The 286,620-nt window shown below is 44.7% G+C and overlaps 7 protein-coding genes, 3 long non-coding RNA genes and 1 other non-coding gene across 20 annotated transcripts; 5 read left to right on the forward strand and 6 right to left on the reverse strand.

The window, feature by feature from the left end:
• The first annotated feature begins 10,008 nt into the window (after window positions 1-10,008).
• LOC116453429 lies at window positions 10,009-48,711 on the forward strand. 4 transcript variants are annotated; one of them, XR_004243806.1, is made up of 3 exons: window positions 10,009-10,117; window positions 10,221-10,292; window positions 48,108-48,711. It is a non-coding gene; the product is annotated as an uncharacterized LOC116453429 (long non-coding RNA). The 4 variants fall into 4 exon arrangements; XR_004243805.1 differs by lacking the exon at window positions 48,108-48,711 and adding an exon at window positions 39,454-40,080; XR_004243807.1 differs by lacking the exon at window positions 48,108-48,711 and adding an exon at window positions 31,771-33,386.
• Window positions 34,705-54,188, reverse strand: LOC116453431. 2 transcript variants are annotated; one of them, XR_004243808.1, is made up of 2 exons: window positions 53,918-54,188; window positions 34,705-36,797 (listed from the first exon to the last, which is right to left on the reverse strand). It is a non-coding gene; the product is annotated as an uncharacterized LOC116453431 (long non-coding RNA). The 2 variants fall into 2 exon arrangements; XR_004243809.1 differs by lacking the exon at window positions 53,918-54,188 and adding an exon at window positions 52,774-52,866.
• Window positions 54,189-64,106: 9,918 nt separating this feature from the next.
• On the reverse strand, window positions 64,107-64,178 carry TRNAT-CGU. Its single transcript has one exon. It is a non-coding gene; the product is annotated as a tRNA-Thr (tRNA).
• Window positions 64,179-71,661: 7,483 nt separating this feature from the next.
• Window positions 71,662-196,853, reverse strand: RAB11FIP4 (RAB11 family interacting protein 4). 4 transcript variants are annotated; one of them, XM_032128959.1, is made up of 15 exons: window positions 196,538-196,852; window positions 156,722-156,809; window positions 146,448-146,536; window positions 91,709-91,932; window positions 88,244-88,435; window positions 86,592-86,726; window positions 85,144-85,179; window positions 84,129-84,228; window positions 83,616-83,719; window positions 82,924-83,064; window positions 82,306-82,387; window positions 81,907-82,044; window positions 81,284-81,442; window positions 80,796-80,939; window positions 71,662-78,348 (listed from the first exon to the last, which is right to left on the reverse strand). In XM_032128959.1, the coding sequence occupies exons 1-15, from the start codon at window positions 196,670-196,672 to the stop codon at window positions 78,232-78,234; spliced, it is 1,884 nt and encodes a 627-aa protein (XP_031984850.1). In that variant the 5' UTR covers window positions 196,673-196,852; the 3' UTR covers window positions 71,662-78,231. The 4 variants fall into 4 exon arrangements, with proteins under 4 accessions (XP_031984850.1, XP_031984853.1, XP_031984851.1 ...); XM_032128962.1 differs by lacking the exon at window positions 88,244-88,435 and having other exon boundaries at window positions 196,538-196,853; XM_032128960.1 differs by lacking the exon at window positions 85,144-85,179.
• An 892-nt stretch (window positions 196,854-197,745) lies between these two features.
• LOC116453479 lies at window positions 197,746-204,361 on the forward strand. Its single transcript, XR_004243830.1, has 3 exons — window positions 197,746-198,236; window positions 198,355-198,543; window positions 204,018-204,361. It is a non-coding gene; the product is annotated as an uncharacterized LOC116453479 (long non-coding RNA).
• A 3,032-nt stretch (window positions 204,362-207,393) lies between these two features.
• Window positions 207,394-217,781, reverse strand: SCPEP1 (serine carboxypeptidase 1). Its single transcript, XM_032128965.1, has 13 exons — window positions 217,616-217,781; window positions 216,525-216,670; window positions 215,573-215,662; window positions 214,719-214,874; window positions 214,184-214,258; window positions 213,893-213,965; window positions 212,927-212,964; window positions 212,615-212,743; window positions 211,081-211,165; window positions 210,200-210,313; window positions 209,418-209,555; window positions 207,952-208,115; window positions 207,394-207,825 (listed from the first exon to the last, which is right to left on the reverse strand). Exons 1-13 carry the CDS (start codon window positions 217,764-217,766, stop codon window positions 207,760-207,762), a joined length of 1,425 nt encoding a protein of 474 aa, XP_031984856.1. The 5' UTR covers window positions 217,767-217,781; the 3' UTR covers window positions 207,394-207,759.
• On the forward strand, window positions 217,732-225,273 carry COIL (coilin). The gene is made up of 7 exons (XM_032128964.1): window positions 217,732-218,015; window positions 218,830-220,000; window positions 220,321-220,407; window positions 220,958-221,005; window positions 221,654-221,729; window positions 222,442-222,530; window positions 223,030-225,273. The coding sequence occupies exons 1-7, from the start codon at window positions 217,765-217,767 to the stop codon at window positions 223,117-223,119; spliced, it is 1,812 nt and encodes a 603-aa protein (XP_031984855.1). The 5' UTR covers window positions 217,732-217,764; the 3' UTR covers window positions 223,120-225,273.
• A 1,467-nt stretch (window positions 225,274-226,740) lies between these two features.
• On the forward strand, window positions 226,741-236,439 carry TRIM25 (tripartite motif containing 25). Its single transcript, XM_032128958.1, has 9 exons — window positions 226,741-227,431; window positions 228,498-228,593; window positions 229,031-229,264; window positions 229,752-229,908; window positions 230,533-230,610; window positions 230,995-231,060; window positions 231,723-231,749; window positions 232,082-232,171; window positions 232,838-236,439. Exons 1-9 carry the CDS (start codon window positions 226,820-226,822, stop codon window positions 233,368-233,370), a joined length of 1,893 nt encoding a protein of 630 aa, XP_031984849.1. The 5' UTR covers window positions 226,741-226,819; the 3' UTR covers window positions 233,371-236,439.
• Window positions 236,440-239,474: 3,035 nt separating this feature from the next.
• On the reverse strand, window positions 239,475-247,562 carry LOC116453693 (meteorin-like protein). The gene is made up of 4 exons (XM_032129395.1): window positions 245,858-247,562; window positions 244,588-244,997; window positions 244,200-244,259; window positions 239,475-241,772 (listed from the first exon to the last, which is right to left on the reverse strand). Exons 1-4 carry the CDS (start codon window positions 245,962-245,964, stop codon window positions 241,456-241,458), a joined length of 894 nt encoding a protein of 297 aa, XP_031985286.1. The 5' UTR covers window positions 245,965-247,562; the 3' UTR covers window positions 239,475-241,455.
• Window positions 247,563-249,004: 1,442 nt separating this feature from the next.
• DGKE (diacylglycerol kinase epsilon) lies at window positions 249,005-264,650 on the reverse strand. Of its 3 annotated transcripts, none has more exons than XR_004243797.1 (11): window positions 263,961-264,650; window positions 261,849-262,008; window positions 261,244-261,363; window positions 260,190-260,333; window positions 258,280-258,437; window positions 257,938-258,070; window positions 257,675-257,788; window positions 257,107-257,178; window positions 256,451-256,574; window positions 255,448-255,559; window positions 249,005-255,153 (listed from the first exon to the last, which is right to left on the reverse strand). XR_004243797.1 is itself a non-coding variant. In XM_032128788.1 (11 exons), exons 1-11 carry the CDS (start codon window positions 264,404-264,406, stop codon window positions 254,998-255,000), a joined length of 1,743 nt encoding a protein of 580 aa, XP_031984679.1. In that variant the 5' UTR covers window positions 264,407-264,648; the 3' UTR covers window positions 249,005-254,997. The 3 variants fall into 3 exon arrangements, 2 of the variants coding, with proteins under 2 accessions (XP_031984679.1, XP_031984680.1); XM_032128788.1 differs by having other exon boundaries at window positions 256,451-256,578; window positions 263,961-264,648; XM_032128789.1 differs by having other exon boundaries at window positions 256,451-256,578; window positions 257,938-257,989; window positions 263,961-264,646.
• A 201-nt stretch (window positions 264,651-264,851) lies between these two features.
• C19H17orf67 (chromosome 19 C17orf67 homolog) lies at window positions 264,852-272,002 on the forward strand. The gene is made up of 4 exons (XM_032128790.1): window positions 264,852-266,602; window positions 267,293-267,393; window positions 270,374-270,513; window positions 271,497-272,002. The coding sequence occupies exons 1-3, from the start codon at window positions 266,548-266,550 to the stop codon at window positions 270,488-270,490; spliced, it is 273 nt and encodes a 90-aa protein (XP_031984681.1). The 5' UTR covers window positions 264,852-266,547; the 3' UTR covers window positions 270,491-270,513; window positions 271,497-272,002.
• Window positions 272,003-286,620: the final 14,618 nt, after the last annotated feature.

Here is a 286,620-nt window from a genome sequence, read left to right on the forward strand (position 1 = left end):
TGCAGCACATAATAGTTTGCCATGTGCTCCTTGACTTCCTTGTGAAGCTGATTTTTGGAATACTTTCTCCATTTCAACATTACTTATTGGTATTCTTAAGGAATATCAGTGTAAATAGTCTACTGTGTTTTGCAGAGTTCGTGCCAGTCCATATTCTATTTTACCTGGTTATGTACCAAGCCATTAGCCCACACAATCGTCTATTATTTGCAATCTTGGCTCATTAAAGTGATAATTTGATAAAGCAGGTTGTCTTTACCTTGGGGGCTCTCTTTGGGGTTGATGCGTTGGTATGTGGACAGCCCTGTCAATATGTTCTCCCGTTCTCAGCGCGTGGCATGGCATGTTCCGCACTGTGATTTATGGCCCCCACTGCATGCAGGTGGCCAGCTCAGCAGACTGCCTGCTCCTGGCAGAGCCATCCAGGGAGCATCTTGGGAAAAAACTGTGGATGGAGCGTGGGGGAAGGACTGGAGGAGGTTTCTGAGGCGACCTTTCAAGGCTGTGTCTCTCCCTGACTTCTCTTAGGTGCAGACAGGACCTCAAGGAGGAGTTTGTTCATCTCCTTGGAGGAAGAGCCTGGTTCTTCAGTGACTCAGATGCTGCAAAGAGTTGAGGAGGTCACAGAGATCTGTGAGGATGTCCTGGATAACTTTCCCTTCAGAGAGTAGTCAAGACAACACACAGAGAGTGGAGAGAGTTTATTTCACCCCAGCAGCAGGGTAGGGGCTTGGCTGATACCAACCTGCTGCTTTGAGGCTCAGTTTGTCGCCCAGGGGCCTTGTAGGGACCCAAGGGGTGAAAGCAGCTTCATCCAGCAGTTCCAGGCAGAGTTTGTGTCAGAGACATCCCAAAGGGAGCGGATGGCAACGGTAAAATTGAGTCCTGTGCATGTGATGGTGACACAAAGTGAGGCTTGTTCAGGAGCACCTGCAGGGCAGGGATCTTCAGGGGAGCTCCTGTCCCATCATGTTCTACCTGTTTGAGAAATCTGCACATAGTCCTGCTCAGCACCAAGAAGAAATCATTTCCATGCAGGGATGGCTTGGAGATTAATTAGTGGCATACAGTGGATTTTATATATTGCTGGGAAAAGTATTTTTGGAGACACAGTGCTGATAAAAACATGTTTCTGGGGAGAGGAGCAGGCACTGGGCATTACTGCGGTGGACTGAAGCAGGTACAGAGCCTGGCCACCTGTGGGAGAAGGTAGAAATACCAAAGCAGCCCTTTCCCTTTCACTGTCCAGAAACTTAGTGCCAAAATGTTGCCTATTCCTCCCCAATGATAAAAGGACAAAAATAATTAGTAATAATCTGAGTCTCAATGTGACTTACTAAATAATTTTCTGTTAGACATTATGTATATTTGAAGTAATTTTTTTACTGGTCATGCATAATAAAATAACTATGGTGATTAATTTTTCACCCTCAGAGTTTAATTAAGATCATTTAGGAGCTTTGGACTGATACACCGTGCTATAAATCACAGTCCAAGCCACTGAAATATCTGCCTAGCTTTCAGATTAGATAACAATATTTTGGGGGAGGAAACCTTGCTGACAGATAGTCACCTGAGTTGTCCAAATCAGGAGGCCATTTGGTCCTCTGAGCGCTGAAATGATACATACTGGTTATTAATATATGCAATTCCATGTGTGCTTTTCTAGGTTTAATTTTAGGGATGGACTCATTCCATCATCTGTATTCCTGCACAACTCATTGTGGAATAAATAGAGCGTTGTTCTGTGTTATCCTAATCGGCTTTTAAAGCCAATGCAACTGAACTCTCCAAGGGAGTAAAGTGGGTAGTATCAAGTCACATTTTATTCCAGGATAAATGTGTCCAGGTGTGGTGTTTTGTGGGAACAGCCATGTGCTCTGAATGCACAACCTCAGTTGGAATCCCTCCTCAGGCTTAGACAAGCCTGAGTTTCCCAGTTTCAGCAGAAGCTATGAGATGCACAGGGATATTTATTGTAACTGCAGCCTCTCAGGGCTGTCAGAGCACCTCCAAATGTCCTGAGCCCATCACCACGGAGCTGCTTTCTAGCACCTCCACAGTTTTTATAGTGTGGAGCAAAGTGAGCAGCCAGCACACTGATATCCTGGGAAAAAATGCCTGGGGAGCAGTGTGTCCTATGGCAGTTCCTGGGATGCAGAGTTTTCCCTTTCTTTTTTCTGTTTTCTCTGAGTGTCTCCCTGTGCTGTGCACACCCATGGCTTTGCCCCACGAGTCGGAGCAAGTCTGCAGGATGTGTCAGTGCACAGGATGGACCCTGACTCATGGAGAAAGCATGTATGGAAAACATTGCCATACTCCTACAAATGCTTGGTTTTCTTTGCCGTGTGATTATTTTTTTCCACTTTAAATAAATCAAGAGTTTAGCAATGAAAGCTAATGCTGAAAGGAAGCCTTGCAGAATTTCCCACTGCATTTATAAACAAAGCTCTGTTCAGGAGAGAGAGTCAACTGGATTTGAAAAAATAAGACGAAAGGGAGTTTCTCTGATGCCCAGAAGGTGAAGCATAAAATGGCCATCTTGCTAAATCTTCACTGCTAGGCTCGTTACTGCAGAGTTCCAAAATAGCACAATACTACTCTGGAACATTCATTCCTAAATCCTACTGTTTTATTCCAGAACATAGAGTATCTTTGAGGAACAATAACTACTGTGCTTTAAATTCACAGCTTGTATTCCTCCCAATTAATTGTCAAAGATAGGGAAATTCTAACTTTCCTTTTAGTCTCATTGCTGTAAATCCAGAATCAATTTTTTCGTGTTGAAATAAGCCAGTAGTTTTCAGTTGTACCTGTGAAATGTGTCACGTCAAAGGAATGACTCTGGATTTTACCCCCACAAATGTGCCCCACAGTGTGTGAAAAGAGGCAGTCTGGATTAATCACACCAACCTCTGCCTTAGCTGAAGCATCTTGAGCAGTTCTACGGCAATGGAAGAGAACAGGCAGCAGTGGAACAGGCAGCAGTTCCAACTGCGATAGTCAGGGAGAACAGAATATCAACACAATAATTAACATCACTTTAGCAGTTAGACCAGGATTTAGGCAGGTTCCTGCATTAAATAATTGCATCTAAGAGGCAAGCGTTCTGGGGCTGCTCACTCCACTCACAGAGGCCAGGCACCCACCTCCCTCCAGCTTCTCCAAAGCCATGGAAAGCAGCTCCATTAATGGTGCTTTGGAGGGTTTTGTCTGTGAATGCTGTGAGGAAACCCCTCTCTTGTGCCATTAAAGGCAATGCAGGGATAGAAGCACATCTTTACAGTTAGGCTTAGAAGCAGGAAATATAAATGAATTTAGACACATCCTAATTTTCCTAGAAGCTAAAGATCTCAGTAAAATCATCCTTAAATATCTGCCAAAGGCTTGTGATTTGTGTTGGAGAAAATGGCCACTTGTAGACAGATTTCTTCTGGGAAAATGTGTTTTGCTGTGCCATATTCTTGGTGACTAATTCCTTCATTCTGCAGGTTTGGGTATCAAAGCACAATGGAGCACTGGGAATTTCCCTGCTGAGTGTCCATCTTCAATGCTCACATCACCAGCCATTGCCTCAAGGTGACAACAAGGTCTCACAAGGGATTCAGGATTTTACATTCCCATCCTGTAGGTCTGCAGCCTTACAGCTGATTCAAATAGTTGAACCACAGGAGGAATAAAGTCTTTACCCTTCTGTTTGGAAAAGGTCTGTAATGAAGCTGTCTAATCTTTCCTGCTTCCCAGGGGCGGGACAGGGCTCCCCGCTCCCTGCTTGCTCACGGGTGCCTTAGCAGCCACTTCCTGTTGTCCCCGGGTCCCCCTCATGCGTCTCCTCTCGGCTCAGATCCCGACAGCTCCGTCTTTCCCTGGCGTTTGGCTCCTCCCCAAGGAGACTGCATGGCTTCAGCTCTGCTCCATTTTTTGAATGCTAGATGCAGGTTCTGGCTTTGATAATTTAGTGCTGTATAAAGCATTTTTTGAATTTCTGGAGCCTCGTGCTGCACCTCCTCTTTCCCTGGCAGGGCAGGTGAGGAGGAGGCAGCGAGTCCTGGCTGGTGCACAGCTGCCACTGCCAGCTTACAGGCAGCTGCTACTGAGATTTTAACTTCTGTCACTGACTTTCCAGTCCCTTTGTTCAGCCTTTTAAATTTTCCTTTATTGTTTTAGCCTGTCTGCAAATATATTTGTTTTTCTTCCAGAAAAGCCTTGGCTTGCTCAGTTAGCTAGAGAGCTCTTTGTGGAGAGTGCTGTAGCTCACCTTCTGCTATGGATAAGTGCTCCTGGAGCATTTGGCTCCTCCACAGGGAGGGTTTACTCCTGCCGTCCTCACACCTGGTGCCACTGGACAACCTGCTGCTCAGATTGCTGGGTGCTGCCTTGAGAAAAGGAGATTTTGTGACACAGGAGTCTAGATACGTTGCTAAGGTTCAGAACAATCCATGCTGTCCTAAGCTATGATTCTTAGCAGCAATTTTTGCTCCCTGCCCTATTGGGTCAATACCGTGTTTTCCACACACATGGGCTCTTTCACCATCCAGATTTTTTATTTGCTTTTGTCTTACTTAATGGCTTTACCCCTTTGTTTAGAGCAGAGGTTACAAGGATACAAGTTGAACATCTTGTCTCATCTGCCCCATTCAAATCTGAGCCCTGGCCTGAAGACACCCACTCTCGGTGGGGACCTGGGCATGGCTCATGCAGCACAGGAGGAGTTTGTAGAAACAAGTGTTGATCTGGAAGGCACCTTCCTGCCTGTCCCCAGGGCAGATCCGGAGGCTGTCCCCAGCCTGCCCTGTGACTGGCTCCCACGGAGAGCTGCCCTCCTGTGCTGGGACACCCAGGGGGAAACTTTGCAGAAGAGGCTACAGAAACCTCTGCCATTACATCTGCACTGAGTGTTAGCCCGGACACTGGATGAAGAATTTCTCTTCTCAGGGGATTTGTGGCACTCTGTGCTGCTATTTTCCCTGGTTTTGCAGCTTGTTTTAATTGTGGGTTTGCCCTTACAAGCTGAGGGCCAAAACCTAATAGAAAGCTGTTTACAGTGCAGCTTGCAAAGTCTTCACAGAGTTCAGGGGCTATTTCAGCAAGACATTCCTGAACAGTTCTTCACTTTATATTGACCCCAGTCTGTTCTCTTATCCACTCTCCATCCTATATATGAGCTCAGGCTGTGCCAGCAGACCCACAACCTTCCCATGCTATTTAGTGACCATGTACAAATCAATGTCATGACTTCGTGAGTGCCCTGTGAACACAGGTAGATATTAGGACAACTCCTGAAGCTTCATAGCTCACTGTGGACATGGGAGCTGCTTTGGCCTAAAAGTTGGGCAGAATTTGATTCATTTTCCAGGACAAAAATCATTCTTGCATAGGACCCTCACTGCTAGGGGACGTGGCATTAGGATGACATTCACAAGGCCCTTTTCTCTCCAGTCCTGCGATCTCTGAGGACCCTGCCCTGTGTGGGTGTTTGTGAAGGCTTGTGGGCTTGCCACTGGCACAGGAGTGACATTTGCCCTTGCTGGAACTGGGTAGTTGTTGGAGAGGGTTATTTGCTCTGTGTTATTGATCACATCTGGGCACACGTAACTCTGCCTTGCAAAACAGCCCTTGTATGTGTCAAACTGACTCACAGCGTGGCCTGAGGTAGATGTAAGGGGACATTTAAGGAACAATGGAATTTCACAGAGAACCATGCTACTTTTTTATTTCTTTTTTTCTCCTGGAGCAAAAGGCCTTTGTCAGCAAAAGGCTGATGGGAACAGGGCACAATGTCCCATGGGACCAAGGAGGTCTCTTGTGATGGCTGTGGACATGGGAGCTGGGCCATTAATGCTGCTACATTCCAACCCTGCCTCTGTCTCACCAAGGTGAGCCTGTCTGGGTCACACCTGTGCACTTTGATGGAGAGGGTGACAGAGCAGGCCTGATTTTCCCTGCATTTCTGCCCCCCCTGTGTGATCTCGGGGAGGTCAATGTGAGCCACTCCACAGCAGCAGCGAGGCCCTGAGTTTGTAGTTCATTGTGTATCCTTCAAACTCCAGGTGATTTTTCAGTAGGAACTTGATGCCTTATCCGGCCTCCTAGAAACAGAGACTAGACAGGAGTAAGGGAATAAAGGTAGGTATTTATTTGAAAGACCTTCAAAGGTACCCCTGGGGAGCCAGAGGCTACTGCCAAGATGGACCCCAAGATGGACGACAGGTCACGAGTTCTTCACACTTTTATAGGTTTGGTTCATTTGCATATCAGGGTTAATTCTCCAATTAAAGCTTCAGTTTAATGATGTAAGTTCCCCTCCCCTTGCCCCCCTTAGAGGCTCTTTGGTTTATAGTTTTTGGGCCTAGGACAGTCTGGGTGTCCCTGGAGAGCAGGCCGGAAGAGGCTTTGTTATGTCTACCTAGCACGAGAGAGCAGAAATTAACAGGCTACAAGAAACTTCAGAGTTACACACTAAGCACTACAGGATTTGAAAAATATAAAAGTTAAAACCTAAGGCATCTAACTGGGCATCTAAAATGGATCTGAGCCTGCGTCTTTCCCCAACTGCTTTTTGTTCATTAGCTTTCACATAAGCTTTGCCTTTTATGAACATGCCAAGCACAGAGTGAGGTTTTTTGCAATCCCACAGGCTCAGTGTTGATGCTGGGGCTGTGGAACAGAGCAAATCAGTGCCTGGCTGGCTCATGGCCTGCTGTGTCCAGGGCTGGAGTTACTGGGGGGGTGGGCTTTATCCCTTCAACACCTTCCTATCACTGCTGAAGTGATGCTACCCTTACATGTCAACACTGAGAATAGATCTGCTGCTCACAGTCCTTCTACTGGCAACCAATGCCTCAGTGAAAGATGCCCTCTAATTAATGTACTTCAGAACAAATCATCTGTAAATGGATCTGTGCATGGAGTCAGGCACTCCTGCCTGAGCTGTGGGGCTGCTCGTGTGAAGAATAGCTCCTTGTGCACATCATTTACATGACTGAGCCTTGAGCATTTGGCCCTGGATGGTAAAATTGGTTCCCAGCTCCCCAGTCTGCAACTGTGTTTTGGATGCTTTGGTGAAGGCTCACCAAGGCCACTTCTGAGCAGATCATGAGTGTCTCAGGAAACAGAACAGCCTGGAGCAGTGAGCAGTGAGCCCTGCTCTGCTTGGGATTTGGTGCTGACTCCAGGCATAGGGCAGAGCCAAGGAGTGGTACTTGGCACCCGAGTTGTTACTGCAAGGCCTTTGAGTCCTGCCTGAGGCTCAGCTGCAGAAGACAGATGGCCTGTCATTTCATGCTTGTTTGTCTGGCCCTGCTGACTACAATGAAATGCTTTTGTCTTACCAGGGAAGTCCGAGCAGGCCCATCTCGTGAACTTTAAGGATCTGGGTGCAGGTGGAGGATGGGAATGCAGCCCAGCCCTTCCCAAGGTGGGGTTCTGCAGGAGCCACTTCTGTGCCACTGCACAGGGTATGGTGCCTCTTTCACCCTTTAACAAACACAGTAACGAAGAAATGTCCTGTAGAGGTGTGGGAACTCTGTGTGACTCTTGTGTATAAAACCACAACAGCACCAGATCCCTTTGTGTAGTTCTGATCCCTGGGTGAGCCCCAGCCACATGTGGGTTTGGTCAAGCACTCAGTGACACCAGACTGTTGCCCATCCTTAAGGAAGGGCATGGATGTCTCTCCATGGAAGCTGAACCAACACATGGATTTGCATCACAAGAGCAGTGAGAACGGCACCTTCCTGACTAAGAGTTGTGCAGAACAACCAGGGGGAAGCAGTGCCTGCTGTGGATTGATCAATAATGCCGTCTTTTTGGTGTTTCCTTGGGAAAAATATATTCAAAACTCTGCTAAAGGAAATTATATTTTAGGTTGAACTAAACATTTCATATTATTTTGAAATACCCTTTCCAGCCTGGAATCTTGTTTGGTTTGGTAGCAGAAAACCTGTCAAATAGCTGAAAATATGGAATTTTCAAAGCAAAGTAGAGACAAGCAGCTGCTGCATGTGTTTAGGGCAGTCTTAGCTCCTGCTTAGTTTTCTGAGCATCCCAGAGAGGGTTAAAAGGGATGAGGATGTGTCAGTTCTATTCCAGGCATGGATTTCAGCCTGCAGTGGCACCAACTTTTGCAGTTTTACCATAGATTTTGTTACAGTTGTTTTTCAAATCTCTGGTTCCTCATATCCTGTAATTATATGATAGTTTCAGCATTCTTTAAAGCTGAAGGTAAATTGACAACTTTTGTGATTGTACAGAACAGCTTAAAAACAACCAAAAAGTTTTAAAAGGAAGAAGGGCAAATAGAGGAAACCCAAAATTACGTTTCTTTGAAATCTCAAGATTTGTAAGGCAAACTTGTGATTTTGTGGCCTAGGACAGGACTGCTAAGTGCTTGGTGTTGGCCATGCTCTTTTTATTTTCCATGCTTGGATTTCTGCATGGCTTTATACACATTATGAAAAATGCTGTGTTTTATGTTATTTTTTAAAAGGAAGCAGACTGCTTGGTTGGATGGTCTCCAACCCAGACTACAACATACTATAAAAATTCTATAGTGGACTGTAACAAGCTACAGTAGGCTAAGATGTTACTTTACCAGCATAAAATCCAGGCACATTATGGAGGAAGAGAATTATATGGTATATTGCTTATGTTCATGGCCAAAATGAGGAAGAAAAAATATACACTGTGTGTGTAAACAGCATATTGGAATCACAGAATGAAATTTAATTAGATCTTTATAAATAAAATCCACATACACTGATTTATTATATATTTCTTTCTCAGCCTTTGAAATGATGGCTGCCTTTGCTTTGAAAACCAGTCATTTGCAGACAGCAGGTCTGTAATTCACAAACTGGCACAACCAGAAGTCTGTGGATTTGAGCTGGCAAATGCCAGTCCCAGCATATCTCTTTCAGAGGCACAGGCTGGGATTCCCAGTGAAGGAGGCAGGGGAAACGCACTGCAAAAGGCATCTGTAACTTTTTTTTTTTTCAAATGTGTAATTATAAAGATTAAGTCACTTGTTTTGTTCATTAAAAAACAACATTAATGTAAATCATAATTATAACCGAAGAGAAAACTTATGGTCTTTGTAGGCTCCATCTAAATGTTCTTTTCCCTAGAGGGAATACTTCATGCTATATTTGCAAAAAATATGTGATTAGTACTCAAATTAGTACCCAAAGAGTGAGAACTAAAAGCAGCTGGAACACAGCCTTTCTCAGGGCTCAGGACTGGATCAAGCCCTAATTAAACACGCATACGAAAGGCTGGATGGAGCTGCCTTTGCTCGCACTAATGAAGCATCAGTTTTCCTCTATTGCATTGCTGTACCATAGACTTCCACTTCTTTGCCCCAGCATTGACAGCAAGTCTGACCTCCAATGCTAAAGACCGGTTTATTTAATGTCTTCTGGAGTTTTATTTGTGTCTTACTATAGAGTCTTCATGTCACAGGGCCCAGCTTTCCTCTCCGGGTAAATAGAGGCTGAACAAGACAGCTCTCCCAAAGTGGGACTGTCACTAGATGATGGCTCTGTCTCTGTGATATTGAAAACAGACATCAAGGCACTTTCACTAACACATTCCATCAATGCTAGAGACTTGTCACACAGGGAGCAAACACTGAGTGAAGCAAAGGAAGCATTTACAATTTGCTGCCATGAAAGGAGACAAGATAAATCAATAGGAACTAAATTAGCACAGCCAGCGGCCCTCACACCTACTTTGGAAACTCTATTAAAATCCATGGCCTAGAATTTGCAGGAGGGATTATGTGCATGAAGGGTGAGTCAAGATTTTAGAGTGAGCTAATGTAAGTGGCACCCACTTCTCAAACTGCCTGAAAAAACTTACTGCCAGCATGTGCTGCCAAAGACAAGAGTTCTAGTAAGTATTTGCTGGCTGTCATTGGCCTCAGATAAATCTGTTGGGAGGGGAATAGTGGAGGAGTCAATCAAAAGATAACACTGAGTAAAGCTCAGTTGCATAACACAAGAAGTCAAATTTAACCAAAGCTGAACATATGTCTGAGTACCGGGGGCACAGGCAGAAGTGTGATGGCTCAATCAGAATCTAAAGAGAGTCAGATTTGAGAAGAACACACAGGAACAAGGTCTGACAAGTACCCTGTGTGATTGAGTTGGTTGTGTTACTGTGCTGCTCTTGGGTGACCTTTTGGATTCAACTGAAATTATATCTGTCCTGGGCATTTGCAGGATTTGTGGATTGATGACAGCATCCCACTGACAGGCTGAGGTACAGGAAGACTTGCTAAAAGCCAAGTGGAGGTAAATATTTCCTTGCAGAAATCTGTCTATTGGCACAATGAATGCAGCATTTGCAGGAAGCATCCTGTGTGTGTGTTCTGTGCAGTTGATCTGCACACACAGAGTAATCTTAGACACTGGGATTGTTGTAGAAGCACAGAGCAGGCTCAGATCTTCAGGGCCATGTGTCTGTTGTGTAGCTGATACTTATATATGGGACAAAACCAGGAATGCCAAAAGTCCAGCAACTGCTACTCTCAAACTGGCTGCTGGATAGCCAGGAATCCTAGACAAGCAGTTGCTTGTCTCTACTTCCCTTTGAAAATTCCACCTTTTCAGCAAATATATAAAGTTTTCTAATTCTGCTATGCATGATTTGCATGAGGAAAAAAAGAAGTATCCAGGAAAACCTGAACACATGGCAGCTCTGTGCAAAGAAAATATCATTGTCAGCACACTTAGTCCTGACTCCCAAACACCTTCAGAAGAATTTCCTTTTTTCCTTGTACTGACAGTAGCACGTTAGTAAAGCCCTCGGGACTTGCAGGGGAGGAAGAGCTAGATCAGGGCTAGCTGCACAGCAGTGCATTTTTCAGCTTTGCCCTTTTTCAGAGCTTCCCAAGGAAATGGGTATGTGCAGGCACTGGCTCCACACTGTGGAAAGGGCAGAGAGCTCAGAGTCACTTACCCAGTGCCTCCCAGGGGAGCTGCAGGGATAAACTAGTCTGGTCCTGCACCAGCTTGGCAGCAGTTTGCAGAGGAACACAGGCTTCCTGCAGGAGCAGAAAGGCACCACTCTTTACAAGATAACTTTAAATTGTCAAAATAGTTACAGAGTGGGGGTTCTACCAGACTTGGTTGTGTTCTTCAGCTGCATTTACCTTTCTACACTATTGAGTCCTTTGCCTGGGAGATGCTATAGAAACACAAGGCATTAATAGCATGGAGCATACAACAAAAGTTAAACAATGCAAACCACGTGCAATATAAGCAGGAAGAGAATTCTGTGCGTGCTCTCTGCAATTGCCTGGGCCTTAACATGCAGTAAATTGCAGCAAGTAAAGGCTGTGGAGTAGGGATCATAAACTTGAATTCCACTGCTCAGGGCAGAGATCTGAGCAACATTATAAAATATGAGAAGTGATTTTAGGAGCCTCTGTTTTGATGAGAGGGATTTCAGAATTGCTTTCCAAAGATCGGCTGCACAGCGTTTTCAGAATGCCAGGCACCATGATTGCTCTTCTCTTTTGTAAACCCCCTGATGCTTCTTGTGCGTTGGCACTGCACCTCGCTGGGGGAGGCTTTGTTTCACAATGGGATATTTGGGCACTGCGGTAATGAGAACTAGGAAAAACTCGGAAGGACTTTCATGCTGAATCACAGCTTATCTACTGCACAGAAGAAGGGAGGATTCTAGATCTTTTCTTCTGCTTTTTACCTTTTGGAGGTTTATGACAAACATCTTCTAAAATGATCCTGGGGAAAGAAATGTCCATCCCCCCTTTATTTTCTGTCTTGACTACAGCAAACAGCTGGGAGATAATTCACCTGTAGGTGGTCAGTCAGGCTGGCTGGGCTGACTTCACATGCTGGAGGTGAGCTGGGACTGGCAATGCCAACTAGATCCTTGGATACCATCCCAGAGTGCTGTGTGCTGCCCATATAGACTGGATTCTGCAGAGCAAGAGCTAAAACCTAAAAGATGGGCTTGCAGAGTTTCTGTAGTGGTTTTTTTGTGGGAAAGCTTGTCATTGTCCAGTCCTTATACACGGGACAGCTGTTGCAACCAGACTGTTCTGATGTGCAAAGTCTCTCTGATTCATTTTGGGAGACCTTGGGACTGCATGGGAGGTAAATATGAGAAGGGCTGCTCAGGCAAAGCCTTTGCGGTTGTACTTAAAAATGATTGTTAGATATCTTTAATGTGGAACAGATTTTCTCTTCTCCTTGTGTGGTTTGGTGGGGTTGGGAGAGCTTGTGGTGTAGAATTCTGCCTTGGATGAGCAGAAAGGACCTTGCAGGGCTTCACTTGAGGCTCGGGGTCCTGTAGGCCTGGACCTTCTTCCTACTCCAGCCCATTTCCACCTCACATCTGTTCAGCGATAGTGCCTGCAAGTCAGTCATGGACCACACTCTAACCTGAGAGTGGCTGATTTCCCATCCCAGAAGAAAGATACTCTTGGAGGGGAGAGCTGGAGGGCACAGAGGGCTGTAACAGTACTGTGGAGAACTACAGAGGAGTCCCCTGGAGAGAGGGAGGGCAGAAGGGACAGGGATAGCCAGGTGAGGTGCTGGCAGATGGCAGCTGCTGTGAGAAGTGCCCAGGTGCCTGGCCCTGAGCCTGGCCTTGGTGCCAGGTGCCTGTGGGCTCCAGAGAGGAGGGTGGCAGGAACTCCATTGGCTGTGCCAAAAGAGGCTGTGCTTGGCCTCTGCCTGTGCCTCTGGATTGCTGGGCTTTCCCAGAGATGGACAAGGACCTTAACATGTATTTAAACACATGCCCATGGTGCCCTTGCCAAGGGAAAGGTGAGGAACATCAGCCTTGTGCCTTGTTTCATCCAAGACACAAATCATCAAAAAGGCAGGGGACTTCATTAGGGCTAGAAACCAGTGATTTAGGCAATTTTGGATTCCCGGGGGTAGTTGCTGACTTTTGAAGTGGATCCACCATAGGCTTAGAGGACTTCAAAGGAGCTGGCATGAGAAGGGAGGTCTCAGGAGCTCCTGTCCCCGTTGGCTGCTCTGTGAAGCTCTGGAACTGCTGTGCCCGGCCGTGTCTGTGCTCCGGGCATGGCACAGCTCCAGCCCTGGAGCTCCTCCTTGGCGGTCAAGCTGGGTCATCCTGCAGCTCCCCTGCATCCCAGTTGTTATTAATGGCACACCTGGTGCCAAGCAGGATCTTTTCCATTCTTAATCTGTGATTAACAAGGTTGTTAAAGTCATTCTCGGCTCTGCTGAAACCAAACAGAGTTTTATATGACATACTGGATAAAGGCTCTGTTTGAAGTAATCTTTAATCTTAGTTCTCGGATGAAATCATATGTAAACAGTCACATTTTATCAGCTTGGCTACAAAGTAATTTATTTGTTAGTCTAATTTTAGTAACTTGTAGGTAATTCAATGCTGTTTTAAAGAGGCTATATAGGAGTGAGCAGATCTAATTTTCCACCAGTAGAACAAGTAAAGGAGTCCCCTATTCCTGCAAAAGGCCCTGCCTGTTATGGATAGCTGCATGAATTTTAGAAAAGCTATTCCAAATGTGTGAAAAAGCAGTGTGACTGCATGTGGGGCTTTGCAGGACCAAGGCCTGCCATTGTGTTTTTTTGGCAGAGCTGTTTGACATTGCAGTACATATTTGTAACTGCTCGTGTTGCATCTTTTTTTACTGTGTTGTGCAATTAGACTTTCAGGACAGAGCTGTAACTATTGAACATTGTGCTGGAAGTTACTGTGTCTCAGTGGATGAGATTTTCCTTAGAACTAGAGGAGGATATAACTGTGTTATCGCTGTGACAATTTCATGGACATTCAAAGATGGGGAGTGATCGTTGCAAATGTAATTGTTAGATCAGCCTTTACTATAGGCCTTTATTTTTCCTATTGGAAAAATTATTCTACGCTGGAAGTCTGAAAGATGTTCCCATGTGAAATCTGATGTGTAGGATGTGAAACATTTCCCTTTGCATGAAGGCATTTCAATGTGATTTCTGAGTGAACATGGATATGGTTTTATTGCTGCTTGGTGCTAACAGCTGAAGTAGGTTCCAGGAGAAAAGGGGCTGAAAGTTGATTGGCAGTGAGTGATCATAGAGAAAATTGAACTCTGGCCAGGAATATTTTACAGCACCTTGGATTTCTCTTCACTCCTTACAGCACTTGGGATTTCCAGATGATTTTGATGGGAGTAGGGGACTCTCAAAGTCTTCATTTCCTATTCCTGCTTCTAGCTAGATTTTATAGAGTCTAATTCCAAATGGCCTGACTGTGCCTGCCTTAACTGCTCTTTGAAAGACAAGTCTTACTGTGCCATGGGGGAATTTCACCCATAAGTGCCGAGCTTTTGTTTTTCTATTGGGAAATTCACGTTGAAAAAATGCCAAAGAAAGCTTAAAATTTTCCCCTGCTTTTCTGCCCAGCCTCTTGCATGCTTGAGTATTGGTCATATCCAGATCAGTATGAACTCACACTGGTAACTGAAATTCCTCCTTAAGGGATCAAAGCTGTGCGATGTAGAGTAGGAATGCCTTTATTTGGGTAAAATTGATCTAGAAATTATAGCAGCTGGCTTGAGTTCTTGGCCATACACATCCCAGTGCTTTAGAGGCAATGTTTACAGGAAACATTCCCTCTTTTTTTGCAGTTCAGCTGGTTGAAGACATCTCATTATCTGCCTGGCTTGCATGTCTGCATTTGGTGAGGATTTGAGTTTAAAACTCTTTAAAGAATACTCTGAATTCATAACCTGCCAGGGCTCTCTCTTGGTTTATGTGATTGGGAAATCTGGATACCAGGGTAGGAAAGGCCAATATGAAGAGAATAATGTGACTCAATTGACTGTGAAATTCTTCTAGGAACAGGTGTAATTGTGATCGTAAACATTTGTGAGATATTTTACTACCAGCTTTAATCCCTGCAGAGTGGAATATTTAGGAGCAGGAGAATGAATGTGAAAGTAACTTCAAAGGCTGAGTTAAAAGATCATGAACACGAACCTTGGGTCTAACCAAGGAGCAGCTGAGCACTGAGGGGGCTGTGGCTCCCTTTGATCCATCATTCTCCTCCGGATCGGTTCATCTGGGACTCCAAGAGGCCCTAGTGAAGATCCTTAGGGTAATGGTCACCCCAGCCACTGTCCTTTCCAGCACAACCTTGCGTTTTCCCATTAGTCATGTTTTTTTAATGGGGTAACACCAACTGTGTAATGAATAGATCACAAAACCCAGGAGGGGAAAAAAAATCAAGATCAAAATTTTGCAGCTGTGGAACTGTCTGTTCTAGAGAAAGTGGTGCTGGGCTGGAGTGGCTCTTTGAGAGGGGACACTGAAAAAGCAGGTGAAAAAGGTCATATTTCCTCATGCCTTGTGGAGGGCACAAAGCTTTTATTCAGAGAATGCACAGGAAATGTAAAAGCAGGCAAGGGTCTGAGAACCGCCCAAGGAAGTTTGATATGGGTTGAAAGTTCTTCCTGTGCTTAGGGCCAGCATGAGGAGGAAAATGCTATTTGCATTCCTCGGGAGCTCAGGTTTGCACAGCTCCTTGCAAAGGCCTCTCTGACGGGTGAATTTTTCCCACTGCCATTAAGGAAACACCACTCAGGGGTGATTTCAAAGGGGCAAAATGAGAAGCTATAAAGACAAACATGTAGGAAGTGCTATAGAGTCATAAGGAAGCCACAATGGTAAATCAAAGCCTGAGGAGGAAGGATATGAAGGGGCACACAAGTATAAATCTCTCTAAACTCATCAAGGAGCTGGTGGGGCCTTTAGAGGGATGTGAATGGAGAGTCAGTAGTTAGAGCAGCTGAGGAGCTGAATGGATTCCTTGACTTGATAAGCAAGGGAGAGCAGCTAAAGGTCACATGCTCTATGGAGGACAGGGAAACACAGTGGTTTTCTATGTAGGGAGAGAGAGAAGGCATATTATTTAAAAGTTTTATGTGTGTAACCCAAGCAGACAGTTGGGAAATTAAAACTACTAAAATTGACAAGTCACCAATTTTAGATTAACTTCAACCTACAATAACTGAACTTGGTTTCTGTCCTTGGTGTTTGAGAGGTCCCTGGGAGAGCAGTGGTGTCTGAGGAAGGAGACAGAGAAAGCATTGTCTCCTTATTAAAAAAAAAGAAATCAGGCAAGTTGTAAAAAAACTTGCCTAAAGTAGCTATTACTAAAGGGCAAGCAGAAAGCAATATTTGAGAGCCATTGAGTAGACAGTGAAGTAGCTCTCAATACCCAGGGCTTACTACCCAATACTTACATTTCTGAAATCTGTACTTTTAAAGGGCTAAATGTACATTAAAACCAGCACCAGCTACTGGTTTGGTTTTGGAGAGAAAGATCTGGTTTTGGAGAGAGCTCTGAGGTGTTGCTGCAGTACAGACTGTCCCACAGAGCAATGCAGTGCCTGGGGCCACACAGTGCCCCAGAGCAACCTGCACACCAGCACCTTCCCGATTCCCCAATTCCAGTGAAAATGGCAAACACATTCCAGTCTTAATGTCGTGGGGTTTTAGACTGCCCTGTGAATCTAGCCTACAGTGTTTTGCATCCACTCTGTGCTACTTGTGGCCAGCTGGAGCAGTGGCAGATGAGAAACTTGGTCACGCTGGTGCTTCCAGCTGCCCTGATCTCTTGGGACTGATGGTTCCACCACGCTGAGACACAGGATGCAGCAGGATGCAGCTCTGTGCTCAGACATTGTCATTATGGCCAGAACTATTGCACCAGGGATTTGATTGAATGACAGGGTCTGAGCTTCTGACAGACCCCCTTTCTCCCACGTCCAGTGTCAACAGTGAGATCACATCCTGTAGATGCTGTGCTGACAGCAGAGGACCTTTGTCAGGTTATTTCAGCTAAGCCATGGTTTTTCAACTTTATTTATCATTTATGGAGCTCTAAACAGTTGACACTGCAGATTTGAACTCTTTTACAGCAAACCTAAGCCTATTTACTATCTCCTTGCTCATGTAAATTCTTAGGAGCTTTTCCCAGACCTACAGAAAGAGTCCGTGTGCCCAAAGGGACCACGGTTTAATGAAGTTACTGCTGCTCAGAGCCTTTTTCATTAGCTCTGTGAAGATGGAGAGAAGCAAAGGGAGAAGGATGCAGTACCACAAGCTCTTCTCACCTTCCAGAAACTAGGAATACTCTTTATTTAGAGGAGAATTTCAATAGAGTTACGAAGACTCATGTCCCACTAAAGAACAGAGGCACAAGGCTCCTCTTGTGAGGTGTCAAGTTACCCGGGAGACAGACTGAGCAACTGAGAAATGTTGCAAGTTTTTGGAAAAGAGATTTATATATAAATGTGTTACGGGAAAAAATACCTCTGGTCATACACATGGTAATTATTCTGTCTTACTTTGTTTGCTATCTTTCTTTCTTTATTGTTTTCAAAGATTTAAAGGAATTTAATTAAAAAGTAAGTTTAACTACCCTCTTCTTTCCAGATAACAAACACTAAAATAAAATGAAGTGAAATACTGGAGAGCCTGCTTTATACTCCTTTTAAAACTGAATACAAAAGCCAAATGAGATCATAGAGTTTATTGGGCAAGCTGTTTCCAGAAAAGATGAAGAAGCGCTCCTGCCACTGTATAAGGAACAGCTGAACTTTCATCTGAAAAGCCATGGTCAGTTCTCATCATCCATCTTTGGGAAGGATAAATCCAAAGTGGAATTTAGAAGGTGACTGGGACAATAAGTGGTGCTTGCAAGGAAAAGCCAAAGGAGTGTGGGTCATTCAGTGTAGGAGAGCTGCAGTGAGGGCACTGCTTTCTGTAGCTGCTGCAGAGGAAGGATATTATATAAAAGAAAGGAAATCTTTGGTAGACAGAATGATTATAAACTGTCATGCAGTACATTTAAGATGGAAACAAGGAGGGCTCTGGCTCTTGGAACAGTGGGTTCTGCAAGACCTTGGATTGGGGTCCCATTTTGTAACCTGTACACAATAGGGATTGAATGTGGAGCTGTGAAAGTGGGGTCTGGCTGCAGTCATCATCTCCAGTCCTATATGCTCCCAGAATACCATTAATGTCTTCTATCAGCCTGGTATTCCATAGGCAACTGTCTAGCTGTGATCTTTCAGAGAGCTGAAAGTAGCTTTTATCCTCTGATGGAGTTCTCTCTTAGAGCTGGCTTGATGGTGGATCTGGGAGCTGTGACAAAAATGCCAGCAGCAACAGGTTACAGATCCATTGCCTCCACTGGAGGTGGCAGCCTGGCTTTTCTCTTGGTGGCTGTTGTGGCAGTGACCGCGTCTGCATCTCTCTCCAGGGAGTGCTGCCATGTCTTTTGCTGGCAGTAGCTGTCTCTGGAAGCTCTCCCATCACTGTGGGGACACTTCCAGCTCCTGGTGGCTGCAGATCATTCCACTGAGTACCAATTCCAGGGAGAGTCTGGAAGTGGGGATGCAGGAAGAGAATGGATGTGTAGGGCTGTTTTTGTCCTGCACCAGAACTGAGAGCCATCCAGAGTGTCGAGCAGGCCTGGACTCTGCTGGTCCCTCCTGGGGAAGGAGACAGGAGCAGAGCCCGGGTGTCAGATGTCTGCCTTAGCCTCTGACCAGCGAGAAAGTCTCCATCTAAATCAACAAGAGCTCTCCAGACTTTGAACCATGGCGGGTGGGTATTTTTAGAAGCCAATCAATCAGTGGCGACTGTTCAAGTTCGGACAAGTCAAACACAGCCTGCAAAGTTACACAGAAGCGCTGTGTGTCATGGAAGGTTGGTAAGCCTGCTTGTTCGACAAGCTGTGCCAAATCCATGAGCTACCAGAGGCCAGCTCTTTTTAGAGAGATAGCTGTAAGAAGTGTAAACAGATTGTGGATTGTAAAACACACTTTTTAAATTGAAACAATAAATTGCAGACTGGGCTTCTAGGGAAACCTTCTTTCAAGGTGCTAGAATTCTTTTCCAAACCTGAACACACCCCTAGGTTGAGGGGTTTTTTTGTCTTGGCTTTATTTGCAGATGAGGAAGTTAGGCACAGTAGCATGAGCTGGAGTTCACTAATACCGAACACAAGGAAGGATCCTCCAAGGAGTTTGCAGGGTCCTCTAGATGCTATTCTAGTGTGTGGGGATGAAATAAAATAATAATAATGAATCATCTCCATGAAAAATGCTGGTGCAGCCTGGACTCAGACTGAACCTCTGAAACCAGAGACCAACAAGTCAGCACCCAGATTAGAAAATGCTGTTGTTGTGATTTCCAAACTCTCAGTTTATCCAGTTTGAAAATGGGCCTGGTGTTTTCTGTTGTCAGTAACCACAGAGAAAAGAACCTGTGGCTCTTCTGTCTGCTTCTATACTGCTTCTTGTCCTTCCCTCCATCACTGCAAGGCACTGGCTCCAGAGCTCCACACTGGAGTCCTCGCACAGCTGCACAAAATGTAGTGCACGATCTGATTCTCAAGCTGGGCTGAACCCATGTGTTCAATGCCCGCTGAAGTTATGCTGATGCATTGGAAATATATTTTTAGGAAGGTTTCTCTATAATTATTACATTATAGCTACTGTTGGGTTGCTCAGAGTACAGTAAACAATTTGCTATGCTTGTTAGAGGCCATGAATACAGAAAAACGCTCCTCCCTGTGAGGTCTGCTGTTAAATAATAACTTGCCGTTTCATGGCATAGGGGAGTGAATGCCCTCAAAGGGACATGCTGACATTGTCCAAGCCAGTGATCCAGTTCCTGTCATTTACACCACTTTCTCAAAGCTGCCCCTGGACAGGAACAATGGATGTGCTGAGGGGCAGCGCTGCAGCTCCAACATCTTGCACCTGTATCCTCTCACTGCTGCCTCTGTTGCCCATTTTGCAGCAGCACTCAGGTACCCCCTTCCCCTGGAATTTGGGCCTTGGGATGAAAGGCAGGTGAGTGAGGAAATCTGTGAATGTAACAACTGTGCAGCTTCCAGCTCCCATAGGAGTGGCAAGAGAAGGTGTTCAGGCACACTGAGATTATTAAGGAGTAATTTCCTGATCAGCAGGTCTAATGAGAAGCTTTCACCCATGTGGCATCTCCACTGTCTGCTGTGGAGAGAGCACTCACTGCTGCCTTTTCCTTGGGGAATACTAATGGTGTCTGTACCCTCCAGCTGTCATCTCCAGTCACCTCCAGGAGGTTCAGAGCTTTGAGAGGTCCTCTCCTCTGTTGTGTTGAAACTGTCTGATGCTGTTCAAGAACTACACACACACACACACACACACACACACAGTGAATACATGTAAAGCTTTGTTTCCTTAGGAATTCTAGGCTTCACAACAATCACCTTGCCATTTTCCCAAATGTAACATGCAGTTGTGGTTTTCATGGTGCAGAAGAAATGTGGGGACACAGCTATGGCTCAGATCAGTTAATAAAATGGGCAAATTAAAGATCTCAAGGCCAGAGCTGAAACCAGGAAATCTGACTGAGCTGCAAAAGCTGGGCTCAAGCAGTGAGCACCAGCCAGGGCAGGTGACATGAATCACTCTGATGAATCTCAGTACCTCTCTGTGGTGGGGGTCTGCTCCTTATTATATGGTCACAATAAAACAATGGAAAAACATGGCAAGTGTAAGAACTCAGTCTGGAAGCAGCTCAGCAGGGATGTGTGGAGAGGAAGAACAATTTAGGTGCACTTTAATGATGGTTTATGTAGATTGGAGGGAGATATGGCTGAGGATGGACACCAGTTGCCTCTGGGGAGATTGCACTGAAGCAAAACTCTGGCAGAAGCTCCAGTTTTGGGAGCTCAGCGCTTTCGAATTGTCATCTTGCATCAGAGTGAAATATCTGCCCCCACTTGTGACCTCAGCAGCCACCCTGGTACTGAGGGAAGGAGCCAAACTTGGATACAGATCTGACACTTCCAGATGAATGGTGACCACTGGGCCCTCCACCCCTCCACCATAACACTCTCCATATTTAGGGAGAAGAGGATGATTGCAGGAGGGAATGGCAGTCTCCATACTCAGCCCTCCTGCTGTTTTTGGTTTGCATTGCAAACTCCATGTTGTTTTAATGTAGTTCCTTGTATTTAATGCGTTTTTATTGCTTTCTCTAATAACACTGACCGAGCACTAAGAGCCAAATTAAACAAGCTATGCCAATAAGCCAAACATTTAACTTCAAGAAGCAAAGAGGATGCCTCTTACCCCTACTCAAGCTTAGACATGTAAATGAAGGACCTCGCTGCTCACCGGGGACAAGGAAGCAAATGGCTGCTGTGGTGCAGGGCAGAGCTGGGCAATGTCCCTGCCCTGGGCTACCTCCCTGCACGTGCTGATCTTTATCACCCTGGGTCTTGAGGTGGGAGCCAGACAAGCTAAAAGCTGGTTGTTCTCAAGATAGTAAAGTAGCTTCTGCTCTCATGGGCTTTATCAAGCTGGATCTTGTGTTCCTGTGGCTGTAAGCACCTCTAAACCACCCTGACTTCAGTGGGAGCTGAAGTTCATGTTCAGCATCACTGAAAGCCTTTCCGTGCAACTAAAAACCAACCCCAAACCTCCTCCCCTGGCGCTGATCTGTGGTGTGATGTTGATGTAAGTGTACTGGAGTTTCAGCAGCTGGGCAGCTGGCATTTTCATAGGACTTTTTTCTAATTCTCCCTGTCTTTTGCATAATGTTCCTGAAGGTTTTTTTCACTGTTTGCTTTTCCCCAACGTGTCCCAGCCTTCATCTCTGTCCTCTTGGCGCTGCTTCCTGTCATTCTCTGTGACCTCCCTTGTTCCATCTTTCTTCTCTTCTCTGGTTTCCTCCCTTTCATTTTAGCCCTTTTTTGTTCACACTGGCTCAGCCCACCCTCCCAAAGGGGAAGCGTATCTGTTTCATTCCCTGTCTCCATTTTCCTCCCAGCCCCACAGCTGTTCCTTCTCTTTCCAATTCCTTCAGGCCTCTCTTCTGCTCCCAGCATCATCCACTGCCTTCTCTTTTTCCTCTCCCTGTCCAGCCCCTTTCTTCCATCACTGGAGGTCAACAACAGAGAAAACAGAACATGAACCAGCAGGGGGATGTTACAGCCAAGAATGATGTGCCTGCGACATGCCAAGTATTGTCTCACCAACGTTAGTCCAGACTGCTTTCATCTGGCTGGGTGAGCTGAGCCCACCAGCTCAAGCACTGACACAGTTTTTTTGATGTTTCATGCCACACAATCTGTTACTACACCTGAGAAATTCCAGCCTTTTGCTCTGCACAGGTTGAAGGCCAAAAGCTCTGCATCAGGGATGAGGTGGAATGTACACATCGTTTCCGACTTTCTTTTCCCCGCCAAGTGCTGCACTTTCCCAGCAAAGCACCAGCATCTGTAGCTGCTGATGTCTGTGCCTTCGCCCATGTAATTATGTGTTTTTGAGTTCTGCTCAATCACAAGCAATCACAGAGCTGCAATCTCAGCTGGGACAGAAAATGATCTAACAAGTTGGCTCATGTGCGATTACAGAAGATACATTCTGCCACAAATTTGTTCTGCCACTGCTTTGTGCTCCTAAGTGGAAGGCCCTGGCGGAACAGATGAACACAAGGGTGGCTGGTCTGTGACTCAGGTCTAGGGTCTGTCGGGTGGGGTGAATTAAACCTACAGCTTTGAGGTGCAAAGAGCTTTTCACTCTGGAGGGAATTGGGCTGCACTGTGTGTATCTGCCTCAGAAAAAATCTGACCTGCCTCAGGCATCTCTTTATGGATTTAGGGAATGATCAAATCTGGAAGGGGAATCTGATCTATCAGCAGGTAAGCCAAAACCTAACACAGCCCACAGCAACCCACTGTGCAGCCCAGAAAGTGCATGGAGACCCCAGAGCTGCTGTTTCACTTCCTCCATGGCTGTGGTTGCATCCTCTGCCCCTTCCCCCTTGCCTCTCCCTGTAATCCCTGACTCAGGCTTCGCCTTCTGCAGCAACAAAGAAAATGTCATCAAAAACTTCCTTACACTGGTGCAGCGGGAGGCTGCGATAGCTGCAGTCACGGCTGGGGAATGAGCGGAGATCTCTGTGCCATTATTGTTCTCTACTCCAAGCTGGAAACAACCGAGAGAAGGACTCACAGTCTGTCCTTCTGGAACGATCCCCCAGGACCTGAGCGAACCTTCCGTGTTGCAGGGTGTGCACAAAAGTCAGGAATGGCAATTTTTTTGTGGGAAAATAATGACAGAATCATCCACCTGAATTTAGAGTCACTATCCAGCTCTTTCACAGTGATTGCTCAGCAGTGACCAACATTTCAACTGTGTTTAAAAGAACAAGTAAAGAAATACAGGAGGGGAATATGAGAATTTCCAGGGCCAGTGCAGAGTGTGCTGAAAGACAAGACAATGCAGTGATTGCCCCCCTGGTCAGACCCTCATGGGGACAATTAAACAACTTCTTAGAGGGCTCTTCTTGTCAGGCTTTGGGACAGTCAGAGGATGTTTCCTCTGGGGGCAGTGATCTGCTCTCACAGGTAGGTTCCTCTCCAAACCTGATTCAGAGCAGTCTGGTACCTCAGTTCGTAGCAAATGCCACAGGTGATGACTTTGAAATGCCCATCAGCAATTTTAGGGGTGAGTACATACAGAAGTGAGATGAAGGAAAAGTCAGAAAACACTTTTTGCTTGCCTTACTCCGTGCTAATGGAGATGATAAAATTAAAAAGTTATGCTATGCAAACTGTCCATTTCTGATCATACCATAATGTCCTCCTGCCAAGCTCCATGGCCCATGAAAATGCCCACTCTGCTCATAGTATTTAATTGTTTTAGCTTTTGGTAAATCATCTGTTGAACATCAACAGCCTGTTGAACATTTTAAAGCATTTCTTGCTAATGGATTTTCACAATGTAGTTTAAAGGATGTTGTTATCAATAAATGTAACTGCACTGAATAGTAATTTGATACAGATGAAAGAGGCATTTATAGATTCCACTTCCCTTTCAGCTGTTGCTAGGAATTTTCACTCCTTCAACATATATTGAATTTAATCTTGATTTCTTTTTGTTAAAACCAGGCTATTATATTCTGATTCTATAAAGAGAGTATGGGTAGGGTTGAACCAGTTGTGAAGTCCCTTGTGAAGTCCCCAGTTCTTCTCAGCAAATCAGAGAGGTTTCCTTGCTGTGAGAGAAAACAAAACTGGCCCAGGTATCCCATCCAGCATTAGCGGAAAAGTGTAAAGGCAGTTTGGGATTGGGGGAGGGGTTTTTTGCAAGATGATGAATCCATCTTAATATTGATGGAAACATGAAAAGGAAATAATTTCTCCATGCTCGATAGCCAGTTTTTGCTAATGGCCTGCTCTCCATTACGCTTTCATTGCAATGACTGAAGTGCTTCGTTGTGTATAAATTAATTAGGGACTTGCATCTCAGTACTGAACAGTGAGTGATTGGCTCCAGTGAAACAGGAAATGTGGAATGTGGAAATGTGTCTAAAGGCTGGTATCTGCCAAAAAAATGGCTCTGTAAACACTTGTGGCACACAATAATGGGAAGTACTGTGAGTTATGTTGCGAGTGCGTAATAAAATTATCATAGGGCTAAACAAGGGCAATTTTGAGGAGGAGTGTTTGCAGAAAAAATGGGAAATGTTCTTTTCTGAGAAGAAAGCTTTGCTTCGTTAAGTTTTGATCCACGCAGAGACTGATGTCTTCAGCACAGGAGACAGGTATTAATCACAGAAAAGAATTTGTTTGCACAACCAGCAGAAAGCCAGTTCTCTTACGAAATAATAAGAAAATGACTTTCTTTTTCTGAATTGAGCTTCCAGTTAAAGATGCATTATATCCAGATGCAGAACCAGAAAGAGCAAAGGTAGCATGAAGCTGGAGGGGGCTGAGACAGGGACTTTGCTCCTGCCTTTCTCAGTTGCTAGCAATGTGACATTGTACAGCTCCTTCTTTTTTCTATGGCTCTTCCATACCTCCCACCCTCTGTGTATTTCCTTTGTTAGCTCTTTTTGAGAGCAGAGAATTTCTCATACCCTGTGTTAGTGCCGTGTGTAACTGCTCCAGATGCTATGGTGATATCATCGAGACTAATAGCTCATCTGCCACCCAGCTCATTCCCTCAGCTCATTCTTTTGCCAGGCTGCACATCCTTGTGAATAGGCAGCTAAGAGATTGCTCTATAAAGCAGTAATATGGATCTGCCTCTTATAAATCAGGGCTAAGTTCAATGAAATTCAGCAGGAATAAAATGGGCACTTGCTATAGAGGTACCGAGACATTCTCTGCAAAATACACAAACAGTACTTACAATAAAGTTTAAAATTCAAGACAAGAAAATGGTGTGAGATCTCAGCTGCAACTTGCACCAGACTTCTCCCTGGGGATGACTGCATTACATTATAATCATTCAGTTTTTCTGGATTGCTTTTCTTGCAGAGCAGGCTATAAATAATCATTATTGATACTGCAAGGAGGCAGTGGGTTTCTGAACAACCATGACTGAATTCTTAATTTGTCAGTTACTGATACAATGCATCTGTTTTTTCTAATTATTTTAATGATGTTTTATATGCAAAGGGAAGAATATGAAATGACTGAGAGGTTTGGGTTGGGTTTGTTTTCTGTTTTTTTAGATTCCCAGACTAATTGGAGGACAGACTACCTGTGACTGTGTGTGTGTTTGTAAATCCTGGGTCTGGACTGGTGACATTCAATGGTGGTTCATGTGTACGCTTTAACAATGTCAGCCCCAAGCCCCCAGGTACTCTGCAGACAATACCAATATGTTACCAGCATCCCATGGGGCCCATCTCATTACTGGAGGAGGATTCTCAGGAATGAAAATGCAGTTTTATCCTTCTCAAAGTGCCCCTTGCCAAAGTCAGCCAGGCATCCACAAGCACTGACTCCGAGTGATGTGTTGTTAATATTCCCCTAACTCGCTAAGCATGAGGCAGACACAAGCTTTCCTGGGATTGCAGCTTCTATCCTCCAGGAGTTGCTGCCTCCATTTCTTTGGGCCCAGCGATGCCCTCATGGACATCCAGGGCCTGACAGCTCCAATCACTGAAGTCAATGGACCTAAAAGATAAGGTATTGATGTAGAAGGGAGATGAATCAGGGCTGTGGCCAGAGTCCCATTGATTTCAGGGAGCAGGGCTGTGGTCGCTGTCCCACAGAACTTGAGAGCAGGGTGCTTTAGTGACTGTTCTAGGGGCCCAGCTCAGTCACTGTGCTATAGGCAGGGAGCACAGCTCTCTGACCTGGGATGCTGAATGCTGATGGGTGGCCCAAAACATAGTTTGTGGCCAAAATGAGCTTAATTCCTCTTGCAGATCCAGTCAGGAGAGCTCCTGAGGCACTCCTGCTCTCGTCTCTGCCTCTCCCCCAAGGAATGCAGGTCCTGACCACACACACTGTCCATACAGAACCTCTGTCTTGAACTTTATGCCTCAGGCTTCAGCTTTGTGAGCCCTTAGATGGCCCTTCGGCAGCTGCCTCAGGCCACACACAGTCATGGGACTATTCTGGAGGTGACAAAGCTGGCACTGGCTCTGGGAATACCTCTCCTGTGCAGAGTTAAACAGGTGAGCATAATCCACTGGAAGCCTGAGCACTTTGTTTGGCTTAGCACTTACCTCAAACAGGGTGGACGTGTGCCTGCAGCTGGCTCAGGAGACAGTGGTGACCTGCAGCCCGTCCTCAGCTCCCTCATACAGGATGTGCAGCCTCGTCCTGAGGGGCTGGAAGGGCTGTGGGCACCAAGGGGCAGCATGAAAGGGTGTGTTTCTGATTTGGTATCATTGATAGGTGATATGCTGAAGTCTGGCATTGCCATGAACTAAAGACAACAATGTGGAACGTTGGTGTCTCCGTGCTCTGAGCTATCCCAGATGGAAAAGCTTTCCAGGACAAATGGAAATGTGGCCCCTGGACTTGTTATTACCGTTGCTCAAAAGCCTCAGGGATCCAGGCTCTGGCCTGTTTGGCCAGTTTCTCTGTGTTGCTGCGGATGGTCTGCTCCTTTTCACTAGAAAGCAAAAGCAGTTTTGTGCCCAACAGGCGATAAACTTTTCTCTTGTTTTTTGTTGGTCTCCTCCACCGTCTTCCCCTGCAAGGGGGGAGTAAAGGGTGGTGCCGCCTGTGGGTTTAACTGGACACCATCCCTTTAATGTGGAGTTGTGTTTTTCTCTCAAGGCCAAAAATAAATGCTACTGAAGGACTAAACATACATGAAAAGAAGGCTTGGACACTTGGAAGACAAGACTGCTTTGTGTTTCCCAAAGCAAAGAGCCTGTTCACAAGGAGGTTACTTTTTTAGACAAACACTAGTCCTGTGACACTGCCAAGGTCAGTTGGTGCCCAGCAGAGCACTGTGAATTCGAGGCAGACATGCTCTGGGAGTAGGGCACAGTTTTTCTCCCCCTCCAGAGTATTTTCAAGTATACTAATGGAGAGGAGAGAAATTCGCTTTGCTCTGCTCTTTCTACAGGGGTGGAACATGCATCAGTTTGCCAATGGGAGAGATTCCATCTATCTTTCATCTTCTTGGGACAGCAGCACGGCCTTTGTACTGTGGTAGGTCTCTCGTGCTGTTTTGGGAAGTGAGGGCTGTGTTGCTGCTGTTCTGCAGCTCAGAAAACAGGTAAAGCAGGGACATGTCACAGGCAGGATCTTGGAGTGATTTTCATGGGAGTGGGTAAAGTCAATGAGCGAGTGGGTGACCCCCTTCAACTCCCACTCTGAGTACAGATACCCTGCATGACAGTGGTTTTTAAAGGGATTTGGGTGACCAGTACATTTTCATGATGTCTTTTGAGTGTTTGGCTCCTCTTTTCTAGAATTGGCCTTGTACAGCCAGTTTAAGCTAAGCCTCTGCTGGCTGTCCTGGCTGCGTATCTGGGACAGGTCGATCCATGGTCTGGGTGAGCTTTGATTTCTTCGAGAACCAGACAGAATTCAAAGCAAATAGCTCTCGTTGTCAGGTGAGCAGGGTCTGGCTGCTGCAGTGATCTCAATGGATTTAGGAGGCTTTGTACTTCACCTCAGGCACTTAACTAATTCCTCATAGAGTGCAGTATGTTCTGAAGTGTGTTCTTTAGGCTCTTTATGTCTCAGTTGGCCATAAAATGAAAATGCTTGTTCATCCTGAGAAGGGTTACAGTGTCTAACACACACAAGAAAGGCAAGTGAAGTTCTTTCACTATCTCTAAAGCGCCAAGCTCTGAATCTTCCAGAGCCTCTAAAGACTCTGGTTAAAACATGGAATTTTTAACGGTACCTCATTAGGACTGAATCTCCAGCACTGTCTGTAGTCACACCCCAAAGTATTCATCTCACAAAGCACAAATGTTGAGAAATTAAGGGAAGAAAGGAGTGGAATCAACTGCACTGAAGGCCTGAGGAGTTGAATGTGATGGGAACTGGATTCCAAAACTAGCTGGAACATGCACGAGGACAAACCCTGAAGGGAAACACTCCAAAACCAGTGGGATAAATAACCAGCCCCAAACACATGCAGAAGTTTGCTGAGAGCAGGCAAGGGATGGGCAGAAGGTCTGAGCAGCAATGGGGTGTTCAGTTCAGTGCAGTTCAGTTCAGGTGCAGCCAGGGACTGAAATCAGAGGTCTGGAGGGGAACCACTGCGGGGAATGACCACCTGCCTTTGGAGCCCATCACCCTGCACAGGGCTGAGCCCCTGTGCCAGGGGCATGTTCAGTCCAGCAGTTCTGGACCTGCTTTATGAGCTACTCTGTCATCTTTGCCAGGAGTGTGGCATCAGAGAAGGGTGTTGGGGCAAGACTGGAGGCACTATTTGCCTCAGTCATCCCATTTTAATTTGCTGAGGTTAGAAAATAAAAGGGTAGAATGAGAAATGTTAAAAGTAAAGTTGTGAATCAGACTTTGAAAAGGAAATAAAACAGATGGCAGAAGGTTTCAGTTAGATAAATACAGAAGAGGAAAAGAGGAAAAACATGGTTGTTATACAGTGAGAATGGGATTGAGATTAGACCAGTCTACACATGGTACAAAATGAATTAAAACCACTTTACCTACATTTTCAGTAGAGATGATCATATTGGACAATGGGGCAAAGACAGGATTTCTAGTAGGAACATACTTAAGGGAATGAAAATTATCACATGTAAGAGGGAAGGAAAAGCTTAAAGAATTCCATGTGCTCAGATCAAGGTGCACTGGCAGATTTCCACCTCAGGATTTGGAAAGAACTGGCACATTAAAGGAGCTCAGCTTAACCTCATATTTCTCTTTGATGACTGATTTTTTTTTTTTTTCTCCAAGACAAATGAAATACAGGTGATATACTCTATCTAGACTTGAGTCAAGAATCTGATATTACACCACATGGTAAATTAGTAGTTGAAGTTGAGAAGTTGGGGATTAGCGTGGATGGCAAATGCAGAACTGCTAAAGCCAAGGACAGGGAGCTCCGTGGGAAGAAGAAATGCCGGACAGAGGCACTTAGAGACTGGAACTCCTCAAGGGTCATTCTTAAGCCAGTCTTACTTGTTTTGTTAATGACTCTGGCACAGCTGTAAGAATGTCATAAAGAAATTTGCTGAGGACACAGGCTTTGCTAATACAGAGAAGGATCAGCAATAACTTAATGACAGAATTTGAGATAGAATAGACCAAGTATAAAGACAGCCAGTTAAAAATTAATCACTAGAATATCACATTACTCACTTGAGAATGACAAAAGCAGGGTGGTAGAAAAAAACCAGAGAGAATTACTTGCTCTGAGGGATAACTGTGTGCCACCAATCTGATATGGAAAGGCAAACACAATCCTAGAAGATACAGGTTCACTCATGTTCAAGGAAGATTAGCAGGTACAGAGAAGGGCATTAAGGATGATCAGAGGGTTTAGAACAAGAGGAGACTAGAAGAGTTTCATTTGTTCAGTTTCTCAAAACAAAGACTAGAGCAGATAGGATTGTTTTTGGTAAATACATCTGATAGGTAAAGATCAGAGAAAAAAAAAGAATTGTTTAAACTAAATTACGATGCTGGCACAAGAACAAATGATATTAGGGCTGGAAATTTAAAATGAAGTGTTGGAATAACCTGCCAAAAAGAGTGATATGATGTAATTGATTGTGATAGTGGGAGGCTGGATCAGTAGTGGGAGGCTGAACCTTGTGCTCCTAGAAACTTGCAGCAGACAGGATTTTGGCAAAGTGGGCACTGGCCTCTAACAAGGAGGAGGAGCCCTGTGCTGCCTGTGTGAGAGTGAGAAAACGTAACTGGCCAGTCACCAGCTTTGGAAATGGGGGAAAAAAGGAGGCTTTGATTTCAAAAGCTAAAGTGAGGTCCTTCCCTCCTCCTCCCCTATGGGAACTGGCAAACTCAGCTCTTTAATGGTTCAAGCTCAACTCAGCCTTGCCTATAAATAGATAAATGAGATTCCTCCTGTCCCAGTGAGTAATTCTGACATCCTCCTGCTGCCTCAGAGAGCTGAGTCACAGGCACTCTGCACTCCAGTCCCTGCATTACTTACATGGTCTCAAAGGAAATTTTAACACATCCAATGAATCATCAGGGATTGGATCATGTTTAAAGTTATTCCATTGGCATTTCCCTTCCATTGTAGAAAGTCTGCCAACACCTAAAACTTTGGCTAATCTGGACTCAAAATGCATTGAGGAAATAGCATGTTCACATATACAGCTACTAATAAAAATAATAAGAAAAAGTCCTTTCAAATTTGCATCAAAAAACAAGTGACCCTTAGTGGATTCCTCTAGTACTTTTGGACCTGCTAATTTTGTCAGACTCTTTCTTGTTTTGTAGCTGTTTATTTAAAGGAACTCAGAATTTGGAATGTTTAATATTCAGTCTTTAGGCCCCTAATTTAATCTCCTGCAGGTTTTCTGCCAAAATATTATTTGCACTGAGATGAAGCTTGCAGCCCCATGCTCATTCTGTCTCAGAGACACACACACATTCCTGCTCTTACCCATGATAAAAATAAAATGCCTGCAAAGCGAAGACAAAACCAGAGCAGTGTTAAGTACAGAACATGGGGCAGTGATATGTCACTGTATGAGCCTGATGGGGCATTGTCACTTGTCACCTTGCCTTCTTCCAGGTGGTACAATGTGGTCTCATTGGCTTAGAAGCAACACAGCATTTGAAATCAGAACAGCTCTCTCTCTCTCCCTCAGAAAACATCTGGAAGAGTGGAAAATTCTCCAGCAGAATTTGGGGGCTGTGAAACAAATACAGAAATATTTCTCTCTGTTGGTTTTCTGGCTTGCCTTTCATATCTTAGAACTGGTTGGGACATTTCACTCATTACTACCAGACTCAGTTTCAGTCAGTAAGAAATGCTAACATTTGCTGCTGTGGTTTGGTGGTTTTAGACCTAAAACCTGGTTTGTTCTTTTGATAACCTGAGGAAATCTGTGTCTTATTTAAATAACATTTTTCTAGTACCTTTTCATCAGGCAGTTCTCCACCTGTGCATAGATTGTTAACATGCATTTGCTCCACACATTCCAGCCTGAGCTGCAGTCACTCCATGAGATGCTTCTGCTGTGAGGCTCGATGGGTTATTTATCAGCCCAGCACAGCCTTCACTGCCAGTTTGCTGCCAGCTGTTAACTATACAATAGCATTGGGAACAAAATCAGTTCTAGCTCTGCCAGCAGAGTTAGACATAATTCAGCTACCTGTTGATAATGACGATTTGTTTAACAGCATAAACTATAGTATTTTTGTAGTCAACAGTTTTCACCCTCCTCTGCAGCTGGTAAAAAACCCTGAGGAATTCCCAGAAGTTCCTCACTTGTGTCTTTTGCAAGTTTCCTTACAGCAATGCCTTGTTTTGTTGTCTCTGGGCAGGAAAAGACTTTTCATGGGCAAAGCAGTGGTGTCTGCATTCTGCTGGAACAGAGTGGCTGCATTCCTTGGTGCCACTTGGCTGCTTGGTTGGGCTCTGAAGCACTGGACAGTTGGGCTGTAGGGATGCTCCAAGACAAGGCAGAGGCCTGAAAACAAGCCAGGGTTTCTGTAAAGCATTAATCACCCCATGCAGGGCTGGGCGCTGGGAATGGGGTGAGGGTGCTCTCTTGCAGCACACACATGTTTTCTATCTAAGCTTTGTTTCAGCTGGATCTTTCCCACTAACACATCCTTCTTTAACACCTTGTACTCATTTACTGCGGGGCTGTTTAGCAGCACAAATCAATTAAGTGCTACAGAAACCCACAGAGACAGGGAGAGTTTCCTATCTCTGGTTCAGCTGGGGTGGGAGGCACACAGAGGTTAAGCCTGTGCTTTCTGCCACACAGGGAGCGAGGGTGGAGTGTGGAGCAGGCCCCAGCTCACCTCCTGTGTGGGTTTCAGCCCTCCCCAGCACCTCAGAGCGACTCACAGCTCCTCCTGGAGCTCTGAAGACCTTGGGGAGCTTCTTGTCTGGCATTAAATAATCAGAGAGCTGGAGAGTGCCAGCCCTGCTGCCATATCCTGCTGAGACTGGCCAGGGAGCTTCAGTGAACGGGGCTGAGCAGTCCTGAGGTACCCAGCTGTGTCCTGTGACAGGGACAGGGCACAGTCAGGGCTTCCAAGCTCAGCTTCATGTGTCTCACAGGTTTGTCCATCATGAAATTGCCTGTACCTCCTGGGCATGTCACTGCTCAGTGGTTTAGCTGCCACTGGCCAGAGAGACATGCAAGGGTTTAGGAAGTAGCGAAGTCACAAAACATTAATAAGAACAGCCAGAAAAAATGAGTGACTTTAAAATAATAATTTGGTTGGTCTTGTTCCAAGTGTAGCACCAGCTCAGCATGCCAGGCAGAGCTCAGGGAAGCACCTTCTGACTGCTGGCCCCATGGGAATGGGATGCAGGGATGTGCCTCTGCTTCAGGCTGGGCTGGAGCTCCTTACACACAACACAGGCTCCAGAAACAGGAGAAAATAATTCAAGCCACATGATAAAGCTGATCCACACCACGAAGGAAGATAAAGCCTAACCAAGCAGTTCCTGCTCCTCATGGGTGTCTCTCAGGAGGGCCTGAGGCTGTAGGCCATGTCCTCAGCTCACAGAGACCATTAATCATGAGTGTGCCTTGGTCCCTGGCTATTTTAATCACTGTTGAAATACACACTCCTAAAAATGGTATTTGATTCCAATGCACATGATTTCCTTTGGCTTCCTTTCCCCCAATTAAGTGCAAGCTGTAACTACTTGGAAGTCCACACACTGGGATCCATAGATTTGCTTCTCACCTGTCATGGAGCAAAAATACTTGGTACTACACATAGCATAAGATCCATGACACCTGACGTAAATATCAGAATATACTGTAATGGGGATGTGGTCTGAGTGTGGTACCAACAGGTGGGCAAGACCTGTCCTGTGCAATGGCACACTGGAAATGTCACTGGATCCTACTGGATCATCAGTCCTCCCCTGTTCCACTTTATTATGTAATGACTGAAAATGCCTCTTGTATATGCTGGCAGTGATCAGGATGTCAGTCTGTTGTTGGAGAAGTGAATGACTCATCAGAAGTGGATGAACTGGGAGTATATTTGTAAAGGGTAGGCTGCAGGAACCAGTAAGTCTTTAATTTTTCCTTTAAAAACACTGAGCAAAAGTCACAGGAAGTTTAAGGAGAAAACAAATTGCTCCTCCACAGATTCAGAAGTGCAGCAGTGAGTCCTTGTACTGCTCAGCTTCTCTCATGAGGCAGATGAGCAGCCTGAGGAGTCTGGGGGTGTGCAGTGGAAAATTCACTGCCTTCCCTTAAGTGCAGACTAAATGCATCATGCCCAGTTCCATGGGCTTACTGGTACCCTAATTTACAAACTGGGTTCCTACAACTCTGAATTTCTCTGCACTCTTTTTCTATGAGGATGTTGCTATTGAGCTTAAACAACCACTCCGAGTTTACAGACAGAATTACTGAAGTTTACAGGAATATCAACTTAAAAATATAAGGAACGTTTTGCAGGTACACTAATCATCAGGGACCCCTTCAGTTTGTCACACTAAGCCAGGTCATGGGCCCATGACAACAGGACAAATAGCCAAGAGGACTCCTGACAATTATGATGTGGGATTTAAATCATTACACCCGACAACATTAGTTACCTGGGATACCACAGTTGTTTTTCTTGTATCCTTAGTATTCAGGAAACAGCACATAGGTGTTGTTTTTTTTTTTAAGCTGCATATAAAACAGCATCAACCTCAGTAACAAAAGGACTTTGTGTCTACTGGGCTTCCAGGTTAACAAGACAAATCCTGCTCCAATGACATAACAAACTTGATGTTGCAGAGAAAGGCACAGTCATGCGGTTTTAGATCAGCTGATGAGTTTGTGTGCTGAACTTGAGACCCAGGGATGTCAGCTCACTTTTCTGGGGGGTTGTTTTGGTTTTTCTCTTTAAAAAGTACCAAGTATCAACCTTTGAACCCCAGGCAATACAAACTGGGCACCAGAACAGGGTCCAGCTTGTGTGAAGGTTGGCCCAGCCATCCCAGTGAAGTTGTAGTTTCTTTCCCACCAGCTCCAGCAAATGTTCTCTTAGTGAAACATGACCAATTCTGGTCCAATTAAAAAGACAAAGCCCAATAACCACCTGCTAAAGCTAAAGGTTCCTTGAAAGCTTGGATTTATTCAGTCTTGCTGAAAATTAAATGTTTAAACTATGATAAAATTTTGCCTAAATAACTGTATTTCCTCTGTGAAGCAGCTATTTATTCATCAGAAACTACAGCAAAGTACCACAGGGCTTCAGTAAAAGAAATCAAGAAATTTGCCTGAAAAATGTATTTCCTGCTCTGATTTTATTCCACGTGTATTGACGTACAATTTCTGTTTGATTGAATGTACCACATTAAACTGTTCTGGACAGGAGCTGTGCACTGAAAGCAGCTGATAACAGTGCAGGGCATTTCAGTAAGCTTCCCCTGCAGTGAGAGACTCCTTGCAGGCATTAACAGAATTACTTGTACTTGAAATTTTTTTTTCCCTTTTCCCTGTTGGGATCTCACCCTGCACCCTTTGCTCTGTGCTGCCTCGGGTCAGTTCTTTGTGGGCAGTCACCAATTCAGATGCTCTGCACCTTCCAAGGATGGGCAAAGCATCAGTGGTGGCTCAGGCTTAGTTCATCTGTTGTTACCTGTTTTTCAGAGAAAAAATTGTGTGCATGTGAGGACCAGAGTGTTTTATTTCAGCAGGATCTATTTTCATGTTCATGATGCTTAACACAGACTAGGGATGGCAATTTGAAGGAAGTCTGGTGCAGTGCATATGGCATCACCTGAGACTGAGTCTGAAAAAACCCCATAATTGCCTGCATGTACTTTTCAAAACACCTTTATTTTAGGTATTTCTGCTTCTTTTTTCAAGCTAAATTGGAGGCACTAAGTGACACTGAACTTTATAAAGAAAGAAAGTTCAATTTAGTCAAGTCTGAGTGGCTTAGTGTGGGCACTGAGAAATGGACTTGGGTCTGCTGACAATGTCCTCAATCGTTAAAGAGGTACCAGCAGGGCTGGATCCCACTGCAGGATGTGCACAAGGGAACCTGCATGTGAGCCCCTGGCCTGCACCTGCATCCTGCAAGTGACCCTACAGACCTGTGCTGCACCAACCCTCCTCTCTGACAGGCAGTGCAGCAACTGGGGGAGCTGCTTTGTGAACAGATCTGACAAAAACAGCACCAAACCATGGTACTCTCCTATTCCCACGTGCAGTCACACACAAAGGGTTTTGTCCACAGAGGCCAGGATAAGCAGGCAACTTGCAGCTTGGCACAAGGAACAAGACACAAGGTTATAAAGCCCTGGAACAGCTTCTCAGACATTTCTATAGGTAGAGTTCCCACAGCACATAAGAAAAAGATCCATTAATCAGGGCCTGGGCTGCAGGATGAACTGCAGAAGTCGCTCTGTGCGCATCCTCTGTTAGAAGTTCCGACTTGTCCTTCTGATCTTAAAATCCATGGTTCTCTTCACAATGGCAAAACTGAGGTAAGAAGAAGTCTGGGGAGGCATTTTCCAGTATTTCAGGGCAAAAAATGTGTTTATTTTAACATATAAATATTCTTATTTAAAGTGGTAATACTAAAGATAAAAATTGTAAGTGCAACTCATCCAAAAAAGCTACAAACCCCCATTACCGATCCTCCTGTTTTCATCACAAAGAATATTCCACAGTAGTTAGAGTGTTGCTTTGCAGCCTGTTAGCAGAAGAGGTGATTGGGTCAGTTGACTTGTAGGTGTCAGAATCAAAACAGATTAAACTAATTCCATCCAGCCATCTTGCCAAGGAAACATTCAAGCCCTTTCATCTCATTTCGGTATCCAGTGAAGACATGAGAGTTGCTGGATACAGAAATCCTTGTGGAGTGGAGCAGCGGATCTGGGGTTTCCTGTGATGAGGCAGTCTCAGAAATCAAAGGTGTCAAAGCAGGAAGTCCTGACACAAACAGTTCCATAAGTGTCACATTCCTGGAATCAGCTGGCACGAAGGACACTCCTGAATAGTTCTGTGGGGCCTGGAGCAGCCCAGGCTTCTTTGTTCCCAGTAGATTGGACAGTATCCATCCTTCACTGATAGCGGTGCCCTCTTTGTGTGCATTGTCTGTCTTATCTGTCACACAGTCACCGGGACAAGGACTGTCTTTTAGGACTTGCTTACACAGCAGCTGCAATAGCTACAGCAGGATGACTCCATGTGGACACTCATTCCACAGCCATGGGATCAGCTCCTGGTTCATACCATACCTTAAGTGGAGCAGCCTCAGTGTGTCAGTGTGCCTTACAAAGTTAAGCCAGACCTGGGACTCAGCTCAGGGTTTCTAGTCACTTCTCCTTTATAAAGAATTCAGCTTTAAGAAAAGCAGTTGAAATGCTCCTGAGAATGACAAATAACAAATGAGTAAATCTTGCTCCAGATCCATAAAATTCAATTAAAAAAAAAAAAAAAAAACGCATGCACAAACAAACACATCTATTGGCATAGGCATATAAAGCAGAATTAATTGATAATCATATCAATTAATTGATAAAAATGCTAAAATACATAAACAAAGCCTTTTCAAAAAGGTAATGAATAAGTAATCCACGCAGACAATGTGAAAGGACTGTTGCTGCTGTGGGGCCAGGGAGCTAATAATTGGTTATCCATATCCCTAGAGTTATTAAAGGATAAAAGCTTTGAACATTGCTGCAGAGTTCAACTAAAAAAAACTTTTACTCAGCATATAGAAGCTCTCAGAAATGCAAATAAAGTATGAGAATGCATAAAGATGGCAAATAATTGAATATTATGGTTCTGTTTAACAAATTGCTTCTTTGCATGCAATTACTTCATCATGGTCTGATCTGAGATACAAGAGCAGGAATAAAGCTCAGAGAACAATGCTGTGGATAAGCAGAGACCTGCAATGAGTTTGCTGAAAGAGGAGTAAAGCAGAATTGGGAGGGGAGGAATGGTTTGGGTAAGGGCTCTTTCTGTGGGCTGTGGGTGCATCTCTCTGATTGCATTTATCTCTGGTGGGGGAAATGTCAGGACAGACACAACAGGGAGGGAAAGCACCTCAGCTTGTTTAGTTTCCCCATCTTTGTGCTCCAGTTCTCATGCCCTGATCATCATAAAAAACACATGCTCCCACATCACAGGTCACAACATCACATCCTTTTAGTTCCACTCCAACAGAAACACTGTCCCCAGCCTAACACCCCTGTTTTCGACCTGCCAGCCCTCCTTCCGAGGGCTGCCTGCCCTCGAGCCCTAGTTCCAGGCCTCCCCATACCACAGTTGACTATTGCAAGAACAATAAGGATTTTTAGGGGCATTATGACTGGGTTAGTAAAACACAGCTGCCCCTGAAAGTCCCTCATTTTTCTTGCTGCCGCTCAGTCCGTCCCCAGGAGGGCAGGGTGTGACAGGGTCCGTTCTCTCCAGCACGGCACACACGGCTCTGCTGATGTGCCCAGTAACACCCCAGCCCCAGTGCCCAGCCACACACAGCAGGGGAAGGTGTGCAACTGCTTTGCCATCCCTGTGGGCTCCTCCCTGAACGCCGTGCTGAGTTTCAGCGTAATACCAGATGGCTTGTCTGTCGCTCGCAAGAATGCCACCAACGGAGTTGGCACAGCTCGCTGCAGGCAGCCCTGGAACACCCCAGCCACAAGGGCAAAAGGCAGGATCACCTTTGTCCTGCGAGTACTCATTGTTCCAGCACCCAGGTGAGCAGTGGTGCTTTGGGCAGGGGAAGTGGAGACCCCAGAGCTGACTGGCCCCACACATCCCACACTGGGTCATAAACCTGCAATCCCAGGGGCACCTGGAGCTCTCCAGGGCACTCACAGCACCCAGGTCCCAGCAGGAGAGCTCACACCCATCAGCAGACCCTTTAATTTATTAATAAAGCTGAGATTTTAGGGAATTACTTCTGATTTCTTAACAACTTTCAGCTAAAGTAATATCTGAAAAGATCTATACATTTCCAACTAAAGGTGCTAAGTATTTGGCTGGGAATTTTCAATCCTCATTCACAAGTCCTCCTGGAAATCCCAGCCCAGCCCTGCATGTTCTTAGGGCAAGGAGTAACACCTTCCTTTTCATTGATCAGTGTTTTGATGGCAGTGGACTCAACAGAAAACTACTGGCAGATTCCCACAATTCTGCTCTGTTGTTTCCCCATGAATTCTGCCTGTTGAGACCTGGGGCGGGCCCCATCCCATAATAGGCTTGCAAGTAACCCTGCAAGCTGTTGCCCTTGAGAAGGACTTTGTGACATGCTCAAGGACTTCCAAGAGAGTTTGTGTCAAAGCAGGGAACACCCTAAGCACTCTCAGGGCTTTTCTTCTTTTCTTTCCTCTTGTAGTAAAAGCATCACACTGGGTCCCTCAGCAAGGAACCCTTTGCCTAGCATCATGTTTGCAGGTGCTGCCTTTCACACAAGCCATCTCCAGGGACATGCACGCAGCTGGTGTGACCAGGATGCTTGGGGAGCGCTGTGCAACACAAGACAAATATCCTCACCCATCCCACATGGGATGACACTCCACAGTAACAGACAACCTGGCATCCATAAACCTCAGAGACCCTCTCAGAACTGCACAGAGCTGCACCTTATTTTCATTTACAATTTCTTCTGAGGCTTGTAAGTCAACTGAAAGCAAACCCTATGCCCTGATTTGGTAATAAAACATGAGCCGTGATTCGGATCCAAATATTATTTGCATCCTTGAGAAAGTTACAACAGCAGTGCAATAATAATAACAAAAAAACCAGCAGTCCTCTAAATGCTAATGACGTTGGTGTCCTAAATGAAGCATAAAAGCCAGAGCCCACGAGAAGCAGAGCATGAGTCAGAGCATCAGCAGTTCCACACTGAAAGCAGCACTCCCTGGTTGCTTCATTCATTTAAGGAATCAATTCATCTGTAACGAGCATCAAGTAGTTTTTAGGACTAAATGAAAATTAGATGCATGTTGTTATTGTTTTCAAAGTTTGTTTTGGTTTTTTTTTCCTTGAATTGACAATAAACAACTCTTTGTAGTTGAGGGGAGCCCCAGGCAGGACCAGGTCCCTGCAGCACTGGCCGCTGTACCATCACGGGAAGAAAATCTGATGAGCCCCTGCCCGGGAGAGCGCAACCTCCCTGGCAGCCAGGACCCCACCACGAGCAGGCAGAGCAGACCCAGGGCACAGAAAAGCAGGTAACTGGAGTTGTTGCAGTCTGGGCAGGCTGTCTCACCCTCAATTTTTATTTTACTGGCATTGGGTCATTGGCAGAATTGAGTGAGGATGGATATATGCTGAAGGGCAACACCCTTCACAGAGGCTTTGCATGTTCCCTCTTGGATTGCAAAGTCAGCATGAGGCTGTGCACTACAAGAGGAGTGACTATTGCCCAAGCTGCTCTTGGTTCCCTGCTGCCCCAGTCCCACTTCTAGATAAAGCACAATCAGATTCTGATGATCAAAGCACACATCTCTAGGTTGCACTGATGTTAAATTATTTTTGTTGTGCTGTATCTGAAACTCAGAAAATGCAAGAGCAGAACAAAACCAAAGTGAAGGTAGAAAATCATTGCAGTTTCTAGAACACTTCCAGCTTTAGTCATCGAAGGGGATTGTTAGAAACAGACAAAGGGCTGTTTCCCTTAATTTTTTTAAGTGTGAATTTTGTCTTGACAGTTTCCTTTCAGAAACAAAAATTGAAAACAAATTGTCCCATACACAAAACAAAGGGACAGATCCTCAGCTGGAATGGACTGGTATTACCAAGTAACACCCACCCACAGGAGAGATTCTGAGCCTTTTAAGCAGCAGCTGCCTATCCTGCTGTGCCCGGACAAGAGCTTCAGCCTCTGGGTTTAGATGGCAGCCGTACTGGCTCTACGCAGCTTGGAAAAGACAAAGAGCTGCCTTTAGAGCAGCTGAAAATACACCAGGGCTCCAAAGACTCTGAGACTGTACACTTCCCAAACCTGGAGCTGACTCCAGGTGCATGAGCCAGTGGACATGACACCAAGAGAGCAACTGATATCAGCATGGCCTTGAAGTTAATGAGCTGCTTTGGGGAAATGCTGGCAAGCTTCCAGAAACCATTATACATTGGGTTTGCTTTCTGAAACGAGGCATGGCTCTGATTTTTCTCTCAAAACCAAGATCAGGCTGAACACCATCTTGAAAATTACATGAGCAGTGCCCAAGAAAATATTAACTGTACAGTAAAAAGGAATGCACAGTGAGAACTGTGATCCATCCTGGCCAGTCCTGCCCCTGTCCCTCACCCACAAAAAAATAAAAACACACACATTAGGAGAATTCAGGAAGTGTCTCACTTTGCCAAGGAACAGACCATGTCCCCATTGTCAGTCTCCAGCAGAGCTGCCCAGCTGAGCTCCCGTCTGGGAGAGCCAGTGCCTGGGGGGAACTGCCTGGGACCCAAAAGTGGAGGAACACTTGAGCCCTAACAGAAGAGCACCCATCCTCCAGGGCTGACAAGAGGTGGGTTTGACCATGTGCATTTGACATCTCCTCTCTCTTTACAATCCTCATTTTGGAGCATCACTTTTTTTCTCCCACTCCCAACATCAGCAGAGGAGCTGGAAAGCCAGAGTTATTTTTAGGAGATGGTACATTTAGGCCTTGTTCATCTTGACTGGGTCCCTTTGAAAATGGCGAAGTTGGATAATCAAACACATTACGCAGACTTTCCATAGAGGCTGCTTTGCAAACGAGCCTCCCACCATTCAGATACTCAGGAGCCAATATTTCAAAGATGAGCTTTTGATGCAGCCCTGGTTTGCCTCAGCATGGTGACCTCACTAGCATTTATACACAGAGCCTTGGAGAACAAGCAAATTAAAGCAGCTGACTTTAAGTATATAAAATAAAACAATTAGTCATCAACAAGCCTACTAAGGCTGCCACATTACACTCAACTTGAGTGGCAAGAGACCATGACCTGGCTCAGGCTGGCAAAAGAGGATGGCACTGCTGCCTGGTCAAATCGCCCATGTGTGGGCAAAGCACCACTCAGAGCAGCTCAGAAGGGAACTTGCCAGTGTGATGACTGACATATCAAATTGGCTGGCACCAGGACAGGGACAGGAAGGGAGAACAGTAGAACAGTAGGAGAAAAATGCCAGGGGAGGAGCCGTGGTTGGAAGATGCTCCATGACTCCTAGTAAATTAACCAGGGCATGGCCAACCAGGCCAGTCTGGCCACTGCTGTCCTGTTAAAGTCTCCAAAAGAAGGGGGGAAAGGGGACACATCCGAACAGCCTCTTGATAACGGTCCATCGCTCATGCTGAGTTTCAGACAATGTCCAGGACTGGCTGGAGGAGTCCCAGGCCACAGTTCTGCCCAGGACCATGCTCAGTACCATCAGGTGCTGGGTTCAGTAGTGCAGCTGTAACCCAAGGTGCTGGCCCCAGCAGAGCTGGAGCGGGCTGGGGGGGGGTATGGATAATGACCAGCAGTGCCCGTATGCCTGCTGGCTCCAGAGGAGTGTGTTCCCACAGCGCTGTGCCCAGACTGATCGCTGATAGGAAAAGGAGCCATGCCACTGGCCTCGACCTGCCAGTGCTGCCCCCAGTGCTGAACCCACCTAAACCCTTACCAGTGAGTTAAAGAGAGAAGCTGCCGGCAAGGGGCTGCCTGGCGTGGGCTCTGCTGGAACTGTCAGGTCTGCGGAGCACTGAGGGAAGCAAAGAGTTATGGGAGAGCAGCAGGGAATTACCAAGCAAAAGTGTTTTTTAAATCATTTCACTTTAAACAAAACTGAGGCATCACCCTAAAGTAAATGGCCACACCTTGCTACTTACTCAGCTCTGCTGACAAGACCAGCTTTTCCGTAGCTATTCAAATCTAATGAGTTCTGGGTGCCTAACTCACTCTTTTAGCTCATTTTCGAACTCCAGCCAGAAATCACTTTCTGATTCACCACTTTCTCAGGAACAGTAGTATTCAGAGAATGCATGCAGGCTGGTACTGTGCTGTACAAAGTACATAAGCACAAGTTTAATTACTCCATGGACCAGGGATGTGATTAATTGTATGCTTTAAGTTAAGAATGTGCTTAAGCATGCTACTGACCTGGAGCTTTAAGTAGATATATCAGCTGTTCTGGTGCTCTCCATTTACCAGTTCTTTGAGGCCAAATAAGTGGAAACAATATAAGAATACTCCTGTGCTCATACACTCCTAAGAATTCACACAAAGTCCAGCATCTGACTTTTTAAAAATTACAACTTTGGACCTTATTCTCCCCATGTTTAAACCAATACTGATTATGAGCATTACAATACTATGCATACGGTCAGAATGTATTAGCATTAAAACAGGAGCTAATTATTGTCATTTACAAGCTTTTAAAAAGCATTGGGCTTAGTCTTTACCTTGCCTGGATAGTGCCTCAGGTAAGAACTTAGATTCATTTCATTGCACACTTTGTGGATTAGTTCCCTTATGTCTGAACAGTGTACAAAGTCCTAAAAAAATATGGAGCACGTAATTAAGACTACTGCCCTTGCTAGCAGTGGATTCATCGCATGGAAGAAGTCAAGCATAAAATGTGCATCAGCTATGGGTGGTCACGTAAATCCACATTTCATTAGCCACAGTTTACATGATCCTGGCAATTTTTTTTCACTGTGCTTTTCCACCTTTCCAGCAAAGGCTTATTCCTAGTTCATTATAATTTAGGAAGGTCAAATTGTGTCCATTCCCTGGGGAGGAGCAAGTAGAGAAGACTGGAACCTGAAAGCTCCACTTTTTCCCTTTTTAAAGACACAACTGCCCTTTTGTGGTGCTTGGAGAGCCTGGATGACCAGACAGAGCCACTCCTCGAGGCAGGCGTGTGACCTATGGTGCAGTGCCAGCATCCCAAAGGCAGGGAACACCCACGCCCAGCTACACCCACCAGCAGTGACATTTCATAGGAACAAGCCAAGAGACTTCCACCGGAGCAAAGCATGTGCAAATCAATTTCAACAAGCGAGGGAGAGCACAGAGGGTTTGGTTACAAGTGAGGAGGCACGTGCCTCTCAAGGAAGCCTTCTTTGAGGAAGTAAACAGATACAATAATTAAAGTGTTTTGGCTTCACTTCATCGCTAATCCCATCACATGCTGTTCCTTGCCAGTGCATTCAGGAAAAGTGTCTATTTTGGATACTGGGGAAGAGAAGAGAAAAGAGAAGAGAAGAGAAGAGAAGAGAAGAGAAGGAGAAGAGAAGAGAAGAGAAGAGAAGAGAAGAGAAAAGAGAAAGAGGAAAAGAGGAAAAGAGGAAAAGAGAGAAAGAGAAAAGAGAAAAGAGAAAAGAGAAAAGAGAAAAGAGAAAAGAGAAGAGAAGAGAAGAAGAGAGAGAGAAGAGAGAAAGAGAGAAGAGAAGAGAAGGAAGAGAAGAGAAGAGAAGAGAAAAGAGAAAAGAGAAAAGAGAAAAGAGAAAAGAGAAAAGAGAAAAGAGAAGAGAAGAGAAGAGAGGAGAGAAGAGAGAAGAGAGAAGAGAAGAGAAGAGAAAAGAGAAGAGAACCCCCCAGTTCCCAGAGATGGCTGGCTGAGCCCAGGTACCCTCACTCTTCTTGAAGCACTAATACAGTGACCTTGAGCTTTTAAACTGTATTGCTCTCTGCTTAAGATGTTGGTCTTTTGTTGTAAGTTTAAGCTTTTTTTTGCTACAAAATGCAGTAAAATCTTGCACAGAAAATGAAGTTTACATTACTAGGGATCCCAGCTTTAGTGCTGCAGGTGTGGGAGAATTTACATGACTTCTTCCTCTCATTTCAGCATTACTTCTTCCGGGTAATTCTTTTTTCCAAAGGGAGCAGATTGCCAGGTACAGGTTCATAACCACTGGTTACTGTTGGAGAATGCCCACTGATTTGGGGTCCAACTCTATATATCCAGAAGCTCCTCACAGCAGTAAGTCACAGGACAACCCCCCTCATTTGCTGTATGTCATTAATTAAACTAGACAGAATCTGGCAACATGAGGCTGAGCTAGGTGTCCTAAAAAATTGCTAATAGTTTAGAGCCACAAGAATAGGTTCAAGAAACCCAATTCACTTGCCATAGAGATTGAAAGAAAGTCACAGCAACATTCAGAACAGCTGGATGCTACAGGCAGACCCTGGTGTTGGTGCCTGTGGGTGTTCAGTGCCCAACCACCAGTGACCTGTTACAGGAGCAGCTTCTCATCTACAAGTTTGAGACCTCTCATACCAAAGCCATCAAGGAAATCTAAGAGTTAACTGAAATATGTGGTTAAAACCCTTTCCATTTGCATCAGTTGCTGGGGAGCCTTCACATCTGTGACTCAAAGCTGATTGTACAAACTTCCTGATTAGTGGGGTAAGAGCGGTCTCCCATCCTCAAGTATTAACTTGCCCAGTGAGGCACCCTGACCCTTGAGCCACCTCCCCCTTTCCTCTGCCTTGAGAGAAGTCCAGACCAAGGACCCACTGTTTAGACTGATGAAGTTAACTGAACTCCATATTGGGTGAATTAGGAATCATTTTTCCAAATACTTCTAATGAGATACTTCAGTGAGAATGAGATGTTATCAGTTAATGCTCTACCAGCGTCCCGGCTCATGACTGCCATTCAGTACTGCATGGGGCACAAGCAATGCTTGGCAAAAGCGGAAATTCTATCCCTTTAAAAATACTATTAATGAACAAGAGGCTTCTGGTTGTCAGGTAAGAGCTCAGCAGTGCTGCTTACATTCAGAGCCATGCCTGGAATAGTGATGTTGTAGCAAATTTCATTAAAAGTAAAATCTTTAGTTGCTGTGGAAATCACTCAGGTGGGAGACTGTTTTCTGGAGGCTGTATTGGGATGTACTACATTTCTTTCACCTGGACCATAGTGTTTCCTTCTGGGTGTGAATTTCCTCAAGCAGGAGAGGAGACAAGAGAGCAAGAACTCAGTCTGGTGACTGATTCTGTTCACCTCCTGTGCACTGCACAGGCCACAGGCAAGAGAGGCACAGGTAGCACAACATCCTGACCACAGGTTTTAAAGAAACCCTTATGTTTGCAGCCCACCAAGTCAGGGCTTCAGGGGTAATAATCCCATCCACACCACCCTACAGCACAGCTCATACTGTGCTTTGCAACAGCCTCTTTATATGTATTTTTAAGCACTGAATCCCTGCTTGCTGCCTGCAAACAACTGACCATAATTTGGCATTACTGTAACACTGATAGCTGACCAATTATAAAATATTTCTGTTTGGAAAACACACTTCAAAGTTATAAAAGGTTTGAAAGTATCTGAATTTCCCAACAGTTATGAGCATAGTGCTATAAAATGATAGTGTGTTTGTGACTGTCTGAAAACATTACCCGTCACCAAAATTAGAGCATGGGACAAATCCTGGGCTGGTGCAGATCAGGAGATTTCTGCTGGCTTACAGGAGATGTTTTATTTAGCACTGGGCACACCTGCTGTTTCTTCGGAGAGCTGTAAATTCATTCTGTGATGTAGCCACATCTACAAGCCAAATTTATGTATTTTAAGACTAAACTACTATCAAATGTTTTGAAATTAAACTGCAGTTTGTGCTCTTTTTGAAGGCAAGAATACCTTAAAGGTATAAAGACATTCAAAACTTTATGTAACCAGTATTATATAACACCTTAAACTGGCTCATAAGCTTTTTCCTTACTCTGGATTTATTACATTTTTATTTGGTGCATGTGAAACAACTCGCTGTACAAGTGCAGTTACTCACATGGGGCTGGGCTGGGGCTGGGGGGTGGCAGGGAAGAGTTCACTCTGATGGAAATTCTAAAGCGAGAAACTTATTGCTATGTTTGCAAAGAAACACTGTCAGAAAAAAATGTTTCATTGTTTCTCACTGCGCTTGATGGCCATTGATACAGAAATTAAATGAAGCCCTAGAAGGGGGCTAGAGGTAGCATAGTTTTAAAGGCTGACTGCATGCAGCCCCTCCAACTGCACAGAGCATTAATGCCAAAAATACGTGTGAATGTTCTCATTCAGGCTGTAATTTAATCCCCAAGGAGATGCAAAACTAGCTCAAATATGCTACAAGAGAACCAAACTCTTCCAGTGAAGCGGGTGCAATATGTGAATCCTGGAGCTAAATTTAGGCTGGGACTGGAGTAAAGTAATTCTGAGTAGCACTTTGAGTTGCAGTAACAAAACACTGTGCAAAGATTTGGGGAAGTTCTGTTCCTTTGTTATAATCTATTGTGCGTGACATTTTGGGAACTCTTTACTGACTCGATTTAAGAAATTCAGCTTAAGTTACTCAGTTGAATTTTATTGTTCAGTGAAATTGTTTAAAAACCCCCTTCATTTAAGTTGTTTCTAAAATGTGGATTCAGGCTGGTTTTGGGGTGTGTACAGCAGCAGACATTCTTAATGTATTGAAAGCTTGATGTAAAACACCATTAACTGTAGTGCTGAATAATCCACAACATGGAAAAAATGGATACTGTAAATAACTAATTATGGCTTTTTTCCGAATGACATTATTTGGTTTTATCTTCCAAGGTAAATTAAAATGTGTGAGCTCATTTGTGATTAAACACCTTTCTGTTCCTTGTCCTGTACAACTATTTGCATGGGAATGTTTTTCCTTCTCCAGAAAATATTTCCTTCAAAATTAACAGATGAATTACAATTATACAAAGTATCTCTGTAGTCAAAGCAAATTTTTTTAATAAAAATATTTTAAATGCAACTGAGACTTCAAGTGTAAAATACACTCATAATGCAAGAATTGAGGAAACTTTTATCTTTCTTTAAAAAATCAAAATAGCATTTGTAGTTTTAAATTAAGCATACTTTAACTGAACTACATTCAAATTCTTTACGAAACAATCTCTCTTTTCATACAAGATTTTTCATGCATATTCTGGCTCCAAGGCTCCAAATCAGTTGCCACAACTTGTTTCACTGGAATTCATCAAAAGACTAAAAAGCCAAGTGCCAAGGAGCAGAGTTCTGGCTGCAGCATAAACTGTCCAACCAATCCCCACAGCCTGCAAGGCCCCAGTTCTCAGAATTAGCTGATGCTTTAAACAAGAGATCATAATCAAAATCATGACTCCTGACAAAGTCTCAATATTTCACTCTATAGATTCTTAATTCATTTTCCAGCTATTTGTAAGTTGCTGCTGGCTCCACTCTCTCAAATATCATCAATTGCTGCTGCTCTTAAAGAAAATTCCACTTTGGGGAAACGTGATATTATTCCAGATGTTTCAGTCTACAGCAGTTCTGCCTAACCCAACCTGATCGTTGCTCTGTAATGCAGCTGAGCCTTGAACAGCTTCTTGGAATTTACTCCTTAAACTACTGCACTTGCATATTTGAATTTAACCCTACCAACAGTCATGTGCTCAAAACCCTGTTCTTTCTAACAACAGACATCCCCAAGAGTTTTTTTCCAAAAACATAAAGTCATTACTAATTTTAGCTGGCCTTTGGGCCACTGTAGATTAGTTCCTACAGGCTGCTGATTGAATTAAAGTGTTTTAAATTGAGTTCCTCACCATTTTTTAAAAGTTACCGTGCAGAGAGATTTTGTTGAATGAAATCTGCTTTCAAATTTTATCGTTTGAGGAAATTCCATACTTGGAATGGGAAAAAAAAAAAAAAAGAAAGTGCATTTATAGAGATTCAAACCAGCTGCAAGGAACTGGAATGTCACTATTTTCTTTCATCAGCTTTCACCAGGAGAAGAATAGGAAGAGATCCTGCCAGCATCCAGCCATCCAGGACTGACCCTTTCACCAGACCCGACAGTTCAGGCAATGTTTGCTCCTCAGAATCCCACCCAGAGCAGTGGGTGTTCCTCCATGGCCTGGCATCTGCCCACCACTGGCCAAGTTCTGTGCAGTAACTGCCTGAGCAGGACTCCAAAGCCTTGGTCAGGTGGGATGCTTTGTAACTAAAATAATAATAATGAATGACTACTCTATCAGGCATGACCTAGGAGTCACAACTCCAGTCCTGGACCTATAAATGGTGTCACTAACAAATCTGTATTGGGAAAATACTGAAATCCTGCATGCTGCCATGGAATGTGGGCACATCATCCACCCACGTGGGATGTCAGGGACACCGTGAAGGACTTTCTGCCAAAGGGCATGAAGAACAAAGGCCTATTGCCTGCTGCCATAGAAGGGAAAACCCAACAGCCTAAGCCTCATAAACTGACAGGCCACCAAGATCCAAATAAAATTCAAGAAGTCTATCCAAAATCAAATCTACCAAACAATGTCTTGGAAATATTTTGATTTTTCAGTGCTAAAGAAATATGCCATGAACCCAAAGCCCATGAGTTAGGCAGGGAATGGAAGCTGTCCCCAGACCAGCATCACCCTGGCTCATTTCCTTCAGTATGCAGCCACATGATTTCTTTTCCACACCGCTGCTGGCTCACACCAAGGTTCATGTGAACGTCCAGGCTGGCGATGGGATCTGAAAGAGCTATTCTGCCCTCAGCATGGGAGGGTTTCCCTACCCCAGCCTCAGACACTCCCCTCTTTGGGATCTGAGCAGTTGTAACCCTTCCAGTAATACCACCACACAGACCCTCCTTCCTCTCACTCACTCCCTCAGAGCAATCAAGTCCAAGAGAAACCCCTCTACCAAGCAAGGATCACACTGGCAAAAGGAGACAGCAAAGTGCCTTGGGGAAGTCACACAGGTGCCACCAATTTTCCTTTGTCAGGGATGTCACTCGGACTGTGGCAAGGAGCCAAAGCGTGTTCCCACCTGTGGGCCAGCACCAGCCATCCTGCAGTCTCTTCCAGGCTCTCCTCTCCTCTTCCCCTCCCCTCTGGGACCTGGCACTTTTGGGTCCTCAGGAAGGGAAGTCATGAAATCAGCAGGAGCTGGAAGTATTTTCTCAAGTAGGCCAGCAGTGGGAAGGGAGAAGCACATTCCCTTCCACGTCTGGTTTGCCTCTGTGTGCTGAAGAGCTGGCCTGGAGCAGGAGCTGGCACCGAGCACAGCCCGAGCTTGGCGTTTGCCATCTGCAGATGAAGCCAAGAGCAGAGGAAAAGTGCCTGCAAGCTGGGCACACACTCACTGCTCCACTCCTGTGAGGTTCAGTCCTCTCTAAGGTGCAAGGCTCTAACACAAGCATGTCCAGGATTCCGTGGAAGGTCTGTACTGAACAACAGAGCAGACCCCAGGCACAATCTGACTCCAACCTGCCCCTGATTACATGTATCTGTAACCCAGACACCAAAGACTTGCTCTGCTCTGTGCCCTCCTGCAACTTAAAATACAGCCCTGGCTTGAAGGTCTCTATTTGCAAACATAGAGGAACAGTGGTTCTTAAATTGCAGGCAAACATTTGACTTCACTCAGGGCAATTCAAAGAATATCCTGCATGAACCCCACCCTTCTGCCCAACATCTCAAGCCTTAATGCCTAGATAGTTTTCTTTCAGGTCTTATCACAGATAAAATATGGCCCCTTTTTTTTTTTTTTGCTTAAGGAGTAAAACCTGCCAAATATTTACCAACTCTTTCAGAAGGCTGAAAATGTCACTCCTACAGTGTAATAAACTTCCCCGGAAAGGCCCTGATAAATAGAAAGCCTTGCTGTACTGCCCAGAACTAGTTTAGTGTGGCCTAAGTATTGCCAAGTCTGACTGACAAAGAAAGCATATTTGTACACACAGAAAGATTAGCAAGAGAGGCAGAAAGTTTATAAGTGAAAATAAAACAAAGCCCCATTATTAACCGGGGAGGGGGGAATAATTGAATCTGCATCCCAGAGAGCACAGAGCATTATGAAAGCCTCAGAGCTAAAACAATAATTTAAGAGCTTGTCCACAACTTGCAGCAGAAGCTTGAACCATCTTCTTTAGCATTTGGAAAGTGCTAAACCATGGTCTACCCCCAAAACAGCCTTCAGAGCAATATTATTTAAAAATAAAATATTTTTACTTGGTAATTTGACCCACAAAAAGTCATTTGGGGCATGAGGGAATGTTCCTTTCCAGCCTGAACTTTAATTCAGAGAGAATGTTTAAACTCCACAGTGTAAACCAGATGCTGAGAAGTACATCTGCATTGTACTGTATGTTCTTTGGGGCACAGACAGAAGTTGGAAAGTGCCTGTCAATGCAGTGTGTGTGGCTACGATCTAAATAATCCTAATAATGTAGATGAATGGAGAAAAACCCACATTTCTAGTACCAGCCAGTCTGTCAACAGAATTCTAGCAGCTATAGACAACTATATCCACACTAGTGCAAACAGATGAATATTGCTTTAAAAAATGTATCCTTTCACCTTGGCAAATGCCATTAAGAAAAAAAAAATCTAAAAGTGACTAGGGAGTTGGAAGTTCAAAGGTACGTATTTAACAAACCTTGATGACCATAAAATGCTGAGCACTCGCCCTCTACAGAAGCCAGGCTTCCACTGAATCTTGACTGGTGCACTCAAATGAAAAGGTAGTAACTCAAATTATGCTAAATACAGTTTCAGGGGGCCAAACTTGCCAGAGCTACTTAAAGGCAGGAAGAAACCAACTGTTGCTGGAAAAAAAAGAATCCAGATTATGTTAAACCTGACAAAAGCTAAACTCAGCTGTTTACCCAGCTTTACAAAGCACAGCACAGTTAAGAAACTCTCCTATGAAAGGGAAAACTTCACTTCAGCCTACCACCAAGTCCAGGAGCCCAACCGGCAACACAACCAACCTCCACAAAAATCGCTGCTTACCAGACATGCCTCAGAAGTTGCACAAGTTGGAAGGAGTGGGCTAAGGAGGCACAGGGAGGAATCTGCTCCCCGTCCTCGCCCTTTCACAACATCGGGTTTTAATGTTAATGATATGGCTCTGCATGCCTAAAGTATTTTTACACTATGCTCGTCTTCTTGTAGCGCTGACTTGTTCCAGGGCGGATGATTAGAATCAGATTTCTGTGATTTTACTACAGATTAATTTCGTTAAGGGCTACGAATCTGCAGGGAGAAGAGGGCTGCTAACAGGCTGGCAGAGCGGGCTCCAAGGGGTTCTCTCCTAAACGGGTAACAGTATCTTTGCATTTACTCCTTACTTTCACATAGTTTTCCTTTTTGCGGCCACTAGACTGAGTTCTTTGGAAAAACAGGCATGTAGGGAAAAGAAATACGCAAAAAGTTTTCCTTGAAATTTTGATTTCAAAGAAAGCTCCCAACCAGAATCGGTTCATGAAGACAGGCCCAAGTAAGACCTGACTGCATCCACTGTCGCCCAAGTCGAAGGAAGCACCTGAGGGACCACACATAGGAAATAATTCTGACCTGTAAAGGTCTGTATGTCCTTACATGTGTTAGAGCAATAGCTATTAATACACGTTAGTGTGCTGCACACAAGTGTTTGGATATAAAGGGCTGAAGCAGAAAAAAATACGCAGAAGTCTGTAACAGCATTTACAAATTTCTCCTAATTGTGAAAGCATTCACGTTGTTACTTTTTCATGGGCAATTGCTACAGAAAAGTACACTGAAAACCGAGTTTGTTCATAAAATTTTCCTGGGAACAGAGCATAAAAGTTGTGTGAGTCTGTGTACACATACACAGAATGTAGACTCCTGCAATGCTACATCAGAGAGAAAATGAAATTCTAAGTGGGTCCAAAAACTACACAGGAAGATTTTAATTTTCCATTTGCTTTTACAGATCTTAGCCATGAGAATACTGTTGCCACTTGGCCTTTTTCTTTACTGGAGGTCAATATCATTGATTTTTTACAAGAGAGAAGTAAAAACACCCCTACATAAATCAAAAAATTATGAGGACCCTCAAAATAATTCTAAGAGCTTAAAATGTAATGTAACATAACACAGAAGGGCAGAGAAGTTATAAATACGACGCTATACAAGCCAAGAGTAATATACACACCCGGAGCTGTATATACACCGTGCCCAAAGAAGGAGCACAAACCAGTGTCTGCAGACATGCAGTGTGCCGAATCGAAATCCGACAAATAATAAGGAACTCCGGAATGCTGGGTGGTAAAAACGCTTAGGTGAGTAAGAGGAGAATTCCCGGGAGCCCGGTCGCTCCGTACATGTGACTAGATTTACTAAAAAAAAAAAACAAAAACACAACCAACCAACCAAAAACAAAACCAAAAAAACCAAACCCAAAAAAAACAACAGGGAAAGGAAAAAGAAAACAGATGTGTTTTCTGAAAGTGAAAGCGGAGGGAAGAATGCACATGGTCTTGCGGGAGCGAAATCGAGCGCTCGCTCCGCGCCAAGGGAGGGCCGGGCAGAGCCAGTCCGGGCCGCCGCGAAGCCGCGGGGATGGCCGCCAGCACCGGTAGGACGCGTACATTTAAGGCCCTTTACGAGGTGGAAGAATACAAAATACACTTACGGGTCGCGGAGAACCAGCTCCGTCCACTGCCCGCGCCGAGCCGGGGCACCCGCCGGCCCCAGCGCCGGGCGAGCCGCGGTCCCCGAGGACGGCCCGAGCACCGCCCGCCGCGCCCGCCGTGCCCCCAACCCGCCCGGGCTGGGCCCCGCATCCCGCCCGAGCGACCCCGGGCAGCGCCAGCGGCGCCGCCGCGCTCCGTCTTCGCCCGCTGCGCGCCCGGCAGGTCCCGGGAGCCGAGAACTGGGACTTTGTAGGCCAGTTGAAGACACGAACCTCTCATCTCGCCCGCAAAGACCCAGCCCTCAGCTCGCCCATCAGGCGCAGGCGACCACTGCTCACAGCTATCTTTAATTGAACCCCTTTTTCTGGCCGGTGCCCACCGCCAGCGCAGAGCCCCCACCCTGGGGCCACCGGGGACCCCGCCGGAGCAGGATCATCCCCCGGCCGGAGGAGGCAGCGATCCGCGCTGCCCCCCTCCCCGAACTTGAGAACTGTCCCGGTCCCGGCGCTAGCCCCGCACCTCGGGCCGGGCCCCGACGCCCATCGTGACTCGACATCGCCGATCTCGCTCCCGCTCCTGCGGGAACTTCGTGCGCGGCGAGGCGGGAGAGATAACACCAAAGGGACAGAAAATTCCGAGCCCCTCGGTTACCTGCTCTGACTGCGGGGGGGGGGGGGGGGCACGGGAAAGGGGATCGCGGGCCCCCGCGGCCGCCTCCCTGCCCAGAGCCGCAGGTCCTCGGGATTCCGCACGGGAAGGGCTCGAGCTGAGCTGCAGCCAAGCGGGGAACGGCGGGCGGGCAGGCGGCCGCGCTCCCCTCTCCTGCCTCCCGCAGCCCAGTGGCTCGCAGATGGGCATTTAAGCCGGTATTGATCACGGTGGGTTTTTTTTTTACCCTTCCTCTTTGCCCTTACAAAAGGCAAAAATATAAATAAATAAAATGCGTTGCCACAAGGGACGTTGCAACATTTCTCTCGGTTTTTCAAACGCTGCGTTTGCCCCAGCGAGATTGAAGTGTCTCGACACAAGAGCACCAGAGAAGATGGGGAAAGAGGGGAAAAATACCAAAACCACCCAAAAGCAGAAGAAAAAAACATTAATTAAAAAAAAAAAGCCAAAATCCAACACCCAAAGCCAGCAAACCGGAGAGAGACGAGCTGCTCCGTGCAGCGTTGCGGTCCCGGGCGGCGGGGCTCCCGTCCGGCGCAGACACGCGTCCCTCAAAAGTTCGCTCCACGTGTTGCGGCCGCGTCCCGGGAGGGTCGGCGCGGTCCGGCGCACCGGGGCGGTACGGGCTCTCTCCGCCGCTCCCGCGCCGTTTAAGGAAGCGGCCAGTCCCCACCCCTGCGCCGGGCAGCTCCCGCCGCAGCCCGGCCCGGCCGCTCCGGCAGCTCTCCCGGGCTGCCCTCCCCACCCGCTGCCCTCCGCGATGCCCCGCCGGCGCGGCCGGCCCCGCACGGGGCACTCAGTGGGGTCCGCGGTCCGGAGCGGCCGCCGCCACCCCGCGCAGCCCCGGCCGCTCCCGCCCTTCCCCGCGCTCCTCCCGCCGGGGCAGCCCCGCGGCCCCGCGCACCGAGGGGGCGGCGCGCCCCTGCCGGCCGCTCCCGGCGCTGCGCCGCTCGGAGCGGAGCGAGGGTCGAGCCGGGACCAGGGGGCCAAACCCCGCAGCCAAAGCCCGCCGACAAATCCCGCGGACAAACCCTGCGGCCACCCCGCATCACCCGGCGGCGACACCCGCTCCGCACCCCGCACGCACCGAAGATACTCGCTGCTGGCATCTCCCTACACTGCTCCCTGCGTATCTCCCCTCACATCTCCTTGCACTGCTCTCTGCATATCTCCCCACATATTTCCCTGTACATCTCCCTTCACTGTTCCCCACACGTTTCCCTGCACGTTCCCTGCACGCTCCTCACACATCTCCCCGCACATCTCCCTGCACATCACCATGCACAGCACCCTGCACTGCTCCCTGTATGTCCAGCCTTCCCCTGAACACCTTGAAGGGGACATGGACACCTTGTCTGTATCACAGGAATGTTGGAGGACATACTCTACCCTTCCATATGTCCCAAGTCTCTTCATTTACATCTCCACTAAAGCTGGGTGAGTACACCTATATGGCCGAGAAAACCTGGGCACAAAGCACAGCTCTACCGTGCATAGATAGATTGTGTAGTTTCATTACAATACACTCAGTTGTTTTAAGGAAATGCCACAAGGACCTGAAAATTTTTAGCTTCTTTTGGGAAGACTTCTGTGCTCATGCATGATGTAATTGTGCGCTCATGCGTGATGTAATTGCGTGCTCATGCGTGACATGCATGAGGTAATTGTGTGTCCATGCATGACATAATTGTGCCTTCATGTATGTGGTAATTTTGTGTTCATGCATTATATAATTGTGTGTTCATGCGTGAAAAAATCAAAGCTAACAGCCAGAGGCCTCATCTTTTAAATCTTTGGGTTCAGCACCCAATGCACCTCTCTGTCATCTACACCACATTTTTTTCCTGTATCTATACTGAAGACAAGGCAGCCCCATGTTTGCATTGTTATGGATGTGGCAAGTGACCCTACCTGGCCTATGTGGAGAGAATGCCAGAGAGAGAACTTGCTCTGCCATGAAACTGCTCTCGATCAACACTTCTGCACAGAAGAACATGTTCCTTGGCTATCAGCCTGATGAATACGTAGAGCCAAGGAACATTGTTTAAAACTGATAGTAGAATGCAAAGTGAATCATGGACCATGGGCAAAAAGGTTGGAAGAGGAACAGAGCTCCATGAGCCTTTTGAAAATAAGACATTCTGGCACAAGGTAGAGAAATGAAGAATTTCGTGACCATCTGGAATGGTTCTGTAGAGATGATGTCCAGAGAGTACTGGTAGAAATTAAGACTTCCCAGAAAGGTGTAAAAGACACTAACCTTTTCTCTGGTGAAGGGAATAGATGCTGTAGAAATCACTTAGGTTGAACAAGAAAAGGCCTCAACAGCTTTTAGGAAATAAGAGACTGCTACTCTTACAGGATGCAAGTTACATCTGCCAACTTTATACTCTCACTTTTTTTCTTTTTTAAATACTTTTTTTGATCTGTCTCTATCAAGTAGCTGCTCAAAACCCCACAGAACAATTCTGAGAACAAGAAATTCACAGCAAATAATGTACCTATGTGTTTGGAAGGAAGAACATGAGCCAGGGAATGGAGTTCCTCCCTAACTGAGCTGATGGCACCTTGCTTCTCTGATGTCCTGAACAACTGCTTAATTTGCTATTTTCAGCAGCCTCAAAACTTGTTGTCTCTTGTCTTGACCCGGCCCCCACTGGTACTGATGTGAAGCGCCTCTTGATTTTCATGAGAGCAGAGCAAGACTTTCACACAACATTTTTGCCCAGCAGGAGCTCTTCTGCTGGGAGCCAGATCCCACGGGACATGCTCAGCTGCTGGCAACCCGTTCCCGCTTCCACTGACGCCCCTGGCAGCCCTGTGGTAGTAACAGGATAAGGCATATTTCAGGCAAGTCTTCACTTGGCAGGAGGTACTTCTGTACCTGAGAAGGTCAGGTCTTAGGACTTCATCTCCTCTCACAAATACCTGCTGGCTGCCCTTCATGGTGTGCAGAATCCATGCACAGGGAATGCATGAGTACACCCCCTGCCTGGATGGGAGCTGGGAAGAGGATTAGCTCCGCATACAGCTCAGATATAATCACAAGCATATCAAGTTGTAAAGCATCACAACTTACACAATTCTGAAAATAAACATAACCATTTTGTTTCAAGCTGTTTGGCAGCCAAAAGGCTAATATATTAATAACATTTGACCAGCAATAGCCCAGAACAATAACTATGGAACAACAGATTCTATCACTTCTGGAAATAGTCCTCTTTGGAAAAAAAGAAAACATTTTCACAAGAGCCACAAACCAGATGGAGTAGCTTCTTTAGAGGTGTTCACAAAGTGGAAGCCTGGTGTGAAACCTCTGAAGTCAGGAGGGATCTTCTGTGGGTGGGAGACTGCCCTGCCTGCTGCTGAGTGGGACATGGACCCTGTGGATGCTGCTTGGTCCAGTTGAATACATGCATTAATCTGAGTCTATCTTTCTCAATCCTGCCTGTGTTTATGCAGTACCTTTCTCTGCCAGTAGATCCATTGGTTTGTTAACTCCTGCATGTGGCACTAAGCAACATGTGAGCAAGAATGGCTTGTAGCCAACAGCTTGGTATTCTGGCATCTGACCTTGTTAAGAAAGAGACTGGATTGTCAAAGATATTAAACTTGAGCACAGTGTTATGATAGAAATAGTTGAAATCCACTGATTGCACAGGATGAAATTCACTGGTATTCACTTGAGAATACGAATCCATGCCAGAGACCAGGGTCAGATTTTTTTTTTTTTTAATCAGAACAGTACGAATAGCAAGTTTTTGATTAAAAGTTCAGAAATGTGCAAATACAACGTACTTCAAGGAGCTGGCCTGACCCCATGTACCTGTGCAGGAACACTGAGCAGCCAAGTTCATCAAGGATGCATAGAAAACTGCAGTCCCTCCTCTGAGATCTTTACTAGAACCTGGTGGTTCACCTCAGAGCAGCCACATAACACCAGTGAGCTGCAGCCTCCAGTCACTGCTCAGACAAGCTCTGGTTCTCCACTCACTGGCCAAGGCTCTGCCTGTCCAAAGAACCTCTGGCAAATCATCCATACAAGAGGAATGCCCTACCAAAAATTGGGCCTTCATATTTAAAGCATGTGTGCATATACTGGAGAAAGGAGAAAATCACAGGACTAATGAGCTATGATTAAGCTCAGAAATAATGGTTTCCTGTTCTAACACAGCGCTCTGTCTCTTCTTAGTACAACTACCTCATCCCCAATTGTGTCTATTAAAGACAATTACTGGGGGAGACAGATATGTGTAACCAGATGTGGAAATAGTGCCATACACAGTTTAAATTCTTTGGGCCTGAACAAGTTACATTTTTAAAAAATTGTGTGTGCACTGTGGAGCAGCTGTCAATGGGGAAATCCCCTTAGCCCACTCTAATCCTACGTTCCACAATCCCCAGGGATTAAACAAATACACTAACATTATTTACTGTAATGCTCCCTTCCTGGAGGGCTTCAGCCCATGAAATCCACTCCAGCATTTGCAAGTGCCAGTTGTGAAATAGGATGTGCACATTCTATATTTGGTAGCTCACAAGTACCCTTTCAGTTGGGTCCAGAGTGATGAAAGGACAGGAGTCAGGAATTCAGCCCAAGCAAGTCTCAAAGGGACCAGGCTCAGGCTTGGAGTTCATTTCTCACTGTGCAGGTCTTGCACAGGCACTGAGGCATTGAAGTGACTGCTGAGAGGGGACAGTGATCTCAGGACTGCTTTCCTAAAATTAAAGATGCTGCCAAAGTATTAGTCCTCCTATCTACACTCTGGAAGTATGAAATGAGGCTTGAAACCCAGCTACACCAGTAGAGCCTCACATACCTCCTGCTTTCTTTTCCTATGATGAAATATGTGTTCAAACCTGGGTACAATCCCTGTGAAATTAGTGGCAAGGATTCAATTAATCCAGGTACATCATCCTCACAGTCCCAATAAGGGCAGTGGCAGTGCAAACTGCACAATGCCATCGAACTCCTGTAATCATCTGGGTTCAATTGATGGCCACAATGCTCAGCAATAACACATACAAGTTTCAGGCTCCCAAGGACCCTCTGACATATTTGCAAGGCTGGCTGATTGCTCCATCTTTTGCTTAAGCTTCCCATCCAAGTTTATTACAGCTTCTTCAAAGACAGTAAACATTACATTCTATATTAGGCTGTCCTTGCCTTGAATTCATATACAGTTTAAATTCTTTAACTTGGGTGATTGTATCAACTCAGCACTAGTTTGAAGCACCGCTGCCACAGATGAGCTGGCAAGGCACAGCCCCAGGGAGCACCCTCTGAGGCAGCCACTGCTCTTAGTGCAGGAGATGGTTTGGCCTCGTGTCCTTCAGGCACAGCAAACAGTAAAACTTCAGAGGCAAAGCAGTTTCACAGAATAGCTGAGGCTGAACCTTGAGGTCACCTGGTCCCACCCGCTGCTCAAGCAGGCTCACCTAAAGAAGGCTGCCCAGGGCTGTGTCTGAAAGGCTTTTGAATTTCTCCAAGGATAGAGACTTCACAACCTGTTCCAGCACCAGTCCCCCTCACTTGGAAAAGTCTTTCCTTATGTTCGAATGGAACCTCCCGTGCTTCAGTGTGTGCCCTTTGCCTCTTGTCCTGTTTGTTGCTGAAGCTTTTGCACTGACATGATGCCTCAGGCTGGCCTCTGAGTCTGGCTTTGTCACTGTAATCACCAGGCCCGTGGAGCTGTATTGTGCAGAATGCAAAGGCAATTCCTCTCCATGAGATTCAGAGAATTGCTTAGGGTGGAAAAGACCTTTCAGAGTCCAATGTTAACCCAGCACTGTTAAGTCCACCACAAGCCATGTCCCGAAGCAACACATCTTTTAAATCCCTTCAGAGAGGGTGACTCAACCACTTCCCTGGGCAGCTCATTCCAAGGCTTGGCATCCTTTTGGTGAAGAAATTCTTCCTACTATCCAATCTAAGCCCTCCCTGGTGCAACTTGAGGACATTTCCTCTTGTCCTATTGCTATATTAATCCAACACCTGACTCTGCTCCCATGGCACTGCATTTACAAACATATCATTTCATCAGCTCAAACAGAATTGTTTTCCAGTTTACAGAAAGATCATCACAATAAAAGCTATACTCATGTTACTGCTCGTCATCCTGCAACAGCTTGCTCACTGCAGTGAAGTTCACTCAGTGATACAGGCAAGAGTGTACTCACACAGATAAGGAGAATCCTGCACACAAACATGCCAGGCCCAGGCTCTGAGCCTCTTTTTCAATTTTTTTTTTCATACAGTTTACAGCCAGGAACATGAGGAAGTACTTGAGAGGGAGTCAAGGAGAGGAGCAGGGCTTCTGTGAGCAGCAGGCCCTGTACTGCTGAGGTTAAACAGGCTCCGAAGAAGGCATTAGTAATCTCCCATCCACCCCTCTTGCTCCTCCCTCCCTGCATAATTGCAGCTCATTTGAGACTGCCTGGAGTGTCAGCTGGCATTTTCTGGGCTCCCCAGAAGCAGTAGCTGCCATTCAGCACCACTTTTTCATCTCAAATCTGTTTCACAGATTCCCTCGGGAAGATGAGCACTGCTCTGAACTACACCCAGAATGGCAGTGAGGACTCCCACTCCCTCTCCTGGGTGCCCTCGAAGCTCATTCACAAAATCCTGCAGCCGTCATTCCCACTGGTACCCCAGGCTCCCAGAGGAGCAACAGCATTGCTGGTGCTGGGCCCTCCATCCACCCTGGTCAGGGAGGAACACCCTAACCTGTCCATTAATATCTAATTACAGATGGCAGTAGCAACCTCAGGGACCTCTGTAAGAGCTACTACTCCTGTACCAAAGCAAAAATACAACTGGGTTCCTCATGGGGGAACTTCACAACTGCTCCCCTCACGTTTCTGGAGAAGGGGACACCATGATTCTGCCCCTCAAACACAGGATAAGGATTCTCACTCTGCCTTTCCTACAGTGCCACAAACAGACTTTTCAAGGGGAAAAAAAATTTCTTATTTCCTATCTCACTGTCATTTTTAAAATTACTGAATTCTGTAGCATTCAATGGATTACTATTCACAAACACGTACCTGCTCCTCTGGCAGAACAAACTGAGTAATTTCTGTTTCTGCTGGAGCCTTCGGCATGCAGACAAAAACATTTTTTATTCATCAGTGGTAAAAGGCTACAGCCATTTGACTTTAAACACAGACATGCTTCTGGGCTCTCTTCCAGGAAGTCTGTGTCACCCAGGCTTTAGATCGATATGTTTGTCTGCAAAGTCACCCTTTTGATCCGTAATTTTTCATTTTGACACAAGAAATGCCTTTTGGTCAAACTTCAGCACTACATTAAATTCCAGGCATAATGGAAATGGGAATCACATTGCTATAGCCATGTGAAGATTTCCACAGTTTGGGGTTTATTTACTCATGGGTTAATTTACTCTGCCATATATTTGGGACTCAGACAATGCTGCAAATACTGTTCTGCTGCCTCATCTGAGCTCACTGTCTCCTGCTCAGTTTGGGGTGGTCTCACTGGCAGTGGCAGCTTTATAAAACACTTTGTATGTTTCGTTGTCCAACCTGCAGGAAATGTTGTCGTGGTTTCAGACTGAGGACATGGAGCATCCTCCCAGCCTGGTCCTGTTGTTCACCTCACAAAGGCGGGTCTGGGCTGCTGGGACAGCCCCTCACAATGGGAGGGGAGCTGTGCCCGGCTCATGGCCCAGCTGGCTCAGCCTCGTCACCCCTGGCACACCATGCTCTGTTTGCACAACTCAGCACAGGCCTTTTCTTTCCAAGGTCAAGGTTTCAGGACATGGGTGGCTGGTTTTTTTTTTCCTCTATCTTTTTTTTTTTTTTTTTTTTTTTTTTTTTTAAGGTGCCAGGCATCCCATGGAAGGATAACCCAAAAAGCAGGAGAGATGGGGAAATGACCCAACATGCTATTAATGCGAGAAGCGGGTTTGCCCAGCCTTCCCTGCCTGGCTCCACACAGCAAGGTCGGAGCAAGGCTTTCCAATGATCTCACTGCTATTTCTAACCAGACACAGCTCCTGTTGTGTTCCCAACACACTGGTTTTTGGTTGCTGAAGTTTGACCCGAGGGAGGATGCAACAGACACTCAGGAGAGTTGCAAAGCGCTGAAAGTGTTATTATAATCCAAACAAAAGCCATTATTTTTAGTCCCCATTCATATCTTAGCTTTCAAAAGCAAACATTTTCTGTCAGCCTCTCAAAAATACATAAAATACATAACTCAGAAATACTGCTAAAACTGAAATTTTAGAAGAAATGCTGTTAAAGTTGATTAATTTTTACACTTATTTTAAAGCAGTCACGAAAATGTCTGGATTCTGAATAACTGGTTTGACAAGCCAGAGAGGTCAGAGAACTCTGTATTTAATATGGCAAAGATTTTCAGCAGTAACACATCTTTTAAGTACATTAATTGTAATATATTTTTATTACACAATTAAAAGGGCCCTCATTTTAATCCTCATTTAATAGCTCCTCATTTCATCGAGGTGTTATATTTAGAGGGAGGCAGCTCAGTTTTTCTGGAAAAAAAATCAAAGATCTTAAAGCAACTCAAATGGGCCACCTAAAAATTTTTATGTTTTCAGTTAGGACTTGTGTCCAAAATAAACAACTCTTTTGTCAACTCACCAAAAAACCCCAAGCCAAACCCACCTCCAGCACAGCTATGATCAGATCATAAATGTCTCAATTAAAGTTCATTGGCTGGCACTTCAGGACTTTAGCTATTAATTAAAGCCAAAATCAAATTTATTGCCTGAGTGAGTAAGAAGAGGGGGTGGGAATTTGGGAGGTGAGCAAACATGTGGCCTGCCCAACACAACCCTGCCCTGAAGACAGCAACAAGGGCAGGATGGCACACACAGAACTGCCTGTTCCTGAACAGAAAGGATCCGGTTGTGTTGCTCCATGTGTGTTGTTCCAGAAGTGAAGATGCACAACAGCAATCCTGGGACAAGGCTCTCCTGTAGGCCTCTCCCTGGGAATTCAGCACGGAGCCTGTGAAGGACCTTCCTCACAGACACACAGGAGCTAGAAGGGAATATTCCAGTTCTGCAGAGACTGAAGTTAAGCAACTGGTAAACTGCCTGGATGTGTTATAGCCACAGAGAACAGTAGTGCCAGAGCTTTATTAAAATACCTGGTTCACAGTCCTGGGTTCGTGGCACACGTTTGGGCAGGACCTGACTGCTCAAGTTTACAGGATGGAAAACTTGCTTCAGGGAGAACCTTAGTATCACAACTGGTTTTGACCAGAAACAAACCCACAGACTTCTGAAAATCTCTTCAAAAGCTTCAAGATGGCTTTTGAACCAGTAGAAACATTTTGGTTTGACATTCCAATGTGAGACGATGTAGGGGGGGGAAATCAAAATAGGGTGTTTCAAAGCTGGAACTTTCATCCTCAAAAGCCTCCAATAAAGGTGATGGGATTTTGACAGCACTCTATTTTGCAAGTAAAATAGTGTCTACATTTTTCTAAACAAGTTCTAAACTGCGTTTCCTGTTTTTATATCAAAACATACTATGGCTTCTTTTGTGGCTTGCTAATAACATACTGCACAGCCATTTTGTACAGACCTCCCCAAACACCTCATGCACACACACTTCCAGCCCCTGCTGAGAAAGGCAAACAGCCTCCTGCCCAGTCAGATCCAGGCCAAGTGTGGCACAGGAAACAGCAAAACCAGCTTTTTCTTAAGCATCAAAGAAAGCAGCAAGTTGTTTGGAAGAGGCTCCTCTGCTCTGCCCAGATAGCTGGCTATTCCTGATTTTGCAATACAGTGACTCTGCTCTTTACATATTTTAAGCTGTCTGAAAGTAGCAATAACCGAAGTGATGTTACACAGAGGCAGAAGAAATGCCCTCGCACGTGTGTCATGCTTTGCACAGACCGATAGATTAAGAAGCAAGCAATCAGGGTCAATTCTTGTGCAAATGGTACAATCTCACGGAAAGGGTGGTCAGACATTGGAACAGGCTGCCCTGAAAAGTGGTGGAATCGCCATCTCTGAAAGCATTAAAAAATGTGGATGTGGCACTTGAGGACATAGTTTAGCAGTGAACATGGCAGCGCTGGGTTAATGGTTGGACTCTATGATCTTACAGGGCTTGTCCAACCTTACCAATTCTATGATTTTAACTGCACTAAGCTTTTCACAGCTGCATTTGCTTATTGCAGGATTCGGCCTGTCTATCTGTGAGAAGTACATCAAACCCAGCACCTGTGGAGAAAGCACCAGCAAGAAGATTCCTCACACCCGAGCGCACCCAACACTTCCCCTGCAGCATCACAGCGCAAATACCAGCTTTGTTTTGGCTGTGATTCAGCCCGTTCAGGACACGGGTCCTGAGGCAAAACGCCGAGAAGTGTCCTCTGCAATCCCGTGGTGCTGGGGAACACCGGGACCGGCGCTCGGGGGATGCTCACTCACAGGCTACACCGATGCCACCCGCGGGCTTCCAACGCGTTCGGCGGCACAGACACGCGGGAGCCGGGGACACCCGGCCGGCCGCACGGGGAATCTTTCCCCGTGACCCGCGCTCTCCAGCAGGGTTCTGGGGCCGCATCCCCGACTCCACCAGCAAAAATGAGCCGCAAACGAGGCGGCGTCCGCGGCCTCCCCGCGGTGGGGCTGCCAGCGCACCGCGCTGCCTCGGCAGGCACGGACGGGGTTCGAACCCGCGATCTTCGGTTTACGAGACCGACGCCTTACCACTTGGCCACCGCGCCCGACGGGCTGGCTGCCTTTGCGCGCCGCCAGTGGAAGGCAGCGAGCGGCGCGGGCGGGCCGGGCCGGGCCGGGCCGGGCCGGGACAGGGACAGGGACAGGCCCGGCCGGGAGGGCGGCCCGGGGCGCTGCCGGCGGCGGGACGGGGCGGGACAGGGAGGTCGGATCGGGGCGGGACGGAACGAGGCGGGGCGGAGCGGCTGCGCCGTGCGGGGGCTCCCGCGGGCAGGTGAGGACGCGGGGCGGAGCGCCGGGAACGGGAGCGCGGGCGGCCTCTGCCCCGCGTCCCTGCAGCGGCACTCCTCGGAAAGCTCTTCCCGCTGCCGCCACCCGCGTCGTGTTCCCGGTGGCCCCGAGCGCCGCTCCTGCGACACAGCGGGCTTCCTGGTGAAGCTCTGCTTTCCTTCCTCTCGGTGTTTCTCAGGGCAGAGGAACGCGGTGCATCACTGCGAAATCACAGGGCTGCCTCAGGAAACAAACAGCAGCTGCTCGGAATGAGAGAAGTCCTGCCAGGCTCACACCTCCAGCCCTGTCGCTCGGCAATGCTCCGGCACCTGCTCCCTGGGCAGGATCCCCCGGGGCAGGAGCCAGCCCTGCTCGCTCCCGCCGAGCCGCACCGGCCCGGTGGATCACATCTCCTAGGGCACACCGGGGGACGGCGGGGACTGTCCCGGCACGGCGCAGTTCCATTCCGGCATCGTCACCCGCTGCCTCCTGTCTCCCTGAGAGCCAAACAGCGGCGTTTCCACCCCTTCCCTTGGGACAGTATCAGGCAGTCTGTGTTTCCGGATATTCAAACTGAATTTTCACGTTTTACTTCAAACCCATTATGTTCTGTTTCCATAGTCAAATCACAGTAGCATAAATCATAAATACAATACTGCATCATTAATATTTCCTCCTTTGGGTTTCCAGCTACCAAATGTTTAGTCTTATGGCTAATGCTTGGTTAAAACCCAAGAAATGGATCAGCTCTCATTTTTATCACCATTAGCTGTAGGGCAGGAGGGAAGAATTTAAAGGTTGTGGTTCTGAACCATTATTTAGCTTTGCATTGAATTTTTTCATCCTGCTTTCTAGTTTTCAACCAATGCTGGGCAGCAGAAAGTAATCTGGTATTTTTCTGGCTTACATACTCCTCCTGAAAACTACAAGCCAAACCAAACAAAAAAAATGCAAAAAAATCCAGGCACAGTTAGAACCAATCTGACATAATAGAATCACTATTTTTACTTTATGCTATGAATTTGTAACCAAGCCCCACTGTCTGTCGAATCAGATCTGAGTTACACAACCTTTATTACAGGAATGCATCCTGCATTCGCAGTGTGCTCCTTGCTCAAATAAACCAACCAGGTGAAGCCTGATCAACTCATTCCAGAGAGGAACAGTTGCTTTCCTGAGGGTCCCATTTTTAGGTCTTCATACAAATACTGCACCAAATCTACCCCAAAAATGTAAGGTTTACTTTTTGAGGCTACAGTCATTTGGGAAGTCAGCATCTCAGTGATATTCAGAGCCCAAAACCAGCAGAATGGCAGGAGCTGTTGGGGTTGCAGTACTCGCAGCTGTTTTTCAGCCACGTCCTGCACTCTCTGTGGCCCAGGACTTTACATTTCAGGCAGCGAATGTTGAACCACATCCCTCTGCACAGGACAGCCCTGGCAAGGCTCCTCTTCCGTCCCCAGCTCTGGCAGAGTCATGGGAAGAGCCCGGCTGTTTTCTGTTGCAGGGAAGTTCCTCTGTGCCCACAGCCCAGCCCTGCTGCTCCCTGGAATGGGGCCATTGAGAGGGGGCTTCGGGGCTGCACCTTCAATCCATATTTACACAGTATTTCCAAGAACAAAAGCAAACCCCTCTGCTGCTGCTGCTTTTCTTCAGGGCATCCCCCCATTCATTGCTATGCACAGCCAGAGCTAAAGGACAGGCTTGGTCAGGGGTTATTTCTCTGTCACGCTGGACAAATGCTCAGTCTGACCAGAGGATTCCTGAAGGGCTGACAGCAGCCCTGCCCGGTGACCGCTCAGGTTTTAAATAAAAGCCTCAGCACGTTAAGAAAAGCCACAGGGTGGCCAAGAGATACAGCGTTTCACAAAGCACAACCAGCAATTTGCTCCAGTATAACAGGGAGAGAGCGACTGCAGCCTTTCAGCCTCTGAGTTCTATTACTTCTGTTGGTGCCACAGCCCAGCTCTTCTCTGTCTGTTCAGCAACAGTCTGTACTTGAGTCACAATCCCTGTTACACACTATCACATCAAAATACAAACTGCATCATCCATCTGCTAAGGCACAAAGATCTCAGTGTAAGGGAAATTCGGATTTAAGCACCATGCCAGAGGACATGCTGACATACTATCATTGCAAAGTCGTTTTAAAATCACCATTAACCCAAATAGTTATGGTTATACAACTGGGACAGTCTTCAATTTACTGGTCATATGCTCTATCCTCTATTTGCATCCAAAAAGCAGTTGGCTCTAAGGACAAATTTCATCCTGAGTTATGCAAGCTAGGAGAGTCCCTGCTGCATTGCATGTATTAAAAGACATTTAGAGTGGAGTGACACATCCCAGATCCCAGTCTGCCATCAGAGTCGGGACAATGTAGAAACATGGGCCATCAAGACCAGTGAACAGAGCAAGGGAAAACAATCAAAGTCATGGCTTTGAGACTGCTATGCTGAAGAAAACGTGTCAGCCAAGACAACCTGAGGAGATCAGAGCCTGCTGTCAGACTACAGGAGTTGACTCCCATGGGATGCATTTCCTCTTTGTAACAGCTCTCCTTGTCACTGCCCAAGTTCTCAGGAGTCAGAACTCCTGCAATGTTTCCTACTCTACCCCATTTAGCCTCTCTCTGGCTCCAAACCCACTTTCCCCCCACAAAAGATCAGAGCAAGGCAACAATCACCTCCCAGGAGTTCTGAGCTTTAATTCCTGGTTGCAAAATGACCCAAGGGTCTTGGGTCTCCCCAGCCCAGTAAGAACAGCATAATTTGCTAGAAACTATTACAGACTTTGTGATACGTAGTGTTGATGATTCCTGCCCCCAGAGTAACAGGCGATTTGCTTTCCCACTGCGTCTTTCTCATGTACCAGTGAGTAACTGCTCTGCAAGTAGGTCAGTAGTACAGCACATTATCCTGAGCTGCTGAGATTTGGGAACAAAACTGCTCCGTGCCTCTCTGGTGAAGTGGTTTAGCATACACAGTAGGGAGTTTTCTTTGAGCCTGCTGTTATAAATCTGAATATCCAACATCTCATTGCTGGGAGGGATCTGGGAACAGAGAAGCCTGAGAAGATAACACACAGGTACATCGCTGCATGGATTATTCATACAGTATCTTTGCTCTGATTCCCTGAATATCCCCCGAATATCTGTACCCACTGTGAGAAAAGCTGCCTCACAGCCTCATGGGATGATACTGTAAAAGACATACACCAGGTTTAGAGACTACTGTCAGTCAAATGAAAGCTGTTTGGTACAGTATGATCACTTGAAGACCATAAAAAAAATTTTTAAAGGAGAAAATTTGCCCTGCAAGGCTTGAACTGATTAGTGAAGTCTTTTCAAAATTCCCTTTCCCTTTCTGCCTTGCTCCAAGCCCAGCTGAAGGCAGAGATCTTAACACCTTAGACTCTGCTTTGTATTTTAAATAATACGCCACAGGCTTGGTTCCCTGGCTTTACACCCTTCACTATCTTTCACACAGGTGCAAAATGGTCACATTTTGTTATCCCAATGTCTTGGTTTGAAAGACAGGTGTCTGCCAAGGAAGATGGGAACCTCTGTTGGAATGGAGAATATGACCCCCTTCCCTTCAAATTATTATAATATTGAAATTAGGGGGCTTTCAGGCAAAGAGATGGGAAAAGCAAGAACAGTTCTTTTCTAGAATGTGTATGTACAGCGGCAGCGACAACAAACCAACCGACCAGAAGCCCCAGTGAACGGCCTGCTCCCGCTCGGGGAGCACCTTCCCCGGCGGTGCAGTTCCGCTCCCGGCCGGCAGGGGCGCTGCTGGCTCCCGGTCGGGCAGGGCGGGTGCGATGGTTCCCCCGCGCCTGCAGGGGGCGCTGTGGCGCGGGTTTCAGCCGTCCCCCTCCACACGGTGATGGCGGCGCAGCCGCAGATGGGACGGAGAAGGGGCTGCCTTTACAAACCCCTTGGAGCAGCCGATCCCGGCGCCCCTCTGCATAGCAAAAGGAGCTGTAGCAGGAACCTCGGAGCAGCGAGCTGGGAAGGCAGGGATGAGCAAAGTCTCGGAGTGGTAGATGAGATGTATCAGAAACTCTGCAGCTGTAGCTGGAACCGCGGGGCGTCCCGGCAGGTGCGAGTTACAGCGTAGCAAAAAACCCGGCGCAGTGGCAAAGGAATGGCCGGGCTGGGGAACGGCCGCCTGGCTCCTGAGCACGGCAGGGAGAGGCTCCCTTGGAGGGCGAGGGGGCTGGGGGATCTCGGGCTTTTCCCCTGAAGCACTGGAACAGATGGCGAAAGTCCTTTTTTAAGTGAGGTAGGGTGTTAATAAGGTCCCACTTCAGTGGCTGCTCTCACGAGCAAAGGCTCACCCACTGCAGAAGAAGCAGGACTGGGCTGGCCCCAGGCAGCGGCAGCAGTTCCCCCCCCCCGTCCCGCCCAGAAAGCAGTAACTCCCCGTCCTCCTCCCAAGCCGAGAGCAAGAGAACTAGCAGCTGCCCCAGCCCCCTTCCTCCCAGCCCCAATTCTCTCGGTATCTCTGCCCCTCCACTAGAAACCCTAAGACAAGACAGTAGCCAACCTCTCCCTTCCCGGGGAAACTTCTTTTGTCTCTCTTAAGTACCCGGTCGTTATTGTCTCTTAGCAACAAAATGGAAGAAAATTCCCTAAGAGAAAGAACAAAAGGAAAAACTCTTAACCTCCAACACCCAAGCACAGGAGTGTCACCTGAGGTGCACGTTGGGGGTGGGAGCAGCAGCTTTTCAGGAGTTAAACTTCAAACCCACTGTGGAAACACATCCCTGAGCCACCTGCACCCTGTGGCTACGTCAGGCTGGGCTTTGCTGGCATTCCCAGGCCAGCCCTGATGGTTTCATCTGAGATGCTGCTGGGGAGGTAGGACAGGGCAGGGAACTGCAGTGGGCTGCTTGAGGGGACGCCTCATCCTGGCGTGTCCCCAACACATAACAAAAAGGCTCAGTTTTTCCCAAGTAAGGAGCACCCAGCATTCTCTGGGCTGACAGTGTCTGCCCCTCTGTCAGCAGCGTTTTCCCAAAGCAATGGGCCCCTCTTTTGGGCAATGTGCCCTGTACAGACACCATCTCAGGACCAGCTGCCCCTGAGGGGACCTGGCCACAGCGTGCTCCCCTCACTTCACACAGATCTTGCAAAAAGCAGCCTGGAACCTCAAGCTGCTCCTCACTTGTTATTCTTGACTCCAGCAGTTAAAATACAGCCCAGAGAAGAGGACAGCAGGCCTGGTGGCTCAAACAGGAGATTAAAAGCAAGTTACCCTAGACTGTCGGTCTTGCAGGCCCTGGGTGTGTCCTCCACCATCGTGCCTCATGCAGAGCCTGTTCTGCCAGCCATGGGGATGTGTGGGCCTGAGCCCACATCAGGCTGAGGGTCTCCTCTGGTCTGCACACATGGCACCCATGACAGGTCCCGGCTTCCAGTCGCAGCCAGAGGTGTCCCAGCACTGTCCTAGTCCCTCATGGACAAACCTTGCGGTGCTGCTCCCAGGATGGCGCTTCCAGGTACACCCGGGAGCCTCAGCCTCTCCTAGGAGCCGCCCATGGCAGAGTTCTCCCTCAGGACTCTCCCGGGGAAGCTGTTGCCTTTGGTTTAAGTGAAACTCCCCTCAGCATATGCCCTGAGGTGGTCACTGCTTGCCATGCCAGGCCAGACTGTGCCCTGCACCAGATCCCCACAACACACAGCTCCAGGCTGTGCCCTCCCCACAAACAGCTCACTGTTCCTCAAGCAAGGAGCCACAGCACGTGCTCATTAGCTACATGGGTCAGTAAATAATTATATTTAAGTCACATTAAAAAGCTGGAGCCAGCGGCAAACAGCTCCCACCGAGAGTTCCCATCAATTGAGAAGGGCAGCACTATGGGTAGAGAGATCAATAGGTTGGTCCTGTGAAGCTTTGGCTTGGAAGTTTAACACAGCTAAGGGTGTCAGGTAAGGCATGTACTGAGCAAACTCCTTCCCTGGTGCCATTTGTGTAACTAATCCAAAGTTAATGAAGCTGGTGTTTGGGCAGGTGAGAACAGATCTGGGCAATCCTTCTTTAAATGAAGCACAGAAATAGAGGTGGACCAGGGAGGAAGGTAAGAAGGGACATTGAATCAGTCACCCACCACAGACAACATTTTAGTCATGCAGGGAAAGCAAATAATATTTACATATCTGATTGTACATTACAGCTACCTGAAAGATTCACATCAGCAAGGACAGCTTTATTGTCCTCAGAAAGTATTTCAAAAAAATACAGAGAAAATAGTGTAATGGCACAGTGCAACAGTACTGACATCACTTCACTGGTGTTATAAATTACAGAGTGAGATTAAAAATAGTCATATGCCACTTCTGCTGGCTGCTTTTTTTAGTAACAAAGGAGCAAGTGAACTTTGCTCATTTTCATACCAAGCAGCCTTTGAAATAAAAAATAAAGCCACCTCCTTGCTTCTAAGGTAGCTTTATATTCAGTGAAATGGGTGCCAAATTCAGTAAGAATAATTTTATTTATTTACTCTGCCTTGTGAGAGTTGAACATACTCTTTTATAGATCAAAACTTTGTTTTTTGGAAGATTTAGGGGATATTGATGATTTCTTCCTTGAGACTTACCACAGTTTATTATCTCACTGTGTCTGGGTGCTGGTGAGTGGGGTATTGATAAACCACAAGGTGTGAGAGAGAGGACAATTTAAGGATCTCGCCAGATGAGCAGGGTCAACACTCCAGAAATGAAACCACCAGCTTGAGAAGAGGCTGGAGGGAGGTGAGGACACTTCTAGAACAAGGTCCCTGGTTGCCAGAGTTGCAGATGTCCAGGCTCACAATGCATCTACACAGCTTCCCAAATCCTGCGGGAGAGTGCTGTGCTACAAACCCCAAGGGAAGGAGTTTATTCAGCATTTGCGAAAATGTGAAGGGCAAGACACCCAATCTCTCACATCTGCAAGAGGAAGATCTCTAGTCATGCAGATCCAGGGTCTGTCCTTAGAAAACGCTACCAGAGAAGCCAGGGAAGGAAGCGAAGGAGTAACTAAAGCATTTTAGGGCACTCTAAGATGGAGAGTCTATGAAGTGGTAATGCTATTTCTCTTTCCATTTTAATGGGCAAAGTAAATCACTTGCCCGATCCCACAAAAGTAATCCCAGAATGGAAGTTAACCTGAAAGGGGCAATGTGTTCAAATGAGATTTCGGTCTGGTGTCCATTTCAAGTACAAAAAGAAGCAAATTTGCTTTAATGGAAATAAAAACTATAACCACCAAGTCATGACTGTAACATTTAATTGTTTTATTATTTTGAATTAACTGAAGCCAACAAGTGGATAGAATTGGTCTCATAACGATACTAAAATAATAAATCTGCAGTGTGTGTGATACTGCCTTACAAGAGACCAACCATCTGACACAACATTCCTAAAAGAAGACAAAGAACTGCTAATTATGTTAAATTTCATTTGCTATGTAATTTAGACCATGACCTAGCGCTTCTAAAAAAACCTGTACAAAATGAGTATTTTTTACATCTCAGAGGCACATGAATACAAATCTGATCTATTTTATATATACACATGTACATTACAAGAAACCAGATGATCAAGGAAGTGTATATAAAAAGTGTCCAAAAACCAGATGATAAAATGTGAAAATAAAACGTATCCTTACAACAGAGAAGTAAAAGGCACAAGTACTAAAATATGTAACCATGCAAAAAACGTGACTAGTCTGTGCAACAGAGAAAAACAAATGGCTCTCACAACTGATTTTACAGTAATTCTCAAAAAGTCTCAGTATTTAAACATATATCAGTGCAACATTTACTGCCCTGTAGCATACTGAAGTGTTCACAGGATACTAAATTCTTGCTTCCCCTTCTGATGTCCCTTCTCCAAAGCCAGAATAATTTAGCTACGGATAAGGTAGTAAATAAAACAAGGCTGATGGTGGGGAGTGTAAGATCATCACTGGGTGGAAGAGTGTCTGCAGCCCCCCTCACCATCTGCACAGTGACTGTGTGTCCCCCAGAACAGTCACCTGCCACCCCTCACTGGGGCACAGCGGCTCTGAGGGGTTTCCAGGGTGTCACTGCCCAGCAAAGCTGACAGCTCAGGTGTCACAGCTGCTCCACTCACAGCACCTCCATTCCAGCGGTAGGTGTCCAAATTACACTGCAGAAGCCCATGTTTGTTAATGTTTTCTTTAGGCTTAAAGTTTAAGTAAAAAGTAATCTCTCTAACTGTATGTTTGACCAAGTACTACTCTCGCAGTTGAACAAAACCTGGAGACTGAAGCAAGCTGAAACCCAGGGTTTAGAGAACACCACCAGCTCTGTCAGCTGGCTCCACACTGTGGCAAACTATGGTAGCGTGGTCCTGCCTGCAGATTTTGCCTGCAGATCCTCACAGGCTGCTGCCATGACCTCTGAGATGCACTGGCCATGCTGAGCTGCAGGGCTGAGCCTCCCAGAGTGTGTCAGTAGAGTGTGCAGTGGGACACCTGTACAGAACTGAGGCACATCCCAGGGATCCCTCACCTGGATCGCCTTCAGGTTTACTCACCCCACCTGCTTGTAAACCATGAGAATCAGCTACAAGATTTTGTCATGCACAGGGGACACAACCAGTTTTTATGACCACAAAAAAGGGAAGGACAGGACTGGCCTGGTGTAAAGACAGGACTGAAATTCTTGCCTTGGCAGCTAAAGTTGCACTGAAGCCAAGAATATTGAATTTGTCCCTCCCATCTGCTCAAAGTGCTGCCCCAAGGCACATAGACACCTGACAGTGGCTGGGGACAAGACCAAGAGTGTAAATGTCAACAGAACACTGATGAAGAGTCCCAGAAAGACACAACTCTCTTGTACATCAGAGCAACTCCCAGTGCATTATGCAAGATAACAGGATTCAGACCCAACAGCAACTGCAATCCTTATCAAGCTCTAAAGGTACATGCAGAGTTTCACTAAGTAGAAACCCATGCATGCTTCAACAGCAAACTGCTCCTAAGATCAATATTTTGAATTCAAAAATACTGAGATGCAAAGGAACAAACTGTCAGAACTGTGGAACTATGTCCTTTAGAACCAACCAGCTGTGTTACATCACCTGTCATGACTTCTTGACAATGTTTCTTGAGTAACAAATGACTTGACAAGAATACGAGCATTGCTACTTACACCAGAAACTGCTCAGTTAAAGTCTGAGTCAAGTTTTCACTTCAATCAGTATAAGCCAAGCCACTGATTTGGCAAGTGTTTGATCAGCTGCTACTTCCTTCCTTCCTTGGAAAAAAAATCCCTCAGACCACACTGTACAGTATGTGTTTTAAGAGAAAACCACTGTATATTTACTGCCATTAAAGAATGTAAAAAAAGCATTCTTTTATTCGTAAATTCTAGTTCTTAGACTCGTCACATGTCATGGGTACTACGATCCACAGACCACTGAGCAGTGCTTCATGTAGCAGCCCACAATGTGTGTTTATATATCAGCTTCCAAGCCCTCATTTACAAACCAGATTAGGGAGCCTAAATACTGTAGGGTCTAGATCCTCTCTGGAGAGCAGTGCAGTTCTACCAAAGTAAATGGAGTATTGTTGCACTCAGACAGCAAAATATTTGTTGATACATATCTTTGAGAATAATAATGCTGTGTTCAACTCCCTATAAAGCTGGCTGAGAAATATCCGAATTTTTCCCAAAGACCACGAAAGAAAAGTTGGCAACAAAAGTGCATTGGATGTTGGGCTTTTGGAAACTTGCAACATATTTTCATATTAAAAATTCTTTTAAAATAGATGGGATGGTTACAGTTTGTCAATGTTGCACTTCAAAACAAGACAAATTCTCAAACAGCTTCAGTCTTAAATCAAAGCTATTAAAAGAGCTGAAAAATCTTGTTTTGATGTCAAAGCAGTTTTGAATCAGCATCACTGAAATCAGAACTAGGCAGCAGCTGAAGACTGAAGTATGGAGGGAAGCAGACAATACCAGAAAAATCTTGAGAGACTACATTTCAGGTAATCTTTAAATGCAAGCTTTGAAACAGGTAATTTTTCTGCAGTACCTTGTGTGGGACTGGCCTGACCAAGGGCAGCTTCTAGCCAAAAAGCAGTAATTTTTTTTCACTGTACAGAAATACCTGTAGTGGTTTGCAACAGGTTTGACCAGAATATCATTTAGCTTTTCAGAATCTAAGGTCAAATGAACCAAGGAAGACATCAAGATACAGTACCTGGGATTATGTTTGCATCCCCAAGGGTTAAATAGAACCATGGGTTGACACAGGAATGTTTACAGCATTTGTGTATTGCTAGAAGGAGATGATACTACATTTCTGTGTCTGAAGTTATTCACCCGGGGAAGGGAGGCCCTTGTTCCACCAACAGTAACACTGACTGAGGCAGGCTGTACTTTCCTGGCCAGCCTGAGAACGTAAAGGATGTCCACAGCAAAGAAGTAAGAAATTTATCAGAGAACAGACACCAAAATTATTGCCTCCCTATTTGCAACATCTCCTGTCTGTTCTGCCACAGTGTCTGATACTTGATCGAAATATGCACTCTCTGCAACACTGGTATCAGATTACTCTTCTCCCTGCCCCAATGAGCCATCAAGTGATCCTTTATTACCAAGTTACCTGCATGTCATAAAACATGATGACTTCTTTTCTGGGATAAAAGGGTTCTCCAGGGCTTGAGCTGCAAGACAAGTTGGTCTAGTATCTGTAGCTACTCAGTCTAAGAATGCAATTGCTAATTAGTATTTTTAGAGGTGGATACCTTAGAGGAAAATATATCTGCCAGTGAAATGCCCCTCCCACCTCCAACTCACATTATTTGTCAAACATAGCAAGTATCTGGATATGATTTCCACAGTAACAGATAGCAGTACCACACCGAGGGCCCCACAGGAGCAGAAGAAAAAAACAGCTAAAACCACCACCAACATGGTGGTAAGACATCTCTTCAAATGCAAACACTGGAGCAAGGAAGAGCTTCTAAATACTAACACAGTTGGGTACAGAGCTGAACAAGAAGTCCTGCAAGTTTTAAGAAACTTCCACTGCTGGGTACCCTTGGCTAGAATACTGCTTTCAGGATTTCAGCCAGATTCAGTGACTATTTGTCACTACTAGTGACTGTTCACCTCCTACATATAATTATCTGCACAAAAACTTGGCTATCACTATAGTCATGTCTTCTGTTCAAATCCATGGGCTTTGCTTTCAGTGAAGCAGTCCTCCGCCCTAATGGGAATGGGCTTTAGATCATTAAAATTTTGAACCCGAGTCCAGTTTACTTAAAAATAATTAGGGGAAAACATTCGGTCACCAGTCTAAGCTGCAACATTTCTTATTAAAATGCACTGCACGAGAGCAGGACAGCAGTGCAACTTCCCAAACACGGTCAGCTCTAGCAGCAGGGCTGCTGGGTCACCCAGCCGTGCTTGTCACAGCAGGTTAGCAACAGTCCCCCGACAGTGTGGAAGAGTTCTCGGTGGCCTATAAAGAGAGTGAAGTCCCTGGCACAACCCACAGACAGCACCAGGCAGAGGGAAATGACATCACTAAAGTGTAAGTGAGGAGTCCTGCAGGCAGGAAGCACTGAGCTGGCTGAACTGTTCCTCTCCCAACTTCTGGGTGGCACATCCAGAAGCAGCAGGTCGGAAAGGCAGATGCGTGGGATTTCCATGGGTTCCACCTACTTCTATACAAACAGAAGCTGCTGCAATGTTACATCTTACACCATTCCCAGGTGGCAAAGGAGGCTTTAAATCCTTTCCTCCAGATTACCGCAGAGCCTCGGGAACCCAGCCCTGAGACACCACTGTTTGAACCAGACTGTCCCATTTCTCCCCTGCAGAGCACTGCAGACCTTTGTGCACTGGGGTGTTGTTATTCCTCTGGTACCTCTCTCTTTCCACTTACTTTACACCTGCCTAATGCAGATACATAGAAACAAACTGTTTTTATTTTCTTGCCTTCAAGAAAGCCTGATTTCAGTACGTCCCCTGCTTCCCATCACTCCAGTAACACATCACTGAAGGCAAGAGCACAGAGATTGCAGAAAAAAAGAATATATATATTTACATCCATAACTGAATACAGTTTTATGTATTCAAATTCAGGAAAAATGCATCACATATACACACCAAGATACATCAAGAGAATACTAGGGGTAAGACACTGCCAACAGCAAGAAATACACAGAAAAGCACAGGCATTGCTAGTGTAACATTCCTCTGGGGCGTGTATTCAATAGAGCAAACATCTCTATGCATTGGGGAAAGCCAGATACTTGAGCCTATTTTTCTGTGCCAGTTGGTGTGAATCAAAAGTGTGAAACTTTTAAAAAAAGTGCATGGAATAAAATTTGTTTTTAGCATTCAACTACCCAATCAATTCCATAAGCTCCTTATATAAGCTGCATTATTAATTAAAAAGGTCCTAGGCCTACAGTATAGATCCAGCTCTGGAGAACACAGGCACATGTTGAAGTCATCCCTATTTAAGGCAGCATTTAAGCATATGCTCAACTTTAAAGCTTAATGTTCTCTCCCACTGACTTCCATGAGCAGTTGCAGCACACACTTAAAAAGTTAAGCACCTGCACAGTTGCTCATCTAAATCAGGATGTATTCCCTACTCAGAGCTTTAGATATGCAAGTGTGCGCTCAGTCTGGACTGGCAACTCCTGCAAGACCAAGCTCTTTTTCTTTTTCCTGCCCTATAGGTAAAAGCCACTCCATACCAGACTGTCTTCCACTGCTGTGCCAGGAACCAGTCGTTCCTCTGCACAGCCTGCCCAAAAAATTCCATTCTCTAAGGAGTGTTGCTGTCTGAGGTGGGAAAGCAACTCAGCACATAATGTCATGGGCTGGTCCTCCTCCTCCCCCTGAAGTGAGATATTTCATGCAAATTTTTTTGTTGTTGCTGCTCTGTTTCTTTTTTTTGGTAAAAACTGGAATGTGTTCCTTCAGTGAAATCTTTAAAACCAGGGTGAGGGGATGGGGCAGGATCCCAGAATTCATCTTAATGGCCCATGCTATACCCCTGAAAATAGGGGAACAGATATGAAAAGCTCTTTGCCTCAATGCTACAGGGACCACGGTGTAAAAACCACACATGTACACATGTTAAAGAGCAGGCTCAGAGCATCCCAAAGCAGACTCCAAAGTGATCTTATATCAAAACCACTTTGTGCTGACAGTGGCAAACAAGTGGATGGTGATTTTTCACAAATAGCAAAAGTTCTGCAATATCTTACTCTTCTTCCCGTTTACTTTGTATCTTTTCCCCAAGTTTGGCTTTTGTTGTGTTTTTGGGTTTTTTTGTTTTCTTAATCTGATGTGTGGTTTAAGTACTAAAAATAAATCAAATAGGAAATTACACAGTCAGCACCAGTCAGGAACTGAACCTGGGTATGTCAATTGGTTTGTGGTACCCAAATTCCTGGAAGAACGAAGAAAAAAATTCTTGCTCCTAAAGTTAGGGCCACATCCATATGTTTCCATTGTCTTTTTTTTACCTTTACAACTAGAGGTAGAGTAATTTTGTCCAGTATCTAAAACAGCATGATCCAGTTATATTGTTATTACATTAATATACAGTATCCATCTCATCACAGGTATTGAAAGTGCATGGAAAAAGTCTAACCAAGCCAATTCAATGACAAATAACAGTGTACCAAACATCATATAAACACACCCGCGCACCCACACTCACACCTAGTGTATATATATATTTATAGATTCATTTACAGTATCAGAGTGCTGCTTAGATCCAGTGGCATGTGCAGAAATATCAGGCAGTTGCTGCTTTTTCTTCTCATATTCTTTTCAATTCTTTATTTCCAAGATAGACGGATTGTGGTCCAGGATTGCCAGAATTATCTTGTCCATGTACTGTCGCAATCTGTAATTTATCTCTTCCTGTTCTTTGAGGGCTTCCATGAGCTAAAACACAACATTTCCAAGTTACTCCTGAAATATTCTCCATAGTTTATATAATAGCATGAAATTGAGACAGGAGAGAGACCAGTGCCTGCTCAGGATCACCAATTCCTTTTGTGACAGGTTTTCTAACTCAAGCTCCTCCCTGTATACATATTAGAAACAATCTGTATGTTACAGATCTTTGCTATCAAAGAAGGTCGTGAACAGTTATCTCCAGGGATCTTCCAGCAGGTCATTTGAAACAAGTTACCCATCTAACCTGCCAATCCATCCTGTATCCATACTATGGATGAATTGCTTCATCTCAGAGCAAGAGCTTCATGATACTCAATTTTTTTTCGTAACTACTGAAATCTAAAGGTGTTTGCATGAAAGGCTGCTGAACAGAACAAGTATTTCAGTGTTTTGCACCAGGAAAAATATGTGCTTCCTCTGGATCACATGCATAGTCTCTCTCAAAAAAACCCCAAAACAACTGCTACATACTCCACAAGAACAACTCCCTTGCTATTCTATGTTCTATATTAAATAGATGTGTTTCACCACATTTTTGGGCTATAAAAGGCGCCTCAACCTCTCCAAAGATGAAGACTGCTTTGCTTTTTATCTCTGAATGTTTAATGCCAATCTGACAAAACTGCCAAGGAGCATCAGAGCCCCATGTCCTCCTAAAGCTCATGTCATTTGCCTGTCCATTTTCATAAGACTTCACAGAAGTCCCACCTCGAATCTTCAGATTCTTACCTTTGTTTTGATCACACACGAAAAATGGCACAATGGGAACAGTTTGTGCAGGTCTGGGAGGTGTAGGAACCCAGAGTGCCGAGAATATTTCTCTGACTGTTTTGAAGGGTTTTTACCCCCCTGAACAACACTGTTTTGACCTCCAACCTTGGAAAAAACTGCCTATGATCAGACAAGAACTAGAAAATACAATGGTGTGAATTAGGTGATAGACTACTATGTAAGATTGTCACAGGGTGAAAAATTTAGAGGTTTTAGGCTTCTCTTTGTAGTAAATAGGTAAGAGCAAAAAACATCAAAATGGAGGATTGTTGTTGTTCTCCAAACCTTCTTCTTCTTCTACTACTCCATATTCTGCAGTAAAAGTAATTTGGGATGATTGGACAAAAAATTCCGCAGTTCCTGGCCATGTTACTGAATAATTGGTAGGAAAGTGAAAATAATACACATTTTTAGTAACCATTGGTTAAATTATCTTTAAAAGGCTGTGTAAATCTTGATAATTAGACTTTTCTCCTGCATTCTCTGCTCTGTGTTATGCCTGGGTCACGCTAGTGACTCTGTTTCTCTGGTAAGACTTAATAAACAGCTATCTAGCAGCAGTGAAACTCCAGGAAAGCCTCCATTGCAAGGACTTTTAAAACACCCTCTCCCATCAGGAGAGATTTGATTTACGGCATGGCTCAGTGTCAGTGAGGTTTTACTAAGTCTGGGCCACAGCTTTCAGGCACTTGCCTCCTTTAAAGGGGGAGTGCTGGATATTCCTTGCATGAGCCAGAGCCACGAGATTGAGAGGGAGAAAGTTAGATTTTTCTTGGCAACAGCAAAAGGCAGTTTGCTTTTACCTACTTAGAGACCAACAATTAAACAGCCTGTCTTCACAGTGCTCTGGTTCAGCAAGAAATTAAGTTCTCAAGTGTAATTCAAGGGCCTTCACTTCAAGGGCCTGCCCAAGAGCTAAGGCTGACAGGTCAGTCCAGTACAGAGTGGATAAAAAGGACTTTTCTGTCTCAGGACTTTTCTTGATGAAGGAATGGGAAGTTCTGTCTGGAAGAGATAGAGCATCAAGGACAAACAACTCCTTTTATCTCCTTCAACACTAACCTGTCTTCTTCCCTGGGAGCTCTCATGTATCCATTGGCCTGATCTCACAATCTGTCCTGGAGCTCAAAGGAAGCTACACCAGCTGGACTCAGCTCACACACAAACGGGTCTCCCAAAATATCTTTCAAAGCATTACCAAGTTATTATTTGCACACAAGTTACTTTCGCCAAGAACTCAGCTCTGCTACAGGGAATATATAGCTCAAATATATATCTAAGTGAGAGCTTGTTACTGAAGTAACTTAGAACTAAATCTAGAACAGAAAGTAAAAATTAAAGTAACTAGCAATGGCCATTTTTGTATGAAATTAATGTCATACTATCACATTACTCTGCAAGACACAAGATGTTAGAACTGTAAAACAGTTCACTGAGATTCTAATAATTCCAATTTTTTGGAGAGAAAAATGGGAGAGTTATAATATAAGGATACCAAAACAGTGTTAGATTTAAGACAATCTTCTAACACCCTTGAACTCCTAGCAAAGCACAATTTTCTGTTGTTCATTTGTCAACTTCAGACAGTTCAACCTTGACAGTTAATTACATTGAAAATTGCATATTTTTGGATGTAGTACCTGACTAGAAAAGCACATTACCTCATCTCTCGATGCAGAATCGATTTCAGCAGCCAATGACTGGGCTTTTGTTTGAGTTGCAAAGAGGTTTTTAGCTTCATAAAGACTAAGACTCAGAATCTGTCCATTAAGATCATCATTTTGGTCACGAAGTTTCTGATTCTCCTGTTTAAGGATGAAAAGACATTGCTTTTTAAGTTCTTCCTACAAGGTTTCATTAAAAAATAAATGATATTTTAACACCACAGGTAGCTGGGATGACATACAGCAAGGCTTCAAGCTGACAGCAACTCTTGCCTCCAGTGACAAGGCCTCCCTGCCTGAGTTTTCCTGTGGCATAATTTACATCACCACTGCAAAGAAGTTCTGCACAGATGCAACATGGCTCTTGTGCTTGTGAGAAGGGGGAGACAAAATCTGAAGGCAGAGTGCTTGGGCTTGCTGTTATTGGCATTTTTCAAGGCATTCCTCTACGTTTGATGCAGATCGAGAGGCCCTTCCCTGCTCACCTGCTTCAGCCGTTTTATTTCATGCTCCATTTCCACCTCTCTGGTTTTGGCATTGAATTCACTCAGGCTGGAGGAAGAGCTTCTCCCTCGTCCAGGACGTTCACATTCCAGCTTGTACAGCTGCAAGTGCTCCAGTTCCTTCCGCAGGTCTTCGATGAGCTGTGGGCAGCAAACAGGCCCTATCTGTGCAGCCCTCCCTGCAAACAGCCTGCTCTGTACTCAGGTAAAAGCATTCCCCGAGCCTGGCTGAGGCCACAGTCCTACAACACAGCCTCTAACCCTCCTTTGGAAGCACAGGTCTCCTAAACTGCTCTAGAGCTGGCAATGACTGCTAAGCTTCATGCCTGAGAAGCATAATTTCCCTTGCAAACAGAGTATAGGAAATGTTAGGGCACATGCTTCTCAAAGAGTTATAAACCCTTTGGGTCAGGCATTGCCACTTAGTAAGTATTCTTGCAGCATTCATTGCTCTGTGGGCACCCTTCCCACAGAACCACAATCCAGCAATAGCTTCACTGGATGTGGTGCTCTCAGTGTTCATTCTGTCTGCCCGTTCTTTCTCAGCTAGGCATCTCATCAGGTGAGATGTGACTGCCTGGTCTTACATCCCTCTTCACACTTACCTCCTGTGTGGCTTCCCTCTCCTTGTTGAATTCCAGCCTGTTCTGCCGCAGCTTGTCCATCATCCTCTTGTACAAATCCATCTCATCCTTCAGTCGCAGACTTGTGTCTTCCAACCTATCTGACATGCGCTGCCTCTCCTGGAACAAACGGGGAACTTCAGAACAGGCTGCCAAGTGCAGGGGACACCCTCAGTTTCACAGTGTGACCCTATAGACACAGCTGGTCATAAACTGGCTTGTGTCTCAGGACATTCCTGCCTCTAAAGGTGACCAATGTTCAAATTCCATTAATAATCTTCTTCAAGGAAGGAAAATTTAAGAAGCTGGGCCAAGAACTGTAAGAGTTTGATTTTACATAAACTGCTGTTAAATTGCTCAAGGACTCAGGAGTTTTGTTACCTCATCTAATCTCTCCGTTTGGGATTTCAGCCGTGTGACAGTGCTTTTCAGATCACCATTTTCTTCTTCCAGTTGCTGAACCCTGTGTTAATAACAAAAATCTTACAGCAAATACCTCTTCAAGACTCCAGACATGCAAAACAGGGTGCTCTAAAAAGCCATCTTGCTTGCACTTGATAGAAAGACCAAACAGGGAAAATCTTTCTAATCATAGCACTTTTTAACACGAGTCCTTTGCTAGTTTGTTTTTAGGGCCCAGAATACTCCACTGACCCTCAGATTCTTGTGCTCCTAACAACAGGTATCTGAAAAAAAAAAAAAAAACTGGAGAAAACAAACGCAGGCACAAGTGTTTGCTAGAACAATTCCCTCCTTGAATCGATGCCAAATATCCAGCTAAGCTGTCTACATGGGCTACGTGGATTAAAGCATTACTGTAAAGCATCCTCCAAGCTTTTGGGCATTAGACATGTGACTGCAGAGCTACTCTACAGAGCTGCCAACCTGCCACCATCTGTGCAGTGTCTGCTGGTGAACAGCCTACATTTAGAAGCAAAGTAAAAGTGAGGAAGAGAAGACCTTGTGCCCTCTTCAGGGTGGCACCAAGATGTTTGTTACCTTGTATTTAGAAGTTCAATTTCGGTGCCTTTCTCTTTTTCATACTTGCTGTAAGCTTCCCTATGTCTCTTTATCTCTTCTTCCAGGGTCTGTTCTGCTGATGTTTCTTGGTCTTTCAGTAGTTCCTCTAGCTCATGAACTCTAAGGAAATCAGATCTCATTTCAGTAACAGCTTCAGAAGTACTTATACATGTGCAAATACATTGCCTCTCTCTTTCTTGCCCACTCCTTTATTTCATTCTAATTCACCATCTCTCTTGGCATTTAACCTCTCCCAATATCTCTCATATTTACTAATAAACATAGAATTAAGTACTATTGGTTAAGCTATTCTTTCAGTCTCAAAAAGCTGGGACTAAGACACAGCCTTCTGCTCTTGCTACATGCAAGAAAAAAAACCCCAACCACCAGGGGTAATCTCTCTTACAGCAGAAGAGTTTTCTCAGTACAAGTCATTAACATCTCTTGTTTGGAGATATCCAAACAGACACTTGTTTGGAGGCCTCTTTTTCCTGAAAATTCAGCAAGGCAGCCCTATTCCACCTGGACTTCTCAGATGAAGCCTTATTTCACCTGCCAGCATTAAGGAAGAAAACTTAGTCATAATCTACAGGCAGAGATATTCCTTCCCCACAACTGTGCTCTAGCTTTGCTCTGACATGGTGAAGAGACCTGGCTCTGTGCTTTGTTACCTGTGAACCAGCTGTGTGTTCTCTTGTTTCAGTTTGCTCTTCAGGTCACCATTTGTCAGGCTATCGTTCTCCAGTTCTGTCACCTTCTTCTCTAGGTAAGTTACCTGGAAGGGCAAGCGGAAAAAACTGAGTTTGAATCTCTCGTCAAACACCCCTTCACTGTTCCTAACTGGCATTTAGCTACTCTGCCATTTTAAAAGGGGGCATATTTTGCTGCAAAGCCAGCAGAGAAACTAAGCTCCACAGTTCTGAGTTCCCCCAGACCCTGCACATTCCTTGAAGGTGATCACTACAAATACACCAAAAAGAAGTCCTAACACAACGCCTAGATCTGTGCTTGTACACTTCTTGCATTACTGCCAAGCAAAGTTGTAATAGTAATGGAACATCAAGGACATTTTGAATAAGTTACTTCAGATCATAGGTAATTCTGAGCAAGATCTTCATCCCCTGATGCAGGGCTCCAGCAGGATTTGGTTGGGTACATTACTCACAGGGCACAGATATTCTCACCTTTTCAGTGATATCATTATCACAGGAGTCTATACTGTCTCTGAACAAGTCTTCTGTGCTGCCATTACTGCTGCTGAAGTTACTGTTGTGGAAGAGTTGTCTGAAAGATCAGAAGGATAATTATTTTGCTTGATGAGGAGGGAGGACAAAGAGTCTGGCTTCAGACTTTGAACATCTGATGGTAAAATCTGTGCAATCATTTCAGTGACAATTACAACTCTTTAAGCACAAGTCTTACAAGAGACTGGTAGCTAAATGAAGTCATACTGAGCACAGTCAATGACATTAATTCTAGGGAGTGAGTTCTTTGTTACTTTTGATAGAACTGCCACCAGCATTAACATAGTTTAAAAAATACTTAAGTCTTATTCACACTATACACTGAATTGTATTTGCCTTATTAGAAATTTAAAATAAGGTCACCATTGCCCATTGGTTGGTACATTTAAGCTAGAAAATTTCATACAGTAAGAACTTTAAAAAAAAAACAGAAAAAAAGAAATCTCAAGCAGTTCCCACTGCACAATAGTGTCAGAATATGTAACACTGGAGATTATCTAAAATGTCCTTGAACCTTACAGCCCTCCCCAGCACAGGGCTGGTTCACTCAGTCAAAGGAAGATGACAATTTTGTATGTCCTTTTTAAAGGGGTGCTCTCCCTCTCCCAGTCCTTCACATTTTGGCAACAGCAGCAAGGCCCACATTATGAGGGTTAAAGAAGCAGTAACTGGACTGATGGAATAGCGGTATAAAGGAATACATTTGGAAACAAGGAAGCAAAAACTATCTGTATTTTTAACAGAACTCTTTCCAGTTCAGGGGCCTGCTCCAAGACTAGCAGGAGCTTCTATATTCCGCAACATCCATACCAAAACACAGGCCCCTTCCCTTAAAAACTTATCTTGGCACATTTTCATTTTTCTAAAATTATTCCTACTTTCATCCCCCACTCCCACTTATGGTATTGTTACAGCTGATTCCACAAATATTCATAGAAAACTTGAAGACTCTTACCTGCCAAAAGCTGTGCTTGATATTTTCCTGTTAGGGCTACATGAATATAGAAGGAATTATATAGGAATTAAATACTTATTTGATTCAATTTTAATTGCACAATGAAATATAATACTGACTTTTTTAGCGAAATCAAAAGATGATTCTGTGAACAATATTCTTTAACAACTGAATCAAAAGCTGCAGTTACTAAGAACGCAAAGATGAGTGAAGCCACAAATTACTGTGATCATTAATAAGTCAATTTGCAAATACTGTTATATTTAGCAGAGATTTGTCAGTGTAAATCAGAGCAAAACTAACATTAGAAACACCACAAAGGAACACCAAGTTAGTGATGGACATTTATTCTGGATTCTCAGTTTTTAGATGATTTAATGAACAGTTAGTTTATCCTTCCCCATAATGCTTGCAAGTTCAGCACAGGAACTGAGGTCTTTCCATTTTTACAGCTCCCTTGTGCAGCCAGAGACAGGTGCTATCTAAATGAAGACCCCTTGCTGCAGACAACAGCACTGGAACCAGATCAAAATATCCTGCTGCATCTCTCAGTATGAGGATGTCACATCCCTGTGTGCACAGACACAGCTCTTGGTCAGGCATATCCAGCCTCCCTCAGAAACTTCCCAAAGCCCTGGCTGGTCACGGTCTGGATGTTGGCAGACTCCTTGCTAGGGCAGGAACATTGTTCATGACAAGTTCTACACTGCTGTGCATCAAGAGGAGCAGTGTGCTCTGTCCCAAGGATTACGCCAACAGGCAGGATTCACATCCAGTTTCTAGGGGGAGCTAAAATCCCACCACATAATTCCCTTCAAAAACTCTATGTGACTGTTGGAAGCACTTTCCAAGTGCTCAGCACAGCTTAGGAGTAATGGAATGGCAGAGAGAGAAACCTAAGGAAAAAGCTGAAATTGCAATGAACTCCAAAAGTAACTTCTGCCATAGGATTAATCATTTTTCCAAGTTCCCTTGACATCACAAAAAAATCCCACAGGAGCCAAGTACCTCTGCTGACCAGTAGCTTTAGGAGAGGCGCATGTAAGGTTATGTGCATTAGCCAAGGATCTGGAGATCCCTCCTTCCCACCTGGAGAAAGCAGTAGCTAACTGAAGATCTGCACTAAGCAGCACAGCAGATCCCACTTCCTGGGAAAAATTCCTTGAAATATCACTCTCACTCTGCAATCAAAGAGCTCATTGGTTAAAATATTTGAATTTAGTAATGATGTCTGCACCTTAAATCAGAAAAATATTTAACAGCTGATGAAGAACAGCATTTTGGTTTGGGCTAGATATCCAAGCCTAAATTTCTTACTGTTGTGTAAGAGCAACACGTATGTATGATGGGATACAGGAACAGAGAGGGCTTGCTCTCCTTCTCCTCCTGCTATTAGCCAGTCCCATGTCAAGAGGGCATTGCCAAAAGCAGTGCAATAGGCTGCTTACCTGTTTGCTTTCAAGTTTTTCAGCCTGGCTTCCAAATCGTTGAGAAGATTTATCTTTTTGCAGCACTGTGAGCAGTAAACATCCAGTAACTCGCTGTTATAAACATGTCTCATTTTTCGGGGGGTTTGGCCAGCACTGTTTGCAGGAAAGGAGAGATGTTACTGGCTGTAGTAACCAACCCCCAACAGGCTTTCCTCATGATTGTGTGTCTATGTGTCAGAATCACAGATGAGGGACTTGAAGAACCATCTCTAACCACAGCTCATCTACCTCAGAGCTGATGATGGCCAGTGCTAGTCTTAGGGCAAGTCCATCTGTCTGAGCTGAGGACTTCCAGAGGATGTGGATGTTTCTGGGTGTCAGTGGAAAGAATCAGTTTGAGTGAACTGAAGAACAGCAAAAGGTACATGGGGTCCACTGTGATGCACGTAGCAAAGGCAGCTACATGAGTATGTGCCACCTCAGCTATGTCCCCCTCTCATCTTGCCCATCTTCCCACTAGAGCCTGGCATGCAATCTCAAGAGTCTCTTCTCCAAGAGAAAGGCAGGAAGATGAAAAACAGAGTGGTCTGGTAAGAAGTCACATGAACCCCCTCAGATGGCAGGATGAAAGCAACCCTGGGATGAAGAAGAAGGGAGAAGTGGACACAGGTCTAAAGAAGAGATAACGGTATCTCTTGGCATGATAAAGAGAAAATAAACTCAAATAAAAGAGAGCAATCATGGCATGAAGTGCACTGAGCCCCAGGAGTGAGAATGGAAAGGGCTGCATAAACCTGAGGAAAGAGGGGATGAAAGACACAAGCCATCATCATGAAGGGGCAGTGGAGAGGGGTCTGGCTCTGCATGCATGACAGAGGTGGCCAGGCTGGATTGCAGAAGTGATGGAAACAGAGGCAAGCATGTGGGGGTCGCATACGGAACAGAAGGATGCAGTGAGCTTGTCCTGTGTTAGCAATGAAGCACAAGACCTCCATGTGCTATTGATCCAAGGAGACAAATCCTAGAGAATCTTCATGCTCAGCTCTTCCCAGCCCTGCTCACCCATTCCCTTGCTTTGGGAAGGACAGTAAAATCTGGACCTGCCTTGGCCACAGGACGTAAGAGCTGCAGAGACTGAGGTCACATGCAGAAAGCAAGTGCACTGCTGTGGCATTTCTAGCTCCTAACAGACAGCAGCTACTTGCTTATGTTTTCCAAGACACTCCAAGTCAATAGGATGCTTGTTTCAAATAATGCCCTGAAAATATGCAGCAGTTCCCCTCACAGATTAGTGCTAAGGATTTGTAGTATCAGAACACTAAAGGGAAAGAGCTCTTTTGTAAGTCTTCCCTGCATCAGGGTGGGTACATAATGCTAAGCTGGTTTCCATTGCAGCAGATCCCTTCACCCTGAACTGTGAAATTATTGTCTGCAGTAGAACAAAGCATCTACAAGCAAAACAGCCCAGTTATTTCAACAGAACCCAACAGAGATTGTCAGAAACATATTTGCTATAGCTCTTATTATTAAATGCAGTCTGTCAATTGGAGGGCAGGAAATGAACTGATAACATTTTGCTTTTAAGGTGAGTCTGTCTAACCAGTGTAAACTCTGGTATTGTCAGAGAAGAATAAAAATGAAAAATTGTTTGTTAATGAATAAGGAGCAACCTGGAAGATACAGATGAGCCAAGGTCAGAGTAGGTGTTGGTTCTGGTCTCATCATCAGGGCATGGGCTACTGGGAGTAAAATCCACATCATCTCCTTCCCCATAGTCTTCAAACTGTTCTTCGTTACTGATCAGGGAGGCGGTGGAGTAAGTGGAGAGGTCAGATGCTGCAGAAGGGTTGTGAGGACTTGACCTGAAACAAGAGGTCAAAACATCTCGAAGGCCGACTTGGATATCACCTCACCTCACATGGAACCTTCCACCTTCACAGGCTGTCCCCTCTTTGAAGTTGTAACCCACTTACTTTGTGCTAAACCCCTGAAGTGCTAAATGTACCTGATGTGCAGCTGACAGAGTGCCTTGAGAGACAAGAGCATGAAAATTTATGAACAAGGTACCTGTGTGACAAGTTTGGATCAACACCAACCATTTTGCTTTAAAGAGCACCTTGATGATCCTCAGCCACCATTTCCACGTGAAGACCACATAGGGATTTCTGCTCTGAATTCAGGAACCATGCAGACAGCTCCGAAATGCATGGGATAGTGAGAGGAACATGTGTAAGAGAGGTTGTCACTCTATTCCACAATCAGAGAGTTTCCCAGTAATCCAAATACAGCCTGTCCCACACCCCAGGAGTTCCAGCCACTCTCCTCTGTGTGGTCAGAAAGAAACCTCAGCTCACCACATACCACAGAGTCACTAAAGCTACTGACGTGACCTAGTGGAGGCTGGGTTCCTGCCCTTCTTTCCATCAGGACAAATTCTGTCTTTCAGAGGAGATATGAAGCACAAGAAAATGCTGTTTAACTACCAGAAAGTACCTAAAATGATGTCAAATGGGTAAGGAATGGCAAGACCCTGTGACTTCAGAGAAAGAGGGCACATAGGTAAACAGATCAGCAGAGTCAGGCAGCACAGAAAAGCAGCTGGCAGAAAGTTTTGCGCACATCAAATCTAATAAAACAGAGCAAGGTGGCTGCAAAGGGTGCACAAGATTCACCTGCCCAGAGTCCAGAATGCCCTGTGCAGTGCACCTGCAGAGTGCAGGTGTTTTATGCAGGTTTGCTCAGCTCCCACCTTGGTGAGGCATTCAAACAGACAAGCCAGTAAATTCACATACAAGTTCTTACAAACAAACTTCTCCCTATGGAAAACACACCTGGAAGACCTGAAATAGATGCTTCAGTTGTGAGGCCCTGGCATTGCCCAACTGTTCCCTCTACAGCAGAGTCCAAGGCCTCTGCAGTACAGACAAGGCACTGATGGAATCTGCTGGCACTTTATGCAGATCGGGTTAAGTTTTTCTCTCCCTTTGCTTCAGTGCACAGTGCTTGTATCTCCAGCAGCTGAGCCACAGGACAGTAGTTCCCAGGTGACATTGTTCTCCACACTCATAGAGCTCAACACTATTTCCTCCTACATTTCTTCTGAGTCTACCTCAAGCCTCTCAACATCTCTACAGAGAAAGTCCTCTTTCTGTAATACTCCACTTGTGAGCTGTAAACAAGAGAAGCACCAGTGTTCCTTTGGTGGATGGTGCAAGCATCATTTGCATATCGCTTCCCTCCAAAAGCAGTTAGTAGCAGAGGAAGCCTGCCAACATTTCAGATGTATGCTCTTTTGTTTCCCCTGTTTTGATGAGATCCATTTATAACCTGCAACTCATTTATCTAACTCACATTAACAGAAATTAGGGCAAGTCAAGCCAGGCATACTACTGAAGGATGAAGATAGGAATACTCATACTAGAAACAGATCAAACTTACCTAACAAGGCTCCTTGGCCAAGGGATTAGTGAGAAGCTCAACATATCACACTAACATTTATTCATAAAGTGCTCCTGTGTCACGGACATACTGTGTATTGGTAAGTTTTTGGAAGATCTTACAATTCTACTGCTGTTTGTATCTCAATTGTAGTTACACCGAATCAGTTCGGGAGGAAGCTCCTTGTAACACTTCCACCAGGATTGGAGGTCTAAGAATTGCGTAGTCATTTGCAAAGGAGTTGCTAAAAGCAACCAATTTTCCTCATTCTCACACTTTCTGAAGGGAACTTTCAAGTGTTTAGTGCTTTTTTGTTTGTTTGGGGTTTTTTTTGTTTGTTTTTAAAGGTAATCTCCTGGTCTTCAGAGCAGGATTTCAGAGGGCTGACACACCTGATACACAACCCACCTGCTTCTTCAATAGGCAGCAAAGTAAATCTCTCTATTGCCTCTTTTAACACAAAAGCATGGAGCTTCTCAAGTTTTTCCCCCACAGATTTACCAAAGCTGAGGAGGTCTCCGAGAATGAACCAAGGTCTATCAGTAGTAGCACAGTAGCACTTGGTAGTTCATGCCTGCCCTGGAAGGAGGGTACAGGAGGCACAGTGCCTTGCCCACCCCCTTCACAAGAGCCTGACTGGCACAGCTGGGAGGAAAAACATTTCAAACACAGCATGGGAAAAAGTCAGTCACCACAAGGATGGGGCTCTGGAGAATGGCAAGCAAAGGAAACAAGTTTTATAGAGAGCTGATGGAAACTGTAATTATCTCGACAAAGTCTCTGAGGTTGCTTGGGCAAATGGGAGATGGCCAGAACTCAGCTGAGAAATTCAGGAGGAGGGCAGGAATGAGGCAGCACAGGGAGCATCCGAGGAGGCCCAGGAGAGAGAAGGAAGGCTGCCTTAGCAATGAACAAAGCTCAAGAGGCAGAAATCAAGATGACAGGCCAAAAATAGGGAAGACAAGGCAGAGGCTTACAAAGCAAGCCCAGCTGAGCTCTGTCCTGTGGTATTGCATTAATTCAGTTCAAAGCAGGATTAAACCAGGTTGGGTCCTTTTCCCCCCCAGTCATCTTTAACCAGCACAACAGGTACACACCTGGGAAAAGTCAAGTTAGGGTTACAGAGACACTGGTGTTAACAGCAAACTATGATTGCACATGAACATGCCAGGACACCCCGTGTTAAACACAATTTACTGTTGCACAATAAAGGTTATGGAAAATTAGAAACACAAAGAATTAACTTGGTACATGAAGTTACAAAGCAAATCAGCAGAGCCCACAACATCAGCTAACTAGATGTACAAAATACTACAGCAGCATTCCCCATACTGAACTGCTTTGCAGGAAGTATTTGTTTTAATTCCAGCCTATAAAGCTTACAGCAACAGAGAAGAACCTAAGTTCTGGGAGATGCTAATGCAGCGATTGTTCTGGAGAGACCCAACACTTCAACACACAACATTCAAGTCCTGTGAGTGCTCACAGAATGTGCCAGAAAGAGCCAGGAGTGAGACTATCTAAGTCACTTAGAGGACCTGGACATCCATCCCCCTTATGTTGTAAATGGATGTTAAGTTTCTAAATCCATCAGCCATCCTCAGCCTCCCTCAGTAGGGATTAGCCACATAAAGGCTCCTTCCTCCCTAGCAGACGCTTTGGAAGCAGAGCTGCCATGAAGCAAAAGCACCACTCACTTGTCACCGGGCAGGAAGAGGCCACTGAGCACCCCGTCCTTGTCCTCGCTCCGACAGACATCCGAGGCCTCCGAGCTCTGGGCACTCTCGATGGCACTGTCCATGTCAGACTCATGGTGAACCTCCTGCTGTGCCAGAGTCATCACGTCCTCATCAGGAAACAGCTCTGACTCACTGTAGGCGCTTTCGCTGTCCAAGTAGGCACAGTCCTGGATTTCACCGCCCTGGCACAAGGAAAATCGGGAGTCAATTCAGATCACCCCTTAAGGCAGTTCAGCAGATACAGGAGAAGCAGTAAGACACTCTCTGGATCCCCTGGTAAGCAAGAGTAGTACTGAATAAAAGCCATAAAACAAAAAGCTGACCTGCTTTACAAAGCCAGTTCCTGCAAGCCAATAAAGTAGCTTTTACCTTCCAGAGGGGCTCAAGCACTGTTTCTGACTTCACAGGAGAGAAAGACACAACACCCAGCTAGAAAATGCAGTCAGTTTTACCCTAATTCACTAGCAAAATGCACTTGAAGTAATAAATATCCTCAACGTTTTACAACAAAATGAGCATCTTTTGAGAGATGATAATACGTTAGTCACCGAGAGTTAGTCCTTTGATTAATATTACAGATTAAGCAAAAGCAAAACAGATAAGCCTAGCAGTTTACTTTGTCTTTGAGGATGGACAAAAATTTTTAAGGTGAATAGAGAGTTAGCAGGTGTTAAATTGTTTAGGGTAAGTCTTGGTGATAAAGATTTATGAGAGCAAGAAAAAAAAAGCAAAATCATCTGTTCCTGCTTCCTGGAACCACGTCTTGATTAAGTATCAACTAAAATAAGACATCATTCTCATTACTGCAACTCTTTGCTCTTGCTGTTTGTCCTCTCCCTCCCCTTCCTGCCCCATGAATACTAAGAATAGCCAAGACAAGCTGGGTTCTATTTGCTTGTCCCTGAGGCACAAATAAAAATTCTTAATTGAAAAAATAAAGGGTAAGATTTTACTCTGTCCTTTGATAAGCAGCCACACAACACTGCTTTGACAATTCCCATCCAGCATGACACAAATAACTCAGAGCTCCAGAGGAAGTCCTGACTCAGAGCTCCACTCCAAAGCTCACCTGGAAGCTCCACAGACAGCCTGACCATTGAGCTACTGCTAGCAAGTGAAGCTTTTAAAGCTGAGTTCACTGGCACAAGGAATGGAGCACTTCATTCAGGGATATACCTCATGTTTAGGCACAACTGCCATCCTACCCAGGAATCCCAAGGCACTGGCACCATGACCTGGCCTTCTGGTGAGCGTGTTTGCTGGGACACTGGCCCAGTGGCACCACTTGCCACAGCGTGGCTTCAAGTCCATCCCCACAGCCTCTGGACACTCCTCTGCTGGAGCCAAGGAGGCTCAAACTCCCTTTTGCAGAACCAGTGATGTTCTGTGCTGATGACACAAATTGTCTTTTCCACTTCAACAGGAAAAGAGTCAGGCAGAAGCTGCAGCTTTTTAAGATTTGCAGAAACTCCTATTAGAAATGCAGGTCTCACCATCCACCTTTTTCCTGAAATACCAATTTATATAACTGTGAAATCTTCTAGCATATGGAGGTTGAAGAAATTCCAAACAAGCTCACCTGCTCAAACCTCATTAACTAATGAATACCCCAGCAACGAAAAGGACCGTATTGTCTGCTATGTTTGAAACTCCAGGTACACACTCAGAGCAGACACCTGGATGCTTTTCTAGCTGAGCTTTCAACAGGTCTTCCAGATCTACAAGTAATGTCAGTGAGACACCTGGCACTATTCAAAAAGCCTTTTCCCACTGTTCTGTGTCAGCTCTATTATGGCTGAAACTTTCCCAAGGTATTGCTTAGAGAGATGTCCCAAAGGATTTATCCTTGGTCTATGCCATGTAGTATTTATTGAAGCCATGCTGCCTCATGCAATCAAATTTATAGCTCTGAGTCACAAGCCCTCATCCCCAGCGAGCCCATGGTTTGGCAGGTCAGACACCAGCCCTGGAACCTGCCCCAGCCCTGCCTTAGCCCCAGGTTCTTCAGCACATCTGACTTGCACCTTGCAAGCAGGGACAACGCCACTGTTGCTCCTTGCAAAGTACCTTGGGACCTACAAATAGCACAAGCAGTACCTTTTCAGTAGGTGTTGAGAAAGCAAAGCTTGTTAAGAGCAATTGCAATGTTTCAGAACTACCCAGAAGTGTTTATTTCTCTAACATTTCCCCGAAGTTTCCTCCCCCATGCTGACCCCCACAGGCACAGACCTCCCATTTTCTTAACAAGCTTAATGCAATAAAGCCTAACTGCTATTACAGAACTGCACCAGCTGGTAAAAGTCTAATCAAGGAGGGAAAGAGGGGCAAGGAGTACACAGTGGATCCCTGAAGGTCCCAATTAGCACGGTTTTTTCAGAAGTCTTGGAGAAGTCTCTGCTTAAACAAATTTTTACAGCAGGAAAATCTCACTGGTATTTAACAAATTAACATGGGAAAGTAAAGGTCAAGAAGATCACGGAAGACTCCCTTTTTGCTCTGCAGGTAACACCACACATCTGCTTCTTCTAATAATAGCAGCTGAGGTGCTCTTTGAAGAGTCCATTATCAATTAAATGTGCAGTGTCATCTCGACAGGCTGGGGGCTCGGGCTCACTTCTCCTCAGTTTTCTGGCAACCTTCCCACATTTACTTGTACAGGAGAGCTGATCTACACCTACAGCACACACTGCACTGTCCCCAGCTTGCTCAGTGCCAGGGATTCTTTTCCAAAGTGCAATTCCTCTGTTCCTGTGCTTTTAAGCCCCTTGAGGGGGGGGAAAAAAAAAAAAAGGAAGAAGAAAAGAAATTAGTTTTTGGAGGCATCATAAGCCTCAACACCTGCTTTACAGCTTCTGAAATGCCTCACTGCAAGACTTGGAACCCCTCCTGGAAGCAGGTCCTCCCTTCTGCTGATCCCATCCCCGAGCAGTGGGGAGCTCAGGGACTGATGGGGACGGGATAAATGGAGAACATGGGCCAGCCAAGCTCCTTGGAGGAGCTCCCTCTCAGCTGCTCCCTCACAGACGGAGACCAGATGTCACATCCCAGGTTGCCAATGCCCCTCTTCACAAACCTGGCCTCGACCCCATTGCCCGATGCAAACAAAGCGGGTGTTTAGGCAGCACATCTCAGCTGCTCTTCTGAGCACCAGCAGCCAAATCACACACTGAAAACCTCAGCCCTTTCAAAGCCAGCAGCACCACAAACAACAGTGCCAGGAGCAGGAGGACTCAGCTCCATTCACGCTTTTAAGTGCTCAAGGTCCACCTCCAATCGGTGCTAACACAATTTCAGCTGATGTACAGCAGCCAGGACCAGCGACAGCCACTGTGCTCCAGCCTGCACACCTGTTCCCTGTGGGTAGCAACTACATGCTCCCCCACGGAGCTTTGAGAGCTTTGGGGTGTGGAATAATGCAATACTCCTGGCACACGGGTACCTCTCGTGCAGATCCTGTAAAGCATGGAACTCGGATAACACCACTCAGGTGTCTTTTCAGCTCCATGGGTGAAACCAGCCTCTACTGCAACTGTCACAATCACAGATGTAATTAGAAGTTTTCCTTCTGTGGCCTGAATAACCAGTAGGAGAACATAGACAAAGGAACTTTAAAACAACTAATACAGGTTAAGCAAGCTATTACAAGACAACAAAATCCAGGCACGTTGCTAGTAAACAATATACAGGCATCCACACCTTACTGACTAAAGCTGTAAGTTATTTGAAGCTGTAATTGTTCAGTGATCATAGTTTCTCACAGAACTATACTTTCAATGATGACATCTACCACAAGCTGCTTACAGACCACACCTAAGGAAATTACACTGCAGAAAAAAAGAGAAAAGAAAAAGAAAAGGCTGATTGCATATATTAGCCTCTCAAATTATTCCTTCATAGTTTAGATATCTACAGTATTTCATGTACCAAATTAGAGGTTGGCAAGAACAAGTGTTACTCAGGTAGCCTTAAGAGAGCTAATTTGAGATTAAGGAGAGTTTAAGAAGTTTAAAGATGAATAGACACTTCTAGCCTGAGTCATTTGTTTCCAGTGCACATGTCATTAGCAGAAACCAGCAAGAGAATGAGGTTCTGACGACTTGAATATGAATCACTAGGGTTGTCATTCTCCTAGTCAGCTCCCTTCTTTGTTGGCTGAGTCAAAAGAGATAAAGCTGCTGCTTATGATCTTGGAAGATTCTCATAAAAAGAAAACCCAACCCTAAACGTTAAAATACCAACACAACATAGCTGCGGGTAGCTTTAAAGCCGTAAGTGCTTTGCACTTTATCTAATCGGATGCTCAAGGTAACTCCAAGTGCTTCACAGGCAGCCGGCCAGATGCTTGTATAGCAACTGTTGAATATTCAGCAACAGTTTGCTCTATAGAAGCACCTGCTGCCCACAGATCCAAGGCCACTTCACAGAAACTAATGAATTCCCTTCCTCAAAAGAGGCGATTGTATGGCTGCATTGAAGGCAGATGAGTAAGCCCAGCTTGCCTTTGCAACAGCCACCCCAAACAGAAGCAGGAGCCAGAAGACAGCGATTCCCATGGATTCCTTCTGATCCTAGTGGGGCAGGAAAGCAGTGTCAGCATTAGGTGGGTATGGGAATACAGCTCTGCCTTGCCCTGCAGTGACCTGACTGGGTTTTCCCAGGTTGGAAGCAATCTCCAAAATATGCATATAAAGCAGCTGAAAGCTAGAAACTTGGCTGACAGACAGGCTACATGACATGCCGACATCAATACATTCATGCTGAAGAGCAAGCCTTGTTAAAATTCACTCCCATCACAGCCAAATCACCAGCACCCCTGACATTCAGACAGCCTCACAGTATGCTGGAGGAGACAAGGAAGAAAAGAGGATTCAAGTATCCCACCACAATGCACTCGGATTAGTAAGAGCTGGACCCATCACACACGACCAGAAACAAGAAATGCCACATGCAGATCAGCCATGGCACTTCCCTTACCAGGATCATGCCCCTGACTCCCTCTAACAAGCTGCTGTGAGACAGATGCAAGTCTGAGTCCCTGCACCTTCCCCATCCACTTTCTTCCCAGCAAAAGCACAGGAAAAGTCACCTCATCACAACTGGAAGGGAAGAGGTGCCATGTGGAGGTGTGCCAGGCTCGGTCTCAGATGAAAGTTACTTACTGTTGCACTCCATCATAAGAGAAAATCCAGGCTCTCTCATCTCTTTTAAGCAGCCACTGCATTGGAAGGCAAGTAGTCTCTTAATTACCGACTGACAACGAAGGGTGTGAAGCATTTCTCACTAATGTGTTTTAGAAACAGCCACTCTACAAACATTTGCATATTTACACCAAGTGGGCTATGAACATTTTTTTAAAGTACAGATTTTCCCCAGCGTATTTCCTTTCCTTTTCAGTTGTCAGGCAGAGGTGGGGAGGTGCTGATCTACCCTTTGATCTGACGGGAACAGGAGATACTGTGTAATAGGAAAGTGTAGAAGCACTACGTGAGACCACACATGCGCATCGGTGTCCATGATGTGAGTGAGCTCTCGCCCACGGCCAGCCTCCTCTTGCCCACATCTGGTTCTCGCCCACATCTTTCTCTCTCTCACCCAGGCTACTGTGGCTGTGCACAGGGGAGAGCAGGGCTGCTCACAGGTAGGCTGATGGGGGAGGGAGGAAGTCACAGAAACCGCTTCCATCTCCTGCTGCAGAACACAGAGGAACACTGAGTCTCCCCCATATAACTGGGAGGATAAAATCTCTCAGAGTTCAAGATCAGCGTGCAGAGCACTGTTATTTCACTAAGCTGCTCAAATAAGAAGCTATTTTAGGGCCACAAGTTAGTTTGGTCAACGCAATAGCTTCCTGTGATTGTTTAGTTATTCAAATCTAGTATTTGAAGCTCAGTTTAAGGCAAAGCTTCACACGTTGTTGTGGGTTTTGGAGGGGACTTCTGGGGGCAAGATTATTCCTAAGAAGATCCAGATCTTGGATCGAGTGCTGGACAGCATCCTGGAAAGGCAGTGAAGAGTCCCCAGATAGAGGGCAAGCCCGTGCTGCAGTGCACTGCCAGCCTCCCTTCCCGCTGCAGGATAACATCTGTACCTCGTACAATTGTGCAATTCCAGCACGACAGGTTTCGACTGGAAGACCAAGCTCCAGCTTCTGGGCTGTTCCTGCTGAACCACACGAGCAGGGGGCACAAGGGTTCTGAAAGGTTCTTCTGTGCTCTGGCTGGGAAGTTCAAAGTGACACCCTGCCTTTTCCAAGGCAGAGGAGAAAGGCCGCGTGCAGCCTGGAGCCAGCCAGGGAATGGCAGGAGTCGGGAGTGTTTACACTCTGCTACCTGTCACTTTAATTGGCCATAATGGAGATGCCAGACCAGGGTCCAGATCAAAGCACTCCTTCTCACAGGTCATTGTTTATGGTCTGAAAGTTTTAACATTAAAAGGCTTCAGCAGAGTGCTAATTTGATCCTCTAAAGAAAGCAAAAAAAACAAAAAGCTCTTTCCTTTACTTTGAAGTTGTGTCCCATCACTCCCTGGGTTGCTTCCCACTACTGGACTATCATACACTCATCAGCCATCACTGGGGGCTTATCAAAGCAAGAAGAATCCCTTTGCAGATGAAAAAACATCCTAATCTGGAATTTGAGGTACAAGAGTACATCACCTTCAGCATGGATGGGGCCAGCACATCAACCACAGAGTTCAGAATTACACCCACCACATCGTTTGGCACCTTGTTCCAGCATTGCTTAAGGCAGTTTTACCTCTGAACTGCAATACAGTTTCCTTTTTCTTTCACATATCTAGAAAAAGTGGTGCAAAGTGGCACCACACTGACACACCACGAGCATATCACAAACATCACTCAGGAAACTCCCGGGGTGTCCACTCCAGTAAGAGCGAAAAGAGATCAAATTACCTGAACAGTCTCTGGGAACATTTCTAGAGTGAAATGCTTGTGACTGTGCGAACTCCCAGACCTCCTCAGACTGGTACCACGGGCCTTCCCACACAGTGAACTGCTGGGACAGCCCACAGCAGGTACCCTCTGCCACCCCCTCCTCCCAGACAGGGCACCCAGGTCAGGCAGCTGTATGTTGAAATGAGCTGTGGGCAACTCAGCATCACCTTTGTGCTGTGTATGGGAGTGCTGCAGACCTTGGTTTATAAAAGCTGGTATACAACTGAAAAAAAAAAATCATATTTGCCTAAAAAGATCTGCAGAGAAGATAATAAATGTGACATAATTAACCCTCTTGAGAAGCCTTTGCCTTGAGATTAGACAATCTCATTCTATTTTTAAAGTCAGAACAGCAGTAACAGGGAGGGAGGACAGAAAATGTCAAAGTCTTACCAGGGTTTGTTGCCTGGGACTGTGGCTCAGCCCGTGCTGAACCTGCCAGCAGGGCCAGTGAGGGCAGCTCTAGCACACTGTGGGCAGCAGCATTCACCATTCCTTTGGCAGGAACACTTGGTGACAAAACTGTGCCCTAGGTTGTGTCCTGGGGGTGCCCTGGCCAGATGTCACAGCATTCCTCACACAGCAAACACAGAGCTGCAGCTCATGGTCAAAGGCACACCAAAGACCCCCCAGTACAGACCAGTCTTAAGACTAAGGGTCAGAGGAATGGTCAGATTACACTGTTTTGAAGCAATCCTACAAGTGAACACCTATGCTGTGACAAAGAGAGCTGGAGGCTGCTTTCCAAAAAATGTCTTTATTTTATGCCTAAAGCAGCCTTTAGTGCCTTCAGCACTCACTTCTGAATTCAGACCCCTAATCAACCAACTCTTAAGTTACATGATGCTCTCTGCCACTGGTGTTTGCTGCTCAGGGGACAGCTGAGTTCACACGCCAACGTGTTTTCCTTGACAAAGCCTCAAGGTCACTCTGTCGGGGATTCAACAAATAACAAAACCCTAGCATCACACTTGCCCGCGGGCGCTGCAGGCACATGGGTGAAGAGTTCCCTGAGCTACACTTAATGCTGGCCCAGCCCCTGGGTGAGGAGGAGGGGAAGGCATCTCCTGGCACCTCCAGAGCACCATTAGGCACAAACAGCGTGAAGAACAGGAAGAAGCTGTCCCAGGCAGGAACAGTTCTGCCTGTGTCTAAGCTAATTATTCACAGGAACACTGGTCAAACTCCCTTCCCCCAAGGAATTTGGAAACTATAATTTTTGCATTTATTTTCTATACTACTGCAAGCTTGGTCTCCAGCAAACACCACGAAATAAAGCCATTTAAAGAAAAACAAAGAAAAAAAATATTTTTACCTCACAACTCATACTTCTGTCTTGCCACCCACCCGGGTTACATTACACTGCAGTCTCCAGCAGGGAGGGATGCTTGGGGAATGGGAGCAATTTCAGACCCCAAGAGGTAGAGAAACATCTCGAGTTTCTCCAACACAGTAAGAAATCCAGCCATGCCTGATGATGAGTAGTTTATGTTGGCAAGAAGAGGGAAATCATTAAGGATGTGGCTTTGCTGTAGTTTATACAGAAACACTTCCCAGAGCTCGTTGGTCACTCTGAATGCAGACGAGACTAAAAGGTAATTTACTTCATGTTTAAGAAATACTGAAGTAGCTCTGAAGAGCTCCTCTTTAGGAGAAGAAAGGAGCTGCAGGACCTTGGCTGCTCTTCAGCTCGTGGCTGGGCAAACCACAGGTTAACGCATTTCTGCTGCAGGAATAACTGGAATTGCAGCCTTTACCCAGCAAAGATTGCAAGTACTGATTTTTAAGAAATTTTAGTCTCCTCCCCTATTTATAAAAGACATTTTATTTCTTTTTAAACAAAGGCTCTCACATACCTGCTGCTTTTTTCACTTCTTACAGTGAAGTTAAAGCACTTAATTGCAGAAGGGCTGCCAAGCACATCACTGAGCTTCACACATGACAAACATGAACTAAGAACCCACTGATCATAAACCCTGGCTTGGCAATAAGCTGGGTTTTCATTTACACAGTAAAATACACATAGGCAAGATGTATTTCTACCCTTGAACCTGCACAGACAAAGCAGATGGGAACTAGGTAGAAATCATTTATAAGATTAGGTTACACACCGAAAACACAATTCCAAGCAGAGCCATATGCAGAGACCCCCTACTACTAACCAGCAGCGTTAGCTGCAACACAGCGCCCAAAGCACTGTTCTGTGTTGTCAGGAAGCACTTACAGAGCCTGTCCTATGTTTGGTGCAGCAATCAACCTAAATGACTAAAGAAAGAACAAAAGGAATGACATTATTATGCTGCATTTCAGATTTTAAGGGGTCAGCTACCCAAACATGGTGAACATTTGCGGATATTAATATTTGGATAATGGTTAATTCAGTAACAACTCATGATTAGTTTAGTAACCACTTAAAATATTTCACTCAGACACTATATTTAAAAGAAAAAGTTAAGATCAAGCTGTGCTCGACAGATGTAACAGCACTGGTTAATCAATAACTGGAGCAAAGCAATTCCATCCCCCCTGCTATTTTGGCATGGGAAGTGTTTTGTTTTGCAGGCTTTGCGCATGGCAAAGATTCCCCAACCACGCTGGTGGTAAGAGCCCTGTCAAGGCAACCACAGCTGAGAAACATCTGTGCATCAGGTGGCTCCTGGGAGACTTGCTGCTGTTTGCAGTAATTCTTCAAATAACAAACTTAAAAGAAGCCCATTAAGAGAGGTTTTAAAACTGCTTGGAGGCTGTCACATTTCACATTGGGTACAGCTCAAGCTCCTCTCAGTTTGGGCAGACGCTGCCAAACAGCCAACAGAAATTCCACCCTCCTTCTGTGCCCAGTTGTAAGAATAATATTCCACACTACTGCACATATTTAGTAGTGACACCAAGTTATTCCCCACCTCCCCCAAAAATCAGAAGGGTAACAGGCAGAAAAATAACTTGGGAAAGGGCAATCCAGTCCCATCACTGGAGCAAGCCCCCCATTTGCATGTCATCCGAATGGAATAAAACTATTTTCAACAGAAGCAGTTTTGATAGCATAGCAAAAGGGATCAAAATAATCACGAATTATACTGGTATACAGGTAATAATATAATATACTGGACACAAATACCATGGAATTCATGTTTAGGGAATCTGTTCTGAACCCCTTTCAGAAGTTTTCTCCCATCTGTGCCTCCTCCTTACCCTAAGTCGATAAATCAGCCAAATAACATGAGAATAAATCATTCTCTCTGCCCCCAAAGCCACCAACCTTACAAATCTGCCGTAAGCAATGAAAATATTGCTACTACCAAAGCAGCAACATTAAACTACCACCTCAAAATCAGCACAGCACAGAGCAAGGAGGACGCCTGCCTGCCCCAAGATCTCTAACCACACTTCTGCCTAACAGAAAAGCACAATTGCCCTTCTCCATTTCAGGGACATGACAAACAACTCCAGGCTAGGCACTGCTCACATCTACAAGATCTCTGCTGTGAGCTGCTTTCATATGCTGCCAAATACATCTCACACAGGCCCATCGGGGGCAGAACCACTTCACCCACTGCATCAGGGCAATGCTGGTCCCACACGAGGGCTACAGGCAGCATCTGTAGCTCCAGCACAGGCTGTTGTGACTAACCACAAATCATTTTTTTCTGCCTATGTCACCAGCATCCCGGAGCCAGCAAATGCATTCAGAACCACATTTGGGTATTAAAAATACTCAACAATATGTAATGGCAATCCAAACACATCGCCAGTGCCATAGAAAATAATTACAGAGCAAGCCCCCTGCTTGCATTCATCCTTAAAAAGTACTTTTTTTCTCCTCTTCCCCCTTTAAAGGTTTCAATCCCAGGTATTTAGGCATCTCCAGGTTACAGATCTGAGAGCTATATGAGGCTCCGCTACGCAGGAAGATACCCCTTCTTCCCCAACACCCCCATTTCACCCCACACGGCTGCTGACAGGCATAGACGGCTTTAGATTTTCCCATATAACAGTATCCCCAGGACCCGCTCACTTCCATAGCGAGCCCAACCTTCCAGCATACACAACTCTGGAGCGAAAATCTTCTCCTTTAGCAAACAAGAAAAAAAAAAAACCCAGCAGGGTTTCGCTCTACCTGCAATTTCATGCATTTCACGAAAACGCCAACACCGCACCAAAAACCCCAGAGATGCTTTCCCCCCTCGCTTCTGGATCCCCACCGGAGCGGAGCGGCCTCAAGGATCCCCCTTCCATCACGGATCTCCCTCTCCTCACGCCGCAGCCCCGGCGCGGGTTCCCAGGAGGGGCAGAGCGGGAGCCCGCGCCGGAGCTGCGGCGTGGAAAACCCCCAAAACCCCGCCGCAAACTTCCTCCTCACCCCACAGAAGATACCGGCCGGCTACCGCCTCCTCGTCCTTCTCCTGCCGGGCTGCCCGTACCTGGCCCGGCGCCGAGAGGTCGGCGCGGTCCCCACGCCCCGTCCCCGCCCCGCAGAGAGGGCGGGCGGAGCGCGCGGGGGGGCGGCGGCGGCGCGGCCCCGCGGGGCGGCAACAGTTGGAGCATCCCCGCCCCGCCGTTGCCGGGCGACGCGGAGGGGCAGGGGCCGGGCGTTTGGTACCCGGGGACCCGTGACATCCGAGCGCGGGGTCCGGGCAGTGGGCGGACAGCGGCAGGAAGGTCCCCGTCACACGGGTTGTTTGCGGTTGGGTGTTGTGCTCCGGTGGGTGTGAGTGACGCGCGCCCGACCCCGCTCGTGGGTTTAGTCGTAGTCACTCGGTTTTGCTCAAAAATAATGCGGTATTGCTCAAAATTATCCGTAATTAAAATTATCTGCAATTGCTGGTGAGAGGGGAAGATGCCTGGGATTCCTGAGGAATAAAATGTGGCTTAAAACCCGACTAAAACCTGATTAATTCCTTCTATATTACATAATGTTATATGATATGATATTACTTTATATTATATATAAAAGAAAATGGTATGTAATTTATATTTTTTATACAATTATGTATGTACATGGTGCAGCTTGCCCAGAGAAGCTGTGGATGCCCCATCCCTGGAAGTGTTCAAGGCCAGGGTGGACAGGGCCTTCTCACCCCAGGGTTATGGACAATCTTCCTGCAGGTGGTGAGTTTGCAGGAATACATCTGAGATGGAACAGCATTTTTACAAACTGATTTTGGGTTTCTGATGCCTCATAAGTGAAGGGGTTGCAGTGGCAGGTGCAGCCCCTGAGGGCTGTCAGGTCCCCAGGCAGGGACAATCTCTGGGGACATCAGGGTTCACTGGGGACAGCCTCACCTGCCTGGTGAACCCTCATTCCTACAATAGAGTAACAACTGAACACATATACGGCCTCCCCGGGATGGTGGTGTCAGGCTAAAGCACCCTCAGTGTGCTCAAAGCAAAACAGATCCTGTTAGGAAGTGATGCCTGTTTTGTCCTTGATTTTAATCCCTTTAGTTACAAGATAATGAGAAGCAAAACAAAAAGGCTGAGAACAGTCACACTGACTTCGTTTTTTACATTCACTTCACTTCTTAGAAGTTGTGTAACTTCCTTTTTCACAACACCTCATAAGAGCTGTGTTTACTGTGCTGTCTGTGCTAATAAAGAAATAGAATCTGTTTCTGCGCCTTTGCAGCAGAAGACTCCAAGGCAGAAGGGAGAATACAAAAACCCTATTTTCTGTAAAATCCCTATCTGGGAGCCAAACCCTGCCCTTACTGACTGTCACAGTTGTCACTGCTGTGTCACACATGGCAGGAAACACCATCCTGCAGGATTCAGCCAGCAAACAAACACCTCCCTCCCAACTGTAATAGCACTGAAAGACTTGGAAAAGGAAAGAATCCCCAGCCCTTACCTTGCCATTTGATCTGGCCATATTCCAAAGCCTGTCTTTAAAGTTACTTCCAGGTAGTTCAAAAGTGGCAAAGCTCTTTGGGGCGTACTTTTGTACCAATGCTCATACACAGAGTTACAGAGATGCTGTAAATGTAAGTCACTGAAAGATCACTTAAGTACTTTATACTTCTAAAATATTTTGGACTTTATTGTGCCCAAAGACAGGGCGTTTTCCAGAGAGGCCCAAAAGTTACTTGAAGGGATAAGGAAATTCTCAGAAAACAGAGCAAAGCAGGCAGACACGAACCCATCTACCAGCGTAACATCTAATGTCCTGTGTGTTCCCTGAGCCTGCCTCATTTTCATCACAGACAGCGACTTCTAAGTGTAAAGTATTGCTGTTCAAAAAGCAAAAGAAGAGAAAGAAATTAATTAAGCTTTAATGCTTAAAGCAATTCACTGAACTTGACCCTTTTCGCAGTTCATTGAAAGAAAATGAAAAGAATTCCGTCTCTGCTGAGCACAGACGTTTTGGAAGGGATGCCTTAGGTTTAGTGTAACAAAGTGCAACAGCAACAGATGAAAGCCAAGTGCAGCTTCAGCCAGCGCAGACTGCCGTCCCCACGTGTCCAAGGAGCTCACTGGGACTCAGCAGGGCACAGCTCAGGGCAGGTCCCCACACACAGGAGACCCAGAAGACCTCGGGCTCCCTGCGGTGGCAGTGGGAGTCCAGACCCTGTTCAGGAGCTCTCCTGGGAAGCTAGGAAGCTGATAATGAATGGTACAACAGGAATCAAAAACACCTCCCAGACATCCTCCTATTCATTAATCTAAATGAATGGGAAAACCATTTCTAGAAGACAGATTTAGGGACAGACAACTTCACTGCTTTTTAAATAGGACACTTCTAAAATCTGCTTTTCCTTTCAGCATTCAATTTGAGAGAGACAGTTGTATGTCAGGGGCTCACTGCAGAATAAACAACAATCACGCGTGAAGTAATTACCTGCACAGTACATTTCCTAATAGTTTCCTGAAAAATGCAAGTCAGAAGTATTTATATTGGTACACAGATCGGGCACTACTATGGACACTGTGAAACCTGACAATTACACAACCATTACCCGACACAGATCTACTTTCAACAGCTTGTGATGAGAAAAATGTAAAATAAGCATTAAACAGATAAAGTAGCAATAGTTAAAATGAATATTATAATAGAGATGTTAAGAACATAGGCACAACTGTGTGGTACACTTGCTGAATACACTACTCAGTTTGCTACCCAGGGCTTTGACATTTATTACACAATAATAATTGAGAAGGCACAAATCTCTCATTGATAGAAGCATTTCTCATAAAGATCCTAGAAAATATAAGGAGTTTAGACAATCACTCCTCATTAAGGAATGACTGTATAAAATCTTTATTAAGTAATAACCCTAGCTATAATACAGGTCCATTTCTCACTTCATTAAAGCTAAGCCTGATTAAGTGGAGATTGTTATAAGCTGCCTTTGATCTCAATAGAGACAAAAACCTTAATTTTACACATTTCATGGTAAAGAGATAATTTTCTGTTTAATATGACTTAGGATTTTTTTCCTACAAAGGGAAAAGCAGAACACGCTGTCATGGCTGATGGACGGCAGGTGACCATCACCTCTTGAAGGAATGAGGATTAATTTTGGGAGTGACACAGGCCTTTAAGTGCTTCATGCCTAAGAGCTGCAAGGGTGCAGAGGAAGGGTGTCTGCATGTCTGCCCGGGACAGCAGCTTCCGCTTGGTGCAGCTGCAGCTCAACTGAGTCAGCGTCACGGAAGGAGAGCTTGCGTGATACATTTTTCCCATCTGAGACTGGAGTCTATTCTCCTGTCATGATTTCAGGCAGCTGAGGAATTTGTGCAGGTTAGTGACTGCTCAGATGACCACAGACACTGAAGTACGCTCCAGGCTTTGTGCGTGGTTTGCATGAGCCGGCTCTGCACGTTGAGACCCTCCTGAGCACGGTATTTGTGACACCATCAACAGCAGACTGGCTGCTTTTCAGAGGGAGGCCGTTCAGTGCCGGATATCCTCATCCAGTGCCATAACAGCTGGACCCTGAAAACGGCAGGGCGTTCCTTCACACTCAGTTTCCACCTTATTTATTGTGGTTTTTTCCTAAATCCCACCATCCATATGCCAGTTGTACTAACTGTACCTGCAAAGTACCTGTGCTCCGGGTTTGAGGATGGTGACAAATAGCTGTCAATGGAGAGTAAACTTTTATCCTCATTACCACAGGAAAGAAAAGAGATGGCTACATCAGCTAAAGGATGCTCCGTACTGCCAGATCCCACAAATCTCCCAAACAAACACTATGCATCCTGAAAAAGGTGCTTGCAGAAGCATGCCAGAGAAAATTTGGGAAAAATATTCGCGATTTGGGTGATTAGAAGAAGATTGCTGAATACATCACTGAGTGCCTAAATCACAATCACTGCTGTCCCCTTCCCTGTGAGGGTGGTGAGGCATGGCAGGGAGTTGGAACATGAAGATCTTTAAGGTCCCTTGCAACCCAAACCATTCTATGATTCCACGATTCTATGACTTCCAGTAACACCTAGAGTGCCTGCTGAAACCAGGGGCTCCTGGCCCAGAAACACTGGGCAGGGCACATTATTGAAATTGTTTATGGCAGGGAAACCTGCTGATCTGGTACAAAGCACTGCAGTTTCTCTGGAGCAGTTCTGAACAAAGCCTGGCACCTCCTCTGCTGTTCCAGAGGCAGAATCCTTCCTCTGCATCTCACTAAGGCATCACTCACAGGTGAGTCACCCTAATGACAAGAAACTGGAGCTGAAATGTGAAGAACAGAGACTAATTAATAATGAAGATAATGAGATCACCAGAATATATATACACCAAACCTGCGTCTTAATTATCTCATGAAAACTGGCAACTCCATTCATGCTTCAAGAGCCTTTAATCATGCTCTCTGTGATGAATATTGGGGGCTATTTTACAGAGACTTATGTAAAAATACCTTTTGTGTGGGTTTTTCCCCTACAATAAGAGCTGGCCAAGTTACTACTGCGTGTAACTGCTGTGCTCCAAAATGAGATATCGCAGACTTGTAATTACAGCTGGTCTGATCTTCATCTCATCTACTCTCATCTTATTTTGGAGTGCTTCCTTTGAAGGAAATGCAGTAAGACTGGTGTGAGTTACTGCAGTATTATTATGAATCCCTTTTATTATGACAGAACAAACCAAGAACGATCCCTAATTAAGGCAGTTTCTGCCAAAACACAGGGAGCATACAGTCCCTGCCCCAAAGACCTTGCAATCAGAACAGGCAAAGACATTTTGAGGTAGGGAAAAGAGGAGAGAATGAACTTGCTCCCAACTAAAACTTGTTCCCATGATTTGTTTTAAGGGGAAGTCAGGAGGAGGCCGAGATAGGATGAACACAGGACAAGTGTGGAGCAGGGGAGCTGAAGACTGCAGAGGGGGCAGAAACAGGCTGCATTTACAGCTGGCAGAGCCTTTCCAGAACTTTCTACAGTTTCTTCTCTGCCCTCCCCCATCCCTTCATCCCTGAACAGGGTGAGGAGGTCAGCTCCAAACTACAGCTGCAGGGGAACACTGCTCTGGGTGCAGCAGGCACAGCTCAACCCCTGCTCCCACTCCCAAAAAACAAGACCCCAAGTGCCTGCAAAGAGGCTTATTTTAGTAACTAAGGAAGCAGCAATTTAGACTCTACACCATGGGGGTCTGCTCTCCCCATGACCTTTAGAGCAGAGCGCTTGCTTGTGTCCTATCCTCACAAGCAGGGCAGGCAGCCAGGGACACCAAATAGTTCCAGTCAAGCACAGGGCTCGCTGGAGAAGGTCTCTGTGCAAGGTGAGAGCACCAAAGGCAGGACGGGGGCTGGCTGAGGGCCCATTAGCATCGATTCCTTGGGCCAGTAATGATGTTGGACCTGACTCTGTGACACGCAATTACAGCATGAAGACATTTCAGGGGACTCGCCCACTGCTCTCTCCAGAGACGAGCTACTTGCAGCCTCTCTGCCATCAGCAGGTTACACTTTGGTTGCTTAATGAGGCGTTTGGAGGAATTTTCTGTATTCCTCTCCAAAACCCCTTATTGACAAGTAGTCAAGAGCTACAAGTGCAAAGGCCAGATAATGGTCCAGGCCCCTCTGAAAAGCAGTTTATATTTTGTTCATCACTGCAACTATACCATTAGGTTTTTCATGTCAAGCTCTGACGGCATCTCATAATCGTAGCTGTGAATCCATGATTAAAGCACCTTTGTCAAAAGCATTACAAAAATACGCCAGACACAAAATCTATTCTATTTAACCTTTGTCAAAATACCCAATAATAAAAAAATAAAACAGGCCACATGAGCAAATTCAAGTGAAAAATACCTAGCCTCTCCTTTAGAAATGAGCTAGGAGGACTCTGCAAGACTGAGGGCATGGACACATTCACTTTGCTGACAAGAGCATAGAAGATGGCAAGGAAAGTGTGAGCATCCCTTAGCCACTTCAGAGCTTAAACCAAGGTGGAGCCAAGTGGCTCCATATTGCACCAGAAAGATGGAGTCACATTTACTCAGCTGTCTCCACTGTGGCTGCAGGGATAGGAGGCTTCAGTGCTTTTTTTTCAGCCAAGCAAGCAACTGGCCAGGGCTCACGTGAGCCTGGAGCTGTGGATGGAGCAGGGGATTCTGACAGCCCCGCTGACACATGAATCTTTGGGATTATGCTTTGCTGGTCTGTAGAAGACAGGCTGCTGCCTGAAGAACTTTTTGGTAGTTTCAGCTCTGAGCATGTTTTGATGACATGTTTTTAAGCTTTTAGTTCCTATTCTGTGTAACGCACCTTGTTAGCAGAGGAAAGGAAGAGAAAAAGAATCAGTTGGCCAGGATGAGAATAATTCATGCTCACCAGAGACTAGTATTTCTCTCATGGCACATACTCACAGCAAGGCTGCAGAACATCCAAAAGGAAGGACACACCCACACTGAGCTCAGGGGCGCAACTTCACTTTGGTCCTATTGCTCGTTTGCATTAACACATCTCTTTAATCACACAATCACACACTACTTCCCACTGGTCTGGATGTGTTCAGGACTCTGGCTGGCTGGTGCTCAGTTTATCAGCAACTATTCAATATCTGCTTTAGTCTCTTGATCAAAGTGCAGCTTCATGTCTTATTTATGGCTACTACTAACAGCCTGCTCTGCAGACAGAACTATTTATTTCCCCCCAGGCTTTTCTGTGGTGTTCATCATTCTGACATCTGAGTGCTCTGCAACGATTAATTTATCTTCATAAAGTCTCTTCAAAATGAGAGAAGATGGTATTCCCGTTTTGCAGATCAGGAGGTGCTGCACAGACAGATTGAGGTCAAACATTTCCACTCATGATAGGTCCTAGTATGAAATGTCTCAGATCTAAATTTTTTTAGATACCTTCAAATATAAAGCCAAAAAAATAAAATCAAACCAGGTTTGTGTGTTCAAATAAAACTCTGACTGGCTTCTTTGAAAGTCAGGTACAAGAACAGGAGAGGATTAGGGACTGTAAATGCTGGTTACCAGAAAGAAGGATGAAAACTTTCTGACCACCAGTCTCAGGAACACTGAAAATCAGTACAGATAAGCCATGTGAATGTAAAACACATTATGAATCTTTGATGAAGCAGCAAAGTATACCTTAGAAAATGAAATACATAGGGATGTCCTCCGCAGTTTAGAACACAGGACCAGATCCTGAGAGCACAGTTTAAGGTAGGAAGAATTGCAGGTTCTCTCCACTTCTTGGCCCATTGAGCATGGAAAAAATTGAAAGCTTTGTAGTATAGAAGACCACCCTGGGAAGAAAAGCTTTTGTTTTATCACTGTGTTAAAAGCATCTGTGGATCAAATACGCCAGTATCACTTTACAGCATGAAAATGCCGCCCAGGGGACTCTCAAGACTCATCTTTTCAAACGCTGATACCTCTTTGTCAGTTTTAATAAAAGACAGCTACAAAAACAAAGCAGGCCATGTGGTCTCAATGAAGCAGAGACTGTGGCAATCAATAACAGAAACAATCTGCACTTACTCGCTGGGAGAATTTGCTTTTAGCAGCAACATCTCTATAATAAGACATCACTCAAGACCTCCCTTCAATTTTTCTTGGGACAATGAGCCCACTGCGCCCAAAGCACATCTGTGCTTATGAAGATTTGCAAATCCAGGACAGTGTTTAGACTGATAACTTCACCATGCACCATATGATGATAGATCACAGCTTGCAGGATGTTTGATCCTTCCTCTTCTGTCCTCAAACGGACAGTTTTCTATCTCAAAAGAAAACTTCTCTGTCAAGATGTTGACTTTTAATGCAACATAGACATTATTTTCTGCTTCACCTCATGATCTCTTTCACAGAAGGCCTCAGAAGTGCTCAAAGGTCTGCCCAATACAAGCTCCTGTCCCCAGCCCTGTTTTTTAGCAGATGAATGAGGTTAGGAAAGACAACAAAACCTGGGGAGAAGAGGGACATGAAGTTAAAAGAAAGCCTTTTCCATTTGTTATCCCTGAAAGATGCCAAACTGTGCCACAGGAAAGTCTTTTTAGTTGAGAATCTCGATACATCTCAGGCCCCAGACTATGTAGGACTTACATAATGTAAATTACATTGCAGATCAAAGTTTTATTTGTTTGGAAAATTGCATCTGAAACCATTACCTTTTCTGTCTTATCAATCTAGTGCTGTCTTCATGTAGCACATACCTAATAATGGGACTCCTGAAACAGAGCTGGTCATCTATCCCAGTGCCACCAATGCCAGGAACTGGCTGTCACCAGGGAAAAAACACCCATGGGCAGAAGGTGGCCTTGGCTCAGCCCCTGGCACTGACAGCTGTGATCTCTCCATCCAAGCTAAGTGGAGAGTTGTTTGTCAGAGGTATCAGAAAGTTGCAAAGTGCAGGAGCTGAACTGTTTGCTGTGTTTGGTCATTTCCACCAGGTCAAGGTGTGGCTCTGCCTGGGCTCTGCTGTCTCACAGTGACCTGGGACCTCGGCAGTGCCAGCACTGACCCCTGCAGGGCCCTCCCTGCCAACTGAGCTCCATCTTCCTGTCACCTGTGTCTGCATGGTGTGACAGACCCCAGCATCCCAGCCCCTGCAGTGCCGGGGTCTCCATGGATACAAGAGAGACAGGAACTGGTCTGGCTCCTGTGGCTCTGCAGTTCAGTGACGTTGTGGCACTTGGCTGCTGCGTCCCTTATCTTTCACTTTTGGCTCTTTGCTTCACCAAATGAGGAATCAGATGTTTCCAGTTCCCTCTGACGGAAAGACACTGCCACAGTTGTGAGCAGAGAGCTGGATTGTCAGGCTAAGCATGTTTCAGTAAGTAATGTTCATAAAATCATTTCAGTCTAAGTTGCAGCTGCAGAAAATTTATACATGCTTGGCTCAGGACTACTTTTGGGTTTAGGATCTTGGATCATGCACAATGTCAGGAATGGGCTCAATCACCCATTCTATCCAGAAACAGAATTCTCATTTTTGGATATGGCTAAAAAATAGCAACCACTAAAATATTAATGTACAGATGGAAAGCCTCCGCTACTTCCCGTAAGTAATGCCTACAAAGCATTTCAGAGGCATGGTTGGTTATTACAGAGGGAAGTCCAGTCTCAGTAAGAAACATAGAGATTTTAATTTACAAGTTACACGTGGACAGTCTTATCACTGAAACATGAATTCTAGCCTTAATGACTCAGTACAGACATCAAAATCATCCAATTTCCAACCTGGACCATCCCTAGCACATTCCTTAACCTTTGTGATTTGTGCCTCCTATTCATCACCCATCTCCATTCATATTGAAATCTAGCAAGCCAGGTACTTCCATCAGCTCTGTACTGCAGCAGCAGGAGACAGCAAGTCAATTTTCTGTGGCACCAGAGAATGACAACTCAATGCTTTCCATGACATTTCGTCTTGGTGGATTTTAATCTTGTCCCTGAGAGACAGGAACTGCTGTAGCCACTGCTGGTTTGAGGCTTTTTTTTGCAACTCACGGATATATAATAAGGAGAAGTTCAGTGGGGAGAGAGAAAGGAAGTAAGATTTTTGCATGCTGAAAGTGGTGCTTTGGAAAAAGCTTCCACACCTCCAGTGAGACAAAAACAGACAATAAAAGACAAAAGGTAAGTTTTTTATCAAACCTTGCAACCAGAATAACACCCTCTTCCTCCATGCCACCCTTGCCCAGCCAGATCCCTCAGTATTTTGTTCTGGTCTAAGCCAAGACTCAGATTTGAGGCTCCCAGGGGCACAGCACTGTACTGAGATAAGCTAGCTGTGTAAAAATCTGCAGTTAATTCAACACAGTTCAGTGAGCACTGAGAGAGTGAGCAGCAGAGGGGATTTACCTAGAAATGGAGCATCTGTGAACCACCAGTTGTTCATAGGGACTAATGGACTTGCCTTGCTCCCCAGGTATTTTCACTTCAAAGGTACATAAAAACACTTGGAAAACCCTGTCTTGATACTACAGCAAAAAGCCCTACAATGACTTTGACAAACTAACCCCTAATGCAGATGAGAAAGCAATAGGGATTTTTCTTGTACAGTCATTTCATGTTCTGCCCTTTACTCTGGCCCAGCCAGTTAGAGCCTCTCAGGGCACAAAACCCCCAAGATCCCTGACCATAAGACATAAAAACAGTTCTGTGCACTGATTGCCTCCTCACAATAACCTCATTATCACAGCTGTCAGTCACCAGGACAAACCAGTCACCAGCATGGGAACGACTGGTAAGGGATGCTCACCCTCAAATGCATGTGCTGCCTGGAACAACACGAGGGATGGCAGCTTTAGCACCACAACAGGCTCCTCCAAGCTCGAGTGGCAGGAGCCTGTCCGGGCCCTCCACTGCAAGGGACTGGAGGGGTGACAGGAAGAAATTCCCTTTGGCTCTGTCACACCATGGAGCTGCACTGTTCAGCCCCTTCAATTCCAAACTGAGCACTCGCATGGAAATAATTGTTTATATCTTCTAGATTTATATCCCACAATGGTGATGTCCTGTGATCAGGCTGGAAAATGTAAGGGCTTTTTTCTTATAGATTTCCCACCACATAAATCTTGTATCCGCGTGCTATCCTGTCTTAAGTGGCTATCCAAAACCACCATTATTAATCATTCACCTGGTACATGATCTCTCTATTTTATTCAAGTCTCCTTGATGTACTGATAAGAGGTGCCTGCAGTCCTGATCATGCCAATATAAGGCTGGATCACTTGTATCCAGTTCTGATCTCAATATTACTCAGCCACTGCTCAATATGGTGGTGTTACAGTGAGAATTTGATCATGATGTATAAACCTGAGAAACTAAAACGTTTTTAACAAATTTCAGAAAAATGCTGTTAATATTTTAAAGTCAGCAAAAAATCTTTCCCAAGGCAGGACTTTTCAAAAACTTATCCTGAACATACAGTGCTTGAGCCAGACACTTTAACAGATGGACTCGGAGAGCTTTTTTGATACTGGCTATTAATAAGTTTAATAAGTGCAAATGTTCACAATGACAAATGCAATGTATTTTTAGCCTGTACTGGGACAGTAGCCTGGTCTTCATCAGCACTTTTTGTCAAACTTCCCGCTCTGACACAAACCCAGCACCCCACCTGTGAACCTGAATATCCAGATACACAACCACAAGTTCTTTCCAGCCTCACATTCCTGTTTCACAGTAAGGTCTGTAAATGCTCACGCTGCTCTGACTGCCTGCCAGGTGTATCTGTGCTTCCACCTTGTCTTATTTCTCTCCCAGCACTCAAGAATGTTCTTATAACTGGGATTGCTCAGTGACTGTAGCTTAGTTAACCTGGAATTATTCCAGTGTAAATCAACTCAGCATCAGGTTTTGCCACTGAAATGAATGGATTAACTAACGATACAGTTAAGTAGGAGGACCAGGCTCTGTACTGTAAACATCACAAACGCAAATGTCTTTAATAAAGTCAATTCTTTTGCTGTTATTTTTCAGAGTATACACTGGGCAGCAGTGAGGAGGGAAGGGGTGCCTGTGAGTCATCTGTCCTCAGCAGCACAAGTACAGGGTCCCAGTCACCTTCTGTCCTTGCTGTGTCTTTAATTCCCAGCTCAATACCTGGCGCAGAGCTACACCAACACCTCCAAAATCCCAGCAGCGTGAAACGCCCTTGCCATGCTGTGAAACCTGGCTGCAAGCACTGTAAATATTTTGAATCTGATTCCCGTGGCCTTTTCCCTGGTTGACACACGCAGTCTTAATGGTTCCCAAAAGAATACTGTGGTAAACATAAACTGTGATAAGTTTGACAAATGCCAGCTGACGTAAAATGGACCCATTGTGTGTGTTTAACTGGAAGCAGTCAGAAATTCACGTCTGGAGTTTGTGGTTTCTTCTGGGATCATTGCAATAGTTTCTACATATCATAAGTTTATTCCAATAGAGAATAATCTTTAGACAGAGAGCACCAGAAAGGACATGAGGAAACCCGGGGTTATTGCAGAGGGAGTCTGCACAGGTGGCTCAGTGCTGCCCACCTGCAATGCTGCTGTTTTGTGAACAAACAGCTGCACCCATTTCCCCAAATCGCCCAGGAGAAGCTTTTCTCGCTCACTGGCCTTTTAGAAGTGCTGTCTGGTGCTGCAGGGCAGACACGGAACAAGGAAGAAAGTTCCAGGGCAATGCAGCTTGGATACCATCAGTGTAATTTCTTAACACTTGCATGAAAAGAAAGAGTGGCTACTGCCATTTCACTGCAAAGAAATCTGACAGAGAGAGGCTGTGCTTTTAAAGGTGTCCAGACACTTACTCCCACCCTTTAATTGCTTCTGTTCCATATTTGTGTGATAAAAGCTCAAAGAAACACAGGCTTTGCTGAACAGCAGGAATACAGCCTAGGTGGTCTCCAGCCCTAAAACTACCTTCACGTGACTTCTCCAAGCTCAGACAAGAAAAGTGTTACAGTCAGGACTTGGATGTTTCTTTCCCTATTCTTGCAATGCCATCCCCAGAACTCAGATGCAGCACCCTGCTAGGATGGATGCTGCACAGGACTAGAATTACCCTCATCCTGGAAATATTTTCCTCAAAAATTCAGCTTCACCCCTTCCTTCCTCTCCGAGCAATGGGCAAGGATGGGGTGAGAGTATTTCATTGTTAGTTTTCTGCTGTGGCAGAGAGGATGCATTTCCTTCTACATCTGTGCTTTTGTTCACTGGTGCTCAGACAAATGACTGAGCCCTGGGCAGGGACCTGCAGCAACAGCAGTGCTTTGGCTCCCCAGCACACAGGACACAGCTATTTGTGAGGGCACCTCACTGGATCGTCTCTCCTTCCCAAGTCCTGCTGCCGTTTTATCATTAAATCACCGCTAACATCAAAACTGGAAGTCTCCCCAAGCCCTGAATGAAGTCCACCACAGAGTTCCCCAGCTGAAACCAATACTCCAGCTGCTGCTTCTAGGAAAAGCAATGTGGTTTTTTGACATCCAACTATGCCGAAGGAAGCTGGCCACCAGAAAAAGGCAGCCTGCAATGACTCAGTGAGCACAAGCACTTCTGCCCAAGCCTGGTCTAAAAGCTACTGACATCAGTAGCAAATCTTTCTTTCAATAAAGACAGATTTTGCATTGGCCCTCAAAACCCTCATTCAGTTATATTCACTTGTGTTGGGTCCCAGCTACACTTCAAGAACATCTCTGTTGCTTTAATCTCCCTGTCAGGTGCTTCTGTGCCCTGCCTGGGGACAGTGTCGATCCCATGAGCTCCTACAGGCAGGCCAAGGCTCCCCAAGGCCAGGAGACAAGGTTGGAAACTTCTGGTGCCCTTCATCCACCAAGCTTAAAGGAGGACAGAAAGTGTGTCCTACCAGACTGCTTTGCTCCTACAACTTCCTGAATGCTGCTAGCCCCTCCTTGCCAGGAATAATTTCTATCTTCCAGGGTCACAGAGAATAAATGCTGCATTCTGGCACTTCCATGCACTTGTGAGTAGCAACTGATAAGAAGTAAATGCTTCAGATACACGGCTAAATGGCAGCTCTGCCAGGAGAGTTTGCATTTGTACTTGTCCTGCAGATACAACTGTTCTGCCTGAAAACAGCATGGATGCTGCAGGTGTGGCTTAAGTCTTCATGCAAGTCTCAGGGGAAAAGTGCTCTTCACTCCAGAGCTAAACCTGCCCTCCTTCTCTTCCATCCCCTTTGCAGAGCTGGCTTTTGTTGGGGTCTCCCCGCCTGCCATGGAGCCCTGGGAGCAGGGCCCTGGGGGCGAGACACGGGGTTTCCCTGCCCCTGGTCAGCCTCATTCCCCATTGGTTGGTTTGTGTTCCCCAGTGTGGGCAAGGACCCTCGGGTCCTGTGACTGCGGGGTTCCTGAGCAGAGCCCCGGCCATGCGGCTGGAGAAATAAACATCTCTGAAACATCTACCAAGAATCTGTCCATACATACTTCTTTTCCACAGGACTCCTGGTTTGATATATGCTTGTTACAGTAATCCCCGCGGTAACAAACTGGTGGAGGAATGCAGGCAAGACACCGATCCCTGAGGACAGAAAATTCGTGAGTAAAAAACCACTCTAGACCTCTCTCTTCTCATCTTGGTTTGGATATTCTCTCTGGACTATGGAAGAATCGTGGGAAATGGGGCTCTCTGAGCCACAGAAAAAAATGTATCTAGAAGTAAAAGGAATCCTTGAGCAACAAAACAAAAAAGTATTGCAACCAGGAGATCTAGAACATTTTTTTAACTGGCTTTTCAAAAGGTTCTCCTATATTTCTCGAGACTTACTTTTTGATATTGAACCTCCTGGATCTTGTGAGGGGCGTTTCTGGGATGAGATCCGGGATAAGGTAAGTGATCAAAGAGAAGCTTTCCGTGCATACCTTATAATCAGTGAAGCTCTTGAGGAGCATTTGTATGGTCTCATTACCCCTAAAGCAGAAGATCGTACTTATCCCATGGCCGAGACCGCGCGGCCGCCATCCCGGGAGCACACGACTGCAGCCATGCCGGCGGAGGTGTCTGCACTGGATGCGCCCGGCCCCCTCGGGAGCACGCGCCTTATCGCGGACCCCATCCCTGTCTCGGGGTCCCCGGCCACGCGACCGCGAGTGAGGGAGCGATGCCGCAGGTGCCGCGGGTGCCGTGGGCCACGAGCAGCCAGGAACCGGGCATCGGCGTGGCAGGCTGCTCTGAGCACACGGCTCGGAGAGCCCTGTGGAGGGAGAAGCGGCGGTTTCCACAGTGACACGAGAAGCCGCGCAGCGCCGAGCCGGAACGGGGCCACACTCAAAGCAGCGTGGAGTTTGTGGAGCGGAACCACTCACAGGGCACGGGGCCGGCGGCGATGGCAGCGCGGGGCCACGCAGAGCCCAGACACGTGCCGGAGCAGCGCCGCTCGGAGAGCGCGGAGCAGCCGCAACGCGGGGACCTGGCGAGACGTCGGAGTCGGCGAGGCGGCGGCCACGCGGGACCAGCAGCCACAACGAACACGCAAGCACGTGATAGGAGAAGTTATAGCAATGAAAATTACAGGAACTGTGAAATGGTGCAATGTCAAAAACAACTATGGATTTATAACACAAGATGATACAGGGGAAGATTTATTCATCCATAGAACTGCCATTAAAAGGAATAACCCTAAAAATTACCTGCAAAGTGTAGGAGATGGCGAAGTTGTACAATTTGATATAGTGCAAGGAAAGAAGGGTTTACAAGCAGCGAATGTTACTGGGCCTGGAGGTATTCCAGTCAAAGGCAGCCGTTATGCACAAAATTATAAACAATATCCATCCCAGCAACTTCCCTACCCACAGCCTACTTTCCCCTTTTACCCTATACCCAATATGAACCCTTTCCTAAGTTTACCCCTTCCCCAGTTTATTCCTAATCCGTTTTTCACCCCATGGCTTCCCTATACAATTCCATTTCCCTACAATTCCTCTCCGATGCCGAGGGGGGGATGAAAAGAGGGAGGGAAGAAATTAAACCCTCTCCTGCCTCAGTTTCCCCACAAAGCATGCCCGGAGAGTTCTGTCTCCCTTCTGTCAGCCCTAAGATGTTCCACAGAATCTGTTTGGACATTTAAAGACTCAGGAGGGTGGCTTGTTTGCCTTGAAACTGTTCTTGTTATGTTTATCCAGTTGTTTTCATTCTCCTTTTATTAAAATAAACCGGGTGAGCTGTTGGGGCTCCTCCCCCCTGCCATGGAGCCCTGGGAGCAGGGCCCTGGGGGCGAGACACGGGGTTTCCCTGCCCCTGGTCAGCCTCATTCCCCATTGGTTGGTTTGTGTTTCCCTGTGTGGGCAAGGACCCTCGGGTCCTGTGACTGCGGGGTTCCTGAGCAGAGCCCCGGCCATGCGCCTGGAGAAATAAACATCTCTGAAACATCTACCAAGAATCTGTCCATACATACTTCTTTTCCACAGGACTCCTGGTTTGATATATGCTTGTTACAGTAATCCCCGCTGTAACAGGCTCTGACCAGACTCCTATATCCATCTTCCAGATCTTTTCACTTCTCCCATGTTCTAATTGCTTCTGTTTTACATCTGCATGACCAAAGCTCAAGAGAAACAAGTTCAAAGGCTTTCTCAAATCACAGTATAACAGTAGGTGGTCCCCCCATGGCAATCACACACAATTAGGAAAAAGGAAAATGAAGGAAATAATTGCAGTGTCCATGTAGGGTCCCTGCTGTCAGTTATTCCTGATGTGGAGTGTCTGCTCCCTGTTTCCTTCCTGGTGGCTCAGCCCCAGGCAGGCAGATGCAGCAGTGACAGCCCAGGGACGGATGAGCATCATCAGTCACCCCTGTCTGGTGTCCAGCATAACTGAAGATTGGCTTCAGCTGCCTGAACACAGACATTTAATGCCACTCCAAAACCTCAAGATATTCAAGGCATTCTCATGGATGTGACACAACCCCTCTAGGAGCCCACACCGCAGCACCACAAACTGTGGGCACAGGCACCCAGAAGAGAGGGTGAGAAGAGCCACAGCCTCCACGGGAGCCTGGCTCCTCAGTCCTGTGTCAAAATGTGAACACCAATTCACTACCCAGCTGCAGCTTGCTGGGCTTCTTAAGCTGCCTGCGTGGCTGGAGCTAAAGATACTCCAGTAGGAGCCACCAGCCTTTCAATCACCTGAGCACGCCCTGAGCTGTGTGACCAATCCTCCCCTCAGTGCCTTCTGCAAAGTGCAACTGCCTTTCTCCACCCGAAACTCGAAAGTCGGAGTGCACAAGACCCAGGGGATTGTCCTTTGAGGCTACAGACACTGCAGGGACTCACCTGGGAACACCCCAAAGGCAGCACAGGCTCCTCTCAAGACAGTTATTGGATTACTGCTTCTGGCTCAATGCTTTGTGCTTTAGAGTCTGCCAGACAGGTTTAATCAGCTGGTAATGTGACACTTCCTTCTGTAAAGACCTGAGATCTACTTCCCTGGCAGCATGCCTTGTCCTCCAGGAGGTCAGCTTGCATCCCTGATTTCTCACGTGCTGGGACAGGGAGATGAAGAAAAAAAAATTTCAAGGCAGTTGTAATTTCCGTGTAAACCTGACAGGACATCCTGCTCAAAAAGGAAGCTCAAGGAGCTCTTGAGGCTGGCTCATTTCAGCTTCAGAGAGCAGGAGAGGCGTAGCTCAAAACTCTTGATTTACTCCAAATTCCCACTGGGTTTAAGTGCTTGATGTGATTAAGGAATGAGAAGTGAATCTCAAAAGAAATCAGAGGTGACACAAGAAACCGTGGATACAAATTTGAGCAGAAATGCACTGCAAAAGAGATGTTATCTACTGCTCCAGGAAGTTTACTGAATAACCTACCTTATGAGATTTATGGAGACCAAGTGGTGCTCCTGTCTGGGACATCCTAACTGCCCTGAAAGCTGCCCCCCAATTCTTATTTCCTTTATATGTAGTTTTCTTGTCTCCCTCATCCAACTCCCATCTTTCAGCACCTCTCCACTCTTTTGCTAAGCTACATTCAGCAAGCAATGTCAAAAATGTCACAGGAAAAAAGCCAGCCAAGGTGGTCCCTCCACAGCCATATGTGATCTTCACTTTGAAAAGTGTTACAAAACATCCTGAGTGAAATATTTACTCAGGCTAAAAACTTGGATACCACCATCTCACCTCATGGCTTTATGTGAGAATGCACTGGTACCTTGCTTGGAGAAGGAGCTGGAAGCACCTCCTGCCCCTCTTTTTATACAGAAGATAGCAGCACGAAAATTTCTGGACAGTCTCTTAAGCAGCATGTGACCAGGCAAAGCCAGTCTTGTTATTTCCAGTATGCAAACTCCGTTGTCGCTGCTTGCTATAAAAAAGCTTTAGCTGGGCATGAATGAAAGGCAATGACTAAAACATTGTATGAAATTGATTTAATAAGGTTCAATGATTGAAACAGGAAAGATTTTCCTTGACAAATTGTTACAGGCCAGATTCAGCCTTCTGTGACCAGCTCTGCTGTCAGCCTAATTGAAATCTGTGCAGTAAAGGGGCAACAGCCTTTGCTCTCAATTAACTCTGAAGAAAAGTAGAAATCTTTTCAATCCTTCTGAATTATCAGCTCTTCTTTCATCTGTTTGGTTTTGGGCTTTTTTCTGTGTATTTATACAACTATTAAGAATATTTGGGGATACCATAATTCACAACCATAATTTAGACCATGTATTAAATTGCTTTCAAAGCTAGGATTAGAGAACAGGAGAAAATGGGTATTTTATTTTGAGGAAGGAGGTAGCAATCTGCTACAAATACCCACTGTAAGGTCTGCATCTAGCCCCAGCTCATCCTGTCACAGACTTCTGGCTGCAGGTTTAATTGGATGTATCGAGTGTTTCTTAGATTTTGGTTACAGATATAAAAAAATCCAATTCTGCTACTCTTGATTATACTGACCAGCACATCCTTTGGAATTACTCCTTAAGGCTTAACTGAACTTCGTTTGGAAAGAAAAATAACATGTCATGGTAAATGAGTCCTTTGAACCTGGATACAATAAAATTTGGGGCCAACCACACTGTGGATTAAGTCTGTTTCATATGAGCTAAAGGCCATACTCCCAGGTATGTCTCAACATGCTGCTGACTCCTGCTTGCCCTGAAAGCAGCAAAGTGTGTGTTGTTACCCAGACACGGACCCCAAAATCTTGAGCAAACAGGAGGCATTATTTGGGCTCCAGGGAGGAGCAGCTGCTGAAGCTGCAGGCGGCCTTATGTGAGAATCTCCTTCTCAGGAAAATATCCTTATTAATAAAACAGTAGGGAATGCAGAAAAGCAGATTTATCTCAGAGTAAAATGTTTCTTTGGGAGCTCCCTGAGGAGTCAGTAGCAGCTTGTTATGGAACTAACGTGGCTTTTACTGCCGCAGCCATGTGAATGAGAAATATTTCGGTGTTAGGAGAAGTTAATAGAGGCACAAAGCAGGAAAGCTGGGCAAGCAGAACAAGCGCCTTGAGTACCAAAACCCACAGCTACTGGAAAACCTCTTGAAAGGTTCTGAGTATGAAACAATCCATGACCTAATTAGGTGGCACTGTTACTGGAGAATAGAGGAAGGAACAGGAAGAAAGCAGGGGGAAGATTAAGGCGGGAGAGACAGAGGCCTAAATACTCAGGAGATGAGTCCAAGCTGGAGCTGACCAACTCTGACGCTTTATTTAACTCACACAAACACTCGGCAAGGGAGGAAGGAGGCACAGATGAAAGGAGACTTGCTCCGTGCTCGTGGAAAGTCTCCTCATGGAGCACATTTTATACACTGAGATGAATGAGGGAAACAGACAGGAAACACCACAATATGTTGGGATTTGGAATTAACTAATCCATGCGGGTTTCTGCTACTAAAATATGATGCTTTTCTTCAAGGGGAAAAAAATGGGTTAGGAATCCCTAAGCAGCCTTTTAGGAAACAAGTATTACAGTGAACTGGGCCACGACATGATAAGGATGTGATTGATTCTGCAACTTTCCCAGGATGATTCCCCATCAGCCATGGCAGAGGCACGGTTCAGAGGCAACTGGCACCTCTGAGCCGGGAAGAGCACAGCTCATGTGCACAGGTTACGTGGGTGACACAAAGCAGTTCTCTTCAGAAACGGGCTCAGCCATGCTGAAGCTATACTAAATCCCTGAGGCCACCACATGAGGCTGCAGGGGAGTAATCACCAATATCCGTATGGATACTGCCGTGGAGTGCATGGCCTTTTTCAAGGCAGGAGGAAAATCCAAACCATCTAATCAACAGCAGACTACACCCAAGGAGTTCACCCCATACCACCTGAACCACCCTCTGCCCAAGGGAGCACAGGGACACACCTCTCACTCACCAAGGCTGTCAGATTCTTTCTGAAACGACAGGCCAGACTCTTAATTAGGGTGCACAGTCCCAGTGCTGACTTCAGTGAGCTCTGCTGATTTAAATGGCAAGGTTCTGGCATCTCCCAAGTGATACTGGAAGTGGAGAAGAGTGGGGCCAGCCAAATCCTTGTCAACCCTCAGCCCAAGAGGTCCCCGGCTGTGCCACAGCTGGCTTCCCACAGACACTGCTGTGAGCAGTTCTGGGCCAAGGAGAGATGAGGAGGTGTAGCAGCCTCATCTGGCTGCCAGCCAAGTATGACAGCCCTCACTTGAACTACACATTCATTCCAACAGGGAGCCAAAGCTACAGGGATTTGGCCTGAGCATCAGATGTGTGAAGTCTTTGAACGAAGTTCCTTTAAACTCATGGTCCCCCCACAGAAAGCATTTGTACAAGTGCCCAATCAAAAAGCATTGATAAATTGAGTCATGACTTCCCTTTCTCTCACTGCAGTGTTCACTATTCCCAAAGGACCAGATCAGAATCCTTCACTCACTGTACTCAGTGACTAATCTCCTTCATCCCTGCGCCAGGAGCTGCTGCGAAATGCTGCCGTTTGGGGCTGGGTGGCACAGAGGGTCCCTGTCCCTGGCTGAAGGACAAGCAGACACACGCAGCTCCCTGGCAGCAGCCTGAGTGACCACCCAGCAAACTGATGGGAGCTGTGTTCCTCAGGAGACAGATTTAGGCAGCTGAGCTGTGAGAGAACTGCACATGAGGAGCTGCGCCACTGCCCCAGCCTTTCCCTAGAGGAACACAGGTACCACCGCAGGGAGCTGGGCCAGCCCAGCCCTCTGCTGTGCCTGTGAGTCCCACAGCTCTACCCTAGCATGTACCTCATAGGAACATGCTTCTTCACAGGATGTGCCACCATCTGTGCACACATCTGCTGCAAAACGTTTCAACCAGGAGTGCAGACATCCCTGCAGCAACTGCTGTTTGCATCAAAGATGCGGGGAGAGGTTGCCATGAGCACCGAAGCAGCCAGTCATGCCCACCCACTCCAGTGCAGCCCACGCAGGCACATCACATGCCAGGGAGAAAGGCTCTGTGGGGGCTTGCTTTAAGTGCACAGGGAGATCAGCTCTTTCCCTGAGGCCACACTGAGGCTGTGACAGAGGCTAGAGATGGATTCAGACACTATCCTAAACCAGCCATACAACCACAATCATATTCTCTCCCCTGATTTGGGACAAATCTCCAGGTATTCCACAATCACTTTTTACTCCACTAAAAGCAAACACAAACACTTCAGAAAGTAGTAAAGCTCGGTGGGAACAAAACCTCACAGTACATTCCAGTTCTGCTTAAGAAAACAGACACCTTAGAAAACACGGAACAGCTCAGCTCAGTTTTTCTCCTCAAGCCTGCTTCATCACAGTCTCTGCCTTCAGTATCCAAGGCGTGGGAATGGCCCCAGTGCACTGCAGGGCTCCTGTTGCATCAGCCGTGCAGGGGGAGATGCGCAGAGCCCACGGGGCTGTCCCTGCTCTGCTGTAGGTGTCTCTGCACACACAATGCCACGGGCTCGCTTCTGAAAAGAACAAGCTGACAAGGGGGGAAGAGTCAGGCTCTGCTTTCCCAGTCTCTAGGGTTTTCTAAGACTCGGCTCCTTCAGTCCCATACCACTCAGTTAATGGCTAGTTAAAGCAGTTTCACACTAATTGAAAACAGGCTTCTGTAAATTTTAACTGTGCGTTTTAGCCTGATTTACATCCCTGAACTACAGCACGCTTAACAAAGATGACTTCAGAAGGAAGAAAACACTCCTTAATTTAAATTTGTACTTACTGAGAGCGGCTGTGAAAGTCTCTACGAGAACTGCAGTGTCTCTAAAGCCTGTCTCGGCAGCAGCAAAGTTTTCTCTCTTGCCTTGCACAAGTGGGGTGTGAAGCCAGACCTGGGACGCGCTCTGTGTCTGTGCTGATGTGGGCTCTCAACTGTGTATCGTTGCCAAGACACCCGGGGCAGACTCCAAAGCTTCCAGATCTCGCCCTGGCCAAGGCATTCCTAATCAAATGCTCCTTTCAGCACGGCCACGGGCATCACACAGGGCTGCGAACAGCATAGTTTTCTTTGGTTCAGGTAAAGATAAACTTCCATTAAGTGCTCTCATCAGTTTGAAGTATTGCTTAGAAACGAAACATTTTCTATCTGGAATTGTAACCGATGTTTAAAACTCTTGTTAGTTTTTTTGAAATAAATAAACTTTTTGCCTCACCCCCCTGCTTTGAGCTGCTCCGAGATCACAGAAACAATGGCAGGATTGAAGTCTGCCCCCAGGTTTGATGCTGAAATCTGCAGTGCAATCAGTTATTTCTGAACAACTGTAAGAATCTGCTATGCCAAAATTTCATGATCGGCAGTTAAATGATTCTTGATGGAAACACAGGGAATTCATAAAATCAACTGCTGCAGCGACACACAATTAAACTTTTGCATTATGGCAACAGGTCCTGGACAGTTGGCTCTCATGGTGCCAAGGTTTATCTCAAAGATCTCACAGTCCAAAATACAAGAAGTGAGAAGTTTCAGAGAGCAAGAAATAGCCCAATAAGAAGAAAACAGAAATCTCAAGTGCAGTGGAACCCAAACTGTCTATCTGAAAAAACAGGACCTCTCTGCTACTTCTCAAATCAGTATTACAGGTATCATTTTGGGCTCTCACCCTTTTGAATTTGTTGTCCCTTCATAACATGTTAATTGTGTCAATGGCTATTCCATATCTTAGTGGTGTTAAGATGGAAAAGGTTCACAGAGCTCATGGAAGCCTGTGTAAAACCAGGAGAGATGAACAAACATTTAAGAATCCCATTTTCCATTGCTCCAATGTTACAGCTGATGCTAAATGCACTCCAGCCTCCTTGTTCAACATTAATCCGTGTTTCTACAGGTAAGTTGTCTACAATAAGAATGTTTACATTATGGAAGTCAGATCAAAGCATTTTAAAATGATTGGTATGACTGATCTGACATGTTGTTTTCTTTTTTTCCCCTATTGCTCACAAACAGTTCTGAAAATGACTTCTTGAGTTAGGGTAGGCAACATTTTTCTGTATCTTTCAAATTGTAATGGCATAGAAAAAACACTTCCTGTCCTTTTCTATCATTTAATCGTAAACTAGACCAACTTCTAAAATTCAGATTTCTGCAACAACGGAAATTAATGAATGCTGAATTTTGCTGAGAGGGGTTGCTCAAAGTGGGAAGGATCAAACATTATTTAATATTTAAGTTTTCAGAGAGGATAGACTTTAATCGCCTTCTTTCCTCCTACCATTATGGGCGTGTAAGTAACTTAAAATGAACTCCTTGTACAAGACCACGTGTAGTGTGGCTGGAGTAAACAAGTTAAATGTACCCTTCCAGTAGGGCCTCAGTTCCTGACTTCAAATAATAGGGTTGTAAAGGAGCGTGAGAAGCAAAAGGAGACAATGATGTCAAGGAAATACCACGAGAAGATAACTCTGGTTTTGCATCTGAGTTTTCACACTTCACTGTACTCCCAGACACATTTTGGAAGAAGAATAAACTGCTCTTCTGCCCGCTCCTGGCACTGCATTTCCTTTGAGCCCTGGGGTGTTCTGCCTCCAACCAGCTTCATCACTCAGCCCAAAAGAGATTAAGCGTGAATAGTTCTGCCAAAAAAGATGATGATCTGTTAATAGAACTAGTTCTGGACACCCCAGGGAGTGAGGCACCTGAGACAGCTCATGCTCTTTACACATAGATGCTGAAGGCACATCACTCTAAAGCAGGCAAGGCTCCGTTTCTAGGTCAAATCACTGCACAGTTGGGCCTGATGTCCATAAAATTTAGGAATATAGAGACAAGGCCTACAGGGCACAGAGTAAAGACAGTTTTCCAACAGAGTTAGGATGTCCCAGGATGTGAACAGAGAGGGAAGGGCTCCACACTCCACAGCAAAGACTGGCAAACATTACAATTAAATAAACCGAGCATGTTTAAAAATGTATCTCTCCCATTCACAGTTCCCATGAATTTTTCAGAGGGTCTAAGAAGGTCTAACTCTAAAAAGGTAAATTAACTCCTTATCTGTTCACACTTGAAGCTTTTTAAAAAGCAGGCCTGAAGTCTGGAATAAATTCAGCAGGCAGCAATGTCTTGACCTTACATAGGAATATTTTCTTAATAAAACTACGGTTTTATCAGACTGTTTCCTTTCTGGTGGGTAATGGTAGCTACACCCACCACTTCACTTTGACGTGTGTAACCCAGAAAAGCCTCAGTTCGGTGTAAAAATGCCAAGTGATACGTTTCTTTGTTAGAAGATGCCTCGGGGCTCTTGTCGCATTCTTCTAACCACGTCAGGAAAAACGAAATGCATTGTTAACAGCTAGTAGAAAAGCACTACACATTAGTCATTCTTCTCCTGAATGGAAAAGAACAATTTCTCATGAAATATCGTTCCCATTATATTCCTAGATTGCTTTGCTGGGTAGCTGCCCTGTCTTTCACAAGCCTCAGGCTGAACATACGGATTCTGAAAGAGAAATTTTGATACTCTTGAAATGAATTAAAGGAAAATGTGGAAGTTCTCACTAGAAGAATTTTGTAAAGAGTGATGCCAAGCAGTTTCTTAAAGTGTTCTTAAAGATTAAACAAATAAAAATCAAGTCAAAATGAAAACCTGAAACTTCTACTCTTGGAAGACATCAAAATGAGAAAATCTGAAATTCACAAATAATTTCCTTTTTCCTGAGCCAAAATGTTGTCAAAAATCAGTATTTTATGGACATTTCAATTTTGAGAGAAAACAGCTTTACCATTGAATTTGGCACATCCAGCATCTCAGCCAGAAATGCCAAAACAGAAACAGAAGTTGAGAGACACGCAGAGAAGAAACACCCCCAGCTGGAAAAGCAGAGGTGCAAATGCAGTGTCTGTGTGCCCAGGGTTCCTCCACTGCCCTGCGCCAGCCCAGTGCCTGCTCCTGGCACAGCAGCGTGGCCATGGCACCACCGTCCTGTCCCCACCTGGGTCAGCTCTGGAGAGCCTGGGGATCCATCTGCGATCAGCTACTCCCGCCTGGCTGGGGCTCCTGGCCCTAATGCTGCTTTTGTGGCCCAGCATTGTCCAGCAGAAAGGCTTCAGCTGCTCCTCAATGCCTGTCAGAGCACACTAGTGCTGCACTATAGCTGAGGTTTCGCCTGGTGCCACAGCAAAACCGCGGATATTTATCCGCTGTCTTATTTCCAGTTCGCACTCCTTCCGAGCAGGGCACACAAAGACACGGATAAATGGCAATTAAATCAACCACAATAGGTTGTGTTAACTATTGGTAACTAAGGAGCCACCTTGATCCCTCTCTGCATCTAAGATATTCACCACATGACACCGAGGCCTCAGCACACAAAGACTTTTCAATTTCGGATTAAACGTGTAGCATTGGAAATAGCTCTGGTAAGCCCCAGCAGCAGATTACAGCTGGCAATGAATGGCTGAGGGAAGTCAGTGAGGATTTGCACTGGAAGAAGGGGTGAAACCAAAACCACTATTTTTTAAAAAGTTTTACCACCTTCCCATGTTTCTGGCACCTGCAAACTGCCTGGAGGAGAGAGAAATTCTGTGGACTGGCTGTTTTAACGAAGCCTGATTCCACTTGCTGGAATTCCAGTTCTTGAAACAGAATCAAAATCTGGAAAAAAAAAATCCCATTCCTTGGGAGACTTAACCAAAACCTGCACCAGTAAGAATGAGATTGAGCCCCAGCGTAACTGGAGAAGGCAGAGCCAGGAAAGGGTGTGAGCTCTCCCCAAGAGCACATGTTGGAAGTGGCAGTTTTTCATAGGAAAATATATTTGCTTCTAGCTTGCATGATTGCTTCTTAAAGCATGGCTTCCTCCTTTCAGGATTTTCCTGCAGAAAATTTTGCGAGTTGCTCTCCAGATGATTCACATTTAGTCTTAGAGACTATTTTTAGCTGCTTTTATTTCAACACACGTTCTTGGAGAGTCCCTGCTATTTATGTGGTCGACATTTCCCTCCTCTTGGCTCCTCTGGGGAGAAGCTCCACGAAGCAGCTTTTTGGAGCAGAGCCTGCACATCATTCCTCCTTTTGTGTCTTCCATCTTCCACACAGCAAAGCCAGAGCACTCCTAAGGTTGACAGCAGCAGGTTTTATCACCATGTAGACAGATAATGGAAAGCAAACAAACCAAGGGAAATCAAACACACACCAGCCCCCTGAATGTTTGCAAGGCCATTCTCAGGCTGGTTTGCGCAAAGGTCTGATGATCTGGACACTGAAGGCGTAATCATGCAGCAAATACAAAGCCAGTTGGGTACAACTGAGCACTAAAAAACATGAGAAAATTGCTGCAATATGTCTGGGGTAAACCTGAAACCAAGACATGAAGTCACCTCTTTGTTAGGGTCACACAGCTCTGAAAAAACGGGAGGCATTAAATTATCAGTGTGTCCACAGCCAATATTGACGTAGGTGTACGTACGCTGTTCAGGGTGGACACTGATCTCTTGGGAATTTGTTTTATAGCTTTGACACATATTTTATGGGATATAGCTCAAATCACATGCACCTAAATAATGTTTCAAGCCCAAGAGGCAGCTCTGCAAGTGGGAAACTGCCTTGTATCAGCTTTCACTGATTTCTTTCACATATGGGAATAGTGTTGAAGTATAAAATAATTTTTACACTGGTAAAGTCCCACAGATTAAGGTCTGTCTTGCTTTAACTACATCCATAAAAAATCCTTTTGTGTTTCATAAAAGGATAATATTGTACAGTTTCTGCTGCTCTTCCAAGTGTGGTTAATACTTTTGAATGAGTCTAAATTTTTGGCTGGATAGAATTTGGATTCATGCATGCACACACACAGTCACGACACATCACAAACATTGGGAAAACCAACTAAACCAGAAAGAAAGGAGCTGGAGGCAGAGGCAAAAAGCAATTTCAAGGTACTAATGTTAAACAATTGTAATTTTTATCTTTGCTGTCTTCCCTGGCTTACAAGGAAATCTCTACCATCGAGACATTCAGCCCACTCTAATATACAACCCCATCTTTTAAGAGCTTCTTCTATATTGATCCCCAAAGTATGGCTCAAGCTCATTAGTTTATAATCTGCTAGGTTAGGAGGAGCTCCTGGGGAGCCAACATATGGATGTACTCTGAACACAATATCAGCTGCAGGACAGTGGCTCAGGTGGAGCGGGGCACACTCTTTCCTTGTGGCCAATATGGCAATAATTAGGGCTGCTCTGTGGTTCAGTAGACTAAAAGATTTGAGAGACCAAATTTATCCCAGAAGTAATTCAAAGAAGATGGAGGACTTACACCAGGAGTCGTGGCCTACTGTGCTCCTCCTTGAAACCCCTGCTTGAAAATATTAGTTACTTGCACACTGAAGTCTGGGCTACTAAACAGTAATTACACAGCTACATGGGAAAGAGTTACCTGATTTTGAGATGATTGGTTAGTATGCTGTCAAGATACGATTATCCTGGATCTAGGGAATACACTGCATTTGTTCTTTGCTCCTTACAAGATGATGATGGCAACATAAAGCACTTCTGCCCTAAATCCCTTAATGAACAGCAAAAGAGCACAGACAGTAGCACTCAGTACCCAGGGATTTCATGAAGGTAGGAATATGCAGGACAGGCTGACACAGCTCAGTCCTGTCACAGTAGGTCAAAAACAGACAAGGAAACAGCTTCACAAAGACACGAGCACCATCCCCCAATTGCACTCAATGCACCACTCCTGACATCACGTGTGTAACCTTACAGCAGGAGAGAAGCAGTTTCTGACCACCTCTGTTTGGCAGCGTAGGCACCACACTTCATGACCATCAGCTCCAAATTTTAGCACTGCAAATTTTTTTCAGCCTTGTAAATTTTATGCATGTAGGGACGGGAGGATAAACAACATGTGCACCTGTGGCCCCTGAGACACCAGGGAAAAGGCAGAAAGGCTGATGTGATAGGGAGAAGCAAGATATCCAAAACTGGCTTCTAGCAAAACACAGCCTGGCCTAATCAGTTAGAACATGCCTTTTGTACAAGGGTGCAGCAAACTTAAAATGCCACTCCGGTGCAGTTTTGTAGATTTGACACCTACCAATCTCCCTAGACCAGCAGCTTCATAAACTAGTGCAGGTAAGCAAGACAGGCATGTGCCTTCAGCACCATCCAGAGCTTTGATCTTTTCCCTGGCTGAGGCAAGGGAGCCCTGCTTTGCTCTGCCTTTCATTTGGGCAGGCTCTGCAGAGGAACAAGGAAAAGCACTCTGGAAAATTATTAGCCTTTGAAATTCAGTATCAAATTTCACATACATGCACAGAAGTAGTGCTGTTATAGATGCTCAGATAGAAAAGCTGGCCCAGCAGACAGGGCACCAGCTGAGACCCAGGTACCTGTTCCCACTTGATGGACATCTTCTGTGACCTCAGTGGTATGCAGGCACCTGGCTTATCTGGAAGCCAATCTGACTCTGCCACTGACCTGGGCCTTGGCCCTGAACAACTCAATTTATCTCCTTCAAACTTGGATGAATAACAATTTTCTAGCTCCCAGAGAAGCTGCAACAGGAATTCATTAGAGCCTGTGAAGCACTTTGATAGTATAATAATGGAATAAGTATTATAAATCATTTTTATGCTAATTTCTTCATCTCCATAACTCTGGCCTCAGCCTCCAGGAATTTAACTGATCTATAGTATGTGGAATAAACCTCTCAGAAGTTACAAGCCTCCAAACCAAGCTTGCAGATCATTTCCACATCTCCCCACCTGTGTAGGGCCACCCCACACTTGTCCTTCTGGAAAATGGAAAGCAGCTGCTGTGAGACGATAGTGAGTGATAGCCCCAGTGCATTGGGAATTGTGCTGCTTCCCAGAGCTTCGGCACCAGCCTTAGGGAGAAACAAGAAGGATGGCAACCCCCTAAAAAGCCCCTAATGACTAAAACCATGCCCACCTAGCTCTCTGGGATGGAGGTGTGTGGGCCGGCTTTTCCTGGCTGGTCCATTGCTCCAACTGTGCTCTTCCCACTCGTGTAAATAAATGTCATTAGTGCTTCTCACATTCCAACCCTCCTGCTGGGCCAGCTCCTGGCAAATCCTTAATTCCAGATAAACCAAAGCACCCAGGTGCTTCAGAACCAGCCCCTTCAGCAGCATCAGGAATAAAGTCCCTGTGCATACTGGTGACACAAGGCCTCCCAGCCACCACCTCCCTGGGAACCCTCAGCATTGCAACCAAGGCACTGAGCACGCTGTGGTGAACTCTGCCTCTGTGTCACCCCTTAACCAGACAGCTCCCAATTAACAACCTTGTGTGGGCCCAACCAGCTCTAGACAATATTTTCAAATGTAACCACTGTGAAAGGAAAAAAAAAATAGGTCAAGGGGATTATGCAGGGTGACTAATGATTGCTGCATGCTGGGTTGAGATGTGAAGTCTGGCTGTGTTTTCAAAGGTGCATAATAATATGTCCTTGTCTGACCTGTGGTGCTGTTGACACTTTTTCTGAGTTGATGCCTTCTCACAAATCCCCATTAGGCTGGAAGCTTGAACGCCCACCATGAATGATGACAGCCGAGTGGAAGGACTATCAAACTTTGCAGAACTCCCATTTAAGTTTCACTTCATTTCTTAAAAGCCAGGCAGCAGAGGCAATTATTTAACTGTCAAGCCCTTTTGGAGTTGTTAGCTGAGGGATGTGGCTGCTGTTCTCAGACTTGGGGCAGGATGTGTTAATTCCATGACAGTTCTCTGGAGCTGGGCAAGAGATAAGAGGAGGGGGCTACTCTGCTCAGAAGAGCTGGCACATATGGTCAGGTGAATGTGCCCTGCCAGCCAGCTTGCCATTCAGACAGTCAGAACTTACAGTTTTATCCTTATTTTACTGATAGGGAGGACAACATGGTATATGGAAGGCACGGTTCAGCTGCCCTTCCCAAAAATCACAGGAGGTTTGTAGCAATAGGAAAATGAATTCAGCTGTTTTCTCTCCTGGTCCTATGTTTAGCATTAGGGTCCCTCCAAGTACACCTTTCATTAACGGGGAAGTTAGAATTCATTTTTCTTGGCTGACAAATGTTCATTAGCCAAGCGTATCAATTTCTCCACCCTGGTCACAGAAATATGCTCCTTTCTAGCTACAGAAATTGGAAGAAAGGCAACTCAGCTATAGCTCAGCCAAACCTACAGTTCCCCACAGGAACTCTGTGGCAGTAAGTGCTGCAGCAGCCTGAGAGAATGGCAGAAAACAGCCTTTTGTTTCTAGACTAAGACTATAAATATCACCAGTGTAAAGTTTCCTTGACAAACACAAACATATTAGGAAAAGGTTCAGCTTCACTGTGAGCAGGAACTGGGAGACATTTGGTGTCAGACAGCAAGGCCTTGCACATGGGCTGTTGGTAGCCTGGCAAGAACATGGTGTGATGATGCCAGACTGGGTGATGCTGGGCTGAGACTGGAGCAGGGAACAGCAGGTGCAGATCTGCTGTAGGAGGCAAGACACCTTCAATTCACACACCCTCTATTTCAGAATGTCTCAGGGAAATCTCCCAGCTTCAGGAGAAATGTACAGGTGTCCAATAAAGCTCATGAGTGTGGACAAAACTGTGACAATATTAGCACCATCCAGACCTTTCACATTTATACGAGGCATGGGGAAGGGCAGCACCTAGGTACATCCCATAGTTGCCTTTAGATTAGACCAGTTTTAATTTCCAGGCCATTCTACACTGGTCAAAGGAAAGAAATTCCTTGCTATAGCAAGAGCAGAGCTCTATGACGGAGCAGGTATGGCCCAGGAAAGGCCTTTCAATGGGGTCCCACTGAGGCACTGCTAAGTCCAGGCCTGTGGAAGGCTTGAGCTCCTCACTCCTGAGGTACAGCACAGAATCTGACAGATGATCCACTTCTGCCCCACTGTTAGGTCTCTGCCATCACGGGCTGAGAAGAATAATTCTGTACAAATTCCCTAATTTAAATCAACCCCAACGTGACAAGAGTACTTTTCTTGCTTTTTAGAGAAAAGCCTACTGGAGCTAGCAGTCTGATTGTTCCATAAATCAATTTCTTTCCCAAGTGTAAAATCTCCACTTGCTCGTTCCCTGTCTTTCATCCTAATTAAATAGTGGTGTGAAGTAATCAGCAGTATTGTCAATGGCCTGGTGCTGCATAGATACTTCTGAATATACAATATTAGAGAGAAATTAAGCCAATGAAGAAGATTCCCACCCAGCAGCTGTGCTAAGACCAGCAGTGCAGGCTGGAACCGTCCACTGACAACCAAAACACCACGTGATTGTGGGGTGAGTCCAGCCAAGGGCCTGCAGTGCCCCATGTTCTGTAAACAACAGGTCATGGAAGGGGCCCTCCCTGTGCTAAATATGACCTTTCTTTACCATTTCAGCAGGGAGCAAAATACCTCTAGTTATATTTCACATTCTATTTCCATAATCTGCTCAAATTAAAACACTGAACTACTCTTAAATGCTGATCTCTGCCCTTGACACTCACCTCTCCCTTCTAATTAATCATGTTCAGTACGGAAGTCTTCGGATGCCATGAGAAAAGAGGTCCTGTGAGGCAGTGAGTTGTCAGCAGGGGGGAAGCTTTGAGACCCCCTGAGTCATCTGAGAAGCGGTTACAGATGGTGAAATGCCTCAGGAAGCAGAAAGGCGTGTGGTCCATGTGGTTCTTGTTATCCACGGGCTCTCGTGCAAGCGTCAGGAGCGCGAAGGCAGCCTCAGCCTCCTGGGAAGTGGGATGTGGTGCCTCCCCAAGTAGACCTGCACATGCCAGTCCCAGGGAGCCATGCTAACAGAGGTAAGAGGGGATGTCCCAACACAGTCTGAACTCCTGGGAACTTATTCAGGAGAGTCCTTCCTCTCTTGAATATCAGTTCCCTCATAGGAAAGAAGACATTGCATAGGAAGGTGAGTCCATGCATAACACAAGTATCTAAGTCAGCCGAAATATGACCATTTCATTCAGTAAATATTGAAGTACTCCTACTAGTGCTTGTTTCCTCCCTTTCTGGTGTCTTCCTTCTAAAATGAAGTGATCCTGTCCTTCCAGGAAAAAGGAAAAGGAACAGCCCCACATGACTGGCACTATAAAAATATAATCAAGAGAGATTGTCTCTTCCTGTGAAGGTTTTTGATCTAGTAAGACTACACACAAGCTAGAGGAAAAGCATGTCCCTCAGCAGCACAGCAAGTAATGCCCTGGCTCTATGTCAGGAAACATCTGACGATTTTGTTTATGGGGGTGAAATCAGTGACCTTCAATAACTGCAGAGAAAGTGCTCCAGGACTTTCCCCAGCTCTAGGACCTTGCCTCATGAAGCACATGGGCAGTGTTATTCAATACATTTCACTGCTAAAACTTTTTTTTGTAAACCAGCAGGGTATCAGTCACTCTTGGCAGGGCACCTTCTGCGAGATCTGAGCACAAACTCTTTCCCCTTTGATTTGAGAACCACGACATGACACAGGATGTCTCTTGATGGCAGTGTTTTGTCAGGGTGCAGTAATATGAGAAGGCTTCCTTGGAGTTTCTTTACAGGCAAGGAGTTGTACTAGAGAACAGCTGAACTCTGAATTTACCACACAAAACTCCCTTTTACAATTCCCCTAATATCTCACCATTGGCTTGGCAGTGAGACAAGCAGAAAGATTTTAAGTGCAGTTTCAAAACACGATGGAAAGAGAAAGCTGGTGATTTACTCTGTCACTTGACTGACAGCTTCCCAGGTGACAAACGTGGCAGCTCCTGTGGATACAAAAATGCTGTTAGCACGGAATTTTCCTGCTTCCTTCTAAGCCGTGAGATACTTTTCTCTCTCATGGAAGATAGTAGTACAGTTCTATAAACAATGAACACCTGCAACCTTGCAGAGCTTTGTTTATGGTACAGTAGAAAAATATTTTGACAATGGATGTTTAGGATTTTAGCCAATCAACTCAGGGGGCGGCTGATCCTTTGTCCAAATTAGACTATGAAGAAAAAAGTCTATAAAAGAGTTTGTAAAATAATTAAATAGATCAATCTTGCTGCTCAATTCCTGCCTGCTGGATCTTCTCTCCTCTCCTCCCTACGGCTGTGGGATACAGTAATAAGCTCCCACAGCCAGACAACCCTGCAAAGTGTGATTCATAATGGGATGGTTGTTGATCCTTGTGCTGAACAGTTCAGAGGAAAACAAATATCCGTGAAAGGCAATATTTATCTATTAGTCTCATAAAATACTGTGCATTACTGATTTCCATAAAAATCAGATCTCAGAGATGCAGTGAAATACTGACTTCATTCATTATTCAGGTCTCCTCACTTTTTCACAATAATAACTAGTCTGTGAAATATTCTGAGGAGTGACAAGCCATTTTAAATTCTGAAATTCTAAAAACCCAAAGAGATGTCTATTGAAGGTGAAGCTGTAAGAGTTGGAAGGAGGGATATATATGGGTAAAGCTCCTACTGTAACAGTCTCAGAAGTTTACAAGGTGGGAAAAAACCCCAACCAGCTCAGCTGGAACACAGGTTTGTTTCTCTCATGTTCTTGAGTTGATTTTTATCATCTGAGAATCTGACCAACAGTTCTTCATGGTTCTTGAATACCCCTCTCCATTCTGGACATTCCCATCTTCCATGCACTAGACCTTTCCATGATTGTGCCTTAGGGCATTGTAACCATATGGTCCATCTCCTGATGAAAGGGCACATGCCCCAGTTACCCACAATAATGTTCCCCAATGGCATTAGCCTTCAAGGACACAGTAATTAAGAACTCATTGAAGCAACAAACATCAATCATCTTCTCAACACACATATGCCAGTAATAAATGTGGAACAGTTACAGATACAGGAAACTTCCTGTGGAGAATATACAAAAATACTCGAGGTTCTGTCTGTTTCTCTGTTACCAAAACAAGACAAACATCCTCTCTGCTGGTTGAAGAAGGTGGTAGCACAGTCAATATGAGTAATTTGAGAAGTTCCTCCAATTTTAAATGAGGTCAGGCTTTGTTGGAGTGCTATGAATAAATTTCTACCATGGGCAAGAAAGTTTACCTAAGTATTGCACTATTCTATACAAATTGGTAGCCAAAACTCTATGATGTATTTACACTATATTTATGTATTTGCTGTACCTACCAAAGGGTGCACAGCCTGCAAACGTTCTCTCCTCCAGTCATTATCCTGCTTGGCTCTATGTGGTGCTGCACCAACACACACTGAGAAAGCCTTTTCCCCAAACAATATGTGGAGTGACCAGAGACTGATGCCCAAAGCTAACAAACGAGCAGGATTCACACCAGGGCTGTCTCCTCACAGACTCTCAGGCTCCATGACTCAGGACAAATCAAAGCCTCTTGCTAAGTCAAACAGTTTGTTATCACAGTCCTATTTACACAGGCTGGCACAAGCTCCAAGGAATCACCCTTTTTGATACACCTTTTCTGCTTTGTGCATTCCCTTTCCAAATCCTTCCTAGCCCTGGTGGTTCAGACTGAGCCACCAGGTTCACACTGTCGGCCCAAAACACTCATCAGCACTTGCGCAGCTCCCTATCAACACTGCCATGGTTATACTGTTATTCCAACTTAAACTTCCTAGCAGCTTATCATAACCAAGTTGGAAAACAAGCCTGGGATCCAGGGTACACATCCACCCAAACAGGCTGCTCTGTCTCATGGCCTGTTCCCCAGCTGATGCTGGAATCAACTGGGTGTTTACAGCAACAGCCTGGGTAAAAAGGTGAGCCAAATAGCAGATTTGGCAAATTAAATCCTAATTAACAAGGCCTCTCAGGGGCCTAATTAATCTTGCCTAGATTTCTGTAGATTCAGAAAACATAACAATTGACAGTTTCTTTTCTATTTCTCATCTGCAGCTGTTAGAGGAAGGACAGTTTTACTCTACTTTAACCAGTACCAAAACTGGTTTGGGTTCTGCAAGGAAAGAAATGCCCTGTTCCACTGAGCTTAGGATGAACCTCAGCAGCCTCTTGTTGGCATGTAATCGCTCAACAGAAGCTGCATTTCTCTGCATCCCCATCCTAGACAGGGCCTCTGTGTCCCTGACTGAAAGAAGGTCAAATAGTCCATATCTCATCTTAATTTTTAATCGCAATTTCATGCTGTTTTTTCAGCTGCTGGAGGCAGTGTAGCACAAATCCCTCAGGAGTAATTCCTAGATACTCTCTTGCAGACTGGCCTACTTTTTCTTCCTGTTCAGTTACAAATTGCTTCTCTGAGCCCAGATGTGTGACAGTGCTGGCAAAGCCTGCCTCCACCCAAACAAATACATTCTACACTGCAGCATGTTAAAAAACAAACAAACAAACCAACCACATTTTGATTCTTCTCCAGTTTCTAAAAACAGACAGGATAATCAAGATCTTATTTTAGCTCTATGAGCCCAGTTGAATATGATGGTTTAATTTTAAACATTTCTGTTGCCTCTGATGCAGGACAGTGCCACGGTCCCCCTGTGGCACTTCTGTGACACTCTGGCACCAGCTCATAGCCCGACCAGGAAAACCTGGGGGGGGACACCTGAGTGAACAGGATAGAGACCACGTAGTTTTGTGGGGACTTTGGACACAGCAAGAGCTGGGAGTGACATGAGAGACGAAGGACATGAGAAAGGTGTCCTGGAGCTTTCATAACTGGGAAAAGTATTGGGCAATTTCATGAACTCTCTGGGACACTTTGGTGACAATTCTTGAGGCTACTGAAATCATGTATTTGAACCCTGAAATACTGTCTCAGCACAGCAACAGCTGTGTGACAGAAATGACTCCTGTAGGATTTCATCTGTGGATGAATGTTTTTAATTTCTAGCAGTACACGCAGCTATTGTTTTGAAGAACGAAAGAAGCTACCTTCAAAAAACTACACTGCTCTCAGATTCATCAGAGAAGTTAAAAGGCAGAAAAGAAGCAGCCAGATCCTTTTTATTTGCTTGTGCAATGAGGGATTTTGCTGGTTTTATCAGCTAGAACATCCCTCTGTGGTTGACTTTTTCTTTACAGTTTCATAATAATCTGGAATCTTGCCTTTATCAACCAGTTTTACATGTTTACGTAAAACTTTCTTCTTCTGAAAAAAACCAACAACCAAACCCACAAACAAACAAAAAGAAAACAACCAATTTAAACCAATATTATTTACTTAAAAAAAATCCTATATTTCAATTTCACAGCCTTATCACTGTAAATATTCCAAGAAGAAGAAAGACAATTATGAATTGTCCCACAATCTTCCATAAATGCAGCAGAAATTTCCCCAAGCAGCAAGGAGAAAAGATACAAAGTAGAATAAGAAATTAAAAAAAAAAAAAAAATCGAGAAAGAGGGTGCCAGTGTCAATTTATGAACTGGAGGGCAAAGATTTCCTTGTCACACAAATGTCAAGAAACCCAGTGAATGCTGTACGCCCTGCCCTCATACAGCTACTTTTGTTACCGATATTTTGGTATTCCCAAAAGCCATGTATCAGAGCCAGGACTTGTCCACCACCCTCTCACCCAGCAGTTGCATTTCTTTCACAGGAGCTCAGAGCAAGGCGAGTGCTGTCATAATATTTCTTTGCTTTTCTTGCTAAGAATGCTGTACTCAAGACACACCACAACTTAAGGTGGACAGATTTTCAGTACACCAAACAAAAGGCAAAAGGCACTAAACCACAAAGCCATACTTACCTGAAGGATTAAATCCATAGGGATGTGACTTTCTCAATAAAAGGGATCAACTTTTAGCTTTCAGTCATTTCACAGCTTCTACCTAAAGACTGTGCCACAGCCTAAATTGGTTTATCCAAGGATGGGAGGAATATTTTGCCATGGCAACTGACAATTTCAGAAAAAACACCCCCAAAACTGTGCTCTGTCAGAAAATCAGCAGATTAAAAGGTTGAAGATAATGCCTCAGAAGGAAAAACTAAGGTTGAGACAGAAAACGTCTATTAAACAGTGGTTCTGCCAAAGAGAGAGGTGACAGGCTTCAAAATGGTAAAGCTTTGAATGCTATGCAAAACTCTACCTAGGCCACAGAACAGAAATACTAAAAAAAAGAGACATAGATAACAGTAAGTGTACAAAATTACTTTCCTATGGATGCCTGGAAGGATGCTCCAGTTGGAACTTCATCTCTGTTGCCGAGTCACAGCAGTGAGGTCTGAACCAGGCAGTCACACTTCCCCCTGTCTCAAACCACCCAGCCAAATATAGCCCTATGAAACAGTAAATTTTGATAAGACCCTGTGGGGAGTAATCAATCTTTGGCCCCTCACTGATTCATGTTTCTATTACAGGAGATCGGTGGTTCATCTGCAAGAGCAGGTGCTTAAAACTTAAACCAGCTAACTGGCAGAATTTGTACAAAAGCACTGACACAAATTCAGCCCAGATGCTGGATTCTCACAGGGCACTATCTGAATCAACACTTTGTACTGGGAGACTCCATTCTGAGGGCTGTAGCTTTTCTACCAGGTCACCCCCCAGCCCTGCTGGCCTCAGACACTGGGAGTGCATTTGGGGTGTTGTGGCAAGAATTGGGTGGGAAAACATTTCTCCAGCATGCAGGCTCTAAGATCTCAGAGTATTTTGTTGCCCAACAAAGGATGAGAAAGTAAAAAGCTCAGATTTCTTTCTAAAGAAAACCCAAAACACATTTTGAGAAAGAGAACTATTTTTGACCAGGCCAGAGTGTTTCACTTCTTTTGAGTTATTTTACGTGTGTTTTATACCACAACTGAGCAAAAATGAGTCAGGGAAAAAGTAATTTCCCATTTAAAAATGTCAGTGTGTGATGTTCCACCAAATCAAAAATTCAAGCTGGTTTCAAAAAAGAAAATAATCCTCAATCTCTTTTATGGTTGTGTTTGGAGAAGTTGGCACTTATTTTGTTGAAAGGTGCCTGCCTTGCTCCGAGTGCAGAACTGCTCATTTTCAGTACAGCAGTTCTTCAGGGCAGCATTTCAGAATCAGCTTGAGCAGCCAGAGAGGCAGGTTATTTATATGCAGGTGTTTTGACCAAGGACAGTTATTTTTGCTTGTATGCACAAACATAAAAAATAAAATTCAGAATATCACCAGGTGAAAGCAGGCAATTTCCATGTAAATGAATCCCAAATAGGGGCACACTGTGTTCTTCATTGCTCTTGGTAATTGCTCACTGGGGGTTTCTCAGCAGTTGCAGTTAATGTTGCTTTTTGATGCTCGAAAAAAAATAAGAAGAATGAATTGCTGAGTGTTGCCTGTAGAGGTTACAATAAACTTCTCACTGGTGCAGACAGTGCACTGCCTGTGTGAAATCCTGCCTAGGAACAGGCACATTTTCCTCTCTATAACTGCATGGCTATACATTAACAAGCTTTTCTCCCACCTTACCCCTCCAGCGAGGGATTCAGACAACAGTGTCGGGAACAACCCCAGGTGTTGATCTAACACTTGCCAGGGTCTAAGAAGTGTTTCTACTGATTTCAGCAGGGTCTGGGATCAGTCCTTAGTCTGGACCTCACAAAAGGCCAGCTCTGGAGATGCTGAACAGAATTATTTCTCAGGGGATGCAGCAGAAGCTGAGGGGAAGGAAAATCTGGCAGATTTAGGAGCAACAGATATAACACAGACTTTTAGATGTACAGGTCCCATGGTGGCACCAGGACACAGGAGCCCCCCAGCAGCTTGGCAAGGGGAGCAATATGCAAACATGCACTGTGTGCATGATCTTAGGGTGGCAGAAACACCTCAGGTCTCAAGCACAGGGAGGGGAATCTTCACACACAGACACTGAGCATCTGCAGGGCTGAAAACACAATGGGAGCCAACAGTGACTGAGAGTGTGTGGGTGGTGGGGAAAACTGGAGGCTGATAAGAAACAGGGGGGAAAAAAAGCTTCAGTTTGATGTATTTAATACTGCTTGTCCTTACCACACAGACTGGCTTCTTCTCTTGGCCATTGGTTGAAAAGGTATTTCCATCTTAACCACATCTTATGTGCTTTTTCTGTTAAGATAGGAGTGTCTCTGCTAATGCTGCCGCAGAAGGTGGAAGGAAAGACGTATTTCACATTAACACAAAGGCAACACCTGCATTTGATGTTAGGAAAAACAGTACCAAGAAAACCCTTCTAACAAATGAGGTCAATTATTCTGCCCAAGAACACTGGTAACTCGATGGTAAACGTGGAGTCATTGCTTCAAAACACTGAATATATGAGATGAAAATTAAAGATATTCTGGTTATAGACTCTCCTGCTACCTTCTTCCACAGCCTAGTGAAAAACCCATTTGGATCACAGTGTTTTTGCAGTGCAGAAGGTCCCCTCTGCTCTGCCACAGGTGTCAGCAGATATCCTCAAGCAGCTAATGGGGAAAAAAACCTTTTTTTCAGAAGCTGGTGAGGGACTCCTAATTGCTACTGAAAATATTTTCAAAGCAGCAGATCAGCCAGCAGTCCCAGCTCCATCCCAGAGGCAAACACAATTTATTTGTCATGTTTCAACAATTTTTCTGCTGTTCATACAGTGTAATTAATCACTTGGCAGGCAGGGGAACACACAGAGGACTGAAAAGGCAGCTCATTCTTTGATATGCAGCGATCATCCTGTACTTTGGTAAGAGACAAATTCACTCTTATTTAGAGATGGGAACAGGAAAGAAAAGGTACGTGGCAACTCAATACAGCAACAATCGATAAGAAACAAACAGCTTGGATTAAAACAAGGACCCTGCCGTTATTGTACCTTACATCATGCTCTTCCACTGGGTTTGCATGTATGGCTTTTGGCCATTGATTCCAGATGAAAAGGCAACAACTCACAGGTAAAAATAGTCTGTCCCTTCACAAGGAGCACTCAAAGTGCCCTGCTAGCTGATGGTGAGAGGCTCTAAGATCTGTCACTCAACCCCCCCTTCTGTCATCTATTGGGGTGATCTAGATTCAGGCTCCCTTCAAATTTGAGCAGCCAAAATACACCAGGTGAAGAGTTCACAAAGGAGCTCCTGTTCTGATTCCCTTTTCCCTAAACTTAGGTGCTCAGACAGAAGAGCACCTAGACCAACACCACTGCTTCTCAAGGCCTGCAATGCAAATCTTGGCCAGGGAGCTGCAGATGCAGCCAGCCTAATTCCCTCTGAGTCCTGTGGCTAGTGCTCTCAGCTGGCTGGGTGCCTGGGAAGGCCCGGAGCCAGCCATTTGGAAATGTGAGACATAGGCACTCTGCTTTGTTTGAGCTGGCTGAATCAGGGTCTGGGTTTTCACACACGTACTTCAGCTGTGGATTTTGTGTTGGTTACCATCTCCAAAAAGCCATCCAAGGGCTCTGAAGTGCTACCAGATGCCCGCCACAAAGCAAACTGGACTAGGGAGACTTTTGTCTCCCTTCAAACTGAAGGCAAAACAAGAGTTGAGGCCATAGCAGCAAACACTGGGAAAGGAATTTGGGATTGATAAATTTGACTTCTGGCAAATTCAGAGTATTTCTATTATCTCCCTAAAGACTGTGAGAGACAGAAATTATACTAATAAACAGCACTCGACTGAAGCAGTGCCTCAAATGGAGCACATTCAGACTTTAACCAAATCAACAGACTCAACTCACAGACGGAACAGGTTTATTTGTAGGTCCAAAAGCTGAAGGGCTCTAGAATTGCTATCTCCGAACTGCAATCCCATCCTCCTAAATTTCTGTGGACCAGCTGTCTCTGATCCAAAGAGAAAAGACACTCTGCAGCCTGAATCAATGCTGATGGAAGTCAGTGGGACATCCTGCAGTAACCAAGTTATGCTCTTTATGTCCTGCATATCACATCTTAACAGCTCCAAGGCAGAGCTCTCCATTTGCCTGTGATGTCACACACACAGCCTCTCAATATAGGCCATTAGGAACCTTCCATGGAATAGCCTTTACATTTTGAATTGCATACACAATAGGATTTTTTCCTGCTTTTTTTTTTTTTTGCAAAGTTATCAGACATTAAAAGCTTGTCAGTTTTTGCTCTTTGTTTACACTGAAGGAAAACCAAAAGTAAAATCAGACCATTTAGAAAATGTCAAATGAAATGCCCCAAGCTCCTGGGGGTTTTATATATCCCTTTGAATTAATTGCCAGTTGGTTGTAATTAAAGGTTGGAGGCTTGGCAGTTTCTTCTTCCCCATTTGACTCAACATATACAAACAGATAGATCAGTTCAGCACCTCACGGTGGCTCCTGCCACTTCATCCCACATCCTGAAATTACCTTCACCTCTTCAGTTTGCTGCCTTTGGGCTTCAGAAAGCTAGAATACAGGGAAGGAGCTCTTGGGAAGGGAAGAAAAAGTGAAAGCAGAGGACAGGGGAAATAACTTGTGACAAGGATAAATCTCCCTTTCAAGTCATCGTGTGAATGCAGAGACAGCATAACAATGAACCCTCTCAGTACCTGCCTTCGTGTAAGCACAGCCCCTTGGGTGGAATAAAAAAGATGCATTCCCTTTTAAAATATCTATTTGTACCATCACAGCAGTTGCGTCCTTCTGCTGAGTGCACCTGAGAATCAGACAGATACTGGGGTGAAAATCAGATTAGACAGGCATCTACCATTTGTGCCAATGGGAGCTGCCCATAAACTTGGTAACAGCACCAGGAATTCCCACTCATTAAGGTCTGGGAGATGCAAGGACAGCTCATATGTTTTCCGTATGTGCTTCCTTGGGAACGGGGAACAAAGGTCATGAATGGTGATAATCTCAAATCCACTTGAACCCCAGTTCTCCTCTGCTTCATCAGATTGAAAACTCCAACTTCCCGCCACAGCAGAGGATCCTTAAGGCAGGAGCAGAGGCTGTTCACGCCTTTTCCTAGTCTTTAGCTGACATCTAGCGAACAGTTTCCAAACTGCACCTGGAGGACCTGCAGATGGGAGATGGAACTAGCCCCTCTGGAGGGCAGCGGTGCCAGGACAGCTCACCTGGCCTGGACAGGTGGGGAAGGACCTGGTTCTGCTCCCAGGTTGTACAAATCCTGCACTGGTTCCATCAAAGTGGGCAAACACTGCTGCAGGACCCCACTGCAGTGGTACTACCCCCTGCAGGGACCATCCAGGAGGCTGGTGGACATCAGGAGTGACCAGCAAGGCTTCCACCACAGCAGTGTCACATCAGCTCTTTCTGAACAGGGAGGGTCACCCTCTGCCCCCTCCCTCTCCCAGAGGCACAAATCCAGCACTCAAATGGGAAACTCAGCAGCTGCTACCAGGATTAGCAACTGCCATTCCCACCCTCAGGCTCTCCTGGAGGATAGATGGCAGAAGAGGTGCAGTTTGCAGAGTTTTGCAGCTTGTCTTCAAGAGCTCTCCCCAGCACATCTTTGGGTGACAGCAGATGTGAAATCCCTGAGGAATACAGACCCAACTGTCACCTACATTTGGAGTGTCAGAACCAGCCTGCCATGTCTGCATAGCAACAGGGGAACATGGAGTGTGTGCAGAGCCTGTTCATTTTATAACCTCTATCAGCTACTGCAAACCAAGGAGTTTGGTTTATGGCATCTGTTAAGGTAACCAAGCAACAGTATGGTGGGTATCTGTGGCATCACTTACAAAAACTGGGGGTTTAGAAACAAGCAGAGTGGTGATGGACACTGAGGTGCAGGAAATGTCTCTATGTTTTGTAAGGACAGTGGAAACCATTCTGTGTAACAGCACGGAGTGGCATTACACCAGTTCACCACCACACTTATCACATCCTTCCTCAATACATGAGAATTGTCCTCACACTTCACCACCTGTGAAGGTAAAATGCTTTTCCTGTTGATTTCAGTATCATTTGCAGTCTCATAACACCACTGACACACAGTCCTCCTCTGAATGTACAATGCTAACTGCACCTTTAATCTTCAGAATTTACATGGGTGGAGGTGATTAAAACCAAAGTAAAGCAAAGGAGGGACAAAGAGATGCCAGAAGGAAAACTTAGCACTGTTCTGCTTCTTAGACTGCACAGACCCTGGCAAATTAAGGATACAAATGAGAACCCTTAATGGTTTAAAAATATGCTACACCCACCAGCCAAAATACTATCAAAGGTTTCCAACGGTGTATTGTTTCAGCTTCCCAACAGCTGTTAGAGTCCCTGTTTATTATCTGCAGAAGGTCCCTGAGGACTTGTTCACCTACAAAGTTTGACTGATTTAATTAGATACAAATCAGTGTTTTCCACTTGTGAGGTGCCAGCGAGCTTGCACAGGGATCTCCCTTGCAGGCAGGCGAATACTGAGGATTGTAAGAGGAACATTACCTAAATGCTGTATACTCTCCCACCAGTCAACCCGTGTTAAATGCAGCTAAAACAGTATAAATGGCTTGCTAACAGCCATGAATCTAGGAAGGAAGGGTCAATAGGCCAAGTAAAACAACAGCATTTACAATGATCCAACTACACATCACTCCAGAGGCTTCCTCAGTCTACTAACATGAGACAGAATTAGTGCTTCTCTTACCTGGTAATAGTAATCAACATATTGTGGCTCGTAGTGTTGGGGCTCAGAGTTTTCAGGAGACAGGACATCTTTTAGTAACTCTTCACAGCCTGGCAAAGAGAAACAAGAGGAAATGGTCAGGCCAAGAGTTTAACTTCCATTACAGGGACAATGGAGGAAGAAACACTGGTTTGTAGCCAATCTGTATGCACAAAACCTTGGAAGGCAGCTTTGGGATTTATTTAAATAGGTATAACAAAACTCTGTCTTCAGAGTTCTGCCCAGCACACATTCAACATGGGGAACTTGGTAAGTCCAATTATCTCAGCTTGGCTTGTTAAACTATCCTGTGGGATACAAACCCACCTCTAACCAAAGCCAGACTCTGGAGTCAAACACTGGATTTGCAGGCGTTGCATGAGCTAGTGACAACTACACATTAGTGTCAGTGGAGCTGCTTCTAATTTTCTCTGGTCAAAATGACAAAGGGGCAATACCTAAGTGTCACAAATCCCCCTTCAAAAAGAGCTCTGTCACAGAGTGTTTGGTGTTTGGCAAGCAAATATCTATGCGTTGCAACCAGAGATTTTAAGCTTCTGTGTTTGCTTTTGTTATCAACCACGTTAAGAGCTGGAAAAATCAATGTCTGTGTTTCCCTCAGTCCTTCTCTCATCTGAAAAGATGAGACAAATACAGAAGCACTGAAATCACCAAATGCCTCGTTCTCCATTAATTACCAGTGACTGCACTTGGCAGGGTGAGCTACAGAAGGCAGTAATGTCAGGCCAGGTTATTTTAGAACACCCAGCTCACAGTCCTGGGCCCAGACTGTGTGAAACCTTCTCAGCATGTGTTGTGCACTATCCTACTTGGAAGCTGCAATTGCTCAGCAGTTATTCCTCCCTTCTATCCCAGCACTAATGCAATATATTTGGCTGTGACATTACACATGGATACCAATCACAAAGCAGGCGAGCCAGAGAAAAGAGGGTGATGGAAGGAAGTGTGAACTGAACAAGTTTATACTATTAGCTGATCTTCTCTCCTGGTTTTACATAAAGGAATAACATCTGTAGGGATGAAGACATGTTGTGGTTATGGAGAGGAGTCCCTTGCAAAGGAAAGAAGTACTTTAAAAACCAGAAAAAATGACCAGATGGAGGAAGCCTAATAGGGGGGATCACTGTGTTGTCCCTGTCTGCCACACACAGGCACGTGTTGAGGCAGCACCTGCTGAATGAAGACATCATTAAGATCTCAGAAGTGTCACATGGACAAAGGCAGCAAGACATTTTTCCTTTTTCAGCTTCTTCAGCAAAGTGAGATTCTCAGGTGGTACTGAACAGAGGATAAATGAAGCTGTTAAATGCCCACTTTGCTGGAGAAGTTAACGGGCAAGAATGTGTGGTAGGGTCACTTCCCAAAGAGGAGTTTATCTGGCACTAGCAATCAAAAATGTAATCTACTGGTTGGTAGAGGAAAGATATTAAACTTGTTTGCCTGGAGAGAGCATCTTTTTACAGAACCTGCCCTGCCTGTGACTGTCACATTTCCCACCCAGCCATAATCCTTTTCTTCCGCTTGGTTTTAGCATAAAGTGCTCCGTGCTTGCCTAAGGTTATTCTCTAGTCCTCTCACAGAGGAAAATTCAATCTGTTGTTTGTATCTTTTGACATTAATAACCAAAGCTTATTGCTCATCAAACTGCCTTGTGCCAGCACCCACTGTGAGACTCATCACAGGTATGAACGGCTTTGCTAAAAGGTCTCTGCATGAGATGGAGCACCTATTCATTAAAGTGAGTTACCTCCAGCAAAAAAGGAAAATAAATACCAAGTGTTACACAGTAATGGATGCAGATTAGCGTAATGCAGGGAGTATGTTTACAGTGTTCTAAAATTTCTCAACAACCATATTTTCAACCATAATTTCAAGCTTTACTTTCCTAATGCAGTTGTACTAATAACAGTGCTTCCTGTCCCAATCTTCTTTTTTCCTTTTTAGTGGGGAAAAGTCACAAAAGCTGTGGGTCTTCAAAAAAGGATTTAACTACCCAAAACAAGGGCGTGAGAAATGTTTCTACCTTGCCTCCTTTCAAAAGGCCAGCCAGACTGGTCTGTTAGAGCTAGAGTTACAAACAGCTCCCAGATCTCCAGGGTCTGAAATGTAGTCTTCTGTGTCCTCTCTTTGCTGGTTCATTTCTTACCTAAGATTACTCCTTATCACATTCTTTCATTTCCCTTGTCCATTACAGAGAACCACTTCCTGATAGCTCTTGGCCTGCCATTTTCTCAGTAAAAGCACTGGGGAGAAAAGCACTGCCTCCTTTGCATCCAACTGACTCAGTGCAGCCCTCACCACGTCTTCACGAGAGCCACCTGACCCAGGCTTTTGTGGCCTGATCCAGAACCTGACCAAGCACTTGACCCATTTCCAGAACATCAGCAGGAATTTAATCCAATTTGTTTACCAAGCTGCATAGCTTAAAATGGCAAACAAAGTAAAATCTTGCTTTTACAGTAGTCGCAGGCCAAGTTTCCATCAGTGCTGGCAGATTCAGGGTGTAAGTTCATCTGAGCCAGTCTCCTTCTGCAAAGGCGACTTTTGCACCAGATGTCTGGGTGTGCAACAGGCAGTATCCCCTGTACACTGCTCTGCATCCAAGCTGGCATGACAGCCTGGCTCGCTTCATCCTCCAGGGAAGATTTGCATGTTATTATACACCATAAAAAAGGGAAGAAGAGAAGGAAATGCTAAGAGCCCTTTTTCTTCTGAGATTACTAAACCACATCATCACCACCTTGCAGACATCTGAACCAGTTCCAACATGCATCAAATCAACGGAAAAATTGCCACTGGCTTTGAGAATCTCAAGATTGTGACACTGGTTTTATTCCTATTAAGAACTGAGTTTTAAAAACAAGTTCTCTGTTCTCCTCTTCCCTGTGAGGACACAAATGGGAATCTCTTCACTCTGGAGGACTGATGCTGGTCTTTTCCTTGGACCACCTCTTAACACCAGGAAGGTGATGCACAGTCAGGTGATGCATCAGCTTTCTTATTCAGTGTTTTTCTGCAACAGTGCCAATACAATCCCACCTTTTGCTCCCCTCATCTAAATATAATTTGAATTTTTCAGGTACTCCAGGAGGGTTACACAATGGCGTAACATAAAGAGAGAACACTGGAGTGTCTCAAATGCTGTCCATGTGTGTTCTTATTACCAGAAAACATTCTGGCTTGCAGCCTGGGAAGTGCCAGTGAGCTAAATCAGTTTGTCACAGTCCAGACAGAAAACAACAAATTAAGCTTTACTCTGGCAAATCTTAATATGGAAATAGGAAGGTACTGGGCAAAGATTTGCTCTTTGCTAGCAGAACCACTCCTGAGCAGAATCCTGTGTGCTGAGGTCTGCAGAACTGCCGTGGTGGATATTTCAAGCTGTGCAGCAGTATGCACCCAAGGCTAGAATCTGTCCAAAAATAACCCATTGCAATGAAGCAAAGGAATAATTCCTGGCTACTTTAAGGACCTCTTGCACTAGAGATGTCCTATTATTGCTATAAATTCATTTTCCTGCAAAAGGTAGAACTGAAAACCACTTACATGGCTGATTAGAGATATTTCATTAGGATGTCTTGTCTACCTGTGTCATAAGATATTAATGTTCTCTCTCCTTTGCTGCGGTTGGGAAAACTTCATCTACATTTCTGGGCAGCATTTGGCAAGAAGACTTAGCTGCACTGCAATCACAGTGAAGCAGCAGAGAGAGGCAAAGAGTAACCCAGGAATAGCTCCAGGTCATTGTGCACTCACTGCTGCAGCTCCACTGAAGGGTGTCCTTTATGGAGAAACACCCTGTGAAAGGGCCGTGCTCGATGTAAATCACTGTGACACAGATTGGCAGCATTCTTGTGTCTGGAGAAAGGACTAAACAATCAGATCACAAAATGAGAGTGGCCAGAAGCTGCTGTATTTTCTTCCCTGGCTAAAGACATCTGATGAGCCAGCACAGAAGCAGCTTCTCTGTCCACTCAGGAGACTCTTTGAAACATGGATGTGTATGAGTTCTAGTTAACAAAGCACTGAGTCACTCTCTAGTCTGGTCTGTCAAAATTATCTGAGTTAAAAACTACTTCTCCTAATACTACAAATACAAAAGCAAACGCAACTCATTTGGCCAGAACAGGGTCATCTTCAGTCCTAAGCAAAGATGATGAAAGTCATTTACAAGTCACTGGAAGGGGAAGACATGAACCTTTAACTTTTTCAGTTTGCTCAGGTTGCTAGACATGATATCCTTTATGAGATAATTTTACAAGTTTACAATCAGTTTAATTTTAAAAAACGGTTTTCACACCCTAACAAACATTCAATTTGCAAACAGACATTCTGGCCACAAATAAACTCAATTTTAGGAAAGCTGCTTCCTGCAAATGCTCCAAGAAGGAGATTTAACCTGTAACATATCAGGCAATTTTCACAGGCTATTAAGCAATTTTAATACTATAGGAAATCAAATCTGGTTACCTAATTGAATGTAGTTGGTTTCTGGCATTTTTCCTAATAGCAATAGCTTTTTAATTTATCCACCCTTGGATCTTTAGTGGTGTATTAGACTCATTTGTGGTTTCAGGGTGTATTTACTGACATTTAGTTAAGTCTCAGAAAACTCTCAAGTACTTTTAGGAGTAACCAACTTCAGTTCATTGAGCAGCTATAGGGTAATTTAATCCAGGAGAGCTCAGCTTTTCACATTTACTGACAGTCCTTGTCCCTGGAGCCATCCCAAGCACGACTCCTGTCAGTAAGTTATTCTTACCAGAATGGATAGATCCATCTCCAGGTACGGCCTCATTGAAGTCTGAGATCTATAACTATGAGCCTAAATGGGGTCACATAGACTTTGGGATTTTCTGATGTGCTTTACTGAAATTTCCATGCTGGTGCAGCTGTCCTAGTCCTAGATATTAGAAGCAAATAAACTCCCTTTTACAGGCCTGCAACATACCCATTTCTTATTCCATGCTGGATCTTCAGGGCAAAGCTGGTACAACACTTCTCTCAGCTATGGGATTGCAAATTAGATTTTAAAGTTAGTTGAAGGAGATGGCCAAAACTTGGCACTGTTTTTTTGAGAAATATGTTTGCTTGGAACATCTGAATGAAACTATAAGAGCATATTTAAAAAAAAATAATCTCCAGTGAAACAGAAGGCCAGAAATACTCTGCTTTAGAAAACTTTGTTTTGAAAAAACACCATCAAATTTCATACTGTATTATTTTCATATTCTTTCACAGTCCAAATAACCTGTCACAGTCTGAGCAACCAGAACAGCCAACATCCCTTTTGGGACATTTCTTTGAAACTTTGGGCAAATCTGTATTCTTTGAATTTTCATTAAAAAGTGATAGGAACTCACAGAGCTTTTTAACTTTTAGCTGCTTATATAAAGCCTGCTTCTAGAAGCTTTCCAGCCAACCGCAGGAATTAGATGCCTCAGGATCTAGGGAAGCACAGAGATGGATTTTTGAAGGCACATAATGATCTGTGTTACTATTTTGAAGATTCAAAGGTTGCTATTGCTGCAGTTAGGGAAGTGTATAAATTCACAGCTGTGCTTCTTCCACATTATGAATGAATATGAAGGAGCTCCTAGAACTCTCCATTTTCAAATTCCGTAACAGAGCATAACTAAAGTGTCCTTAAAACTTCTACAGGTTGAGGGAAGGACTCTCTTGCTCCAGGAGAACAGGCTGTATGATTTCATCTGAAAAAACAGTGATTCTGCTAAAGCACACAGATTCATAAATGCAGAAATGCTCCGTCTGACATGGCTCAGTCTCTCCCGTTATAAAAGCCATGACCCTCCAAACACTACACAGTAGTCAGCACTGTTTTCATGGTTAAAATAAGCTATAAAGTCAGAATACATCTGCCTTTGTATCTTAATTCTGTATTAATCTGTGCTCATTCAGTACCCGCTCATCTCTGTGAGCTGCCACACCGAGGGCAGTAGGGGGAGCTCCCCCTGTGTTTGTCAGGGTTTGGGTACTTCTAAGCAGAATATCAAAGCAGAGAGACTATTGGAAAGACAATAGAAATCTTAAAATACAAGGAACAGGCCAGACTCAATTAGAGCCTGGTCCTGCAAACATATCTGACTGTGGAACCCACCAGCCTGCAGAGCACAGGGAATTAACAGCTCCACTCAAGCCTTTAAGTATTACGAGTGGCAGAAAATATTTACTGGATCAGTACAATATAAATTCAGAACAGCAAGAACAGCCATTGGCTCTGCTGAGCAAACAGTAATGGTTCCCATGCTGACCCTGCTGAAATTAATGGGAATTCAGCCTTTGAGTGATGTTCTGGCTGCTCTCGGTGTCTCTGAGCAGTGCCACAGAGCAGTCAGGTAAGAGGCTACAGGTGTTATTTCATGGCAATTGCTCTACAGGCAGACACAGTTATTAAAGCCCTGCAGTCAGCAGATAGAGAGGGCAGCTTCAGCACAAGTAAAACCTTCATACTCTGGCATTCCAATGAAATTGCTGCAAAACTTTAAATTCGATGACAACCCTATCCCTGGCTCTGGCAGAGCCTAATTGCATGGGGAAAGAAGCCTAGACAGCATGGACTCACAGCACAGATGCTGAGGCAAAGTCCTTTAATCCACAAAAGACCAGCAAAAGAAGCAAAGCTTTCCATAAATAGCAAGCACCATACCTGTCCAGTATTCCACCCCAGAGACACAGTCGAAATGGACTCCTCTAACACACTTCTGCCCTCTAGCATATTTACCTCCACTTGAACACATCCTCTCCACTACTTCCCAAGGTCCTACTGTTGCTCAGCGCATCCTTACCCACAGCTCCTGCTACTCAGCAGCTGAAGAAAATGAAATGCTTTCCACCTGACAGTCCCAGCAGCTGCTGCAGAGGTACATGACCCATATGTCATGAGGTTTATCCAGCTCTGAAGCACTGAGGAGGAGACGAGGCTTGATGTCCATTTGTAGAGTAACACAACACTTCTCATTCGTACCATGCAAGAATAGACAATGCCCTGGTTTATGGAGGAGAGAGGCCAAGCTGCAGATTTTAGATCCAGGGGTAGGAGTTTCTCTACCAACCATTTATGGAGCACTAAACACTCCAATGTTTGGGATTTTTTCAAGTTCCAACATTTAGCTTTTCACTGAGATCCAACCCTGGATATGAGATGCTCAAACCAACATCATCAGATGTCAACTCTGATTTGAATTTCTTGTTCTTTGATGCTTCAAACCTCATGATTTAAATAAATTCAAGGTACTGAACCACCAAAAAACCTTGACACTATATCACCTCTGTGCAGCAAACAATTTCTTCACCATACTATAAGGGCAAGCATCTATAAGACAAATTAATTTGAGTCTCATAAATAAGAAATACAGTAAGGCATTAGGACTGTAAAGTATGAATTTAAACATTTGGCTTCCACTGCTAAAAATAACACAACTTCATACTCTATTACTGAAAACCCCACTGGATTTACAGTAGCATCTCATTTTGTTCCATTAATCTGACTGCCCCAAGCAATTGTAATAGGCTGAGATGTCAAAGAAACATATTTATAATCTGTTGCTGCCAAGACAAATTGCTTTTGTTTGATAATAAGCCTGCTACTCCCCTTGGGATGTGGCTGTACTAAAACAACATGGTGGAGGCTTTCCATTCTGAAAGGCAGACATGCCCTTTCTGAACTTTAACATAACCAATTTAATTTTTAAGGAAAATATGGCAGGTAGCCAAAGATGAATAAAATTTCCATGCTGTGAGATGAGCAATAGAAGCAGCTTTTCTAAAGAGATGCTGTGAAAACATGCAGCACAGTGTCTTATCAGAAATAGATACAGCTGCTGCTGCTTCGATGATAAACACTTAGCACTGACTCGGTGTAAGTGTTGAAATGCTAATGATGTGCTAAGGGAGCTCTAGGTGATGATGCAGAATTGGGTGATTTCTCTGCATCTGTTCACAGATACATCCTAACAACCAGATATATCCTAACAACCATCACACAAACGATTTGGACCCCACAGCTCCACACCTCGGCTTTAAGCTATTCATGAACTGAGTGCAAGGTACTCCAGACAGTTTGATCTGGTCACATCTTTGCAGGATTAAACCTTAGGATATGAACACAAGAATCAGTTCCCACGAGGTGAGCAAGGATGAAAACCCCCAGGGCCTCATGACTCTGATAAGTCAAGATTCTCACGATGTCCCCACAGTAGGAGGGAGGAGATGCAGCTGCCCACTGCATCCCTGAGGGTGCTTGGACAAGGGCACAGTTACCACAGAAGAGATGTTCTGGGTCATTTCTATCCCTTCCTCATCATATTTTGTCCATTTGTGCACATCTTTAGACTGTGAATTACAGAAGACATCAGATGATTTACAGAGCTTGTGTCTTACTTAAACTAGAACTCAGCTTGCTACAGCATTTTCTGCTCAAGGAAAACCTCCAGCAGAGACTTTAAGGTCTGTGCACGAATGTAGTAACTTTCCTTCTAGGCTCTCTCTTGCCTTCTCTTCAAACACATCAGTGTCACCTTGGCCAGTGTCTCCAAGAACATTGGTAACAACAGCTTTTCACTGTAATTTTACCTAATTATACACTATCTTTGGCTGCCATAAACTTTAATTAAAAGTGCTGTGGTTCTACGTTTTTGCATCGTTATGACTTCATAATAATCTCATCATAGTAGACTCTCCAGAGGCTTCTCCTGGAACCACACCATGATCACTGTGACACTCACCTGTCCCTGAAGTGAAGCCTCTGCGCTGTGACATCACGTGGCGGTGACCCAGCCCACTGCGGGGCTGGGGCAGCATGATGCCAATCAGTCCCAGCCCATCCCCTGGATCGAGTTCCCCAAGAGGCAGACTCAGAGGGTGGGTCGATGGGCGGCTCAGAAGCCTAAGCTGCACCCCCTGGGTGGTGCCCGGGTACAAGCCACCTCCCCCGGTTCAGGAAAATTCCCGGTTACTCGGTTGTTCGCTGGTTCTCTGTTATAACTCCCGCCTCTCGGTTTCCCCCAGTGGTTCATGTTAAATTGTATCGTCCCCTGGCTTGTAACTCATTGGTTGTTTTCCCCTTTCCCCGCGGTTTGCAAACTTTCCATAAAACTGAGATCAAGCCTCAGGGGAGCATCCTATCACATTCCATCCCTTCCAAGCTTGTTCGGGTTGCGAGACTTCTAACAATAAACCTGTTAGGAGTCAGACCAGAAGAGCCTCTCTCTTCCTTTGTCTCCGAGCTAATGTGAGCCGATCCCATCGGCTCCTGCTGTGTTCCCTCCGCAAAGAAGCCAGCTAGCCAGCCCAGCCAGCAGCTCCCTTCCTGATGCTGAAGTCGCTTCAGCGATGCACAGAAGTAACACAGCTGGACTCTCTCTGACCAGCGGCTTGCCAGAGCTCATGCCTCGAGCACAAGTGCTGCGTTAACATCACTCCAACACTTTACAAAGAACACACCACGTGTCCAGAAAAGGATAGGATGGATTATTTCACTATGGGAAGTTAGAAAAGCAATCAGCAGCAAATCAGCTGAAGTCCCTCCTCACTGTTTTTTTGTTGCCTTTAGGCTAAGCTCTAAAGCATAACAATGTCTGTGTCTTCTGTCAAGGACTGTTTCTTTGGAAAGGATGTGGCTGAATCCACTTGGTCTCCATCTTCAGGGTTTGCATGGCCAACTGTAATTAACTCATTTCCTTCCAATACATGACCCCAAGTACTCTGAAATATATTATATATATATATATATATATATATATATATATATATAAAATTTTAATTATACCTTGCAGATACCTCAAGAGGAATATAATAGTCTTAAATTTCCTAGTGGAGAACCAAAAGCCCATGGGCTCCCTAACTCCCTAAGGTAAATCAGCAGCAGAACAAGATCAGAATCTGGAAGTATCGAACCTGAGCCCTGCCTGTTAACCACAAAGCTACTCTTTCTTCTGGTGTATTTGTCTTTAAGCCACAACACATTTATTCTGACAAAAATTAGCAGCAAACCAATGCCCAGGCACCTGTGGATACAGGAACTCTAGCATTGCTCACCATTAATATATGAGATGCACAAAAAGGAAAAATATCCTAGCTCTGTTCCCAGAGCTGCTCTACTGTCACTACAAATAACCACAGTTAAAAGAAAGGATGTCTTTGATCATTACATTTTCTGCAATCAGAGAAACATTAGTGGAACTGAACAGGATTATTTTTAAGAAATATGCACATACCTTTGATAGCAAAAACTCCGTGACAGAAGTCCTTAAAATTGATTCTCCCCAAATCATTCGGGTCCAAGTACTTTGCCAGTTTTTCCACCTAAAAGAAAAGATGATAAAATATGTGTTGAGCTTGGTGTATCATCTGTTGCTCTGATACAGTCTGTATCTTCTATAGAAGACTACAAGAAGAATACCCACACTCTTCTCTTGAACCAGCCAATAAATGGTTCTGCAAGGAGAAACCATGTCTTACATGACACTGGTGCTGAGTAAGGCATGTGCTCTCACCAAAATTTCTTCAGCTGGGACACATCAATGCTGTCCTATGGGGATCTCAAGAGCTTATTAAGGGGTGAATCTGTGACTTATCCTCTCATCACAGAGCAGGGTGCCAACAGAATTTCCTTCTCTGGAAGCTCTTGCCATGCATTCAGTGCAGAGGAACTTTAAACCTTAGTGATTCTTATCACAAGTTCTCAGGGAAGGAGAAAGGACAGACAAAGATGTGCACAGCCCATAGCAGTCTCATTCCCTGAAGAATCCAGATTATAGGAGAGAAAACTCATTGGGCACTTGGAATGAAAACAAACTTCCCTGACACGGCAGAGAATATCGTTTTTGTACAGGAAAATTAACAGTACATGAATGTATTCATGTGATGACATAGAGAATGGTTGTGTCCAGTACACTGTGCAAACAAGCAATGTACTTACTCCTTATAATCTCACCTTCACAGTTCAGCCTTTCTGATCACTACTCACCAAAAGAATGAGATTATACTGAATTTAAACATACCCACCAAATTAGCATTTGCCCCAAAAATGGCCTGGCAGATTTTTCAGGAGGGTTTTGGGATAGAGGAAGAAAAACAGCCTAGACTGAAGAGGCTATTGTGCTGTCTAGAAAAAAAGGAATGGAGGAACAAGTAGCTGAAGAAGAATAAGGTGAGAGGCAGAACAGTCCAGGGAGGTGAGTGCACACACAGCTGGCTGTTCTTTCTGTGACAACCACGCTGCTGGAGCTTGTGTACATCCCCTTGCATGCCTGTGCCTTTGCATGTAGTACCTTGCAGGGACCCTCACTGAGGCAGAGGCAGCCTCTTGCTGCTCGTAAAAGCTCATAGCCAGCTCCACACAACCCTGCCCTTGGCCTGGGCCCTCCAGACACTCAAGAGTATGAACAAGCTGAGAGCAGGGACAGCAGGCGTGGAGGATGCCACAGGATCCTGCTGCAGCACAATCTGTGTGAGCTCAGCTACGTCAGTCTGAGCAGCAACAAAAGCCCAGCTGGAAAGACGAAGCAAATGAATCCAGATGACCCAGTTTCTCAATTTTCTGGTGTGTTTTTCTCCCACAGGCTAGCAAAACCCCAGCAGTTTCCCAAAGCCCTGCAGATAATGCACTAATGTGTGCGCATGACACTTCTTCCTTCAAGCACTTCTCGGTGCCTATAAATTCCTTCTGTATCAATAAATGCTGTGATAAGCCAAAGGGCTCATTTAGAGCAAGCAAATCTGGATGAGAAAATGACAAAATTTTTACTCATATGCAAAATTCTGTGTTGAATGAGAAAGGCACAATCCGATCCTTAAATGGAATCCTTTCCTCTCTCCTTTTCTTAGGGAAAATAAAAAAGTCAGCTTATGTAGGCAAGGCAAGCAAGGAGCTATATGATGAGTTCAGAGCCCATGACAAGTTAGACATCTTCTTAAAACTTTCATACTGCAGAAGGCTTCCACAGCTCCAGTCCTGCCAGCTGGGCAGCAGAGCCCAGATGTCAGCTATGGTGTGACTCATGATCAAATTCCTACCCAGGCATCACAAGGAATTACCGTAACCTCACTAATTTAGAGCATCAGAACACACATCTGTGTTTCCAAAAAAAAAGCTACTTCACTAGAAACCATAGTGTGTGGTTAATGCACACCAGACTAGCTGAAAATCCCAACTGAAACCAATTAAGTAGAGACACACTTGATATGGAAAATCCGGGTCAGTGTTATCCCTGTCACCTTCACGAACAACAATTGTGTTGTAGGTTTTAATGTGCAGATTCCTGCAGCCAGCTGGGAGGCCTCTAGTCTATTTAATATTGTGCTATAACACAGTAGTGTCACTGGCTGTTCCCAGTGAATCTGGCACATTAAGTTTATTTCTCTAAGTTGATCCAATGATTTTAGTCTACCAGTTGCTCAGACATCTAAAATTACCCTTTAAAAATCAAATTAAATGAGATCTTATGTGCCTGGGAGTGTGTACTGTGGAGGAACAGAGGATATGTTCACATTTAAGTCTAAGCAATGTCTTAACAGTAAATGAAATTATCACCTGAGCAAAGTGCTTCAGTATTCAATTTCCCCTAAACCTTATTTGCAGGTTTTCAATTAGATTTTACAATACAAATAACTGACATCAGTGCAGGAGATGATGAAGAATTTACAGAACAGCCTGATGTAATGAAATAACACCAGTAGTGCTCACATCTTCAGCCAGGGATAATCAACACAGCTCCCAGCACAGGTCAGGGGATAAAAGGATTTTGATCAATGGGGCCTATGTTTGGGTGGATACTTGCATAGGGTTTGTGCACTAATATACACACATATTTGGTACATAAATCCCTGCATATTTGCACACAGTTTTCAAGAGCCTGCAGTGCACTTGATCATGCATTTTTACCAGTAGCTTTCTGAAATAAGGCAAGAAGCTCTTCCTAGTTAATTCCAGACTGAAGGCATTACTTAAAATTAAGTTAAATTTCAATCTGTGGTGAAATAAACCACAGCTACCCCTAAATCTTCTCTGGTGTCCCCATTGTGTAAATCACCCCTCTGCTTCACTTTGTAAAGAAATAATGCCCTGTCCTCCTCCTTCTCAGAAAGGGCTGGCTCCCCACAATGAATCAAAAGTTGTTTTATTTATTCATTGCCTTGGGAAACGTATGGATTTGTCAGCCTACCTGGCAGGCTGGGTGACATTGAAGCCTTTTTTGCAGCCAACAATCGCCTGGGATTGGGGGAGTCTACAGCCTCTGCCAGGGAATGAGGGAATAGCAGCTCCATCCTTGGTAATGGAACGGGTGGCACAGCCCAGTTCTGCACCCGTGGGACACACAGGATGAGCCGGTCCTGGGCATGCTCAGACTCCTGGGCCCCACATTCCTGGGCTGTGCTGGGCTCTGCTGATCCCCTGGCAAGGGACACAGGACTGCAAAACCAACTGCTACCAAAATTCAGTGTGAAATGAGTGTGTGATTGTTGTGATACCTACAGGCAGCACAGGGAGCACTGTGTGCTCCAGAGTTTAACATCAGAAGCCATCGCAATGAGTAGGGACAGTGTGTTGGGCTGGGGACTCTTCTCTGCATAGAGCAGTCCCCCATCATGTGTGATAGGCAGCACATCAAGGATTACAAACAAGTTCTTCATTGTAGGAAGAGAACAAGGGCAGAAAAAATGAGCTGCAGGCTCAATAATCCAGCTGGTTCTTTTGGCAGTTGCAAGGATGTCTCTAATGAACCCTTCAGTAGGCATCCAATAGTCAGAGAGAAGACGTAAATCTCAGAGAGAAGAAACAAATCATGTTTCTTTGGGAAACAACTGGAGAAAACCAAACCTCTGTCCCTACTGTTTAACTTGCCTGAATGAATGGCTGATTACCCTTTCAATGCAAACATGTTTCTCCATTGTAATAACTGCTCACTTCAGCCAAAGTATTTGCCTCCTGTCCCTTGGGTTTCCCAGCCATCCTGACTGCCCTGCAGAGGGGTGTTTGCCCCGTGCTGCTCTCTGACACATAAGAGGAGGCTGGGAACACTTGAAAGAGCAGAATGGAAAGGATGTTTGTAGCAGAAGGAGTGGAGGAAGGAGAGAAAAGAGGACAAATCACTGACAGACCTCAGAAGAGATTTACTGAAACGGATCTTTTCTTGCAAGTGAGTTCAATACAGGGTCACCTGTACTGAATAGCCAAGGAACCCTCTCCAGACCTCTGGCCAGCTCTTGTACTGAAGCTGCCAAAACAGCATCAGTATTTTTTTCCAGCAAAGATTTTCTGACTGGAACTGAATCCTGCTTCCATTTGCAGGCAAGAAGAAACTCAGACCTCTATTGACCTCACTTAATTGTCTTCAAAAAAGAAGAGATTTTGTTAACACAAAAAACATTTGTAAGATTTAGAAGTAGTTGAGTTCAGGGGGACCCCACACCAGCTCCATCCACTGCAATCTTACAGCAGGATCCAAATCACAGCCAGAAGATGCGATTTGAAATAAACAATTTGTCTCAGCAGTTTCCCTTCATACTGCAGGAGTCTGTGAGCACGTCTTGCCCTGAAGTGTGAGCAGGGAACACCTGGGAGCTGTGACAGGGCAACACAAGCACTTGAAGGAAAAGGTCAGGCTGTGCTGCAGCAGCAACATTTGGGCAGGATCTCCCGAGGCAGAAGCATTTGTGAGAAACCTCAAAAAAAACAGCAAAAGGAGATTAAACATGTAAATGCCGCAGGGTGGAATTAGAGAGCTTCCCACATGATTTATACAAGGAGCAGCAGAACCGCACTTGCCCTGGTTTTAACAGACTGGCCTTTTCCACATCTGGAAGGGGTGTAAGTTTACACCTTGACAGTATGAAATGCTGCTCCAGCTGCAAGGCTGGGCAATGAGACCACCACGTGTGTGAGACCCACCCCTGTCCTTTTCACCAGCCCCTGGGTTCAGGTGTTCTTAGCATTGATGCGGCCCTGGATGTTGGAGCTCTTCAGTCAGAAGGGCTGTCTTTTGATGAGCTTGGATTTATATATGGAGGAGAAAGAAATGAGATTTCTCTGTGATATTGAGGCATTTCAGGGAAGCAACACAAGATGAGGGAAATTATTTTACATTGCATTGGAGAAACTAACACTCACGCAGTTGTGGTACCCACTGTCATACAAGATGCTGAAAACACAGACAGGTTGCAGAGAACTGACATACAATTAAAACATCTTTTGCAACCAAAAAAGGAGAGGTTTTTTCTGTTTAATGTGGCAAAAGGAAGATCAAGTGATTATTTGTTACTAGGTATAAAGACTTCTGCAAACAGGGAACTGCAGGTTCTAAAAGACTGTAGCAGAAGAAAGACATAAAGAACCATTATCTGCAAAGTAAAACTGAGCAGACTCCATTGAAAAGCAAGGCACAATTGTTTTGTCAGCATGATTGTTAACCCACCATAGCTATAAAACAGGAAGGGTCTGGAACTATAAAAAGCCACTGGAGTACCTCATCTGAGGCCTTTTGAGAAGGTGTGACATACCCGGAAGATTTACCTAGCCTAGAAGGAGTGGGTTAAAATCTGAGCTGTCACCATCTCAGGATGTCACATGGGAAAACGTGATGCTCTCCCTGAACCTGACCCTACAGCACACACAGGACCACAGTTCCCAGTCACACATGTAAGGAGTGGAAGGCCAGCATTTTGGAGCCACAAGTCCAACCCATTCAGTCCCAGCAGACGGTGCATCATAAATAATTCATACCACTGCAAACAACATCATGAATTTCCATCAGCTGCTGTCTGATCCCAAAGCATACAGCGACATACATCACTGCTGGAAACAATGGCTTTGAATTTGCTTTGAATTTTGATTTCAAGCATCACTCATTTCTCCTTTATCTGCATGCTTCAAGCCTGAAAGTTGGTTTCTGTGAGCTCTCTGTGAACAGAAAGGATTGTTTCAGTTTCTGCTTTAACCGTGCACACCCAATTTAGCAAGTTGGAAGGCAGACCGTGGGATTGTGTCCTAAATGACATAAGCAAAGTTGAGTAGTCTTGGCCTCAACTTTGACCAAAATCTGTCAAATCCATCATTTACTAATGGCTGCAACGCAAAAAGTCTAATCGAATTCAAGGGAGTCCATTCACTTGTCTTCCCTGGGTTTAGCATCAACACATGGTATTGCATCTTCTTCCAAATATGACCTGAGTCCATGGGGCTTTGGTCCAAGGGGAGAAAAATATCCACCAGTGCTACCACGGGGATTACTGTAACACGCATATATCAAACCAGGAGTCCCGTGGAAAAGAAGTATGTATGGACAGATTCTTGGTAGATGTTTCAGAGATGTTTATTTCTCCAGCCGCGTGGCCGGGGCTCTGCTCAGGAACCCCGCAGTCACAGGACCCGAGGGTCCTTGCCCACACAGGGAAACACAAACCAACCAATGGGGAATGAGGCTGACCAGGGGCAGGGAAACCCCGTGTCTCGCCCCCAGGGCCCTGCTCCCAGGGCTCCATGGCAGGGGGGAGGAGACCCCAACAGCTCACCCGGTTTATTTTAATAAAAGGAGAATGAAAACAACTGGATAAACATAACAAGAACAGTTTCAAGACAAAACAAGCCACCCTCCTGAGTCTTTAAATGCCCAAACAGATTCTGTGGAACAACAGAAGGGAGACAGAACTCTCCGGGCATGCTTTGTGGGGAAACGGAGGCAGGAGAGGGTTTAATTTCTTCCCTCCCTCTTTTCATCCCCCCCTCGGCATCGGAGAGGAATTGTAGGGAAATGGAATTGTATAGGGAAGCCATGGGGTGAAAAACAGATTAGGAATAAACTGGGGATGGGGTAAACTTAGGAAAGGGTTCATATTGGGTATAGGGTAAAAGGGGAAAGTAGGCTGTGGGTAGGGAAGTTGCTGGGATGGATATTGTTTATAATTTTGTGCATAACGGCTGCCTTTGACGGGAATACCTCCAGGCCCAGTAACATTTGCTGCTTGTAAACCCTTCTTTCCTTGCACTATATCAAATTGTACAACTTCGCCATCTCCTACACTTTGCAGGTAATTTTTAGGGTTATTCCTTTTAATGGCAGTTCTATGGATGAATAAATCTTCCCCTGTATCATCTCGTGTTATAAATCCATAGTTGTTTTTGACATTGCACCATTTCACAGTTCCTGTAATTTTCATTGCTATAACTTCTCCTATCACGTGCTTGCGTGTTCGTTGTGGCTGCTGGTCCCGCGTGGCCGCCGCCTCGCCGACTCCGACGTCTCGCCAGGTCCCCGCGTTGCGGCTGCTCCGCGCTCTCCGAGCGGCGCTGCTCCGGCACGTGTCTGGGCTCTGCGTGGCCCCGCGCTGCCATCGCCACCGGCCCCGTGCCCTGTGAGTGGTTCCGCTCCACAAACTCCACGCTGCTTTGAGTGTGGCCCCGTTCCGGCTCGGCGCTGCGCGGCTTCTCGTGTCACTGTGGAAACCGCCGCTTCTCCCTCCACAGGGCTCTCCGAGCCGTGTGCTCAGAGCAGCCTGCCACGCCGATGCCCGGTTCCTGGCTGCTCGTGGCCCACGGCACCCGCGGCACCTGCGGCATCGCTCCCTCACTCGCGGTCGCGTGGCCGGGGACCCCGAGACAGGGATGGGGTCCGCGATAAGGCGCGTGCTCCCGAGGGGGCCGGGCGCATCCAGTGCAGACACCTCCGCCGGCATGGCTGCAGTCGTGTGCTCCCGGGATGGCGGCCGCGCGGTCTCGGCCATGGGATAAGTACGATCTTCTGCTTTAGGGGTAATGAGACCATACAAATGCTCCTCAAGAGCTTCACTGATTATAAGGTATGCACGGAAAGCTTCTCTTTGATCACTTACCTTATCCCGGATCTCATCCCAGAAACACCCCTCACAAGATCCAGGAGGTTCGATATCAAAAAGTAAGTCTCGAGAAATGTAGGAGAACCTTTTGAAAAGCCAGTTAAAAAAATGTTCTAGATCTCCTGGTTGCAATACTTTTTTGTTTTGTTGTTCAAGGATTCCTTTTACTTCTAGATACATTTTTTTCTGTGGCTCAGAGAGCCCCATTTCCCACGATTCTTCCATAGTCCAGAGAGAATATCCAAACCAAGATGAGAAGAGAGAGGTCTAGAGTGGTTTTTTACTCACGAATTTTCTGTCCTCGGGGATCGGTGTCTTGCCCGCATTCCTCCACCAGTTGCTACCGCGGGGATTACTGTAACACGCATATATCAAACCAGGAGTCCCGTGGAAAGGAAATATATATGGACAGATTCGTGGTAGATGTTTCAGAGATGTTTATTTCTCCAGCCGCATGGCCGGGGCTCTGCTCAGGAACCCCGCAGTCACAGGACCCGAGGGTCCTTGCCCACACTGGGGAACACAAACCAACCAATGGGGAATGAGGCTGACCAGGGGCAGGGAAACCCCGTGTCTCGCCCCCAGGGCCCTGCTCCCAGGGCTACATGGCAGGGGGGAGGAGACCCCAACACACCAGTTATCCAGATGGAGAAAACATCCACCATGTGGAGTGTGTGAAATCTATCAGTGAATCATAAAGGCACAGAAAGAAAGAGGTGGCTCCAGACGCACTGCAGGTGGCTGAGTGCATTCAGAGGAAAAAGGAAGCTTCTTATGTTGATGTGTTATTGATGCTCTGTGCAAGCATCACCTGGGCTCAGGTGGGCGACAGGTGGTGAGTGCAGTGGAACTGCTGAAGCGGGAATGGCGGAGCACTGTGGATCTGCAGCACACACGGCAGGGCAGCTGCTGCCCTTCCCAAAGGCAGGGACACAGAGCTCCAATCTGCAGAGCTGGGCTGAGAAGCACAGGACAGAGGGACAAGGAGCAGAGGAGGGCAGGAACTTCCTCGTCTCAACTTCTGGACAGAGGAGGGCAGGAGCTATAGGATCCACATCACAGCCCCCAGAGCAGGAGGGTTTATCTAGACTGGAAGATCCATGCTGCTGGGGAAAGACATGGTATGCAGTGGCCATGGGGCTGTGGCACAGGGGACAGAGCAGCAAGTCTTCCAGGAGCATGATGTTACCAGCAAATTACTTCATCTGCCTTGACTTCCCCTTCTTTAAAATGGTGATGGCAATACTGACACGACACTCACAGTGCACCATAAAGGCAGTGATACTGTGGGCAGCAGTGAAACCTGCATGGAGCTGGTCCATGCTGTAGCTTGTTGGGCTTTTTACCCTGTCTCACTTGCCCACTATAGTCTGACTTTCAATTTCTCAATGCTACAGGCTGGTGTCCATTATCTCCGAATACATCTGCTCGACTGGACATGGAACAACAGGCACGCTGATGATCTGACACAATATACAGGTATTTCTAAACTGTGCTCTGTTGCAATGACATCTGCCCCACTGGGCACACCCTTGTCATCACCTTGTTTTCAGCATTTTGTTATGTTAACAGCATTTTATTATCTTCTGATGGTAAAAGACTGAGCCACGGTACTGCTGAGAAAACACATTAGGGATGGATTTGTTCAAAACATTCTAATATGCACACGAGCTATTAAGAGAATATAATACTTAATGAGCCTCAATGAATGTTTGTGTATGACAGAAATACGGGCAGTATTAGGAAAATTGATGCTATGATTTCTGTTCCATATTGAGAAATCACTTGCAGTCTTTAATACATGATGACACAAACCTAATATGGGTTAACAACAAATACAGTTCTTGCCATGTTACATACTCCAATTTTCTAGTTATCATCCTTACAGTTAGAATGTCTAACCATAGCTGAGATCCAAAAGTCATTGCACTTAAGGAACCCCTTCCCTCACATCATATACCTTACAGGTTAACCTCTCTACTTACACAACAAAACGTTTTACAACCACAAAGTACCACCAATAAACTTCGAAACAGAGCGCATGTGAATAGCTCTGAATCTGACCTCACTTGAGAAAGGATCATTGCCTGGAATTAAGAAGTTTTCAGAACTTCCTCAGAGTACACATCCCAAAGAGACAGTTCACAGCTACAGAAACTATCTTCCCCCATTCTGTCTTCAAGCCAGAAACCACCAAAATCCTGGTTGAGTTTTTCCTCTGCCAATCTATGCCTTTGGATGTATCAATTGTGTATACACATAACACCCCTAGAAGAGTAATTCACATTTATTTTGTCCCTCCTAATGCAACGTAGCAGCTGACAATGAGCAAGCACCAGAATCATATGACCAACCTCTCTATACAGTCTCCCCTGCCATCTGTGATATGTGAGAACTGAGAACCTTTCATTTAGTTACTTAGAGCTGATTTAAACAGGATTCCATTTCCCTCCTTCCCTCTGATGCTGTGTTGCAAAACAAGACATTTGGCTGGGCCCACCAGTCTTACAACAGTCTATGGGGAATCCCACACAGTCTGGAATACCATGGGAACAGAGAGCAAGGCTAAAAATATGCTGAGCCATCTGTTCACTCTACAGTGATTTTTTTGTGTTGCTCTGGAAACAAAGGGTTAATGTGTTGAACTGTTTTCCTAAAATTACCACGGATTGACTCACTTGCTAAAATAAGCAGGGCTGCATTAACACCTTCTCCTCCACAGCTACCAGAACTGAAGCCAAGGTTGCCTGGGAAAACAAGGCTGTTAGCAAAAGCTGTGACAAGTTGAAGCAAGGCACAGCCCATTATCGTCCCCATTAGCATAAGTCAAATACAGCAGAAAATAGTCAGATCACAAGAGACACATGAGGCAATTGGTCATGTGGGTGCAGCATGTTTTCCTTTAAATGAGGAGCAGGAAAATGTTTGCATCACATCAGGCTTATCTACAAGTGCTGCAGCATGGATTGATTTTTAGTGAAAATATTCTTCCTCTGTGCAGCTTGTGGTGTGTGTGATTGTTCTCATCAGTACGTAACGGGAACTTACACAGAGTAATGTTTTTCATGGCTTTTAGTTGCGAGACATCAGCCAAACAGGAACTACTCTCAGAATAATTATCATTTTTTGTAGTAAAACTGGGGAGAGAGGTGGGGCCCACAGTGCCAGAAAACACTTTCTTGGTGCCTTCCTTGCTGACACAACTGCATTTTAATTGAGGTGTTATGGTTTGCAAAGAACAAACAAAATACCAAAGGCCAGCAGGAAGGAGATCGAGAGGGTAGGGAGAGCAGAGCAAGTCAGGTAGGTAGGTCACAGTGAGCAGCTCAGACATCGGGGGTCTCCAGGGATACACCAGTGAAAACACAGTGCTCAGAGCCAAACAGAAGCTTCAGAAAATTCACCAAACCAGAGCCTAACGCCAGTGCTGAAATCCAGGCAATGGCTCCAGACTGCATGGCTGACACAAAATCAGAACAAGCCACTTTTGTGCCAGCTGTACGATGGCACTTCACTCGTTCATCTCTGATTCACAGGTCAAAAACAGCTAAGTGCAACAGCACTCACAAGATATTGTTATCACCCAGTTTTGTCAGCAAATCCTCACAGGCTGGATTTCTAGCCTGAAAGTTACAAAGCAAGTGTTACACTTCAGACAGCCACTTCTCTTGACTATGTGCTTTATTGTTATATTCTCTCCTTAATGCACAGGGCTAACGCACCAATATGCCACCAGCACACAGCACTGTGATTCACACACAACATCTACTTTCGGAAAGATTTTGGTCTGACAGCCAGCGAGAGGCCTGCCCAGGGCAGCATAATTTGGGCATCCTCAGCTCTCTCAGCCTGGTCTCCTGAAATCAATTTTGAACCCAGCTGTTAAAAGGGAATGTGGTTGGCTTTTGGCATGCTCACAGATATCAAGCGTGAAATGTAGGTCTTGAGATCTGATCTCAAATGAAAAATCCTGAGCAGCAGTCCTGAAATTAAACTGAATGAAGGAAATTTCACGGCAAATTAATGCTTTGACACAAATCCTGGGAGGGATGAGTATGGGATGAATCCAGCTCAGGGAGACACACATTAGTTAAGAAGACAAACATCAGGCAGAAAGGTATGATTAAAGGAACAATATTCCACTTAGCTGAAGGGAAAGACCTTAACCTTTAGAAAAGTGAGGCTGGGAGATAACGTCCTTCCCCGAAGACCAGAGAAGGAAACGAGCAGTAAGTGCCTGTCATTATGGTGGGATAATTACCAAGTCTGTAATGAGGGTGACAGATTTGAACAGCAGCTGACTCCTCTGACGTCAAGACAAGAGGAGCAGGGATAAGCAGGCTGTGACAGCAGTGGATGAGCACGAGTCTGGACTGGCAGTGCTGAGAGGGGGTAGCAAGGAACCCCCCAACCAACAGCAAAACTACCAGGGGCTGAGGGAAGGAGGGAGCCCTTGCTGCGTGTGCTCGCACAAGCAGCCAGATTCCTGACCAGAGCACTCACACAGTGTTAATCTTTTCTAATTCCCCCCTGTGTCTTGCTGCAGCTGCCAGCTCCAGGCAATGCAACAGCCCAGAAGCCCCCTCAGACCTCACATTCCCATGTCACAATCAATTCCCCTATAGAGAAATGTCATTCATTTCCTCCTGCAGTGGAGGAAACTGTATAAAATCACACGTAGAAATCCACATTGCTCGTTGATCTACACCAGGGAAAGACATTAGAAGGAATGATAATCAGCCAGTATTTTTGTGTAGGAAGGGACAGAAATACAAAGCCTTCATGCATAGAAAATGAATGTTCTTTACAACCTCAGAAGCTGTACAAGTGTGCTTCATGTTACAGGACTGCCTGCACTGTGCATCCTTACTAGCCATCATAGCCTGGTCAACATTAGTACTTCTAAATGGTTACAAGGCTGAATGGAAGAAAGATCCAAAAGGCAATACAAAAAGCCCCAAAAGAGATGAAGGTACACAGCTATGATGGGATTGTACTTTTGTGTCTTAGAAGTGTGCCCAATTAATCTGCTATCAGTTAGTCTTGGTATTGTAAGAAGCTCAGTGAGGGACTGGACCCAGCATTTTCAGCTCATTGTATACACTATTGAAAAGATGGGATCTGACACAAAGGTAATTTTCTCAACTGACACGTGATTTCACCTTCTCTTCTTATCCAGAAACAGATGGACTGCAAAGTGTGCTGGGCCTGGGGACTAAGTAGGAAAAGGCAGATTTTAAAAAAGAGATTTGGGTAATGATGTGGTGACTTCCATCAGCTGGAAAATCACATCTCTCAGGCTCAGGTAAGCAGGTCACTGTTCCCAGTCCAGATGTCACTCAGGATAATAGCCACTTGAGAGGCATTTCTGTCCACCTGTGTGTGGGACAGGACTGTTCATGCCTGTATGCACAGCACAAAGGTCCACAGGGCTGGTCCTGTTCTGTGAAATTCTTGTTCTGTTTCCTTCTAATGCCTTTTAAGAAGTTACTGTTTTGATCTTGCTCATTTCTACAGTTGCTTTTTCCAACTGCCTTTTAGGAGGGATGTAACTTGCCTTTGCAAGTCATGCATATATTTATCATCTCCCAGTGGTATGTATATGCTGATTTATTTTTGATATCTGTTGATGCTTTGTGTATCAATACGTGAATTCATTTTTTCCCACATTAAAATCAAAGCAAGCAGCCTGACCAAAAATGGTCATTTTGATTTTTCCAGTGAATACAAGTTCCCTGTAGTTATTATGACAACATGTCACCCCAGGGTCACAGACAGTGAAAATGAATTGCTTGAAAAGCAAAACCAACCAACCCTTTCACTGTAAAAACAAACAGGCACTGTTTAAGGGAATCAGGATAGCTTTTCCTAGATGGACCCTAGAAATAAGGTAAGAAATGGTCACTGGAGCTCAAATTATTATCTCTTGTGTAGAACATCCCCTACAAATGCCAATCAGATTATGTGCAGTTCTGCTTTGGAGCATCTATACAAGAGGTGAGTGGACTGGTTTATCCTTCCCATTGTACCTCACCCCAATTCCAGGTACAACATACAGAGTAAAACATTATTTCTAAACTAGCTGAACCCCTTTAAAAATCAGAGAAGGAACTCTATACTAAGAGCTTCTGCTGCTGCTGCCTTCTCCCAGCCTGCCAAAACTGTGCTTGCATCTATTTTCCTCCAACATAAAGGCGCCTTGTAGGAGTTACAATCAAGAGGAGAGAGAATGCAGAAATCACAATAGATTTATACTGCAAGGCCCTCACCCAGCTCCATTTCACTGCAGTGCTGGATCAGAGAAGCCAGTTCACTGCTAATAGCTGAACATGTACCAGCCCCCAAAAAACCAGAGGTTTTTGTGCTTTTCCAGTCTCTGCTGTGCGTTACCTGCCCACAAAAGTACTGTTACTGATACAGTAACAAGGATGCAATTTACCCTTCAGTGATAAGGCTCAACAAAGCTCTGTAGCAAAGGCACACGTATGAAACATGAGGTGGAATGCTCATTGAATTGAGGATGAAAATGAATAAAGAAGCCTTCTGAGAGCACCTTTCACTGGACCAGCTCAATAAAGGAATTTTCACTGGTTATGGTGAGGTTTCCTCACCATGGAGTAAAGCAGTTTCATGGTTTGTAACCATCTTCAGTTGAACAGACATTTTTACATCTGTCTCTCTGCCACTGCTGACTGTGGTCCAGGCATGGAGGGCTCCCCACCAAGAGGGCTGATGGACTGAGTCTGCCTAATGTGTTCATGGACTAGGTGGTTTTCTGTCCATGTTTTCCTAAAATCTCTCTATGAAGAGTCTGCCTGCAGAAGGAGGTGAACCTCAGGGCTGCAGCTCGGTCAGTGCATAGGGAGAAATGCTGAGGGAAAAACAAGCTGGTGCCAAACAAAATGCAGTGCTGGTGCCTCTGCAGCAGCAGAGAGATGCTCCCACTCCACTGCAAACCTCACCCTGTTCGCCCTGAAGAGCCAGCAGCTCCCATATCTCAATCGTCCTGGTTTGGACAGGATCCATGCACTTCCTGTAAGATTGGAAATAACACGGTGTACAGCTATTACAGAGATGGGCATCCTGCCAACACCGACTCTGGGAGGGACCAGAGACAAACACAATGTCCTGGATGGATGGCACAATGTCCCTCCCCCCCGGCTGGACAGCTCCCTGCAGGTTCCTGTGTGACTGCAGTGGGCTGGAGCTGCACAGCCTGCCAAGAATGGAGAAGGTGGAAGCGGTCCTGGAGATGCTTCATGCTGCCCTGGGAGCCATCCAGATAAATGCGACCTGGAACAGGGCAATTGCCATTCAAGTACACACATCTAAGCTGAGTCACAATGAAATGTTACACATGATGACAGCTTGTCCTTGCTGTTCCTTCCAGGGGTGAGTTCACATTTCTCACAAGAAAAGGTCGATGCATTTTTATTAAATGACCAAGTGCTGCCCAGACAGAGAAGCAGCGAGGTGGATATCAAGGTAGTGAGGCAGCCACAGAACCACCACATCATCAAAAGTTCACAGGACAGGGTTAACAAGGGGAGGGAAGTAGACAGGAGAGGGAAACAACTCCCTTAGCACCATTCTAAACCCGTCTAAACCTGACCTTGAACAAAGCCAGAAGCAACGACCCTGACACAGGAACCACTTGTACTGTATTATACAATGAAAGTCATGCTAGAAGAACTTAATGGCCATAAAATCTATAAATCACCAAAACCACAGGGAGAATTTTAACTCTAAAAAGTGCTTTTGCAATAAATTTCTAAACCTTGGCAAACAACACTTAGCCCCTTATTTGAGAGATGCTGGAAGGCATCATTATGATGCAGACTTAAATCAGACTTGTCTCAGACCAAGACTTTGACCTTCTCCACATGGATGTCACTTTCCAGCAGCCACCATCACTCAGAAACGACTGAGCAGTCAGGACTCCCTATACCACAGGACATCCTCCACCTTCACTGGTCCAGAACAAATCTCTTTATAGCCAAGTCTGTCAAAGCCTCATTAGGCAGGACCAGTGCAAATGTAAAGTGTTGAGGATTACAAATAGGAAGTGTTTAGAACCTTCATACCTGCTGGTCTCAAGAATGTGGGTTTTTGGCCAGTGCACTCTGGGGTTTGGACTGTCATCATAGAGTTCAGAAATGCTGGTAAAGACTCTTGTTCCAAACCTGCATACAAAGGGTAACTTTCCACACATCTCATGTGGGGAGTTCATCACAGGAATTCATCACTTTGTTGCTTTGCAGACTTAGATGGAGTGAAGAGCCACGGAACAGAACACATTACTTCTTGCCCAGAGTTTACAAAATGGTTTTTCTTTTCACTGTAATAGGAAAACCTCTTGAAAGAGACCAGCAGGAAAGCCTTGTAATGCCTCTCAAAATACTGCAACCAAACCAGAGCCTGCCAATACAACTCCGTGCAACGTATCCTTGGTCTCTTATTGAATGGAGCCTACAGGGAGGCTCCATGTCTCTTTGAACAGCATCAGCACAGCTCTTTCATGTAGTTTGCATCCAGCAGTGAGATCAGGGAAAGCACCAAGGCTGCACAAAAAGGAATATTTTGTCAGTGAGAAAAAAAAGAGCACCATGTATCTGGCCAACAGTCAGGCCATGAGCTGGCAAAGGAGGCAATTTCCTTGCTCCAGGGTGCTTTGTATCTTGATGATAAACTCTTGTGGCTAAATTGCTTCTGGCTCCCACCACGTGTCTCTCTGCTCCCTGTATATTTACACTGCTGCACTGGTGAGAATTAGGGAAAGGTACAATAACTGAATTACTGCTGCACTTGCAGATGACAATGGCAAGGCCTTATAAAGGCTGCACATGCTTTGTCTGGGATGAAAATGAATAAATAATAATAATTAAACAAAAGAAGAATCTAAGAGCATAGTGCCCATTGAATGGTACACCATGGAATGGCAGCATCAGCTCCAGCCAGAGGTCAGTCTGCCAAAGAAAGAGGATGGCAAACACTCATAGAAAGGGAAGAAATACTGGGAGGTGATATTTGTGTCCTTGCTGCTATCAATTTTATGGAATGTGGGTGAACAAGGGACTCGGGAAGATGAATGGCAAGTGCTGAGCTCAGGAGAAGCTGCAGAGTTTTATTCTGACAGACTTCTACCAACAGACCTCAGCCTAAAGCTGCACAAGAGCTCACTGGGGAGGTTGGCATGAGTGGAAACAAAGCAGGTGCTGCCCACCTCACCAATGGTTTGGTGTCAGGTGGCCAAACCTCCTGTGGGCTGAGATCCCCACCGAGCCTTGAGCACCTTGCTGAGGGGTTCTACAGCAGATAGGGCATATTTCAAGGACAACTCTGAATCCTGAGACACTATAAGAGGCCAACAGCCAGGGCAGATTCACACCAAAACAAGTGTAACCCTGAGCAGGCCAGCTGTGGCATGGGGCCAAAGCTCAGAGAAGTGCACAGGATCCTTTCCACTGACCCAAACACATCCTGGTCAGGGTGCAGAACTGGCAGTGAGGAGAAGACAATTACCAGCAGGTCCTTTTCACTCTTGGTCAAATTTCCCACCAGCAGCAGCACTCAGAGGGAGAAGCGAGACTTACCACAGAATTTGACAGAGATCAGCAGCTTTATGGAGCTCTGCCAGAAGAGGACCAGGGAGAAGCTGCAAACTGCAAGTGTCAGACTTTTGGAAAATTGTTTCTCTGTTCAGGATCTTCTGTTGTTTCCCTTGGCAGTGGAAAAAACTTTCCCTATAACATGGGATACTCTGTTTCTAGGACATGTCCTTCCTGCACTACGTCTCTAAGTAAATTTTTCATTCTTGTATACTTGACCTTTCAGAGTAAGCCATAGCCTTTCTCATCTGGTTCTGAAGCATTTTCCTGCACCTGTATTTGAGGATCAATTACTTGGTAGATCCAAACAGGAAAGCCTCCACTTGCTCCAGAAGACACTTGCTGTGCAGGCTATTAATATCCTGCTGGACATATTAAAAAAGATATAAATTCAGTGCTAATACAGTGTGCTGAATTAAAGCCTTGCAGACTAAAGCCCAACGAGGACCTGTGAATCAGGTGCAGGCAACAGCTTTTCAAGGTTTCTCACCCTGGCAATTCAAACTTAATATAGAACCTCTGAGCTGCGGTCTGATGGCTCATTTTATGCTTGGATACACTGCATATTGACAGCAAAGGGAATCTGTGGCAACCAGAGCTAAATCTGGGTTGTCGGCTAGTGCCTCAAACAGATGAGACAATCTGTCACTCCTTGAATAAATTATCTGCTCAAAGAAGGATGTAATACAATGCCTCTCAAAAAAATCACCCTTTTCCTGTTGTACTTCCATGGTAGTTTAAGTTGCATCCACTGACTGCTCATCTGTGGAAGTTTGCAAACACAACTTGAGGCATTTACTGCCCCAGGGTCTTCCTTCTTTATCATTCAAACATCAGCAACTTCTCACAGAAGAGATAAGAAGCATCACTCAAGCCCATAATGCCCCGAGCTGCCTCTGGAGAGAAGATGAGACTCAGAAGCTTTAACAGCAAATGGATGGGAAACAAAAGTGGGAAGAGGAGAGGGATTTCTTGTTCTAAGATACACAGTGACACGAAGCACAGTGCAGATCTCATCTGTACTCACTCTGCATCAAGCAAGTGTCCATGCAGCAGAGTGCTCCAAGATTCTTCAGTCTGTGACACTGGAAAAGTATCTCCAGAGAACAAGCATTTTCTACACAGTTCCTGACATGCTTTTCTCTAGTCCCTGCTGAACTTACAACAAACCTCCATCTTTTACAGAAGCAGAATTTTTATCTTTTTCCTGGATTCTGCTCTTGTCCTCACTGAAAGCAAAACTCTCCAAGTGCTTTTAAAGCATATAATGGCAAGTATGGAAAAAACCTGTGCCTTGTCTGAAAGGCCACGGTTTAGCCTGGGCAGGAGCTGCTGGCCCTGCCCCAGAGTGAGCATAACTGGTATTAATGGAATTCTGCCTGAATAAAGAGCTGGAGAGTGAACTCCTCGAGAGAGCCATCTCAGACTGTTTGAGTATGTTAAAAGAGGTCAGATATCAAGTAAATACTCAATTAAGGAAGGAGGACAATTAATTAGAAAGGCTAATTCTGTGCTAAAATGGTCTGGATGGTATGCAAAACTCACCCCAGCACCACCTTCCATACAAAATAAGTCTCAGTTCTTGAAAGAGTAGCTCAGCTTTGAGCAGACCTGGGTTAAATTACCAACTCAGCCACAGACTCAGTGTTTTCATCATGGACAAGTCATCAGTCTCTTTTCATGTCCACTCCCAAACCCCCAGAACAGTGACAGTAAGTACATACTGAGACACTTAGACACACAGCAATGACCCCACATCTGTGTGCATATGCTGCTTTGTATACATTACAGCAAGTACTTGCAGCAATTACAGCACTCCAAGAACTCTAAGAGGCCAAGGAAATGCTTCTCTATCCATAGATTTCTTCTTGAAATAAGTCCTATGTGAAGGAATCTCATTACTGAAAAATAAAATGTTATTCCACTTCAGGTGCTGGAACAATACTACGGAGCTGGCATAGCATGGACATATGAAAAGAAGCAAATGTCTTATGCAGTGTTATATAAAAACCATTAGAAACACCAAGCTGGCTGGTTTGAACCTATTTGGCCTCTGCTCTCATCTACTTCAACACAGCTCCACAACTGACATGCAGAGATGGAAAGATTCTAAAAATAACCAGTGCAGGGAGAGGGACAGAAGCATGAGGAGGAAAATGTTTCTTTGGCCTGGCTGACAGATTGGGCAGCAGCTCCCAGTGCCCAAGGAACACCTGGTTCAAGTCCTGCTCTGTTAGCAGCCCTGCACTCCCTAACATCCTGGTGGCAGACCATTTCTGGAATCCAAACATGGCCCAAAGACATACATAAGACATGCGAGAAGGGATTTTTTTAATTCTGAGGACAAGACAAAAATTGTCAAATTCTCAAATCAGCCAAAAGAGAGCTCTGACATAAGACAAAATTTAGTTGTCAGTGAACTGATGTAGGACATCACACTGATGCTAAGTCAAACACACAGAGCTCTAATTCAGTAACAGGTATCTAACCCCCAGCCTGGTTAGCTTGAGCTCTCTTATATGAGCTGTAAAATTGGAACAATAAAAAAACCCCAAAAAATCCTCTGGTTCCTCAGAACAGACCACCAAGCCAATCCAAAGTCATGTTCTTGTATGTACGGCTTCCTCCTCTACTGGACTGTTCCAAGGCTCAGATTTGAGTCACAGCATCCTGTCACAAGTTTATGGCAAGCTGGAAGAAATACTGTTCTTCCCCACTTGCCAATCCCATTCTCATTTGACTACGGCTTATTCCAATTCTTGCACAACTGATGCTGCATAAGTGAAAAAATCATAAGAAAAGTAGTGAAACCGGTGTAATTGTTTATGCAGTTTAATGTCCCAGCACATACAGCCCATTTCATTCAAAGTCACACAGAGCTTTATACAGTACCTGGGAACAATTTGCAAGCAGACATAACACCCAGATTTCATCTAACACTTTCAACAACTTTTATTTTATCACTGACATTGACTTCAGGTTACTGCTGAGAGATGGGCAGATATGGTGAGAGCAGGAGATAAGGCACGAGATCCCACTAAAGCCAGCACAGCTGTGCTCCATCCCAAATTCTGCCCTTGCGAACTGAAAGTGTGTCCTGATAGAGCTAAAACCAGACAGAGAAGTCTGCCTAGATGTGCAGATCTTCCCCAGCCATCCACTAGAGTAAGACCTGAAACACAACAGCAGCACACCCAACACTGTGCAATCGTACCAGATGTAAGATTTAAGATTGGCTGGAGATGATCAGAGCAAGCAACAAGAAGAACAAATCTTACTTCCTTCCCTATAATCAGAGGTTTTCTCGCACTCCTTGTGCTGCTTTCCCCTAGTGAAAGCAATAGAGGACAGACAGCTCGTAGTTCTCATATAATTATCAGTTGTCAACTCATCTGAAAGACACCCAGAAAGGCTCCTGCTGCGTCAGATGTACAATTAACTTGTTCTTCTCTAGCAAGGGCACTGCATGAGTGAGAGGGCTTGGAGGCTCTTCTTTCTCCCAGCAAACACATGACAAAACTGTGCTTTCAGTTCAAGCCTGGGAATGGCTCCAATTGTTTTTACCTCAGTATCAGTCTCAGTCCTTCACTGCACTGTCATTGATTTGTACAGAAAATCAGTTGTTATCCTACAGCCTCAGACTGTGGTTAGTGCTGCAGCTCTGTGTCCTGCTCTGTGGATGGCATTTGTACACACTTCAGCCCAAGCCTTGCAGGGCAAACCACTTCTCCCATATCCAACATGTGCATGCATGGTCCATTCAGACTCACGGGTCTGCAGCACTCCATTCACAAGAACACATTCAAACACAGCTTCGAATCTTGCAGTCAGACATGCTGGCATTACAAACCTTGGTTTAACCTCACCTCACCATGACATAAAATAAACATAATTTGGCTTATTTGATATAACAAACACAATCTCTGCTGCTGCAGCTGATCGGATCTGTGCTGTCATTTCACGGGCTCCTGAAAAGTCCCCTTGGGCTTAGATGTCACTTAGTGCTCAGCAGTGGCTCTCCAGATGTAGTGGGTTGAACCTGAGTTGATGGACAGTCTTTTAGACTACTGACGCTTCTCACAATTTACATATTTAAACCGCACAGAAAGGCGGGATTACCCCTTTTGTCCGAGCTCGCCTGCTGGAAGGTGGGTGGGCTCTGAGCCTCTAGGCCCCACCGGGCCGGGCCGGGGCCACTGCCCCTTCCCCCCTTTCCCAACACTGCGGCACGGACCCTGGGTCGCTGGGGGGGGGGACTGTCCCAGAGCCGCAGGCAGCTAAAACCAGCCATGGACTGTCACACAGCTAAACCCAGCCATGGACTGCTCACAGCTAAACCCATCCAGTGTGGCTTCTGGGGACAGGCGGGTCCCTCTCCTCTCCACGCGGAGCCGGCGGAGTCAACGGGAGCCGGCAGAGCCTCCTGTCTGCAGCCAGCACACTTTGTGCTGAACTGAAGAAGACACCACGCAGCCAGCAGCACAAAGGGAGCGAGGCTTTCCCCACCGTAAAGCCTGAACAAGAACACCCTTCAACATGGCGGCTTCAGAGTCAGAGAGAAAGGGAAGTGAGTCACGTGGGACGGAGCTGAGCATGGCGACGGGAGAAAAGAGGGCGGTGCCGCGATTCTGGCACGCAGCTTAAACAAAACCTTCTTGCATGCCGTGGTAAGAAACTGTAATACCACAAACTGTTTGTCTCTTTAATCCATTTTAAGTACATGGGAAGATGAAGAATCCTCGTGTGGCCTGTGAAGATTGTGAAGAGTGCCTATGCTAGAAGCAGTGAGAGGCTGTTAGAGACTTGTGGCGAAGAAAGCCTTTGTGTGCAGGCCAAAATAACTTATCCTTAAAAAGATTAATAACCCCATGTGATGGCCCATGTTTTGCAGTGTGAAGGAACTGTGAGATTTTTCATGGGAGAGATGTTTTATACACAGCAGACTGATTGTTTCTGGGCGGGTCTGCTGTTAGTGGCAGTTTGGGAACCACGTGCAACTGAAGAAAACCCTTTTTTCCTTAAGCATAAGAGAGAGACTTTTCAAGAACTGCAACACTGACTAACATCCCATGTTCTGTTATCCTTTGTGCGATTCGGGTAAAAGGAGAGAAGTGCTGGAAAGGGGGGGGAGGTTTGCTTTAATTTCTTGTTATTTCTCTTTACTTTTAATTCATTAGTAATAAAACTCTTTCATTGTACTGCAATTGTTTAAGGTTTGTGCCTGCTTTGCTTTCTCCTAATTCTTATCTCACAGAAGGAAAATAAGTAAGTAATGAATATTTTGAACCAAAACCACTACACTTAATTGGCGTTTCTGCCTGGTTTTGAACTCAACCCGCTACACCAGAGTATCACACGGCACGGCAGATTAATGCTTCGTATTTATCCAAAACATTAGACTAACATCCACAGGCAGTGTCTGGACCGTCCAGTGCAAGCCCTGAATATGGGCTCAGCACTGGTGTGGATTTTGTCCTTTATGGCTTTTGGAATTAAGAGAGGGAAGCAGAGGTACAGGATATTGCAAACTCATGGCCTGTTTAAAGCAAGTAATGAGAGGTGCAGTGTAAGAAACCGAGGAGAATGGAATATTCAGAGGATCACGTGGCAGCAATAAAACATCACATTCTGCATTACTATTGAACAGAACACTTTATCAGATACTCTCAGTAAATTGCAATCCTGTTTCCACCTGCCCACCCCAGAAATAAGCTTGTGTCACACATCAGTTGCTGAGCAGAGAGGTATCTGCAGCCAGCACCAAAACCACCATACATCAATTGCTCCTGATCTTCAAAAGGACAAGATTTACACAATAGACAATGTCAAGATAAAGCACTAATTAAATAAAAGTGAAAGTCACTGGAAATTCTGCTTGGTATTTTTCACTTCATAAAGAGAATGGAATAAACTCAGGACCTACCAAAAGAAGGAAATATGCCAAAGAAATCAGCACACAGCCAGAGAGTTCAAATTCCAACAGCAGAAAAAAGACAGCAGAAAATCCTGTGCAAATAACTCACAAATAAAGATTTGGAATGAGGGAAAACACTTTAAGGATGAGCTGCTGAAGTCAAGCACAAACAGGGATCAGTGACACTAAAATCATGGAACTAATCTAAAGTATTTACTCTTGGAAGTGGAAAAATATAACAAATAGAGCTTTGAAAGTGCTGTATATTTCTAAAGCACTGGATTGCTGATGCAGTCTGAATACTGAGCTGACCACACCTGCCTGCCACTGCCCCTTATGTTTCTTCTGCTCCTGCTCATCCACCAGAAGAGCTGATCCCACCAGCACTCCCACTCTCCACTGCAGTGCTGAGAAACATACTATGATATTTAAGTCTAGAAGCGTATGGCCAGCCAGGGAGCTGCAATGTGCATGGAAAAGCTCTGTCAGAAGTGATGCTAGAATGGGAGTTCATCAGCCTTCCACCCCTGGCATAGAGCCCAAACTCCATGGTTAATAGCAGGGAGTGGAGATCACAAAGAATGGCAGGAAGTATGGTCCTGAGCATACCTAGGAAGAAATTCCCTGGAGCTGCTATTTTCATGAACAGCCAGAAAAGCAAGAGTGTGAGTGAAGTACAGCTCCCAGTTAGGGAGGAGGTAGACCAGGATGTGACCAAAACAACAGGGATCACTGCAGGTCTCCAAAGGATGACTCACACACACACACCTTTCCCCTGTGCAGGGCTGTGGGGCTGGAGCCAGATGCTTAAGGATTCCTGCACAGCTGGGCTGGCATACACCCCTTTGACTACATCCTGTGCACAAAAAGGGAAATTCCTGGTCAGGCAGAGAGATTAGGCAGTTTTCCACAACAGCTGTTCATACCACACCTCTAAGAAGCAACATAAAGAGAGCTGTAAATATTTAAAACAGCATTTATTAATCACTTCCTCATTTCTTCTGTATAAATGCTTCTTAACCGCTCCGGGAATAGGGCTCCTGAGTTTTAAGCATAAACCGGTACAGCTGCTTTTTCTGTAATAGAACCATTACAGGTCTGATTCCATCAATCAGCATTTCATTAAAGCTCAGTTACACCAATGCTGAAGTAGTGGAGAACAGAGTTAGACCCTTGAAATGTCCTTCAATCTGAAGCAATAAAATTCCTAAACAGAATTCACCCATCTACTAACAGGAAAAGAGAAATTCTTTTTTTTCCAGGTGGTTTTCCATGAGGTCACTAAAGCCTCTGTTTTCTTTTGTTTGTGTTCCAGTGTTTTTAAGAGTGACAGAGGACAGACAAGTTCCCCCTCTTGTTATCTCTTTCATGCCAATAAAAAACAGAGTATGAGGCTTCTGGGATTTCCAGCAGTAAAGACCAAAGATAGGCAGTCTAAGATGAAACACCTTTGTTTTTGTTTGAAAAGATCAATCTTACCACAAGGACAAAGACAGGAAAACACTTAAACAAGAGCTCTGTTTGCATTGAAAACTTTTAACTCAAAGGTCCAGGTTTGGCTAAACCCAGCTCAAGCAAAACTGTGAATCTTGCATACAATCAGAACTGTACCTTCCTTCACTGCCACAGAAACAGCAACCCTGCCTGTAAAAATGTAGACTTGAGCTAGGTGCAAGTTTTTGTTCTTCCTGAGCAAGAAATTAAGTCAGGAACAAGAAGATCTGTCTTTAAGCAGTCGGTAGAGGTTAGAAATCACAGCTGTCACTGGTAAGAAAAAGTAAACACTGCAGAAAGACATGTACAGTAAGTGCAGTGGTCACAGTGTTCAGCCACTGCTCATTAGTCTTTTGCATTTAGCAATGCAGAGAAATCTGCTGATATCCTTTGAGACTATTTCCATCCTTCTCCCTTCTGCACTCACTACAGCTCATCCATTAACATTTCTGCTGATTGCCCTTTAGCTGATTTGAAAGTGCCAGAACTGATTGTTTGCTGAATCTGTCCCATAATTTTAAAATCCAAGCACTATTTAAACATACTGAACAGGCACCAGGAAAGATACCTTATTCTCTTCCACTCTGTCCCAATGATTCTGACACTTACTCATTTTCCTTGCATCTATTTTTAGCTCTGTCCTAACAGCCATGGTCCTTGGTAAAGGATGGTCTTCTAAATACATGGCTGATTCTCTTCCCCTCCTCTTCAAGGTACTTGTAGCAAATAGATAAAGCTCTGCTCTGGCCATTCTCTGTGGACACAGGGAACCCTCCTAAAGTCAGAGGAGCTCCACAAAGACTGTGGCAGATGACCACAGCACTCTTCTCTAACTTTACAGATTGGTTTTCAGGCAGTTGGTTAAGCTCTGGTCATGAACACTCAGGGCAAAGAGTGAAATGAAAAGCAACTTATGTCCACTTCATCAATCCTCATTCAGTCTTTTTACAGCAGGAGAAAGTAAGATGCCACATTTCAGGCTGTAGTGTCTGACAACATCCCATCTTTGATTTGGGAAGAAGATGGGATGGGGAAAATGCATGTAAGAAAAAGTCATTTAAAGACAACAATAGCCCTGAGAGTTATGAGTAATTTGGCCGATTTCCTGACAGATACAGATATGACACTTTCACATGATGTGCTGCTGTGCTGACTAATGCACCACTGCAACAAACTGTCACAATGCGTTGACAGACCTTCCTTAATGAAGAGAAACCCGTTTATTTTATTGTTAATCCTCCTACTGTAAATCAGCTTCGTGGAATTGCATATGTCCTTAAGTTCCCAATGCACAGATTACCCAAGATGCAGACATTACTACATAGGCAGTGCACACACTCTGTACACCTGGAGAATTTTCTGCATATCATTTCCTGTTTCTCAGTTATTCTGACTAACCTAATTGCTCTTCACTGCAAAGAGCAGGGCTCTCTGGGAAGCAGGAAGTGTATTTGAAGCTCACCTTAGGTGTGATGTATTCCAGCATGTTTTCTGCACCTGGGTTATTTTAAAAGGTCAGATATAATTGCAAAGTGTAGATGGAGGGTACCTGTATAAAAACCTTCTCTTGAGCATTTTGTTTTGTAGAATGTGTATATGAGCTTCCTCACTGCTGTCTGTGCCTCAGGTAGAGCTCAGAGAGCCTTAATGAAGCGATAGAGCAGTTTAATTTTCCAAATAAAAATATGATTCCTATCATTAACTTGAATTTATTTAAATATCTGAATGTTTTATGCCAAACAGAAGGAGTCAATAGCTTGAGTCACAGTGGGTAGCACTGGGCTGTTGGCAACTAGAGCCCCCAGTTTAATCAGAAATCACTGCCAAGGAACAGACAGTGTTTGCTTCCAGACCAAGTAGGTGGTCAGACTATTTTGTATTATCATCTAGTCTGACAGCATTATCTCAAAGTGTTGACTCAGACCTGCCTTGAAGATGCACTTTGGAACATCTTGATCAGCAAGCTCATTTCCTTCCTAGCCCTGCTCTGCTATTCAGACTCCCACCTTGCAGGAATGCTGAGCAGTTTAGCCCCAGTTCAGCACAACCACAAAGCTGAACTGCCAGTGCAGAATTCTGCAGGTTCCATCTGTCAAAAAAACTTCCTGGTTCTCCATTTGCTGTTTCCTAGCGTTATGCCCTTAGAGCTGTCTCCCAGAGATGTGGCCTTTGCCTCATAAGGAATATTATGCTATAGCTTGGGAGGACTGATTCAACAAGATCCTGGCATTCCCCTCTAATATCTTAAACGTTTTGCACCTACTCTCAATAGCTTCTTCCACTACTTAGCTCTTACAGATAACAGAATCAGACAATAAATTAAATACCCTATTGGAGAAAACCTGTAGCGGTGAATAGAAATGGTAATTTTTACTCCGCTTGTAGAATTTAAGAATGAAATGTACTTTTGCTGTAAAATTCTATAGGATGGTTAAAACCCTACAAAACTGTCAATTTTTACATCCCTCATGCTTTCAGATTAATTTCCAGACAATCTTGTTAAAATGGATGTCCCAAATCATACAGGACTCTTTGAGGGGAAAAAAATATGGTTTAACTTCGACATCACAGCTATATGCATTCAGTTTGAGCATTTTATTCAACCACACTCCTGTTCAACAGAAACCATTTTTATCTTCACACATCCAAACTCTACTAATATCCCTGGGAGCACCCATCTCAGTGCTTGGCACAGCTGAGGCCTGGTTTTTCCTCTCCTTCGTTGTCTTTACCAACAGTATAAATTCTGTCACGCATTTCAGACTATCCATCAGTGCCTGGCTACACTCAGGCAGAGGAGAAGCTGTGCAGGTTATACCAGACTTCCTTGCAACAATGCTGTTTTTAATGAGATCTTCCCCTGCCTTTCAGGGCACCTAACACCGTTTATTTTGTTTGGTTTGGTTTTCTTTGAATTGATCGATTTTCAGCATAAGTAAGGAAGCTTATCAAGCTTGTCAGCATCACAAACTCTGTAACTGCACACTGTAATATCAGTGGAATACCAGAAGGTCCTGGTTGCACATGGATCATAAGCTCAGCTTTGGTAACAAATGTGGTCCTCCCTTTTCCCCACTTCAGGAAGTGTTGACCATCCCCAGGGCTGCCCATACACAAAGTTGCTGTGGCAGGTTTATACTCACTACACCTAAACCAGACACATTCCACAGCAGCCCTGTCACCTCTCCCACTTCGTCATCAGCTGTGATTCAGTCTTGGCACATGCAAGGTAGCAAAAGGCTGTGCCCAGGAGAACTATGCTGAGGTGCTGTATAGACCCTTTTTGATTAAAGATTTTCACAGAACTGCCAAATCCTTTTTTCTTATCAAGCTACCTTGAACTCAGATTTTCAAGCTAATTCCACAGAGAGCTCTGGCAAGAAATCTCTATTGCAAGCAAAAATATGGAACTTAAAACACTTCATAGCCACGTTGTAGGCTATTCTTAACTTTGGTAACTTTGCACTAGCATCTTTATTTCCCTTTCCCACTACTCTTGTGAGTAGTATTTCAAAAACTAAGAAATTAAGAATTATTACAGGATGCTGAGTTGCTCAACAGGGCCCAGGAAAGTCACGCATTTCTTGTCTGTTCCTGCATGAGCGCGGGCTCTACGGTCAAATTAACATCACGACTCTAACTGACACAGATTTTTACCATCTCAAACCTTGTGTTCATTCAGAAGAACCTGGGGAGCCACCTTCTTCAGCACGAACTTAGTTGATAAGTGCTCCATCAAATACTTCTGTTACTGCACAGATTTGAGCCTTTTACCCTAAATTAAAACAGAGCCTGGTGCTGCCTCCCTGCCTACAGGGCTGGGGTGAGCAACAGCTCCCAGATTCCTCTGCAAGCTACTGGGAGATTTCAAATCCCCATCTGACACCCATTCAACTCCATTTGATGTTCACAAATGGTGATAAGAGGACAAGATCTGAGCATCCATACAGCATGGTAAAACCTGTCTTCTAAGGCCACCAGTTGCGCATTTGGTGTATCACACTGTTGCATTCCTATTAGCAACAGGAAAGAGGAAGAAAAACAGGGATGAGAGCAGCACTGCTCCTCTACCACTCCAAGACACTCTTTTTGTAACACACGCTGACTGAGAGCCAGGGCTGCTGGAATCTAAGCCTTTGTTTCAGATCTCCTACCATGTGGTAGACCCTGAATATTCATTACCTATTAAAAGCTTTGAAAGTGTATATTCATCCCACAATCAAGTGAACTGATTTATTCACACAGCTGAGTCACACTAATTTACAGTCTGTGACCTAAATCTATTAATTCGGCATGAAAAAACCCCAGTCTATTTTATTATTTTATTTTCATATTGTTTGAGCAAAGATGAATATTTTAAAATTGTGTGGGATTTTTCCTTCAAGCAGTGCTGACACACAACCTGTACTGAATCTGCCTTCCTTGCTGGTCCCAAGAAGTGGTGCAGACATTGCTCATGTTATCTGGCGTGGAGTGACCCATTTAACAGAGAGCGCACGAAATCTTAATGGGAATTACATCAGCCCTTTAGTAAGAGTCTGCAGTTCCAAGCAGCAGATATCATGGAAACTCCTCCTAAAGAGAACTATAACTCCCTCATTAATAACAGAACGCACAACGGCCAGTTCTGACAGAGGGGAAAATTGCTCTGTGGAGAGCAATGTGTTATTGTGTCTAGCACCTCTTGAGTCTTTTCCTAGGGCCAAAGTAAAATTTTACTAAGTCTCTTCTGTACTTGGGGAAATAAAATCACATTTTCAAAAATGACTGGAGCATTTTAGAGCCATTGACTTTTAGCAGAACTAGAGAATCATTAAATACAGTGTAGGGGGTAACATTTAAAATGCCACCAAAATTTAATCTTTTGACAGCCTCTCCTTTCCTCCCCATTTGATAGCTGTGATATTCCTCGAGTCCATCGCTGATATCATAAATAGCCCCATGAGCTCCTGAAGAAAGATTGAGTTTTTAAAAGGTTGAAGTTCAGTCCTGTGCTGAAATTGCAATCACAACCTAATTACAGTGTGCACTGAGCACACGCTTTGGGTCTTAAAATTCATTTTCATTCCAGGCAGGCAGTTTACTCCTAGAAATCAATTCTTGCATGTGGGTATTAAGATATACACAAGTACTCCCTCAAACACTGACACCCTGTTTCACAGGGTGCACTTCACCAGTATTTCCTCTGTATTCATTCACTGCTATATGTTTGCAATCCTTTTGAACAGAACATCCGTCTTCCCCCTTCCCACCGGGATCCTTCTGCCCAGTTGACTGAGGGAAACTACAGGCTAGAGTTGATGGTGGCACACAGTGCTACTGACAGCAGGCTCACCAGAGTTAAGCAGGAGTAATGACTAACAGACTGATTGTAAAATGGGTAAGTTTCTATCAGCAGCAAGAGTGGGAGAGAAAACACAGAGGAAAAAGAAGAGAAATTAAAGTTGAAATAGTATTTGGTTAATTAAAGAAATACCTTCTGTGACTGGCACACCCGTTATTCAGTGAATGACACAACCTTCTAAGGCTTTGTGAGCTGTAAAGCAGTTACACAATGTGAAAAGGGAAGGGAGGTGCCAGCTCAGTGAGGTTCCATCTCACAGGCACCTTCAAAGGACTCCGAGAACACACCTCTTTATACAAAATCACCCCTCCCAAAAGGCCAGTTCCGCATCTTTTCTCTGCAGAGGATGCTCAGCCTGGTGTCCTTGTGGGCTCAGGAAACATCTCTGGATGCCAACAACAGTAAATGCCAGTGTCTCTTCGGCCATCCTGTGCCATCCAGAAGTTTGGAAGATTAACCTGATGCACATGGCCTATCACAGAACAAAGTAAAACAGGGCAGGGAGTGGCGGGCGTGGTGTAAAAATCAGACCTAATGTTTCACAACAACCTTCCCCCTGTAAAAAAGGTATTTGAAATGTGCCTCTTTACACTTCTTCCCTAAAATAGAGACATCAGCAATTTCTTGCCATGGGAGGAGTCTACCCTCCTACTCTCTTCATCCTGTACCATAAATCCAGGGAAGCAGCTCTACAGAACAGTGCAACATCCACAAAATGCAAGCAGTATCAGGCACTGAATTAGGAGTAGTGTCACTGAACAGAACATATTGTTAAAGACCTGCTGCAGCAGCCAACTGCAATAAACCCAAAGGTAATTTATAGCCACATTATTCCACCAACTCAATCAAGCAAGCTTTTCACCTGAAATGTTGTGTAAATCATTTGTGTTTATGACCACTTAGACCAATTCCTTCAAAGTTCCATTCCCTTCCAAACAGGTGCTATTTTGCTGTAACACAACCAGAACTTAACAACCACCCTCACTTAAATAGGAGCACCCACCAAAAAGCACAAGCCATGGTGAGTCAAAAACTGAAGCTGTCCCTGAAAATGGAAGGAATAAATCCAGAGAATAACGCAATAAGGCCAGAACATCATGCACTACTTCAACCAGTCTCCAGCAAAAGCAGTGCCCAGGCAGAGCTGTGATGTTGGCAGTGACAGTGGGGATTACAGTCTGTTCATGATGCCTCCCTTGAGGCACCATCGATTCTCCTGCATTAAATATCCCTGCTGCCCTCCTCCTCCTCCTCAAACCATTCTGTGGCCCCAAGCAGCAGACTGAGAGCAGCAATTTGGCCCTGCTCGTGCCAATGCACCAAACATTCAGTGCCCACCCCAATGAAATAGCTGATACAGAGCATCACCAACCTTCACCCACACAGGGAGCACCACACAGGAGTGCCAAAAGGATGTTTCCACACACCAGGGCTATCGGGTTCTGAAAATGTCTTTAGAATGCCACAGAGGAAAGAAAATTATTTTTGGGAAAATAAGTGCAGTTCGTCGTAGTCAAGTCAGATTTACAAAAAAAAGTACAGTAAGAGAAATCACATGGCCTACGCACAAAGAAAAAGCAATCTGTGCCATGAGCTTTGGCAAAATGCAAGTAATTTGTGAATATTCGACCTTTTCCAGAGGTTATCTGGGTGACTATCTAAATCAAGAAACAAATGGTCTGCATCTGCCAGCATTTGTACCACGACAGTAACTTGACCTGTGCCAAATTCTCTGTACATAGCAAATTGTCTTTTCACCCACTGGAAAGACATCGTGAGCTTGGTTAGAGCAAAGCTTCCAATCTGGCTGACAGATGTCCAGAAATCCTCTAGAGTACCAGCAGAGTCATCAGTCAAGGTGACTACAGGACACAAGAGAGGTGGTAGGTTATTGATAAAGATCAAAATCTACTACCCTCCAAGTCACACTGGCCATTACAGATGCATTGACCTTCAAATTTAGACCTGCCCAAATGATAGCTGTCAACAGCAGACTGTTCAAACCAGTTTCATTCTCTCTCTAAACAAGCCACGTTGGACTGTCTGACTGGAAGCAAATATCACAGCACTTTCCAGTAAAATGCACCCCGCCGTGCAGAGGAGTTTGTTTTTGGCAAAGGGCACTCAATTCCCAGGTGAGGAGGCAAGATGCAGTTTTCCTCAGTGGAAACTTCCATGCCTTGTAATTGCTCAGCAGGAAAAGCAAAACTGACATTATCAAAGCTCCTTTGAAGATGTGTCCCAAAGCACTCCTCAATTCCTTATTTTCAAGCAATCCCAAAGAGAACTGAGGAATGAAACACACAATTCACTCTTCATGCTGGAGGCTAAAATTCACATTTCCCCCATGTCTGGCTGCAATAAATGAATCACAGCCAAACAAACATTCATGGACCATAATCCTAAATTCTCTTCTACCACACTTTAAAGCTGTTCCTGCTTCCTACAAAAACTCACTGATTTTCTTTTTCTGCAGATTACATTGTCTAATCTCTTACACAGCTCGGCATTATTCATGGTTTTGCTTTACCTGTTGCTTTATTTTCCCCACAGCTCTGGATAACTGCAACCTGAACATAACTCCAGTTAGGCAGAGAACTGAGGAACATATTTTCTCTTCCTCCAACATCCACAAAGTCTCTGCACTCACTCAATATACAACTTCGTAAAAAATTGATTTTTCAGCTTTCTCACCAAGTAAAGGTAATCAAAACCATTTTTTTCTGTTTCATATATCTCAGAAGAAAATGGAAAAATGTTTTTTGTTGAGCAAAATTTCATGTTTTGGAGCATTTTCACCTCTTGTTTGCCAAATATTCCACTTCAAATTTTGTCAATAAAAAGCTAGCATCATATGAAATCCATCAAGATATCATACTTATAGAAAATTCCAAAAGGTGAAGTTAATTACATTCTTTAAGGCAAAAATAATGTGCCAGACTCATAAAGCAATTGTTAAGAAGTCTGCATAAAGTGTGCAACAAAATTCTCCTACAGATTTCTCCTGTTCCCAGTAGGTTACAACATTGAGAAAAGTGGCCTTAGCAACATATCCCAGCATACACATCCTATATATTAGGTTTAAAACTGCCCATATAGTCACTTACTACAAAACTAGCAAAGTCACCAATATTTTAGGACAGTTTCCCCAATCTATTATTACCACGCAAACACGTGGACAAAGCTGATTGCACGTTTGTTTGGATATTTTATCTTAACAGAAATGCCACTGGAAAACAATATCCCATGTTCCAGAAGCCATCTGGATCCCATTGGGAGGGTCAAGCTCATCTGGAGGTGGTGGAACACCACCAGAATGCCCCCCACATAGGAAAAAAACAAGTTTGACAATGCAGATATATGTGTGATGTTATGGAATACTTGAAAAAACACATATGTAAGCACTGAAATGTAGATACTGATACCCCTCTTTTCACCAGGCCAATATCCTCTACAATCCAGAGCACACCATTCCAGTACCTTTCCTTCTATTTTCAGGAATCCTAACAGAGAAAAGTCTCACCTGTTTCTAAGCTTTTCACTTGACCCCCTAAAACCATAATGCCTCACCCAAACTAAACTGTCAAAGCAGCTTTAAAATCCAAGGAGTACACTGCAATTTTTCTAGTGCCTGCATCTACCCTGTCTCCCTTGCAGTACTTTGACCCCACAGTTCAGCCTTGTCTCTTATTCTGGGGCTGAACATCCTTCAGAACTGAAACAGATTCAAGGCTTAGGAAATAGCCCTGCTATTTTTGGTTTTAACTGCACACAAAACATGAAATCAGCACTCATAACTCTATAGAAACACTTGCATTCTCTCCAAGTGAGACCCTTCAATTGTATCTTGAGTAAAAGTGTAGCATACAGTGCTTGGTTTACACTCACACTGCTGTTGTAAAACCGTATGTTGGAGTAGAAGTGATTGTGTCTGATGCTCTTTTTTATCATTAATGTGCTTAATCACACCCTGCACTTAGTTAACCACGTTCAGGGATGGGTATTTACTCAGCAGCCTGTGCCAGGAGCTAGGTCTGAGATCACGTGTGTCCCCAAATACCGCATACTTTAAGAACTGTTAGAACTCCTGAGCAGACAATCTGATGGAAAAATCAGATCAAGGATTTTAAAATGTTTGTGAATATCAGCATTTAAATCAGGTAAAATTAATAGGAAACTATATTGTCAGCTGCACAGAGAATAAAAACATTAAACATTATAAAGCAATTGATTTGTTTCCACTTTGTTGCTACAAAAGCACTGCTGCTGAGTCAAAACTGCAGGTAACAAAGCAATTCAGAAGCAAAAAAAATTTCTATATTGGGGATCACCCCCCACAAATACTAGATTGCAGTAGCTTGTTCTCCCTCCAAGACTTACCCTCCCTTCCAGCAATTTTGTTTAAGTTGCTTTTCAGAGCTTAATCATATTAGAGGAATAAAATCAATACATGTAAGAAATCCAAAATCCTCTGTAGGACTTGCAAGAGCAAATTTCTGGAGAACATGCAGGCATATCACAGACAAAGAACACCAATTTTACAACTTAACAGCATGGACTGAATCAGGCATGGAGGGAGAAAAATTTACATAGAAAATATCTGGCCTTGCTTGGCAGCTGAATGTTTTAACACACCACTTGCATATGCTATCTTTTGTTCTGTACTGTCTCCTATGCTTCATTCATGCCTTTTTTTACTTTTGCTTTTAATGATAAATCAACACAATATCACTGTACCTGTGCTAAATGCAAACATTGAGGTCACGATAAAACACAGTCATTTAAATATCAAGAATTGCTATCTAAATTGATTACCTTTCCTTCAGGCATTAAGAATTTACTGTTTCAGATCACTGACTTGTATTGCAAAATACAGCAACAATCAATTCTTAGCTGTATGTGCATCAATTCTTAGCTGTACCCCTCAGAGCTCTTACCTTTTATATGCAAACATTACATAACAAATTAAACTCATGAGCGCACAGCAAACCCACAGCTCCTCTCTCCACCACAGTGCTTTGGCAAACGTTTCATTAACACTAAGTACCAAGCTTGCTTTATGTCAGCTGTTTAGAAATACATGCTTAGTTTCAGCATATACCAAAAGGCTATTTTAAACATATTCACTGGTAGCTTGTATTGAATTAGGAGGCTACAGTGGCTGTACCTTGACTAATCCATAAACTGAGTACCCCACTGTTCCACTTCAGAACTGTATTTTTTTCAGTCACTGTAAATTATATTAAATATCTGGGTCATCAGCAAATACAGTTTTAAGGAATCTGAATGCATGGCAGCCTTGCTGCTGCCTAGAAAACACTGTCACGTGGGAGTGCTCTTTGTATCCTTGTTAATGTCTAGGCAAATATTTTATTTTTTCTTTCAGTAATTATTTCCAGGAAAAGCAAAGAAGAAGTATGTCCTTATGAGAATGGCAGTATCACTTGATAACATCCTTTTGTTTCCATGTTTCAGTGCCAAAGTCTCTTTCTCATGACTACAGACTCATATTACCAAGAAGGTATGAGCTCATCTCTGTCATCATGCACACTGACAGGAATTTTGGTTCCATTAATTTCTGGGTGCAACTCTGAACTGCAACACTACAGCCAGGAGCCTGAAATTCATCCGGACTCCTCAGAAAGACTCTGGATTGTCAGGCAGTGAAATTACACTCCTGAAATTAGAGGACAAGCTACTTCTGGAGTGGTTACAATAGAAGGACTGTTTGGAGTGTGACAGCCTCAACTCCTGGAAGACATCTGACAGCAAGTCAAAATGAAGCACCAGGAGTGCCATTAAACTCAGTCACAGCCACAATCTACGGCCAGGACAGCACTTGAGGTTGATGCCTTTAACTTCAGCCCTGAATGAGGCTGATGATTGAAATTAGCAACAAACATCTCCCTCTATCAACAGTTTCTTTTGGCTGGAAATTTTCATCTGTTCATGAGAAATATGTGAACTCATTTTTAGCTATTTCTGTTCCACACCACTAATAGACCATTGACTTTAAGTGAATTACTGTCCACTCCTGTGAATAATTGATACTGGCCTATACATTTTATTAGCTGCTCAAGCTCCCTTTCAATTGTGACACTGCTTCAAGGTGATGAGCAGATCTCGCCATGACAAAGATGACTGTGTGAGCACCTGCACGGTTTGCATGCCTCCAAAAGGTGAATACCTGCCTCAGCAAGAAGTTGTCAACACACTCAGCTTATTTCACTTGTTGCTGAAAACTCAGTGTGGAGTTTAAGTAGAATCTGGCATAATGAAACATCAACTGGCACTACTCTGAAATACACATTCACACAATCCCCTGCCAGAACTGGGGCTTGCTGAACATGTCACTCACAATGCTCCCAGACGCTTGGCTGCTACTGCAACTCTCTTCCCAGTGAAAGGGAACCAGATGGTGAGCGACTCTTGGCATTTCTCAGTGTTATGTGAAGTGTTTCTTTAGCTAGTGAGTACATGCCATCCAGTCAGGTCGCTTTGGAAACGGCCCTTTGTGCCTTTTTTCAGATTTCTACACAAATGGCAAACACCCCATTCACGAGGAAAGTCAGAACCAAGCACAGAACCAAAAGTCTCAGCTAGGAGTTTCTGTTGTCCTGGAGACAAAGAAGCATCTACGAAGGATTTATTTCATCCTTTGGTCCTGTTACAGCCTCTGAGTGTTCAATTGCTCATCAATGTCCATGAAGAAAGATTGATGAAGCCAGCTCAGTGAAGTGCCCACAGTCATATGAGATGAGCAGAGTCCAGAATGCCCAACTGCCTAAAAGTATGAGTTCCACAACTGTTTGTACATGCAAGCAGTGCTTGACAGCCAGTCAGGTCTGCTCTAAATTCAGGAATTCAGAGACCTGATTCTGTTCCCAGCTCTGCCAAATCAATACAGCCAAATAATTTCTTCCTTCAGTTGAACCACATGCCTTGTATGGCAAAGCAAAAGCTTGCAAGCAATCTTGCTAGAACCTATTAGAAGCAGAGGTTTCAAAAGCCCATTAAAAATAAAACAGCAAAGTTAACCAGAAATGTTAAAGTTTATTATTTTGACTGTGCGAGTAAGGACTGCTTTGCATGAAGAGAAAGCTGCTGCCTTGCTGCAACCTTTTTGCCTTGGGGCAGTTTTCAGAGAGTTGTTATCTTTCAGAAATAATAAAATTCAGCATATTGACTACACACCACACAAGAAAGAAAAAGGAAACAGAAAGAAAAAGAAAAAAAAACAGAAAAGGCTAAATGCCCTACAAACCCTACTGAAGTTAGTATTAAGAATTTATAGACTCCAAACTTTGGATGGTGGTGGCTCTGAGGAGGTAGAGAAGAGCTGTGTGTACCCTTCAGGCACAACTGAAGGGACAAATACTCTCTCATTTCATAGACATGACCCCAGGCTACTGTTGGTAAGTATCAGAATTACTCAGTACACAGTGCTACAAAACAGGACCCTTCCTGTGGCCAGATGAGCTCTATAAACAGATTAATATTCTGTTTATATTTGATTATACATGAGGGCAACTCAATCTTTCACTGATGCCCATGGAAAGATTTCTTTTGAATGTAAAGGAAGCTGAGGTGGATGAGGCCCAAGAAGTGTAGCATAATCAAAAATATAATTAGTTTTTATTGACAGCAAGTATGTTCTAATGTGTTAAAGGGAACTGCTCCCTAACGGCGTCTCCTCAGTTTAATTTCAGGAGATGCATTTCCACACAGAACTTGGTAGGTTCCTGCAGATGCAAGGTTGAAAGCACTGTGCTACTTGGGAGAGTAGATTCTCACCATCCCCAAACATCAACTGTGATTCATCACACAAAGAGTTCGCTTTTAACAAGCCTTTAAACTAGAGTAGTTCACCTACAGTCGTTGTTCCGGAGTAAATCTGCACTTGGAAAATTGATTCTGTATTTCACTAGCAAACGTCTTGGGGTGATTTACAAATCCCATTTACTCAGCTGCTCCTTTGAAGTCAAGAGACTTCCAATATCAACTACACCAGGCACAGGGAAGTAAACCAGAACAAGTTATATTATAACACTGATAGATAAAGAGATAAGATATTTATAGATAAGACTTCTCTATCCCAGTTTTACAAATATCTTATCAAGCACTGCCAGTTACAACTGAACAAAACACAAAGCAAGCATTTCTCATCACTGGCACTCTGTGCCTGCCCAGCAAGGCAGCCCATCCTGAAACTACCACTGACAACTTTTCTAGTGCTTTTCTCTTTCTCTTCATTTAAATATTTTTCAACTAATATACTCCAATTCACTCTAAGCTTATGACATCATCACTCGAATCCTCCTTTGTATCTTACAGAACCCACTCCACTCTTGCAACCTGAAAGATTTCTAAACCCAAAAAGGATTGTTATGACCATCAGTGTCATCCTGCTGCAAAACAGCCAGTGGAATTTCGTCATTCTTCCTCAGTGCTGCACAAGAAAGTCCCTGATCTGCCTCCAAATAAACACAGTCGTGCAAAAAGCAATTTGGATGCAGTTTATCTAGCAGTAAGGATTTAAAAATACTTCTATTAGTTTATATAAAATTATACAATGAGACAAATAAACCCCAAATCAATAAAAGTTGTTACTATTACTCATTTCTCCTTATTCTGCTTGTTAAAACCAGAAACTGCATCTTCTCATTAAGAAAATGTTTAAGACCTGTGACTATCTGTAAGAAATAAGCCTTCTGTCTCCTGATTTCCTGATTTAATTCACAAGCTGTGTTTCATTAAGAGTGGTAAGCCAGAAATAAGTGATTTGCTCCAACAATTACTTGAATTCATTCTGGCTTTGCTGCCTCTTTGGCATCCCTCTATAAACTACCGTTTTATTAGCTCCTCACATTAATTTGTTTTATTGTAGTTTAAAAGGTTGTTTGATACTGGTTTTCTGAACCCCATCCTAGTCCTAACTGCACTCGTCCCCCCAGCACCCAAAGTTGCTGGGCGCATTGAGAAGCATTGAACAGCGAACCGCAACATCCCAAGACTTCTCCTAGGAAAGCGTTTCTTGCTGGTTCATTTCGCTGGAGCCGCAGCCCTTGACTGAATCACTGGAGGGAACGGTTTCCAATCAGCGCACGTCGTCCCCTCATTGTCTCTGGCCCGAATCCCACTCCCATCTACACTGATGTCACGATTTACACCGGTCCTACTGACGCAACGGCTCTGCCGAGACCGGTGGCGCGACTCCAGATTTACGCTGTGTCACTGAAGGGCTGGAGGGAGGCAGGGATGGAGCCCTCGTTTCCAACCCATCACCCGGAGGTTTTGGGGTGCCTGGACAGGTGCTTCCCTGACTATCCAGTCACTGCCGGCACCGCACTGGCTCCGCTCCCAGTGCCCCACGGAGCCCGGCACCCCGGGGAGAGCTCGGCTCATACAGGACGGACAAAACCCAGAATAAATACACCCTCCGAAAGGCACCGCGACCGGTCCCTGTACCCCAGGGGAGCGGGACCAGGTCAGCGCGGGAGTCTGGGCTGCCCCGAGGGACGGGGGATGCTCCGGGACCCCCTAGGGAAGGAGGGAGCCGGGCTGCCTTTGGCGAGGACTCCACGGGAAAGGGGGAAGGCGGCTAATGGCCCTGAGAGAAGGGGGCTCCAGGCCGCCAAGGGGAGGGCTCTGGGATTCCCCGAGGAACGGAGGGAGCCCGAGCCGCCCCGAAAGGAGCGGGACCGGGCTGCCCTGAGGCACGAACCGGGGGCTCCCTAAAGGGACGGGGCCGCGGTGAGGACAGGTGGGTGACGGGGCGGCCCGGGCGGGGTCTGGCACAGCAGGTGAAAGTTGCGCGGGGGCCGGGGGTCGCCGCACTCACCTCATCCCCCTGGCCGAACTGCAGCCCCAGGGCGACGAAGTGCTCCACCCGGATGAACCCATCCGCATCCTCATCACACACGTCGAAAACCTCCTTGAGCTTCCGCAGGAACCGCAGCAGGCTGGCCGGCTCCATCGCGGATATTAGCTGGAGGCCGGCGGCACGGCCGCGGCCGCAGCAGCCATGATCGCCCGCGCCTTCAGCGGGTGCGTGACATCAGCTCCGGGGAGTGGGGAGGGAGCGACGGCGAGAAGGAGGAGGAAGGGATGGAGGGAGGGATGGAGGAGAGCGGAGGGAGGACGCGAGCCCCGGCGGAGGGCGGGAGGGAGCGACGGACGGGAGAACAATAGGGCAGAGCTGGAGGACGGAGCTGAGGGAGGGGCGGCCGCCGCCGCCAGGGGGCGCCGTGGGCAGCAGGGAGGCCCCGGCGAGGCCGGGCGGGAGTGGGGTGGGACGGGAACCGCGGAACCGGGGACAGCGACAGCGGGACCGGGGGGACCGGGGGGACGGCGGGACCGGAGCAGGGACGGCGGGACCGGGGGGACAGCGGGACTGGCGGGACAGGGACAGCGGGACCGGGGCAGGGACAGCGGGATCGGGGGGACAGCGGGACCGGGGGAGGGGACAGCGGGACTGGCGGGACAGGGACGGCGGGACCGGGGCAGGGACAGCGGGATCGGGGGGACAGCGGGACTGGCGGGACAGGGACAGCGGGACCGGGGCAGGGACAGCGGGATCGGGGGGACAGCGGGACCGGGGGGACAGCGGGACTGGCGGGACAGGGACAGCGGGACCGGGGCAGGGACAGCGGGACCGGGGGGACAGCGGGACTGGCGGGACCGGGACAGCGGGACCGGGGCAGGGACAGCGGGATCGGGGGGACAGCGGGACCGGGGGGACAGCGGGACTGGCGGGACAGGGACAGCGGGACCGGGGCAGGGACAGCGGGACCGGGGGGACAGCGGGACTGGCGGGACAGGGACAGCGGGACCGGGGCAGCGACAGCGGGATCGGGGGGACAGCAGGACTGGCGGGACAGGGACAGCGGGACCGGGGCAGCGACAGCGGGATCGGGGGGACAGCGGGACCGGGGCAGGGACCGGGGGGACAGCGGGACCGGGGCAGGGACAGCGGGACCGGGGGGACAGGGGGGACAGTGGGACCGGAGGTCCAGCGACAGCGGGACCGGGGGGACAGCGGGACCGGGACAGGGACACTGGGACTGGCGACAGCGGGACTGGCGGGACAGGGACAGCGGGACGGGATTTGGGAGCAGCGGCGATGCAGGGAAACCGCCCCAGGAGCGAGGGAACGGGCAGGGAGCGAGGCAGGATGGACAGGAGAACAGCAGCTGCAGCCCGGGACGCAGCCGGCCTGGCATCCCCTGGGCTCTGCGGCAGCGGACGGACCCGTTTGCACCCCCTTCACTGCTCCATACCTCAGTCCGACACCCCAAATAAAACACCAGTCACACTGCATATTTTTTCTTAGAAAAAGCCTGGTCTGAACAGTTCCAGGCTAGAGGGGAAAAGTCTAGTGTAGAAGAGTTAAGGGGTAATTAAGGCAAAGCAGAACAAGCGGAGCTCCCCGTGCTCCGTTGCGCTCAAGCGAGCAGGCAGAGCCATGGGAAGGATCCCCTCATGGCTGGGCTTGGCTGCGGACTGGCACTGCCCACCCCCGCTTTAACGAGACAGAGCAGGTAGGGAAGGGATGTCCCTGACTTGGCAGGATTCCTCATTAAAGCCGCCTGCAACTGCTGTGCTCCATGGCTGGGTTTTAATTTGATGTCTCTGCTCTGACCCTTTTCTTTCTCTCAGGAGTGTTTTGGACTGTCTTTGAAGCCCACAGCTGTGAGCTGCCAGAGGGGAGACCAGGAATGGTTCTGGTTTCTGCACTGTGCCTCAGATCAGGCATGATGGGTCCAGCTCTTGCGGAGGAAGGAGCTCTGGCTGAGTCAGGCTCAGGTACTCACTGCCTCTGCCAGCAGTCCTTTCCTGCTGTAAATGGTGAGTGCCGATGACCATCATTCACTGAGTGACATTCTGTAGGTGATTGATAACCAACTAAAATCCAACTAAAATGAATGACCATGTAAGTGCAGTGGGTTTTGAATCAAAACAGTATCCATTCATTTGCTTCTTGCAGTAAGAGAGGTCCATATGGCCCTAAACAACCCTGAAAATCCCATGATTAGAGCAAGCTGCCCAAATTTTATCTCTTTTGTAGAAACCAGTGTGTTCTCAGGAAGTTTTATTTCTTTGAGCATGAGTCTCTTATCCCTTTTATGTGCAAATTCAAGGTTTGGAAAGAGGCAGGCTTGACAGCCCTGTAGCCTGTAAGTCAGCTGTCAATCAACAACACAGTGACAGCAATACAATTCCCCACATAGCCACCCTCAGAGAGATAAGGACCTGATTCCAGAGCCTCTGCCACTTTGATCTTCCTTTATTTTTATAAAAAAACATGGAAGAGTTCTCCTTTCCCTCACTGATGTACTAAACGGTCTTTCCAGTCTGGAAAAAATAAAAAATCAAAGTGCAGAAATCAGATATGAACCTTGGGAAGCAAAGAATTTCTGAAGAGATGTGAAAGGGAGAAGGGGAGCAGAATATTTGATCAGCAAACTTCTCTGAAGCTGTCTAGTTAGAGCAGAATTCTTAAGACGTGGGGATGTTTAGCTTTTATCTTGAGACCCTTGAACTCTTCAGGTTATGTGGAGATTGAGCTCAGCACAGCCCTTGGGGGCACCTATTCAAAAATGTGTGAGCTGGTACACCTCGGAGTTGTGGGAAGACACCTGTGTGGAATCGGCTCCTGTTAGTCTAATTGCTCTGAAGTGAGTTCAACCTCTTCAAAGGCTCAGAGCACATCTGTGTTACTGTCCCACTTCATTTGCTGAGATTGTCTCAGTAACTCCTTGCTCTAACTTCCCTCTCTGTGTGCAGGTGGGCAGCTGTGCAGGCCCAGACTGGGAAGTGGAGTCACAAAAAATATTGTGGTAGAAAAAAAAAGGGAATATTCCTGTTTGTCAGGACCAGAGGAGGAGTTCCCCCACCTCAGAGGGGTTGTGCTCAGTTTCATGAAATCCAGTTAATTTCCACTGACTCTCCTTTATCTTATTCTGGAAGATGAAGGAACTTGGTCTAGATATGCAAGTAAGGGGCAACATGGATTTAGACCAAAACTGTCAGCATTAAAATCTGTGTCAGTTTTGCACTAATTTGGAAGGGGTGGATGCAGGAGAAGATTTGGGTTTAGACACTATGGTTTGGGGAATTAGTGCTGAAGTCCAAGAACTGCCACAGACAGCCTGAGTGCCAGCAAGCACTGGAATGAAGCTGGTAAGAGAGCTGTAGAGGTTGTAGAAGCTGTCATTAGAGACAGCTGAATATGTTCAGCAAATATCTGACAGCTGGGAGATGATTTGATAGCACTAAACACAGGAGAATTGGGATGAGAGATGCTGTCAGTAAAGGTCTGGGATCTTAAATCTGGGGGTGTCCCATGGAGGCTAAAATCAGGACAGTGAACCAAACATGTGCCATGCACTTGCTGAGCAGTTGCACTGCCAAGGTGAAGTTTGTAAGGCTGAATCCAGGAGGTTGTTTTTTATTTCCAGTGGCTGGCACTGCTCCTCGCTCATCCCTGCTTCTCCGCTTCTAGGTAGGACATGCACCAGTGGGCTATTTTTCCTTACTGGCATATCAAACTACTTGTTTAATCAGAGATATTTGGAAACTTCTTCATTTGACTCATGAACTATGTGAAATAAGTATTTTACATGCTGCCAATCTGGTTTCCTGAACTTGAAATATGACTAGTGGTGATGCTACCATATTTGCCTGCTGAGAATAGAGGAAATATTTCATTGCATACCACAGGCCATGGCTGTCGTTTGCAGGATTTCTTTACAATCGGCTGCTTTTCCATCAATGTCAGTTCCACTTACATAGCAAATTGTAATCTGGTGTCAGAAACAGCATCTAAGGAGGGCACTCTCCAGGGCTGATGGCCTTATCTACAATTCTGGTTGTGTTCCAGCAACATCCTGAGACCCAGCCCTTAAGAACAGCTTCATAGTACAATTTCTCTTTATAATATCCACAATATAGCTCTCCTTGAATATTTAAATTCTCATAGTCTTACTGTATTTTGAATCAAATCCTGTTTCCCGCTGACTACTCTGATTAATAACATAACAGATGTGTCTTATCAGCTAGACATTCTCTTTAAATGTCACAAACAACAGGTAACAGGCAGAAATAACCAGTTTATTAACACCCTTGCCTCTGAGAAATTAAAAATATTACTTAAGAGGTAATAGAGTTTTCTCAGACTAGCTTAATTAGGTACAGAACAGAAGCAAGATACTTGATTTTATTTTTTCCTGTCTTTTCTATAATCTATTTTTCTATTATAAAAAGTTCAACAACAACAAAAGTTAGAAATTTTGGTAAAATGTTTCTACAAGCAAGGATCTTCCTTTGAAATTTTCTAGGTGCTATGGGACCTCACCTTGTAAAATTTTAGTGGTTTAATTTTACACAGTAGGAATGCTCTTGCTCGATTTCAACAGCATTCTTACCAGATGATGAATTAGGCATGAGCAAAACTCAAAAAGATGAGCCCAGTTAGAAAGCAACTGCACATTAATGCCTTATTTGTTTCTTCTTACAACACATGTACTACTCAAAGACCAAACTACCTATTCTCCCGAAGTTACAGCTAAAATTAAACAATCGTCTGTCACGGTTCACATACAGCTGATTCCACCGTGAATTCATAGGATCAAACGAATATTCCCTAGTGTTTCCAGGGACAGCATCACGGGTGCAGATGCCAAGGCCAGCGCGTTCCCCTGGCATTCCGAGGTCTCCTTACTCCACCGAGTGGCCGGTCACTCCACTGCACGTGTGTCACCACCTGCCGAGGTTGGCAAGAAAAATAATACGTAAAGCAGAGGTTAATGGACATGATTTCTCCCTCTTCCATGTCCCACAGTCCTCCAGATGCCCTGGGGCCAAGCCTCTCTTCTTGGTACATTCCAGAAACCTCCCTGCTGTCTCAGCAAAAGGACAGCACCTGCCCACTTTTCTCTGACCAGCTCCGAGCAGCTGGGCAGGCTTACATTTCCCTCAGATTTTAACGTGCAATGGCATCTGGTAGTCTCTTGAAAGCAGTAAAATGTTTAAAGCTGTAGGACAACCCTGTGAAAAGCAGACCCAGTGTAGTAGCAGCAGTCAAGCTATTTTCAACTTCTACTCCAAAGAGGGCTGTCAAGTGACACACAGACATTCCTCTCTGGCTCTAACGAGCAAATCACATTAAGACCTAAGCCCCAGATTCCTGAAGACCTTTTTTTTCTTCCTTTCCGTCCCTCAATTTGTTAAAAAAATAAATGAATCATCTAGAAAATCATCTAGCAGCTGTAACAGACTGAGGATGCATCAGCCAGTATGTTTTTTTAGCCTAACTCACCCATAATACAGCATATAAACTGTTAAAAGTAATCTTTTACTGCTTCAAATGAAGTCACTACAATTTTGTTTATTTTGTCCCATCCAAGATGGATCACACAACATCTGAATAAATACGTTCCATCTGCAGTTTTAGTAGAGCTAACTACAGGAATGTAATTCCCAGATATTGGTGTATTCAGCAAGGAGAAATGGGAGGGAATAATAAAATTAAAACATGATATACCATACTGATGCTAATGTCAGTCATCACTTGTTGTGTCTCCAAACAGATTGTGTGAGATGAGTCCAAGCTGGCTAATAATGGGAGATAAAGGACAGAACAAAAATATTTATACAGGAGAATGTAGGTGCAGCATCATTATTGCTGTGACTAGCCACAGACCAAGTGGGGCTAATGCTGATGAGCACAGTCTGGTTCAAAGACACACTGGGGATCCTGCAGGATCCCCACTGCAACAACACACTGCAACCAGCTTGTGGAGAAATAGCCCTGAAAAGGAGACTTCAGGAACAGAGAAGCAATAGAAAAGCAGCTTAACCAGGCTGGTTCTAGCAGCCTTTATATTTGCCCTCAAAAATGACTGTGGTAGGCATTGTCAAGTCTAGGGACTACAGCTTGCAGATGGAATTATTCCAGCTGTCTCTTACACTTAGTTGGTTCACAGCATTTCAAAACTGATACAGCCCTATTCAGAACAGTATCTACTTATAAATGCTGGTGTTGAAACTGGAGGATAAAAACTAGGGGAGAACAGAAATGAGTTCTTGGATTTGAATCAGCTTCAGTAAAAGTGTGAGGTTTGCCTCTCTGCTATGCAGTCACTGTGGCCTTGCTTTTTCAAGTCCCCTGTGAATCTGTAGTTGTGTTTGCCTACGTGACATCCAAGTGAAATTTGGACAAGTCTTACATCCTAAACCTTGCCTTACCACAAAGGTACTTTGGATCCAGATTTGTGCAATAATTAGATGGAAATACTGAACAGCAGAGCCACAGTGACACATTAGCTGGAATCTGTATGTTTTTGGTCTTCTGAGACACAATACTGTGCCCTTATAGTGCCTTATTTTCCAACCTCAAGTAGGTTAGGAGGAGGGAATAAAAAAAGGCATCGAAGTATGTGGGGTATGCCCAGCCCCCACCCTGGAGGGATCTCTGCTGAGATAAGAGATTTCACAATCGCCCAGCAGGACTCCCTGGAAAGGCAACCACTTTGGTCACGGCGAGGAAAGACAGACCCACAATCCTTTGGGAGACACTATGCAGATCATTCTGTAACCCATTGGTCTGTTCCCATCCCAGATCCTCTGTAATCCATTGGTCCCTTACTGATCCCCTGTATCCCTATAAAAGCAAGCTCTCTGGGGCCCCACAGAGAGAGGGTTCTCGTCCCTGACTCCCCCCTTCGCCGGAGGGGACCAACAATAAAGCTACCTTCTGTGCAGAACCAGCCACATGAGCCTTCTCGTCTCTCTCTCTGGTCTGGCTTGGCCTGGAGGCTGCCCTGCAGAGCTGAGCTGGAATCATGAGCTGATAATCACTAAAGAGCTGACAGCTTCTGCACGGGCCCTCCTGCCAGCAGCTGAGGGAAGACACCGGGCCTCGGGAAGGCGATTCCTTTCGGGACCATCTCCCCGGACCGGTCACCTCTTCCTGGGTCAGAGCCACTGACCCCCATCACCAGCTGTAATAAAAGTATGCTTTAGAATATGTCCTGAAGATTAACATTTCAGGAGCATTTCAGACCAATGCTGGAAGTTCTGAAGTCCCCTATGTGGGATATGGCTTGGCAGTATTCCCAACCGGTTTAGACCATTGGTATAGTTAGTTCAATAATCAATTCTGCTAATGCTTGCCACTGAATTACTTAAACACAGGTGACAAGTAATGGTCAATATATGAAACTTGTAAGGATGCTTTGCTTTCCTTGATAATGTTTTAGGTGACTGGTTGAAAACTGCTGCATTAGGCCATGCATGCTAATACACCTCTTCTCCTGCAGATCCATCCAACATGGTTCTCTCCTACCTCAATCAGCCACCAAAAAGAAAAGAAATCCTCTCCAAGCAGTGACCAAATGGTTCATTTGTTCCTCCACAAGACATACAACTACTCCTTAACTATCAAATCTATTACACAGCAAATGCCAAAACCAGGTTCAGAGAAACTTTGTGAGGGTGAACTCTGCTCTGTTCAAATTCTTACTGTTTCTGCATGAGTTTGTGGGCCAGATAAATTACTACTCCATCCCTGAATCCCTTCTGGAAAAATGTTACAGCAGGGATTACTGTAACAAGCATATATCAAACCAGGAGTTCTGTGGAAAGGAAGTATATGTGGACAGATTCTTGGTAGATGTTTCAGAGATGTTTATTTCTCCAGCCGCATGGCCGGGGCTCTGCTCAGGAACCCCGCAGTCACAGGACCCGAGGGTCCTTGCCCACACAGGGAAACACAAACCAACCAATGGGGAATGAGGCTGACCAGGGGCAGGGAAACCCCGTGTCTCACCCCCAGGGCCCTGCTCCCAGGGCTCCATGGCAGGGGGGGGACCCCAACAGAAAAACATGAGAATGTCTCAGGGTTCAGAAGTGACACATAAAAATTGTGCTGCCATACTTAAGAATATTTACAGGATAATAGACACAACATGACAATGAAGAATTGCTCCAAGATTTCCATCTTGCCTCAGAATTTCCTCAGAGATTCTTCTTTTGTTGTGGCTTTGAAAGAAACTTCTAGGTTTCTTTCTCTGGCTTGGAAAAGGCAGATAGTTATAGAAAGCCAAAACTGTTCATGCTAAAGCAGCAGTACTGAATTACTGATTTTTTAACAGAGATTTGTTTCTGGGAAAATTAACTGATAGTGAGCAAAATAAGTCAGTGGCTGTCAGGCTACCTATGCAATCAGTCTGCAGCTGTAGAGGATGAAATACAAACACTGAGCTGTTTTCTTCTGACTGATCCAGCATCTGTAAAAAATCTTATTAATATTTAGAATGAATCACTCTAATGGATTTGCCAAGTTACTGCCCTTATCTGGAAAAGGCACAGTGCATGAAATCAAAGTGGACAAAGTATGTCACTGCTAATCAGATACACAGTGGGACTTGAACTCCTTTCAAAGCAACTGATCTCCTACAGCATCTGCTGGACAGGTGACCTACCTTTGTGATGATCTAGAGCTGTGACACATCAGTGACAAAGCCTTTGCTGGAATAAAATGAATCTTCCTTGATGCTAAAGGATTGCTGCTTTGTTGTTTGCATTTAAATGAACCCTAGTTAAAAGCCTGTCTCCATGGGCAAGTGTTTTTATTCTAGCATATTTATATTTGGCATAGCCCCTAAACCCAACAAATGGTTACCACCAGCCTTCTTGACGCCATTTTTTTTCCTCACAAGCTGTCTCTGCCAACAAAAAGACCTGCAGAAGCTAAAACAAAGCAGGACAAGGAACAGATGCTTCAGGCCTGTGACTGAGCACCAGCCCATGGCAATGTGAATCAATGTCCCATTTGATAAAAAAGGGTGAGTACAGCACTGAACGCTGCTTTCTGGAGAGACCACCTTCTCAATTAGTTTCCTCTATCAAGCCCTATAGTATTAATTTAGGATTAATGCATAATATTGTATATAACAGGACTGAGGACCAGCCAACTCAAACTGCTGTCATGGTTTAACCCCAGCCAGCAAACAAACACCACAGAGCTGCCCACTTATTTCCCCCCCCCAAGACGGAAGGGGGAGAGACTTAAGGGTAAAAGGGAGAAAACTCGTATGTTGAAATAAAGACAGTTTAATAGGCAACAAGCAAATAAAAACAAGGAATTCATTCACCACGTCCCACGGGCAGGCAGGTGTGCAGCTGTCTCCAAGGAAGCAGGGCTCCATCACATGCCACAGTTACTTGGGGAGACAAATGGCATCACTCCCAAGGTCCCCCCTTTCCTTCTTCTCCCCCAGCTGAGCATGACACCACCTGGTCTGGGACATCCCTTGGGTCAGTGAGGGTCAGCTGTCCTGGCTGTGTTCCCTCCAACTCCTTGTGCTCCCAAAAGGCCCCTCACTAGTGGGGTCTGGTGAGAGCAGAAAAGGCCTTGCCAGAACTGCTCAGCCACAACTAAAACAACCCTGTGTTATCAACACTGTCTCCAGTACACATCCAAAACATAGCCCACACTATCTACTAGGAAGAAAATTGACTTTATCCCAGCCCAAACCAGCACATTACCCAGGCAAAAACATATTGATTTGCTTGGCAAATTATTTAAAAATATTCCTGGAATGCAGATAAGCAAATTTACACACTGGTAGCAACCTCCTCTTGTTCATCTAAAAGCCAAAACAGAAAAGATGTCATTTTCAAGCAGTGAAATCAATGTGATGCTGAAGAGAGATGAATTAGACCTATTTATTGAAAAAAGCATTTAAAAAACCAAATCTGGATTTGCATTGCTAAAGTTCTCAAGAATACAAGAAGGGAACACAAAAAGAAAAGCAATTATTAGGCGCCAGTAGTGCAGCTACTGGGTGATTGCATGTGTGTTCACACAGCATTGTGCCTCAGTTCTTGCTAAGACAGTGCTATCAGGTATTTCATGACAGTTTCAGTGGCTAGAGTAATTGAGAGATTGCTATTTACTTAGGATTCTGACAGTTGGAAGGAGCTGTTGTGCCTCCTATCGGACACCAATAAAAAACAACTACTTCATGCTCCATAGCAAAAGTCAAATGATGTCTGACCAAGTCTCTTCTTGACTATGCATTATAAAAATAAATGTTGCAAAATAATAGGTCTCTGCAAGACTTAAAAAAATCTCTAAAAGACATGGATCAAGATTTTGTATATCCTTCCTTTAAACACTCCTATCGTCTTTCAGAATTATGCTGTTACTGCTCAAATAATGCTCCTTTCCACTCCCCAGGCTAAACCCAGAAGGTTTTAAGAGGTTTCTGTCTGTTGGGACTCTTTGGTATAACAAGAGGGTATTAACAGACCTTCTGCTTCAGGATACAGAAAAGCAGGAATTCCTGCTGGATGTGCTTCAGGTGTTGAGGCTAAAGGCAAAGTTTGAGTAATGGGCATTAAGAAGAATGAAAACAAGATTCAGATGAAAATGGTCAAATCCTCCTCTGTGGGATGTTCTTCTCTCTCCATAGCACAGGAAGTCTGAAGAATCCTGGATCCTAATTCAGGCACCTCAGCAAGATGAGATGGACTGTGATTCCTCTACGGCAGGTCCTCTCTGTCCTGGCATTTCCATGTCTTCAGCTTGTAATGCAGCCAGGTGACTCAAGCAGAAGCCTGAAGACAAAGGAAGGAACATTCCACAGCCTCATGAAGCAGGTCAGCTCTCCCAGAGGAACACAAAGTAAATCAAGTCAAATCAGTTTTACTCTTGGTGTGCAAACAGACAAGGGAGCATTCAGGGAAGGGCAAGAGCACAAAATCCTTCCAAGGCAAAGGTTCAGGGCTTGTTCTTTATGACAGGGGACTTCCCTCTGGAAGAGTCACTTACGAACAGTGTTAAGGCAGCAAATCACAGCTTAAAAATTAAAAAGTGGTAACTCATTCAAGGAAAAAAAATGCCTTTCCACAAGCACTTGTGCACAGTATCAGAAAGATGAGGAAGGCTGTGTGTCCAAACAGCCACTGTGCCTCCTTTGGCTTAGGATCCTGGACTCACACTCCTCCAGTGCCCTGGTGCTGGGCAGGAAGCCAGACCAGCTGACCTCCCCTCCCCTAGTGCTGCTGCTGGGTCACCATCCTGAGCATTTTGAGTGCCATCTCTCCTTGGTCAGCTGGTACCTAGCACAGAGAAAAGCATAGAATAAGCAGCTGCTATAAGGAAGAAGACAGCAGGTGCTCAGACAGCAGCTACACACACATCTTCTGTCTTCTTGCTGATTCCACCCCAAGGACTTTATTATTTACCATGTGCCCAGCCTTGAGAATCCAGAAGAAAGCCAAGTTCTCATAGGCCTTGTGGAAAGCAGCTGTCTCAGTGGATGCTGGAGACACATACAGTGCCTTCCACCTCTTCTGGCTGAACTGGTCCAAGTCAGGCCATTTCAGTTTCCGGATCCATGCCTCCTGGCCTGTTGGAGATAAGAGATAGGATTGATTACTAATACTTGGTAATTACTGATAAGTTGGTTCCACAGCAGCTTGGGAGGCCAGTTCAGCTGGATGCCCACTGTACTGGATACCAGTACAGCAGAGTTAGCACAGAGTCTGTGTGCTCAGATCCTAAAAACAATTTTGTTATGCCTATAGAAATTCAGGACAAACTGAAACAAACCAATGGTGGGAAGAAGGGAATAAGTAAACAGTGAAGGTATGTATGAAATGGACTTAGGATTGCTAAAGTTGAACATGTGCTTCTTGGAGGCTCTGCAGCCCTAGAAATTCCAACATATTTCGCTTTGCACCTCAAACACCTTGAATGTCCTGCCATGGAGAAGGATCAGCCATACCAAGTCCCCCTCCTGGAAATCAGAAGAGGCACTATTTCTCTATTTGTTAGACACTCATTGAGGGGAGACTGGAAAGGCTTTCTGTTTCCAGGTGCTGCTAGAGAAGGTGGAGGTCAAGACAGCAACAAGATCAATTCCAGGACTCCAAGGGGGACAAAGCTTTAGCCTACCTGTGAACTACTGGAAGAATTTACATGTTAACTACAGCTCAATTTTAGACCAAAACATGATAAACTGGAGCACTACTAACTGCTAATCTGTTTTGACAGCCTAAATACTCTGTTTCCTGGATTTATGAATTGCTGTGTTGTTCATGAAGGGCATCTGAATATCTAAGTGGGCAGAGACAGACAAAGAATAAAACCTTTCACAACATAGGAAGGTGTTTGTGGAGTCAGTGAGAAAAGACTGGTGGAAGGGAGCACAGCAGCCTTGTGAGGCGCTTCAGCATCACTTGGCCTGGCTCCCGAACTGCCCTTGGACTAAACCAGCATCTTGCAAGCAGCAAACAAAGCCCAACATGTGCAGGAACCTACACTGAGAGCAGGTGTGATCACTCTTCCACTGCATCCTCCCTCATTAATTACCAGCATTCTTTGCCTATGAATGAGCATACACACATGCACATCTATGTGTCTATCCAGGAGGATTAAGTGAATTATTAGCATCACTGAAACAAGCAATTAGTGATGTTGCAGATCCATTTCTCAACAGTATAATGAAGGTAAAGGATTTGCCTCTCTCAGAAGGAAATAAGCAAAACATCCTAAGTGCTGCTCATTTATGACTGTAGTATTTAAGCATTGCTAGTTAGATAAGAGTTTTGCACAGGAGACTGGAGAAATCTAGGTACCAATATACTGACAGCTCCACATTCTACTCATCACAGGTTCTGTTTCCACCCCCACTCAAGAAGTTCCTTACCCATGGTGTCAACAATGAGGTCCAGCTGCCCATTATAGACTGTAACACTGACATTGGCTGCCAAAAGCTGATCAACAATATCAATGACAGGTTTCATGAAGTCCTCAGCCATGTTCTTGAAGACCTGTCTGGACTGACCTGGTTGGAACCAGAAAGACAAAATTTAAGTGATGAAGGATGTCATTCTGAAGCTGGGATAGAGGCATAGGCTAAAGGTTCTAAAATGGAGTTCACAGCTGCATATAAAACAGTCCTAGCCCAAAGTGGCACCAGTGATTTATCAGTTTAAGGAACCAGAGAACCAGAGAGCAGCTGTGCTCCCACTGGAACTCACAGACAGGGCTGTAGCTTCCAGCTCCTATTTACACACAGGGTGCTGGCATCAGTCCTTTAAGCCTTCCTTTCTGTTTACACCCTCTCCTCCATATGATACGTCATTACATGACACCAGACTTCTGGCAGAGAAAAGCTGACAGGAATTTCAGCAAGATTGCATGACAGACAAAAACCAGTTGCTAAAATACAGAGGATCTTCCTCCCTCCCCCTGTATTTTCAGTTACTTGGCTAAAAATAGATACAAGCAGCAGAATCAGAACCAGAACCACATCTGCCCACAGGCCTGCCCCATGACATCTTCATTTCTGAGAACAAGCCCCCTTCTTAGCCCCATGGGTAACGACAATTGAATGTAACCAGTTGTCAGAGTATTTTCCTACAAGATGCAGTATTGTAAACAGCGGTAATGGACTCATCAGGTGCACACTAGCAGACAGGAAAGTACCTCCCCACTTCACACAGTCAGGAATGATCATCAGCTTCTTTCTGATGGGCCCATTCATCAGCTCATCGAGGCTGCTCTGATGCATTTTTCTGACATGGCGCTGGTAAAGCCGCACTGAGAAAAGAGAGAACACACTTTGATCAGTGGCACGTTTAAGACCCCATCCTGCACAGATAACAATTTTCAGTATCAGTCATAGCCAACAAACCTTTTTCTAATGAAAATGCACCACCACAGAGAGCAATTTGCTTGCTTTTACTAGAAACCACTGAAGTAAACCCTTATTTAAGGCAGGATGATACAGGAAGAACCCATCCGTTCCTACTTTTGCCTAACTCTGCACTTTTTCTGGGCATCAGCTTCTGCTTTAACCACTTGACTCTTCTCAACAGACCAGTTATTTTTGAACTGCAGTATTTTACTTTCAGGAGTTAACTGCACCTTCCCTTATGAAGACAACAGAAAAGAGCTTGAAAGAAACTCTACACATGTGTTTTTCACATTGATACAAAAAAAACTGTGGAGCAAGAGTCTAATCAGACTGTTTATACTGATGAGACATTTTTGTGTCCTGTTGTAAAGACAGAAATGAAAGACAGTAAGAGGAAGTAACTTAAAAGGTCATAAAATGATGTTGCAATTATACTGACTGCTTCCTTGCTGTAATCTGTGCAGGATGTATAGGTGGAGGTGTCATCTATAGGGTTGTTCCACATTCCTATCTGTCTCAATTTATGCAACAGCAAACAAGTTCTGCTTGGGAGAATATCAACATCCATTTTAAGGATGTGCTACATTGAGGCTCTTTCCACTGCCAAAGTTGAAGGTATGTGAATGGAAACACAGGACTTCAGGAGTTCAAGTATTTAAATACAACTTACTGAGATGGAGATTTTCTTGTTCATCTGATTTCACTTCTGGAACCTCCTTAGTCAAGATGTTATAAAAGTTCACATTGTCTGTGTTCTGAAAACACAAGATAATTTCAGTAACACTAATAAAAACATTTCTCAGGTATGAGGAACAGTGTTTCCTGAAAAGAATAAAAGAAAAAAAAAAAAAAAAAAAGAGATAAGTAAATCCTAAATAAAGGACCCTGTGACCTGCCAATTTACCTGCACACCAGGAAGATACTTGTGGTAAAACTTTAGCTCTATATTTGCTTTGAGAAGTGGGAAAGAGATTCCTCAAGTCTGTATCATTCACACATGGGTTGTGCCAGAGATGTTATTTACTCCTCTGAAGCAGAGGTGAAGCTACAGGAAGCCTTACCCTGCATTACTCATGACAGAGAGCTGCAGTGCCAGGTGATGCTTTCAGACAGCCCCTACTGCCAGGTCTAGTCTGGTGCTGCTCTTGCTCAACATCCTTTCAACCTACAAGCCTCCAAAATCTAAAATGCTTCCTTGAAAACGTGGTGATGGGTATGAGCCACCCCTCTGCTGGAACTGCTGGCAGCTGGATGTGCCCAAACATTGCAGATTGGCAGCTCTGATGGAGCTGACAGAGGCTGCCTGCATCCAAGGACAAATGCAAGCAGTGTTGCCATTAGAGAAGTTACTCCAGATTCTTGAAGTCCTGCTTTACTTGATTTTTGAGTTTTTAAAGTTCTGATGCTTAGGTAAGAAATCATCTCACAACAGCAATCCCAGAAGAACTGCAGTGCCTTCACCCGCCAGCACCATCACAACTGAGGGGAGAAGCCAAGTTGATTTGAAAAGTAAAACAGGAACCAAAAGTTCCTTCCAAACAGCAAGAAGTGAAACCACCTATGTGCAAGGCACTGTCAGCTATGAAATTTTAAAAAATAACAACAAAAACAACTCCAAAAACAAGAGCAAAAAAAGGAAGTGGTTCCAGATTAGCCTTTCTGTCCAAGGAAGCCAGAGTCTTACATGTACTAAAGAATGAGCTGTAACAAAGAATGAGATTTTGGAGCAACCTTTTAACAGGAGAAACAAAAGCAAATGCTGGAACTTTCTAAGTAATGAGATGCAGTGCCACAGTAACAGACCATAACTTGAGGTTCCTTTCCATCCTATTTTAGTTCTTCAAACAGAGATGTGTGCTTAACTTGAAATTTGTGTCTTGCTGGATGCAGTGTTCAATATTCAAAGCTTTCCAGAAGATATACCTTATTTAATTTGAAACTGTGGGAATCAAGAGGACTAGTTAAATGCTGAAACCTCAATGCAATACTGGAAGACCACAAGGGCAGTCCTGCCCACTTCTGTCACTCACACGGTGGGGCATAGCAAACACTCCTTTGTATCAGCACTGGGATAAAAAAAAACCTGGCAAAAATGACTGGGCAGAGGGTTGGAGAATTCATGCCAGCTCAACGCTCAAGGATAACTTGAAATCGTGCGCCTCCCCAAGCAGCAGTTAGTTCTTAATGTTAGTCAAAGATCTCACCTCTTCAATGACACCTTCAGCCTTGCCCCAGAGCTCAGTGGCCAGCCCATATTGATTTTTATTTATTGCATCCATTATTTCTTTGGCAACAGCAGTCACCTCTGCTAGACCATTATCATCAAGGAGAGACTGGAAGACAAACACAATGAAGGACATCTTTAATTACAATTCCACATCAATTTATTGCTAACAGCCTCCATGCTTTCAAGGTTTTATTCAGGCCAAGAGGTAATCTTAAGATTCAACACCCATTTGTACTGTATGGCAGCACAAGGGATCAGGTGAGGACCAAGAGATTAAGAAGGTACTTACAGTGCTGTAAAGGTAGGGCCCCCAGGACAGCACAGAGTCTAAACAAACAGAACAGATTTGAGACATCAAATTGACAATCAATCTTTGACATAAGGTTTAACTTACTTTTCCTTTACTGGGGCAACAATATTTATGAGAAAAATAAATGGAGATGAATTAATCAATAAAAAGGTACAGTCAGCTCAGTTTAACCCTAAGGTTATGTACCACAGAGCAGATTCTTTACAAATCCTGCAACAACATTAACCCCCTATGAATTAACCAGTGAAATTTATTTAAAGCAACCAACATATTTTTACCAAAATATTATCCACCCAGCATTGCAGCACACTGCCAGAACATGGGCAGAGGTCTAACAAGAGGATGGGAATTATCAAAACTGATCTGTTTGAAAAGTCACAAGGGAAAAATTGAGTTATAAAACAAATCTGCTTTATAACAGGTTTGTTTGTAAATTCTCAAGGATCAGCTGATGGCAGGCAGATAAGAGTTTGTTTGGTATTGTCCTGTGCTGCAGGGAATCTGTGAAGCCTGCCCTTGCCAATCCCACTGAAGGACCAAGAGCCCTTTCATTTGCTTTTTGTCCTCCACCAGACACAAATCCCACTTGCAGCCTTGTGAGTCATTTGGTGGCCACATTTAAGTGCAGGACTCTTACAAAACACCTCAAAGGCTGTGGAGATGTGTAGGGACATTTCACCATCCCTCCACTTCAGATGCAAGTGTGCTCCTCACTGACCTTGCTCTCTGACTTCTCTTAATCTAGATACATTCTAAAGGGAGATTCTTCAGTCACAGCTTGCAAGGCCAAGTATTACTTTTTGATTTACCAGACTCACTAGAGAGTTAATTCACTTAAGGCAGGGATGGCATTTTTGACTTTAGGCACTCATGGAATTATTACAACAACCAACAAAACAAAACAACAACAACAAATCATCCACAGTCTGAGGAGTTTAGACGTACCCAAAGGAGAAATCCATGAGTCTCCAAGAGCAGTCCCCCTAAAATTGCACTTTATGGTCCCTTTTTGAACAGCCTTTGTGAATAAGAGGAAAAACAAAACAAAGCAAAAAATCAAACCAAGAATCAAATTTTAATTAGCTATTCATTACTCTAGAATCAGTTTTCTCTAAGTGAAAAAAGTAAGTAGCATTGTGAATTAGGCAATAGGGACAGTGTATTCCAGAAAATGAAAGTACTTGTAGAACCCCAGGTTTTAAAGTGAAAAGTGAACTATATGCTCCAAATACTTACCTTGTGCAACTCTAAAGCAACCCCAGCAGCCATTTTACCTCCATAAGATTCAGAGAATATGTAGAATGGGATGGTCTGAGGAGAGAAAAGCCACACAAGGAACTCGTTGGGTGGAGGGAAGAAGATACCTCCAACCATCTCCCACATCCCACAGGATCCAGGCACTAGCTGTTCACCTCCAACTATCAAACACTTAATGTTTTTCTATTTTAAGCTGCACATAAGGTTTCCATAACATCCTAGGGATTTTCTGGGGTTGGTTCTAAAGTTTTTTAGAACTATAAGCAGATGTGATCCTATATATGCTGCTTGGATCACTCAACATACAATAATCCACCCCAATGCTTATCTAACTAACCCCAAATTCAAGATACAACTTCTGAAATGTGGCAAATAAGACAGTGGTTATACCTGCACCAAACACTACCCAGCAGCACAACACTGCCCATCTGGAAGTCTGTTCCCTAATTCTTTTTGAATTCTATTTAAAAGCAAAGAAAAAATACAACGATAAACAAGAATTCAAATCACTTACCTGGAATTCTGCTCTACACTTGAAGAATTCTCCAAGAAAAACCATCATATCAGAAACTACTGTAGTAAGGTTTTGGGCAAACAAGCTACAATCATCCACATAACTGAATCCAGTGCCCACAGGATTATCCACAAACAAGATACTGGCTGCCTGCAACTGCAGAAGCAGAAGGAAGGTTTGTATAAAACCTCAGTTCAGAACCAACAAAAAAACTTAGTTTTGATGGCACAAATGATTAACTGAGCCAGCAAATCCCTAGACCTGAAAAAACTTGCAGAAAAATTAGGTGCAACATAAAGAACTTCAATTTGCCCAATCTGCAAGCAGAAATATACCCAAAAAGTCCCAGTGATCGTGGGGCAGGTCACCTAGGGAACTCTGGAGTAATTCAGACTATTGGTAGCTCAGAGCACAAATATATTGCACTAATTAAACTTCCACCTTCACAGGCAGCTGTAATTTGTTTTCCCTTACTGGACCTGTAATTACAAGCCACAGGTTTTACACTGCCAGCCATCCAGAAAAAGCTCTGTGACTGCACACAACGAAGCTGTGATCTGAAATAACACTTTCTACAATTTCCCTGCTCTGTTTCCCAGACATCTGCATTTCACAATTTCATGGAAGAACAGATATACTTCGTCAAATCAAATTAATATGTCTATACCTCAGTTCTAAACAAGGCTATTCCTATAAACTAATTTATTAACCAGAATATATTAACTTGAAATATTATAGTTCTACTGAACTTTAGATGAAAAACTGTTCTGTGTTTTTTTGCGTAGCGATCATCAGCTTACGCAAGCAAATAAACATTTGCAATTAGTAGTTAGAAGCTGAACTCTCTACTGTACCCAGGTTGTATTTCTTGGTTTCATTTCTTTGTCTAATGGACCAATCTCTTCAAAGTTCCCATATCCACAGCCTGAAGCTCCTGGACCTCCCTGCAGGGAAATACCAAATGACAAAGACGTTAAAAGGCAGCATGGCATAGATATGACAGATGGAAGAAAAATACCAGCCAGCCAGTAAGTAGAACAACAGATTGCAAATTTTTAAAACCAGCTTTTACACTACACATTAATTTGCAGAGCAGGCTCTGTTCCTCATGGTCTTCGGTTATGCACACACATGCCATTTCTGAAAGCAAGAATTCAACAGAGAAGCAGTCACCCTACTTGTGAGAGTTTCTGGTGAGCTGCCTGCTATGTGAGCACAGTTTCAAAACCTTATTTCCTGAATATGGAGTGCAAAAGTTAACTACCTGCTAACCAGGGCTTTGCAAGTCATTAGTTTAATCAGCATGTAGGTTTCACTCTGATGAAGTAACCCAGAAAGAAAAACACCAAGTCCTCAAGTGATTCTATTCAACATTAACTTCTGAAATGTACTGTGAAGAACATGCCACCACTTTTATCAAACTGGGATTGTTTCCATTTAGAAATCATCCTAAATCTCTGATTACTTTATCTACTCTCTCTCTCTGAACATTGTTTAGACTTCAAACTCCCCAGGAAAGGAGCTGTGAAACTACAATGCACAAAAATCACTACTGTTGTATGAAAGATAAGAACAAGCTCTGTTATTGCAATCGAACTTGATGGTGAGCAGTTGAGGACACCCCACAACTGCAGAATGAAATCATCCTTGTTTTTCCCAACCCCAACACCTCATTCACAAGGCAAGGCATTTAGAATCAGGCAGCTTTGAATCCTGTTTCTGTACAGCTCCACAATATCAGATATCAGACTGAACCAGGCGTAGATTGAAAGAATTATTGGTTAGGTGTCTCTCACCAAACCTTACCTGAAGCCACAAGATAAGAGGTAACTCTGTGAAGTCTTGGGTTGGGTTATTTGCATAGTAGAGCCACCAGAACATGTGGGCCTTGTTCCGAACCTCCACATATCCCCACACCTCTTTGGGCTCTTGGGGCTGCCTCAGAACTACACCTTGAGGGGAAATAAAAATAACAATCAGCTAGGTGAAAAGGCTCAGCTTTGGCCTTTTCACCAGATTTGTTCCAAAACACTACATTTCAGTCTTGGGTGTGATAATTAGAAGTGCCACTACTATTTAAAAAAATTACTATAAGAAACCTGCCTGTGCTTACACCCGCACCCACAGCTGAGTTATCGTCAATGAATGAAGTGTGTAATTAAGCGCTTCCTTATCGGAGCCTGGCGTTAGAGCTGCCGCCGGAATAACAGCCCAATTGCTGGAATAATTTGTTCTTGAAGTGTTTTCAAGGCCTGGACTGAAGGAACAGCCCCACTAACCCAAATGGAATAACTCGCACCAGCTACAATTTCGACAAGGATCACAGAATATTCTGAGTTGAAAGTGACCTAAAAGGATCGAGTCCAACCCTTTAGTGAACGGGCCCGTATGGGGATCGAACCGACAGCCTTGGCATTATTGGCTCCATGATCCGATCAACTGAGCTCATCCCAGTACTTTGATCTGGGTGTCTGCGGAGACCACACCATTTCACAGCCCCCAAGGAGAGCAGGTGCAGACAGACAGAGGGTCACTTCTAAAGGGATCCAAAATATAATTTAAACTCATTTAAGTCAGTAAAGTCTGGTGACCTTACGCGGTCAGTCTACTGTCCATCTCGGACACAGAACAGACCTTTGACATCCCATCCCTTAATCTCATAGCAACAGCGCACTGGAGAAGGAGCGATAAGGCTCTTCCAAGCCGCGGTGGCCAGGCTTTGCTACTCCCGCCGGCACTCCCGCCAACCTCTCTGTCCCCTCCGACCGCCACCCCGACAAGCGGAATTTCCCGCGGCTCAGCCCCGGCCCTGCCCGGCAGCGGCCGCAGGACACAGGAGCGCCGTGCCCGGAGGCCCTGCTCCCGTCCCATCCCGCCCCGCCCCGTCCTTCCCGTACCTGTCGCCAGCAGCAGCACGGACAGCACGGTCCCAGCGCGGAGCAGCCACATCGCTCCCTCAGCTCCCGCGGTCACGGGACCGGCTCCGCCCCGCCCTAAGGCACCGCCCCCCGTGCCCGCCTCCTCCGCCTCTTCCTCCTCCTCCTCCATGATGGCGGCGGGCGCCGGCCCGGTGCGGCTGCGGCTGGTGTTCGATCACCCTCCGCCGGCCAGCCCGGGCTGCGCGCTGTGCTGGCTGCTGCTGGAGCCGGGCCAGGCGCGGCTCGTCACCGACCTGCTGAGCCTCATCCGCCACCGCTTCGGCTTCAGCCGCCGCGCCCGCCTCAGCCTCTTCCTCGAGGGGGCGCTGCTGCCGCCCGCGGAGAGCGCGCGCCTGGTGCGGGACAACGACTCGCTGCGGTACGGACCGGACCGGGACGGCGGGATCGGGATAGGGACCGGGATAGGGACAGCGGGATCCGGACCGGGATCAGGGCAGCAGGACTGGGACAGAGAGATAGGACTGGAATCAGGACAGCGGGATCGGGGAGTCAGTCCCACACACGTAACTCATCAGTGTCTATCAGTACCTAAAGGGGGTGCCAAGAGGCCGGACCGGGTTCTCCCCGGTGGTGCCGAGCCATGGAACACGAGGCAACGGGCAGGAACTGATGCCCAGGAAGTTCCACCTGACCATGAGGAAGAGCTTCTTCCCTGTGCAGGGACCGCACGCTGGGAGAGATTGTCCGGAGAGGGTGTGGAGTCTTCCTCACTGGGGATATTCCAGAGCTGTCTGGACACAACCCTGTGCCCTGTGCTCTGGGATGACCCTGGCTGGGCAGGGAGGTGGGATCAGATGACCCACTGTGGTCCTTTCCAACCTGACCCATTCTAGGATTCTGTGAATCCCCTCGTGGGTTTGATGGGACAGGGCCTCCGTGGGGGACTGAGCTCTCCCTTCCCTGGGCGGTGGAGCGGGAGCCAGGTGTCCACGGGCACTGATTCCCAACACCTGAGACAACCCAGGATGTCCAGAAGGGCTGGAGGGAGCCAAGCGGTTGGAAATGTTCCCGGAGATGGGAGCCTGTGTCTGCAGGGGAGGGTTCCGGACTGTCTGGGGAAGAGCTGGAGCAGCTTCACTCTAGAGGAACTTGCCTGAGCTGTGAACATGTAGGGAAGAGTGTTCATTATGCTGAACAGTGGCTTTTGTTTGGTTTTTTTTTTTTGGTAACAGAGTAAAATTGGAAGAGATAATTGCAGATGATTATGAAGAGATAGATGATGGCTTTACAACAAAAGAAGACAAAAAAAGGCACAGACACAAGCAGGATGAGGAAGAATTCCCTAGGAATGAAGGCAAGCATAAAAGGAAAAAGAAAAAGGAGAAGCATAACCTTGAGTATTCCTCTTTTAGGGAAGAGACCTCTGTAGATACTTGGGACTCTCAAAAAAGGTACACGAAAAGAAAAAGAAAGGAAGAAGTTAGTGGAAGAAATAGACTTGCAGAAGGTAAGGAAGAGAGGTCTACTGTCCATTCTAAAAAGATGAAAAAGACAGAGAGGGAGAAGCAGTTGGCAACAAAAAAGAAGGACGAAAAGCAGACAAAGGTTGCTGCAGAAAAGATGGCTTTAGAACGGGCAAATGAGAGCTTTTCTGTAAATTCTGGTAAAAATAGCACAAAAAAGATCACAACACAGTCCAGGAAAAAGAGGGTGGGAGCTTCAGATTCCTCCAGCACATCATCTGACAGTGACAGCAGTGAATTAAATGTAAAGGAAAATAAATCTTCCCATAAACCTGTAGTGGTGACACTTCCCAAAGACACATCCCAAGCTGCCTCAGGTTCTGATGTGAAAACTAATAAAGTGACTGTAAAGTCTAACATTGAAAAGACTAAGACTGCAATAAAAAAAAATGCTAAGAAACCTCAGTCCTCTAGTTCAGATTCTGACTCGAGTACAGAGGATGAGAAGGTGATACCAGCACAAGACAGCCCTGCAAAGGAAAAATCAGTGCCAAACCATGTGGTGGCTGTAAAAGCCAGCACCAAGGCTCCCAAAGCAAAGAGCTCCTCTTCAGACTCTGATAGTTCAGATTCAAACACACTTGTCATTAAAAAATCTGCGGCAGATGCTGGACTGGGTAATTCCATAGCGAGGAACTGCACTAAACAGTTGCCAGCCAGTATCCAAGGACCGTTTGCCAGCCCAGGCCGTGGAAGGGGGCGTGGAACAGGAGAGGATAACTTCTGGAGAGGACCTAGGGGCCGTGGGTTTCGTGGGATGATGAGGGGCCAAGGCCATGGGAGAGGAGCAAACCCTGGCTTCTTCTATAACTACAGCAGTGAAGGCCAGAAACAGAGGCAGTTTAATGAAGCTGTGACAAACACTTCTGTCCTTGTCCAGGTAAGTGACTGACACAGGCAGAGGTCACCTTTCTCTGGCAGCTTGAACTGTACAAAGGACCTATAGGATGAGAGTAATTCATAAAAGCATAAATACATTAGTGGGATAAAGGTTGATCTTAACTTTTATTTACTGTAATTCCGCTTGTCAGCCTGAGGAAGTGTTTGTGAAACAACGATAAAGTGATTGTATCATATATCTAAAAACAAAGCATGTACCTTACTCTTCTCAGAGCTTCTTGCAATCCGTACAGCATGAACACTGTCTTCTGTTTTCACTAATACAGTATTTAAATCAGTGGGTTACTCTTTGTTTCACAGAATCCTGTGGAGATTCCTAAGAGAGACTATAGTGTGTTACCTCTTCTAGCTGCTCCACCCCAAGTGGGAGAAAGAATTGCTTTTAAGGTAAAGAGTTCTGGAAATACTGAATGTTAGTAGATTAAAATTGCTTCATTTGAGCCACTTTTAAGTTTCTGAGCTAATAGTTTCTCTAATAAATTCACTCGTTGTAAAGCTTTGATTTTTACAAATGTTTGGAGCATATACAAAAGTTAAGTGCATTTCTTTAGACTTTCTGTATTATGTATAACACAAGAAACGCTGTCTCTGCTGTCATTTCAATGTGATTTTCCATGTGAATGTTATTGCAAATCTTACCATACAAATAATTACACTGCAGTGTAAAATAAAAGAGCAAATGAAAATGAAATCCTTGCAGTTGAGGAGACTGGGATCCATCTCCCATATCTCCTCACACAGCCTGACCTGAACGTAAATCCTTTGGAGCAGTGAGTCCTGGAAGTCTACCTGGGGTCATATGATTGGCATTGGATTCCAGGGGTAGGAGACTTGGCTCTTGCACTTTTCTCTTGCTGAAGAAACTGTGTCTGGATATAGGTGGAATCATCAAAGACTGGGGAAAGTTACAATTTCTTACTTGTATTTCTTTCAACAGCGCCTGGAACTAAGTGAAAATTACAGTCCTGAAGTTTCAGACTATAAGGTACTGGTTTTCTTTCCTCCCTTCATTCACTCAAAGAACTATGATAGGTGAGGTATGGCTTCAATATTTTGAGGTTGTGCAATGTTTTTCTTTGCATCCAGTTGACTCCACAGGCTATTGCTGGTGTAGCAGTAAAAATCAAAAACCCTAGAAGCTGAAACTAATTGAAAATTTGAAAGGTGTAGCTGTTATTAAAAAAAACCCCAAAAAAACAACAAACCAAAAAACAAACCACCAACTGCAAGGATTATTAATGATCATTAATATTTTAGAGATGACAAAAAATGCAGACCTTCAAGTAGAAAAATGTAGTTGTATTTGAGTCTACTGCTATTTGAAATCAAGGCAAGTTCTTAAAACTGGTGCAAGTAAAATTTTGTTGCTACTTCAAATAACTTGGTTTCTGGGTAAGTACTGATTTAAACTTCAAAGTTGGTGACAATGAGTAACTGGTTTATTGATGCCAGTGGTTACAGATTGCTGAGCATTAATTCTTGGCAGATTTTATACATGGAGACTGGAAAATTTGATAGCTAAATATACTTATTTCCTCTGGCAGCAATTAAATAGCACACTGGTTGTAAATATGGAATAGTTATCCGGTGCTGAAGTGTGTCTTACCTGATTCTTTCTTGTTGCTTTGTGAAGGAAGCGAAAATAATCAGTTGGAATGTTGAAAAAAAGCAGATTGAACTTGAGATCCTTTCAACATCAGCAGGACAATGTATGTACCTGGGGACACCAAGGGCTTGTTGTCATGTGCTGTCACCTGGAAAACCAAAAGCCCAAGGAACACTTCATCTGTCAGGAGTATTCCCAGCTTCCTTGGGTTCATTCTCAACACACCCCTCCCCTTCTCACTCCCTCCCCCAAAAGTCTATTTAAATTGAGAAGTTCTAATCCTTGCTAGTTGAACTGAAGGATGCTCATGGGTATTTACAATATAAATATTTTCAGTCAGTTTGAGTGGTCAGTAACTCATCTTCACTGTGGTTTCATTTTCTGAAAGAAATTCTTTTATGGAACTACAGAGGAAGTGTGAGGTCATAATGGTATGTCTTCAGTGGGTGTGGAAGTGAGTCCCTGCAATGACAAGGTGCAGTTCCTGAGACCTGAAATGATGAATGTTTCTGAAACTCTGTATTCTCCAGTTGCCATTTAAGCCAGAATTAGTGAATTGTCATAGGAGCATTTTTCTCAAATTTCAGCAACATATTGTTGACTTTCTCATGGGAGTAGTCAGATAATTACCTTAATTTTGGCGTGTAGTAGTCAGTTTTACTTGAAGATCTTTTGTTACAATTATTAACCCAGACACCAAGCTCAAAAAAAAACCCCAAAATAAACCCCAAAACCAAAGTGGTTTTGATCAGATTTTGTGGTAAACATTTAAACTTTCTTTGGTTTGTAGCTAGTTGAGCTGTTTGGTTTTTCAGTTGCTAAGGAGCCAGGGAAATTCGACTTGGTGTACCAGTCTGCAGACGGAGTGGAGCTCATCGAGTACGCGGTGCCTCAGGACACCAAGGTACGTGAGGCCTGCTCTGAGCCCTGTCACCAGCTCTGCAGGGCTGACACCTGCCCTGCTTCCTGCCTCTATTCACCTCAGGGGCATTCCCTTTGTAATAGTGCATCCAATTTAAATAAATGGAAGCAAAAATAATTGTTCCTTTCTAGCAAGAGTGTGCACGTTTACATCATAAAAATCAGTTCTTGCATGTTACTCTAACTGGGGTCACAGCCACTCATCAAATTTCTTGTTTTGGCTAATAAACAACATCATGTCTCATAGAGATCCTTTCTTACCAGCTTTTCATTTCATTGCTGTTGTTCTTACCTGCACCTTTCCTTACCCAGGACAGCAGGCAGGTTGAGGTTAATCAGTAGGATCAGTGAGTCACAGGAGGAGCTGAAATCTTGGTTCGCTAGTGCTGTTGTTCAGGTCTAGGCAAAAGCATAATGGCACACAAATTGCATCTGCTGGTATTGCTGGCACCTGTTAAGTGTTGCCTGTGGTTTGTTTTCAGATAACTGAAAGCTGGGATGCGCTGATAGAGCCAAGACTGATTGTGGAGCCTCCAGTTAATGGATCCGGCATTGAAAATGGAACCATCTAGGATGTCAAAAAAATGTGAACAATTGTACAGATTTGTTCTGTGAAATGCTGCCTTCTGGTTCTGAGGGTGGCAGGTGCACTGGTGGATATTACTGTCTTAAAAAGAAGTAGGCCAGAAGAAAACCACTTTTTTCCCTTAGGCTATGTTTTTATGTAATACATGAAAACTTTGTTTATTATAGGAAGTCTAATATAGATCTGTTGGGTTTGAATATTTATATCCTACTGTAGCAAGCCACAGAACTGGACTGGTTTGATTAAAAGATAAAACACAACCCTGTACTGCGAGTAACTAAATGTCTGGGTTTGGCTAGAGCTGTATAACTGCCAGGGGTCACTTTCATTTAAAAATTAATTATAAATATTGTTGATGTGCAGAACTCTTCCTCTGCTGCTGCCAAGCATCATACAAATGCTGTGACTTTGCAGTTACTTAAAGCGCTCACCTGAAATGTCCAGAAAAGCCTGTGGATTTCAAGCTTCTATAATTTTGAGGCAGATAAATAGTACTGGTAACTGCCAACTTAAAACCAGTGGAATATAACATGAACCCCTGGCACAATTGTGTCCCACTGTGTTAATCTGTGTAGCCTCTGAAAGCCTTTATTTTTTGTTTTAGACCAAACCCTCTTGCCCTGTAAGTGCTGAAGTTTCTGTGCTGCCTTTCTTCTTCCCTTTCCAGCAGCAGAATGGGTCATCAGGTCCTGTCAAGGCACTGCTGACAGCTCTAACAATTATTAGCATTGAGGGGGCACCTTGTACCTCTGTAGCCTTGGCAAGTCTTACAGTTTTGGATCATCCCTGCCCTGAGTAGTTGACTCCTACAGAGAAGGCATGGAAAAAAACAAACCCTAAATACAAACAAACACCTAAAAATTGTGCATTATGGTTTAGCTGTCATGTACTCTGACCTAGTGCATGAATACATTAAAATACTGTGCATTTTTCCATCAGCCATATTAAAATGTCTTGTTTGTGAAGGAATCATTTTTATTCAAGTAAAATTCATTTGTGTATTGTGGTTCTCTTCAGATGCCATTATTTCATGGTAGGATTTGTTTTTTAAGAGAAAAGTTCAGTTAGATTCATGTGTGGCTATTCTTGCAAACTGGATGAGAAGAAGATGTCAGACACCAGCACAGTCACGCTCAGACAGTGGGGATTAATGGAAAGACTGTTTTTCTAAGGGAAATTGTTACTTTTTAATTCTTAGGAAGTTGCAAAAGCTAAGTGCAAGTGTTTCATAGCACCTCTTGTTCCATTGCCTACTGTGCATTTTGGCCATGAATTAAATGGATGCAGAGTCACTGTGGCTGTGCCAAACAGCTGGTGCTGGAAAACAAATACATCCCTGAGAGACAATGTTTACAAAGTAAAATCTTGAATTTTATTTACCCATTGTTACCAAGTTTGAGTGAAGCTACTGCTTCACTGCCCAATTCAAATCAGACCAAGGGAAGGCAGCCTAGGGGAGCTGCTGAGAGCCCTCCCTGTCCCATCCACCTCCTAGGGGCTGCTCTGAGGAACCTGGGATGGGACAATGTGCATGTGAATCCCACAGGGAGGTGGTGAAACAAACCCTCACTGCTGTCTTTCTGTCCCTGGGGCTTTCCTGTCTCGCCAGCCCCTTTGCTGGGGGCAGGAACACAAGGTACAATTTCTCTCACTGTGCTTCTAAAGCCCTGCTTGGGCTCTGTGGGGCACTTTGAATGTGCAGTGTCTGGGCAAAGGGTTAGATTTAGTTCAGAATCACAGGACGTTCTCAGGTATTTGCAAGCAAAAGAAAGTAATAACTTCAGTAGCTATTTAAATGCTAGCAGTAAATTTTTATGTTAAAATTTTATTGTCTCAGACAACAGGAGTGGTTGGGCTTCCTCAAAACCAGAATATCAAGCCCTCTTTGACAATGGGGAACTTAAACTGCTCATCTGAGCTCAAAACATCCTGTGCTATGCTCCAGAAGCAAAAGCTACAATTGTGAGGATGTGTATTTACCCTTTTTATTTGGATACCTTTGTCTGTATCGGTTGATACCATGTGAGTGCTGCAGAAAATACAGTGAAGGTGCTGAGTCTTTGAAAGATGATAGAGGCTTAGTCCAGATAAGCCCAGGGTGCTTGTTCACTTATGGAAAAATAAAAAATGCAAACATTAAGATCTGCTCCTTGGTCCCATCTCTTGCACAGCACAGCTCTCTAAGAATGTTCCTTTGCAGTCACTGTCAGCCACCCCTTGTCAGGTGTTTGCATTTCCTCTGGCAGCAGTTACAAGGTCCTGATCAGCACATCCCACCCACGCTGTAAACCTGTGGCACCGTGCCCATCTCCTACAAACTCCTCCACCCTCCAGGATATGACAGAGCTGATCCCTGAACTTTTGCTCCTGTCACAGTCCAGCAGCTCCAAATGCCTCCACTGGCCTTTCTGCACCTGTATCTGTTACTAAGCAGTGACTCAGAGCCCTGTGACACACAACCCCTCTGGAGCTTGTCCTGAAGGAGTGTTGCAAGGCTGATGTAGGTACAAGTCCACGTTACCTGTGCAACATAGGCTTATAATGATTGTCTAGATTTAATTTAATCTTCCAAAAGAACTGGCTAGGAGCTGGTTTCAATTGTAACAGACCACCCACCATCACTTCTTTTGAGTGCTTTATACAATTCCTGAACATTCTTGGAAGTCCCTGAGGACTAATGCCAACAAGATTGCCTGCTAATACTTTTAAATGACATTAAAGGGAACCTCAGCAGTTCTCCACACAAGGTGTTCTTTGCCCACTGGACAAGAGTTGAGAGCACTTGGCTCCTTCTGCTGCAGCCCATCAGGCTCTGTTTAAATTATTGGGAGGTCACAGACTTTGTGCCAGGCTGCTCTATTTCACCCCTGCTGCCAGCGTGGGTGGAAGTACAGAGGGCCCTGAGCAGACAAGGCAGAAAAAGGGAGGAGGAAGAGACCACTGGAAGAATTTGGGGTCAGGTTAGTTAAGACAGGAGTACTTGCCGTGTTCCTATTCAGCATCAACGTTCCTGTTAGAAACAGTGATTATTGAACAGTTAGACTGAGAAAAAGGAATTTGAGGAAGCATCTTCTGTTGAGACGGTTTCCACATTCACAATGCAGTAACCTGTGTGCTTTAAAAACATTGCACTGCCATCAGCTGTTGTAAACAGATTATATTTAAGGTCCTTTCCAACCCAAACCGTTTCTATGAGTCCGTAGGATCTCCAGCAGCCGGGTTACCCATAGCTCGGAGCAGCTGGGCCGGTGCTCGGCGGGATTTGGGGTTCACACCATTGTGCCGGCGGCCGGCCGGGAGCGGGGCCGGCAGCGCGGGTGGGCACCGATCCCCAAATGCCCCGCTGCGGTTCAGAACCAACGCCGAGGCGTCCGGGCACCTCCGGGTGACGCTGCCCCGACCCCCGGCTCGGAGCCCCCGGCCCGGCCCGCCCGCAGCTCCGCGCGTGGGGGTCGCGTCCCCCCCAGGGGTCCCGTCCGCGCCCCGGGGGTACCGTTCCGCATCCCAGCATCCCGGGGCTGCCCGGCCCCCGACATGGGCGGGCGCCTCAGGGTCCGTCCTCCGGCTGCCGCCCCTCCCGTCGGGGCGGGGATGGGACACGTAGTTTTCCGGAAAGCCCCAGCCATAGTTTCGTTTCTCCGAGCCCAGTTTTGGTTTTGGTTCTTGGGCCAGCTGCGGACGGGGCGATGGCAGCGCTGGAGTCGGAGTCGGGTCTGTCGGGGCTGGAGGAGGAGCTCACCTGCTCCATCTGCCTCTGCCTCTTCAGCACCCCCGTGACGGTGCCCTGCGGGCACAACTTCTGCGCCTCCTGCCTGGAGCTCACCTGGGCCGGGCTCTCGGGGGGCTTCAGCTGCCCGCAGTGCCGGGCCACCTTCGCGGGCCGCCCGCAGTTGCAGAAGAACACGGTGCTGTGCCGGGTGGTGGAGCAGCTCCAGGGCCACGCCGGGGCCAAGGGCGAGGAAGAGGGGCAGGAGGAGGGGGAGGCAGCAGGGTGCTGGGCGGGGGAGCCCCCCGTGTCCTGCGACAGCTGCCGGGAGGCGCCGGCCGTGCAGACCTGCCTGACCTGCACCGCGTCCTTCTGCGCCGAGCACCTGCGGCCGCACCGCGACAGCCCCGCCTTCCGCGACCACCAGCTCTGCCCGCCCCTGCGCGACCTGCAGCAGCGCAAGTGCCCCCAGCACAACAGGCTCTTCGAGTTCTTCTGCAGCAAGCACGGCGTCTGCATCTGCTCCCTCTGCCTGCTCGGGCACAAGCTGTGCCCTACCAGCCCTTTGGAACAGGCAAAAGCCGCTGCCCAGGTGAGCAGCCGGGACTGGGCGGGGGTGGCCAGTGCCGCCCGGGGCTGGAACACCCTCCCAGGGCACTCCGGAGCGCTCCTTGGCCCCCTCGGTGCCTGGGGAGCCGCTATGGAGTGCGGGGGGGAGGCCGGAGCAAGACATCGACTGTAAATCTCATGTCTGGCCCTGGCAAGCTGTTATCTGCCCTCCATCATGTGCTCAGAGTCATTCATTGCGTTTTCCTCCTCTCTCCAAGATGTTGCTCACGGGCAGGGGTCTGGGAAGGAGCTGTCAGGGAGTTGATTGCCAGCTCCTGGGCTGGGCTGGGCTGGGCTGGGCTCAGCGGTGAGGCCTCCCACACTCTGTGGCGTCACCCAGAACTCTGAGCTGTTTCTGCTGCTCTGCTTCCTGCCAGACTTGTCACAGTTTGGGGGGCTAACGTTCTTCTGCAGATGTTCAGAAAGAGAAGAATTATAAAGGTATCCTAGGGAGATCTCTAGTACGTAGATGAAAACCAGAAGGAGGTTCACAGAGTAGAAGGGAAGGAAACCTGACCTTTATATTTTTCAGCTGAAAATCAGTGTGGATGAGTAAAGCATGCTGAAAAAGTTTAGGTGGCCAAATTCTCATCTGTTCAGTGAGTTTGTACACAGCTTAGCTGCAGAACTTATCTCTGATTGAGCTTAGCAGAGTTTTGAACTACAGGAACAGGTAAATCACATCTGAATGAGAAAATTCTCAAAAGGAGAGGGGTGAACAGTAGCGTCAACTTCGTGCCCAAAGTCCAACCTGAGAGCTAATGTAACATTTATTCTTAGCATGAGAACTGCTGTGCTGATGAAAGCACCGGGTCCTTTATCAAGAGAGTGTGAACAGTGGCATCTTGCTCTTGGGAGAGGTGGGGTGGGTGTGGGAGGGTGTGGTGCCACAAGCCACACGTGTGCAGGACGGTACTTTTATACGCTCTAAGGTTCAAGAGAAGGTAGATTTTAAGCTGAGAGTACTAAGTGCTTACAAGGGTGTTTAAAACTGAGAGCAGACATGATAACTGCCTCTCTGAAATACTTTCTGGTCTCTCCTGTTGCAGTCGGTGCTGAAGAAGAAACTCGTGGAGCTGCATAGTCAGAGTGAAAGAACTGCCCGGGCAATGAGCACAGTGAAAACAAACCAGAACCAATCTGCTGTAAGTGGGTAACTGTACAAAGTGCTCTCAGGTTGCCTGGCACCCGCTGACTACTGCGTGGTGTTGGTGATTGTACCCTCGTGACAACAGCTGTAGTACTGAGGCTGCATTGGCAGGAGAAGAGTTATTAGGCAGGAACAGAAAAGAGGAGTTTTGGCAAGGCCAGGCAGCTCTGTGGGAGATGGGAGGAAACCAGGCACTGTGCAAGGTTTTATACCCTCATGTGAAGGTGACACTGAGAATGGGCTCTATTCCTTGTGAGTGAAGGAGTTTTCTTTCCAAACCACATAGAAATACACAGCTCTCTCTTCTCTTGCCTGGTTCAAGGAAGAGAACCCCATATGTTCCTCAGAGGGTTTCGTGCAGTAGCACTGAGAGTATTTTGGTCACAAACTGTTCTTTTGAAGCCAGTGCCTATCTGCTCTTTTCTGCTCCAGGAGACAGCTTCAAGAAAGAAGGAATTGGTCAGAAATGAGTTTACAGAAATTAAAGCTGTAATTGAAGAAAGAGAAAATGAGATCATGAAAGCAATTACAGAGGAAGAAAAGAGAGTTTGGAATAAGTTTGATTATATTTACAGTGTTCTGGGAAATAAGAAGAATGAAATTCAGTCTCTCAAAGATCAGATTGAGATGGCACTGACTGAAAGTGATGACGTTCTGTTTTTGAAGGTAATATGTCATTTAAATGTGAATCCAGTTCTTCATTCTAGAATGCAAAATGACAAAAATCTGCTGTGGTCATCCTGCTCTCCAGAGACCTCCAGTCAAATGGTAATGCAGTGGTGTGCAAGAACCTTCTATCAAAAGATGTACTGATAAGTACACAAATATCAGTGAAAGAATCAGTGTCTGGTAACTCCCCCAGTTCAGCCACTGCCTCTGCCACAAGCAGAGGGGTTACTGGGCAAGAGTCACCTCCATGAGGTGTGGCAGCTCTGTGCTGTGACCTGGCTGGTAGAGTGTCGTCATTGGTTCAGGTACCAGTGGGAATTAAGGCGTCTTAGCTGCTACTGGAATTTTGCCATGAGCTGTGTCTGACTGTAGCCTTTGTTCCCTTGAATATGAGATGAATGCACAAACTCCACCCCATTTAAAGTAACTTGGTGGTATTTTTCTCTGTGTGATACACAAGGTGGTCTTTCATTTGTCATTTCAGAGAGCAGCAGCACTGCAACGAACATCAACAAAAGAGGCTTTCGTTCCTGTAGTTGAAATGGACCAAAATGTGATGCATTCCACTTACCAGTCTGCCATTAACCTTAAAGAAATAGTGAAAATTTCAGTGATTCAGAGTAGGGAGAAAAAAGAAGAAGGTATTGTCTCACTGGGGAAATTGGCATTTTCTACTTTTGCTTTGAGCTGAAATGAGGGATCTTTCCAAGCCAAGCCAAATATAATTTTTGAAAAAAGTGTAACAAATACAGTTGGTTAATATAAATTGTGTCTTCCAATCTCTGCAGTGCTCCATTTCCACGCAAAAACATTACAGTCTGGGCTAAATTAGGAGACAAAATGTGCCAGTGTCTCTTCACTGTTATCTATATTTGGATAAGCTGATGAGTATCATGATACTACACCCTTCTGGCACAGCTTAGCCTTTCTTCCTTTGAGTAATTTATGGTGGTACTATGTAGCAGGGTTGGATGTGGTTAAGATGTGGATTTGAGGAGAGATTTGAAAGGCTTTAGAGGGGCAGGACTCTGCTTACCCAGCTGTAAAGGTGCTGATTGTGTAAGTAAGTGTTGTGGAACAAAGCTCTACTTACCGGGTTAAGCCAAATTGTCTTTTGGACCGTGGAATGGGTATGCAGTTCCCATCTCTGCCAAATATCACTTCAGTTCTGTTCATATAACTGAAAGTGAGATGGAAAAATGTCCTCACTAATGCATGACTGTTCTTGGCCATACAAACCATAATGTAAATTATCACTATTTCAGTCAAACTTGTGAAAATTAAGGCCCCTCCAGTGGCTCATCCAAACAAAACCCCTGTTGGAAAAAAGCCTTATGGACCACGTAAGTACTACAGAACATCATCCTCTTCTAACAATGGCTTTACTATTAAATAAGTTGAAGCAGTTTCCCAAGAGCTGTTTGCTGTGGTGGTGATGAAGTGATGACCTGCAGTGAGCACCTGGGAACAGGGAAGGGAGGGTGCTTTGGGGTATTTGGGGATGGATGCCTTGTGAGCTGGAAGGTGAACTGCACAGATAGAGGAGTGCATCAGCCTGTAGTGGTGTCAGTGTGGGCTGTAAAACAAAGCAGAGCCTCCCCACCCTCTGGTTCTTGCAGGTTTTAAAATTTGTGCTATGCACCTTTTGGCTTGTTTGATGGATTTGTGTGTCTTGAGTTCTGCTTATGATCTGTTCATGTTCTGGTTTTTTTCTTCCTTCCTCACAGACTACACCCACCAAGAGAAAACCCTTCCCCAGGCTCAAACCACTTCGCAGGTGGAGACAGATACCAGTAAGTGGTGATTAAAGGAGCGTGACTCAAACACTTTGCTGCCTACATCCTGCCTCCAGTCTGGGGTTGGGGTGATGGTCGTTGTGGCAGGTTATACTGGGGCCTTTCAGTGCTGTTTTATCCAGATACTAGAATTAATGGGCACTGTAGCCTCTTTGGAAGATCTTCCATGTTTTCTTTTTGAAGTAAATGCAAGTGTTAAGAAAAAACTTCTGTTACTTCCACAGAGTTCTTGACACGTGGTCTGAGTGCTGGGTGTGGAGCAGTGAGGGGGGTATGCTGGGGAAGTGGGACTGGAAAGGAGCTGTAGCTCCTGTTGCTGCACTAACAGCTCTGTTGTAAAAAGGAAAGGAATTGGCAGTGTTCCTCATGGGAACAGGAGCATTCCATGTGCCTGAACACACTGCTCCTGGAGGGGAGATCAACCTCCTTCCAGGCTTATGACGCTGTGAAATAGGAAGCAAATGGAAGGTTGTGCTTGATGTGCAGCTTTCCAGTGTGAGGGTATTTGTACATGGCTTCAGCCTGCTGGACTGTCAGCTCTCTACTGCTGCAGTTTCAGAAGAGCCATGGTGATGGTGTTACAGCTGACATAGTCTTACCAGTGGCTTTTGCCTCGCAGTAGAACTCACAGTTTATTTTTTTCTTTTCCCCCCATCCAGAAGAGAAAAAGAAAGCTGCTAAAGTTGGTGAGTCCAAACTTTCATCATGCCTATTCTAGTTTTCATTGACTGCTCTTAAAATGATAAGATGGTCATGAGTGTTGGTGTATTGAGCAAAAGTTCTCTTGCTCTGAGAAGGCTCTTGCTGGCCACTGTGAGAGCAATCAAACACTGAGAGAAGTTGTCCAGAGAGTGGGATTTTCAAAACTTGACATGACAGTGAACAGCCTGAGCTAATATTGAAGTTAACCCTGCATGAAGCAGGAGGCTAAACCAGATGAGCTCCAGCCTGAGTGTGTCTGTAATGGGGTGAGGTCTCTTCCCAACTGGCCAAACTCTCTTTTCTTCTGTTGACACAGCACCGACCACCACACCAACCACCACAGCTGCTGCTTCTAAAGAGCTCATTAGCAGCTTCCTGAAGAAACCCAGAGAGGAGCTCTTGCAGTGTAAGACACCCAACATTACACTCCTTAAAGATGAACTTTGCTCTTATTGCACTGGTATTATGTGTCCTCTGTAGTTACCTGAGAAAAATACTTCTGGGGGGTTTCGTTAGCTTAATAGGTTGTTACAAATCTAGGAAATTTCTGGAGAAAATGGGGGCAGGAGTTTTCTAAGTGGTTCTTTTGCCAGATGAATCAAATTCATCTTTAGCATTCACGTATCTTTATGAAGATAAATGAAGTTTTTTAAGTAGTTACTTTGGTTTCCCCCAAAATGACAGCATTAGAGTAGCCTAGAAATACCATGTAATTCTTTTTAAATGAAATACAGGCTTTTATGTGAGCCCGTGATGGCTTGTTAAGGTGTTATACAACATGGCATACCTTTTGCTGCCAGATCAGCAATCACCTTCTTTTGCCAGGGTGTATTTGGGTGATAAAGGGATCCTGTGGGGCTGCAGGAAGGAAGAAAACTTGCCCTCCATTTGCCTGCTGTGTAACATAGAGCTGCAGTTGAATCCAGAAGCTTTTACTGTGGCCCTAAGAACTGGTTGCGCTGAGGAGGGGAGCAGAGCTGGCAGATAAACATGGGAAAAAGTGCTGAGGTGGGACAGGATAAATAAAAGTGCTTTGTTCTTCAGTACCTTCAGGTGATTCATGTCATTGCAGATGCTGCCAACATCACACTGGATTACAACACAGCTCACAACACCGTGGTTCTGTCTGAGAACTACACCAAGATGTCCATCTCAGACACCTCCGCAGGTCACAGGTACCACCCTCAGCGCTTCACTGATTACCGCCAGGTGCTGGGCTTCCAGTGCTTCAAGAGAGGCATCCACTACTGGGAGGTGGAGCTGCAGCACAACAGCTTCTGCGGCGTCGGCATCTGCTACGGCAGCATGGAGCGGCAGGGCCCCGAGAGCCGCCTGGGCAGGAACAGCAAGTCCTGGTGCATCGAGTGGCTCAACTCCAAAATATCATCCTGGCACAATGACACTGAAAAGTGCTTGCCCATCACAAAGGCTACCAAGATTGGGGTGCTACTCCACTGCGACGGGGGCTTTGTGATTTTCATGGCAGTGGGGGAGAAGCATAACTTGATCTATAAATTCAAAGCCCAGTTCACTGAAGCCTTGTACCCAGCCTTCTGGCTGTTTTCCAGTGATGCTGCTGTCTCTCTCTGTCAAATGAAAGCATAAGGTCTTGTATCTCAGTTTAGTTCACTTACAGCACAGATAATCTGTCTCAAAGATTGATTGTTTGATACAAAAATTATCATCTCTTTTAAGCAGTTTTGGAAACCTGCCAATTCTTTGGTCTGAATTGCTAAAGCCCTTAGATAATGATTTAGCAAAATGCTGGCGATAGTAAAAATGACAATGGTTTGCAAAGATCTTGATTGCCCTAAAATCAAAGTCATTATGCGAATCCTTGTTAAATGTCTTCAGTGGCGCCTGTGGCTTCTGCGGTTTGCTGTAAAGGAGCAACAGAATTAATGTGTTCCATGGGTAACAATAACCCCTTTGAGAAAGAAACAGGAAGAACTCCTTGACAAATTCAGGCTTTGGGGGAGGTCTCACAGTTGCCTTTTTGCCCATGCACATACTGTTGTCCATACAGGTGTTCTCAGTGTATGACTCTTACCAGATGCTACAGAAAGAGCTGGTGAAGTCCCTAAGTTCAGGTCTTATGGCTCTGAGTTATAAAAGCCAGTATCACAAAGCTCATCAGAATGGAACTGCAGAGACTTTTAGAATTGATGGGGAAGAAATGGTGTTAGAATTACTAGGAAACAAATTACATCAGCCCAGACACTGGGAATACACCAGAGAGTTGTCAGGAAGACATCCTGCAGAGCAGTGGTGTGCATCCTGTGATGAAGATTGTGGGATGTAGCATTCTGTCATTGTCTGATCTAGAACATGCTTCACATCTTCACACTGAAGGCTCTTCAGTATTGGGGTTTTTTTTTGTGCTGAAGAGTTCAGGGGGTGCATTCTTGGTCTCAGGATCTCCTGTCATAAAGCTTTTCCTCTTTGTGAGGTGGGATATTCTCTGCTGGTCTATCTTTAGCTTAAAGCAGAGTCTCCTGTCATAAAGCTTTTCCTCTATGAGGTGAAGTATTCTCTGCTGGTGTATCTTTTGTTGTTCAGGTGGTAGAAACTGGATTTCTTGCATGTTTTTGAGACTCCCAATTTGAGGAGTCTCAAGACAGAGCGCAGGTACCTGGAAAATACTGGTTCCTCTGTGCATGAAGCCTGTGGACAGTCAGGGTGAGTCTTTTGACACAGGGAATTAGCACAAAGGAGAATATAGATCCATTCCCCATGGGATGGATTTTTAATTCTCCTGGTGTTCTTAGGGTCGTTGTCTGTCTTCGTAAGTTCTCACCAGGTACAGAGGAATCTGTACTTCTTACTTACAACTTTAAAACAATCTGTAGGCAATCAAGGTATTTGGATCTCATAGTTATTGAGCCTGTATCTTGTTGGTGCCTCTGGACTTACTGTGTAAGCTCTTATTTCTTGTAGGCGATCGGAAGCTCACACGAGAACCTTCCTGGACTTGGATTTGTAAAACTCCCCTTACAGGACTTAGTGAAATAGAACACAAAGCCACTGCTGGCATTTTTGCAGGGAATTGTTAGAAGGCTTAAAAGAACCTCTGTGACTACATGAGCCAAAGTGCTTTGGAGAGAGGCTTTCAGGAATTCAGGCTTGGTGTCTCTATTTTTACTTGGTTTGTAAACCCTTAGTACTTTGTCAAGGATAGCACAAGTCTGATTTCTTCCAATTTTTTGGTCAGAATAGGATGTGGAATTGATGGTGGATCTAAAAGTGCCATGGCTGTCTTTGGAGCAGTTCTACTCTCTCAAGGGTCTCCACTTTCCAAAGCACAGTCAGCACTAAAACTCCCAACCCGAGCAGAACACTTCAAAAGGTGCAGAAGGAGGATGTGTCCTGCTGGGAGCCAACAATGAATTACAAACTGGGTTTTCTGCTGTTCCAGTTTTTCAGCAGTGAAAGATAAGGTCAGTTCTCTCTGAGAAATCCTTTTGCTGCTTGGCTGTGCCACAGGGCTGCAGATCCACTCAGCGGGGTGCTGAAGGAGTACTCTGTCCCCTTGGTTGTGGGCAAAAACGTGCTCCAGCAGTCTGTGCAGTGGAGAAAGTCCCCATCCTCTGTTCCTTGCTTCTTGACTTTAAAGAGGTGTCAGTACTGTCCTCTGAGTCTATGGGCTTCTGTGGCCATAATCTGGAGTGACACCCAAACAAAGTAAAAGCAGCTTTTATTCTGCCTTGTTGGACAAAGTGGGATTCTTGACATGGGACTCTGATGTAGGACCAACCGTGTGGAACACATGAGGTGCCCTGGACTACCAGGCAGTGAAACAAGCCTTCTGCTGGGCTCCTGATCCTCTGTTTTGCTTTCTTTTGTGCTATGAATGACTAGAAATCATATAATGAAGTTCTGTTAATTTGGAATTCACAGAATCACAGAGTACTGAGTGATTGAGTGAGTTGGAAGGGACTCACAAGGATCACTGAGTCCAGCTCTTAAGCAAATGGCCCGTGTAGGGATTGAAATAGTGACCTTGGCATTACTAGGACCAATCTCTGGGCTTCTGAAAAATTTTGTTTTGTTTAGCTTCAGGTACCTTGAATATATTGAAACATTAGTGTGATATAACATTAGGAAAAATATTAGTTACAACATGATAAATGATCATTTAAAAACCTTTTCAACACAACTGAAGCAGTTTTACTCAGGCAGTACCTGTCAGAGCTGCACTGATTTTAAACAAGACATAAGACATATATAGAAGCATGTATTTTAATTGTAATTCTCCTTTTAGTATTACAAAGAACGCAATTTAGCCTAGAAAAAGAACTAATTCTGGTGTTAATGCCATGAGGATGTGAATTGACCTACATTTTAATGTACAAGTGAGAGTAAATCAAGAAACAGTTGCTGAATGAACATAAATGAATGTTTAAATTTAATATTTTCTTCAATGAAAGACATCAGTAAAACAGTGTATTTAGAAAAATGCTTATGTAGTTACAAGCCTGTTGATTGTACTGATATATCAGCCCTGTACTTCAGTCTGTATTAAGGTGTGTTATTATTTGTAGCTGTGCCAGCCAGACACAGGCAGGGCCATCACATGGATTTTGTGCCATCTGGTCCATGTGCCTGTAACCACTCCAGGAGCTGGCTGGTGAGTGGTGATGGTTTGAATTCAATAAATATTCACAGTAAACCCTATCTCTGAATGTTTTGTTCTGTGCTCAGGGTCGAAGCAGTGAGGGAGACAGAAGTGAAGACACAACAGAATACAAAGAAGAGGTCTTTTAGTGCATCACTCACTGGGTTATAGGAGAGCTGGGGAAGGGGCAAGCAGAGCTGCAGAGGCTGTGCCGTCATCTGGACTGGTCCTAAACTGCCTCCTTCCCCTTGAGTTACACACCCATTATCGGTAATGCTGTATCCTCACTGAGGATGAGATCATCTTTCCCAGTAAACAAAACTGGAGACCTTTTTGGATAAGCAAAACCATGGTCATCAGCTGCAGGAAGATGGACAATTAAAGACACAGCGGTGGATTGCTTAAAAAAGCCTTAGGTGACATCCAGCATCTGCTAGTCTAAGTTACGCCTGTGTCAGAGACTGAAATATTATATTTTATGACTTGAGCATTTTCATGAAGGACTTTTAAAGCTGTATTCCAAAAGCTGCAGAGGCGACTACCATACCCCAGAATGGGGCCCTGAGGCCTTATACTGCTCGCTGATGAAGATAAGATGAAGTAATATAACTCAGGGCTGGGGACATTCACTGAGCACAGGCTTAACACCTCCAAGATGAGGACCACAGCCCCAGGGCTATCAGCTGCCAGGCTCGAACAGACCCTGGCACCAAGGGGTGGAGGGAGGAGAGGCTTTGGGTATCTTGGAAAAGCCTCTGGTCAGAGATGCAGTGACCGCCCATCCTCCACTGTGCAGAGCCCAGCTGAGGGGTCCTCACCGGCGGGGGGGGGGGGGTGTGGAAGCTTATCCACAGCAGGAGGGGGTGACATGGCCCAGCACAGGGGCCCCCCCCGAAGGGGTCCCCAGACCCTGCACCAGAGATGATGCAACAGACCCTCAGTGTTGCAAGGGACAGTGTCAAGCCGGCCCCTGCAAGAGAGGCTCGTGGCTGTTCCCACCTGGCACAAAGTGTCTATTAATCCACGGGATTCTGCACCCTCCGGCGTGTGGCAGCGTGTGGCGGCGTGGCCACGGCGCCCACGGGGGACCCTCACCACCGGCAGAGCAGATGGAGGGGAGCAACGAGATGTCATTGGGACCCTTGGATGGGTGATTTGCTTCCACCTAATCCCTGTCACCTCTCCCTGTTCCCCCACCCACACTTACTCCTTCCTTCCTTCCTTCCTTCCTTCCTTCCTTCCTTCCTTCCTTCCTTCCTTCCTTCCTTCCTTCCGAATTCCTTCCGAATTCCTTCCGAATTCCTTCCGAATTCCTTCCGAATTCCTTCCGAATTCCTTCCTTCCTTCCGAATTCCTTCCTTCCTTCCTTCCTTCCTTCCTTCCTTCCTTCCGAATTCCTTCCTTCCGAATTCCTTCCTTCCGAATTCCTTCCTTCCTTCCTTCCGAATTCCTTCCGAATTCCTTCCTTCCTTCCTTCCGAATTCCTTCCTTCCTTCCTTCCTTCCGAATTCCTTCCTTCCTTCCGAATTCCTTCCTTCCTTCCTTCCTTCCTTCCGAATTCCTTCCTTCCTTCCGAATTCCTTCCTTCCGAATTCCTTCCGAATTCCTTCCGAATTCCTTCCTTCCTTCCGAATTCCTTCCTTCCGAATTCCTTCCGAATTCCTTCCGAATTCCTTCCTTCTGAATTCCTTCCTTCCGAATTCCTTCCTTCCTTCCTTCCTTCCTTCCTTCCGAATTCCTTCCTTCCTTCCTTCCTTCCTTCCTTCCTTCCTTCCTTCCTTCCTTTCTTCCTTCCTAATTCCTTCCTTCCTTCCGAATTCCTTCCTTCCTTCCGAATTCCTTCCTTCCGAATTCCTTCCGAATTCCTTCCGAATTCCTTCCTTCCGAATTCCTTCCTTCCGAATTCCTTCCTTCCGAATTCCTTCCTTCCTTCCTTCCGAATTCCTTCCTTCCTTCCTTCCTTCCTTCCTTCCTTCCTTCCGAATTCCTTCCTTCCTTCCTTCCGAATTCCTTCCGAATTCCTTCCTTCCGAATTCCTTCCGAATTCCTTCCTTCCTTCCTTCCTTCCTTCCTTCCGAATTCCTTCCTTCCTTCCTTCCTTCCGAATTCCTTCCTTCCTTCCTTCCGAATTCCTTCCTTCCGAATTCCTTCCTTCCGAATTCCTTCCTTCCTTCCTTCCGAATTCCTTCCGAATTCCTTCCTTCCGAATTCCTTCCTTCCTTCCGAATTCCTTCCTTCCTTCCGAATTCCTTCCTTCCTTCCTTCCTTCCTTCCTTCCTTCCTTCCTTCCTTCCTTCCTTCCGAATTCCTTCCTTCCTTCCTTCCGAATTCCTTCCGAATTCCTTCCTTCCGAATTCCTTCCTTCCTTCCGAATTCCTTCCTTCCTTCCGAATTCCTTCCTTCCTTCCTTCCTTCCTTCCTTCCTTCCTTCCTTCCTTCCTTCCTTCCGAATTCCTTCCTTCTGAATTCCTTCCTTCCGAATTCCTTCCTTCCTTCCTTCCTTCCTTCCTTCCTTCCTTCCTTCCTTCCTTCCTTCCTTCCGAATTCCTTCCTTCTGAATTCCTTCCTTCCGAATTCCTTCCTTCCTTCCTTCCTTCCTTCCTTCCTTCCTTCCTTCCTTCCTTCCTTCCTTCCTTTTTTCCTTCCGAATTCCTTCCTTCCGAATTCCTTCCTTCCGAATTCCTTCCTTCCTTCCGAATTCCTTCCTTCCGAATTCCTTCCTTCCGAATTCCTTCCTTCCTTCCTTCCGAATTCCTTCCTTCCGAATTCCTTCCTTCCTTCCGAATTCCTTCTGAATTCCTTCCGAATTCCTTCCTTCCGAATTCCTTCCTTCCTTCCTTCCGAATTCCTTCCGAATTCCTTCCGAATTCCTTCCTTCCTTCATTCCTTCCTTCCGAATTCCTTCCTTCCTTCCGAATTCCTTCCTTCCTTCCTTCCAAATTCCTTCCGAATTCCTTCCGAATTCCTTCCTTCCTTCCGAATTCCTTCCTTTCGAATTCCTTCCCCTCTCTACTATTAAATAAAATACATCAATTTTTTGGCATCAACATTTAATCTTGTTTGGTTTTAATCTCGTTTCTGGGAATATTTTGAACCTTCTCAGTCCTTTCCGGTTTATGCACAGAGACTTGGCTTTCTTTGCTTTTCTGGGTTTAAACCGGATCGTACCAACCTGGAAGCAGCAATGGGTGATGGTTCCTGACACTACCCAGAGAATCAAACTGAGGGGGGGTGTGGTTTGCGAGCTGCTGCCTCCCCATGTAGCCAGTGGAAAACAACTCAGCAGGGAGCTGCTCTGGTGGCTCAATCGATTTAAAAATTGGCCCAAACAAAGGCATCCATGAAACAAGTTAAACATTTGCACCTAAAGTTCTCCAAGGGAGTTGGGCTGAGCAAGGTTTTGGGGAAGAAACTCTTTGAAGAGTTCACAGACTCACACAGTGTTGCTTGAGCAGTGTGACAAGTACTATAAAAACGAACAGGAGGAAAAATCCTCATTTTCACTACTTGTCCCATGAAGTCCCTGGGATTAGGTCAATTAGATCTGTCAGAGCTTGGCCTCACTTTCCAAAGACAGATGAAGAGGTATTTTAAGCCTGTGTAAACTTGACTGTGACTGCAGCCAGGGTCCTGAGCAGGTACTGAGGCCCCAGGGCAGTCAGCATGATCATACTCATACAAGGTCTGTTTTCTTCCTTGCTAATGACATTTCCTCTTAATTTAGCTTTGTGATCACTTTTTCACAGCACAAAGGACAACTGACTTAGACTCCAAATCATACTCTCTCTGAATATATGTAAAAATGTTTTTCAGGACATTCCCTATTTTAATAAAATTGTATTTGGTTAGTGTTTCACAGACTGTATTTCTATACCCAGTCTTCTGACTCCCTCCCATTTCTTACCCCCTTCCTAATGCCCTCCCAATTAAGTGGCTGCCACTTCTCAAATAACCAATACGTCAGTTAAAAACATGTCACAGTGTGGTCATTGTAGGACTCCTATTCAAAGCTCATGTAATTTAGACTTTCATTGGCAGCTATTTTGTCCCATAAAAAAGTTCAAGACAGCAATTTGTGAATCTTGCTCAGCCAAGTAGAACTGTGGAAAAAAGGAGTCATTTCAAAAGTCAATTAATTGTGGCCTGTCAGAGTTCTTCTCATTCAGTTTTCTCCAGGCCCTGTCATGGCCTCACATCTATCAGCCCTGTGTTGCCCAGGCTGCAATCAGATGCCATTACATGGGAAATAATGGGTTTATTCACACCATTTATTGGGCTCTGTGTGGTAGACACATTTGTATATCATTTAATGGTGTAGCAGTTCCTTTTACATAAAATACAGGCAATTATGTGAGTCTGGCTAAAGCACTAAGGGGGGTAGGAAGAGCCAGCATTCAAATAATAAATGCTAATTAAAAAGAGGCAGATAATTTAGGTGAAAATACCATAATGAGCAATTCTTGATCCTAAATTAGTTCAACAGAACTTTAAGGAGGTGACTTAGTTGCATTTTGTCTGTGCTTATATTAAACTCTTTAATGTTTTTCAATGTCAGAAAAAAGCATGTACTTTTTACAGCATCTACGTTCCATTTTAAAAATCAAGCAGTTCTTGGTGAAGGAAGAAAGGGCTTTTTTTTTGCTTTAGAGGTAGTTTTTTCCCCCCAGGTTAGAGAGAATTTTCACATTTGCCTGTAAAGGAAGACAAATCAAGAAGAGATTGGGGAAGAGAGAAAAATATCTAGAGAAAAAGCACATAACATATACACAGACCAAAAGATGTTAGAGAGAATTTTGTAGTACTGAACACAGGCTGCTTTCTAACCTCCCCCAAAAGACTGTCTTTCCAAAATCCAGAGTTATTTTGTGAGGCAAAGAAGATGTGAAGAAAGAGAAATTAATGTGATTAAAAGCCAGAGTTCACAGGGCTCACAGAGCCATTATCTTCAGGAAATCCTCCAGGTCCCAGTTTGGGTGGAATTGTTAACTTTAGTCCTTGGTTTTAACTCTACTCCAGACTCAGTATCCAAAGACTGGGCAGAAATTTTTCAACTCTCAACAACAGTGTCTCTCAGGTCAGTTGAGCTCAAACTCACAAGGGTTGGCTCCCCTTTCTCTGGCAGCCTGGTAAACCAACATAAAATCCTTAAACCGAGGGGCACAGCCCAGCCAGGCTTCCCCAAAGTGTTCATTCCCTGTGAAGAGGAAATCTCCCCCTCCCTTCTTCACCTTGCACTGCAGAAGGGTTCGGATGGGGCCTCGCCTCTCCCCACTCCCTTCCTCCTGCTGGAAAATCCGGTTTTTCTGCCTGTAGACTTTCTGGATGCTGACATCGACCTGGGACATGTGGTTCTCTGAGTCGTGGGAGACATTCCGGATGGATCCTTTCACCACTGGATGTGAAGAAGACAGGAGGTGGTTATGGAGCAGCAGGAGAACAGCTCAGGTAGCTCACCAAATGACATAACTGGAGAGCAGCTTTGTTGTGCAGTTTTTACACCAACCACCTGCCCATGGACACATTTCTGAGCTTACAGTGCACCCTTTGCACAGGGGATCCGCACACAAGCTGTGCTATGTCCTTGCAATTGTGCTTTATGACTACTCGAACCAGCTACACCAGAGGAAAAACCATCAACCTTGCTTGATGATGCATAGTGGAGGATAAAAAAGCACATGGCAAAGGGTCAGCTCAGGGATTTTTTTCAGTTTGTGTTCCAAGACAATGACTGTCACAGTCAGCTCCTTCCTGACTCCAGGCTACTCTGGAGCTTTTCCTTTCACAGCACTAAGAGAGGTTGATCCAAGAAGAATCAGAATATGATTTGGTCAAAAAATGACAGCTTGTTAAATGTTTTTCATTTAAAGGTTTAGTGGGTTTTTTCCCTCTCAAAAGACAATGTCATCTAACCACCAAAAGACACTTTGGAAGATGATGAACAACACTCAGAACTTTTAAAGTGACTTTATTTGAAGCCTTATTTAAAAATCACTTTGCATATATGTACCTTCTTCTTCCAGAAGGATCCTAGCTGGAAGGAAAGCATAAGAAGCCATAGTCTCTGTTTGAAAGCATTCTTTTCATCCACCATATGGAGAATGAAGCATCCCATCTGACAGGTGTTTGCTGTCCTGAAGCCACCTTTCTCATTGTCACTGCCCCCATTTTTCACAGCAATCAATTATTCTTCTACTAATTAAATTAATTTCAATACCACATCCACAGAAGGCTCAGAAACATTCACCATTTGAGAAAGAGCTCTTCAGCTCTTTTAGAGGTTACATCACCACCCTCCTGCCACAAAATTCCTTCACTCTTGTAAAGAAAACTCAACAATCCAAAATGCAGAAAAACGTTATCTCTGAAGTTTCCAAGAACTTCCTCATTTATTTAGATCTCCAAGGTAATACAGAATTTTGTGTAACAGATGTCTCTACTCTCTGTCTCCCTCTTTGTAAGCTTTTTTAATCAGATGCAGTCAAGTCTATTGACAAGCTATAATGCACTTGTTCCTGGTGCTCCAAGTTGCTCCTGCACTGCTCAGGGTGCAGTGACTGCAGACCCCCATGCTAAGGATAACCATAAAGCCCCCATTCACTCCCAGTGTCATTTACACTTTCATTAGCAGCTATTTTCTCTAATCAAAAAAGCTGATGATAGCTATTTGTGAGTGCAGGGCAAGGAAGTCAGGCCATAAATAGAGTCAGTTCAAAGGGCTGTTTCTTCTGGTCTGTTGCTGCTGTGAGTGTGAGTGCTCCCTTTGTGTGCCTGGGCCCCCACATCTGTCAGTCTCCAGTGGCTCCAGCAGGGAGAGCGCCTGCTTGGGAACCGGCACCTTCCTCCAGGACAAACAAACATCCAGGGCTGGATGGCACCAATTAATTTAGAAGAAGAATAAAAATTACCAGCTGTGGAACGCTCTTAAGGGAAGCACACTCTGCACCGGTTTTGTATTTGCACCGTGATGCTAGTATCTGATTTTATCAGCCTTAAAGTATGGTGAGCCCTGGCAGGAAGACAGTGATGTGGTGGAGCTTTTGAATATTGAATATGGAGTTTGTAGTTCTATTTCTTTATTTAGGTACATTTACAGCAATAGAATTGTGGCTATGTGGAGAGGCAGCTCTACAGCTTTAGCTATTTGAGCTAATCAAAGAGGTACTAATATGCATGTGGAAAAATATGGGAATAAAATTAACAAATCACAATTGAAAGAAATCTATTGCATTATTAAGAAAAATGGAAAAAGCTTTTCATGTATTATCAGATAACTATTTATTATTTTTTTTGTTATGGACTATTAACTGTGCTGTTTTCTCATAAGGCATGAAACCTAACCAGGATGTCTCTGAAGGAAGTTTAAATCACATGAAATCTTTAGCTAAGTTGCAAACAACTCACTGCCTCTGCAGAAAAAGAACTGGGGAGTGTGCAAACTGTGAGAGGAAAGAGAAGGCATATTCACAACTGGGATAAAAAGAAATACAGACAAAGGGAATAAAAATGACCACACTAAGCACGTTCAACCTGAGTGTACGTCTACACACATGTGGCTCGGCTACATAAGCAAACCAGCAGCACACCTGTGAGGATTACTCACAGTTCAGTTTTAGTTCATAACCTTTCTGCCTGCAGGAAGTGAGGACGTTGGCAGCAAAGCTTCTCCCTTCTAGGTCTCACTTTGCCCCCCATTCAGATTATTTTCCACAGTTTCTTTCCCAGAGAGCACACTCATACCATTATTTTTTAAAAAGCAGCAAATAAATCCAAATAATCAATATAAATTAAAGGCAGAATGACTGCCCTTTAGTCAGCTTACCAAAATCACTGCTACAAATGGCCATAAGGAGTTCCACATTGTCACAAGGACGGCACATAGCTAGAAAAAACAGAGCAGTTACTTCTAACACTATAGTACATCCCATTGCAAAAGGACTAGTGAATTCAGAGAGGAAATGGGGCAGAACTACCAGCTTAAACAGCATTGTGATCAGATGCAAACCAAAATTCTTGTTTATGCAAATATAACCACAGCAAAGAAATAAGCACAGAGGATGTTCTCAGTGAGGGCACTGCTGAGCAGAAGGGCCCTTTTGCAACGCCAAACCCCTCATCCCAAAACAGCCTCTGTCACCAGGGATGCACCAGCTCAATGGACATCAGCTGCCACCTTAGATCTGCCCCAAAAGTGGAGCCCCCGCTCTCACCTTCAACCAGGGCCATCTTTTTGACGTTGGGGCCAGCAGCGCCCTGGTTGCTCAGCAGCTCGTACTGGAAGCTGGCCGTGCGGCGGCTGATGTCCCTCTGCGGGCTGGCCTGCAGGAACAGGGCCACTCGTTGTGGCGTGTGGGCACTGAAGCAGGACACGTGGTGGTGCTGAGCCCCTTCTGCCTCGCTTACCAGCAGGTGCAGCTGCCCAGCACGCTCCACGTAGATGCTGGCACCCTGGAAGTTGCTGGCAGGTTTGATGCAGACCGTGGTGTGCTGGACACTGGCCAGGATAGGCTCCAGGACCACTCGCAGGGCTCGTGCTGGGTACATCCACTCCAGGGAGCCCTCGGTGCAGCGCAGGTGGACCTGCTCCACAGCACGGGAGCGGGGCTCCCAGCTCAAACCACTGCCAAGACAACACCATGGATCCATCAGTAATGGTGCCCACCAAGAGAAGAGAAGCCACTGCAGCACTCACCACCTGGACATACAGATCTTACTCCCAACTCTTATATATATATATAAAAAAAAAAAGAGATAATGACTCTTAAATTGGCTTCCTCCAGCTGGACTGTGTTCCTTCCCTCCCTCCCCTCGGATATGAGCTGCAGCACCATGCAGGACGGATTGCTCGCACCTGGGTGCACAGGAAGACACCTCAGCCCCTTTCACCAAATCGGCCTGCAGCACCCAGAGAAATGTCAGAGGGCAACTTCTTGCTGCTAAAGAGCTCAAAACTTTTCGTTGTTGTAGGACTGGCCACTTCTCAGCTGTCCAGAAAATCCCACCAGCAAGTGGGTGGACGGGGGTGAGAGCCGCTGACTCAGAAGGAGCTGCACAGCGATGTTACACCTGAAAATTTTGGTTTAAAGAACTACTTTCTAAAATTATTTTTAGTATTTCCAATATAAACTCATCAAGAAAATGTTTTTGATAAAAAGGGTGGTGCTAGCTCTGCTCTCAACCTCTCACTCAAGCCTGTGCAACTCCACTGCTTTCAGAACAGTTACTTTTGCTGAGGTCACTTAAGAAAATCCAATCCGTGCTAGCATAATTAGTTAAAAGAAAAGTAAAAAGGCAACAAAATATAGGACGTAATATTTGAGAATATTGAGAACATTTGTGGCCTATTTCCCTGCCAGTGACTGAAGTAACCCCACCAGCACGGCGGCACCGCACCCAGCGCTGCGGGACCCGGCCGCTCCCTCCCCGTGAGCCCCGGTTCCCGGTGCCCGCGTACCCCCAGCCCCGGCCGTGCGCACCCACCTGCCCCTCCAGCTGCAGTGGTCGGCGCTGCCCGGGCGGGACCCCGCCGCCAGCAGCAGTAACAGCAGCAGGGCCAGGAGCCCGGGCGAGCCCCGCACCGTGGCCATGGGCCGGTGGCTCGGCCGCGCGCGGGCAGGGCTTTAAGGGCGGCGGGAGGAAAAGGGGGTGGGCTGGGCTGGGGGGGGCGGCAGCGCCGCGGGGAGAACCCCCAGCACTGGGGCAGCGGGGACACCTCGCCATCGCCCTTCCATCTTCGCACCGCTGTCCCCATCGCCCGGGCCAGGCAGCCCCCTTTTGTCTCTGAAATATTTAGAAGTGATTAATAACAGTTTCTCATCGCGGTGTAGGAACAAACAAAAATCGTGTCAACATAATCAAAGCGAACTTTGAATGAATGATGGAAATTCAATAGTTTTAACTTCTGCTTTCATGATTATCTTTCAGGGGTCCGTGCACAAGAAAGCTCTAGGGCCCACGATTATCATGCTAAAAGCCGGACTGTGCCTGCCAATAATTAGATTTCTATATGCATTGGCCTTTCCATATTTTCAATGAACGACATAGGGAGCTGCTCTTTTGCAGGTCTGGGAGAGCGAGGCTCTTTTCTGCAGCTCTTAAGCGTGGAATCGGGATTTCGCGGCCGGGCGGGGACAATGGCCCTCGGCACGGCTGGGTGGCACATCCCAGGATCCGCAGGGCATTGTTCCCTACTCAGCGCCGCAGCGCCCGCGGTCACCAGGACCCTCCGGCCATCTGTTACCTTGCGGTTATCAGCGTGTTCTCACATTGCCCACAGATGTACAGGGAAAGAGGCAGAGTCTGCCTGCAGCCCTTCTGCAAGGAGGAATTTTCCTGAAGAGGAAAATAGATTCGTTAGAGGAGATATCCTGAAACCAGAGCTTTAGTCCTCCAGTGTCTGACACCGGACTCCTTGAATCCGATTTCGACCCACTTTACTGTTCATTCACAAAAACTTTGTATTCTTACTGTTATTATCAAAAAAATAAATAGAATTTCAGCCTTGGCTTTTACTTTGCTACTGTCCCGTGTTCTTCCCCACAGATACCTCCGCTGTGACTCCTCGTACAACTTTAGGCTAAAGTCTGGCTCAAGTTGGTGCTGTGCAGGGCTCACTCCAGCAATTCTAAAAACATTTAAAGATGCATTAAACCTTGATGGTTATCAACAGTAGTGCCAGTGATCCTGAAAGCTCTGAAACTATTGTCTTCCGCATCTAAGAAAACACCTGCTAAATATCTATGCTCTGACCCCATCCCGAATGGAAAACAACACACAAATAGTCTCTAAAAGGTTTGATTGTGGCATAATACAGGAGCTGAGAGGCCAGAGCCCTTCTCTCTTTTGTGCAAATGAGATCGGGGAACAGAGGAGAGGAGAGGACTTGGGGAGAGAACTGACACTATGATAAAGTGGCCCCACAGGAGGATTTATTCACTTCCAAAAGCCCAAACGAACCCATCTGCTGCCATCAGGAAAAAGCATTGAGCCACTTGATCCCTGAACGTCTCCCAGCAGCAGCTTGCTGGGGAAAGCCCCGTGAGAGTTTTGCTGACTTGCTCTCAGCAGCACTTCCCGCCCCATCTCCACTTTCTACTGGCACCAAAACATCTCCTGTTCAAACTCTTACTTGAAACTGCTCATCACAGGTGTTATGATCCGGTTTAAACCCAGAAAAGCAAAGAAAGCCAAGTCTCTGTGCATAAACCGGAAAGAACTTAGAAGGTTCAAAATATCCCCAGAAACGAGATTAAAACCAGACGAGGTTAGATGTTGTTGCCAAAAAATGGATGTGTTTTATTTAATAGTAGAGAGGCAAAGAGAAGGGAAGAGAAAAGAGAGAAAGAAATGGAAAAAAGAAGTATGCATGGGGACAGGGAGAGGTGACAGGGATTAGGTGGAAGCAAATCACCCATCCAAGGGTCCCAATGACATCTCGTTGCTCCCCTCCATCTGCTCTGCCGGTGGTGAGGGTCCCCCGTGGGCGCCGTGGCCACGCCGCCACACGCTGCCACACGCCGGAGGGTGCAGAATCCCGTGGATTAATAGACACTTTGAGCCAGGTGGGAACAGCCATGAGCCTCTCTTGCAGGGGCCGGCTTGACACTGTCCCTTGCAACACTGAGGGTCTGTTGCATCATCTCTGGTGCAGGGTCTGGGGACCCCTTCGGGGGGGGCCCCTGTGCTGGGCCATGTCACCCCCTCCTGCTGTGGATAAGCTTCCACACCCCCCCCCCCGCCGGTGAGGACCCCTCAGCTGGGCTCTGCACAGTGGAGGATGGGCGGTCACTGCATCTCTGACCAGAGGCTTTTCCAAGATACCCAAAGCCTCTCCTCCCTCCACCCCTTGGTGCCAGGGTCTGTTCGAGCCTGGCAGCCGATAGCCCTGGGGCTGTGGTCCTCATCTTGGAGGTGTTAAGCCTGTGCTCAGTGAATGTCCCCAGCCCTGAGTTGTTACTTCATCTTATCTTCATCAGCGAGCAGTATAAGGCCTCAGTCAGGGTCCCATTCAGGTTTCGGTAGTCTTCTCTGCAGCTTTTGGAATACAGCTTTAAAAGTCCTTTAAGAAAATGCTTAAGTCATAAAATATAATATTTCGGTCTCAGGCAACAGGTAAGACATTTGCAGGGCTTCTTCCCCTCTTCGAGTCAAACACGTGCAGCATCAAAAACTGTTTTAAGATCCCAGATCAGTGGCAACAGAGGTGAGAGGGAACAATACGGACATTTCACATTACTGTTTAAGCCTGGGAGTTCAAACCATTTTAACCACACCTATTGAAAAGCCACACAAACTCAGCTCCTCCCCGGGGTGGAGAAGGATGAACCAGGAGCAGGCAAGCAGCTGCTAAGAGATCTTTCCAGGTTATCAGTGTTTTACCTCCAAATGACATTATCAAGCTGTCCAGAATTTTTCCCATGTATTGAGGTTTGAGATGCCAAGATTTTGCAGCAGGAATCTCGGGCAGAAGCATGGCCACAGAGTTCAACAAAATACAACTTTGTTCTCAAAATACCTAAGCTCATCTGGTTGCAGCCCCCCCAGAGCGAGGCAGTCATCCTCATCCCGGGGCTGTTGCAGAGTTGAAGACTCACATTTTTTTAATGCATAATGAGGAGAAGGAAAAACTGAGTTGAAATACTTTAATCCACACACTTAAATCTACAGAGAAATACAGTACAAATAAGAAGACAACAAACAGATGCATTAGGAAATACAGTAACAGAACCAGTGCTGTGAAAAATCTGTATTTACAAATTTTTATGAAGAACATGGAGCAGATGTTTCTCAATAGAGCCTTCTGGGAGTGTAAGTCACTCAATGCACAATGGTACAACCGACTGAAGTTTTCAGTTTCCCTGTGTTAATGTGGAGCAACCACAGAACGGGGCAGGTCTGTGGCTCCACTGAAGCTGCAGTTTCTCAGGCAGAACCTGACCCGAATCACACATCGTGCCCACATAATTAATGCACCAACCATCACAAACTTTTATGAGACGAAATCACACTCACTGTGCCTCTGCAGCAAATAAAAGCAGACTTTTCATCTTTTGTAACAAAGACTTTTACAGGATTACCTCCTTACCCTCCCATTTCAGCCTGCCTTCTTTCCAAAACCAAAGGAAAACCAGTTTGGTTTTCATCACTTGATGTCAAGGAAAAATTAGCCAATTTAGATTTAAACATTTATTTTGGAGGTTTAAGATCATGTTGACTGGTTCTTTCATTGCACATAAGATCTCACATATGTACAGCTGCGAGCTGTGGGGTTTGCTCTGGGGTTTTTTCTCTGAGGGGCAGGAATGGTGCAGATGGTGTCTGCTTATGTTTGGGCACTAAATACAGATCTCAAATTACACCATAAGGAAACAGCTGATCTGCCAAGAGTCCACTGATCACTCCTTTCTTACTGCTCGGCGGGAAATAAAAAAATACTGAATCCCAATGTCAACTTTCTCAGTTGAAAACCACCTAAAATGTTAAAAATTATATTTTTGACCTATTTTTTGCACTTTAAGCTCATATTTTCCTTGTTTAGTGCCACTTTAGAACATATAGACAAACACATTCAATACAAATCCCAGGTGGCAGCATCACAGCATGTGAAACTAAAGAATAACTTTTTTTTTTAAACTGTTAATATGCTGACATTTTCATCTAAGTAGTTATTACTAATTTAAGTTACAGCTCTTAAAAGCAACATTTTTACAGTATTCTGATCACTACTTATTAAACCAGTACTAGACATACTGAAGTTACAAGCTACAAAAATAAAAATCCATTCTCTTTAACTACAAAAATTCTAGAAAGAGAAGATGGCTGGAGGTATTCAAAGGATTACAGCAGTTTGTAGCAGACAAAATGGCTTTTGAGGGATGTAAACCTTGAAGGTACAGAATGCAATAAACTCACATATAATATGAACTCCTACATAATCTTAAAAAGAAAATTATTTTTATGCTGAAATCTACAAAAAAGTTGCAAATTAATGCAAAGAATTAAGTACGTACAGCAGTAGGGGGACACAGCACAGGACACAGGGCAGTATTAAAAGGTACAATTTTGAGTACATTCATACTTTTGAAGAGCTAAGGGCCAGGTCCTCAGCTAAGGTAAGTCTGCACAACGTAACTACGTTTAGTCAAGGCATGTGGCTTGAAGTATCTCCCTGAGATGCCCAAAGCCTGAATTGGGTATTCAGCACTCTTAGATAACAAAATCGTGATCATGTTGTGCTTCAGAACTGTGGCCTCAACATTGGTGAAATAAAGAATGTGTAAACTCTATCTCTATACGTAATTACTACAGGAAGAAGTGGTCTCTGCTGCCTCATCTCTGTGTTCAAGAAGCACCTCTCATTTCTCAGAAGAAACCAGCATTTAAAATTGTTTCATATTCAACAGAACCAGTTACATCCCAGTATTTTTGAGTCTGCAGACAGCCTAATTTAATTCTAACTGAAGATCTAATTTATTTTCCAAAAGGAAGAAAACTGCTAGTAGTCAGTATGAAATACAGACCTAAAAGGATTTTCAGTTAGAACACATGCAGATTTTTAAGTGTCCTGCTCTTCCCCAACAGACTAACTGGGTTACAGTGCTGCTCTACCAAAAGCATTTGTTGCCAAGTAAAAACTAGTAACTACTCTAACCCTGATGCCATTGTGCTCATCACAGCTAAAGGTGCAGTGCTTTTTTACTTAACCAGTGAGATACAGTAACACACACTGTAAAAGCTTCAGTGCAATGTAACACAGAACCAGAAGGAATTGGCCAGACTGAAACCAAACCCTTCAAGGATCAGTTCTCAGAAGCTGTGGAGAACAGGGAGGTTCCCCCCAGCAGCAGCGAGAGCAAAGATTCTACTTTCAATATAGGCCAGGGGTGTTGGACGACCTTTGAAGTCCTGGTGGTGATGGTGACTGGAAAAGCCAAACAGGTGGGTCACTGAGCCAAGAACAGCTGTGTGAAGCCATTCCAAATTTCTTTTCTGACAAAGCCTTTGACAGGAGGTTCTGCGCACATAAAAATACCCATCAAATCCTCTCAATGTGAGTAAACAAGTGCAGTGTGAGCCAGGCAAGGAGCTGACCCACAGAAAGGCTCTCCATGCAGATTTATGCTTTTTGTATTGCCTGTCGCAGGACCAAGAACCTACAGTAAAGAAAGTTATCAGAATCTGACCAAACTTCAGTTAAGCTACTGGATGCAGCAATACAACTTAAAAATAAACTTTATGAACTCACTTGTAACTGCTTGACAATCAGTGTTATTGTTTACTCTGTACATTTTACACAAAGCTATAATGTATGAAGACTGACGGAAGAAACAATTTGTTATTTGACTTTCTGAAATATCGTTTTCTCTATTTTTCCAATGTTAATGATTAACAGGATAAGGGAAAATTCTTCAGTGCAGGACAGGAGCTCCAGCTGCAGAGTCTCCTCTCCCAGACAGAGAATATACTGTGGCGATTTCCAGGGTTCCAACCTACAAGGAGTAGGTACTCCTGGGATGGAGTAGCTGTTTGAAATGGTGCTCTATGCACCTACAATTAAAAAGTGTGGAGCAGTTTACATCCACAATGCACACCACAGCACTGGGCAGCTACAGCTATTACAAACTAGCAAAGTTCATTCCTGCTGCGAGACAGTTTGGGAGCCCACTGCTGACACCAAACTTGGGCTAAAACTGGAAACAGCACCATCAAAGTAATTCTAAACAGGCTTTAACCCAATTTGCAACACACCAGAAAGGAGGATACATTGAAATCAAGGAACAGTTTGAAACAGCAAGGCTTCCCAACAGATTCCAGGGCTAACTATGTATGTTTTTTACAACATCTTTTCTTACACGTATGACAGCTACAGTCACAATGGACACTCCAACCTTACAGAACGTTCTCTAAACCATACATACAATTTCACAAGAGGCTTCCCCATGGCCACCATGGCCACATTTGCTGCCATCACTTACAGTCCATTGGTGAGACAAACTTCTTCACCTCCAAAAACAAGGCCATTTATCAGGGGTTCTCCCAAACAAGCACCCAATTAGATGCTACTTTCACCTTGTTTCTCCAGCAGGAATGATGGATTTACCTTTCCCAGGGGATTTCACACTTGTTGGATTGGAGTCCTGGTAAACTGCAGTGAGTGGGAGCACAACAGCCCCCACTGGGGCACAAGTGGAGAAGCCTATTCATCCCTCACCTGTGGTAACACAGGGAGACTTCCAACCTTGGCATCAATTATTTCTTTTCTAGATCTCAGGAGTCAAAAGAGTGAAGTTTTTCAACAGTTCAAAGTTCTTGGGCTATAAACCAATTTGAATAATCATCTGTTCAACTTCACAGAACTCTTTGAACTGCATTATGAATAGTTTAAAGTAGCCAGTGGTGTCATTTCAAATACTGCCTTTCAGAGCACATACCCTGCTTTTCCAGAGATTCCTCATTTGTTTGTAAACAACAGTTACATAAGAACTACAGCATAGAACTTAAATATTTTTAGGATGCTGATGGTTACAAGTTATTAAAAAAATAATAACTTGTAAGATTTTTGAAGCTATTACAAATGAAGCTCATAACTAAAAAAAGAGGTAATGGATCCATCTAACATAGTATATTTAGGGTATTTAAAACACTTCATACATATATTTTACTATTTTTTTCATCTATATTTACATACAATAAAATCATTAAAATGAGGTGCATAAGGCTAATGAATATGGAATTTACAAGTGACTTCTGCTTTACAGTTCATTACACTCTAATCACATTTTCAGACTGCTGTAAATTCACTGAGAATCAGTAGTATTGAAATTCTAGTACATACACTTTCTACAAGGAATACCATCAAGTTAAAAATGCTTTCCAAAGAGGATTACAATTGAAGGTTTTAAAAATACTGACTTTGCCAAGTTTCAATAAATTATTTTAAAATATAAATAGATCGTTCACTGTTAATGCAAACATTATTTCACATGTTTTTGAAAAACAGTTTGATTTTAAAAAACCTAGAAACACAGCCGACTTTACCCAGTGGTCTCATTTTCAGTCAGCATAAGGGAAAAAAAAAAAAAACCTGGGGGAATCATGACAAAAGCAGCAACATTCAAAGTTCAGACCAAAGCTCTCAACTTATTATCTTGGCTTACACAGGATAAATTCTCTTTCTACTTGGAAGAGCACCTTCAGTAACTAAACTGAATTTACTCAGTGAGACATTTTAAATCTCAACTCAGCTATCACCTGCTGCAGGCTTAGAATTCTTACAACAAAAAGAACAGGAATCAGATCTTTTACTTTTGTTAACCATGAAGATGTTTTCACCTGAGAAGCTTTTAACCTGAGAAGCTTCAGATATGCCAAGCTGACAGTCCTAGTGTACCGCTATAAGTGTTCTGAACCTTTATTACCAGGATCAACCACTAATCTTCTTCCCCACTTTATATTCATAAGGGAAATGAGGGTACCAACAAGGTATCTTTGACCCCCTAAGAGGCAGTCAGAAACAAATGCTTCCATGCTTTTTTTCCACAATCAAATTACACACATGAATACCACCTCTGCAAACTTAGCTCTCAACCTCCACATTTAAAATTGAAAGTTAACAGACTGACACTTACTACTGATCATTCTCAGGTAATTATGAGCCAAGATCTTTAATAAGTCTTTTAAAAATACCCCGCATCTGCCAATCATTATTATTTCTTTAAAACCCTTTCCCCATAACACCTAAAAAAGATGCTCCTTTGTACAAGTTTTCCTCCAAAAAGCCTCCCTAAGAACTGTGATGCTGCTATTTACAAAAACTAGAATTAGTTTCTGACTGAACTGAAGCAAAGTCAAGTCACAGGATCATTCAGTGCAAGTCATGGTACAATTATTTTGAGTTGTATGTTGGGAACTCAAGACCTCAGGGTACTCTCCGGCTTACAAAGCCACTGAAAAAGATCATCTCCTAAAGAACATTTCCAGAAACCTTTGGTCCAAGAGCAATTTTCTTGCTGAGCACCTTCCCCAGAGCTCCCAGATCCTCCACTCTCCCAGTGAAGCTTATCAGAAACACACCGCACAAAGGGGCGCACAGAGTTACTGCTCTTGCTAGCAAACAGAGATGGCAGCCAGGAGCAGGCTGCTGACAGAACATCAACCCATATTCTGCTTGGTATGGTTTTCTGTTCTGGAACTGTTCTGGGGAAGAGGGCAGGTGGAAGCAGGTCAAACTCCCAGCTGCTCCCCTTTCCAAGAGTATGAAACATCTCTCTGAAACATTGTACTGTGTATGTGCACAAGATCTGATTCCACAGCAAGGAAGGGCTGCAGCATCTGTCCCTTTTCAGCCATTACAGGAACGCACTCCAGCTGGAAAGCCTGGAGGGCATCCCCACCAACCTAAAAGCAAACCAGTTGTGGTAATTCAGCTGTGAAAGTTTCCATGAGTGCAAAAGCATGGCTTTTTCCTCAGCTCTAGTTCATTCACAAGTATGAACCTTAGTGCATAAACCTTAATCTAGATCAGACATCGGTGTTTTAACAAGCTGAAGTTCCTCGCTGCTGCATGTGAAATCCCACAAAATCTCCAGCTCTTCTTTATCCACCTGCTCCCTCCCTTGGTGTTACTCTGACAGGCTGGAGGCATCATCATCCGTCTGCTCCCCCGAGTGGTACAACATCAGTGCGTGGGTCTTGTGAGTGATGGTGACAGTGCAGGGCCCCTGCGCCCAGGGCTCCCCGTCCACCTGCATCGGCATCTTGGAGCTCTTCAGGATCAGCTGATACCAAACACAACACAATCACAGCAGTTCACAGGGGCTCTGAAATCACCTTTTGCAACTGCAATACACATTTGCAGCCTGGCCAGGGAGAAACTGTGAGTGGCACTCATAGGCCACCAACCACAGCAACAGACATCTGTGTATTATGACATATATAATTTTTACTAAGTAAGAGAAACATCCAGCTCAACTGCAAACTGCAACTTAAGATCTGATTCAAGCAGTTGAGTGCTTGAGATTTGGTATTGTGTATTAAAATAAATTTAGAACAGGTTCCTAAGTAGCACTTACCCTCACTGTATGTGCCTGCCCCAAGCGAACAGGATTTGCCAGTTTCACCTGGATCTGGGCACAGTGGAAAGAACCATGAACACCAACAACTTCTAGAAGTCCATCATCATGTCTATGAAATAAAAAAATGAGACTCTTTTCAGTGATGCTGATGAGCTCCAGCATATCTGCCCAAGTATTATAGTCCTTTTATTGCTATTCCCAGAGAAAAGACCAGTGTTGTTTCTATCAATATGTTTATATATTTGTGCTGGAGGACAAATCACACTGAACAGCAAAGAAAGCCATCAAACCCCACAACTGTGGAACATACACCAGCCAGCATACCCTAGCTGGCTTCTGGAAATGATGGATGTATGACTTTACAAGGCTCATTGTGCACATTTAAGGCCCACAGCGGATTTCTCTTCCATGAACTTGTACAATTTTCTGTCTTTTCACACAGATATTCATCCAAAGGAAAATCTCTTAATGCCTTAATTTTTTAGATTTGGGTAAAGGACCTTGCCCAAGTATTTTTTAGAAATTCAGGATTTGTAAGCCTTGGAACAGAACTATGAATATATTTATATATATGGCTTCTGAAGAATGAAGTCACAAGAGGGAATAATAAATGTTCCCAACTATTTTTCTCTTCCGTGTTGCTCCCAACATGGGAGTTAAAATTTTTGACATGTTTTGTTTTTACTTTCCATTTTAATCTCTAATGAGATGTGGTATTTTAGATTCTGAAATGGATCTATTTTCTACTTTTTGAAGTCTCCCTTTATTGTTAATAGCCTCTCCAATGCTACTGCTGTCTGTCATGCCAGACCTTTTGAGAAAGTCTTAAAAATCCCCCTGATGTGTAGGATGCCTTTACTCCAAGTCTCTAATTCAAGGAAAATAAACAAATGTGAGATAGCCTACTGTCCCAAGGAACCCCTCTGACCTGCAGATAAGCCTGGCTACATAAGCACAGCCTACTGGAGGGAAAGAAGAAAGCAAAAAATGCCCTCTGTACCTCGCCAAGGGGTAAGGTTCATCCCCCATTCCTTCCCAGAGCCTGCAGCCACCTCCCCAGTATCCAATATTCAGCACAATGATGCCTTCCAAATTGGGCAACTCAATCCTCTCACCATCCAACTCTAGCTTTAAAAGACAAGCAGAAGTTAATTACTGTGGATCAAATTCTGTACTTCAATAGAACTTATTATTCATTTTATGCATTCAATAGGCTTCCACTTACAGAAAAATTGGCCCTGTACAAAGAGAATGTGTTTCCATTCCATATTTTTTAAAAAATTCCTTCTGATTTCACAAGATAGCCTGAGCAGTAGTAAATTTCTGTTAGTAGAGAAATGAAAAAAGGAACTCTCACTTATGTAAACCTCTGGTGCTACAGCAAATGACAGCTGAATATCAGTGCTTGCACTCACAGAACTGAGTCAAGGTCAGAAAAAAAATTAGGAATTTTCAGTAAGCCCAAAGACATGAATTCCATGAAGTAAGCTGCAGACAGCAAAAGGAACACAAAAAAACTCCAAGGCCAGAGCCACCCTTACACAAATATCATTAAGTGCAAATAGTGTAAATGCAAAGCTTCTCTCCTTTTCTTTCACAAGGTAAGTTTTTGCACTCCACTGTCTCCCCAGAGAATAAACAAGTTTAAAAACTTACCTCAACCTTTTTGTTAAGATCTTTACATTCTTGTACTAAGCAGTCTTTGGTTCCATAAAAAAAATAAACAGCCTACCAAAAAAACCCAAACAAAACAAGAAGAAAAGAAAACATTGTTAGAAAAAGACAATACATAGGAAGACTATTTGAAATATTTATGTACAATTATGGCTGTGCAAACCTTATCAAAAACTCATACATGATATATTTGCACATCCTTAAACTAAACCTTCCGCAGGACATGAGCTACAACTTGCATAAGAAACTAGATTTCCACTTGAAAAGGAAATAAGCAATGGCCTTAACCCATGAAGTTTCAAAGCAAATGAGAAATTCTGAGCAAAAACTGAGCAAACAGCAAATTCTGTAAGCAAGCAGAGGCAAGGCAAAACACTTGTCAAGTGGGCTGCAAACATGTTCTACCCATGGAATCCCCTTCCTAAGAAAAATGAACTCAAACTCTTAAAAATGGCATGAAAGGAAGCAGTGGTAAAGGAATGTGAACCTAAAAATAGCCTGAAGTCAAATCAAAAACTCCAAGGAGGAAATGTCACTTTACCAAACACACCTTATTGATAATTCTGCTGGAAAACAGAGAGGGAGTTTTCTCACGATGGGCATGGAAATTTAAAGCCATGAGAGCATCAGGTCCTATAGAGAAGTAGTTGTTCATTGTGAATACCTGTAAGACAGAACTTCCAGTTATGCCTTATTAAATATCATTATTAGGGTTTAAAATTCAGAGTGTTTAATGGGACGCTGATAACAACAAAAAAAATTATAAATATACAGGTACTCAATAGAATTCATATTTATACTTGCAAACCATACCTTTGGTTTCCTTAAGTTGTAGTATCCTTTGTTTGTTACTTGAACCTTCCATCTGAAAAACAACAGTTGGTACATAGACTTGTGACAGACAGTCCTCAGTATCAAAGCTGTAGTTAGGAATCTCATATCTATACTGGAATTAAGGCAAAATATTCAAATTTAGGTATATTATGGAAGAGTTTAGCCCTGTAGAACAACTGAAAGACTAAATTCAGACCTCAGTTATGTTGTAGTTCCTTCTGGCAATACTTGTGTTCATGTAAAAAAACTGCTGCAATGGACTATCAGTACAGCTACAGCAGCATTTGGTTCTATACATTTTATCTTTTCACTGTTCCTTACCTGTCTAGTTTGACTCCATCTGCCTCCATGACATTTCGTAAGATCTGCTCTATAGGGACTTCTCCAGCATAACCTGCACCCCAGCCCAGTGTATTAGACAGGTCATTCCCTGTTCCCAGAGGTAAAATTGCAACTTGTGGAATATATCGTTCTTGCCCCTAGGATACAAAACCACTGCATATTAGCTCCTGCTTCAGCACTCATTGTCTCCCTTTCATCCCCAGATGTTCAGATTAGATAAATTCACCTTCCCAGCAGCCTGTTATACACAGAGCAGAGCTCTGGGGCTGGCAGAGCAGGTGGCACTTTGAGCTACTTACCCAGGCATAATGTAAAGGAAGGAAATGTTAAACCATTGTGAAAAGGAAAGAGAATACAACCACAATATGGGAACAACGCATTATGAACACTGAACAGAGTGTTCCTTCCAAGGAATGATGCTTGGGATCTGGGAAGTGACATGAACACTGAAAGATGTAACACACAAGGCTGCGAACTGAAACAAGACACGAAATGAACCTACAAGACTGAGGTGAGGTTAGGTCGAAATAACAGATGCACAGAGTACAAGAGCGTTCAACCACATATAGAAATACAGATACTCAAAGGAGCAAAGTCAGTGTCTCGGTTTCAGACTGTCACCCACAGATGGAGCAGGTGATAATCAGCTCTGCAGAACACAGAGTGACAGCACATGTTCAGAACAGCCAGCTTAGCAAAGGGCTTGGCTCTCCTCACCACAGAAGGGTGAACAATTATTTCAGCTGTACTATGGCCTTTGAAATTCAGCTATGAAAAGCACTTCCAGTAAATTGGCACTTTGGTTACTATTTTTTCCAGAAGGGTTATCAGCCAGGTAACCTGTATTTGAGAGTCAAGATAAAGGAAGGGAGCAAATAACCTACTGCTGCTAAGAAAAAGGTTTTGCTGATAATCTCTACGGTATTTTACCTAATGCAAATGACTCAATTTGAACAGAACAAAGAAAAACCTAGATTTCACCAACTATATTGGCTTTGATGGACAATATATCAAGTGCCCAAGACCACATAACCATATAGTCATGTTCATTAACCTGTATAGTTACTTTATTTCTACTTTATCAGCACACAATAATTCTCAAAGAGGCTGTTTGACCATGCATGAAGTTGTAATAATGGCCTTCAGCTACAACACTTTATGTATTAACAAGAAAGCTGCAGTAAAAAAACCAAACACCTTTGACATAAAACTTTCTTCCCTTCAGCACTAGAGAAAAAGTTTATTAGGTAAAGCACTAAAGCCTTGTAATTGTTCTCCATTCCTAATTTTCTCAGGAGTTCTTAGTAGCACCCTATAAACGAGAGTATCTTCCATTTCAAATCAATAGTAAACACAGCTTATTTTTTTCTCCTCTACTTGCAGTTAATAGGCAAGGCTGCAGACAGACAGACTCTTCAGAACATACGACAAAGAGCAGAAGCAAATGACTGCACTCATTCATGCACTGGCAACATAACCAGTATAGCTGGCAAAATTATGAGGTTATTATAAAAGATTGAGAGTGCTGGGAGAAGTGAGCAGTCAGAGCACATTAGCCAATATTAGCAATGCCAGTTATGACAAAATAAACCCGTTCAAAGAGGAAATAACAATGCAGAAAATATCCTGCAGCTTGTTCTCTTCTTGTTTTGCAGAGAAGAACTATTATCAATATAATTTAAAATCTAAAGTGTTCGTATTTTTCCTGAACTACAAGGAGTCGTAACATGCACTTACCACACCCCTCCCCAATATGAATAAGCAATTATGCAAATATTCCTTTATAAGCCTATTCAGGAAGATGAAGGCAATAAATGCAGGTAAGAGCTGAAGGGTAGAACTTCAGCAGCTTCAAAACTCATTTCACCTTTTAATTTAAAACACAATACCTTTATCTTCATTTCATCAATTGCATCCAGGACCCAGCCCACTGTGCCATCCCCACCACAGACCAGAACCCTGACAGCGTTGCAAGGCAGCAAAGTGCAGAGCTGGAGTGCTTTAGCAGGTGCAATTTTGCTGAGATCAAAAACCTAGAAAAAAGGAAAATAAGGAATTCTGTAAGTTCACAGAACATGACTCAGCATTTGCCTCACAGATAAAAAACTTCAAGAAATTAACACAAAACAAAGATTCTCCATTTGCAGTATCACATTAGTAAATGAGCTGTCTTGACTTTTATGAGCAGGATTTATTTCCCAAATTCACAACAGAGCTCCAGCTGCCTTCCTAGGATTAAATGGCGTTGATAAACCGAGTTGACAGAGCCCTTGGAAAAGTCTGTATCTAGAAGCATGATGATGAATTCTGTAAAGATGAAAGACTTCAGATAAAAGTAATTTTAAAATACTCGGCACACAAAGAGGTTTATTCTTTAAAGCCTTATTGGGATGCATTTAAACACAGTGATTTTTCTTAGGCTGTATTTTATAGCTGGGTTTTGAACTTCAAAGGAAAAGTATTAAGGTGAAGCCAGGAAATCCAAGGAACAACTGCCTGCCTTACGTCAACATCCTGAGACATCCCAGTGGATTTTAAGGGCAAAGCAACTACACAGGGTGAAACTGTCAAGGCTGACATTTCCACAAATAAAGTGAGGATTTAAACAAATATAGGTTTCCTAGAAAGATTTAAATGGTTCATTTTCCAAAAAGTGTACACTGTTTCAAAAGTCAGAGACTTCTCATTAACTGAATTACTGCATGTATTACTGTAAGCAAAAAAAATGGACTGGTATTAGAATCCTAACAAACCTGGGGCTGGGAGAAGCCTCTGCACTTTTTGGTTCTCTCTGTGAAGCTGTGCCTTTCTAAAAGAACAAACTGCATGAATTTGTTTCCTTTACTGATCTTCCACAAGATCCTACTGCCATTGTGTAAGCAAAGTGATGTCTATTCTGATCCAAACCTTGGTTTTATTACAGTGGCTTTACACTGTAAATACCTGAACGGGGTTCAGCAGCATTTTAAATTCTCCTAGTAAAGTTTCACCCATGTTGTTTCCACTGCGAGTATTAGCCAGCACAATTACTGGCATCCAGTGTTTCCTGCAGTAAGGGACCACCTGCAAAAGGTAAAAAACAGTCAGTCACACAAACACTGCACATCTGAAAATGTTTACAGCCTTGCTCCAGACCCCATCCCCTGCAAGTGCTGAAATTAGGAAGTTTCCAGTTAGTCTGAAGTAGCCAAAACACAAACAAATACTTCTGACACACCAAGGCTGAAGATTCTGCAGTGCCTTGGACAACAAGTACTACAATGTTATGAACACAGTAGTAGAAAAATCACAAAACATTCAAGCAAGGTAGACAGATCTCATTATTTTGGAATAAAAAATCCATGTCTGCTTATGCTTCAACAACCATGTTAGTAAAATGACAAACACCTCTGAATTAACACGGCAAGTACATAACAGATCTTAAACTGTCATTTACCTGACAGTTGCTAATGTGACAATGTATTGAATTCAAATTTCAAGGTCTGTCTGTGGGTTTATTTGGTTGTCTTTTTGGGATATTCTAAACCCAAGAAGCAGCAGGCCATTACCTTTTCATAACTGGTTCTTTTCTCTTTACGCATCTGGTTGATTATAGACAAATAGTAGGGTGGAATAATTAGGTCTTTGAATTCTCCAAATGTACAGTCCTCAGTCCTCAAACAATCCACCATGCATTCATCATGCACAGTGTATTGACACCACACACACCTGGAAAAAAGACCAAAAAACATGAAAACAATCTTCAAACAGGCACACTGACTTTGCTCATTTATTTTAGACTTTTGTCAAAATACTTATGTTTACATCTGTGGATGCTGGAAAGTTTAAAGCAGAGAAATTCTCCAGCTTTCTGCCAGCATCCTGTGAAAGTACTGCCTTTCTCACGCAGGCTAGCTGAAAGCAGTTTGAGGGTTTTGTAAACCAAGACTTAATCTCACAGGTGCAAGCTTGTTATGCAGTGTTGTTATGGTACACTGGAGAAAATATTTTGAAATGGGTGTTGTAGGGTCTTAACCAATCATTCTGAGAGGTGGATGGTCAAAGGACCAATGGCCTCATGCCATTCAAGCGAACCAAGTTATACAAACAAATTTATTAAATAATTCCATTTCTTCCTGGACTTGAACTTATGTTGTTATTCTCGCCATCCCCCGTACAACAGTGACATACATGCACCATTATAAGTAATATTTTAAACACATTACAGGGAAAACCATGCATTCCCTGGATACCATAGAAAATTACATAAATTGGTCATATGCTTGCAGGTCTAGGAAAGCATTTGAATTCTGCTGGGAAAAAAATCCAACAGTTTTGAATTAATTCGGTTCTTTTTAATGAAAAAAAAATAGGTGCTATAAATATGCTCCTGTTTGCAATATTAACAGTTTCACGGAAAGCCTATAAAAGAACCTGAACTCCTGCCCATCCTTAAAGAGCACAGACAAAACACTGGAACTCAATTCAATAAAGTGTTACTAGTAATGAATTAATACAGTCCTTAATATTGATAATACCCCTTTAAACCTGAAACCTAAAAGTTACACAGAACTGTACAAGGCTGATTTGATTTAGTTATGCAAAACTGCTTTGATTTATGACCTATTCTAAAAGCTGTCCTGGAAAACAGCCTAGAACAAGAGGAAATACTGCAATATCCACTTCCAGCCTCTGCAGAATGTTAATCCTCATTTGCTCCATCCAAAGCCTTGATTTAAGCAGCTGGGAAAGCTATTTTTGTAGTCCTCCTGACTAATCCAACACACAACTAGAGCAGCAATGACACTTGCCCTATACTGTGACTCTCCTTTCTTCTTCTTCTTTCCTTTCCCCTTTGCCTTCAAATTCCTGCCCTCCCCTCCTCTCCTACAAACTCTCAAGGTTTTGTTTCTGTTAATGTGCTCTTTTACTCTGTAATTCTGCTTACTTACCAAGCAGTTTGACAGTATCACATAGAAGCAAAGCAAAAGCTGGCAGAATATAGGCTGAAAAGACATCCTTTGAGTAAGCTGAAGTAACACACAGGGGCACCTATTACTGCATTTTGGCACCGCAACTTTGCAAGTAGCTTTACTATTGACAGTGCAAGTCTATTTAATAGTTCCTCGTATTTTCAGAACACTCTTATCACAAACTTTAACAATATACCGCAGTAGCTTATAAAACTTCTCTTTAGCTTTTTTGAGCATTCTTAAAAATTAACTTGAAACCTCTACAGCACATTGTTTGTTCTATTTACACTGAGTAGATGCCAATTTTGAGATGCACACTTTGGTTCTCTGAACTGTGAGCTGTGCCAGACAAATTGCTCAGGCTATCCACTGTACAACTGACAAATGTATTAGAAGCTTCTTAATGTCATCCCCTAAAATACAAACTCCCTTGGACACTGAGAATCTATTGCATGTAATTATATAGCAGCCTGCACATCATGCTGGAGTAATACAATTAAGAGAACGAGTGGACGTGAGATGCAATCACTCCTAATCTATGACTCACAAGCATCCATTTTAGGTTCTTTGAAGTTATGTTTTTTTAACAGTATTATCTGACTACTGCAGTATCTCCTTTGGGGCGTGGTCTCCCAACAACCCTGTGGAAAACACAACACTGAGACAGCTCTGTACGTTCTCCCATGCAGTCAGACGCCCCTGCAGTACCTGTAGTCGCAGAGCTTGGGCTGTGTGCCACACTGTTGTTTGCAGACCATGCAGCAGCTGCAGAGAGGGACATTGCCCCTGATCCAGTGGTGTGGCATGGAGCTGGGGCCTCCCCCGGTGCCCCTCATCATGATCTCCTTGCAGAGGAAGCGCTGGTCCGCCTTCTTGAGGCAGCGCTCGCTGACGCGCAGCCCGCAGCAGCCGCAGAAGGCGCCGCGGAGGATGTGCTGGGCGCACACGCAGCAGTACGAGGGCTGCCCGAAGAGGTCCGTGTAGTGCCAGTCGTGTTTGCTCTTGCGGAAGATGTCCCGTATCAGCAGCTGCCGCCGGGACCGCTGGAAGCTGCACCACGCCGTGATGAGCACGGGCAGGAGCACGGAGCACAGGGTCCACACGGCCAGGCGCCAGTCGGCCACGGCTCGGGAGGCATCGCCCGAGCCCTCCATCCCCGCGCCTCCCCCGCTTAACCCCTCGCACCTCTCGGGCAGGCAGCGGGGCGAGCCCCGGAACGGCCCCTTCGCTCAGGGCGCCAACGCGCAGCTTCATGAACCATCTTCTAATCCCTCCTCCGGGCTTGGCACCGACCTGCGCCACATCGGGCCGACGGCAGCGTTCCAGCCAGGGCTCCTCCGCCGCCCGCCCGGGCCTTGCGCAGCACCGGCCGCCCCCGGGCTCCTCCCGCCCCCTGCCCCCGGCGCCGGGAGGGCGCGGCCGCACGGCCCCGGCTGCCCCTCGCCGCTGCCCCGGGCCCCTTCGCGGGGCACACGGGGCGGGCCGGACACCGAGCTCCGGCCCTTGGCCCGCCCGGGAACTGCCGTCGGTGCCGGAGCACACGGCGGGCTCGGAGCGGCGCCGCAGGATGCGCGGGGCGGCGGAAGCGGAAGCGACCCAGGGCCGTTGCCAAGAGACGGGCGCCGCCCGCCCCTCGCCCCCTGTCTGTCGCGACAGCGGGGATGTCGCCAGCGGCGCTCAGCAGCCGCGACAGTGCGTGGCGGAGCTGCTCCGCTCCGCCTCCGCCGGGCCCGGACCCGAGGCGAAGGCCGCGCTGGCTGAGTGCCGAGTGACCGCTGTGTTTGTGCCTTTATTGCCCAACCATAAATGCTTTTCCCCATAATTTCGTTCTGTCCTAGAATCATGGAGTCATCAAAGTTGGAAGAGGCCTTTAAGATCACCCAGTCCGATCGTGCACCAGGCACTGCCACTGTAACCACTGAACCGCATGACCCAGCACCAGGTCCAGACGCCTCTTGAACAGCTCCTGGAGTGGTGACTTCCACCACCTCTCTGGGCAGCCCTTTCTAAAGCCTGACCACACCAACAGGGAAAATCTTTAATTTGAATCGCCCCTGTCTCAGCTTAAGACCATTTCCCCTGGTCCTCTGGAGGCACAGCAGAAGAGCCCGATCCCCACCTCCCCATAACATTTCATGTGGTTGTAGAGAGCGCTTAGGTCCTCCCTGAGTTGTGCCTTTGTGCCTCTATTTGTCCTCCCCATGGTTGTGCTTTATTGCCCAACCATAAATGTTTTCCCCTCATAATTTCATTCTGTTGTTACATGTTCAACTGTTTCCCCTAGAGCAGTTCTAAAAATAGTGGCTGCCATTAGAACCTACAGGTTTTTGCACTTTCAAAACAGTATTGTGAGCAATGATGTAAATCTATACAGCATATACAAAATTGATTGGATTCTAGGGTCTGGTATCTCAAAAAACCACTGAAAAATGCTCATACTCCACAGCTGGGCAACACTCAGGTTTCCAAGGAAATTCCTCACTTCCCTCATGTAAGAGCCAACGATGAACTCTGACCACCTATTTAATATGTTATAGTTGAAGGGATGCATTTCATACCCTACAAATTGATGATACTGGTACCACGTGTCCAGCCTGGCACTGCCCAGAAAAGCTCTGGACAGTCACATTTCTCAAGGCCAAAACTACCTGTTTGCAGTGGCATCTGCTAACCTGCATCCTTACTTAACCTATGCTTACTAGTAAGGCCATTTATAATCCTGTTTCCTACTAACTTGTCCTGAAAGGAGAAGAATTATGTGGGTTTTCATTTGTGTGGTTCTATTAATTTGATAGAAAACTCTGCTGTGTTTCTCAGCAGTCATAATTTGGCTTTGCTAGAGTTAAACCCCATTAGTAAGTACTTCTCTGCTGGAGCAAAGTTAGAGACAATCTTTGAAAAAGGGGCCCCTTTGCAGCTGCCTCTGAGATTAACAATACTTGTTTCTTTTAAAAAACAATAGTTTACCTTTGGCACCAAGAACCTTTGCTTGCCATGCTAAATATAAGAGGATAGGCTTTATTTTCACAAGTTTAAAATACCCAGTGTAGCTCTGAAGCCTGAGGTGGAAAAAAGGCCTTCTATTTTCTTTCCCCCAGGAACAGAGTTATGCTGAGAAATGTCTGAGCAGATAATAGACTAATTCAAACCTTCAGACCAGATGTCTTCAGAATCATACTATCACGCAAATTAAATCATAAATAAACATTTGTGACTGACGTAGCTCCTTCAAATAGGCGAATGCCTTGGTCAGGGTTGCTCATTTTGGAACAGACTGAGAGAAAGCAGAATCAAAATGAAGAAGTTTCTTGTGTTTGTTTCCTTTTTAGTCCTGATGACCGCTGTTACAGGTAGGAGTTTATATCAACAAACCTGCATATGTGTGTAGAGCTGCAGAGCATATAAGTAGTATTAGTTTGTCAACCTCCTATTTTAGTATTCATTATTCATATATTTTAATATATTTAATTTTTAACACTCAACTATTTTTATATTGCAGGCTTTTCATGATTTGATTTTTAACAATCATGCTGTTGTATTTGATATTTAACTCTCTACATTACCACACTGTAGTCATTTGTTGTAAATCCCAAAAGTTTAGTTTTACTTGCTTACTATTTTGATATTATTTTACCAAGCTCCTGCAAGTGAAATGTTCAATGCCATCCTTCTTTGCAGTGTATCTAACTCGTTACTTTGAAAAAAATCCTATAAAGCAACACAGAAAAGAACGAAGAGTTGGAAGAGCAACTAATACCAGTGGTTTGATGATGCTGTTATATTTGCTCATTTTATAGTAACATGAATATGTGGGCTTTGCTTCATACTTGTAGAACAAGAGAAAACACAAGTATAAAAATGGTTTAAAATTCCACTTCTATCTCTTGGAATGCAATATCCCCTGGGAAGGGGCTGTAATGAGAGAACACTTCATATATAGAAAAAAAAATCAGGTTTGGAGACATTTCATTTCACAACTGATAGATAAAATACTGACTTTTTGATAATTTCAGAACTAATTTCTGCTGTTCTTTCTTTAGACACTTCACCAATTTTGTCTGAAAAAGATGCCAAACAGATTCTGAGGACTCGTCGTGAAGACAGACCAAGAAAAGCTGGTTTCCCTGATGAGCCAATGAGGGTGATTTATGACATTTACTATTAAATTACATTAACTAAAACCCCCAACACCAAGTCCCCCTAAACATTTGTGCTTAATATTAAATTTCTATTGCTTCCAGGCAATATGTTATGAATAACACCCTTTAAAGCAGCTGAGTTCTTCCACGAAATATTAAAAAACCCCTTTAAATTCTTTCAGTTAACAGTTAAGAGCATTCTGTAAGTGCTGAGTATTGCTCAGGAAATGTTCACTTGCAGAATGAGATTATTTATCATGGTTTAAAAATACTGATCAAATTATTGAGAAGAAAGTGGCTTTTCATTTATAGTGATGAGGATTTCATCAGCTTGTTCCTGAAAAACTAAGTAACAGGGAATGTCTTCTGCTTACAGTACATTCTGCACTGCAGGTAGAGAGGAGATGGAGGTGTCAGTGTGGAGACTGAGGTAGTTCTCAACTAGCTTTTAAAAATCATGTACTTTCATTGACTTACTTATGGATGCTACAGATAGGATGCTTTTTTATGATACTATAAGAGCTACTAAAAACTAAAAAAAAAAACCGAATAAGTTGCTGGCTTAATGCAGTAGCTTTGGGTTTGCATGCAGTATCTACATTTATTTCTTTCTGAACCCTATTACAACAACAGTAAAAGAATTAAAGAGCCTTCTGTTTTCCTTGCTTTGACAAGACCTAACACGTAATCCTGCACTTCTCAAGGGTACTTAAGGTATTTTAAAACTACTGCCTATTTCTTTCCAAAGTAAATAAACTGAGCTAAAATGACATGGTTCTGAAGAGGCAAAGCCCACAGAAGCTAGGAGCACATAAGGGATTGTGCATGTGATGAGCACAAGGGGCTCAGTTTAGCAAGGTGCTGAACACTTCTGGACTCCATTAAGACATGAAGAGCACTATGTGCCTTGCAGGATTGTAGAAACAGTTCCTGGTTTTCCCTTTCCAGTGGGTAATGTACACCAGCCAAAAAGAATCCACCTGCCCAACACTGGGTGAACACACTGTTTGTCAAAGGGGACACCACAACAAACCAAAGCTGTCACGAGGATATTGCTCCGTGCTTGTTGACAACCTTGTACACTGAAAAGTGCACAAGAGAGCCAAAAATCAGAAGGCTGCACTGCTGCCCTCAACACTCAGGACTGGGTTGGTTTCTAAGCTGTTAAATGAGCCTTGTAGTTTTTGCAAATTAGCAGGAATACAGCTCCCATCTGTGCTTATGCTTAATATACCACCACGATGAAGGTTATAAGGTAAATATATCAAATATTGAATACAGAATAAATGAAGTAGCAGAACAGTTGGATTGAGGTAATTCCTGCATGGCAAGAAGTTACATGCATGTATGCAACATTTAGTCTATGGTTTAGTTTTAGGGGGTCCTGTGGAGGAGCAGGGAGTTGGACTTGGTGATCCTTATGAATTCTATGACTCTGTGTGGGGAGAGGGGGGATTCAGGGCTAAAGAAATATTGGATTTCTGACTCTGCTGCTCTGTCCTTACCACTTTCCATCCTACTTCTATTAGGAGCAAACACTTGTTCAGAAATTCCAATTCTTTTATTTATTTTCTTTTATTTTTTATCTAGACAGCAAAGCTGACCCTCTGTAAGAAAACCCAGACATAAGAGTTATTTGTTTTGCTCCCTAAATGTCAAGGTTTTCAGTGGAAAAGGAAACATCTTCTGATACAAAAACCAACACCTGCTGCCATGTGGAAAGTGGAGATTTTCCATGTGAATGAAGGTGCATGGCTGCTGCATCCCTGAGCACAGCTTGTGCACATGGACTCAGGGAGAAAAACTGATTTTGTATGGATGCTTTGTAGCAAAATGAAATGAATGCTGAGATGAACCCACCTCTGTTCATCTATTTTAAGCAAAAGCTGTTTGTACTGGGCCAAATCATGCTGAGCTGGGGAATGTAATTTGCAATTCTTTGTGACTCTCTTTGACTTCCACAGTGCTGTTTGCATCAAAAACCTGTTCAGTTACAGACAGCAAGATCAGCACCCTTTGATTATTAACAAAATGTAATTTATGTTATCAGCATGTTTTAATCTTTGACTGAGATCCTGCTTTTGATGATATGGCATCTTCTCAGTCACATAGTTCTGTTCCTCGCCAGTTCCTGATGCAGTCTCTCCCCAGAGATTTGAGCGAAGTCTCTCTGTGAGGAGAGAAAGCCCAGGAAAGGCAGGATCCTGATGCTGCCTGCTGGCACCCAGTGTCCCCACCCTCTGGTCGGCACAAAGAGCAGGGAGCTGGGTGACTGCAGGAATATTTGGCCAGTGCAAAGGGTTTAGGCTACAGCTTCCATTCCAACAGTGCCCACTGTGCAAAGCAATGGGGGATTATTTTGAATAAATGTATCTGGTGTTCACAAAGCTTATGAGCCGACTGGGACTGGGACTTTTTAAAAGTAAATTTTGTCCCTGATGGAGGTCAAGTTTTTGTTACACAGCCCACTTTACTTTGGTAATTTGTTGCTGAGACCAAAACCTCTCTCTCTAAAATTCACATTATTTTATTTATCACCAGTCAGCACTGATGTGTGCTACCTACTAGAACCCTTCAGAGTCCTACCACATGATCCTGCAAGGGGTTAATATTCTTTAAGCAGCAGGAACCAATTTTCAAAAGGGGCTATAACAGACCTATTTGTGAGAATCCTTTGTACCCCCAGGCCCAACAGAGACTTCTGTGTTGAATGCAAATAAGAAATGTGTATCCAGAATTCCTAATTTATGAATATTGTTGTATAATTCTTGCTCAACACCTTTACTAATCTAGAGATTATGTCATTCATTAAATATTGCCAGGCTGGGGCAAGCTGACTAGCAACACCATTTCACTATATTTGACTGTTTTAAGGGATAAATTCATGGCTCTTTTATCAGCTGTAAAGTTATCCTGGCCCCCTGGCCTGACATTAGAATTGAGTGACACACAATTAAATTACTTTTTCTTTTCTTTAAATAGGAGTATATGCTTTACCTCCAGCGCTTGGAGCAGAGATCAGAAGAACAATTCCTTGAACACTGGTTGAATCCTCATTGTCTCCCACACTGCAACAGGGATCTAGTGCATCCAATCTAATGGGTTTGCCTACCCTGCAACTGGTATATATATATTTCTTCTACAGTGCATATTATTTTCTCCATAATAAAAAGCAGAGCCACATACTGGGAGAGAAGGGAATAACCAAGGCTGGGGGAAGCACCTTGTGCTGAAAGGTTGGGCAGCTGAGCAGGGGTAGGGAACAGAAGTGTCCCAGGCATCAACTCTGTCACTCTGTTCTGTTCATGTTAATGAAACCGTGGTTATGCATTTCTCTGCTATGTGGGTGTAAGCTGGTGACTGTGCAAGATTCTTATTAATATGGCTTCAGATTGCTCCTGTTTCTTTCCTGTCTGACTGTGCTCTTTTCCCAACTCTTCTGTTTAAGTCTTGTACTTGTTCACTTAGCTCCCAGTGGGACTAGGGCAGGATTAAACTCAGTTGTCATCCTGGAGATATTCAGGAGGCAGTCTGACCTGCAAGGAGGTTTTTTAAATAGACATGAAATTTGTCAACTAAGTTTGACTCATCACCATAATAGCAAAGCTATATCACTCCCAGTTAACTTTTTTAATATAAAAGTTGCAGATTTAGCTCCATATTTTCAAAAGCTTTTAAGCAGCAGAATACAGAGATGGTATCCGTCAGGGCTGATCTGTTTCAAAAGATAGAAAGTTTATCTGCTTAAAATTCTTTTATCTATTTGTACATCTCTGAATACCTTTGAAAATTGAGACATTGTGGTAGACTTCAGTGGGGCTCTGTTAATCTACAATAAGCCAAAGGTCTGAAACTCATTTAAAAACAAAAACATAAAATTCCCAAACCTCAGCCTTACATGGTGAGTTGGCAATTTTCAAAAAAATCTTCCAGCTGAGACACAGTTGAGAGCTGGCTCACTTAGCTACAGGAATTCTTCCCAATAGCTGCTCCCAGGCCACTGTGAAGAATTTAAGCCATTGCTTAAATGATTTGAAGCCCTTAAGATATTATTAGTGTGGCCAATGTCAGCATGGATTTTGATATTTTGGGTTTTTTTCTGCAGATCTCCACATGGGTACATGGATTTATACACGATTATTTTAAGGAGGACAAGATTACTCCTGCATTGGCTACATGCTCATTGTAGAGCAGAACCTCTTTGCAGTACAGTGCAATCTTCATGATACAGCAGAACTTCCAACTCTAGGTGGCTTGATATATTATAGACCACCATGTATTTTCTACCAGTAATGATTGCATGCATGAATAACTGAACTGAGGGTTTCCACAGTTTCTGGGTATGGGCAACTGATTAGTCCTAGAGTATCCTTTTAACAGCACAGCTTTAGACTGTCTGAAGCAAAAGGAACTTGGAGGGAGAGGTCAACAGAAAATTCCAGAATACCAACATGAAGAGAAGGCCAGATTTCTGTGCTTTGGAGGAATCCTTAATTACAGTTTTCTAGGTTAAATAGCAATATTGCATGAAGACATAACATTTATGTAACACTATGTCTTACTGCCTGATGAATAGTTCATGTATTGTTTCATAATAAAAGCTTGACTCAATTCCATTTGCAGATGATTTTGTTCCCTTACTCTCCCATTCTATATGCTGACAAAACTAACTGGAAATGAGGCTCAGTTTTGTGAAGTACTAAGGATACACCAGAGAAATTTCTAGGACCAGAGCTGGGAAGCACTATGGTGCAGACTAATAATTGTGTAGTTTCTCTGCACAACTATGCCTTTCCCTTGTCATTCTGCCAGGAGGGGCACATGAATCCAGCCAACCCTTTCCTGCCTGTGTGCCTTTATAACTTACGCCTTGGAAAAGAATATCTTGTACAGTCAGATGGGAAACACACGATACCTGCAAAACAACATAAAAAATTGCTTGATGGCTCTTAAATGACTCCTGTGATCTGTAATGGCAACAGAATTAGTTATGAATGGAGCAAAGTTACTTTCAGAGCTCCTCACTGCAGTCACACTTGAAACCTGAGGACTGGGAGCAAAATAAAACACAGTTTTATGAATATATATAAGGTAATTACTGCTACAGAGCTTTTGATAGGCTGGAATAGATCAACAGTTTTTCTGGTATACCTTCCTTCCAGTAAAAAAGCTCTCCTAGATAACTCCAAGGAAATAATTTAAATCTCAAAGCATCAAAGGCTGGTTTTCCCCTACTGCCAAGATAAATCACAGATTAAATCTGGGAGTGTGAAAAAGTATAATCAGGCTGCTATTGTGTGTGTCATTCGTAACTCTCTCCATACAGAGATCTAAATTTGCCTATCTTTTTGAGTTAAAGTCATTAGGTGAAATCCTGGCTCTGTTTTTATTTGCACAGTGAAAAATGCGTTTGATGGCAATTATGTCACGTTTCACCCTGTGAAAATCAATTTTCAAGTACTTTTTTGAAATAAAAGAACTCCCACCTAGTTATACTCAGTCAATTGTAAGATAACTGGGAAGGTTAAGTAGAAGGTTCTAGGTCTACCTCAGTAACACTGAGTTAATCCTAAGGCAAACGTGGAATAGAGATTGTTCATTGCTTTGAAGTTTGCTTTTCCGCATGAGGGCTGAAGGATCTCATGTAGGCATCTCCAAGGAAAAGTTAAGTATTATTAAATCTAATTAACAAGGAGAAAACTAGAAACATAGAAAGGTGAAGCACTTCCAGATCACTGGTCCGCATTCCCTCCCACTTTATAAGGGAAGGAATTATGGTATAGTGTTAATAGCCTTTAGCCCATGTTGGTGTCAGGCTGATGGGCAAAGGAGCCAACTCATATTTGCACTCAGGTTCAAACCTAACCCACCTCTCTTTAAAGTATCTACACTTCTGTTCTGGGCTAGAACTGACCATTGAAAAACCTCCTGGCAAGAAAAGCAGCAGGCACCATATAGGAAAGTTTGAAACATAGTGAATAAAGGGAGAAACAAAAAAGTGTGAAGAAAAGGAGAATGAACTAAAAATGTTGAAGTTAAAATAATAAAAGAAACCTAGACTAAAGCCTATGAGTACTTCTGGAATCCTGTGATCATGAAGAACATAGCCCAGTTATTTCTTTTTAAGATGCCCAGCTCTTCTGCCAGATTTAAGAAGCCAAGTTGTCCCTTCATACAAATTAATTTGGGCCCTACAGGTAAACACAGAAACACCCTCCAGCCTATGGGAGAGGCAGCCAGAGAAGAGGAGGCCAGCACAGCACAGCACAGCACAGCAGACTTTTGTAAGTTTGCTCATCACTGTCAAACACTAAAAACTAAAGAGAGGGTGAAGGCGTGTGACTGCTTTAGACTATTGCCATGGGTGCAGCAACCCCTCATCCTGCTTATTCTATATTTCTGTATGGCCATAAAATATACACAGTGTTTTACACATAATCCAGTGGACTAACAAGAGAACAGGATCTTAGGATCGGGTATAAATAATTAGCTCAAGCATTTATTGTGACTCAGTAGTGAAGAAACTCAGATAAAATTAGCATAAAAAGTAAACACTGCATAAATATACTTAGTTATAGCTACAGAATGATGCAATTAAGCTTTTTTTCAGAGTCCTTCAGTGTGTTTTTATTCTCCTCCTCTACACAGATCTTTCCTTCAAAGCTGTGCTGTGCTTGAGTTCATCTATAGTTGAACTAGATGGAGTGTGTTCAGGGATTAGTTGCAGCTTTGTTTTTGTCCATGTCTAAAATCTTGGGGAAAAATGCTGGACTTTCCTACATGCCTGCAAACCAGAAGAACAAGCGTTCTGAAAGTTGTATACTGAAGGGGGGGGAAACAGTTGTTTACCAAATGCTTTTAAAGAGAAGGATTAAAACTACCTGGGAAAACCTTTCATGCACGATAAGCATAATCATAAGCTCCAATCACTGACCTGTTTTACATCCAGTGCCTTTCCCGAGCTGAGGAGCTGCCCACTAGATGCCACTATTTCTGCACACAACCAGGATCACAGCCTACAGGGGTTGAAAGCACCACAACCCTCCTCCTCCTTAGTTTTTTACTAATTTTCTTAAAATGTTCAGCTTAATTGATCGAAATAAAAAGTCACCTCTAACCCATAAAAAAAAGGCCTTCAGCAAATGGCTTATTTTTACCCCCACTGGGTTGCAGACTGCTCTGAGTGTGGGTGTAGGTGTGCTTGTGCTTCATTACACCACAGAAAGAAATGGTTGAAAGCTCCTACAAGCATATTGTAGTGGTTTGTGGCTTTTTACTGTCTCCCATCCACACACAGGTGCTAATAGAAGATTTTGTGTGTTTGCAGAAGCTGTTCCCTCTCAGAGTAGGTCCCATTTGATCCATGTTCAGTTACCCCAAATTAAGTTGCAGACTGATCAACTGGTAAAAGCATCACTCTTCAAGGCATGACATTATCTTCCTACATTTATTATCTTTAGCAGCATAGGGAACTATGTGTTAGGTGCTGTACAAACTGTACTGAAAAGGCAGACTGTGCCCAGGACCAGAAATGTAGTGTCTCTCTATAAAGAACAAATAAATAATATCGGCCCTAATTTAAATACACAACAATTCATTGAAAAAAGACAAAGGCTGGAATTTTTGAAAGCATCAACTTCTTCAGCAAGGCCAAAAGATTTTATCACTGACAGATAAATAGGAGATGAAGTAGTTACACTAATGCCACTAAGCAATTTGGCAGTTCAACTAATTGGCTCTTTCTACCAGACTTACCTTACAGGAAAACATGCACCAGAAATTCTTATTTACTAAGACTGGAATTTCCAGAAAGCTCCCTGAAAGCAAGACAGTCACTTGCTTTATTTGAAATTCACTTTCACAGTGATGAAGGTAATGGAAAATGCAACACTAAACTTACCAGTTTGTAGTTTAGATGATTCAGTATTTGTCTGCTTCTCAGGGACGCTGAGCAGGTGAGCACATTCTTCCACTCACAATAATGACAGGACAGCTGCTGTGGAGCATTTCTGAAACATGGACATGGAAAAGAGTTACAAAGAAAATGCCTATAACCATCTGACATGATGATATAATGTGTATAGAAATCTTTCCCCGCAGTACTCCAGGGTTTGGTGGGGTTTTTTTATTTGGCTTTTTTTTCTTTTGCAATAATTTCAGCCCTGTTTCAGTTGTCAGAATATTGTTTTGAATGAAGACTTCTGTTACTCTCAGTGAATGAATGCATAAATAACTTCTGAAGCAATGGAGTGAAATTGGATTGATTGAATCTGATCCCTGCAGTAGGAGCCTAGTTTAGATTCTCAGTGAGAACTTATTTTTTAATGACTAAAATCAGAGAGATTGGAGTGGATTTTGAAGGTTATCTGAGCCTTTTATGGTCTACAAAGAGTAGAAAATCTTGTAAGAACTATGTGTCTTGAGATTTCTGGTGTGTGATTATATCTGGCATTTTAATCCTTTTTCAGGTCTGGGGGTAGAGATGTGCACTAAAATGAAAAACAGTAGAAAGCAGAAAAGGTTCAATGATTCTGACTTAATAAAACTCTCCTTATTCTATCAAAGCAGCATGGCCAGCCCAGTGTAGGCTCAATATGAAACCAAAAATTTGGAGCACTAGTGTTATTCCAAATCATCTTCATATTTTGGTTTTTTCAGTAAGAGATGATCAGTTGAAGTGCATTTCTTTTTTCCACATTTGGGGCAGATTTGGATCTAAAGGTCCATTTGGGCATCTCTATATAACACAAGCATCATGCACATACATTTATTAAATTGAGTGAACCAACCTCAAATACAGGAGATCTTAGACCAAAGTGAGGCAGAACATTGCTTCATTTTGTATTTTTCAGAATAAACAGCAACTATTGAATGATTTCAAGAAATGAATTCAGCAAAATGCTTCAGATGTTCAGGATGTACCTGGCTTAAAATTTGCTAAGAACCTTTGGTGTGACTGAATATGTGCCTGTTGTGTCCATAAAACTGAGACCAGCCCTCAAAATGCCTGGATTATCAGACCCACAGCACTTCTCCTGTCCAGACATCAACAGAGCTCAGTATTCCATCAGTGCAGGATAAACTTCTATCTACTTCCCATACCCTGTATAGGATTAGTTCCAGCATCAGTAATAAACTCCTATGCTTCTATTGCCAAAATACGGTTTATAAGCACACAAGTAATTAGCAGAGCTCTTTTTTTTCCCCTGGCAAATACTTTGATTAAGGTTCTGGGAAAAACCCCAAAAACCAGTGAAAAAGAAAGAGCAACACTAAGTGGCAGCCCCAGGAAAAGCCACAAAAAGGGTTTTGTGCTCAATTTATTGGTGCCATGGTCCACACAGGAGCAGCACTGGGCTCTCATCTGTAGGGAATGGAACACTCCAGCAAAACAGGGTCAGTCTGTTTCTGCAATAATAGAATAATACTGGTACAGTAAATTTAAAGGTTGAATGGAAGACTCTTGAATTTACTAGGAAATGACAAGGCATCTGAGGTCAACCTGTATGAAATTTACTCCTTTATTTCTTAGTTGCCTGCCACTGAATATCTACTCAGAGGCTGCAGATGTAGTTACCATTCATGGACCATCCCAAACCATCAGAGAGTCCTACTCAGAGTAGGGTGTGTTGATTCCTCACCTTGCTAAAAATGAAACAATGACTTAAAAGAGACAAAATATATGTTTTTCAAATGTTTTTTTATGTTCACAAAGCAAATTCTTCCTGGAAGCAACTGACAGGGATGGATCAAGGCTGAACTGCTACTGGTCACCTCCTAGAGTCCCATGAAGGAACCAGAATTTCATTTTTCACTTAGAAAACGTGGTTCTAGCTCTGCTGGTTACAAAGAAAAGCTTGAAATATGAATTGTGTACAGCAGATTCTACGCCTTTAGGGACAGAGCAGTTCCAAAGCATGTGACATATCTTGTTCTTCCCAATTTTGGCATTTACTGGCCATTCTGAGGTGGGCCAGGTTAAAGTCTGAGCAGGGGCCTCATGGTAGGGCCATAGCTCTGCCTTCATTCAGCTCTGCCAGCTTAATAATTTCCCAATTGTGAAAAACATGATTTTAGGCTCATTTATATGCAAAAGCAAAACAAATAAATGAAGTGGATTTGTATCTATATTTATTTTTACATGCATATATATATATATGAATATTTTAATGTGTTCTAAATTACAGAAATTTAACTTAGGTTTCAACAGTGGATGGATCTGAACTGCATTTCAGCATTCCAGCTGCAGAAATTAAAGCTTTCAGGAACATTTTCTGACCAGAGTAATTTATTTTAAAGTCCTCAATATTTGAGTGCATTTCAGTGATACACAAAGTTTTGCTAAGATTAAATCTATAGCACCAGAGGAGGGTTGAGGGGTGAGTTGTTAGTATTTGGTATTTTATGTAAGAGTCATAGCAGAAAAAAAATCCCCTTCTTCTCCATTTATCATTTGATGCTTTAGAGCTGCTCAGGGAAAGACAGAAAAATATCTTTATTTCACCTCACACAGCTGCAACTGCTAGAGAATAACTGTTTAAATATTAATATAGCTTTGGGGCTAAAAGCATTTCTCAAGAGACACTTTGATGCAATGAGTTTCAGCCAAGTGAACAATCACAAAAACAGAGTCAAAGACCAAAATCCTTCCAGCTGATAAGAAGCCAATTTATTTATTTATTGATGTGTGCCTACAGAACTCATTCTGTGTGATTGTAGCAGTTACAGCTTTCCAGCCCAGACTCAGTAAAGAATTGCTCATGGATGTGAGAGATCGTGACCTCTGGAGTCAGACAAGTCCTCCTTTTCTCACCCCAAGCTTTCAGTGTGAATTGGATCTGCTCAGGTCTTCTCCACACCAGCTTCAGAGAACTGAGGATAATCCTGTGTAGTTTAGGCTGCTTTTATCAGCTGCACAGCCTCCTCAGTAGCTGTGCCCAAACTGTCCGGGGAGGTTAAAGCTTTCTTACCCATTGCTACAGTTGTGTCTCAGGGTGAATATTGTGGTTGTCTCATTTAGCTCTGCCCCTGACCAGCTCCTGAATCCATCATTCCTGCAGGACCTAGGGCTGACTCACCCCAAAGGAACTCATGGCAGTGTTTCATCCCACCCAGGAGACAAAGAGGAATTTCCCTCAAACCAACTAGTCTGACAGTGGATTTCAGAGTGCCCTGAACAGAAGGCACTGCTGTAACTCTGGCTGGGATCCATCCCAAGGAGCAGGGATGATGAACTGACAGGGCTAACTAACGGCTGCAGCATTATTTACACCCTGAGGCTGCTGAAGCATCTTCAGTTCTGCTTAGGAAAGGAATCATCCTGCACAGTCTGAAATTCATGGCTGCCAAGGGCTAGGAGGATGCTACTTCCATCAATTCAGTTGCCCATCTATTTCCTATTTACCAGAGATGACAAATGTTCAAGCCGCCTGGCTAATTTATTCCCAAACTTTTAATCTGCTCCATGTGCATCAACATCTTTGCTGCTGAAGCCACAAGCCATGCTCCCTCACGAGCAGGTCTGACGGACACACGTGTGCTCAGAAGGATCTGCTTGAGCTGAGGGAGAAACGGATTCCAGCTCTGGGCTGCACACAGTAAATCACCAGCACAGAGAGAGAAGCTCAGGGACAACAGAAACACCAAAACGTGCTTTTTAAGAACATGACTCCTTAAATTAAACAAGACAAGAAAATACATGAAATGACAGCAAGGTCACTTTTTCCTTAACTGTTGCTCCAATTTATTCCCACACATGTGTCTCATTTATTTTCAACTGTGCTCATCTGCTATCTCTATCCTGCAGGAGATGGATATAGGGCATTATCAGTGGAGAAGGACTACAAAAGATGCTAAGTTTTTATTAGCCTATGCACTTTTTTAGCTTCCTTTTATCTTTGGAATTCAGCTACAGAAGTGCCTAATGTTCCCTGTCAAAATTCAACTCCTGTGGCACACAGAGTGCAAACACCTCCCCATACAATGTTGCTGTATATTATATAGACAAACTCACTAAAGTTGGGCTGCAATGGCTGTGTCCACCCCGTGGTGACAGAGCTGATTGGGTGTTAAAAGGAGTTGTAGTGGTTACAGAAAATCAGGGAGATCAGCATTTAGCATAACATTATCACTCAGACATTGTTCACTTTATTTGCCTCATGAGCAGAGTTTACTGCCTACAAACCTCACCTCCCAGTCTCTATCACATGGACAATGCAGCCATTGTCCAAACTGATTGGTATTAGGCTGGGGTACTTAGGAATAATAAATACATCACCTTGACCATCCTAAAATTTCTAGGGTGGAATAATGGACTGCATGGTCTGAGGAAATATGTAAATAAAGTAGCTTAATTCTGCTTGAGAGTTTGCATTTAACTGTGTAACTGTGTATTATTATTTATTAAGAGCCACGCTTTCAATGGAAGCTCACTCTAAAATTGAAGATTTAATGCGTACAAAAATGCAAGTTTACCTTAAGAAACGGTGCATTGCTCAGTTAATGGAGACCCAGCCTCAGCAAACCCAGGAATAAGGCAGCCTGCGTGGATGTGGGCATGGAAGATTGCACCAAATTTTATATAAGGAAAATAGAATCCACTGTTTTAGAGGGAGTACCATAAAGTTTGATGTGCCTATTTTAAAAGCATTTGGAACAGATATTCCCTCTCTCTGACCAGACAGAAATGTCTTTCCTTCCAGCTTTAATGCCAACTCCAGAGGGTAAGGAAAAAAAAAAGAATTGAGCTTCCTGGCACTTCGGAGCATACTGGGCAAAGTTGGAAGATGTCCGAGTGGGAAGACAGGGGTGTGATGGGAGGGCACTGGGGCTGGAACAGCAGACCTTGGGCTGTGTTTTGATTGAATCAGGTGAGGCCAGCAGGGACAAACACAAGGCTGGTTTCTGAGAGCAGAGAGCCCTGGTCTATGCTCTGAGTGGAAACTGTCCCAGTTTTGCTCTTTGATCCTTCACCTTAATTCAATCCAGGGGCAAATCAGAGTGGAACTGGGTGTGTGGAGGGGCAGGTATGCATGTATGTTTGGGGGGCACATACCATCCCTGCAGTGCCTAGACGAACTCCCATTCCTGTCACAGCTTTCCAGGGCCCAAGTCTGACATTCAGAGGGCCTTTTTTTTCCCTAAACTGAAGAGTTTATAGAAGCAGAGATTTCAGCTACGAGAGCTGACCTTTGGGCTGCCGGATTGCCTTGTGACGTTGCAGACTCATGAGGTGTTTACAAGGGGCTGCACACTCCAGTCCCTCATGAAGCTGCTTGCTCTGGGGCTGCCCAGCACCCCTATCTGCTGGGCTGTCAGTCAGTCTGTCAGTTCCCCCAGCATTGCCTGCTTGCCCCAGAAATGTGTCAGCTCATCTCGTCTCATCTCATCTCATCTCATCTCATCTCATCTCATCTCATCTCATCTCATCTCATCTCATCCAGCAATGGCTGCAGCCCTTCCTGGCTTGTGCCACTGCAGAAGTCTGAAACACCGAGCAGGTCTGAGAAAAAATCTGTTCAAACTTATAGATGAACCCCTAGAAAGCTGCTGCTGCTGCTAACAGCCAAACCAAACCTGCTTATGGGACAAACACTTTCTGCAGTGAGACTCTGCCAGACCCAGAAAAGCCCAAGGCAGCATAAAGTTCTTCTTTCTCCTGTGCTCTGAGGATGTCCTGGCCTGTAGTGGTAGTGCTTCAGGGATTATTGTTGGCTCAGTCCTTTCACACTGATCCAGAGCTATTGTCCTGTGCTGACCAAGAAAGATTCTCCCATTTCCTTAGAGGAGAGCAGGTGAACTGACAGAGAAGGGGCAGTGGATACCAATCTGAAGGTACCTCCACTGCCTTTGTCATCTACAGGACATTACCTCTCTGCTGAAGTCCCAGGTTCAAGGGCCCCTGAGAAATGACCTACAAATAACAGGTAGTATAGCAACCCCTGTTTTAGTCCGTATAGTGAAAAATGAGAGACTAACGCAAGTTCTGTCTAAATAGAAATTTCTTTTTTCTGTCCCTAAAATGAGTCTCTCAGGATTACACACAAATGCCAGAAGGCTGCTGCGAAGAAAACTGAGAACACTGAGTTTCTAGGCCTTTTTTGCCTCATGGAGAAGTTTACATTGTGTTGCAGTTCTTCAGTTTGGTACTGCTCTACTGCACAAACTGGGAACTGTGCTTAAAAGAGAAGTGGCTGTTTTAAACTAATTGCGTTTTTAGTTGTGTTTCATGTACTGTGTCCACTTAGCTCCACTGTCTGTGTGTCCTTCTTTGTGCTTTGATATATGGCAATGATACAGAAATACTGCATTGTGGGATGGGAAGTGGCTCGGGGGAGGAGGATATAAACCAGATGTGCAACACATCCAGAGTGCATTCAGTGTACCTCCTGTGACCTGCCTGGAGATGATACAGATGCAATCAATTTTTGAGACAAAGAAAGAGAAATGATCTCCAAGAGCAGGGAGGGAAAAGAGCAGACCAGAGCAATTCAAAAAATAAGAAATCATTTCAAAATACCAAAAGGGGGGGGGGGGGGGGGAAGGCAAGAAAGGGCACATTTCTTCTAAAAAATTGTGAAGTAAAAAAGAAGCTAAGAACCTTTCCCTTGTGTTTTGACTAAAACACAAGACTATTCTCTGCAGAAAACTCCAGTTTTTTTCACAGAACCTCCTGTTAAATTATGTGTATAATTTCTCAGAGCATAGTTACATAAAGCTTTAAGCCTTACTGTCATCTTCAGTTTTATCCTCACAGTGCAAGTATTTCAGACCAGTAGCAGAATGGCAGAACTCCTCATGGCAAGTCCTACCAAGCTGACTTTGGGTGTTCCACCTAAAAATAAAACCTTGTTTCAGCAGAGTTTTTTACCTCCAATAAGGGATTTTAATGGCCAGACCCTCATTTGTTGCAAGCTGGACAGATTACTGACTCCATGGACATCACCTCATGTCACTCTCCACTGTGCAGGGGAAAAACTGTGATGCACCAGTGTAACAATTCACACCCAAATTCTGCTGTTCTTTGGAATGGGCAGGTTTTGGGGGATACAAGTCCTAGACTCTCCCCAGTACAACTGAAACAGTGGCACTGGATGAAGCTTGTGGAGTTTAGGCTGTTTTGCACCAGACAACTGGATTCAGAAAGTGTAACCAGCACTAACTACCACCAGCTTACTGAAATGAGGATGGACAAATGCAAAACACTGACCTGAAAGATTTCTGTCTTTCCAGGATGAACCTACATTTTTTATTGTTCTGTTACTGGTTTTTATGCTTCCCTTTTCCAGCACATTCTGGTGTCAAGTCACGTGCAAATGTGCCGCACACAGGGGCTTTTTCCGCCACAGTAAAGAAAAAGCCACAGATACTACAAAAGTTCCCATTGCCCAGCCACAGCAGTGGATATGGGAATTTCTTTCTTGTGGCAGAGTTTGGCACTGGGAGTTTTCCCTTTCTTCTCTTACCTTGGCTGCTGGTGTGGCAGGTCCCGGCAGTGGCCTCCCCGTTCCCACACAGACGGGTGGAGAAGGGGTGGGCTGGGAAGGGGAGCTGAGGAATTTTGGTTTGGCACCCCTCACACAGCAAGGCAGTCAGGAGGGGAACGTGGCTGGAGCCAAGCACAATGCGAACATGATTGCTTCTTTTGGAAAGGAGGAAACCCAGGAGCCACAACCAAAGCACTGCTTTGCTCTTGGGACAACTCAACTGTGTGCTGCCGCTGAGCCCAACTAAGACTAAGACAATATTTCACTGAACTGGGAAATGGTCTTTGGGATGTGTCTCAGAAATGAAATGCTCATTGTTTGGATGATTTGGAAAAATACCTTGTTTTTCTTTGGTTGACTGGTTTCTGGAAAAGTTTAGGATGGCATGCACATTGTGGTAAAAGGAAAATAAAAAAGAGAACAACAAGAAATGTGAATTAATTTGACTTGCTGGGAGTAGTGCTGCTGGGGGATAGTAGACATTACAAATGGAAAAAGAAGGCAACACAGATAACTGTGTTTACTGCTAAAGAGATTCCTAGGACAAAAAGTGCTTGCAAACCTCAGTGCCTGGTGGCTACTGAGAAATGGGAAGGTGCTTATGAGAAAGGAGAAGAGGAGTTGCCAAGGAATGTGAGAAGCTCACAGCCTTGCCTGGATTGTTTCATTTTTGTGGGTTGGATGCTGCTGGTCTAATCAGGCCATCATTCAATGGCTCTTTGGGCTGCTACTGGAGAAGCAGTTCTTCCATTCCCTATTCCCCCAGGCACCCATTCCTGCACACACATACCCCAGCAAAAGCATTCATGTACCTCTACTACCCCAAGAAACTGATTGTGAAAAAAAAGCATTCCAGTAATTGAGTTGATACGCAGCTGGATCCTGTGGTCAAACACATTGCACAGCCAGGTAGACATTGGTGCCAGACAAGAGTGGGTGAAAGAAGTGACTGGGTGAAGGGGTGGAGAGGAGTGGAACAGCCCCTTTCAGCAGCAGCCAGATTTATGCCAGATTAAAGTGACTGTGCAACCACGACCTCTATGAGTAGTCCCCTTAATTTCATTTTGGGCATGTGAAGAATCAGCTATTACTCCTGCTGAGTTAAGAGCAGCACAAACAGGCTGTTATCATCCAATAGTCTCACATTTGCTGAACTTGTGATGTGCTCTGCCAGAATTTCTGGGAGGATCTGTGGCAATTATAGGGAAACCCACCAAGGGACAATATCATTCCAGTGTAAGAAGGCTGGTATGTGTGCAGCTACTTTAGCAGCTCTGTCTGCTGTGAAAGCAAATGAACTCAAGAGCAGACAAGAACTGATATGTGAAGTCAGAGTATAAATTTGACTGCATAAATTAAAAGGACGGGAATGCAATGGATTTTGAATAGGTTCTTTCACATGACAGTGTTCTCCTGGAATCAGAGAGCAGACACTGCAGGAAAAAAAGCTTTACAGTGCTCTGAAATAAATATTAGTGTTTCTCTCAGCACAGAGGAGTTAAATGAAGTGGCAAATCAAAACACACATGTGTATGCACATACATTAGTTACAGATAGAAAATGGGGACTGCAGTGGAAAGGGGTTGATGTAGAATATTGACTGATATAGAATATGGATAAAATATTGACTATGTGTTGCAAGTTTTGTACTTTCCCTAAGGTATCTTCTCCCTGTATTACAACTGGCAGATACAGGAAGGTATGAGCTTCCAACTTGGAATTTCATCTTCCCTTATCAATTACACACAGCTATGGAAAGAGTAATGAAATTGTGGGTCAGTGCTACCCTGAATCAGCTGAGAGCCTGCAGTTCAAGGCCCAAGGGAAGAATTGAGCTCTTCAGCCAATATCATTGCAGAAATCATAGAAACAGAATAAATCAGGTTATGTTGAGATCCAAGGTCTCCTACAAGGTGTCCAAGAGCAGGATAATGTTATTTTAGGTCACTGCAATAACAACACCAATTCCAGTGCTGGTGATAGTAATTCCATGTCTGGTCTCCAAGTGATTTATGCCTATTTGTAAAATTCCTCTCCATACGCCACTATGAAAGTAGCTGTGTCCCAGAGTGTTTATAGTGAACATTATTTTTTGCCATTTTCTTAAATATTTTATTAGAATGTGTATAGGTTATCTGCAGGTTCAGTGCAATTATTTAGCTTTTCTAATAATCTGTTATAATTCCTGGGTTTAATTTTGTAGGCGTTTATTGGATATTGAACAACGGAATACTTTAGGCTTCAGTTGTCTTACATTAGTATAATTTCAGTGGCAACTTCTTGGGTTTGTTTTTTCACATTTACTGATTTCAATGCATTCATGAAAATTCTGAGCTGTTTTTCTTTCAAAAATTGCATAGACCAAAACCACTGAAAAACCCAGAAAAAATTTGGTTTTCTTGTTAAAACTGAATTAATGACACATGTTTTCACTGAAGTGGTACCTCTAATTCCCTATAAGATCAATGTTTATTATTACACTGGGAAAAAAGACATTTCTGGTACTAACAGGGCTTGATTACAGCTGTTTTTTGCCCAAGCAATTACATGTAAAGCATTACAATTTCCTCTGGAAAACAGTCCTCTCCCAGCTGGCCAGTTCTTCTCTTACTTGCCTGATCCAGAGCCTGCTGAGGTTGATTTCCAGTCCTTTGACTCAGACCCACCATCCATGTCTCCTGATTTTCTGTGATACTGGAAATTATTCACCCTCCAACTCTCTTACGAAATTTCAGCTGCCCTTGGCTACTCCAATGGTTGCCTTGTCAGGATGCTTATTTACCCTTCACCAAAACACCACAAGTTGTTTAAAACTGAAAACATTCCAGTGAGGAGTTTCATGCAAAACATTCAGACATTATAAGTGAAAAGAATGATTGAAAAGAAAAATACAAAACTCTGCTGCAGTTCATGTGTCTCTGCCACCAGAAAATGCTACAGCTCAGTCATTTCATTCAAAACAAAACATGCAGTTTTCCCAAATACTCTCCCTGATCAGACCACCAAAGCACTTAGCATCTCTCTTTTGCTCACCAAATATTTTCATGATTTTCCACAAGAAATAGTCAGGCCAGATGCTAACAACCACTCTGAGAGGATGGGAGTACATCATGTCTCCAGACATTATTCCATTCATTATTATGAAAATAAAATAAACCACTAGAGGAACAAAATTTTATATGGCTTGTTTTTTAAATTATGTTTTGCTATAAGGAAATGATGAACAGAAGCATGCACCAAAGTGAGGAGAAAAAAGCTATTCTTGCCTAGGCCTTGCAGCACTGCTATTATCAGAAAAAAAATCATCAGTCTTTGGAAGAGCAGCCAAGAGGTTTAGGAGCACCAGCCACGGTCTTTAGAAACCCTTTGCATTTAAGATGAGAATGTCAACATTAGGGACTGTATCTATACCAAGAAATAACATGCACAAATTTAACAATGAGGGCAGTTCATCACTGTGGTATCTTATGTAAGGATGAACAAGATTCCTGTTCCTTACAGTCTTTAAATCAAGACTTGGTGCATGTCTGGGTGTCGCCCTGAGATGTGAAGCAGAGACAGAAGCCCCTTTTGGAAATCACTGAGCTCACAGAGCAACAGGAGTCCAGCAGGAAAAAGGTAGAGTAGTGCTGGTAGGGCAAATGATCCTGAGCTGGACTGCTCTCTGCCCCCATCAGCTATTTAAAATTATCCTGTATATCTTTACTCTTCCCTGTGTAGATACTCAGGTGTGTATATCTACAC

This window comes from Corvus moneduloides, chromosome 19, assembly GCF_009650955.1.
Source record: "Corvus moneduloides isolate bCorMon1 chromosome 19, bCorMon1.pri, whole genome shotgun sequence".
NCBI classification, from domain to species: domain Eukaryota; kingdom Metazoa; phylum Chordata; class Aves; order Passeriformes; family Corvidae; genus Corvus; species Corvus moneduloides.

What these genes read in the sequence shown, in the direction of transcription:
- TRIM25 (XM_032128958.1), top strand. Translation starts at nt 226,820, where the DNA reads ATGGCAGCGCTGGAGTCGGAGTCGGGTCTGTCGGGGCTGGAGGAGGAG. An exon ending in ATGACGTTCTGTTTTTGAAG is followed by an intron (nt 229,265 to 229,751) that starts GTAATATGTCAT and finishes TTGTCATTTCAG; the next exon opens with AGAGCAGCAGCACTGCAACG. An exon ending in CAGAGAGGAGCTCTTGCAGT is followed by an intron (nt 232,172 to 232,837) that starts GTAAGACACCCA and finishes ATGTCATTGCAG; the next exon opens with ATGCTGCCAACATCACACTG.
- C19H17orf67 (XM_032128790.1), top strand. Translation starts at nt 266,548, where the DNA reads ATGAAGAAGTTTCTTGTGTTTGTTTCCTTTTTAGTCCTGATGACCGCT. An exon ending in CCTGATGACCGCTGTTACAG is followed by an intron (nt 266,603 to 267,292) that starts GTAGGAGTTTAT and finishes TTCTTTCTTTAG; the next exon opens with ACACTTCACCAATTTTGTCT. An exon ending in TCCCTGATGAGCCAATGAGG is followed by an intron (nt 267,394 to 270,373) that starts GTGATTTATGAC and finishes TTCTTTAAATAG; the next exon opens with GAGTATATGCTTTACCTCCA.
- RAB11FIP4 (XM_032128959.1), bottom strand. Translation starts at nt 196,672, where the DNA reads ATGGAGCCGGCCAGCCTGCTGCGGTTCCTGCGGAAGCTCAAGGAGGTT. An exon ending in AGAGGGAAGCCACACAGGAG is followed by an intron (nt 81,443 to 81,906) that starts GTAAGTGTGAAG and finishes TGCTGCCCACAG; the next exon opens with CTCATCGAAGACCTGCGGAA. An exon ending in AAATAAAACGGCTGAAGCAG is followed by an intron (nt 80,940 to 81,283) that starts GTGAGCAGGGAA and finishes ATCCTTAAACAG; the next exon opens with GAGAATCAGAAACTTCGTGA.
- COIL (XM_032128964.1), top strand. Translation starts at nt 217,765, where the DNA reads ATGATGGCGGCGGGCGCCGGCCCGGTGCGGCTGCGGCTGGTGTTCGAT. An exon ending in ACACTTCTGTCCTTGTCCAG is followed by an intron (nt 220,001 to 220,320) that starts GTAAGTGACTGA and finishes TTTGTTTCACAG; the next exon opens with AATCCTGTGGAGATTCCTAA. An exon ending in CGGTGCCTCAGGACACCAAG is followed by an intron (nt 222,531 to 223,029) that starts GTACGTGAGGCC and finishes GTTTGTTTTCAG; the next exon opens with ATAACTGAAAGCTGGGATGC.
- DGKE (XM_032128788.1), bottom strand. Translation starts at nt 264,406, where the DNA reads ATGGAGGGCTCGGGCGATGCCTCCCGAGCCGTGGCCGACTGGCGCCTG. An exon ending in CCCAAGCTCTGCGACTACAG is followed by an intron (nt 262,009 to 263,960) that starts GTACTGCAGGGG and finishes TCTTTTTTCCAG; the next exon opens with GTGTGTGTGGTGTCAATACA. An exon ending in GAACCTTACCCCTTGGCGAG is followed by an intron (nt 255,560 to 256,450) that starts GTACAGAGGGCA and finishes TTTATTTCATAG; the next exon opens with ACATGATGATGGACTTCTAG.
- LOC116453693 (XM_032129395.1), bottom strand. Translation starts at nt 245,964, where the DNA reads ATGGCCACGGTGCGGGGCTCGCCCGGGCTCCTGGCCCTGCTGCTGTTA. An exon ending in AAAGATGGCCCTGGTTGAAG is followed by an intron (nt 244,260 to 244,587) that starts GTGAGAGCGGGG and finishes TGTTTTTTCTAG; the next exon opens with CTATGTGCCGTCCTTGTGAC. An exon ending in CATTTGTAGCAGTGATTTTG is followed by an intron (nt 241,773 to 244,199) that starts GTAAGCTGACTA and finishes CTTCACATCCAG; the next exon opens with TGGTGAAAGGATCCATCCGG.
- SCPEP1 (XM_032128965.1), bottom strand. Translation starts at nt 217,766, where the DNA reads ATGGAGGAGGAGGAGGAAGAGGCGGAGGAGGCGGGCACGGGGGGCGGT. An exon ending in CTCTTATCTTGTGGCTTCAG is followed by an intron (nt 215,663 to 216,524) that starts GTAAGGTTTGGT and finishes ATTTCCCTGCAG; the next exon opens with GGAGGTCCAGGAGCTTCAGG. An exon ending in TGACTGTGTGAAGTGGGGAG is followed by an intron (nt 209,556 to 210,199) that starts GTACTTTCCTGT and finishes GGTTCCAACCAG; the next exon opens with GTCAGTCCAGACAGGTCTTC.